At 40.0% G+C, this 214,297-nt stretch overlaps 1 protein-coding gene, 1 long non-coding RNA gene, 1 other non-coding gene and 1 pseudogene across 3 annotated transcripts; 2 read left to right on the forward strand and 2 right to left on the reverse strand.

Annotated features, from left to right (window-relative positions):
• Window positions 1-8,902: 8,902 nt before the first annotated feature.
• SLC16A10 (solute carrier family 16 member 10) lies at window positions 8,903-153,922 on the reverse strand. Its single transcript, XM_039467503.2, has 6 exons — window positions 153,340-153,922; window positions 61,329-61,473; window positions 56,167-56,620; window positions 26,193-26,336; window positions 17,055-17,283; window positions 8,903-9,910 (listed from the first exon to the last, which is right to left on the reverse strand). The coding sequence occupies exons 1-6, from the start codon at window positions 153,680-153,682 to the stop codon at window positions 9,678-9,680; spliced, it is 1,548 nt and encodes a 515-aa protein (XP_039323437.1). The 5' UTR covers window positions 153,683-153,922; the 3' UTR covers window positions 8,903-9,677.
• Window positions 150,133-150,234, forward strand: LOC120363428 (U6 spliceosomal RNA). The gene has a single exon (XR_005578980.1). It is a non-coding gene; the product is annotated as a U6 spliceosomal RNA (small nuclear RNA).
• Window positions 153,923-178,921: 24,999 nt separating the features above from the next.
• Window positions 178,922-211,334, reverse strand: LOC141584277 (uncharacterized). The gene is made up of 3 exons (XR_012517223.1): window positions 209,387-211,334; window positions 184,124-184,488; window positions 178,922-179,028 (listed from the first exon to the last, which is right to left on the reverse strand). It is a non-coding gene; the product is annotated as an uncharacterized LOC141584277 (long non-coding RNA).
• LOC101049404 (glutathione S-transferase Mu 2 pseudogene) lies at window positions 199,346-200,006 on the forward strand (annotated as a pseudogene).
• Window positions 211,335-214,297: the final 2,963 nt, after the last annotated feature.

A 214,297-nucleotide genomic window follows, 5' to 3' on the forward strand; every position in this document is an offset into this window, starting at 1 on the left:
AAGATCTTTTCATTAAAAAGGTTTTGGTTATCTATATTAAATTGCACATTATAAAAAATCATTTATAAATTATACTCTTCAAAAAGAAACATACATTTTTTTCAAAAGTACTAAAATACTGCATACTGGTCAAATCCAGCATGATCATTCAGCATCGTGATCTACATTTGAACAACTATTGTGCCCAAATGGCCCCGGCATAGGTAGGGGGAGAAGCAGAGCTGACTGCCGTGTGTAATGCACACTTGGAATGATCTGATTTTTGTGTCTAAGATAGTGTTTTTCTAACTTTCAAAATATACAAAATCACTTAAAAATTAATTTTCAGATAAACATTAAAATAAGTCCACATGAAACTGTCATATTATACTAGGAGATACTTAAAATATGCACACCCTCTCTTAGTAATACTACACGGTTCAATTTGTTGTAGCTGTAACTTTAAGGCTACAATAAACTGTTGGAAGAACAAAAGCAAAATGCAACTTTATCAAGCATTGTGCAATGCCTTTACAATCATGCACATCTCAAACCATATAACAATAACTTCTGATGTAACAATATGTTAAGTTACATCAGAAGTTATTATTAGAGTGATGCTTAATCTCACTCACTCTAATGTAACTTCTGATTAACAAACTTCCATTCTCTCTGCCAAATATAACTTATGTTAACAGTAGAAAAGTGTTATCGTTAGTTACCAGAGCAAATCCGGTATAGTGGATTGTGAATGCATGGTCTTTCTAATTAGGAAAACGATAGTGTGTATTGTCTTCTTAATTTATATTTATGAAATCCTCATAAAATACAGTGTAGGCAGGGTCTTTAAAAGAGAGCAGAATTCAATTGAAACCAGTCATTCTCTAACGTGCATGGTGGCTCACGCCTGTAATCCCAGCACTTTGGGAGGCCAAGGCAGGGATCACTTAAGGCCAGTCTGGCCAACATGGCAAAATTCCATCTCTACTAAAAATACAAACATCAGCTGGGTGTGGTAGCAGATGCCTGTAGTCTCAGCTAGTCAGGAAGCTGAGACACGAGAATCACTTGAGCCCAGGAGGCGGAGGTTGCAGTGAGCCGTGATTGGGCCACTGCACTGCAGTCTGGGCGACACAGTGAGACTCCATCTCAAAAGGAAAAAAAAAAAAAAGAAACCTATCATTCTCAATTCATCTGAATCCTACCTACAGAACATTAGGGAGACCCATATGTCTCAAACTCCTGGCCTCAAGTGATCCGCCTGCCTTGGCCTCCCAAAGTGTTGGGATTACAGGTGTGAGCCACAGAGCATGGCCAAGGAGACCCATATGTAATTTTATTTAGGTGTCACACAATCAGACCAAGCATGATGCTGAGAACCCTTGATAAATCATAGATTTGAGATTTGCTGATACTGACCCAGCTATAGTACTTAAGTCTTTATGTTAAATCCGAAAGATGAACAATGATACTTTCAGTGAGAAATTTCAAACAACTATAAAAATATAACTGTACAAGTAACTTATTATCCATGTTTTAAGATTGATGACTCCCCAAACTCTGATTTTAGCTTGAAAATTGTGAAATAGCTTCAAATATACAAATGTCTACATAAGCAAGGGAAATAGGAAGCTATTATATATATATTTTTTCACATTTCCTCAAAGTTACAGAGTATTTTTGGATCACTCACTTTGTGCTAGAAACATCGACAAGGGACTTTTTCTTTAAAGTTATTACCTTGGGAGGTTGCATTAGAAGGTCCTCGTTTGGTGATCATTTTCTTGTGAGTTTCATAATTTAAAGCCTTATATGTTAACAAAAATTGTATCCCTCTAAGTAGATACTGGAACTCAACAATCACTGTATAGGTGAGATTTTTTTCCTCAGACGTGTATATAAAATACAACATGCCTAACATTGCTGGATGTATACATTTTCTATTGTGTTGTATATTAATATTTTTAAAAGAAAAATAATTTTGAAAGGAACATGAAGTATAGCACCAATCTTGATCTCATAATCTTTGGTAGAAAAAAACAAAAGAGGTACCAAGTACACAGTCTGTTCATAGTCCAGGGACAAAATTCAGCACTATTAATAACAAACCCTCCATTCCCGAAATAACATTTCAGTTATAGAATGAATTATGAAAGATACTTTGACTCATTAGGGAAGATCACAGTAGAAAGGTTTTACGTGTTTACACATTTAAAATATTTAACGACTCTTCTATTGACAGATACTGAAAAATATCGTCTAGTAAAGAATAAAAGTCATACATCACAGGCTCTGAAATAGTAACACAGATCTCATTTGAGTTCTAAGTGTTATTTTATGTTAATAGTTCCTATCGCATACATTCTTAGGGACATTCAACTCCAAAATACTCTTCTTATATAACTCATATTAAAAGGCAAAGCAACTTCTTTAGTTAGACTGGGTTAATTCCTACACTACTGTCACAGTCAAGAACAGCATTTTCAAAAACTGCAGGGAGTCAAAAATTCATTGTGCCAGTCCCTGTTTTACTAGGAAGGAGTGTCTCTTACAGGAGTTTAACGTGTAAGTTGTAAGATTCAGACACAACTGTACAGTCTATCATCACTGATCATCTACCCTCTTGCCAATGAAAACAAAACCTTTTCATCATCAAGCTTTCAGTGTAACTTGAAAAGCCACTGGCAAAGCATTCTAAGTTTCATTAGAATCTAAATGTGCCTACTTTAGAATCTAAGTGTATCTAGGTTCTGAATTTCTTCAGGTTTTTCTTTGTCAGATCCACAGGCCATATTAGTTGTGATTCCTTTTTTCTTACTTTTACATCCATTTATCAGAATGAAGCACTTAAGAAACTTTACTGAGATTCTGACACCACTAACAATTTGCACCCCCTGGCTTTTTAATTCTAGAATCACTATTAGGTCTCTTCTGATGAAGCGGGAGTTGATTCAGCTGGGCTTTCAGATGGACACGAAAGCAGAGGTAGATGGATTGTCATGATCAAGTGGGTGTCATCAAGTACTTAGAAAGGTTTTATTTTGTTCCTACTATTCCCAACTTACTAATAAAAATATTGAAATTTATTTCAGCAATGAGGTGGCCTCATATTATTTTATATGTCAGGAATATAGTACCATGGGGAATTTTATTTCCCCAGAAAGCAAGATTGCACCCCTTTAGCATGGCAAATTGAACTTTAAAAGAGGTGTCCTCGAATGTGTAGAAGTGAAGACGAAGTTTTAATTTTTAAAAAGGCAAGCAAAGTAAACCATGTCCTAAGTTTCAAGGTTTTTCTGAGTGATTGAAAGATGTAATGAATTTTCCATGGGTCTTTATTGTCTCAGGAGGAGTCATCTGATACAGTGCACATTGATGGTGGGTCCATAATTGTGGTTCTGACATTTATGCAAGTTTCACACTTAACTGTGGGCATTCAGCCGATTATTCTGCAGATATGTGACCTATTGCTCTATAGCAGACGTCCCCAAACTTTTTAAACAGGGGGCCAGTTCACTGTCCCTCAGACCGTTGGAGGGCCGCCACATACTGTGCTCCTCTCACTGACCACCAATGAAAGAGGTGCCCCTTCCTGAAGTGCAGCGGGGGACCGGATAAATGGCCTCAGGGGGCCGCATGCAGCCCTCGGGCTGTAGTTTGGGGAAGCCTGCTCTATAGTATATTTACAACACAAAGCATTAACTCTGCCAACTAATAATAAACATGTTGTGACCATGAAATTATAGTGAGCCCAGGGCCTGTTTGTCTACCTTGTTATTATTTACCCCTGGAATCATTCTTTTTTTTTTTTTTTTTTTTTGAGACGGAGTTTCGCTCTTGTTACCCAGGCTGGAGTGCAATGGCGCGATCTCGGCTCACCGCAACCTCCGCCTCCTGGGTTCAGGCAATTCTCCTGCCTCAGCCTCCTGAGTAGCTGGGATTACAGGCATGTGCCACCATGCCCAGCTAATTTTTTGTATTTTTAGTAGAGACGGGGTTTCACCATGTTGACCGGGATGGTCTCGATCTCTCGACCTCGTGATCCACCTACCTCGGTCTCCCAAAGTGCTGGGATTACAGGCTTGAGCCACCGCGCCCGGCCGGAATCATTCTTAAACTAAGCTCTAGACAGTCTTTTTAGACCAAGCCATCAACAAAAAATCGGTATGTATTATAGACAGAACTAATTTTTTTTTCTTTTGTTAGACAAGGTCTCATTTTGTCGCCCAGGCTGGAGTGCAGTGGTGCAACCACAGCTCACTGCAGCCTTGATCTGCTGTGCTCAAGCAATCCTCCTGCCTCAGCCTCCTAAGTAGCTGGGACTACAGGCATGTGCCACCAAGCTGGCTAAATTCTTTTTTTGTAGAGATGAGATCTCACTATGTTGCCCAGGCCAAGTCTTGAACCCTGGACTCTGGTGATCCTACTGCCTTGGCCTCCAAAAGTGCCAGGATTACAGGTGTGAGCCACCACACCTGGCCTTAGAACTTATAATTAAGTCAGTCAAGTAGCAAATCTTCCTTCCATGATGTATTCTTATTCCACATTACCATTATGAGTGACAAATAGCCTTTTGTTTTCATAACAAGACAAAAAGCTTGTCTTTTTAAGAGTTAATTAAATTGTTAGGGATGATGCATTTCTTATTTGTTAAAATACGACTTGCCTATCAAATTATAAAAACATATAGATGGAAAAAGAAAGTAATAGTTTCATTTCCTTCTCTTTTTAAGACAACACACTGGAAAAGCAACAATCTTTGACCTAATATAAAGGTTGCTCCTTGAAGTTTATGCCAGCAACAATGACATTTTTTCAGTGTTAGAGACATCCTAAAAAAGTTTAAATACTTATTTAAATTTATAAATGTTTATATGCTATAAAATTGGAGCTAATTAGCTTATGTATTTCCACTTGTATCTCTAAACTCTGGGAATTTACTCTAACATCATTCACCAGAAAATGTAACCCAACCTACGGAAGTTTCCTGAAGAACAATCATTAGGAACTGCATCAGAGAGGCACACTACATTCCCAGTCACCCTTCATGATGGATTCTTAGGACTAAGATGGAATAAAGCCTTAGCGAAACTGGAAATCCAAGTAAAAAATTATGCTCTCTGCCGGGCGCGGTGGCTCAAGCCTGTAATCCCAGCACTTTGGGAGGCCGAGGCGGGCGGATCACGAGGTCAAGAGATCGAGACTATCCTGGTCAACATGGTGAAACCCCGTCTCTACTAACATTACAAAAAATTAGCTGGGCATGGTGGCGCGTGCCTGTAATCCCAGCAACTCAGGAGGCTGAGGCAGGAGAATTGCCTGAACCCAGGAGGCGGAGGTTGCGGTGAGCCGAGATCGCGCCATTGCACTCCAGCCTGGGTAACAAGAGCGAAACTCTGTCTCAAAAAAAAAAAAAAAAAAAAAAAAAAAAAAAAAAAAAAAAAAAAATTATGCTCTCTGAAAATATGCTAAGGACTTGGCAATGTTTTTTTTCTCAAAGCATTTACCTTAAAAATGTAAATAAAGTTTTAAATGTTAGCATAAAAGATACTAATTTTTATGAAATTTCTTCCCTTAAATATTTTAGTCATGTAATTAAAATTAAATTTAATGTAGACCATTAGAACTCTAAGTTGAAGGCTGAGAGCAAGCCATTCTCTAGGAGACACGAAATTGGGCGGGGATCCGTTCAGTGAAACTGCGGGGATCAGTAGGAAGTACAGCCCCGCAACCAGTAGAGCTAAGCATGGATGTGAACGGACGCCTCAGGAGGTTTTTGAAGGATAGCAGGAGTAAAGGGAAATGAAAAAAATGATGAGGATAAGAATAATGTAAGAAGAGTAAGACAAAAGGTACATGAGGAAGGGCATGAAAGTGCACCAGCAGGAACTCCTCAGAGCCACCCATGCTATTGGTTGCCTTCCCCTAGTCTCATGCCATATTTTCTATTCAGTTTTCCATTGATTTAACATCAAAAGTCATCTGGACATAGGCCAATTTAGGGTGACATTGGTATAAATTAAAATATTCTTAAATGCAGCTAAAAGAATTAGAATTGTCAGAAGTAAACATGTTTGCTTTGAAACTATGCATGCGTTTACTTTTAAAGTGTGGGTAGTTGATGCTAATAGCATTAAAGATTTCTCCATACTTGGGCAGAACTCATAGGATTGTCTACAAACATAGATGTATAAACAGATACTTAGGCAGAACTGCTGGGATTGTCTACAAACATGTATGTATAAACAAATAATATATAGATCACGAAATGTAAATGAAGTTTTTTCTACTTATGCATAGAATTTGAATTTTTTTTTTTTTTGACGGAGTCACCCAGGCTGGAGTACAGTGGCACAACCTCGGCTCACTGCAATCTCCGCCTCCTGGGTTCAAGCGATTCCCCTGCCTCAGCCTCCCAAGTAGCTGGAACAACAGGTGCACACTGCTATGCCCGGCTAATTTTTTGTATTTTAGTAGCGACAGGGTTTCACTGTGTTGCCCAGGCTGGTTGCAAACTCCTGAGCTCAGGCAATCCACCTGCCTCGGCCTCCCAAAGTGCTGGGATTATAGGCATGAGCCACCGTGCCTGGCCAGAATTTGAATCTCAATACAAGAACTATGCAATTCTCAGTGGAAATTACAAGTCTTGTAGCAGGGCTCTGGAGTAAGCATTGCAACTATGATCAAACAGATGAACACATTTTGAATAAAGTATCAATACTCTGAGTGGTATATTACTGCTTAAATGGATGGATCCAAGCAATATCCATTGTAATAAAATTTAACCAAAATGTTTCTGGAAGTTTCTTGAGTGTCTGTTACAATAGTATCTGATCTAGAGTTTCTATTTAAAAAAAAAAGTTACTCCCTTTCATGCTTTTGTTGGCCTCCAATGCAGAATCTTTTGAATTTGAGGATTTTCTGAGCCTTATCAAAAACAGGATGAGGAGATAAAAGCAGAGTTCTCACTCTGTATTTTTTTTTTTAACTCATCAAGCATGGATCTACAATCTATTGACTCTGTATTCTTTTCAGAATATCAGAAAAGTGTCTGGATTGAACATAAAAAAAATGAGGCTTATAGGTCACATTATTGCAGCAGTAACACTTCATTCAGAAATTACAAAGGATTTAGTTTGACTAGATTAAAACACTAATTTTTATATTGGTATTTTTCATTTTCTTTGTGTATTTCAGACTTTTAGAACTTTTCCCATAAACAGCATAGTACTAAATATGCATTTATGGAATTTAGCATCTTACCTTATACGTTTTCTTCTTAACTTTATATTATTATAGCAGAGTATCTCTGTATGAGTCTATTACAATAGAGTTTTTTCAGTGTTATAGATCCAGTTTCATTCATTCCATTAAAGTGAAAACTACATATGTGAAATTTAATATACAAACACATATGCTGAGATCTAAGTTATATTATATATACTTAAGTCACTGCTATTTTAATGTTGAAATTAACCAAGCAAATTTCTTTTAGTTTCATATTACCACTTTTCCCCCTAAAATCAGCCAAATTTTGAAAAGAAAAACAATGTAGAGGTATTTACAGAGTAAATTTTTCATTTTTGAATTAATTTCTGTAAAATTAGGGAGAAGGTGTTTTGAGGGGAGTCTGTGCTAAAACTTTTTTTAAATTAACATTTATTTTTTATTTTCTTTTACAGACAGGGTCCTGCTCAGTTGAACAGGCTAGAGTACAGTGGTATAGCTCACTGAAGCCTCCACCTCTCAGGCTCAAGCAATCCTTCCACTACCTCAGCCTCCAAGTAGCTGGGGTTATAGGTGGGTACCACTATTCCTGGCTAATTTTTAAATTTTTTGTAGAGACAGGGTTTCAGTATGCTACCCAAGCTGGTCTTGAACTCCTGGGCTCAAGTCATCCCCCTGCCTTGGATTCCAAAAGTGCTAGGATTACAGGCATGAGCCACCACACCCGGCCTAATTTATTTTTATTTTTAGTAGAGACAGGGTCTTGCTATATTGCCCAGGCTAGTCTCAAACTCCTGGGCTCAAGTGATCTTCCCCCCTCAGCCTTCCAAAGTATTGGGATTACAGGCATGCGCCACCTTACCCAGCCAAAATTAACATGTATAATAGTGGGTTTGATGATTGGTCTTAGTTGTTTTGTTGAACTTCTCAAAAATGAGATGTTTTGTTGAACTTCTTAAGAATGAGACAGTAATGTTTTATAAAACTGGATATGAATGAATGAAATAAGTTTCTAAAAGTTTATAATAAGAACATGAAAAGGTAGTATGGTCAAAATGTAGATGTTTCTTCCCTGCAGAAGAACCATCCACAGGCAAATTCTCTAAATCCCCTGAATATGAAATACAAAACTATTACAAGCGGTAAGGTGCGAGTGCGTGTATGACAAAGTAAGTTGCTGAATGTCTTTACAATCAAAATCACTAACTTAAAGGCTTAAAGTACTAAAGTATAATTGCAGGGACATAGGAAAATGTTCTTGTTTCATGGCATGACTTCAGTTTTCATTTTAAGTCCTCAAACTAACAGCTTTCTTATGATAACCTGTATATAAATAGCAAAAAATAATGAGAATGTTAATAGGGAACACACTAGGATAAATACATATGAGTGCAAATTTTTGCCAGAAAGTTCTGGAAATGTAGGACTTGGTTCTTTTTATAAGTGCTTTTAACTTTTTCAGACAAATTAATTTCATAAACTAATTTAAGTAATTATTTCTATCAGATACAGGTATTTTCTTCACAAATATAAAGGGTTTTGCTCCTCCCACCCCCCCACCACATCCTCCAGCCTCCACCAATTTGTGCCTGTAACTGCCACTTGATGACATGCTCAGTAAGACTTTTTTAAAATATCAGGTCCTAGTGCCAACAAATCCAGAAGTCAGAAAAATTCTAAGTTACAATTGCCAGAATATCTTTCATGCATTCTGTTTTACTTTATTGGTACAATTTAAACAAATTCAGAAATGTGGGTGTTTCTGGCTACTTTAGTAAAACACACTGCAAACGCAAAGGGAACAATGCCGTAAACTTAAATGATTTTTGAACAGCTCAGGATTCTCCTGGAGAGGACCCTTTTCATCTCACATATTGATTCTGAACACATTGTTAGCACCTGCTCCCTTGACATTGGAGCAAGTCAGAATATCTTAATATCATAACTTATTTAACAGCAGGAAAGCAACTTTAACATAGGCTTGAGGTTTAGGTAGATCTGGTAGTATCCAGAACCCAGGCTTGCATTTTGCAAAAAGTTTCCAAAGAGCGTAAGAAAGTAAAACAGAGGTACCAGAACTGAAGACATCATTAACAAACAAAATTATTTCCACTCCTAACCAAACCACAATCCTTTCAGTATAGCTTGAGGTATTTTTAAATATTTGTACAAGCTAAAGAGCTTTCACAGTTTCCAAAGTTGCTTTTTACTGAGATAGCTTCAAATTTTCACAATGTAACTTTCAGACATGTTTTTATATACCAGAGTCTCTGCCCTCAGACTCATGGCAACATCAGAGATATTCGGTGGCAGAAAGTGGTTCTTGCAGTAATAAGGGTTCTATTTCCCAATTATTGTGCTATTCCTAGGATGTGATTAAAAAAATATTAAATTTGCAATTCGTATAAAAGGAAAGGAAACTTGCTTAAAATTCAGAAAGCAAGTCCAGTCTGGTGGAGGTATATAAGACATTAAATAATAGAGTCAGATTCTTTCTTGAAGATTCCGGATGAGCTTGACAGCAGAGAGTTCTGGTTCTCCAGCATTTTCTCCGTCTTTCCTTTTCCAGTGGTTTTATTGACCTCTCTTTGCTTCTTACTATGGATCCACGGGATAAAACAAAGCACAGCACCTCCAATAAGGGGAGGGACTCCAGCGAGGTAGAATGCCGTATCATAGGAGCCCAGCTTGTCACGAAGTAACCCTGAGAAGGGAAAAAGCTGTCACCAATGGAGAACAAGTGTGGCTTTCTAGGGGGTCTCAGATCGGTCACACGCATGGCCTACTCAAGCCTAATTTCACCTCAGCAGGACTGGTTCAAACATCTCAGATATCAGACTTATTTTATTTTAGGAAACAGATTTGAAATATAAACCTTTTTTGATAGGAAGAAAAAGATCTCATATCTTTAGCCTTGTCATAAAGTACAGGCCTCTGGATTTTCACACCAAGATACTACTTGAAAAGATAGATAGGCTTTTTTTTGTTTGTTTTTGAGACAGGATCTCACTGCGTCACCTAGGCTGGAGTGTAGTGGCATAATCATGGCTCACTGCAGCCTTGACCTTCCAAGCTCAATTGATCCTCCCCACTCACACTCCTGAGTAGCTGCGACTACAGGTGCATGCTACCATGCCTGGCTAATTTTTATATTTTTTGTAGAGATGGGGTTTTGTCATGTTGCCCAGGCTGGTCTCAAGCTCCTTGGCTAAAGCAATCCTCCCACCTCAGCCTCCCAGAATGCTGGGATTACGGGCATGAGCCACCATGCCCAGCTTCAAACTACTCTTTGGTCTATTTGTTTTTCATGAAATAACATGAAACTATTTTAAATTATAATTCAAAAATAAGAAAAATTGTAAATCTAATAATTTGGATGAAAGTTAGGCTGTTATATACATTTTAGAAAGATACTAAGGTTTATTAAGTACCTGGGAAGAAAATATAAAAGAATATACTAATGGCATTCTATATTTGGGTTCTGTTTCTAAAAACTATTATTTAGGGTACTCATCATTTCTAATTTCTCTATAGAATTCCAGGACTCATGGTTTTAAAAGTTATCTTCATGTTTGTTTTAAAAGTTTTATAACTTATATTATACAACCTAAGTTATCTAAAATGTCCAGGGAACATATTGTACTAAATATCTGACTTTGTTAAATAAATAGCTGACAGATTGTCCAGTTAAGTACCAACACATAAAAATATGTATATCCATTCTACGTATATAAAACAGACAATATTGGCCAGGTGCAGTGGCTCATGCCTGTAATCCCAGCACCTTGGGAGGCTGAAGTGGGTGGATCACAAGGTCAGGAGATCGAGACCATCCTGGCCAAATGGCGAAATCCTGTCTCTACTAAAATACAAAAAAGTAGCCGGGCGTGGTGACATGTGCCTGTAGTCCCAGTTACTGGGGAGGCTGAGGCAGGGGATCACTTGAACCAGGAGGCAGAGGTTGCAGTGAGTGGAGATTGCACCAGTGACAGCATGGTGACAGAGCGAGACTCTGTCTCAAAGAAAAAAAAAAAAGAAAAAAAGACAATATCTGTAAATATACAAGTTTTCTATCTTGGGAATCAGACTATTCCATATATAACTGAACTCTTCATCCTTATGAACACTCATAATGATGTGTTGCTCTAATACTATGATGCCTTCAGAGCCTCCTGGCGAGCCAGGGACTTTCTGCTGCGAGTTGCTGTGTGCTGTTGTTCTGCTTGCTTTAGAAGTTTCCTGTTACCTCCCTTATTCTTGCTGTTAACTGTCACTTCTGGTAGCAAAACTATTTACTACTAAAGTGTCACTTATATAAAATCTGCCGTGGACTTAGAAACTGTAAAACTAAGCTTGTGGGGTATAAAGAAGAGTGAATAGTATATTACTTGTGGGAGAGAAGAAGGAATGGAGGGTTCTCCTGTAGGAATACCACAACCTTTTGAACTTAAACTGTATTTAGTCTGCTCGGTAGTAAGTCTGCTTGCTTGATTCATGACTAGGAATGCAGTTCAGGATATGAGAAGGAATTGAGCTCAACCTTTGCTGATCACCTCATGTGCCAAACACAGATGACAGTCCATATATTTACATTTTATCATACTTACATTGAATCTTCTAATACTAATTCACACAGGCATCCAAGTAATACTGAACATGAGACATCTTTATAATACCATTCAGAGAATTTCTAGAGGTAGAATTCACATGAGCTAGAACTAGCAACTATTTTAAAGTGAACAAGTCAGTGGCACTTAGTGCATACACAATGTTGTGCACCCACCGCTTCTATTTAGTTCCAAAATATTTTCATTATGCCAAAAGGACACTTCATCCCAATTAAATAGTTACTTCCCAATCCTCTTTCTCTCCAGACCCTGGCAACCACCAGTTTGTGTTCTATCTGTATGCATTTACCTATTCTGTATATTTTACATGAAATGAATCAGACGATATACAATCTTTTATTTTATTTTGAGACAGGTCACCCAGGCTGGAGTGAATGGTGCTATCACAGCTCTGCAGCCTTGATCTCCCAGGCTCAACAGACCCTCTCACCTTGGCTTCTGGAGTAGGTGGAACTACTACTATTAGTATGTGCCACCATGCTAGGCTAATTTTTTTTTTTTAATTTTTAGTAGAGACAAGGTCTTGCTATATTGCCCAAGTGAGTCTGGAACTCCTGAGCGCAAATGCTCCTCCTGCCTTGGCCTCTCAAAGTGCTGGAATTACAGGTGTGAGCCGCCAGGCCCAGCTGTCACCTTTTATGTTTGGCTTCTTTCACTTCATGTAAGGTTCTTGAGGTTCATTTACCTGGTAGCATCAGTTCTCCTCTTTATGGATGAATAATATTGCACTGTAGATATTCTACGTTTTGTTTATCCAATTATCTATTTATGGGCATTTGGGTTTTTTCTACTATGTTATTTTTCTTTTTCCTTTTATTTATTTTATTGTATTTGGGCTCTGGGGTACACGTGCACGTCCTGCATCCTGCAGGATTGTCACGTAGGTAATACATGCCATGGTGGTTTGCTGTCTCCATCCCCACCCCACCGTTGCCTACACCAGGCATTTCTCCCAGTGTTACTCTCCCCATTTTCCCCACCCATCCCCACTGTCCCCCACCTCCCCTCCCCTCCACCTGCTCACCTAGCCCTGTGAGTGTTGTTCCCTTCCCTGTGCCCAAGTGTTCTCATTGTTCATCATCTGCCTGTGAGTGAAAACGTGTGGTGTTTGGTTTTCTGTTCTTGTGTCAGTGTGCTGAGAATGATGGTTTCTAGGTTCATCCATGCCTCTACAAAAAACGAGCTCATCTTTTTTAATGGATGCATAGTATCTCATGGAGTATATGTGCCACATTTTTTTGTACAGTCTATCATCGATGGGCATTTGGGTTGGTTCCAGGTCTTTACTATTGTAAACAGTGCCACAGTGAATATACATGTGCATGTGTCTTTATGATAGAACGATTTATAATCCTTTCAATATATACCCAATAATGGGATTGCTGGGTCAAATGGAATTTCTATTTCTAGATCCTTGAGGAATCGCCACACTGTCTTCCACAATGGTTGAACTAATTTACACTCCCACCAACAGTGTAAAAGTGTTCCTATTTCTCCACATCCTCTCCAGCATCTGTTGTCTCCAGATTTTTTAATGATCGCCATTCTAACTGGCATGAGATGGTATCTCAATGTGGTTTTGATTTGCATTTCTCTAATGACCAGTGATGATGAGCGTTTTTTCGTAGTTTTGTTGGCCGCATATTTGTCTTCTTTTGAAAAGTGTCTGTTCATATCCTTTGCCCACTTTTGAATGAGTTTGTTTGTTTTTTTCTTGTAAATCTGTTTTAGTTCTTTGTAGATTCTGGATATTAGCCCTTTGTCCGATGGGTAGATTGTGAAAATTTTTCCCATTCTGTTGGTTGCTGGTTTACCCTAATGATTGTGTCTCTTGCTGTGCAGAAACTCTTAAGTTTAATTAGGTCTCATTTGTTGATTTTGGCTTTTGTTGCCATTGCTTTTAGTGTTTTAGTCATGAAGTCCTTGCCTGTGCCTATGTCCTGAATGGTTTTGCCTAGGTTTTCTTCTAGGGTTTTTATGGTGTTAGTTCTTATGTTTAAATCTTTCATCCATCTGGAGTTAATTTTTGTATAAGGTGTAAGGAAGGGGTCCAGTTTCAGCTTCCTGAATATGGCTAGCCAGTTTTCCCAACATCATTTATTAAACAGGGAATCCTTTCCCCATTGCCTGTGTTTGTCTGGTTTATCAAAGATCAGGTGGTTGTAAATGTGTAGTGTTGCTTCTGAGGCCTCTGTTTTGCTCTTTGGTCTATATCTCTGTTTTGGTTCCAGTATCATGCTGTTTTGATTACTGTAGCCTTATAGTATAGTTTGGATTCAGGTAGGGTGATGCCTCCAGCTTTGTTCTTTTTCTTAGGATTGTCTTGGCTATGTGGGCTCTCTTTGGATTCATATAAAGTTTATTTTATTTATTTTTTCTTTCTTTTTTAAATTTCTTCTTTTTCTTTTAAATTTTATTTTTCATATGAAGTTTAAAGTGTTTTTTTTTTCCAGTTCTGTGAAGGTCAATGGTAGCTTGATGGGGATAGCATTGAATCTATAAATTACTTTGGGCAGTATGGCCATTTTCACAATATTGATTCTTCCTAACCATGAGCATGGAATGCTTCTCCATCTGTTTGTGTCCTCTCTTATTTCCTTGATCAGTGGTTTGTAGTTCTTCTTGAAGAGATCTTTTACCTCCTTTGTTAGTTGTATTCCTAGGTATTTTTATTCTCTTTGTAGCAATTGTAAATGGGAGTTTGCTCATGATTTGGCTCTCCGTCTGTTATTGGTGTATAGAAATGCTTGTGATTTTTGCATATTGATTTTGTATCCTGAGACTTTGCTGAAGTTTCTTATCAGCTTAAGGAGGTTTTGGGCTGAGATGATGGGGTCTTGTAAATATACGATCATGTTGTCTGCAAAGAGGGACAATTTGACTTCTTCTTTTCCTAGTTGAATGCCCTTTATTTCTTTTTCTTGCCTGATTGCTCTGGCTAGAACTTCCAATATTATATTGAATAGGAGTGGTGAGAGAGGGCATCCTTGTCTAGTGCCAACTTTTAAAGGGAATGTTTCTAATTTTTGCCCATTCAGTATGATACTGGCTATTGGTTTGTTGTAAATAGCTTTTATTGTTTTGAGATACGTACCATTGATACCTAGTTTATTGAGAGTTTTTAGCATAAAGGGCTGTTGAGTTTTGTCGAAGGTCTTCTCTGCATCTATTGAGATAATCATGTGGGTTTTGTCTTTGGTTCTGTTTATGTGGTGAATTATGTTTTTAGATTTGCATATGCTGAACCAGCCTTGCATCCCTGGGGTGAAGACTACTTGATCGTGGTGGATAAGCTTTTTGATGTGCTATTGGATTCAGTTTGCCTGTATTTTATTGAAGATTTTTGCATCAATGTTCATCATGGATATTGGCTGTAGTTTTCTTCTTTAGTTGTGTCTCTGCCTGATTTTGGTATCAGGATGATGTTGGTCTCATAGGAAGAGTTAGGGAGGATTCCCTCTTTTTGTATTATTTGGAATAGTTTTAACAGGAATGGTACCAGCTCCTCTTTGTATGTCTGGTAGAATTCAGCTGTGAACGCATCTGGACCTGGACTTTTTTGGTCAGTAGGCTATTAATTGCTGCCTCAACTTCAGCCCTTGTTATTGGTCTATTCAGGGTTTCAACTTCTTGGCTTAGTCTTGGGAGAGTGCAAGTGTCCAGTAATTTATCCATTTCTTCCAGATTTACTGGTTTGTGTGCATAGAGTTGTTTGTAGTCATCTCTGATGATAGTGTGTATTTTTGAGGAATTGGTGGTGATCTCCTCTTTGTTGTTTTTTATTGCATCTATTTGATTCTTCTCTCTTTTCTTTTTTATTAGTCTAGATAGTAGTCTATCTATTTTGTTGATCTTTTCAAAAAACCAGCTCCTGGATTTATTGATTTTTTGAAGGGGTTTTTGTGTCTCTATCTCCTTCAGTGCTGCTCTGATCTTAGTTATTTCTTGTCTTCTGCTTGCTTTTGAGTTTTTTTGATCTTGCTCCTCTAGCTCTTCCAATTTTGATAATAGGGTGTCAATTTTAGATCTTTCCTTGCTTCTCATGTGGGCATTTATTGCTGTAAATTTCCCTCTAGACACTGCTTTAAATGTGTCCCATAGGATCTGGTACATTGTGTCTTCATTCTTGTTGGTTTCAAAGGACATTTTTATTTCTGCCTTCATTTCATTGTTTATGCATTCACCATTCAGGAGCAAGTTGTTCAGTTTCCATGTGATTGTGTGGTTTTGAGTGCTTTTCTTAATCCTGAGTTCTAATTTGATTGCACTGTGGTCTGAGAGAGTGCTTGTTATGATTTCTGTTCTTTTGCATTTGCTGAGGAGTGATTTACTTCCAATTATGTGATCAGTTTTGGAGTAAGTGCAGTGTGGTGCTGAGAAGAATGTGTATTCTGTGGATTTGGGTTGGAGTGTCCTGTAAATATCTATTAGGTCCACTTGGTCCAAATCTGCATTCAAGTCCTGGATATCTTTGTTGACTTTCTGTCTCATTGATCTGTACAATATTGTCAGTGGAGTGCTAAAGTCTCCCACTATTATTGTGTGGGAGTCTAAGTCTCTTTGTAGGTCTTTAAGAACTTGCTTTATGTATCTGGGTGCTTCTGCATTGGGTACATATATATTTGGGATAGTTAGCTCTTCTTGTTGCATTGATCCTTTTAGCATTATGTAAGGTCCTTCTTTGTCTCTTTTAATCTTTGTTGGTTTAAAGTTCGTTTTATCAGAGACTAGGATCGCTACCCCTGCTATTTTTTGCTCTTCATTTGCTTGGTAAATCTTCTTCCATCCCTTTATTTTGAGTCTATGTGAGTCTTTGCATGTGAGATGGGTCTCCTGATTTTTTTTTTATTTTTTGTAGAGATAGTATCTCACTATGCTGCCCAGGCTTGGTCTCAAGCTCCTGGACTCAGGTGATCCTCCTGCCTTACCCTCCCAAAGTGCTGTGATTGCAGGTGTGAGCCACTGTGCCTGGCCCACTGTTACATATTTTATTCAGTGTTTTAGCTACCAGTAATGATAAGAGGGACTCTTCAGCAAACTTTTTCGACATACCGTTTATAACTAGCCTTATTAAAAATGTTGCCAGTAAAGCACACATAAAAGCAAAAGACCAGTAATCAATAACCTGTAATATGTTTCACATATAAGTGAGACTTAATTAAGACCTGAAGTAGAAAATACTATGAAGTAATATAATTAGTGGAGAATCATTATATTTACCTGCAATGGGTGGGCCAACAGTCATGGGTATAGACATGAATCCGAGCAGAAATCCAATTGCTTGGGAGACATCCTGGGCACCAACTAACTCAAAGGCTATGGGAGCCATAATGGAAATGAAGCATCCATCGAAGAGACCCATGATGAGACACACAGCAATAAGGGCCCCAAAGACGCTACACAGGGGAATCATCATGGACATCAGACCAATGAAGAAGAAGGAGAGTACCTAGGATGGACACCATAATGTCAGCTCTGCTCTCAGGAAAAGTGAATGTCACAACTACCATGCAACATGCTTAGGACTTCTAAGTGATTGCTTGTTCTCCCCCCTGCTACTGCCTCATTCACTTTGATTTTATATACATAATCAACTCCTATAGTCATCTCCTTCAAGTTCCCCCAGCACTTTCTCAATATTTCCATTAAGGGACAAGAAGAAAATAACTTTTTTTTTTTTTTTTTTTTTAATCCAGAGTTTCGCTCTGTCACCCAGGCTGGAGTGCAGTGAGTGGTAAGATCTTGGCTCATTATAACTTCTGCCTCCTGGCTTCAAGCGATTCTCCTGTTTCTACCTCCTAAGCAGCTGGGACTACAGGCAAGCACCACCATATCTGGCTTATTTTTGTATTTTTAGTAGAGATGGGATTTCACCATTTTGACCAGGCAGGTCTCAAACTCCTGACCCCAAGTGATACTCCCACCTTGGCCTCCCAAAGTGCTAGGATTACAGGCATGAGCCACAGCACCCAGCCAAAAATAACTTTTTATGTGTTTACTTTCCCTCCCAGCCCTTGAACTCAGAATCTGTAAAAAAAAAAAAAAAAAAAAAAAATTCACAAGGCACAGTGGCTCGTGCCTGTAATCCCAGAACTTTGGAAGGCCTAGGTGGGCAGATCACCTGAGATCGGGAGTTTGAGACCAACTGACCGACATGGAGAAAACTTGTCTCTACTAAAAATACAAAATTAGCTGGGTGTGGTGGTGGTCCCTGTAATCCCAGCTACTGGGGTGGCTGAATCTGGAGAATCACTAGAAGCTGAGAGGCGGAGGTTGCAGTAAGCTGAGATCATGCCATTACACTACAGCCTGGCCAACAAGAGTGAAATTCTATCTCAAAAAAAAAAAAAGTCTTTATGAAGTTTAAGGATCCTGTACCTGGTCAGTGCTCAATCAGCTCAAATTCATCAAACAATTGATTTTTTTTAACTTTTAAAACTATGTATACTTTACTGGCAGACATTACAAATAAATTTAAGCACCCCAGAGTTAAGGCTTATGATATTTATTTTGAGCCATTGAACACTTTCATTTCAGTATTAGAGTAGTTAATGGAATCAAACACCTGATTGTGCCCACTATTTGGTAGGCACTGTGCTATGTGCTAGAGATTTCAACAATGAATAAGACTTTGTTCCTACCCCTGGGTTATGGAAAGATGGACATTTAAATAAATAAGCACAAGTGAAGTGTTTATATGCTACTGTAGTTATATATTCAAAGTATGGGCCAGGCGTGGTGGCTCACACCTATAATCCTGGCACTTTGGGAGGCCAAGACAGGCAGATTACCTGAGGTCAGGAGTTCGAGACCAGCCTGGTCAACATGGTAAAACCTCGTCTTTACTAAAAATAAAAAAATTAGCTGGTCATGGTGGCACACGCCTGTAATCCCAGCTACTTGAAAGGCTGAGACCGAAGAATTGCTTGAGCCCAGGAGATGGAGGTTGCAGTGAGCCAAGCTCATGCTACTGCACTCCAGCCTGGACAACAGAGCAAGACTCTGTCTCAAAAAATAATAATAAAATAAATAAAATGACGCAAAAAAAAGGAAATAAAAACAAAGCATGGTGGGCACAAAAAAGGAGAAAACAGTCAATTCAATACATTTTTTTAAGGCACAGAACTTGTTAAAACTGAACAGTTTACTAGTCAGCAGAAAAAATGTTTTTAAAAGCATCAGGTTTTTTTTTTTAAGCATGCATATTATAGCAACTATCATTTATTTAGTATTTACTAAGTGTCAAGCATTGTTGTAAGCACGTTAGATTGATTATCTCACTGGTGAGCCTCATAACAACTTTATGAGGTGGTTACTAATGTTGTCTCTATTTTACTGATGAAGATAGTGATGCTGGGAGAGGTTAAGTAATGTGCCCAAAGCACAGAAGATGGAGCCATCCTGGAACCCATGGTCCAAGTAGGCAGCAGCAGGCAGTGAACAGAACTGTGCCTAAGGGTGCCTCCCAATGACAGTGAGGCTGGGGAGGAAAGAGAGACCAGAGAAAATAGCTGCATGCATCACTGTCTTCATCTATTCTGTTTCTCCTAGGCTCCACTAGCACACCTACGGACCTACGGATGCTGGAGGTTGGTAGTACACCTCAGGACAGCCACTCACAATTTGAGGGGCTCTGAAGGTGCAGAGTGTGAGTTCTGGGTGGAATTCAGGTGTGTTGGTTTTCACAACTTTAACACAAGTGGTCCACTGACACCAAAATAGGAAACACGCTCTTGAAAAATGTTTCATATTGGGTTAGTTCTTTTTGACACCATCATATCATATAGTTGGTACATTTTTTCTTCAATCACTAAAATATGATCTTACAGTAAAATTATGGTTAGTTTAAGATTGCGAGTTGGCCATTTGAAAAATAAGCCAAGCACTTCACACTGGCACTTCTAAAGAACAAAATCTCCCTATTCTTCTGATTTGTATTTGCTAATTAAATATAATATCCTCTTCAACACAACTTCCATGACAGCACAAGCATAACTGCTTAGCAGTAATTGCCAGGCTTACAGCCCAGCAGGTTGGAAAGAGCTGGGGCTTAAAGGGACATGATCAGCTTCTAAGCTCCCTATGACCTTGAGCAAGTAAAAAGACTTCCTTATGCTTCCCATTTATTGAGACAAAAAGAGATCTAAAGATAAAATGTAGAAAGGGGTTTGAAATTAACAAGTACATAAAGATTTAAGTAGTAATTTTTATTGAAAATCTAAGTAGATAAACCCCAATTTTTTATTTTTTATATTTGAAACAGGTGTCACTTTGTTGCCCAGGCTGGAATGCAGTAGTGTGATCACAACTCGCTGCAGCCTCAGACTCCTGGGCTCAAAGTGACCCTCACACTTCAGTCACCCAAGTAACTAGGACATACCACCATGCCCAGCTAATTTTTTATGTTTTGTAGAGATGGGTTTTACTATGTTGCCCAAGCCAATCTTGAACTCCTGGGCTCAAACTACCTGCTTTGGTCTCCCAAAGTGTAGGATTACAGGCATGAGCCACTGTGTCAATCTTAATATTCTTAACAGTAGAAACATTTTTATTCTATGTACAAACACAAAAGGAGATAAACATAGAAACTTACTTAAATATTAGAAACATATCTATAATCACAAACTCCAGGAATCTAGAATAAAACTTCAGGATGGTAAGGGGCCAGATTCAATGGATTTAATTGTTAAAACTACAGACCAAACATTCCCAACCATGCCACTGTAATTATACAAGGTTTTCAGGAATATATATATTTTTCTTTTAATGTGCTTCATATTCTTTTCCTATTTTGGTCAGTACACATTTCCTTTTTTGAACACCAGAGCCGCTTGCCAACAAATTTCTTTAAAGATAAGAAAACCAGCTCTGTAGAATTTTAATACTTAGTTAATGTTGAAAGCCTAGTACAGTACTTAGCTTTGTTAACTTTTCAACTTTGCTTAAGTACTAATGTTATTTTAGAACAATTTATGTAACATGAGTCCTGGAACTTGGCCTCTTCAAATTTTTCTTCTTTGGTCAGTTTTGTAAAAAATTATTTATGTAAAAGTTTCTAACTTATTGCTATATATTCTGAGCATATTATTTCTTTATACTTCCCCGACTGCCAGTTGTCCTTTTCTCTATTCAAACTATATTGTTATATTTTTTAAAATTAGACAATGATTTATGTAGTTATTTAAATATAATTTTTTTCATTTTAAGACTTGTGTTTATAGAAATTGATACATCTATTCGTACTTCTCAGAAAAATAATTTGCTTCTTTCACCTTATTTGTAGCTACTGTAGTGATGCTCCTTCCCAGGAGATGCTACTACCTAGAATCTGGCTAAATTTGGAGGTAAGAGGGTGAGGCTGGTGAGAACATACCTATTCCTCATATGCAGGGATGCCTGAGCCACAAGGAGCTCGTGCCGACATCTGGCAAACTACACTTAAAACAGATTCCGTGCTTCAGCCCTCACCAAAATAAATATTAATCCAGGCATCAAATACTGATCTGGTGATGCTGGGATTCAGTGTGAAAGACGAATACATTTAGTATTACATAAATCTTTTAAAACTTGCCCTCAAACACAGCAGCTCTTGTTAGATTCAAATAAGAGATACACAGCCTCCTTATTTTCTCCTAGGCTGTGGCACTGATAATAAGTGGGTGACAGTTTACATGTCTATATTGCTTTTGTTTTCTTTAAGGAAATAGGTCATATATCATAAATACATAAATATAATATTTGCTATAATAGCACAGGCTACAGAAGAAGTCACCTTCTGTGAGTTAGTGTATGTACATGAGAACAAAAGATTCCTTTTGTTCTTACCTTTCCTATTGCTATCTCAAGGAGAGCATTGCTAGACAAATGTCAGTTCAGGTTTTTCTCAAGAATCTCAAGTATAGCTCAAGAGGAAATAATGAGCTGCACCTGAATAAGAAGGTATCTTGGAGATGGACATCTAATTGACGTTCCTAAAGTTTAGTCAATATAAAGTCTCCAGACTTTCAGAGCCTCTGATTAGGCATCCAGGACAGAAAACATTTGGCAACAGAGTTCTGTTGGTCCACCACAAACTAAACCCACAACGCTAACTTTTAACTTACTGCTGTGTAACTGCAGACCAACATGGGACAAGCTAAGAAAGGCTATATTTTCTTTTGTAAATTTCTAGAAACAAGTTTTAAAATGTGTTCCAAAAATATTGCAGATGATCTGTCTGCCCTATCTAGGGGAAGAGGACATTCAAAAATTGTTTTGGAATAAAATGCTGATGTATAAAATATATCATGACTTTACCTATTACAGCACCATAGTCTATCATCTCTCACCTGGACCCTGTACTGATCTCCTAATGGGTCTTCCTCCCCTCTTACACTCGTTTCCCCCTGTAATCCATCCTCCACACACAGAACAACCATAGTGACTTTAAAAATGTAAAATTAGACCTACATCCTTCAACAAAAGTCCACTACTCTGAAAGCAAAGTCTCTTCATCTTGGCTTTCAAGGCTCGGTCTAATCTGGCCCACTCGAATTTCCCAGTCTCTTCCCATGCCACTCTCCCCGTCTTCTTGGGTTTCCAAACACATTTGGCATCTTCCTGCTTCAGTCTGGCTTTAGGAACTCAGGGACCGTGTCTGTCTTGTTTGCATCACCCTAACAGCATCTGAGCTGGTGCTTGGGGCACAGGAGTCACTCAAGTTTTTGAATGAATGAAAGCTGAAAGTCTGTAGTGCAACAAATGTCCGTTAGAGGGCTCCCTTGACACTGGAGAACAAGACTGCTAGATGAGGATGTCTACAGTGAGATATTGACAAAGTGATTGTGATACAATAAATACATTTTTTTATTTATTTATGTATTTATTATTTATTTTAGAGATGGCGTTTCACCATATTGGTCAGGTTGGTCTCGAACTCCTGACCTCAGGTGATCCACCTGCCTTGGGCCCCCAAAGTGCTGGGATTACAGGCGTGAGCCACTGCACCCAGCCAATAAATACATTTTTAAAAGTAGCACATTACCAACTGCCTTCACTTCCTTCTAGCTGTGTGACCAGGCTGTCTGTGACTGCCTGGACCTCTATACACACTGACACCCACGCTGAGGTAGCCTCTCTGTTCCTCAGTGTTCACATCTCTAAGTGGAAATAACAATGGTACCTCCTCTCTTAGAGGGCTGAGGCAAGGATCAACGAGATGACACATGGAGAGCACTCAGTTCATTGTCTGGCACATGAAAATCCTCAATAAATAGTTGACTGTTATCAAGTCAATTAATGGAAGTTAATTTTATCTGTAATGCCTTTTGCAATAATTTTCCTGTGTCCAAATTTAACCTCTTTTTCAAGGCCCTGCTCAAATACTGCCTCTCATGGATAATATAATTCGACAGGCTTAATCCCCAAATCCTAAGGCCCCCCCTTGTGGCTCGCCTTTACCTTCCTTCCACAGCCAAGCATTTGGACAAAGTTGTCTATATCTCCATTTGTGAAAATGATCACAATCAATTTTCTGTACCTGCCATCCACTGAAACCATTCTCTGTAAGGTCGCTCATAGCCTCCCTCTTCTAAATTCGAATAAAACCTTTCAGCCTCTTTGTCACTAGCTACTGGCACTGTTGACCACTCCTGCCCCGAGAAACACTCTCGTCCCTGATTTTCTCCCCTGCCTCTCTGGCCACTCCCTTTCAATCTCCCTAGTCCTCCACTGACTTCAGTAGCCCATCAATGCCAAACTCTCAGGGCTTTTAACCCACAGGCCTCTTATCCAGACTCCTCCATGAGCTCTAAACTCAACTTGGCTTTCCTACAGGTATCACAAACTTAACATGGCAAAAATAAACTCATTGTTGGAGCAGAGGCAAGTAGGTTGGGTGAAAAAATTTTTTTCAATTAAAAAAAATTCATCATCATACTTAGATCTACTGAATATTGATCTTGATAAGATAGCAAAACCATCCACTCCATTCCCTGAGTCACAAATCTCAGATCCAGTGTAAGTGGCTTCATCAAATTCTCATTCTCTATGTCCCTAGCTTATTCCATTTGATCTCAATATCTCTGCCTTGGTTCTTCCTGTATAGACCCCTAGACTACCTTAATATAGTTTCCAACTAGTCTCTGGGCCTCATCTCTTTTTTTCTAGATTTTAGAGACAAGGTGTCGCTCTGTCACCTAGGCTGGAGTGCAGTGGCATGATCATACTCCTTTGTAACCTCAAAGCCCTAGGCTCAAGCGATCCTCCTGCCTCAGCCTCCTGCATAGCTAAGACTACAGGTGTGTGCCACCATGCCTGGCTAACTTAAAAACGTTTTTTTTTTTTTTTTTTTTTTTTTTTTAGAGATGGGGTCTCACTATGATTCCAGGATTATCTCAAACTGGCCTGAAGTGATCCTCCTGCTTCAGCCTCCTAAAGTGTTGAGATTACAGACATGAGTCGCCATGCCCAGCCTTTTCAAAAAATAGCTTTATTGAGATATAATTCACATCCTATTAAATTCACCCATTTAAAGTGTACAATTCAGTGAGTTTTAGTATATTCACAATATTGTACAACCATCATCACTATCTAATTTTATAACATTTTCATTACCCCCACAAAGCAGTTACTCCCCATTCCCTCCTTCTCCCAGCCCCTATAACCACAAATCTACCTTCTTTCTCTATGGAAAGAGACAGAGATGACTATTCTGGACACTTCATATAAATGAAATTATTCATTTGTATGTGGTCTTTTGTGACTATCTCAACTCTTACCCCCTCCTCCATTCTATTCCACCCGTTACAGTTACCAGATTCATTTCCCCACCCTGCCCCCGAGAGATGGAGTCTTGCTGTGTCACCCAGGCTGGAGTGCAGTGGCACAATCTTGGCTCACTGTAACTTCTGCCTCCCAGGTTCAAGTGATTCTCCTGCCTCAGCCACCTGAGTAGCTGGGATTACAGGAATGTGCCACTACACCTGGCTAATTTTTGTATTTTTAGTAGAGATGGGGTTTTGCCATGTCTAATCTCAAACTCCTGGCCTCAGGTGCTCTGCCCACCTCGGCCTCCCAAAGTGCTGGGATTACAGGCATGAGCCACCACACATGGCTGAGATTGATCTTTATAAAACACAGCTCAGCCTGGGCATGGCTTACACCTATAATCCCTGCACTTTGGGAAGCCAAAATGAGTGGATTGTTTGAGTCCAAGAGTTTGAGACCAGCCTGGGAAAGACAGTGAAAGCCTATTACTACAAAAAAATAGAAAAATTAGCCAGGTGTGGTGGCATGCACCTGTAGTCACAGTTACTCAGGAGTTTGAGGTGGGAGCCCAGGAGGGCTGAGCCCAGGAGGTCGAGGCTGCAGTGAGCCATAATGGCACCACTGTACTCCTGGGTAACAGAGTGAAACCTTGTCTCAAAAAACAAAAAACACCAACCACCTGCTTCCCCAACTTATGTCACTCTCTGGCTTAAAATCCTTTAATAGCTCCTTGAAGATTTCAGGATAGAGTTCATGTACATAATGGCCCTTCCCAAGCTGCTTCCTGTCTATCTCCCCAACCAATCCATCCACTATTCTTCCTTTATTCCATTCAAACATTCGGTTTCCCAGATATATCCTCCCATGTCACACCTCCACAGCTTTTCCATGTGTTTGTCTCTGCTCGGTGCATGCTTCTCTGTTTTCCTTTTCCACATACTTGGTCCTCACCTCTGTAACTCTGCTCAGACCCTCACTAGTGACTCAGATGCACAGTGCCCGGTGTTGCCATGGCACCCATCTAGCAAACCCATTATTCCACTGTGCTGCAACACTGTTTTATCTTCTCCTATGAGACCATTAGCCACTAGCTGAGGGCACAGACCATGTTTCACTTAACTCTTCAGCATTTAACAGTGTGTCGCAAGAAGGAGTCACTTCAATCCCTGTTCTGTTGATTGTCAGTAATGATCTTGGAATCAGCATTTGTTTATGCTCAACCCAAAACACCAGGAGGCAATTTGCCCTAAAGAAGTTCAAAAGTCACACACATGACCAAATTTCATAAGACACCCAGAAGGCACAGGATCTGCACATGACATGAGAACTACACCAAAAAACATTCTTCTTAGAAAAGCAATGGATGAAAACCATTCTGGTTTGGTGGAGTTCCATGACCAAACAAAGCAATTGTTGTTTCATTGCCAATTTCTCATGTTTAAAACACAGACTCATAACTGATTTTGTCCTTGAAAAACTGCCTATAGGAGTTATGTTGTAGAAAATATTTCTCATTTTTATACAAGAACTGAAGCATGTAAGCACATTTAATAAGCCATCAGGTGATGAGAATAATTTTTTGTAGGGGGAAAAAAAAGTGTAAAAAAGTACCTGTAGATAAACCTTCTTCACACCAGGCACATAATCTGCAATCCGGCCAAAGAGCAGTCGTCCAACTCCTGAAGTGATGCCAATGCATGTGAGAACAATCTCTTTATTTTTTTTATCTTGAAATCTTTCATTTACATGTTTCATCTGTAGGCCAAAGAGAAAGAAACCACACTAAGTATAGTAGAAAAACTTGACAAGTGTGAGGCTTTGCATCAAATGCATTTGCTTCTCTGCAATGTTATGGGCTCACAACTTTTTCCAAATTCGAATATCTATAAAATTTGTCAGGCCAGGCGCAGTGGCTCAGGCTTGTAATCCCAGCACTTTGGGAGGCCGAGGCAGGTGGATCATGAGGTCAAGAGATAGAGACCATCCTGGTCAACATGGTGAAACCCCATCTCTACTAAAAATACAAAACATTAGCTGGGCATGGTGGCGCGTGCCTGTAATCCCAGCTACTCAGGAGGCTGAGGCAGGAGAATTGCTTGAACCCAGGAGGTGGAGGTTGCGGTGAGCTGAGACCGCACAATTGCACACCAGCCTGGGAAACAAGAGTGAAACTCAGTCTCAAAAAAAAAAAAAAAAAATTTGTCCTATGATAATTTTTCATGACAACATATGAAAAAAAATTGAGCATGTTTTAGCTTTCATCTTAAAAAAGCATTTTTATGGCTGGGTGCAGTGGCTCATGCCTGTGATCCCAGTACTTTGGGAGGCCAAGGTGGGCAGATCACAAGGTCAGGAGTTCGAGACCAGCCTGGCCAATATGGTGAAATCAAATCTCTACAAAAAATACAAAAATTGGCCAGGTGTGGTAGCACGTGCCTGTAATCCCAGCTACTCGGGAGGCGGAGATAGGAGAATCCCTTGAACCCAGGAGGCAGAAGTTGCAGTGAGCTGAGATCATGCAACTGCACTTCAGCCTGAGCAACAGAGCAAGACTCCATCTCAAAAAAGAAAAAAAGCATTTTTATAAGAGTTATTTTTCAACAAAGGGTTAGAAGCATGTAATTATAAGCTAACACTGAGCCATTAGCTAATGGAAGAGAATAGACATTTGAACTTAATTGTTCTCTCAAGGTCACCCAAGGACTTATCTGCTCCCTAAGAGACAGTTCAAGGGTCAATTATGGAGTTTCAGGTTTTCTAGGAGGACCTGAACCAAACTGACACCCCTGAAATAAGTTATAACAGAGCTTCCAGAATGAAAGCATAAGGTTCTCTACCTGTAAAGTTGCCTATTTGTGTAGCATTAGAACAGATAAAGATGCAAGGGCAGCTTAACATAGCAGTTAAACGATAAACCTCTGGAGAGGCAGACTGCTTGCATTCAAATCCTGGTTCCGTCCTTATCAGCCTTGTGAATTTGGGTAAGTTCCTAACCTCTAGGGTTTTAGTTTCTTTGTCTATAAAATGGAAATTGCAGTAGTACCTACTTCAGAAATTGGTTGTGAGGATTAAATAAAATGTCTGTGTAAAGAGCTTAGAACAGTGTTTGGCAAACAGTTAATAACAATCAGATATTAATTTTAGCCTTTTTTTTAAAAGGACATTTCTCCATTTACAGTATACTTAGAACAGAGACTACAGTGACCTGTGGGCCATGTAAGCATATTTTGTTTGACCTTTCCATAATACCCAACACTCACTGTCCCCACACAACACATTGGTTTCAGTTCTGGAAGTCTGCAAGCAAATTTCCCACCGAATACAACTGCCCATATAGTGCCTTATGTGGCACTGAATAGCTTTTCTAGATGATATCACTATAAAACACTTCCCATTTTGCACTGTAAAAGTCCATTTATGTATCCCAACACCATCTCCTTTCTCTCTTCTCTTTCAAAACTAGTAACTGTTCTCCCTAATTTCTGTATTTTCATACTGGTCCAGAATAATCCTCCTAAATATGGCTTTAATCTCATCAATTCCTTATTCAAAGGTGGCCCACTGCCTACATTTACACTCCTTCATTTGGCACTCAAAATCCTCCGTAACCTGTTGCTAATCTACCTTTGCACCTTTGTTCCCTACTGATCTTTGACTCAGAAGCAGAAAATTCATCTGACTTATAAACCTGGCTAAAAAAACAAACAAACAGCAACACGCACAAAACAGCAGAAAATTCAAATATCTAACGGCCCAACAAAATAACATAAAAAAGTAAAACAGGTTCCTTGGAGAGAAAGGACATATACTTCAGTCGATTGTTATCATATAGGACTACCAGTGTTGCCAAATCTACCCCCAGGACCCCTTTTATTTAAAAGAAAAGTCAGAAGTCTGGATTTTGTGTGGAAATGTTGGCACCTAATTTAAATTCAGGACACTGTGTGATCCAGCCCTGCAAAAGCCAAACAAAACGTGTCTGCAAACTGCATTAGACCTGCTTTGATCTCAGCCCTAATCCCATCTGGCCCAGTAGGACAGGTTTATTCACAATGTCACTTAGACATGCCAAGATGTTCTTACCCATCTACATTTCTGCTGCGTCTTCTACCCTCTTTAGCTTTCTAACTTCTTGTTATTGCCAAGAGTTTTCATTTGGCACCTTAGGTATTACGTGTTCCTACCCAGCCCTTGCTAGTGTCTATACACATTCTCTTAAGTAGACACTTCCTGTAAAATTAGACATATCCGAAGTCAACATGCCCCGTGCTGAGCTCAATTCCCCTCACAAATTGCCTGCCCCTATTTCAGTCAATACGCTATGGTTGGCCCAACTATCTGTGGTAGCAACTGACAGCTACCCTAGATGATTCCCTTTCCCTCTTCAAATCCAAGAGTCGCTGCTGAATCTTAATGATTTACCTTCTAAATCTCTCAGACTTGCTTCCTTTGGCCCATGTTCCTCATGGCATTTTAGTTCCGTTCTTCTCACTCCCCACGAGGACCACTACAGCAGCCTTCCAACAGCAGTGCTTCTTGCTTGGGCCCTCACTTCTAAATCTCTGCCCTCTAATCTATGCTCCCTGAGAACACCAGTTTGGGTTCAAAATGAACCTGTCTCAAACAAACAAAAATAAGGGACATTCCTTAGTATTCATAAAAGACTGAATCTACCAAGCACTTTAAAAAATGAAACTAAGAACACCTGTCTGTCAAATGGCTATTATTCTTTATTAGTGGTTTATTCCCCACCCCACTTCTACTTTGTAATCCTTAAAAGGAATAATAAGGTGAAACGTTTGAGGTATTTTGAAAGAAGATAAGCTGCGTAAGCCCAAATTATGCTTAAGTGGGAACTTAGTTCTTCAACTAGAAGGGGCGTTATTATTTTATTTATTATTTTTTAATTTGAGATGGGCGTTTCACTCTGTCGCCCAGGCTGGAGTGCAGTGGCTTGCTCTTGGCTTACTGCAACCTCCACCTCTCTGGTTCAAGTGATTCTCCTGCCTCAGCCTCCCGAGTAACTGGGATTATAGGTGTGTGCCACCACACTTGGCTAATTTTTATATTTTTAGTAGAGATGATATTTCACCATGTTGGCCAGGCTGGTCTCAAACTCCTGACCTCAAGTAATCTGACTGCCTCAACCTCCCAACATGCTGGGATTACAGGCATGAGCCACCACGCCCAGCCCAGAAGGGGTATTTATTTAACCGAATTTTGTTACTGTCATGATTATTTAAATAAAGCAAGAACTTCAGCTTCTACTACTCCCTCCCTGTTCCCACCAAAATCTGCAAACTAAAAAAGTTTATTTGGTTGGTACATGAGGGAATAGAAATGCTAGATCCTTCTCCCTGAGACAGCAGTACCCAAGAGGTCTGGGATGTTCTACTTGCAGGCTGGACCATCCATAACTGCTGCTGTTTTACAAATTTCTGCCTATCTGTCATCCTCTAGAGACTGGCATGTACTTTAGATCAGCAGAAAGTGAATACAGGACAAAGTGGATTATTTCTAATAAACACTTGTAGAGATATGAAAATGTTGAAGAGGTGTTTTCATACTTAACCTAATTTATTTTTTAAACCAAAGCTTATACTAGAGACCACTGTCTACACAGGGGATATATTAAGTCGTAGAGCAGTTGTTTAAAGTTAACTTTAAAGATAAGTTAGACTTTATCTAAATGTATTAAGTGTCAGGAATTCATATTTTATTTATGTTCTTAAACATCTGTTTAATTCTGGGCTGCACACTTCCAGGGGATTAACAAAACCTTGCTAACTGATGTCTTCAGCACTGCCTGTGCCTGAAACATTTTTGCTTTTAGAGACAGAGTTTCACTCTTGCCCAGGCTGGAGTGCACTGGCACGATCATAGCTCACTGCAGCCTCCTGGGCTTAAGCAATCCTCCCACCTCAGCCTCCCAAGTAGCTGGGACCACAGGTACATGCCACCACACCCAGCTAATTTTCAAATCACTTCTGTAGAGATGTGGTCTTGTTAGGTTGCCCAGGCTAGTCTCAAACTCCTAGGCTCAAGCAATCCTCTGGCCTTGACCTCCCAAAGTGCTGGAATTATAGGCATGAGCCTCCACACCTAGCCCTGGAAAACTGTTTCTGACTACCCAACTGAAGGCAGGTTCCTCTCCCCTCACTAGAGTCCACAGGCAGATCCTGTTGTTTGAGAGGTCTCAGGCAGTAATGTAAGAAAGTGTTTATCTCACTGGAACTCAGCCCTGGCCTCTCTCCTCTCCACCTGTCTCTGTTTGTGTTTTGCTTTTTTTCTTTTCTTTTTTTTTGTCTTCCACCTCTCTCTTACAGGGGCGTCACAGTGCAAGATACTTGGAGATATCAGATCGTGTTCTGATGAAGAAGTTAAGGCAGAGTCCTCTAGCTCTGAGATATCAACCACAGAGGAAGTTAAATGGGTGGCCACAGTACAAAAGCAGCTCCAATAAAGCTGACACACATGCATTAGACACTCAAGCTTCTCATCACCAAACTGTTTCATGATAGAAGAATGCCCAATAGCAGGAACCCCAAATCACTTTATTTACAGAAACCTCTGAAACCCAGTGGTGGAACACACCTGCAAAGCAAGGATGCCAATGCCGTTGATGAAAAAGGTCCAATCATTACCTACTACACTGTTTCCTAAGATTGTGTACTTTGGCCATGACTTGATGGTCATTATCTTCCTCCTTTTAAGGGGGTGAGTACTTTTTGTTTAATGTCTTTTATGTAAGGTTTATGGATATTATTAAATATGATAAAATACTGGGGCACACAAGTTAGACTATATGTTTTTGGGGGAATCATAGTTTAAAAAGAAGGGGGATTACTGGAGACTCTTCAAACAAAAGTAACTTTATTTCTGACAGAGGACTCGGAGTGACAGCTGACTGACGTCAAACTACAAAGTGCTAACAAAGGCCCCATTACAGAGGCCAGGAAAGCAGGGCAAAAACAGGCCCAGGGGAGCAGTGCAGCCTGTGGGACTAAAATAACTACAACTGTCTTCTAGGCAGAACCGAGCAAAACAATCCCTCCACACCACCCAGTACTTCTCATCCACTGCTGTAGCAGTTAGCTATGCTCTTTGGGAGATAAGATTTCAATAATCCACTCATCACCTGTACTGGTTTGTAATGATTTTGATTCTCTCATCTCTGTCCTTCCTCATCAGATACACATCATCAAACTGAAAGGAGTGGACAATAGGTACGCCTGTACACTTATTTTATCTCTAGGAGAATAAAGTCTTTGGGGGAGGGAGGGGACCTAAATGTTTTACATTTACATGTACATCAAAATATGGGATAATAAATGCTACATAGTATTTACAGCGATGATGGAATTCAAACTGATTCGACTTCCTACTTTCCAATACGAACACTAAGTTCAGAGTACGTTTACTCACTGCTGTTAATACCAGAGATGGGCGATTTCAGCTTGTTGCTTCTCATTAACATGCACTTTGGAATAATTTAAAAAAATATATCCCTCCAACATTTGAAAAGCTATTCCATAACTCTAGAAGACCATTCTGCCTAAATACACTTTTTCGAAAGGTAAACTCAAAAAGCCTGGCCCCTTTAAAAAATAGATATATATCTGAAAGGGAGGAGAGAGCCTGCAAGAGTGGGTTAATGGATAATCTGAGTTTGTTGCAAATTAAAACTTAACACTACCCTTTGACTTAAAAGTCGGATGAACAGAAGTCTTCTGAATGAAATGAGACAGTTTATGTTTTCTTTCTTTCTTTTTTAAAAAGATTGTGTTTCCCCTAGCTCTGCTTTTGCTAGAGGAAGTAAATTAAAACAAGTGGGGCCTTCCCTTAGGAAGTTCTGCATGAGCACCGCACATGAGCAAGCCGAGTGAGGTGATTAAAGGTGGAAGAAAACTAACTCCATAGATTTGAGTACCGAAAATTAATCCCTTTACACCAGAAAACACGGAAATAAAACTTCCTGGTCGTTGATAGATATTCATTGATTAGACCAGCATCAAAATGTCATTTTAGCTTGTTTAATCTGATCGACTGTGCCTTGAGACTAAGGTATCACTAAGATGTACTTGAAAGGAAAAATTTCTTTGCTTGCCAATATTTTTAGGACTGAATCTTTTGGTAGCCCAGTGTCTATTTTTTAATGATATTTCTGTTGTGGCTAAACTGTGGTACAGGTACCTACTGCCTCCTCAGCAGCTGATCAGGTGGAGCGCAGACCTTTAGCCTAACAGGACTGTAGGAGGTATGAGTGGTTGGTTCTGTTTGTTTTTTTTAAGCAGCTGATCTTTCCATTTCATTAAGATGGGTTTCCATGGTATGGATAATCATGCATGGCGCTGTTAAGCATGAAAAAGAACTAGGAAAAAAGAAGTTTCTGGAGTGCAGATTATTTATTAGCTACCAAAGGACAGAAAAAAGAAGAGTTCAGAAGGAAGAGAGGGCTGATTGTTTAAAGAATCTAATTTTGAAAACATTTCTAACTCTAAAAATTATTTAAAAGCCTTTGTTATTTCTACTTTTTTTTAAAAATAAATTTCCCTGGATTACAAACAAAACTAATAAATAGTTCATCTATGACATAGCATCATTTAGATAAAATCAAGATTTAGTAAAATGTCCTAGAGGAATTACCAACCAAAGCCAGCTTGGATTTAGATGCCATTTTAAATAATCCTGCATTTTAGAAGTTTAAAGTAGACTTCATCTTAAAATAGAAATAAATCACTAGGATTTTTAGGTAACTTGAAATTATTTAGTGACTCTAAATTCTGTGCCAGATATTTCACAAGTTCTCAAAAATTGTTCTGTTCCTTCCCCAACAATGAAAGATTTAATCTTTTTTTTTTTTTTTTTTTAAAGATTGAGTTTTACTCTTGTCCCCCAGGCTGGAATGCAATGGCACGATCTCAGCTCACTGCAACCTCCTCCTCCTGGGTTCAAGTGATTCTCCTGTGTCAGCCTCCCAAGTAGCTGGGATTACAGATGGGCACCACCATGCCCAACTAATTTTGTACTTTTAGTAGGGACAGGGTTTCACTATGTTGCCCAGGTTGGTCTCAAACTTCTGACCTCAGGTGATCTGCCCACCTTGGCCTCCTAAAGTGCTGGGACTACTGGCATGAGCCACCGTCCCCAGCCTAAATTCAAATTTGATTCTGAAGTTTCTTTTTTGAAGTTTCATTCTTGGCACACCAGACTTACCACTCTCTCAGATCCTTGGTTCCTGGCAAGTTTGAATGAACACAACAGACTGTGTCTATGCTGGTCATCAAGATGGCTCCTGAGGGCTCAGCCATAGTTGGCAGCCTACTTGCATAACTGACTGACTCCAGTACCTTAGTAGAGCACTTTGAAGATATAAAACTGGCTAGCCATGTGCAGAAAGCAGAAACTGGACCCCTTCCTGACACCTTACACTAAAATTAACTCCAGATGGATTAAAGACTTAAACATAAGACCTAACACCATAAAAACCCTAGAAGAAAATCTAGGCAAAACCAGTCAAGACATAGGCATAGGTAAGGACTTCATGACCAAAACACCAAAAGCATTGGCAACAAAAGCCAAAATAGACAAGTGGGATCTCATCAAACTCCACAGCTTCTGCACAGCAAAAGAAGCAGTCATTAGAGTGAATCGGCAACCAACAGAATGGGAAAAAATTTCTGCAGTCTACCCAACTGACAAAGGGCTGATATCCAGAATCTACAAAGAAATAAAACGGATTTACAATAAACAAACAAACCCATTCAAAAGTGGACGAAGGATATGAACAGACACTTTACAAAAGAAGACATATATGAGGCCAACAAACATATGAAAAAATGCTCATCATCACTGGGCATTTGAGAAATGCAAACCAAAACTACATTGAGATACCACCTCACGCCAGTTAGAATGGCAATCATTAAAAAATTCCTGAGACAACAGATGCTGGAGAGGATGTGGAGAAATAGGAACATTTTACACTGTTGGTGGGAGTGTAAGTTAGTTCAACCATTGTGGAAAACAGTGCGGCGATTCCTCAAGGACCTAGAAATAGAAATTCCATTTGGCCCAGCAATCCTATTACTGAGTATATATCCCAAGGATTATAAATCATTCTTTTATAAGGACACATGCACACAAATGCTCATTGTGGCACTATTTACAATAGCAAAGACTTGGAACCAACCCAAATGCCCATTGATGGTAGACTGGACAGTGAAAATGTGGCACATATACACCATGGAATACTATGCAGCCATAAAAAATGATGAGTTTGTGTCCTTTGTAGGGACATGGATGAACCTGGAAACCATTATTCTCAGCAAACTGACATGAGAACAGAAAATCACACACCGCATGTTCTCACTCATAGGTGGGTGTTGAACAATGAGGACACATGGACACAGGGAGGGGAGCATCACACACTGGGGTCTGTGGTGGGGGGAAGTAAGGAAGGGACAGCAGCGGGTAGGGAGTTGGGGAGGGATAATATGGGGAGAAATGCCAGATATAGGTGATGGGGAGGAAGGAAGCAAACCACATTGCCATGTATGTACCTATGCAACAATCTTGCATGTTCTTCACATGTACCCCAAAACCTAAAATGCAATAAAATATATATACATTTTAAAATATATATATATAAAGTACTATATATATATAAATGATATTAAATTTTTAGAATTTTAATATAGGCTTTTTTTTTTTAGATGGAGCCTTTGCTCTGTTGCTGAGACTGGAGTGTAGTGGCAGAATCTCAGTGTACTGCAACCTCTGCCTCCTGGGTTCAAGAGAGTCTCCTGCCTCAGTCTCCCAAGTAGCTGGGATTACAGGTGTGTGCCACCATGTCCAGCAAATTTTTGTATTTTTAGTAGAGAAACGGTTTCACCACGTTGCCCATACTGGTCTCAAACTCCTGACCTCAAGTGATCTACCTGCCTCAGCCTCCCAAAGTGCTGCGATTGCAGGCGTGAGCCACCGTGCCCAACCTAAGATGGGCTTCTGATATGGTTTGGATGTTTGTTCCCTCCATATCTCATGTTGAAATGTAATTCCCAATGTTGGAGATGGGACCTAGTAGGAAGTGACTTGATTTTGGGGGTGGATCCATCACAAATGGTTTAGCAGCAGCCCCCTGGTGGTAAGTGAGTTCTTGCTTGAGTTCACCAGAGATTGGGTGGTTTAAGAGTGTGGCAGCTTTCCGCCCACACTCTTGCTCCCAATCTCACCAAGTGACCTGCTGCTCCCACTCTGCTTTTGCCATGAGTAAAAGCTCCCTGAGGGCTCACCAGAAACTGAGCAGATGCTGGGGCCATGCTTCCTATACAGCCTGCAGAGTCATAAGCCAATTAGACCTCTTTTCTTTGTAAATCATCCAACCTTGGGTATTTCTTTATAGCGACACAAGAACCTAATACAGCTTCATTTTAAAACAGAAAAGGATATATTCAGAAAGCATTATTTAAATCACTGTGATCTGAAATAACTTGATAACTACTTATTTAATGACCTTGCCAAGAGTGTCAATAAGCAGGTATTTTGTAAATTCACAAAATCGGTTCTACTTTGTTAGCTATTGAAATTTTAACTTATTTAGTTTAAGATTTGATTTTTGAGAGAAACAAAGAAATTAGGCCATTAGTTCTTATTCAGCTTCCTAATTTTGCCCTTAATTCTGAAGTGAAGAAAAATAGATCCTTCCATGAAAATTCTGCCTCCCTCTAATCTCTCCTCACTAAGATTTAGCCTAATGATACTGGCTAAAGTGCTACTTTGCCAAAGTCTTCTATCTATCTTTCTCTTTCCCTCAGTCTTTGGCAGGTATGGTGTTCAGTCTTTTCTATTAATGTTAAGAGCCATCTAATTGCTGGTTCAAATTTTCATCCACAAATTCTAATTTGTTTTTATTTGAATGAAGATTAAAATTTGTAGAGTAGGCCTAAATCAGTTTTCCTTCCACTGTTACTATTTCTAAATACTTCTGATATTGTCTATCCCAAGTGTTCCTTTTCTTATTTCAGAATTCTTGCATGGGGTTTGGGGAAATGAAATTAATATTAGTCTCTTGGTATCCATGAAGAACTGAACCTAGCACCTCCTTGGATACCCATATCTATGGATGCTCAAATCTCTGATATAAAATGATGTAGTATTTGCATGTAACCTATGCATATCCTCCTGCATACTTTAAAAAATCTCTAGATTACTTATAATACCCAATACAATGTAAATGCTATGTAAATAATTGTTATTCTGCATTTTTATATTTCAATGCTCCACACAGAGAATTCTCTAGTAACAAACTATGATCCCCAGAAATGGATCCTGAAAGTATAGTCTTCTGTTGTTGTTGTTGTAGAGATGTGGTCTTGCCATGTTACCTAGGCTGATCTTGAACTCTTGGGCTCAAGCAATCCTCCCACCTTGGCCTCTCAAAGTTCTGGAATTACAGGCTTGAGCCACTGAGCCCAACCTGTATTGTTTTTTAATTTGTGTTATTTTTTATTGTTGTTTTTGTTTTGAGATGGGCTCTTACTCTGTTGCTCAGGCTGGAGTGCAGTGGCACAATCACGGCTCAGACTCCTGAGTAGCTGAAACTACATGCAGCTGCCACCATGCCTGGCTGATGTTTGTATTTTTAGCAGAGACAGGGTTTCGCCATGTTGGCCAGTCTGGTCTCGAACTCCTGACCTCCAGTGATGTGCCTGCCTTGGCCTCCCAAAGTGCTGGGATGCTGAGCTAATTTTTTAATGTTTTTGTAGAGATGGCATCTTACTATGCTGTCTAGGCCAGTGTTATTTTTATTGTGGATTTTTTCCGCCAAAATATTTTCAATCCGTGGTTGGTTGAATCCAAGGATGTGGAACCTCGGACATAGAGGACTGCCTATATTTTAATTATGTTTAGTTTTGTCTTGTAATTATAAAGTGTTCAGGAAGAAAAGTACCACAACCTGGTAGGAGGACAGATAAGAAAGTGGAAGGCCTGAGTACTCTGGATTAAGGCAGCCTGAAGAGCAGACAGAAAACTTCCTTGGACTGGGAATCAGATGGCCTTGGCATGGTAGGGAAAGAAACGTTTTCGGAGTCAGATCATGAACTCTTATCCTTACTGAAGCTAAAACCTTGAGCATCAGTTTCCCAGTCTCAAATACTGCACATTGGTTCACAGTTTAGGCAGTACCGCCTCATTAGAGTTGTTTTGGAAATTTGTGGGGGCTATTTTTATCTTTCTGATATACTTTTGCCCAAGCAGTAACTTTTCTTAATTTTTATTTTTTTATTGTGATAAATTCCTATCTCATAAAATTTGCCATTTTAACCATTTTAAGTTTACTATGTTAAGTACATTTACCTTGTTGTGCAACCATCATCACCATTTAGCTCCAGAACTTTTTCATTTTCTCAAGCTGAACCTCTGTACCCACTAAATAACTCCTTATTTCCCCCTCCGCCTGGAAACTACCATACAACTTTCAGTACTTATGAATGTGACTTCTCTAGGTACCTCATCTAAGAGGAACCATACAGTATTCGTGCTTTTGTGCCTGGTGTATTTCACTTGGTGTAATGTCCTCATGGGTCATCCATGTTGTAGCATGCATCCCAAGCATTACCTTACTTCTTTTATTTCTCCTTTACATAACAAGTGGACATTACCGATTTTTAAAAGCATTATGCATAGCGGTAGGGTAGGTTTTGTTTGTTTTTTCTAAAATCAGAGACAAGGCCTGGAATATAGAGGTCTTCTTATCTGGGAATTTTAATTCAGGAGAGAAAAGGAGGCACTGGGTGTGACACTGCTTTGGATACATTACAGGGTTGCTGTGAAGGTGAAAGGGATGCAGAGTTGAGAATGCGCCTCACAAGGAAACGGGGAATGTGGGGACATTAGGTGATTCCTAATCCTGGGCAATTCCAATCGCATCATTCAGAACAGCTCCAAGGGCTCACAAGCCTAGTAAGGAAATACCTGGCAGAAAAAAGAAATTAATGCTTGAGGAATCAATAGGGAGCTAAGAATTGTCCTCTGAGAAACTGCAGAAAAGGACAAGGTCAGGAACTGAAAAGTCCCAGGGGTCAGCTCCTGAGGAGTAAGGAGCATATAAAAGAAAACATGTTCACAGAAGCCGAGATAACAGGTTGGGAAAGGGACACTTGGTTTGTTACTGAGGACAACTGGAGCTAAATGGTGATGATGATTGCACAACAATAATGCTTCGTAAATTCAATAATCAATATGTGGCAGCATTCTAAATCCCACTGATATGTGTGTGGGTCAAGAGGGGCATGGGCCTACTTGTTGGGTGATGTTCACACTCAGACTCCCTATTCTTCTGGAAGCAGCTGGGAGGTGGCACAAAGCACAGAGCATTATTTCACTCCAGTGAGACTGTATACCTCTTGGCATCCATTGCCATACCTTTAAGTTATTCCGCATTGAAACTAGTCTAGATCATTGTAAAATCACTTTTATTTATATTATTCAAGGTTTAAACCTCATCCTGTCTCTAACTATATGTGTGTGACTTGAGAACGTCTCTTAACTCACTCTTCCCCCTGCCAGACAGAGATTAAACTGTTATCACCTTATAACTGAAGAACAAAGAAAAAAAGCACTCGAAGAAAATAAAGTGCTATTAGAATGTAAAGTAGTCATGAGTAGAGAAATTAGTCGATCTTGTACTCTACCAGACTATAAACTCGGCCAGCCTATAAAGTCAACCTAAAATCAGTTTAAAAAAAAAAAGATTAAGTGCCAGGCACATGCTAGGTGCTGGGGCTAAAGCAAGGAAGAAGACTCTCGCGCTGCCCTCGAGGAGCGTTCCGTCTACCTTACCCATTTCTTCCTTAGCATTTCCTGAGGTGTTAGGACACTTCCCACACAAAACTCCGTGATGTACCAATGTATTTTGTAGATAAATCCACAGTTTTCACCAGCCTTTCCCATACTTACATAGAATATATTACCCAATATAAGGATCTAACAAAAATACACTACTGCTGTTTTTCAATTTAAGTTAAAATTAGATCTTTTCAAATGTTTGTGGGTTTCCTTCTCCCTCACAAATTTAAAATTTTTTTAGAAGTTTGGGGCCTATATTACAAGGGTAATTTCCAACCCTGAGTAATCCAGGAATCATTTCTAAAAACTACTATTCAATTATCTATAACTGTTTATTTTTGGCTAAGTATAATCTGGAACACATGACAAACTTGGTCTAGCTTACTATAAGCAGAAGCTCTGTTTTAGTTTAATTATTTCTACATGATCAGTTCTCTAGATTTCTTCTGTATTATTACCTCTTCTCTCAAGTTCCTATGTTAGTATATATTTTGAAAAGAAAAAACTAGTTTGTTTTGATGTGAGTGTTCTGTAAATACTAAACTTCACCATGAATGAGTAAACAAGTGGTCAGAGAAATAAAGATCCTTATTCATTTCAAGTAGGAGAGTGCTGGTGAATACTACCTAAGGTACAAAACTGATAAATGGGCAAATTTTCACTAACCTGAATAGTCAAATTGCAGCAGATGTTGAGATCTGAAGGGAAATAAATGCAAGGTTAGAAAAGCTAAAGAAAAAAAAACAAGAAAAGCATAGAGACATTATTGAAAAAAATCTGAGAAAAAGTAGGCACAAAGTGAAGGAGAGAAGGTGTCTTTATCATTCACCATAGCAACCACACGAGGCCAGGAGTGATGGCTCACATCTGTAATACCAGCGCTTTGGGAGGCCACAGTGGGAGGATGTGGCCACAGTGGGAGGATGGCTTGAGCCCCAGGAGTTTGAGACCAGCCTAGGCAACATACTGAGACTTCATCTCAGAAAAGAAGAATAACCACATGAGAACTAAGTAACACTAGTGTATTATTAGAAGAGATAAGTAGTTAATAAAGTACATAATATGGCTTGGCTGTTGCCCACTCAAATCTCGTCTTGAATTATAACTCCCATAATCCTCATGTGTCCTGAGAGGGACCTGGTAGGAGGTAATTAAATCATGGGGATGGGTTTTTCCTGTGCTGTTCTCATGATAGTGAGTCTCATGAGATCTGATGTTTCATAAAGGGCAGTTCTGCTGCACACACTCTCTTGCCTGCTGCCACGTAAGATGTGGCTTTGCTACTCCTCTACCTTCTGCCATGATTGTGATGCCTTCCCAGCCATATGGAACTTTGAGTCCAATAAACCTCTTTCTCTTCATAAATTACCCAGTCTTGGGTATGTCTTTATTAGCAGCATGAGAACAGACTAATACAATAAATTAGTACTGGGTAGTGGGGTGCTGCTATAAAGATACCCAAAAATGTGGAAGCAACTTTGGAACTGGGTAACAGGCAGAGGGTGGAAGTGTGGAGGGCTCCAAAGAATATAGGAAAATGTGGAAAAGTTTGGAACTTCCTAGAAACTTGGAGGGCTCAGAAGACAGGAAGATGTAGGAAAGTGTTGGAAACTTCCTAGAGACCTGTTGAACAGCTTTGACCAAAATGCTGATAGTGATATGGACGATAAGGTCCAGGCTGAGGTGGTCTCAGATGGAGATAAGGGATCCGTTGGGAACTGGAGTAAAGGTCACTAAAGGCCACTCTTGCTCTGCAAAGAGATGGTGGCATTTTGTCCCTGCCCTAGAGATCTGTGGAACTTTGAACTTGAGAGAGATGATTTACGGTATCTGGTGGAAGAAATTTCTAAGCAGCAAAGTGTTCAAGAGGAATCAGAGCATAAAAGTTTAGAAAATTAGCAGCCTGATGATGCAATTGAACCGTAAAAACCCTAGAAGTAAAAACCTAGGCAATACTATTCAGGACACAGGCATGGGCAAAGACTTCAGGACTAAAACACCAAAAACAATAGCAACAAAAGCCAAAATTGACAAATGGGATCTAATTAAACTAAAGTGGTTCTGCACAGCAAAATAAACTATCATCACAGTGATCAGGCAACCTACAGAATGGGAGAAAATGTTTGCAATCTACCCATCTGACAAAGGGCTAATATCCAGAATCTACAAGGAACTTAAGCAAATTTACAAGAAAAAAACAACTCCATCAAAGAATGGGTGAAGGATATGAACAGACACTTCTCAAAAGAAGACATTAATGTGGCCAATAAACATATTTTAAAAAGCTCATCATCACTGGACATTAGAGAAATGCAAATCAAAACCACAATGAGATACCATCTCACACCAGTTAGAATGACAATCATTAAAAAGTCAGGAAACAACAGACGCTGGAAAAGATGTGGAGAAACAGGAATGCTTTTACATTGTTGGTGGGAGTGTAAATTAGTTCAACCACTGTTGAAGACAGTGTGGTGATTCCTCAAGGAATTAGAACCAGAAATACCATTTGACCCAGCAATTCCATTACTGGGTATATATACTCAAAAGATTATAAATCATTCTACTATAAAGACACATGCACACATATGTTTACTGCAGCACTATTCACAATAGTAAAGACTTGGAACCAACCCAAATGCCCATCAATGATAGACTGGATAAAGAAAATGTGACACATATACACTATGGAATACTATGCAGCCATGAAAAAGGATGAGTTCATATCCTTTGCAGGACATGGATGAAGGTCAAAACCATCATTCTCAGCAAACCAACACAGAAACAGAAACCCAAACATCACATGTTCTCACTCACAAGTGGGAGTTGAACAACGATAACACATGGACATGGGGAGGGGAACATCACATGCTGGGGCTTGCTGTGGTGTGGGGGGCTAGAGGAGGGAGAGCATTAGGAGAAATACCTAATGTAGATGACAAGTTGATGGGTGGAGCAAACCACCATGACACATGTGTACCAATGTAACAAACATGTTCTGCACATGTATCCCAGAACTTAAAGTATAATAAGAAAGAAAGAAAAGAACAGAAAAAGAAAAACCCATTTTCTGGGAAGAAATTCAAGCTGGCTGCAGAAATTTGCATAAGTAACAAGAAGCCCAATGTTAATCACCAAGGCAATGGTGAAAATGTCCCCAGGGCATGTTAGAGAACTTCAAGGCAGCCCCTCCCATCACAGGCCTGGAGGCCTAAGAAGAAAAAATGTTTTCCTGGGCCAGGCCCAGGGACCCCCTGCTGTGTGCAGCTTAGGGAGGTGGTGTACTGTATCCCAGCTGCTCTGGCCATGGCTAAAGGGGTCAAGGTACAGCTCAGGCCATGGCTTCAGAGTGTGCAAGCCCAAGCCTTGGCAGCTTTTAACTGGTGTTGAGCCTGCGGGTGCACAGAAATCAAGAACTGAGGTTTAGGAACCTCCGTCTACATTTCAGAGGATGTACAGAAATGCCTGGATGTCCAGGCAGATGTTTGCTGTAGGGGCAGGGCCTTCATGAAGAACCTCTGCTAGGGTGGTAAGGAAAGGAAATGTGGGGTTGGAGCCCCTACACAGAGTCCCCACTGGGGCACTGCCTAGTGGAGCTATGAGAAGAGGGCTACCATCCTCTAGACCCCAGAAAGGTAGATGCACCGACAGCCTACTACACTGTGTGGCTGGAAAAGCTGCAGACACTCAATGCCAGCCCATGAAAGCAGCCTGGAAGCAGGGACTGTACCCTGCAAAGCCACAGGGGAAGAGCTTCCCAAGGCCATGGGACCCCACCTCTTACATCAGTGTGCCCTGAATGTGAGATGTGGAGTCAAAGAAGATCATTTTGGAACTTTAAGGTTTAATGACTGCCCTGTTGAATTTCAGACTTGCATGGGGCCTGTTTTGGCCAATTTCTCTCACTTGGAATGGGTGTATTTACCCAATGCCTGTACCCCCATTGTACGTAGGAAGTAACTAACTTTTTTTGATTTTACAGGTTCATAGGCAGAAGGGACTTGCCTTATCTCAGATGAGACTTTGGACTATGGACTTTTGAATTAATGCTGAAATGAATTAAGACTTTGAGGGACGATTGGAAAGGCATAATTGGTTTTGAAATGTGAGGACATGAGATTTGGGAGAAGCCAGGGGCAGAATAATACGGTTTGGCTGTGTTCCTCACCCAAATCTTATCTTGAATGGTAGCTCCCATAATCCTCACATGTTGTGGGAGCAAGTCGGTTGGGGGTTGAGGGGAATTAAATCATGAGGGTGAGTTTTTCTTGTGCTATTCTCATGTTAGTGAATAAGTCTCATGAAATCTGATGGTTTTATAAAGGACAGTTCCCCTGCTCATACTCCCTTGCATGCCACCAAAGGTGCCTTTGCTCTTCCTCCACCTTCTACCATCACTGTGAGGCTTCTCCAGCCATGTGGAACTATGAGTCCATTAAACCTCTTTTTCTTTATAAATTATCCAGTCTCAGGCAAATCTTTATTAGCAGCATGAGAACAGACTGAGAGAGTAAATGAAGAAAAAATAATGATTGGGTCCTACAGCAAAATATGTAAGACATTTTAATTTTTGACATGCAGATTTTAATAAAATATCAGATAAAAATAAGTTGGATTAAAAAAATCCAACTGTTGATTGGCCTTAGAGACTTGAGAAATTCTGTTATAAGCCTCCCAAGGGCAACAGAAAGCTGTCTTATTTTTGTATCTTCAAAGTACCTAATACTATACAAAGTTCCTAATACTATTTTGTATCTTCAAAATACCTAATATCCTTCACCCATAGAATGTAGTTACTATCAGCTCCTCAATGAGATTGTCCCTGACTGCCCAAAGTTGTCTCTTACCATCACCTTCCATCTCATTTTGTTTCCTTTGAAGAAAATATCACTATTTGAAAACTACTTTATGAACTTACTTGTTTATTGAGCTGTGTGTGAGAAAGCATCTGTTCTTACCACTGTATCCTCACATCTAGAATGTCTGTGGCACACAATAGACAAATGAATGCTTCAGTCTGTTTAACTGATTTATAATTAGAGGAAGTCACACAACAATAAATTAGGGTTGCCATTAGAATAAATTTGAAAAGTATTCTAATGGCAACCCTGTCACTTAACTGTGCAACCTTAAGCAAACCTTTTAAAACCTCTCTGAGCCTCAATGCTCTTACTATTAGTAGGATAACCACTATAAGCACTGCTTTCCTTATAAAAGTTTACCATGAGAGTTGAATCGGAAAATATAAATGTGTGCAAATATCTTCATAGCCTTTTTGGAAGTTAATTGTAAAGAGAATGAATGAATAAAGGAAACATTTCCAAGCCACATAATAACAACAACAGAAATACAAGAAATAGATACAGGGGTTGAGAGTAAGTTTAATCAGCACATGTGAATCTCAGTGGGTAAATTCTCATATTTAGATTAACAAAGGCTGAGTACAGTGGCTCATGCCTGTGATCCCAGCACTTGGGGAGGCTGAAACAGGAGGATCCCTTGACACCAGGAGTTCAAGACCAGCCTGGGCAACACAGCAAGAACTTTTCTCTAAATACATACATATATATATATATATATATATATATATATATGTGTGTGTGTGTGTGTGTGTGTGTGTGTGTGTGTGTGTGTGTGTATATTTTTAGAGAAAGGATACCTATATATCCTTGTGTCAAAGAAATGTTATAAGCCTATTTTTGAAAGCAAAAATAAACAAAATTACTTAAATTTGAAAATCTTGATGAAAAAGCAACGTGATTTCTTTTTATTTTGCAAAGTAGCAAAGCATTCTGCATAGCTAAGTAAAATGAAAAAGGCAAGAAGGGGAGGGAAGAGGGAAAGAAACAGGAAAGGAAGGAAGGGATGATAGAAAGTAAATGAAACTTTTAACCTCTAGTGTTTTAAGCCTCTAGGCCAAAAACAAAAGTTTCATTTTAAGCCTTTCTATTTTCATTGGTTGTAGTGCTAAGAAGACTGAGATAGGGCAATTCTTCAGTTAAATAACTCCATTTTAAATCAATAAAAAAAATTCCAGCACTCTGCAACCCTCATCCACCAGGCTGGGGACAATGTAATGGGCCCCAAGACCTTGCTCCTGTCAGAACCTTATAGTGAACAGATAAACACACCAACAGGAGAGAGGTCCCCTTCAGCAGCCCATTCCTGGCCCTTCGGCAGCCATTCCTGGCCCCGTGTACAGTGACCTTTGGTTTACAAAGATACTACTGTAAGCCTTGCATAGTCAGGGACCATCTGCCACATAGCAACCTTGTACCTGAGCTCCAAATAGATCCATGAAAGAAAGACAACAAAGCCAGTGCAACTGCTGTTGGCAACTCTAAAAGCAAGCTCCTGATTGGGAAATGAACCCTAGGAGTTGACCAGGGTTAGGCTGAGAAACCTAATTTCATTCCTTTAATAATTTTGTTTCTACATACACATTCTGTTTCTATGTACACATTTACAGGCTGTGCTGTAATAAGCTTCCATTTATTTTCCATGGATGTTCTTGGGTGTTACACCCAGTCGGGCTACTTTTATAACTGTGGCTTTTGGCAAACAACTTAACCATTCCGTGCCTTAGTTCCTTTACCTTTCTTTTTTTGTAGGGCAGGGGGAGGAGTGCAACTACATGGCCTGTACAATGCCTTTTAGGTCCCAAGTTACTGTTAAACTTTTTTGGCAGGCACTGAAGTATTTTATTTAAAAGCCACCCTTTCAAGAAGACCTAAGCTCAAGCCCTGGCTGTACCATGTACCAACCTTATGACCCTGAGCAAGTTGTTTCACCACCTTAAGTCTGGTTCTTTTCTTGCTAGATAGAAGCCCTGATATTGCCCATTTCACATGGTGGTCCTGAGACTCCAATGAGCGATAAAGTGGAAGCATCTTGTAAACTAAAATGTTAATAAAAATGTAGGCAATCAAAAAGAAATGTGGAAAATTAAGAAATGTTAATTTGTCTAAAAGAAACTTGTGGTTTAAAGTACACCCTTGTGTGGCTTGGGGGTTGGGCAAAAATCTTGAACTATGCTCTGAAGCCTAGATATTTCGTTGTTCTTACCATTTTACTTCAAAAAAGCATCAGTTCAATTTAACATGGACACAGAGATATAGGGACTGCATAATTGTCTATGTCTGCAATTATACACCTCCAACCTGATGCACATAGCCCTTTAAATGAGCACTTTCACAATCTTTTATGAGGGAATATAAAATTCCTAATTACAAGTGAGCTGCCCAAGGGGAGAGGGGCAAAGAAGCCAGAGAGATAACAATAGGGATAGAAAGAGGGGAAAGTATTGGGGGAAATAGACGCAACACAGGCAGCTGAGAGCTAGCACATCAGCAATGTACAGCCCCTAGAACTTTGTTTGGGTGCTGAAGACTCTTCCTGACAGCATGAATACTTCAGAAGGCCTGCTCCTGCTTACGCTCTGTGATCCTTAGAGTTAGTGACTGCAAGGGCTTCTCCAAAAGGATGCCCCAGAAGTTGAAGGTAAGAAATGTACTTTCAATGGATCAGACAACTCTCTCCACAACCCAAAGCCACCTTGTAAATGCCAGGCAAAAGCCACCAAGTACTGTATAGCCTCACAAGGGAAAGATTCTTCAAATTAAGATTTCTATTTCTATTTGCCCCATAACAATTTATTTTCTAGTTGATATAGAAACATGAAAGGACCCTTATTTAATTGGGCTAATTTAGGTTCTTCCAACTCGAACAAATTTTAACTTGATTATTAGTCCAAGGATTTTCGAGATAAGCCAATATCCATATTAGAAATGAAATCTGAGATGATTCAAAGTATACTGCATTTTGAAGAATTGCTTGAACCCGGGAGGCAGAGGTTGCAGTGGGCCGAGATCATGCCACTGTACTCCAGCCTGGCCGACAGAGCAAGACCTCATTGCAAAAAAAAAAAAAAAAAGTATATATATATTTTATGTTTGATATATTTTTTATTTGATATATATATCAAATAAAATACAGTATATATATATATATATATATATATATATATATATATATATATATACATACTGCATTTTATCAACTAAAACCTGAGACACATGCAAAACAAAATGAAAAACCTAGTGAAGGCGTGAAGGCCAGGTGCAGTGGCTTGCACCTGTAATCCCAGTGCTTTCTGGGGGAGGGGGGAAAGGCAGGACGATTGCTTGAGCCCAGAAGTTTGAGACCAGCCTGGGCAATGTGCTGAGAACCCATCTCAACAAAAAATTTGAAAATTAGCCAGGTGCAGTGGTGTGCACTTGTGGTCCCAGCTACTTGGGAGGCTGAGGTGGGAGGATTGCTTGAGTGAGCCCAGGAGGTCAAGGCTACAGTGAGGTGTGATTGTACCCCTGCATTCCAGCCTGGACAAGAGAGTGAGACCCTGTCTTAAAAAATCAAAAATGAAAACAAAAAACAAAAACAAAAGCCACAAGTGAAATTTACATATTAACAAGAGGGAACAGTTTCCCAACATACTAATTTTTTAGAGCTCTCTTAGGAGACTAATGATCCCTCAGTGGCCTTGGAGCATTTACATGTGACTAAATTTCAAGCAGTTCACCTTTTTCCATTTTCCTACAATAGTATTTATGTTAATCAAATAAAGGATAGATTTTGCTATAAATTTGTACACATCCATTTTTGTTCTTCTGCTGTGCTTACTGTTTACTGTAGAAAGCAAAATTGAACGCAAAGCAATGCATGGTCCAGGTTCTGCTTGTCACAGGTTGTGAAAAGTAACTCTGCAAGGCCTCAGTTTTCTCATATTCACAATGTACTAGAGATCAAAAGAGAAGTTAGGACTGAAAATAAGGGTAGAGACATTTTCTCATTCCCATTAATGATATCAGAACAAAAGCTGGTTTCCTCCAGAGTTTCCTCCCTCGCTGTGAAGCATGCTCTGAGTGCTGGAACAGCTCAACATGGCCTCTGTTCTTAGTTTTGAGACAACAGAAGGGAAACGCGCAAAGCAATCTTTGGTATAGGCCCAGTGTGGCTGAAAATAGCAGCACTCCTATCTCTGGATAAGTAATGAAGGAATGCAGACTCCTTCATAAAAAGAACATAGAACTCAGATAGTATGTCTGAAACCTGTGTTCAAATCCCAGGTTTAAGCATAACTCGAATGACTTAGAAGAAGCACAGCTTAGCAGAATTGTTTCCTTGGCTCTAAGTATGTGTTACTTACTACATTTATTACACTCATCCTTGTGTTGGTTCTGTGAGATTTTGGAGAAGCGTTTTACACATGATCAATTCTTGGCAAATATTACCTGGATCTCCCTCTGGGGAAGCCACAGAGAGATGAAGGCTTGTATGCTGTTCCTATTTGCATGGCTCAGTGCCCTTAGCTCTGCCTTGGAGCAGTACTGTTGCTCTGACCACAGTGTAAATGGAGGTGTGCTGGATAGCAAGGTCCAATAACGACATTCCAGTGTTGACTGACCCGTGGCAGTGTCTGGCACTACTCAAAGCTAAAAAATACCTCTTGAGATTTATATGCTCCATATACTGACTTATTAGCCTCAAATTTTCATTTCTGGTTTAAAAATATAATTTATTTCCAATTACTAGTGGACTTGAAGTCCATTAATTTCCCTGCTAGCAAGCAAAGGATCTGTCTGTCTTTAATCATAGCATTGGGTAATCGGGATCTTTCTACCACGTCAAAGTTTCTTTTGAGAACAGTCAACTACTATGTACCACAAACTCAATCCACTTACAAGGGAGTTTTTAAAAAACAGGCTAACGAACGCACACACATTTCAACATATGAGTCAGTCATCTTCTTGACAGAGAAATATGTGGGTCTCAAACTTAAAAACTGCAATTTGACCCAATGTCAAAGAATACAGGTACTAAGTAGCTGATTTTCAAGTTGAGTAGTAGGGGAGAGATATGAGAGTAATTGAAACTAAATCACCAGCTTCATATTGAGGATGGAGCATTTCGTGCCAATGAAAAAAGTTATCATCATTTTTGGTAACTTCATTATCATTGTCATTGTCATACTTTGGCATTTATCATTGTCATATTTGGCATTTTTATCAGTTATCTCACACAGGAGACCCTGTCTTCAGTGTTCAACCAAAGCTATGTAGACCCAAGGCCTGGCTATGGTTCTGCATCCTGCATCCTATTCTTACACATACCACTCCAGACTCTTTGAGATTTTTCAGTTGGTACTGAAAACATAGTTGCTTGAGGGACCAGAAATTCCTTCTATTTGTTTAAAAATTCCAGCAAAGGCATAAGTGAACCAGAGCAAAACACATCAGCTCTCTCCTCCATCAACAGACAGAATTACTGGTTACTCAATTATTCTGAGGCTTGCTTAGTTTGAGCTTATTTGTTGAATAAGTATTGAATAAATACAAACACCACCATGTCCTAAAGTACAGAATGTAAAAAATCATTATAGCATCAAAGTAGAGGTTTAAAGATTTTAAAGATCCAAATGGTGAAAAAATGAATATTGCTTATACAATGTCACTTTAGACTGATACACAATATATTTCATCATTCAACAAATATTTGAGCACCCAATGTGTGCTAGGCACTGTAGTAGATGCTTGGGATCTACCACTGAATGAAAGAGAAAGATCCTTACCCTTGTGGGTAAGGATCTAGCAGATGTGTAAATACTGCGTAAATACAGAGAGTAAGCAATGAACACAATAAAGTAAAATAGACAATATATCAGAAAGTATTAAGTGCTACAAAAAAAGAAAAGGAGTAATAGGAGGGGTTTGGGAATACCTGGGAAAAAGTGGATAGAGGAATTTTCATCCAGGTAGTCAGGGTGAGCCCCATTAATAGGTGAATAGCAAAAAGGAGTGGGCATGGAGGCAGGGATGGAAGCTCGGAGAGGTAGTTGGGGACAGACTGTGGAGGACCTTGTAGGCCACTGTGAGGATGTTGGTTTCTACTTTTAGAGGAATGGGAAGCCAATGAAGGATTCTGAGTAGAGTGACTTATGTTTAGAAAGAATGCCTGTGGCTTCTGCATAGAGAACAAACTACCCGGGGCAGGGAAGGAACAGGCAGACCAGTTAGGAAGCTCTGGCAGCGATCCAGGCTAGGGAGTGGTATCCTGGGCTAAGCTGTGAGTGGTGAGGATGGTGACAGGTGGTCAGATCCTAGATATATTTTGAAAGAAAAGCCACTAGGACTTCCCGACTGGATCAGGACTATAGTGTGCAAGAGACTACGGATGACTCCAAAGTTTGAGGCCTGATCAACTGAAAGGATGGAATCGTCACCTCCTGAGATGAGGATGGCTGGGGGCAGAGTAAGCTTTAGGAGGTAAGATCTAACTTTAGGGTTAAACAGGAATAAGTCTGAAACATCTAGCAGTTACCTAAATGGAGATATTAAGTAAGCAGCTGGATATACAACTCTGGTGGAGGATTCAGGGAAGAGGTCTGGAATAGAACTATAAATTTGAAGTCATTGACATATACATAATGTATGAACTCAGGAGACTGGATGAAACCACCAGTAGAATACATGGAGAAAAAGATCAGGGGACAAGCCCTAGGACATGCTGATATTCAGGGGTCAGTGTGAAAAAGAGCAAAGAAACTAAGGAGTAGTTATGGGGAGGTAGGCAGAAAACCAAGAGAGTTTATGCTCCTGAAAGCTAAATGGAGAAAAACTGGAGTAAGAAGAGCCATAAAAAAACAAACCCAGAGGCCAGGCACGGTGGCTCACGCCTGTAATCCCAGCACTTTGGGAGGCCAAGGTGGGTGGATCACCTGAGGTCAGGAGTTCAGGACGGGCCTGGCCAACATGGCAAAATCCTGTCTCGGCCTGGCGTGGTGGCTCAAGCCTGTAATCCCAGCACTTTGGGAGGCCGAGGTGGGTGGATCACGAGGTCAAGAGATCGAGACCATCCTGGTCAACATGGTGAAACCCCGTCTGTACTAAAAATACAAAAAAATTAGCCAGGCATGGTAGCAGGTACCTGTAGTCCCAGCTTCTAAGCAGGGTGAGGCAGGAGAATCACTTGAAGCCAGAAAGTGGAGGTTGCAGTGAGCCCGGGTTCTGCCACTGAACTTTGGCCTGGGAGACAGAGCAAGACTCCGTCTCAAAAAAAAAAAAAAAAAAAAAAAAAAAAGATTCCAGAAGACAAAACAAAACAACTCTAGGAAGAAGGGGCAATTCATAAAAACTGATGGAGCTGTTACTAGGAATCATTTTTAGAAAGTTAGGCCTCACTTAAATCGATGTTAGATTTGTACCCTTCTAAAAACATTTTAAGTGGGTAGGCCTACTTAGCTGGTGAATTAGCTTCCAGGAGGCATTCTAATTCTTCATTTCAAAAAGTAAACTACAACAAGATCAAACCTCCAACCTCACTTTGAAAGCAAGCATACATTTTCTCTCTCAAATCATCATGTACAATCTAATGAGATCTTAGAATTTCTAACATAGCAATGAGAGCGCTCCATTGTATTTCTGAATCTTCAAAGACCTAAATTGATAAGTTAGTTCCCTATTTGATCAAATATCTGATTTGTACACAAAATCTCATGCTCAAGGCCCAATTCCAATGCTATGAAACTTTTTAAAACCACTTTTCCAAATGGATTATTATCTTTCTCCTTTTAATCTTCTGTCTCATTCCTTAAAACTACTCATTGGCAATTGCATTGTTTTACATTAAAATATATCCCATTTTTATGCCAGAACTGAGGCAGATATTTTACATACATTTTCTCTAATCCTCACAACTCTGCAAAATTAGATTTATCGCCATAGATGAGGGTACTGGTGCTTACAGAGGATGCCCAAAGTTATGCAACTAGTAAGAAACAAAACCAGGATTTAAACCCAGATCTGTCTTACTTCAGAACACTCACTTTTTTTTTTTTTTTTTTTAAATGGAGTTTGGTTCTTGTCACCTATGCTGGAGTGCAATGGCATGATCTTGGCTCACGACAACCTCCGCCTCCTGAGTTCAAGCGATTTTCCTGCCTCAGCCTCCCAGGTAGCTGAGATTACAGGTGTGAGCCATGACGCCCAGCTCATTTTTGTATCTTTAGTAAAGACGAGGTTTCACCATATCGGCCAGGGTGATCACGAACTCCTGACCTCAGGTGATCTACCCGCCTTGGCCTCCCAAAGGGCTGGGATTATAGGGGTGAGCCATCACACCCGGCCCAGAACATTCACTTTTAAGCCACTATTCAATAGTGTCACTTACATAAAAGTACTACATTAATAATTATCAGTCACTCTCTCTGTGACCTTGAGCAAGTTACTTCTTTATTTATTATTTGTTTTTTAGAGACAGAGTCTCAATCATAGCACACTGCAGCCTTGAACTCCTGGGCTCCAGCCATCCTCCTGCCTCAGCCTCCTGAGGAATTAGGACTACAGGTATATACCACCACACCTGGCTTTTTATTTCTTCATCTTCCATATTTAAAAGACTGCCACTAGGAGGAGACAAATAAATTAAAAATTGTTCAATCTGTTCTACCTTTAGAACACTTTTTAATTTTTTTTTTTTTAGAGATAGGGTCTTAGTCACCCAGGCTGGAGTGCAGTAGCACCATCATGGCTCACTGCAGCTTTGACCTCCTGGGCTCATGTGATCCTTCCACCTCAGCCTTCCAAGTAACTGGAACCACAGGCGTGCACCACCATGCCCAGCTAATTTTTTAAATTATTTTTTTGTAGAGGTGGAACCTCATTATGTTGTTCAAGCTGGTCTTGAACTGCTAGGCTCAAGTGATACTCCTACCTCGTCCTCTCAAAGTGGTGGGATTATAGGCGTGAGCCACTGTGCCTGGCTGAGCAAGTTATTTAATCTTTCAAGGCCTTAGTCTTCCCAACCATGAAATAAACAGGATACATCACAGATATCCATTGTTTTGTATATTAAATAAGAAAATGTATGTAAAAGTGCTTCATAAACTATAGCCATTTTTTATTACATGTACTAGGTTTATGCTCCTTCAGAACAAATATTTATGCCTCATATATAAGTCCCCTCAACAGTCAATAAAGTGTTTAGTAGGAATTGAACATCATCTATTTACTAGTCTTTTGAAGGATAAGAGACACCTTTTCCCTGTAGAAGGAGGCAACTAGTGTCCCATTCCTGGTGAAGTATCCATAATTCAAACCTTAAATTACAACAAAGTGACAAACTCAGTACATGACCAAAGAGGAGATTTAAACACCTGTATGGCAGTTAGCTATCTGAACTTTCCTCTACTGTGCTGCATTCAGTGCCATAACGAGTTGAGAAAGAGAAAATCCCAAATGAAAAATACCAACACATTTTGTAAGAAGACATGCCTGGGAGAAGGGAGAGCAGAAAAAAGGCATGGTTTATTAACAGAGTTAACAGAGACTTTATTGTTCTGTGTTCCATCTGATTTGCCATCTCCTGATCACAAAAGTATCTATAACATCGTCTAACTCAGCTTCCACTCTGAAATTTGATTTACCTGAAGAAATAGCATGTTTATTAAATTTCTTTAGGCATACTCATTTTCCCCCCAATACGACGGACACATCCAGGGAAATGGCCCAATATGCTATTAAGACTGTGTACTAAGTTTGCTACCAGATAAGCACAGCAGAAGAGAACCAACTCCTACTCTACCGTTCACTGACATGCAATTCTTGGAAAATCACTTAACATCTCTATTAATTTAGATCTGTTTTTCAGTCTGTAAAACTGGAACTAATATTTATTTTATCTGCTTTACTGGTTTATTGTGAAAGTCAAATGAAGTAATGCATGTGAAATTAATTTACAAATTATAAATATATAACTAAAAAAAAACTAGACAGTCATCTACCACTTTTCCTTTGGTAAATGTCTAGTATTAGCAAAGCTGAGTTATTGATTTCTCTGGGTGTGTTCATGTAGTGGTATCAAAGAGAAATTTTTTAAATAATAGCTGGGTGTGGTGGATGGCACCTAGCTGAGGCAGGAGGATTGCTTAAAGATGATCCCAGCTGAGGCAGGAGGATTGCTTAAAGCTAGCCTGAGCAACTTAACAAGACCCTGTCTGGAAAAAAGAAAAAGAGAAAAAGAATTTCTACTCATGTTTTTGAGAAAGGACACAATAAATGTTTTCTTGACTACAGAAGCTATGAAAGAGGTTGGTTGGTAAAGTTAATCCTGTCACAACAGATCTATATTCCAGGAAACTTAGCTTAAGGTGGTTCAGCTATACCTTCCTAACAGTATGAAAATGGACATCAGATCAAGATGTACCTGCATGTGTGACAGGAGGCACATCTTGGGTCAATTTACTTAGTACCTCTGTCTTTGGAAAATACCAAGTGGCTCAGAGTACTAAAACCTAGTCCTTTCCCATGTCACCTCGTTGCTCATCCCACTTGCCTCCTCAACTCCTAGCAAGAAGAGAATAGGAAAACTGAGAAATCAAAATTATTCTTAAACGCAAGACATTCCTACCATCTCTCTTCATGTTTCCTTGTCCTAATTCCTTCCTGAACAGTAATAATTGATGTAATTGATGTTGATAATGCAGTTACTAGCTGATTTCTTAAGCTCGGTAATTCTTTGAAGAGCTGTTACTAACTTTCATCAAAACTCTTAACTAAAGAAAAATTGTATAAATCTCCAAAAGTAGACTATAAGTTACAAAAAAATCCAAGTTCACAAACATATGAATATGTGTGCCAATGCCATTTTTGTTTATAATTTATGATGAACTGTAAATACATTTCAGCCACAAAAGTAAGAAAAAAGGAAGAAACATAATGAACACTTTTGAACAAATGCTGCCAGGGGCAGATACTTCAGACACTGCTTCTTCCTTCTTTTATTTTCCCCTGGTAGGGATGAAGTCTCCCTATGTTGCCCACACTGGTCTTGAACTCCTGCATTAGCCTCCCACAGTGGTGGAATTACAGGCATGAGCCACCAACCCCACCCTAGACATTAATTATTCTTATTTCAGTATTACCAAGCTGAATTTTGCCTTTGAAATAGAAATAAATAATATAAACTGCTTGAGTACTTGAAATCCTAATTTCCTATAAAACCATAGCTCTCTTTCCTCATTTGGTAACTTTTCTCAGATATTCCTCTAAATAGAATTCCCATTTTCCCAAAAGTGTACCACAAGTAGATGTAATGTTTCTTTGTATCAAAGTCATAGTTTTTTTGCTAATTACCTAATTTCTATAACCTTCAGTTGAAAAACAATTTGCTGATGTTAGCAAAATCTCAGCACTAGCTTTGTCCTTGATAAAAGCCATGTGAAGAAAAAGAGACCCATCAAATGTTTTATACCGAATATAATTTGTTCCAAGATTTCAGACTTCCTTTTTTAAAAAAAAAAAATGTGTTTGCTCAGGGACTTTTATTTTCTTTTTAGAGGTAGAGTCTTTTTATGTTGTCTAGGCTGAATTCGAACTCCTGGGTTCAAGTGATCCTCCTGCCTCAGCCTACTAACTGGGACCACACGCAGGCACCATCGTGTCTGGCTGGGTTTGCAGGGTGTTTAAAATACCAAAGGCACACTATGAAATATACTCTCTCTGTTTAGTGGTCTGATGGATACGTTGACATTCTCTGGAGAGAACTTTCATTTCACGAATCCCCAAATTACAACCAGGATAATGTTTGAGGTCAACTTTAACTTGACCTATCTTGCTCTGCAAAGAAGTTTTTCTATATGAAATAATAATATTCATGATCAGTGAAGGTGAAGGAGCATACTCACCAAGTGAACATAAGGCACAAAGTATCCAAAAAGTGCAAGTGGTATTCCAACTGCCCACACTGCATAAGCTGTCACCTTGAAGATGGCAAAATTGAAAATTTTTTTTGGAGGACTGAACTTTCTCCTGGAAAAGAGGGAGGATCTGCTACCTCCACTCTCTTTATCTTTGGTACTGGAACCAAGAGGTCGGTAAGTAAAGCCAGCCAAAAAGAGAACAAACATGAAGATGCAGAGCACCCTCAGTGTATAAAAGAGGCCCACACTGTCAATCAAAACCCTTAAGAGCAAAGGCAGCAGAATTGTGAAGACACTGCTGCCAGCAGTGACAATGCCATTCACCAGTCCAAGGCGCTTCTTGAAATAGTGTCCCAAAATGACCAATGAAGGCTGGTATGCAAAGGAGCAGCCGCAGGCAAATATGATTCCATAGGTAAGGTACAGAGGCTCGATGGAACTGTATAAAGATGAAAAAGATGGAAAGCAGCTTTCAATATTTTTACTGTGTGCTTGGTAGAATAAAACCTTATAGTAAGAGCGGATTTTTGTTCATCAACATATTTTCTACAAATAAAAGTTAGAAAATAGAGGGGAAATAGAGGGGAAAAACACAATAAATCAAGAATGTAGCACTAAACATATTTTAATTTCATCTGAATGTGTGAAAAATAACCATTAAGGTCATTAGTCATTTTGTTCCGCCGCCTCTTTCTGTGATCTCAGGTGACGCACACAGCACTGAGTAAGAACTGTGTTCTCTACAGTGCAGAAATAAAGGTTGGTGCCAGGAAGGGTAAAATCAACAGTGATTCAACTAACAAATCAAAAACCTAGTCTCAATGAAACATTTGTTTTTAAACAATTAGAGTTAACTATGAAAACTAATTATTTCTTGGAGTTTTTCCAGGTACTTACCAAACAAAGGAAAAAGTAGTAAAAGAAAAGGCCGCATTTTATATTTTTTCTCCAAGGTTATTTCAGGAGCATTTGCACAGAGGAGCAGTTGTGCCTCATTTTTGCTGGCCTAAGGGCTGTAGACCAACCTTCGCCCTCTATGCACTGTTCCCAGTATTGTGCAAGATAACAAGAAATCATATTCTGATTGCAGAAAGACTAAATCAAGTGTGTTCCTTTAGTGATCCCAGTTTGTCAATTGAAAGGCCATGCACGTGTCAAAAGAATAATGGATTAAATAATCTTATATTTTAACCAAATAATTGCATATTTCTTAGGAAGATAAAGGATCATATCATTATGTTTTTTGAAGCAATTATGATAAGGAATAAAACTAGTTCATCTGGATCATCCCAAGAAAAAAAAAGGAATAAAACTAGTTAAAATTTTTTGAAAAGGCTATCAGTAGTAAAAGCAAACAATTTATTAGAAAGTAAGATAGATAAAGTTGGTTAATAATTAAATTTTGGACAATAATGCTAGTCTAGCAACATGCTGAGGTAATCATAAGGAACTTTAGAATCTGATAAAATTAAGGCATGTTGGCAATCCTCTCTCTGAGATGCCCTTCCCCTCTATTAATCCACAGCTAGTGCCACCTTCAAATCAAGCTCAAGAGTCACTTGTAGGCTTTCTCAGATTAATCTCACCTAACTCTGATCACCCTTTACTGAATCTCCACTCTTTATTTAACCAACATATTAAGCAGCTACTATGTACCAGATACATTGTGGAAAATAATATTAAAAGTCTGGTCCTTGTAATATTAAAAGTCTGAGTAAAGCCAGACATGGTGGCTCATGCCTATAACCCAGCACTTTGGGTGGCCAAGGCAGGAGGATGGCTTGAAACCAGTCTGGCAACATAGCAAAACCCCATCTCTACTTTAAAAAAAAAAATTAGCTGAAATTAGCTGGGTGTGATGGCATGTGCCTGTAGTCCTAGCTACTCAGGAAGCTGAGGCAGCAGGATCGCTTGAACCCAGGAAGCCAGGCAGCAGTGAGCTATGATCACACAGCTGCATTCTAGCCTGGGTAACAGTGAGACCCTGTCCCCAAAAAAAAAAAAAAAATGTGGTTCTGCCTTCAAGATAGTCACAGTCTGCTTAGTAAAACAAGACATCTATCCCAAATAATAATAATATAACACAGAACAAAACAGAAATTAATACTTCATCCATTCTGTATCAGTTTTTCCAACTAAGTAGTTTTCCAGATAATTGTAACTTACTCCTTAAAGCGCTAATTTGTTTTCAACAATTTTAAAGAAAAAAAATTACATCTATTATATGTTCCTCTGCCTTCTTCAAAGTGTATATTAAAAATATTGTTGACAGCAGAATCATCAGGAACATCAGTTGCTATGCAGTTGCACCACTGCACTGTAAGGCTCTCAATTGGAAAACCAGAGCTTCTCCCTCCTAGAGAGTGAGGTATATGAGCTTTGTGATGGCATTTTCACTGCTGCTGAACCCTTTTCACTTCCAGGTTTTCCCTTCAGTAACAGATGGTTCCAGTTCGTGAAGTTTGGCAGCTGAATAAGTGCAGTGTAAATGAGTAAGGCTGTCAGATACCAATCATATGTGCAAAAAGGATCCCGAGAAGGAACTTGGGTGTGATTGACCTAAGGTGCTGGAGAAAGTTTTCCCTCAGAAGGCAGAATGGGAACTAGAGGAAAAAAGGGCCTACCACCTGACACACTCTATACCACATTTCCCCTTGCTCCTCTATCTTACTCTCAAGTTTCAGTAGCCTTTGACCAGCAGGCTAAATAATGAAACAAAATAGAAAATATGAGAATATTACATGTAGTAAGGAAATTTTGGTTTCAAGAAATTTTGTTTTACTTAGAGGGTAAAGAGAACTGAGTCACATCATAAATACGTATCATAATATTTATTGCTCAGTGGTCAGAAAAATTTGAAAAACATTGCTTTGTATGTGTGTTTTGTTAACAAACTAGGTAGTAGATTACATAAGCTGTCTACCTCTCAGTTCCCTCTCTACCACAACTGGAGTTGTAATACATTCAGCAAAGTGGTAGGGCCACAGGTACTGACAACAGGTACCTGGACGCTTCCAGATCAAAGAAGTTATCTAATGAGGCATTAATAACACAGTATTATGTTGCTGCTAAAATAAACCTCATGGATTTACCTAAACAGAATCTTATTCCAAACAAAATTTTTTTCTTTAAAAAAAATTTCAGAAGAAAAAAAAATAAATGTACTTTAAAGACGAATTATCTATTTTCTACCAGGAAATAAACATAATTTTTAAAAATCCAAATAGGATTTTTAAATTAGGTGGCAGAAAGTATGAAAGAATGAGGCTCACGTTAGAGTTGAGGAAGGGATGTGTGTTGGCGGGTGGGGGTGGCAATGAGTAAAGCCAAGGATTCTGTTGATTAAATATTTAAAAATAAAAAGTCAAATGTAAATTTGACTTATTTTTCCTTAATGACTATATTAATGCTTTTCAACTAAAGCAACATGAAGATAGCTAGGGACAGGAAAGAGGAAATGAAGATAAACCACTAAAGTAGAGACGAAGGATGGAAATAATCTTAAAAGGTTTTCTTCTTCATCACCTCCTCTTAGCTGGAGCTACATATTAAGTCAGTGTTCCTCTAACTGAGGATTATTCTACCAATGCAAGGAACTTACTAGAACTAGAGCTGCAGGGAGAGGTGTTCCATACAGTTATGTGCCCATCTGCTCCTTACAGTTAGTCCCTCTTCAGTGCATTGTGTCTTTTCTTCTCATACAGCAGTCCCCAATCTTTGTGGCACCAGAGACAAGTTTCAGGAAAAATTTTTTCCATGGATAAGGCCGGGGGAGGGTGGTTAGGGGTGATACAAGTGCATTACATTTAGTGTGCACTTTGTTTCTATTACCATTACATTGTAATACATAATGAAATAATTATACAACTCATCATAATGTAGAAGCAGTGGGAGCCCTGGGCTTGTTTTTCTGCAACTAGACAGTCACATCTGGGTGTGATGGGAGAAAGTAAAACAGATCATCAGATCATTTAGATTTTCATAAGGGGAGTGTAACCTAGATCCCTCCTATGTGCAGTTCACAATAGGATTTGCACTCCTATGAGAATCTAATGCCGCCACTGATCTGATGGGAGGCAGAACTCAGGCAGTAATGCAAGTGATGGGGAGCAGCTATAAATACAGATGAAGCTTCACTTGCTCACCGACAGCTCACCTCCTGCTGTGCAGCCCATTTCCTAACAGGCCATGGACCTGCACCGGTCCTTGACATGGGGGCTGGAGACCCCTATTCTAATAAATACACAAAAAGTACATTGACATTAAGTTTTATTCTAAGGTATCTTGGACCACTTTATTTTGCCATGATATTTTAAATTATTATTATTATTTTTTGAGACAAGAATCTTGCTCTGTCACCCAGGCCCAGGCTGGAGTGCAGTGGTACAATCTTGGCTCGCTGCAACCTCCACCTCCTGGATTCAAGCAATTCTCTGCCTCAGCCTCCCGAGTAGCTGGGACAACAAGCGCACGCCACCACGCCCGGCAAATTTTTTTGTATTTTTAGTAGAGACGGGGTTTCACCCTGTTAGCCAGGATGGTCTCCATCTCCTGACCTTGTGATCTATCCACCTCGGCCTCCCAAAGTGCTGGGATTACAGGTGTGAGCCACCGCACCCAGCCAGATATTTTAAAATTTTAGCATGTTCTTTTTTTAAAGAACCGACAAGAATTCTCTACCTGAGTTGGAATAAATGGCAGAGTTTTGGTCTCATTAATCAAAAAAAATTCATTTGAAGCCTATGAACAGCTACTTTAAAACACCACTTACTGTAACCCTTGGGCCTCAGACTGAGCTGATCTTAAACTAAGGCCACTGTTTTAGATAACTCATTGTTATAACTTGAGTGCCTTTAGTATTTTTATGTAAATACTGTAGATGAAAAAGATAAGGTGAAACATTCTTCTATGTACCAGAAAACACATACATTCTGATTGATGTCCAAGTCTTAGGCATTAAAAGAAAAAGCATTCAAATTCTCAAGCTCTGATATGCTCTATGGATAACAGTTTGATTTATAAGTCAACTGCTTAGAGGTTTAAGAAATGAAAAGGATCTTTGCTTGTAAATAGCAGAGTTTCTGAAAGTAAAACTTTAAGGTATCTAGCAGTTTTCAAAAAGCAACATGATAAAACCAAGTCCTTACCTTACAAAAGAACTGGACATGAGCCCAACAAATCCAACAGCAGCACCCACGACAGCTGTTTTCCGACAACCAAATATGTCTGTGAAGACGCTGACTATTGGACAGCAGAAGAAAATCATTCCCATGGAGAGAGAACCTACCCATGCTGTAAAAGAGGGGAAAAGGGTGGGAGGAATTATGACATGGTAAACTGTATTTGTACTTATTCCACTGGACGTAATACACATTTAGAAACATTTTCATTTTTAGTTATTTTGAGATGGGATCTCACTCTCTCATCCAGGCTAGAGCACAGTGATATGATTACGGCTCACGGCAGCCTCGACCTCTGGGGCTTAAGTGATCTTCCAGCCTCAGGCTCCCAAGTAGCTGGAACTATAGGCGCATGCCACCATGCCTGGCTAATTTTTTTAAAAAATTACTTGTAGAGATGAGATCTCACTATGTTGCCTAGGATGTAGAAAAATATAATGCAGAAAAGATATTACCCAGATTGACAACTAGGGGGAAAGTTGGAATAAATTAGATTGAAATCATAGCTCAACGCAATGGCTAATACTAATTGTAATCAGGATAGCAATTTTATGTGTTTAATCAAAGTCTTGAAAGGTTTGTACTTTCAAATAAATTAAACATTCCCCTGTAACTTTAGCACTGTTAATCTCTATGTCAATATCTATCTGTGGTTTCAAGCAACTTCTAATCTATGGGAAAAAATTCATTGAAAAAACAAAGAGATATATTTAGGAGTGTATATATAGGTGGTCAAACTGCAAAGAAATAATGACATTTGAAATCAGGATAACGGAAATGATAACCATTTGGACCCACCAGTTAAGAAGTGATCATGTGCAGCCAGGCACAGTGGCTCACACCTGTAATCCCAGCACTTAGGGAGGCTGAGGTGGGGGGATCATGAGGTCAGGCGTTCGAGACCAGCCTGGCCAACATGGTGAAACCCCATCTCTACTAGTAATACAAAAAAATTAGCTGGCATAGTAGCACACACCTATAATCCCAGCTACGTGGGAGGCTGAAGTAGGAGAATCACTTGAACCCAGGAGGTGAAGGTTGCAGTGAGCCGAGATCATGCCATTGCACTCCAGCCTGGGTGACAGGGCAAGACTCTGTCTCAGAAGAAAAAAAAAAAAAAAAAAAAAAGGAGTGATCATGTGCATCGTGCCTAAGCTTAGTTTTTTGCCGTGGAAATTGACTCATATACCAGTAGAACATTTGCTGACCTGGATAATAGACACTGTGTATTTATTTTATAAATGTTTATAAAACCACACATGTTAAATCTTCTTTTCTGAACGTATATTTCACAATAAAAAATTAAGACTCAGAAGTAATATTCCATATGAAAACCAACAAGAACGAATGAAATATTAAATACAAATAATCATAATTTTATGCCAAAGAAATGAGTGATCTGACTTCATTGAGGATATCAAGTCTGTAAATTCTTCTAAAAAAGCGTAATAAACTAATGGAACCTAAGTGAAAATGGGCTGTGGAAAAAACAGACATGAGTCATGGTCCCAGCTCTGACTACAACATATCTTTGGTCAAGTTACTTCCCCTCTGAATGAGTTTTCTTATCTTGAAAATGGATCAAACACATACCTTTCCAGAATTGTTAGGATTAGAGAAAATGTATATAAACCTCAGCATCTGGTACATAAGCACATGCAGCTCTGGAAGTCTCCTTACATACTACTCTATTTTCTTAGTAAAGCAAGTTAAGCCCTATGCAAATGATCATTTCTTAGTAAAGAATTTCATTAAGTCCAAATGAAGCTTTACCATACTAATAATTTTTTGCATTTTTTTTTTTTAGAAAGGGTCTTGCTCCATTGCCCAGGCTGGAGTGCAGTGGTGCAATCTCAGCTCACTGCTATCTCAGCAGCCTAGGCTCAAGCAATCTTCCCACCACAATCTTCTAAACAGCTGGAACCACAGGTATGCACCACCATGCCTGGCTAATTTTTGTGTTTTTTGTAGAAACAAGGTTTCACCATGTTGCCCAGGATGGTCTTGAACTCTTGGGGTTAAGTGATTGCCTGCCTTGAGCCCAATAATTTTTTGCTTTCTTATATTTTAAATTATTATAAAAATTATATGTATTTTAGTCAGTTATATTTCTTTTTTTGTGTTTCTTTTGTAGAGACAGGGTCTCCGTTTGTTACTCAAGCTGGTCCTGGCTACTCCTGGCTTCCAGCAGTCCTCCCACCTTAGCCTCCAAAGTGCTGGGATTGCAGGCATGAGCCATGGCCCAGTCAGTCAGCCATATTTCTATTTCATTTCTTCCCTCACCAGAAAGCAGACTATAATCTTAAATTACAATGAAGAGACTGTGTAAACACTGTCATCTTGACGCAGATGGTGGTGATAGGGATTCAGAAGTACACAGTAGGAAGCAGCTGATTGGCCAAATAAATTAGTATAATCCAACCAAGACATGAAGAACTTTACAATATGGGACTGCTTGAGACAAGTTAAATTTTCTTTTTTTTAATGAGACAGGATCTCACTGTGTCACCCAGGCTGTAGTGCTCTGATGCAATCTTGGCTCACCGCAACCTCTGCCTTCTGGGCTCAACTCATCTTCCCACCTAAGGCTCCTGAGTAGCTGGGACTACAGGCATGTGCCATCACACTAGCTAATTTTTGTATTTTCTGTAGAGACAAGATTTTGCCATGTTGCCCAGGCTGGCCTCAAACTCCTGGGCTAAAGGGATTGGCTGACCTTGGCCTCCCAAATTGCTGGCATTATAGTAGTGAGCCAGCACACCCAGCCTAGTAAGAATTTTTTAGTCTACTACCTTATATAAAAATTTTACTAATTTCTAATAATTTAATCCCATTCAAAAAATTTAGACACCTATTATATTTAAGAAACAATCTAATACAAATACTAGGCAGGCTAGAATAAAACATCCTAACATCTACTTTTATTTTGTATTTATTTATTTTTTACAGTGAACATTGCCTGACAACTAACATCTACTTTTAGATAAAGGCACTTTTATAATTAAGGGGCCAACACTAAATACTAGCCACATCAAGAAACCAAAAGCATATTCTTATGTTGCATATATTGCTTACATGAGTGAAGGTATTTTCAAGAAAAAATACCTTGGCCAGGCCTGGTGGCTCACACCTGCAATCCTAGCACTTTAGGAGGCGAGGCAGGCAGATCACCTGAGGTCAGGATCAAGACCAGCCTAGCCAACATGGAGAAACCACATCTCTACTAAAAATACAAAAATTATCTGGTCGTGGTGGCTCATGCCTGTAATCCCAGGTACTCAGGAGGCTGAGGCACAAGAATTGCTTGAACCTGGGAGGTGGCAGCCGCAGTGAGCCAAGGTTGCTCTACTGTACTCCAACCTCGGGAACAGAATGAGATTCCATCTCCAAAAAAAAAAAAAAGAAAAAGAAAGAAAGAAAGAAAAGGAAAGAAAACCACTGCACAGATTTTTGTAAATTACTGTGGATTTCAATCTACTGCTATACCAAATATTAAAAATTACAGACTTATATGTCTATTGAATAACCACTAACAGGATATAATCAAGTACAGCTTCTTGTCTTGACTGTCTTCTTAAAATTTATTCAGTGGGGAAAAAATTTCCTTTGTCACTAGATGACCACTTCAGCAGGCTCATTTGATTCTTTCGGCCAATGTAAAAATACAGAAAGGCCTATGGTCATTTTAGATAACAAACCAATCTTTACAAGTTAATCAAATCTTTTCCCCAGCCCCAGGGAAGCTGGGAAGGGAATGAAATCAGATGCTTCTCTTCTCTTCTCTTCCAGGACTTTTCCCAACCCTAGCTGTCAGATCTTTCCAAGATAGGCATGGGAGACAGGGAGGCTGGGGAAGAAAGGCAAAAAGATACCAACCTGGGCCTTCCTGCCAAAAGACCTGTCTGCTGATGTTTGAAGCTAACTCTTTTTTCTCAGATGCACTTTCATGGGTTATTCAGATCTCACCTCAGAATTCCTTCTGGCCATTGCTCCGCTGACTTAGATAATTCGTTCTTCTCCTGGCTTTTTGGCTGTAATTCAAAAGACTCACTGTTGAAACCTCACTGCTCTTTTAGGCATCTATTGGAACAGGAGTCAAACTCCAGTTACCCCTGTCCTCCACTAGGCCCACCTCTAACCTGCAGGAAATATACTTCCTTTGCCCTGACAAAGGCTGCAGTATAGGCAAATTCAACACAGCCACCTTTAGTATAGTTCTTTCTGTGGAAACAGTAAGCCAGCCCATCCTTGTTGGATGTCTTGAAGAGTCAGACCCTGGTCCTCCTCTGTTACCTGCAACTGGGGAGAATTTTAAATCTCTTAAGTGGTCCCTCTCAAGCCCCTCTCACTTGATACCAAGTGAGAGAACAAAGAGAGATCCCAAGTAGGAGAACAAGTGAGAGTAACCTCCACTTATACCATGGTGGAGGGGACACAGCAACGTTTTCTCAAGAGTCCTCACAAAACGCTATTCCTGACTCATAATATCCTTGTCATGTGTTTTAGAGCCTTTGGAAATCTACTTTAAAAAGCCACATAAAATATCTCACTTTTGAAAGTCACACTACTATACTGTAGTGCCCTAACGGAAATTCCAATAGATTCTGTGACAATAACTGGCAATAGATGAAGTTAAGTCTGTTTTCTGAATATCAAATTCAAGAATTAATAAATGAATTAGTTATTATCTGCTATTGCACACTCACAACATTTCTAGTTTTTGTCAAGTTTTAACATGGCATCTAAATAATCCAGGATCTTAATGAGCTATTGTACATATGCCGCAAAAATAAAATGGACTCTTGTTCTCTTTCACGCCTTCCAAGTCTATTACTACTGTTATAATAATAAAGACTCAACAGAGCTAGCTGTTGTGCTGATGATATATTTGTTGTGCTCAGAAGATTATTTCATTTAATCCTCAAAATTCTATAAGGTAGTATTTCTAATAAGTTCATTTAACAATTGAGAAACTGAAGTACATAATAGTTACTCTAATATATCCAGCATGGCAAAAATTTTATCTTAAAAATGCAAACTAGGGGCCGGGCGCGGTGGCTCAAGCCTGTAATCCCAGCACTTTGGGAGGCCGAGGCGGGTGGATCACGAGGTCAAGAGATCGAGACCATCCTGGTCAACATGGTGAAACCCCATCTCTACTAAAAATACTAAAAATTAGCTGGGCATGGTGGCATGTGCCTGTAATCCCAGCTACTCAGGAGGCTGAGGCAGGAGAATTGCCTGAATCCAGGAGGTGGAGGTTGCGGTGAGCCAAGATCGCGCCGTTGCACTCCAGCCTGGGTAACAAGAGCGAAACTCCGCCTCAAAAAAAAAAAAGCAAACTAGACCAGGAACAGTGGCTCATGTGTGTAATCCCAGCACTTTGGGAGGATGAGGTAGAAGGAATACTTGAAGCCAGGAGTTTAAGCCCAGCCTGGGCAACAAAGCAAGACCCTGTCTCTAAAAACAAACAAACAAACAAAAACAACTTTAAAAACTAGCTGGGCATGGTAGCACACAACAGTAGTCCTAACTACTTGGAAGGCTGAGGCAGGAGGCTCTCTGGAGCCCAGGAGTTTGAGGCTGCAGTAAGATATGATAGTGCTGCTGCACTCCAGCCTGGGCAACAGAGCAAGACCTTGTCTCTAAAAATAAATAAATAAAAATGCAATCAAGCCCTAGTCCCTCTATTCCTTCTACAAAACACCCACATAGGACTTCATAACATATATTATCCCCTGCCCCCCACCACCAGGATCTCTCCTTGAAAGTTGACAGTTGATTTGGAGACCAGAGCATGCCCCCGTGGAACTCTCACCTCCACAGGGCTGTCTCAGAACTCATGCCCACTTGGCCACTTTTATGACTTACCTCTGCCCAAGAAGGAGCCAACTCAGGTAACTGCCCAGTAGCAGAGGGACCCTTGACCTTGCTCCTTTCCTCTCCTACCTTATAAAAATGCCCACTTTTTGCTCCAAAGGTGAAGTGGCACATTTAAAGGCAGGATACTTTGTACCTCTCTCCCTAAGCTAGCTTTGAAATAAATACACTTCTTTGTATCAGAACTTGCTCTTGTTAATTGGACTCTACATGCAATGAGGAACCAACCTGCTTTTCAGTTACGCTATTAAAATTTTAGTGTTCTTCAACGTTCTAGGCTCTATCCCAGGATGTTGGAAATATAAAAGCAAGTAAGAGATGTCTCTACCTTCCAATAATTTTCAATCTAGTAGCATATACAAAAGTGGTCCAATCAGAATACCAGATAGAATGTCCTGTGTCTTAGGAGACATAGATGCCAAAAATGTATAAGAAAGGCTTTAGAATGTGCTTGTATATTCTCATTTGAATATGTGTGTAAGTTTGACATCATAGACACATCCAGGAATCTAAGTTAAGAAATCTTTTTACAGAAAAATACCAGGAAGCTTTTCAATTTCCCCATCCAGACTCTATTTGTTTCCTAACACCACTCTGAGAAAACAAACAAACAAACAAACAAACAAAAAAACCCCAAAGCTCTAAGTGTATGACAAAAGCAGGATACAAATCACTCAAAGCGGTTAGGTTTAATATTTAAGAAGATGGTCCTGCATGCTAAATAAAGCAAAGGTGTTGTAATTATCCAGATATAAATGGTTGCAAGGGCAAAGTATTTACAAATAAAATCACCCAAAGGGAAGATTTACTGTAGTTAAAGGTTAATAAATAGTTTTCTGCCCTTTGGTAGACCCAACCTGTGTTTCCACTCCATCTTGGCCTCTTTCAAGATTATCTATACTCTGTAATAACCAATATCGATCTAATAGCCTTAAATTATAATAAAATAATAGAATGCAAAACTGAGACTAAAATGCAAAGTGTTAATATTATTTAGCAATGTCCCCGTAACTCCTGGAGCATGAAGCTGTCTGGCAGCTATACAAAAATTCAGGAATGGGTAGACTGTACTCCTGCCTCGACCATTTTACTACCATCCTAAAAGTTATTTGGCAGTTATATTGCACTTAGGAGTGGCTTTAAAAATATTTGGTAATCAACTTCTGTTAATGGCATTGGAATAAACTGGTCATGCTAACCCTACTATTATTAAGTCTGGGCTAAACAAAACTATTTAAACATATTAGAAAATATCTTAAAACCTGATTGAAATTGGGAGAGAGTTTGAAAAGCTATAGTTGTAAAAAGAATTACAAAGTTGTGGGCTTTCTTGAGGGCCAATGAAATGTGCAGGTGCTCGGTAGACTGTACAGAAGCCAGAATCAAGAAAAGCAGCATCTGAAAGTTGTAAGAACAAAGCAGAGATATCAGCTGCTGCATGCCATAGTGAGACAGGATTTGCAACGTGAGGTCCAGCAAGTTATCTGCTAGGAACAAAAAATAATCCTTGGATTAACAAAATGGAATCAGAGTTATTTCAAAATATTATCTACACGTTCAAGTTTCAACCAAAAATTCTGAGGCATGCAAAAATATAGCCAATCAATAAAAATAGATTCTGAATGGGCTCAGCTGTTCAATTTAGCAAACAAAGATTTCAAAGTTTCTATTATAAATATGTTAGACGAATTAGAAAATAATATTTTTCAAAGAATTAAAGGCCGGGCGCAGTGGTTCACACCTGTAATCCCAGCACTTCGGGAGGCCAAGGCAGGCCGATCACGAGGTCAGAAGATTGAGACCATCCTGGCCAACATGGTGAAACTTCATCTCTACTAAAAATACAAAAATTAGCTGGGCATGGTGGCTTGCACCTGTAGTCCCAGCTACTCGGGAGGCTGAGGCAGAATTGCTTAAACCTGGGAGGCAGAGGTTGCAGTGAGCCGAGATCGTACCACTGCACTTCAACCTGGTGACAGAAGGAGACTGTCTCAAAATAATAATAATAATAATAATAATAATAATAACAATAAAAAAGATGAGAAGTGATCTTACTGAGTGAAGAGATAGGGAATCTCAACAACAAAATGTAAACTATAAAAAAAGAGAAAATTCTAGAGATGAAAACTAGGTATCTAAAGATTGAGTAATTTCTGTCTTCAAAGTTCCCAGATCTTTCTTATCTTTCATCTCCAATCTGCTAAGTGAACCTACTGAATGCATTTTTCAGTCATACTTTTGAAATATATTGATATCTTTACTCTGTTATAACTCAATATTGGTATAATAGCTATAAATTGTATAAAATAACAGTATCCAAAACTGATATTAAGACAAAATATTATTTACTAAAGTTCCAGTAATTCCTGGGGCATGAAGCTGTCTGGAAACTATACAAAAATTCAGGAGTGAATAGATTGTACTCTTGCCTTGACCATTTTATTGCCATCCTAAAGTTACATTTTACTGGTAGTTATATTTCACTTAAGAGTGGCTTTAAAAATATTTGCTAATCAACTTCTTTTTATGGCACTGGAATAAAGTGGTCATGCAAACCCTATTACAGATAACTACTGAATGCATTTTTCAGTCATACTTTTGAAGGATGAAGTATTAGAGATAGAGATTACTCAATCTAAAGAAATTATTCAATCTAAAGATAGCTGGCCTGAGCTCACATTGCAAATCCTGTCTCACTGTGAGAGAATAGTATTAAACAAAATTAACTAAATCTTAAGAAACCTATGGAACTCTAAAAAGAAATGTGGATCATTTTGAATAAATAATGGGGCTGGGCACAGTGGCTCATGCTTATAATCCCAGCACTTTGAGAAGCCAAGGCAGGAGGATCATTTGAGCCCAGAAATTCAAGACTGGACTAAGCAAAATAATGAGACTTAATCTTTACAAAGGAAAAAAAATAAGCTAGGTGTGATAGCATGTACCTGTGATCCCAACTACTCAGGAAGCTGAGGGGAGGATCACTTGAGCTTGGGAGGTTGAGGCTTTAGTGAGCTATGATTACACCACTGTACTACAGCCTAGATGACAGGGTAAGACATTGTAAAAAGCAAACAAACAAAAAGAAATAATGGCCCAAAATAAAAACTGGAAATTGTGTGAAAAACTTTAACTTATAGATCCAAGAAGTTCAAAGACCACCCCCCAGCAGGATAAACACTAAGAAAATGACTCCTAAGCTCATCATAATCAAATTGCTGAATGCCAAAAGGAAAATTCTGAAAGCGGACAAAAATAATATATCTAGAGAGAACGATGATACCATTAACAGGTAGACTCTTGTAAATAACGAGGGACAGAAGACATTGGAACTTTCACATTGACAATGCTGAAAGTGGGGGGAAAATATCAACCAAGAATTCTATATCCAGCTAAACTAGCCTTCAAAAATGAAGGCAAAATAAAGATTTTTTAAATGGAGAGAATTTCTCACTGGAAAATTTACACTAGAAAAATTTTAAAGAAAGTTCTTTAGGCTGAAGAGAAATGACACCAGTTGGCAACTTGGGTCCAAAGGAAAGATTAACACAGATACACACTTTTCCTTATAATTTCTTTATAAGGATAACTACTGTTTAAAGAAAAACTATAACACTATATATAGATGTTATAATAAACAAATATATGACAGCATTAAAGATGGATGTAAATGGGTATATACTATTACAGGGCTCCTATATTTTACCTGAATTCTGTATTAACTTAAAATAGATTGGAATGGCTTAAAAATGCATATTGTAATACTCAAAGAAAGCACTAAAAATTATGCACAGAGATATAGCTACAAGACAATCAAAGAATTAAAATTGATTACTAAAAATTATTTGATTAATGCAAAGGCAGGCAGAAAAGAAGGAACAGAAGAACAAAAGGTAGATGAGACAAATAGAAAACAAACAGCAAAATGGCAGACATAAATGATAAGGCCATATCATTTTTTTTCCTTTTTTTTGGTCAGCAACTGAATTCAAATATACTCCAAGAATCAATTATTACATTAAATAAAAATTGACTTAAAGGTCATTAAATTTAAAAAGACCTAAATTGATATGACCATATCAATTTTTACATTAAATAAAAATAGACTAAATAGACTAAAGACTCTAATCAAATGGCAAAGATTGTCTGACTGGATAAAGACATAAGAACTAATTATATCCTGTTTAGAGATACACTTTAAATTCAAAGTTAAATAAGTTAAAAATAAAAAGATAGAAAAGATATCACAAGTTAGTAGCCCTAAAAGTCTAACGTGGCTATACTAATATTAGACAAGACAGCTTTTGAGACAAAAAGTATTATTAGAAATGAGGAGAAATACTTCATAATGGTAAAAGTGTCAAGGCGTTGGGAAACAATAACATTTATAAATGTATATATACCTAATAACAGAGCTTTAAAAATACATGAAGCAATGAAATTTGATCCCTACCTTACACCATATAAAACATTACCTCAAGATGGATCATAGAACTTAAATGTAAATGTAAAACTGAAAACTATAAAACTTCTAGAAGGAAATATTGAAAGGCAGGTGTGATGGCTCACAGCTGTAATCCCAGTCTCAGGGCTTACCCAGGATCCCTGAAGGGTGAGTAAATGTGGACTTCCATTTCCAAGGCTTCTTGTCCTCAGACTTTTGCTGAAGGCAGATCAGATGAAGCACCAAACCTCTGGTGAGCCAACTAATAGCGAATAGTGCAACTACAGAGGACAGTATGCTGGAGAGGACCCTGACACCCACCCGTCACCCCATGGCTCTCAAGGGTTGGGAGTGTCAGCCTTGTTCCAATCCAGTTTTTTTCTATGGCATTTTCCTTCTTTTAGTGGGGAGTGGGGTGGGGGGGGCCTGTCATAGCACCTATCTCTTCTTTTACAATGTTAAGAATGTTGTTGCAAATTACAGAGATATTACTGGGTAGAATGAGCATTTGGCCCAGCGATCAGATATGCATTTCAGAACAATGCAGTTTCCATCTGTTCTTAGAGAAAAGGAGGATGCAGCAGTTAGAAGTGTCTTTTGTTTATTTCCTTGTTGAAGGAATCCATTTGCATAGAGCAAGAGGCTTTTTCACCCAGGTGCTTTCCCCTTCTTGTACTCAAGCTGTTTTTTGTCTCTTCTCCATAATATCAGGAGTTAAATACAGCCCTGAGAATACAGGGAACTTTCTATGCAAGGGGTTTTTTTTGTTTGTTTTTTGTTGCCTTTTTTTTTTTTTTTTTGTCTTTTGGAAGTATCTTACTAGGCCAGGACCCCAATTCATGGGACTTCCTAACTTAATGATTCCATTCACCCTCCTGAGGCAACTTTTTGTCCCAAACTAAATTTCAAGCCTTGGGTTGAAGCCCTAGAAAGAAAAACTGGATCTGGGGGATCCAGAAGCAGATGGCAACAAAAGTCAAGGAACATAGCACAGATGAGTAGGACTAATTCTTGCAGTTTAAACCCCTCCTTCATGGAATGAGGCCATGCTTGTATCTATGGCATAAATGAAGTCTAGGAAACTCAAAGGTTACCAACAGCAAGGAGGATAGGCAGCATGTAGGTGAGTATGGATAACTCCTCTAGGCCTCCCTGTTCCACACAGATAAAAGCTGTGCTGGCACTCATGGGCAGCGCCTGCCAAGGTTGCTGGGACTGAGAGATATGAGGATGGAAGAAAGGGAACACCTTTTCTTTCCCTCGTGTACCCTAGATATATGCTGGGAAGAGAAAGGAACTAAAGGACACCTTTTTCCCCTCTTTCCAGATGGGCAACCCGCCATCTTCAGCCTGTACTTCTTTTGAATGCATCCTGAATCACTGGGACTCTTTTGAAATAAATGCCTTCTTTTTCCTCCTCTGTTTCTCTTCATGGATGGTTAGTTGTGTCCCTGTACCACAGGACACTACCCTTGGATGCATCCCCTAAATTGAGAAAAGTTTAATTTCCCCAAACCTTAAACTGCTTGGGTTAAAATTGGATTGAGAAGGGAACCCAGAAGCCTGACATGCCAGCAGAAGGGCAAAAGTTCTTACCAGTCAGACTTCTGGCCTCTTTCTCCCTGTGCAAACCAGTAAAAGGAATGACAAAAATCACTGTTTACTCTTCTGTCAAGTTTTGATTAGTGGAAAAAGGGATTTGTGGGGCTAATCTTAAACTGTAGCCAATCTGGTGTGCTTTGTGTGTCTTTCTGGATAGTTTTGTCATAAGGGGGAAGTCAGAATAGAACACGGGCCTAGGACCATAAGCCCACTGTTCAAGCCAGCCCTGCAAACTGGTCAGTTACAAACTTTGCTACAGGTCTCTGAGGGAAAAAAAACTGAAAGAGGCCTCCATCTTGTTTTATGTCCTTGGGAACTTGACCTTGTAACCACATAGCAGTACTTTCCTTTGGTCTCTGCCATTTTACAATGGCAGCCCAGGTTCAATCCTGGCTTAGGGAATGAGTACTTTCTGGCTAATATCTGTGTGACTTTTATTATTTGCTGATTCTCTTCCCCTCCATGACAACTTCTAGCTTCCTTTCTTAAATATTCCTTTCTCTGAGTTATCTTTTTTTTTTTTTTTTTTTTTTTTGAGACAGAGTTTCGCTCTTGTTACCCAGGCTGGAGTGCAATGGCCCAATCTCGGCTCACTGCAACCTCTGCCTCCTGGGCTCAGGCAATTCTCCTGCCTCAGCCTCCTGAGTAGCTGGGATTACAGGCACGCGCCACCATGTCCAGCTAATTTCTTGTATTTTTTTTTTTTTTTTAAGTAGAGACGGGGTTTCACCATGTTGACCAGGATGGTCTCGATCTCTCGACCTCGTGATCCACCTGCCTCGGCCTCCCAATGAGCTATCTTTAAAGATTCTAGATTTTGTAAAAACTGCTTTACCACCTCTTTGAAAATAACTTGTACACTCACAATTAAGTCACAACCTTACTTAAGGCTTTGGTTTCACCTGTGAGGTTACTTTTGGTAAAGTTCAAAAGCCAGAAATACTGGCCACTTGATGTGGCTAAAGTTGGGCAACAAGGGATTTAAAAGGATAGCCTCGGATCACAAGGTCAGGAGTTTGAGACCAGCCTGATGAACATGGTGAAACCCCATCTCTACTAAAAATACAAAAATTAGCTGGGTGTGGTGGCATGCGCCTGTAATCCCAGCTACTCACAATGCTGAGGGAGGAGAATCACTTGAACCTGGGAGGAAGAAGTCGCAGTGAGTTGACATTGTGCCACTGCACTCCAACCTGGGCAACAGCACAAGACTGTCTCAAAAAAAAAAAAAAAATTATTTTAAAAGTAAGAAGAGTATGGTCAAAAGTCAGCTTAATTAAAAGTGGATATCCAAGCTATAGGTATGTTTAAAAGACCTTTATGTTTTTCTCTTCTTGGATCTTGTTTCACCGGAAAAAGAATTTTTTTTTTCAGTCTATTGAATTACTTTTTTACATTTTGTCTTGCCACTCTTAATGCATGCATGAGAGGCCCTCAGATAACTTCTGATGGCCTGGGACTCTCTGGAAAAAATAGAAGAGGTACTACTGACCCCATTTTAGGAAAAAAAAAACACCTCTGTTTTCCTCATGGAAACAATCTGCTCTTGTCTCCCACCTATAACTTTTTATTAGGACCTAGAAAGTGCATGCTGCCGGGCGCGGTGGCTCAAGCCTGTAATCCCAGCACTTTCGGAGGCTGAGGCGGGTGGATCACGAGGTTGAGAGATTGAGACCATCCTGGTCAACATGGTGAAACCCTGTCTCTACTAAAAATACAAAAAACTAGCTGGGCGTGGTGGCGCGTGCCTGTAATCCCAGCTACTCAGGAGGCTGAGGCAGGAGAATTGCCTGAGCCCAGGAGGCGGAGGTTGCGGTGAGCCGAGATCGCGCCATTGCACTCCAGCCTGGGTAACAAGAGCGAAACTCCGTCTCAAAAAAAAAAAAAAAAAGAAAAGAAAGTGCATGCTTTCCTAGCCCTGTTCTTGAAGGGCTCCATCCTGAGTCTAGTAATCTAATTAGGAGATTGGCCAATTTAAGTTTAATAGTAAAAGATTGGTTAATGATAACAATGCATTGTAAAACCTTCAGAATGTTTTGTGGACCACAATGGCTTTCCTTTTTCACGTGTGGCAGTTTTAAGTCATTAGTTTTTAAAATCAGTACTTTTTAAAAATATGTATATTTCATTGCACTTTAGGTTCTGGGGTATATGTGAAGAACATGCAGGATTGTTGCATAGGTGCATACATGGCTATCTGGTTTTCTGCCTTCATCCCCATCACCTATATCTGGCATTTCTCCCCATGTTATCCCTCCCCAACTCCCTACCTGACATTGTCCCTCCCTTAGTCCCCCCCACAGACCTCAGTGTATGATGCTCTCCAATCCCATGTCCATGTGTTATTGTTCAACACCCACCTATGAGTGAGAACATGTGGTGTTTAATTTTCTGTTCTTGTGTCAGTTTGCTGAGAATGTTGGTTTCCAGGTTCATCCATGTCCCTAAAAAGGACACAAATTCATCATTTTTTATGGTTGCATAATATTCCACGGTGTATATGTGCCACATTTTCCCTGTCCAGTCTATCATCTATGGGCATTTGGGTTGGTCCCAAGTCTTTGCTATTGTAAACAGTGCCACAATGAACATTCGTGTGCATGCGTCCTTATGATAGAATGATTTATAATCCTTTGGATATATACCCAGTAATGGGATTGCTGGGTCAAATAGAATTTCTATTTCTAGGTCTTTGAGGAATCACCACACTGTTTTCCACAATGGTTGAACTAATTTACACTCCCACCAACAGTGTAAAAGCATTCCTATTTCACCACATCCTCTCTAGCATTGTTGTCTCCAGATTTTTTAATGATCACCATTCTAACTGGTGTGAGATGGTATCACAAATAGTTTTGATTTGCATTTCTCTAATGACCAGTGATGATGAGCATTTTTTTCATATGTTTGTTGGCCTCATATTTGTCTTCTTTTGAAAAGTGTCTGTTCATATCCTTCGCCCACTTTTGAATGGGTTTGTTTGATTTTTTCCTGTAAATCTCTTTAAGTTCTTTGTAGATTCTGGATATAAGTCCTTTGTCAGATGGGTAGATTGCCAAAAATTTTTCCCATTCTATTGATTGCCAGTTCACTGTAATGAGTGTTTCTTTTGCTGTGCAGAAGTTCTGGCATTTAATTAGATCCCATTTGTCTATTTTGGCTTTTGTTGTCAATGCTTTCGCTGTTTTAGCCATGAAGTCCTTGCCTATGCCTATGTCCTGATTGGTTTTGCCTAGGTTTTCTTCTAGGGTTTTTATGGTGTTAGGTCTTATGTTTAAGTCTTTTATCCATCTGGAGTTAATTGTAGTGTAAGGTGTCAGGAAGGGGTGCAGTTTCTCCTCTCTGCCCATTGCTAGCCAGTTTTCCCAACACCATTTATTAAACAAGGAGTCCTTTCCCATTCCTTGCTTTTGTGAGGTTTGTCAAAGATCAGATGGTTGTAGATGTGTGGTGTTGCCTCTGAAGCCTCTGTTCTGTTCCTTTGGTCTATATCTCTGTTTTGGTAGCAGTACCATGCTGTTTTGATTACTGTATACCTTGTAGTATAGTTTGAAGTCAGGTAGGGTGATGCCTCCAGCTTTGTTCTTTTTGCTTAGAATTGCCTTGGCTATGCGGGCTCTCTTTTGGTTCCATATGAAGTTTAAGGTGGTTTTTTTCAGTTCTGTGAAGAAGGTCATTGGTAGCTTGATGGGGATAGTGTTGAATCTATAAATTACTTTGGGCAGTATGGCCATTTTCACAATATTGATTCTTCCTAACCATGAGCATGGAATGCTTCTCCATCTGTTTGTGTCCTCTCTTATTTCCTTGAGCGGTAGTGGTTTGTAGTTCTCCTTGAAGAGGTCCTTTACATCCTTTGTTAGTTGTATTCCTAGGTATTTTGTTCTCTTTGTAGCAATTGTGAATGGCAATTCACTCTTGATTTAGCTCTCTTTAAGTCTGTTATTGCTGTAAAGGAATGCTTGTGATTTTTGCACATTGATTTTGTATCCTGAGACTCTGCTAAAGTTGCTTATCAGCTTAAGGAGATTTTGGGCTGAGACGATGGGATCTTGTTAATATATAATCATGTTGTCTGCAAATAGGGGCAATTTGACTTCTTCCTTTCCTAACTGAATATCCTTTAGTTCTTTTTCTTGCCTGATTGCTCTGGCTAGAACTTCCAGTACTATATTGAATAGGAGTGGTGAGAGAGGGCATCCTTGTCTAGTGCCAGATTTCAAAGGGAATGCTTCCAGTTTTTGCCCATTCAGTATGATATTGGCTGTGGGTTTGTCATAAATAACTTTTATTATTTTGAGATATGTTCCATTAATACCTAGTTTATTGAGAGTTTTTAGCATAAAGGGCTGTTGAATTTTGTCAAAGGCCTTCGCTGCATCAATTGAGATAATGATGTGGTTTTTGTCTTTGGTTCTGTTTATGTGGTGAATTATGCTTATAGACTTGTGTATGTTGAACCAGCCTAGCACCCCTGGGATGAAGCCTACTTGATCGTGATGGATAAACTTTTTTTTTTTTTTTTTTTTTTTGAGACGGAGTTTCGCTCTTGTTACCCAGGCTGGAGTGCAATGGCACGATCTCGGCTCACCGCAACCTCCGCCTCCTGGGTTCAGGCAATTCTCCTGCCTCAGCCTCCTGAGTAGCTGGGATTACAGGCACGCGCCACCATGTCCAGCTAAGTAGAGACAGGGTTTCACCATGTTGACCAGGATGGTCTCGATCTCTTGACCTCCTGATCCACCCGCCTCGGCCTCCCAAAGTGCTGGGATTACAGGCTTGAGCCACCGCGCCCGGCGATAAACTTTTTAATGTGCTGTTGCAATCAGTTTGCCAGTATTTTATTGAAGATTTTTGCATCTATGTTCATCATGGATATTGGCCCAAAGTTTTCTTTTTTAGTTGAGTCTCTGCCAGGTTTTGGTATCAGGATGATGTTAGTCTCACAAAATGATTTGGGAAGGACTTCCTCTTTTGTGATTGTTTGGAATAGTTTCAGAAGGAATGGTACCAGCTCCTCTTTGTATGTCTGGTAGAATTCAGCTGGGAACCCATCTGGACCTGGGCTTTTTTTGGTTGGTAGGCTATTAATTGCTGCCTCAACTTCAGCCCTTGTTATAGGTCTATTCAGGGTTTTCACTTCTTCCTGATTTTGGCTTGGGAGGGTGCAAGTGTCCAGGAATTTATCCATTTCTTTCAGGCTTACTGGTTTATGTGCATAGAGTTGTTTGTAGTAATCTCTGATGGTGGTTTCTATTTCTGTGGAATCTGTGGTGATATCCCCTTTATCATTTTTTATTGCATCTATTTGATTATTCTCTCTTTTCTTTTTTTATTAATCTGGCTAGTGGTCTATTTTGTTGATCTTTTCAAAAACCAGCTCCTGGATGTATTGATTTTTTGAAGGGTTTTTTGTGTCTCTATCTCCTTCAGTTTTGCTCTGATCTTAGTTATTTCTTGCCTTCTGCTAGAGTTTTTTTTATCTTCCTCCTGTAGCATTTTCAATTTTGAAGATAGGGTGTTGATTTTAGAGCTTTCCTTTGGGCATGTGGGCATTTATTGCTATAAATTTTCTTCTAGACACTGCTTTAAATGTGTCCCAGAGATTCTGGTATGTCGTGTCTTCATTCTCATAAGTTTCGAAGAACATCTTTATTTCTTCCTTCATTGCATTGTTTATCCAGTGAACATTCATGAACTAGTTGTTCAGTTTCCATGAAGTTGTGTGGTTCTGAGTTAATTTCTGAATTTGGAGTTCTAAATTGATTGCACTATGTTCTGAGACAGTTTCTTATGATTTCCATTCTTTTGCACTTGCTGAGGAGTGATTTACTTCCAGTTATGTGGTCAGTTTTAGAGTAGGTGTGATGTGGTGCTGAGAAGAATGTGTATTCTGTGGATTTGGAGTGGAGAGTTCGTAAATGTCTATTAGGTTTGCTTGGTCCAGGTCTGATTTCAAGTCCTGGATATCCTTGTTAATTTGTTGTCTTTTTGATCTGTCTAACATTGATAGCAGAGTGTTAAAGTCTCCCACTATTACTGTGTGAGAATCTAAGTCTTCTTGTAGGTCTTTAAGAACTTGCTTTATGTATCTGGGTGCTCCTGTATTGGGTGCGTATATATTTATGATCATTAGCTCTTCTTGTTGCATTGATCCTTTTACCATTATGTAATGCCCTTCTTTGTCTCTTTTGATTTTGATCTTTTTTGGTTTAAAGTCTATTTTATCAGAGACTAGGATTGCAACTCCTACTTTTTTTTTTTTTTTTTTTTTTTTTTTTTTTTTTTGCTCTCCATTTTCTTGGTAAATCTTCCTCCATCCCTTTATTTTGAGCCTATGTGTATCCTTGCATGTGAGATGGGTTTCCTGGATACAACACACCTATGGGTTTTGACTTTTTATCCAAATTTGCCAGTCTTTCTTTTGATTGGGGCAATTAGCCCAGTTACATTTAAGGTTAATATTATTATGTGTGAATGTGATCCTTACATTTTGATGCTAGCTGGTTGTTTTGCCATTAGTTGATACAGTTTCTTCATTGTATTGATGCTGTTTACAATTTGGTATTTTTTGGAGTGGCTGGTACTGGTTGCTCCTTTCTATGTTTAGTGCTTCTTACAGGAGCTCTTGTAAAGCAGGCCTGGTGGTGATGAAATCTCTGAGTCATTGCTTGTTCATAAAGAATTTTATTTCTCCTTCACTTATGAAGCTTAGTTTGGCTGGTTATGAAATTCTAGGTTGAAAGTTCTTTTCTTTAAGGATGTTGAATATTGGCCCCCACTTTCTTCTGGCTTATAGGGTTTCTGCTGAGAGATCTGCTGTGAGTCTGATGGGCTTTACCTTGTGGGTAACCCAACCATTCTCTCTGGCTGCCCTTAGAATTTTTTCCTTCATTTCAACTCTGGTGAATCTGAAGATTATGTGCCTTGGGGTTGCTCTTCTTGAGGAGTATCTTTGTGGTGTTCTCTGTATTTCCTGGACTTGAATATTGCCCTGTCTTGCTAGGTGGGGGAAGTTCTGGATAATATCCTGAAGAGTGTTTTCCAGCTTGGATTCATTCTCTTCATCACATTCAGGTACACCTATCAAATGTAGATTAGGTTTTTTCACATCATCCCATATTTCTTGGAGGCTTTGTTCATTTCTTTTTACTCTTTTTTCTCTAATCTTGCCTTCTCATTTTATTTCATTGAGTTGATCTTCAGTCTCTGATATCCTTTCTTCTGCTTGGTCAATTCGGCCATTGAAACTTGTGTATGCTTCGTGAAGTTCTTGTGTTGTTGTTTTCAGCTCCATCAATTCATTTATATTCCTCTCTAAGCTGTTTATTCTCATTAGTATTTCATCAAATATTTTTTCAAAGTTCTTAGTTTCTTTGCATTGAGTTAGAACATGTTCTTTCAGCTTGGAGAAGTTTGTTATTATCCACCTTCTGAATCCTGTTTGTATCAATTCATCAGACTCATTCGCCATCCAGCCTTGCTCCCTTGCTGGTGAGGAGTTGTAATCCCTTGGAGGAGGAGAGACATTCTGGTTTTGGGTGTTTTCATCCTTTTTGTGCTGGTTTCTCCTCATCTTTATGGATTTATCTACCTTTGGTATTTGTAGTTTGTGACTTTAGATGGGGTCTCTGAGTGGATGACCAGTTTGTTGATGTGAAGTTATTTCTTTCTGTTTCTTAGTTTTCCTTCTAACAGTCAGGTCCCTCTGCTGTAGGACTGCTGGAGGTCCACTCCAGACCCTGCTTGCCTGGGGATCACCTGCAGTGGCTGCAGAACAGTAAGGGTTGTTGCCAGTTTCTTCTTCTGCTATCTTTGTCCGAGAAGGATATCTGCCAGATGTCAGTCTGAGCTTTCCTTTATGAGGTGACTCTTTGGATATACAGGGATCAGGGAGCTGCTTGAGGAGACAGTCTGTCCCTTATAGGAGCTCTAGTGCTGAGCTGTGAGCTCCATTCTTTTGTTCAGAGCTGCTGGGCAGGTACATTTAAGTCTGCTGCAGAAGGACTCATAACCACTTTTTTCCCAGGTGCTCTGTCACCGGAAGGTAGGGCTTTATTTATAAGTTCCTGCCATGCTGCTGCCTTTTTTCAGAGATGCCCTGCCCAGCAAGGAAGTAGCCTGGTCACAGTCTGCCAGCAGATGCGTTGCTGAGCTGCCATGGGCTCTGCCCAGCTGCTGTGTGAACTTTCTTGCAGTTTTTTTTATAGGGGTATAGTTAGAACTGCCTCGGTAATGGCAGACTGTCACTGTAATGGTGGACTGCCTTGGTAATGGTGGACTACCTCAGTAATGGCAGACACCCTTCCCCCCATGGAGCTGGACTGTCCTGGGTCCAGCTGTGCTTGCTATGAAACTCTCAATCCAGAGCATTTCAGATTGCTGGTCTTTGTGGGTGTGGGACCAGCAAAGCCAGCTCACCTGGCTTCCTGTTTCAGTCCCCTTTTTTCCAGTTGAACAGGTGACTCTGTCTCCTAGGCGTTCCAGTCACCAGTTGAAATGGCACCCGGATTTGTGTGAGTTTTTATGCGGAGACCCACTGCGCCAGCTGAAACTGCTGCACTGGAGACTCATGGTGCTTTTCTGCCTGGGAATCTCCTGGTCTGTGGGCAGTAAAAATTCATTTGGAAATATGGTGGTCACTCACCCTCTGTGTTTTTGCTGGGAGCTGCAATCCAGAGCTGTTCCTATTCAGCCATCTTGGATCTCCTGTTCCAAAATCAGTAGTTTTTAATGGAAACAACTTGACCAAAATTTGTCACAGAATTTTGAGACCCATTAAAAAAAGGAAAAAAGAAGATTGGGCAATGAAAAATCTTACAACTACTGGATCTTCTGTCTGTGTAGTTATATATGTGTAATGTGTGTGATGTTTGTATAAAAAGAGCTCTAATTAATTGGCTTAGAAAAAAATAAGCACTTAGATCAAATATTTTTTGAAGGAAAAATAAAAGTTGTAATGCCTTTTAGTTTACATGATTTAAAATATATATATATTTGACTGCACTTTAGATTCTGGGGTATATTTGAAGAACATAGTTCACATGATTTTAATCTTTGAAAAATAGAAATTTTTAGAGATTATTGGTAAAATACAAATGTCTTCAAAATGTAAATATGTGGTCCAAATTATGCAGGCCAGTTACTAGGTTTGTTAAACGCTTTAAAGTTATAAATTGCTTCTTTGGCTTTTTCTTCTCTCTCTTTTTTTTCTTCTCTCTCTTTTTTTTCAACAGTCTTGCTCTGTTACCCAGGCTGGAGTGCAGTGTCATGATCTTTGTTCCCTCTGCCTCCCAGGTTCAAGTGATACTCCTGCATCACCCTTCTGAGTAGCTGGGACTACAGGCATATGCCACCATGCCCAGCTAATTTTTGTATTTTTTTTTAAATAGAGACAGGTTTTCACCATGTTAGCCAGGCTGGTCTTGACCTCAGGTGATCCACCTGCCTCGGCCTCTCAAAGTGCTGGAATTACAGGTGTGAGCCACAGCACCTAACCTGCTTCTTTGGCTTTTGAAAATTGTTCACCTTGCTTGCTTTACAGTTTGGTAAGGTCTGCGGACACATGGAATTAACTACACACCTAACTATACTGGAAAGTGTCAGACCTTAATCTGTGCCTAGCACATAACTAAAATAACTTACCAGACTCTACATTAAAATTAAAATTGCTAAGGTGTACCATTATACCATGTAATTGAGACTACTGAAAACAGATTTACATCGAGGTGCTTAAGGAAAGTAAAATGTGTTTAGCAAAGGATTATAAGAAGGCATGGGAATGTACATTTTTGTCTAGTTTAGAGAATTAAAGAATTGTTTTAAGTTGTGTAAGATAAAGTTCAAGGTTTAAACAAGTTGTGGAAGGTCTGTAAAAATTAATCTTGCAAAAGAAATTCTGTATGTGAACATACTGACTAAATTCAAAAGGGTATTAGATGGTTTTTCTGTAAATTAAACATTAGTATAAAAGCACAATAAGGTTCTCTTAAGGCACTGATCTGCTCTTTAACAAAAATTTGTAAAGGTTTATAAGAATCTCACCTCATGGTCAAACTGGTTAAGAATGGACAGAATTATCTATCAGGTTTCATCAAAAAATAAAGGGTATGGGGGAGACCAGAGACAGATTGTTTGGAAAGCTCTATTCCTTCTTTTTTTTCTTTTATTTGACACAGAGTTTCGCTCTTGTTGCCCAGGCTGGAGTGCAATGGCACAATCACAGCTCATCACAACCTCCGCCTCCTGGATTCAAGCTATTCTTTTGCCTCAGCCTCCCTCCCTAATAGCTGAGATTACAGGCATGCACACCACATCCAGCTAATTTTTGTATTTTTAGTAGAGACAGGGTTTTTCCATGTTGGTCAGGCTGGTCTTAAACACCTGAACTCAGATGATCCGCCTGCCTTGGCCTTCCAAAGTACTGGGATTACAGGTGTGATCTTTTAATGAGTAAAAGTTTCCCTTTTAATGAGTAAAAGTTTTTACCTTAAAATTTTTTTTGAGTCATTATTTTGGCTAAATAAATACTTATGGTAATCTGGAATTCTATTTCATAATATAAAGTGTTTGAAACCTCTAATTAACAAGCTTCCCAAAATCAAACTTCAGTTTCAAGGTTGTCTTTTCTGACCCCTTACTTTTGGATGCTACAGAGGGCTTTTGGAGCTTCCAAAAGAGAGGTAAACAGGATTAACTGACATGTTTAGTTATGTGGGATTGCCAAAATAAAAATAATGTTAATCTTCTTCAGGTTATATTTTAGTAAAAATACTATTATACGTTCCAAAATTGTATGGTATTTCTAAAATTCTAATGTCTGAGTATATGCTATCAATCATAAATAAGATTATTATGTTGTTATTGTAAACCACAGAAATAATCAAATTTCTTTGTCAATCAATTTTTTTACTGCGACTACCCTAGGACATTTTGTCATTCACAGACAACTGTCTTATTTTGATCCTTTTTAAAAGTTGGTTTATAATCATCTATAGGACTTTGACAGGTGCTCTCAAATACAGGTTTCTGATAACTTTGAATATTGTCACATTGGAATAGAGCCAAAATGTACAGAACTCATGAAGAGCTGAAATGCTCACGAATATCAAGCAGAAGAAGAGTTAACAAAATGTACTGAACTAATAGAAAGCTGAAGTAATCTTTTTTAACTTTTTGCTTAAAACACTGCTGATCCTTGTTTTGTTTTTCAGAGTCAGGGAAACTTATTTTGAGCTATCCATAGCTTTTAACAATTGAGTAAGCTATACTCCAGTGAACAAAATAAATTTGAAGCACATTTATTTCTTTCTGCCTAGTTTCTCCAGAATTTGGAAATTATTTGTGAGTATTCTTTTTTTTTTTTTTTGAGATGAAGTCTCACTTTGTTACCCAGGGTGGAATCTAGCAGAGTGATCTTGGCTAACTGCAACCTCTGCCTCCTAGGTTCAAGTGATTCCCCTGCCTCAACCTCCCAAGTAGCTGGGACTACAGGCACGTGCTACCACACCTGGTTCATTTTTGTATTTTTAGTAGAGACAGGGTTTCACCATGTTAGCCAGGATGGTCTTGATCTCCTGACCTCGTGATCTGCCCACTTCAGCCTCCCAATGTTCTGGGATTACCAGTGTGAGCCATCGCACCAGCATGAGTATTCTTAATTTGCAGCAATACAGTTATTTGAATCCATTTTCTTTTGCAACAGGACACAATTGGCGAAACTGACTGTTTTGCCAAGCCTTTGACTGGAAGGGTGTGCTTACATTTAAGAAATCAAGTTTGACTCGCAGAGCCAATAAAAGCCCCTTGGAAAAACTGGCCTCATACTTTGTCTTCTACATAGTCCCTGTACAGAATTCCCAACCTGTGGTGAGTAAACAATAGGCCTAAGAACCCCATGATATCTTGGGACCTAAAGAGGAGAAGAATTTACCCAACTCATAGGTATTTGAGGGTAAAAACCCATGGCTGGCCTCAGCTTTGAAAGTTTTATCTTAAATTCCATCAAAGCCAATTTAAAAATCCTGTGTGAAAAATAATTATTCTTGCTATACTTTATGCAAATAACCGGGCCAAATATAAGACTAAAGTTTTATTTTGCAAACAACTCAGTCATATCATGATTTGTTTTTTGACAAAAATGAGGACTGGAGAGAGAAAAATTATGTTTCAAAAGTTATCATATACTTGTCATTAAATTCTAGTCTCGTCAGTTGTTTTTAAGTTTTTTTCTGCATTTTAGACTAACCCTGCTTATTTCTGTAAACCAACCAGTGATCATCAGCTGTAGCTCAGAAGAAACAAAAGGGATGGGTGATGTAAAAATCTGGATCAATATTCTAGTTCTGGGCAATTATCCTGCAAATCCTGCCAGGTGATAGGAATAAACAGGGTATCCGTAACCTGGAAGTTTCTTTGTTTGGGAAAATAAGACCAAAGAAGCTGACCAAAGCCAAGCCTCGTGCACCCAAATCTTAGCAGGTATCACTAGAGCCATCAGTTATCTGGGCATGTTGGCAGCCTTGAGATTCTTGAGCTGTCTTTAACCTCTTATTTCATTTTTATATATGTCTTCTAATAGTGTGGTTTGTATTTTCTCATTTTCAGGCCATCAAACTCCAGTGATGCTACTGGAGCCTCAGACAATGACTCCATTTTACCAGGGAACCTTAGATAGGCCTATCAGGGAGAGCTGACTGCCGTTTTCCCAACACAGCACCCCCAGTCAATAGGAAGCAGTTAATATCAATCATTATCCCTATTCTAATGGCTGTTAGACATACCTCTTCAGAGGAGAGAATTGGTAGTAGCAGGAGGCAGACAAATGCCTAGGCAAATCGGATGTAGGGACAGGTCCCTAGTGCAATCCAACCTTCAAACTAAAGACAGTTTAAAACTTAGCTACAAGTCCCAGGTAAATCCATAGACTGGATTGAGAACCTGTCTCCCTGTTTGGCATGCTTTCCTCTGACTGATCCCCCACCCTTCAACTATTTTACACATACCTACCCTTTGTTTTTTCTTTGAGACAGAGTTTCACTCTGTCACCCAGGCAGGAATGCAGTGGTGCAATCTCAGCTCACTGCAACCTCTACCTTCCAGGTTCAAGCAATTCTCCTGCTTCAGCCTTCCAAGTAGATGGGACTACAGGTGTGTGCCACCACACCTAGCTAATTTTTGTATTTTTAGTACAGATGTGGTTTCACCATGTTGGTTAGGCTGGTGTCAAACTCCTGACCTCAGGTGATCTTCCTGCCTCTGCCTCCCAAAGTGCTGGGATTACAGGCATGGACCACCATGCCTGGCCACATATCTACCCTTTCCTAATTGGTTTTCTACACTGTCATGACCACCTTTGAGTGTTGTCTTCACTATAACCTTTTTTGCATACTCACAAACTAATCCATACGTACACCCCATTCTGAGTCTATAAAAAGCCCCACGCCCAGATGCAGAGAGAGAGAAACCACCTGACTGTGGGGTGGGAGACTACCCCCTGCATCCCTTCTCTGCTGAGAGCTGTTCCATCATCCAATAAAATTCTTCTCCACCCATCCTCACACTTCAAACTGTCAGCATATCCTCATTCTTTTTAGATGCATGATAAGAGCTTGGGAACCACTAAACATGGGCACAAGCTATAGCATAGTTGGGCCAAGTGGGTGGGGGCTAGAGGCAGGCCCACGGCTGAGCAAGTCCCTGGTTGGCAAAGTAGCTGAGAAAAATCCTGCATCATCAGCACTTTGGGAGGCCGAGGTGGGCAGATCACCTGAGGTCAGAAGTTCAAGACCAGCCTTGCCAACATGATGAAACCTGTGTCTACTAAACACACACACACACACACACACACACACACACACACACACACAAATTAGCTGAGCATAGTGGCACACACTGCTAATCCTAGCTACTCAGGAGGCTTAGGCAGAAGAATCACTTGAACCCAGGAGATGGAGATTGCAGTGAGCTGAGATTGCACCATTACACTCCAGCCTGGGTAACAGAGTGAGACCATGTCTGAAGAAGATGGAAAAGGAGAAGAAAAAAATAATATTGGAGAAAATCTTTGTGATCTTGGTTTAGGCAAAGATTTCTTAGACATATCAAAAACCTAAATGCCCATACTAGAAAATGTTGATAAACTAAACTTCATCAAAACTAAGAACTTCTCTTTGAAAGGCACTGCTAAGAGAATAAAAAGACGATCCACAGAGAGATTTGCAAATTAAATATCTAGTAAATAACTTGTATGCAAATTGCATATAGAATTCTCAAAACTCAATAAAAACCAACAAACTCAATCTTAAAGATCTGAACTTTACAAAATGGAAATGGAAAATATGCATATGGCACCCAATATCTTTAGTCAGCAGGGAACTGTCAATTAAAACAATGAAAAACCACACACACCACAGGATGTCTAAAAAGGACTAATCATACAAGTGTTGGTGAGGATGTAAAGCAACAAAAACTCTCACATACTGATACTGGGAATATAAAATAGTCCAAACACTTTGGAAACCAGTTCAGGAATTTCTTTAAAAGTTAAACATAAGCCTACCATGTGACCCAGCTATTCCTCCATTCCTAGGCATTTGCCTAAGAGAAACCAAAGCATATACCTATTCAAAAACTTATATCCAAATGTTTATAGCTGCTTTATTTCTAATAGTCAAAAAAACATAAAGAACCCAAATGTCTAGAAATAAGTATTAGATAAATTATTGTATATATATGTAATGGAATACACAGCAATAAATAAGTTAACTATTGATAAATACAGCAACACGTACATGCTCCAGACTCTCCCAGGTGTGTACGCCAGAGAAATTTTGCACATGTGCACAAGGAGAAATGAGTGAGAATGTTCACAGAAGCATCTGTAATAGTAAAAATCTGGAAACAACCTAAATTGTCCATCAGTAGCAAAATGAATTTAAAATGTTGGCATTAACATACAATGGAATATAGATTCACACATTTGTAGTCGTAACATAAAACATGATGGGAATAATTAAAGCAAATTTGGGATAGTAATTACCTGTGGGAAAGTGTGTATGAAGGGGATTAGGAACGAAGAAGGATACACAGGGGACCACAGCTTAGCCTGCTGTAATGTTTACTTTTTTTTTTTTTTTTTTTTTTTTTTTTTTGAGTCAGGGTCTTGCTTTGTCACCAGACTAGAGTGCAGTGGCAGGATCACAACTCACTATAGCCTCTGGTTAACTGATCCTCCCACCTCAGGCTCCTGAGTACCTATAACTACATGCCACAACTCCTGGCTAATTTTTGTAAAGACAGGGTTTTGCCTTATAGCCCAGGCTGGTCGCTAACTCCTGGATTCAAGTGATCTGCCCGCCTTGGCCTCCCAAAGTACTGACTTTACAGAAATGAGCCACCATGCCCAGCTTACATCTTTTCAAAAATGAGACTGTTAGGATCTGAGTAAAGAGTAGTGGATATGCAGAAAATACATGTGTTGTGTTATTCTCTAGATTTTTGTTTGTTTAAAATATTGAATAATACAAAAAAGTACTAAAGTTAATTTGCAGATCTTCAAAAGGTTATCTAGAGCAGGAGTCCTCAACCCCTGAGCCTGTTAGGGACTAGGTCACATGGCAGGAGGTGAGTGGTAGGTGAGTGAGCATTACCACCTGAGCTCCACCTCCTGTCGGATCAACCGCAGCATTAGATTCTCATAGGAGCACAAACCCTATTGTGAACTGTGCATGCAAGGGATTTAGGTTGCACATTCCTTATGAGAATCTAATGCCTGATGATCTGAGGTAGAACAGTTTTATCCTGAAACTATCCCCGACCCCATTCGTCAAAAAGTTTTCCTCCATGAAACCAGTCCCTAGTGCCAAAAATTTGGGGACTGCTGATCTAGAAGAGGTAAAAGCACTTTACCAAAAAAAAAAAAGCTAAAAATAGGGAAAATGTGCCATGTAATTGTCATGGCAGAAAAGTAAATTTTACAGATAAATAAATAATAATAAAGAAAACAATTTCAAACTCTTTTCATTATAAAGTTCACTTTTAAAATGACAGACTATATTTTGCAAAATTAAATCTTAAAATCCAAACATCCCATTCCTCTGAAATTTAAACTTCTCTTCACATTATATTATTAACAGTTCTTTTAAAACATCAAATAAAAATACAATAGAACAGCTCTCTGTTATCTCCTCTCATTTCTGCGTACTGATAGCATTCCATGATGCTTTCAAATAAGACAGTTGTCTTTTTTGGCTATAAGTCAACATCGGCAACTAGGACCACAGTTATTTTTCTTTCTTTTTAGTCAGATATAGCATTTTAGGAAGGATCATAGTTCTGATACTCTCTGTGGCATAGATCTGCTTTAAAACTACAAGTAGTCTGAAGTTATAGTCTATGGTTTCCCTGCTACTAACTACTTAGCTAACATGTATCTTAAATTCTTGGAAATCTCATTCTCAGATAAAAACACCAAGTTTTATCTCAACAGTACAATCAAAATGTGAGCCTTTTCTACCTTTTAAAAAATAAACGTTCATTTTATAATAGTTTCAGATTTACCTAAGAACTGTGAAGACAGTACAGAGTACCCATATACCTCACATCCAGTTTCCTCTATTATAAATGTCTTACAACAGTATGCTACATTTGTCACAATTAATAAACTAATATTGATACATTATTACTAACAAACATCTATACCATATTCAGTTTTAACGAATATCCTTTCTTTATACCAAGATCTCATCCAGGATATCATATTATATTTAGTCATCATGTCTCCTTAGACTCCTCTTGACTGCGAGTTTGCCAGACTTTCCTTGTTTCAGATGACCTTGACAGCATTGAGGAGTACTTTCCAGGTATTACATAGCATGCCCCTCAATTAGGATTTGTCTGATGTTCTTCCCATGATTAGTCTAAGGCTATGAGGGTTTTCTGGAAGCACGACCGCACATAGTGCCATTTCATCCCATTAGATCCAGGGAACACAGTGCAGTATCAACATTGCTTAGTGCTTTCAATGTAAACCTTGATCACCTGGGTGGGATAGTTTTGCCAGATTCCTCCACTGTGAAGTTGTCTTCTTTTCCCTGTTTACACTGCACTCCTAGAAGTCAGTCACTAAGAACAGCCCACACTGAAAGGAGTGGGGAATTAATTATGCTCTGCCTCTTTGACAGTGAAATATTTACCTACATACATTATTTGGAATCCTTCTGCATGGGAGATTTGTCTAAACTCCCACATTTATTTATTTATTCAATCACTTGTTTATATCAGTATGGACTCAAAGATATTTATTTTATACTTTGATTTAAATTCAAATACTTCTTCATTTTGTTGGCTATTGCAAACTCTTTCACATGGCTCCTGTGGTCCTTTGACATACTCCCATTATTGAGGAGCAGTTTTATTGTTTTTAGTTTTAGAGTACTCTCTTGCTTTCTGATATATAAGATGCTCCAGGTTAATCTTACATATTTTCATTAGGCCTTTCTTCAAGGAGCCCTGGTTGCTTTTACTGAAGAATAGTATTATAAGCCAAGATAAATGGGTGCTAGATGTGCTTCTTGCTACAGGGATGACATGGCTTCTGGGCCCTCTTAGTCAATGGAGCTAGGAAATACATGTGCATGTACCAACCTATCTATCTATGCATATCTATAAATATTTGTCATGTGTAACCATCAGTATCTATATTAAGCTAAACATAAATTCACATTGAGCATACTTACATACATCCCCAACGCTAATTCATTATCACATGGGTAATTCTAGCTCCTTCCTTGCTTGTCTAAAATCTTCCACCATTACAACAATGAAAAATCAGGGAATTTTCTACTTTTCACCTCAGAAATTTACAAAAGTAAAAGAAGAAATGAATTATGTTTTGAAAGGAAATCACTTCTTCAGATAACCATATTATTATGTTTTTTTGGGCCAGGCATGGTGGCTCACATCTGCAATTCCAACACTTTGGGAGGCCAAGACTGGAGAATTGGTTAAGGCCAGGAATTTGAGACAAGCCTGGGCAATATAATGAGATTTTGTCTCTAAAATTTTTTTTAATTAGCCAGGCATGGGGGCATGCACCTGTTGTCCCAGCTACTCGGAAGGCTGAGCTGGGAGGTCAAGGATGCAATGCGCCATGATCACGACACTGCACTCCAACCTGGGTGACAGGGCAGGGCAAGACCCTGTCTCAAAAAAAAAAAAAAAAAAAAGCTATTAGATGAGGCCAGAGATAGAATCTATAACCCAGATGCGATCATCCTGGCCCCTGGTAGAACCACTTACTACTTTCAGAATTGTCTTTTTTTTTCCTTTTGAGATGGAGTCTTGTTCTGTCACCCAAGCTGAAGTGCAGTGGTGCGATTTCAGTTCACTGCAACCTCTACCTCCTGGGTTCAAGCAATTCTTCTGCCTCAGCCTCCCAAGTAGCTGAGATTACAGGCACTGCCACCATGCCCGGCTAATTTTTATATTTTTAGTAGAGACAGGGTTTCCATGTTGGCCAAGCTGGTCTCTAACTTTTGACTTCAAGTGATCTGCCCACCTTGGCCTCCCAAAGTGCTGGGATTACAGGTGTGAGGCACCGTGCCCGGCCTCAGAATTGTCTCTTGATGTCACAGCCTCATCTTTCATCAAGAGATGCTTAAAGAAACTGCCTGATAAAATCCATTATTACATCCACTATATGGCCAATGCCAACACTAGTTCATTATTCAGTGCTTCCTATAAGAAACAAAGGGGCAAAAAACACTTGTCTCTTGAGTAAAGTAACATGTAAATTGTGTCTTATTTAACCACATCTATCATGCTTCCCTTTTCATGTTGCTTGCCTGAAGCTTAGAGTCAAATTTGCCATTGCCTTATAACAACTATATAGGCCCTGATTAGTTATGTGTTTATATTCCCCCAGTCTTAACAACACATACTATGTTATATTTTCCATGGTTACTGAAATTTACTTTCTACTCCTATCCTACCATTTTATTTGTCTATTATTTTATGCTTCTAAAAACTACCTCAAATCCTTTGTGGAATGAAGTAATATAAATTAATGCACATATAATCCTATTATTACTATAGTTGTTTAATCTTTGAAATAATAGCAGGATTAATGGCCTATAGTGGGAAACCAGTTAAGAAGAAAATTTTTTACTAGGTTCTTATTAAGATATTGAAAAATATTTTCCAAAATAGAGAGGAAATAATAAATTGTTCTTAACCTGAACATTATCATTTTCTCATAAGATTCTATGATGCAATTTTAAAATCTGGACCATCAGGAAAAATACTTTCCTAATTAGATCCCCTTCGAACATCTATTTTCTCTACACCCATTTCTGTACACCTCCTTTCCCCTGGTGATGAACCTTTGCCTCTTTTGTTAACTGCAGGAACCATATGGGTGGTGGCTGGACCAAGATTTAAAATCATAACCATTAATGATCAGGAAGCCTAAAAATATACTGAAAGCAAGCATCTTATCTTTGCCAGGAGAAAGGAAAACTAACATTTCTTGAGAACCTGCCACATGGCAGATAATGTGTAGGGGCACTTTAGATATACAGTTTCATTCAACCTTTGAAGCAACCCCAGGTGAAAGAGGCAGAGCTTAGAGGTTAAGTGATTTGCCTAAGGGCTCCCTACTATTTAAATGGAAGCTTCTAGATTTATACCCCTAGACTTATCTGACTAGCGCAAAGACCTACCCTGTCTATTCCATCACTCCTTACAAGCAACCACAGTGCTTTTATTGTTTGTATTTATTTATTTATTGCTCTGTTGCCCAGGCTGGAGGGTGATGGTGCAATCTCAGGTTACTGCAACCTCCACCTCCTAGGCTCAAGCCACCCTCCCTCCTTAGCTTCCTGGGTAGCTGGGGCTAGAGGCACATGCCACTGCTCCCAGAAGTTTTGTATTTTTTGTAGAGGCAGGGTTTCACCATGTTGCCCAGGCTGGTCTCAAACTCCTGAACTCAAGCAATCCTCCCACCTTGGCCTCCCAAAGTGCTGGGATTACAGGCGTGAGCCACTATGCCTGGCCATGCTGCTTTTATAATTTCTTGTCAGTGCACCTAAGCTAGGGAACCTTCTAAAGATGGGAGAACAATTTAATAATGCTTAACAGAATAAGGACAGAAAAAAAGCTATTTAAAATGCCTTTCTATGGAGGAATATATCAGAACCCAGCTCTTCCAAAAATGTCCCACCCTTTTGGCTCTCAGCACTCTCTCTCCCTTGAGCTTCTCCAGCACTTACCACCAGTGCCACTCACTGTCACTAACCCAAGGTTCTTTACCCTGTGCATTCTTTTTATACGCACATACATGCACATATACGCACACACCTTGTCTCCCCCAATCTGGGTTTCTTAAATGCTGCCAGCATGCCTTATCTGTGTATTTCCCTCTTCTATTCTTCACATTCTAGTAGATGCACAAAAAGTATCAAATGATTCAATGAGAACATTCAGTCTTTGAAAGGGAAGTTACGGCTGGATATGTAATTGTTGACCCCTCTACCTTTCTCAAAGAAGGCTGTATCCAAATTTATCCCTCTGTCCTCAATAAGGCATTCCTCTCTTACTCCAGCAGCATGTTCTGGGAAACCAGAGAAGAGAACTTACACATAAAATAAAACTACTTGCAGCATACTATCAACCATTTCTATACTCTCTCACAATGAAATAACCCTGATTCATTAAGATGTTCCTTGAATTTCTCAGTATAGCCTTGTTCTGTAAGATTCACAGAACTCTTATGTGACAAGGAAGGTATTTTATGGTTATCTCTAGTAAAAACATTGAACAGAGTGGAGCTAAGGATTAATATTTGAAAGAAAATCTAAGTTTTATTTATCAAATTTGTATGTGATGCCTTCATTCATTCAACAAATACTTTTTAAGTATCCACAGTATATGTGCCAGCGCTATTCTAGATGCTGAAAAGACAGTGGTGAACAAAACAGACACTAATCCCTGTCTTCATGGAGCTGCCATTCTACCAGGAGATAAAAAGCTAGAAAGAACTGTTGATATGCTGGTTGACAAAATTAGGGCTCAAAATCCATATAAAGAGGAAGCTGAAACCAATAAAACCAAATTTAATGAAGAAAAATACAGCATTTAGAGTTCAGAAATTAAATGGATAAGTATGAATGGGAAGAGGATATATAGGTTTATTCATGCAATACATATTTATTTGTAGGTTCTCTTCCCCAGGGGTAGTCACTGAGGGAGTGGAAACAGGTCCTGCTCTGCTGGGCACCGGAGATCTCAAGTCCCTAAGTCCCTAATCTCAAGAAACTCATATTCGAGAAATACAAACAGCAAGGGCAGAACAACGAACAGTGTGATAACCGACCAAGGTGTGTACTGTGTGTTGTGGGACAATTTAGGAAGGGTAACCAGCCCAGATGGGCAATGAAAAGGTAACCACTCTTTCCTCAGGGTAACACCCAAAGTGAAATGAAGAATGAATAGGCTTTCATCAGGCAAGGGATGGGGGAAAGAGGCAGGAACATTCCATGTAAAGGGAACAGCACAAGCAAAATTAATATCTGCAAGTGATTCCCTAAGGGTGCAGCCAGAATCACAGCAGAGCCAAGTCAGTCATTGCAAGAAACACAGACTTTATTATTTAAATGTTAGAGAGTCAACAGCAGATTTTTAAAGCCTGGGAATTACATGATTAAATGGGATTTTAGAAACTTCTCTCTGGCAACAGTTTGAAGAACAGAATGCTCATGGGGAGATTGGGAGGAAGGCAGCTGGAAGGCTGCTGCAAGTGACAAATGACAATTGTCTGAAATCAGAAGTGCCAAGGTATCCAAGGAGACAGATTTGAGACGTGAGTGATGGAATCAACAGAACTTATGATCGATCCATTAGATTTAAAAAGATGAAGGGAGTGGCAATAGATTGGCTCTTGAGAGATTTAGCTAGGTAGTAAAGTGAGGGGAAGACAGATGCCGAGTTTAAAGAAAATGAACAGGTTTGGGGAATGGGGAAAGGAAAAGGTGATGAATTTGTTTGAAAATGAAAGCAACTTAATATGCCTGAATACAAGGCAAATTTATTTTCCCAAAACTATTAATCAGAGAAAAATTAGTTACTTTACATTAAATCCTCTTTCAAAACTTTCTTATCATGGGGTACTTTCCAAATTTCTATATTTTGAACAAATTATTGTTTGGGAAAAACAAGTCAGAAACTACCTTTAATTGTTGCTGAGTATGTATGCTGCTAGAGGTCACCTGATGGATGGAAGTGGCCTAAAAGGAGTAAAGAAATGTAACAGATATATAATTTTCCTGAGAGCATACCCTAGATTTGCACATTTAGATGTTATAAATTTCAAAAAGCAGCACAGTGAGTAGTTATGTTGTGGAGATCAAAAATATGCACCCACAGAACAAATTAATAAACAACTGTCCTAATATTGTGCAAGTAGAGACTTGCCACAGGGAAACTCAATTCCCTGGCTGCTATCCATTCAGGGACTTCCCAGTGGAGTCAATGCAGAGCCTGTTTCCACCTCCTCAATATCTACTCTTGGGAAAGAGAATCTGTCTGACTGATGCCTTTGGTAAAAGAACTGAGCATGCTCAATCAGCTCTTTCTGGGCTTTTCTTGTCTTTAGCAGTGGTCTGTCATTAGGAGGTCCAAATTCTCTGATTATCCAAGACATAAGTTTATGGCAAAGCCTATAGGAGAGGTTTACAGCCAACTAGCTAATTTGTATTAATAACTGCTATACCAGCCCTCATCCTTTAAATGCACAGGGAAGTCAGACACAGATGATGATGATGATGATGATGATGATAGTGATGATGATGATGATATTGGTGATACTGAAATCTGGAATTTAAAATGTATGATGTGCCAGATAGTATGGATGCTTCATAAATACATTAAGTGTCTTCATCTGTTTTTTGCTGCCATAACAGAATACCAGAGACTGGGTAATTTATAAAGAAAAAAACTTTTATTTCTTATAGCTCTGGAGGCTCAGAAGTCCAAGATCAAGGAGACAGCATCTGGTAAGGGCCTTCCTACTGCATTACATGTCTAAGGCCATCACATCCATGAGGTGGCAAGGAAAGGGAGTCAAATTCTTCCTTTTTTAAATTTTTTTGGAGACAGAGTCTTGCTTTGTCACCAGGTACCAGGCTGGAGTGCAGTGGTGTGATCTTGGCTCACTGCAACCTCCACCTCCCAGGTTCAAACAATTCTCCTGCCTCAGCCTCCTGAGTAGCTGGGACTACAGGCGCACACCACCACGCCCAGCTATTTTTTTTGTATTTTAGTAGACACGGGGTTTCACAATGTTGGCCAGGATGGTCTCGATTTCTTGAACTTGTGATCCACCAGCCTCAGCCTCCCAAAGTGCTGGGATTAAACTCTTCCTTTTATAAAGAACCCACTACAGCAACAATGGCATTAATCCATTCATAAAAGCAGAGTCCTCATAACCTATTCTCCTCTGAAAGGTCTCACTTCTCAATACTTGCATTGGGAATTAAGTTTCCAACAAATGAACTTTGGGAAACAAATTCAGCCCATTGGATTAAGCCACTTAATATCCACAGCAATTCTATGAGGTACCTACTCAGTTGACAAAACTGAGGTACTAAGGTTTTAAAGCTTGCCCAGAGTCATCCAAAGCAGTGGTGGTGAGGCTAGAATTTGAGATCAGCACCCCACTCTTAAGCCACTACACTATACTGCCTTTTAATTGATTTAACCAAAAATTTTAACATAGCCTACATTAAGAGATGAGAAAAGTAGTACAAAAAGAGCTAAATATTCATCTTCCATAAGGATGTCTGTAGATAAAAATCTAAGTTTGAAAATCAAAAATATAGCCATATAAGCCTACTGTTTTGAAATATGAAGATAACCATAAGAAATAGCTAAAAGAGCTGAAAGCAGTTGATTTTGGAGTAAGGTGCCTAGTATGAGAGGGGAGTAGGGCAAAGAAATGCTACTCTTTATTATAAGCCTTATAGAAATCTGATATTATATACTGTATGCATATAAAACTTTGATTATCATAAAAAATTAATTTTAGGAAGAAAACATAACAACTTTGTTGAAATTAATCTGGGCATATGACCAAGTTCCTGCTTTTAAAAATCATATGAACCATTATGATGAAAAGACTTCACAAAACTACCTAGCAAATAGCCTACACTGAGAATGATACTACCAGGAACAGGAGAGTCATGACAGTGCCATAGCCTTGCTGAGGGTTTGAGAATTCTCATCAAAATTCCTGGGAATAGATTGGATTTGTAGATCAGGTATCAAAGACAGAGGCAGGTTCTTTAAGCCAATTCAGAACATAGTTTCTCCTGATTAGGGTGGGTGGGTGGGGGACCAGGGAGAAGATAAAAAAGTCTTACGTTCATAACTGGTTTTGTCTGACCTAGAGTCATAGTTGAATTACTAATTTGCCAGAATGCTTGAAAGCAAAAAGACATCTTTCATTTATCAGTGAGAATATCTGCAGTGTGAAGGCTACGGCAATAGCTACAGAGGAAAACAGAGAAGGGTCCTAACTTCATAGGCTGCTTTGTCAAGCAGTATCAATTCTACCAAGGACAATCAATAACAGGCCAGCATAAGTAAAAGAAAACAATTATTTAAAAAAAAAATTTGCAAGATTTTGAAAATTTTTAAAGTGATTTGAAATCATAACACTTAATCTTGCTATTTAACACTTAAGAATAGCATGTGTTGTTTTAAAAAGCCAAAAGAAACACCTTTCAGAGTTCAGAGTAACAAAGAGTAAAAGAAGTCATTCTAGACAACTACTATATACACCACCTGTTCAAGAGGAAAGAAAGAACTGTTTATTCCCATTTAAAGAGGTTTATCTGAGTACAAGTAATTTAGGTAGGTCTAGGACAAACTCCAAGGTGAAATTTCCAGTTTATCTCAAACTGTCATCCCCTCTGTAGCCCAACATAGAACATTTGCACACATTTTCCTTCATTTTGTGCTAAGTAATTTCATTAAGTACTTAATATGTGCCAGGCACTGTCTAAGTACTTTATACGCATTACTCCTATTTGACAACATTTAATCTTCACAACAATTCTGATTGAGGTATTGTTTTTTGTTTGTTTGTTTTGTGTGTGGTTTTTTTTGTTTTTTGTTGTTGTTGTTGTTGTTTTTTGAGACGGAGTCTTGCTCTGTTGCCCAGGCTGGAGTTCAGTGTTACAATCTTGGCTCACTGCAACCTTTGTTCACTGCAACCTCCACCTCCTGGGTTCAACCAATTCTCCTGCCTCAGCCTCCCAAGTAGCTGGGACTACAGGTGCCCACCACCATGCCCAGCTAATTTTTGTATTTTTAGTAGAGACAGGGTTTCACCATGTTGGCCAGGCTGGTCTCAAACTCCTGACCTCAGGTGATCCATCCACCTTGGCTTCCCAAAGGCTGGGATTACAGGAGTTAGCCTCAATGCCCAGCCTGATTGAAATATTCTTATTCTCCTTGTTCCAATGAAGAAACTGAGGCAAAAAGTGGTTTGTTAAACAACTTGCCCAAAGCCACACAGACACAGAATGAAGGAAGGGAACCCAGTCTGGATCAAGGGTTGTTAATTGTTACACACTGTGCACCAGGAACAGCCCAACTTCTGTAAAGATCTACAGCAAAACTTTGGAGACATTCAGAGTACCCCTTCCTAAAGCTGTCATGCACAAACAAGCCTTAATATTCTAAAAACATATCAACCCACACAGACAAGTTTCCACCTAACAGGCAGATTTCTATCTTGATGAATCAAATGCCTCCTTGCTTATAATTGTTGGCCAGTCAAATAGGTGACACCTTCTGTTCTTAGTACCAATTAAATAAAAATGCTCTAATAACAGCATTCTCTAGCCACAAGTAATTCTGCCAGCGAGTTACTTACTATTGAATAGCAAGAAGTTAAGAGATAAGGACATTAAATGTGCCAAGATAAACCATAAGCTGCATACACAGGCTGAGTTGCAAGCCAATCCTCTCACTTACAACCCTCCTTGACAGTGGAGGTGGGACCTGGATCCTCTTTTATGTAAAAGAGTTCATTAGGACAAATTGAGATAGATGATGAATAATGAGAGAAAAAACAGCTTAGAAGAAAAATGGGATACCAAGACCATTTATCTTTTACTCCATTCTACTGTGTCCTAGAAATCTTGATCTTCCTACCATAGCATGAAAGAAAGATTTGTCTCAAAATTGTCTCTGCCATTCTGTTTAATCTCAAAATGAAATTTAAATAACAGGCATCTATTTGAAGTATAGCAGTGGGAAGGTAGACTGACGATCAGTAAGGCCTAAGGATGGGAGTGATGTGAGCAGCAACGCTCCTTTAGAGTCACATAAGGGAAACCCCTGCCAAGCGCAAATACACGCTTTCAAACAAATCAAAGAACACAGGGACAACTCAGCACTGACATAATGAGACCCACAGACCTAAACGGTTGCGTTTGTGCTGGCCCCAGAGAAGTACATCTCCACATCTGTTGTTCTATGTCTACAAAACAAAAAGGGAATTCATCTAACTGCCATAAAGTTGTGCCTGTGCCACTGCCAATCCGAGAGACTGACCGCGTTAGTGTGTGTAGAGGATTTGAGCAGCAGAAGCTCTTAAGTAAGTAAAATATTAATTTATCAAATCCTCCCCCTAAGAGAGCATGAATGCAATGAATTCTTGCATAATGAGGTTTTACTTCCAAGCAGTGCTGAGTGTTCATTTTCTTGCTCTTCTTCCTGTTTCAATTCATAGTTCTAGTTATACTAATGACTATGGTACTCACAGCCACTGTACATGAAGAGAAACATTTTACAGTGTTGACCACATTATTCTTAAAACATGATATTGTTTATGTATTGCAAATTAATAAACACTGAGTGCTAGAACAGCTTTGATTTAATCAAACTATTTAATAAGACTATTACATTTTTTAAATAAATCAAATTTGGTTATAATACTTTACATTTAAAAATTAAAATTCTTGAATTATACTCTGTATTTTGCCTTTGATGTTTTTTCTCATGTAACTATTTTAATGAGATATAATTCACATACCATAAAATTCAACCTTCTAAAATATACAATTCAGTGTGTCTTCGTATATTCACAAAGTTATACACCTATCACCATTATGTAATTCCAGAATACTTTCTTACCCCAAAAAGAAACCCTGTACCCATTAGCATTCACTCCCATTCCTCCTTCCCTTCAGCTCTTGGCAACTACTACTTTCTGTCTTTAAGGAATTGCTAATTCTGGACATTTTATACGATGTACTTGTGTACTATGTGGCCCTTTGTGTCTGGTTTGTTTCATTTAGTATAATGTTTTCAAGATCCATCCATATTGGATTGTGTATCAGTATTTCATTGCTTTTGTGGCTGAATAATATTTCATTTATTGATATACCACATTTTGCTTGTCCATTCATCCACTGATAGGCATGTGGACTAGAATACTACTAGACCATCTGTGTACAAGTTTTTTTGCACATATATCTTTTTAATTCTCTTGGGTATACACCTAAGAGTAGAATTGCTGTGTCATATGTTAAATCTTTGAGGAACAACCAATTTTCCAAAGTGTCTGCACCGTTTTACATCCCCGTCTGAAGTGTATGAGGGTTCTGATTTCTCCACATCCTCATCAACATTTGTTATTGTTCATCTTTTTTTATTTTAGCCATCCTAGTAGGTGTGAAACAGTATCTCATGACTTCTATTTGTATTTCTCTAATGACTAATGAAGTTGAGCACATTTTCATATGCTCCTTGGCCATTTACATATCTCCTTTGAAGAAATGTCTACTCAAATCCTTTGCACATTTTAAAATTGTGTTACTTGTCTTTTTATTGTTGAGTTACAAGGGTTCTTTGTATATTCTGGACACCAGTCCTGTAAAATACATGATTTGCAAAAAATTATCTCCCATTGTGTGGATTCTCTTCGCACTTTCTTGGTGTGCCCTTTGAAGCACAGAGGTTTTAATTTTGATGAAGTCCAATTTATCTATTTTGTTGTTGTTTATACTTTTAATGTTATATCTAAGAAACCATTGCCTAATACAAGGCTGCAAACATTTATATCTTTACAGTTTGTGAAGGAGGGGTGGGGGAGACAAGTTCTCACTCTATTACCTGGACTGGAGTACAGTGGTGTAAACATGGCTCACTGCAGCCTCTAACTCCTGGGTTCAAGCGATTCTCTGGCCTCAGGCTTCTGAGTAGCTAGGAATACAGATACTGTGTCTTTTTTTTTTTTTTTTTTTAAGAGATGGAGGTCTCCATATGTTATCCAGGCTGATCTTGAACTCCAGGCCTCAACTGATCTTCCTGCCTCAGCTTATGCTTAGGTCTTTAATCCATTTTGAGTTAATTTTTTAATATGGTATGAGGTAGGGGATCTAACTTCATTCCTTTTCATATGGCTACACAGTTGTTCCAGCACCATTTGTTGGAAAAACTATTCTTTCCCCACTAAATTGTCTTGGCTTGCTTTTTTACTTAATAATATTCTTTTTAAAACACATCTATTACCTATCTATTTATTTTGAGACATGGTCTTGCTCTCTCACCTAAGCTGGAATGTAGTGATGCAAACATGGCTTATTGCAGCCTCAACCTGTTGAGCTTAGGTGATCCTCCAGCTGTAGCCTCTTGAGTACTACAGGCCACCACCATGCCCAGATAATTTTTAAGTTTTTTATAGAGATAGGGTCTTGCCATGTTGCCCAGGCTTGTCTCATGCTGGGATTACAGGTGTGAGCCATAGTGCCTGGCCCTTACTTTTCTTTTAAATATTAAACATTATTAAGATGGCCAGGTGCAGTGGCTCATACCTGTAATCCCAGCACTTTGGGATGCCAAGATGGGAGGACTGCTTGAGCCCAGGAGTTCAAGATCAGCCTTGGTACCATGGCAAGACCCTATTTCTACAAAAAATAATTTTAAAATCAGCTGGGTGTGGTGGCATGCACTTGTGGTACCAGCTACTTAAAAATTTGAGGCTGGAGGATCACTTGAGCCTAGGAGGTTGAGGCTGCAATCAGCACTCCAGTCTAGGTGATAGAGGGAGACCCTGTCTCAGAAAAAAAGAAACAATGTTTTTAAAACCAACAAATTTTTATGACTTTTACAGCCTTATTGAATAATTGTGATACAATAAACTGTACATATTCAGTGAGAAATCTTGACATATAGATGTACCTGTGCCAATATCACTAAAATCAAGATAATGAATTTATTTATTTATTTGAGACAGAGTCTCGCTCTGTCACCAGGTGCCAGGCTGGAGTGCAGTGGCACAATCTCAGCTCACTGCAACCTCCGCCTCCCAGGTTCAAGCAATTCTCCTGCTCAGCCTCCCAAGTAGCTGGGACTACAGGCACGCGCCACCATGCCCAGCTAATTTTTGTATTTTTAGTAGAGATAGGGTTTCACCACGTTGGCCAGGATGGTCTCGATCTCCTGACCTCGTGCTCTGCCCGCCTCAGTCTCCCAAAGTGCTGGGACTACAAGCGTGAGCCACCGTGCCCAGCCAGATGATGAATATATTACCACAAAAGTTTTATTATATATCACTGCAATTCCTCCCTGCTGCCCCTCCCCAGGTAATTGCTGATCTATAGAGCAGTTTGCCACTATAAGTTAGTTTGCATTTTCTAGACATTTATACAAATAGAATCAGATAGTATGTGTTTTGTTTTTTATTTTTACATTTGTCTTAATTTACATCTTTGGTAAAAATCATTCAAATATTTTACCTCAAATATAATTCTGTATATGTGTGTATTTTAATTCTATTTTTAAAAGAATTTTTTTAAAGAGAAGTTTTGGATTCACAGAAAAATTTAGAGGAAGGTAAACAGATTTCCCATATACCTCCTGCCCCCACACATGCATTGCCTCCTCTAGCATAAACATCCCCCACCAGAGTGGTACATTAGTTACAAATGATGAACCTGCATTGGTACATCATTATAATCCAAAGTCCATGGTTTATTTATTTATTTTTGTAGTGATAGGGCCTCACAATGCTGACCAGGCTGGTTTTGAACTCCTGGTCTCAAGTGATCCTCCCATCTTGACCTCCCAAAGTGTTGTGATTACAGGCGTGAGTCACCATACCCAGCCCCAAAATCCATAGGTTTATTAAGGTTCACTCTTAGCATTATACAGTCTATCGATTTAGACAAATATATAATAACATGTGTCTTCCACTACTGTGTCAGAGTCATTTCACTGCCCTAAAAATCTTCTGTACTCCACCTATTCAATCTTTCCTAACCAACTCCCTGATAATTCATCTTTTTATTGTTGCCATAGTTTTGCCATTTCCAGAATGTCTTATAGTTGAAATCACATGGTATATAACCTTTCAGACTGGCTTCTTCACTTAGAAATATGCATTTAAGATTGCTCCATAGCATGGGCAATATAGCAAGACTCCATTTCTACAAAAATTAAAAAAAAAAAAAATTAGCTGGTCTCCCACTTGAGCCCAGGATCTTGAAGTTGCAGTGAGCTATGATTGCATCATTACACTCCAGTCTGGGCAACAGAGCAAGGCCTTGTCTCTAAAAGAAAAATAAATATTTTTTTTAAAAAGCCAGGCATAGTGGCTCACACTGGTAATCCCAGCACTTCAGAAGGCTGAGGCAGGAGGATCACTTGAGCCTAGGAGTTCAAGACCAGCCAGGGCAACACTGCAAGACCCAATCTCTCAAAAAAAAAAAAAAAAAAAGCCAGGTGTGATGACATGATCCTGTAGTCCCAGCTACTTGGGAAGCTGAGGAAGGAAGATGGCTGAAGCCCAGGAGGTCAAGGCAACAGTGAGCCATGATTGTGCAACTGCATTCCAGCCTGGATGACAGATTAAGACCCTGTCTCTAAAAATATAAAAATATGAATATAAAGTTTCTTCCATATCTTTTCATAGCTTGATACCTCATTCCTTTTTAGCACTGAGTAGTACTCCATTTTTGGATATACTACAGTTTATTTATTCACTTATCTATTGAAGGACATCTTGGTTGCTTCAAAGTTTTGGTGGTTATGAATAAAGCTGCTATAAGCATCCATGTGCAGGTTTCTGTGTGAACATAAATTTTCAACTCCTTTGGGTAAATACCAAGGAATGCAATTGTTAGATCATATGAAGAACGTGTTTAATTTTGTAAGAAACTGCCAAACTCTCTTCCAAAGTGGCTATACCATTTTGCATTCCCACCAGCAATGAATGAGAGTTCTTGTTGCCCCACATCCTCACTAGCACTTGGAGTTGTCAGTGTTCTGGATTTCGGCCATTCTATTAAGTGTGTAGTGGAATATCATCATTTTTATTTGCATTTTCCTAATGACATATGATGTGGCACATAATTGCATATGCTTATTTGCCATCTGTATATCTTCTTTGATAAGATCTCTGTTAGGGTATTTGGCATATTTTAAAATCAGATTTCTTTTTCTATTGTTCAGTTTTAAGAGGTATTGTATATTTCAGTTAAGAATCCTTTGTCAGATGTGTCTTTCGCAGGTATTTTCCCAGTCTGTGGCTTATCTTCTCATTCTCTTAGCATTGTCTTTCATAGAGCAGAAATTTTTTACTTTTTTGTTTCATATTTAGGTTGATGATCTATTTTGTGTTCATTTTTGTGAAAAGTATAAGGTCTGTGTCTAGATTTTCTTTTTGCATGTGGATGTCCAGTTATTCCAACACCATTTGTTGAAAAGATATTTGCTCCATTCTATTGCCTTTGCTCTTTTGTCAAAGATTAGTTAACTGTATTTGTCTAGGTCTATTTATGGGCTCTCTGTTCTGCTCTATCAATCTATTTGTCTGTTCTTTCACCAATACCACACTGTTGTGATTACTTTAGCTTTACAGTAAGTCTTGAAGTAAGATACTGTCAGTCTACAGTTGACTTCAAATTGAGGAAGATGAGTTGCCTTCATATTAAAGAAAATCATATTGAAGAAGAAGTAGAAACTTTAACTTTATTCTTCTTCAACATCATGTCACCTATTCTGAGTCCTTTGCCTCTCCACATAAACTTTAGAATCAGTTTGTCAATATCCACAAAATAACTTGCTGGGATTTTTATTGGGAGGGTACTGAATCCCAAGAACTTACATCCTGACAATATTGAGTCTTCCTATCCTATTCATGAACATGGAATATCTGTCCATTTATTTGGTTCTTTTATTTCTTTCATCAGAGTTTTATAGTTGTACTTACATATCTCTTATGCATATTTTGCTGGATGTATACCTTATTTTGAGGGATGCTAATATAAATTGCATTGTAGGGGGGTTTTTTGGGGGATGGAGTTTCAGTTTTGTTGCCCAGGCTGGAGTGCAATGGCACAATCTCGGCTCACCATAACCTCTATCTCCCAGGTTCTAGTGATTCTCCTGCCTCAGCCTCCCGAGTAGCTGAGATTACAGGCACATGCCACCACGCTTGCTTATATTGTTATTTTTAGTAGAGATGGGGTTTCTCCATGTTGGTCAGGCTGGTCTCAAATTTCTGACCTCAGGTGATCTGCCCTCCTCAGCCTCCCAAAGTGCTGGGATTACAGGAGTAAGCCACCTCACCTGGCTGGTACTGTGTTTTAAATTTCAAATTCCACTTGATTATACTGGTTCCAATTGTATTTTATTTTATTTTTTATTATTTATTTATTTATTTATTTTGAGACAGAGTCTTACTCTGTCGCCAGGCGCCAGGCTGGAGTGCAGGGGCACAATCTCGGCTCACTGCAACCTCTGCCTCCCAGGTTCAAGCAATTCTCCTGCCTCAGCCTCCCAAGCAGCTGGGACTACAGACACATGTCACCACGCCCAGCTAATTTTTGTATTTTTAGTAGAGATGGGGATATTTTATGTTTTAATCCTTACATCATTACTGTGACTAGATCTTCTTACTAGAATACCAAAATATCTTGATTATGGTAATATACTGATTTTGCTAAAATAAAGGTAAATAATTAATTTTGTAGAATAATTACATAATTTTTAATACATGTCTTTGATTTACTTTATTATTCACCCAAACATCACAACCCTATCAAAAGAATACTAAAATGTGAAATATTAAATAATTGAATTCTGTTGGGTGGGTGCAGTGGCTCCCACCTTAAATCCCAGCACTTTGGGAGGACAAGACAAAAGGGCTCTCTTGAGCCCCTGGAGTTCAAGATCAGCCTAGACAACATAGCAAGACCCTTATCTCTGTTTTTAAAATTTTTTTAATTAGCTAGATTTGGTGGCACATGTCTGTAGTCCCAACTACTTGGGAGGCTGAGGTGGGAGGATCACTGGAGCCCAGGAGATTGAGGTGGCAGTGAGCTGTGATTGCATCACTGTACTCCAGCCTGGGTGACAGAGCAAGACCCTGCCTCAAAGTAAAATAGAATAATTAAATAAATTCTGTCATCTTTGATATTTTGCTTTAAGTTATTTAATGCTATAACATTAAATATTTTCTAATTTTGTTATAAAGGTTTATTTGTCAGGGTAGAAAGTATATTTTGATGGTTTTTTAATTAAGTAATTTTAAATATTTAGACATAAGGCATATAAGTCTCCACTGGCATACCTTAGTCTCTACTGTCATACCTCCATTAGACATAGGATATGTGAGTACTTTAGAAGTCCATTGGTGATGATTTCCTTAGAGTGGTGGTGTGGGGTGGGGTGGGGGAGGGGCAGGTGAAGAAGTGGGTTGGGCTGGCAACATTCTGTTTTTCTTTCTTTCTTCTTCTTCTTCTTCTTTTCTTTTTTTTTTTTTTTTTTTTTTTTTTGCAGACAGGGTCTTGCTGTGTCTCCCAGGCTAGAGTGCAGTGACATGATCACAGTTCAATGCAGCCTCGAACTCCTGGGCTTAAGGCATCCTTCCAGCTCAGTCTTCCAAGGGGCTGGGACTACAGGTGCATGCCACCACACCCAGCTAATTTTTGTACTTTTTGAAGAGCTGGGGTTCTGCTATGTTGTCCAGGCTTGCCCCAAACTCCAGGCTCAAGTGATCTGCCAACCTCGTCCTGCCAAAGTGCTGGGATTAGAGGCAATTAGCTTCCATGCCTGGCTGGTGTTCTGTTTCTTTAAAAAAAAAAAATTTAGGTTTAGGGGTAAATGTGAACGTTTGTTACACAGATAAACATGTGTCACAGGGGTTTGTTGTACATATTACATTGCCCAAGTATTAAGCCTTGTAACCAAGAGTTTTTTTTTCTTTTTTTTTGCTCCTCTCCCTCTTCCCACTCTCCTCACTCAAGAAGAACTCAGTGTCTGTTTCCTTCTTTGCATTCCTAAGTTCTTATTATTTAGCTCCCACTTATAAGTCAAAAAATAACAGATGCCAGCAAGGTTGTAGAGAAAAAAGAATGCTTATAAGTTAGTAAGAGTATAAGTTAGTTCAACCATTGTGGAAAGCAGTATGGAAAGTCCTCAAAGAGCTAAAAGCAGAACTACCATTCAACCCAGCAAACCCATTACTGGGTATATACCCAGAGGAATATAAAGCATTCTACCACAAAGACACATCATGCGAATGTTCACAGCAGCACTGTTCAGAATAGCAGACATGGAATCAACCTAGATGCCCATCAATGATAGAATGCATAAAGAAAATGTGGTACATATACACCATGGAATACTATGCAGCCATAAAAAAGAACAAGATCTCTGCAGGTCTAGATCTGGAAAAGGGTCAAAATAAATAAAGAAAAAAAGGACAAGATCATGTCTTTTGCAGTAACATGGATGGAGTATCCTGTTTATTAATAAGACTGTTAATAATTATTCTTCAAACTATACCAGTATGCTTTTGTACTATTCTGTATATAGGTTGTATTTCACAGTTTAAAAAAAAAAAAGCCAGCAGAGAGAAAGAAAGGGAATGGAGAGGGAAAAGTATCTCAGAAGGTCACAGTATGTAAGCCTGATGGACACCATAAATCTTCTAGACTTTGTGTAAAGTATGGGTGAAGTGGAAGAAACATGCTCACCTTGTTTACTTATTAATTCGGCTTTTGAAGGATTTGAGGTGAGCCATGTAACTCTGCTGGATCCTCTCTCCCTGAGGCAACCAGGTCTTTCATATATATATGTACATATATATGAATATATACATGTATATACACACACACACACACACACACACACACATATAGATTCCAAAACTGTCAGAAGAGCTAGGAAGGAACTAAGGAAAAAGAACATTCAAAGAACATTGCAGCCAGGCACAGTGGTGCATGCCTGTAGTCCCAGCTACTTGGAAGGCTGAGGCAGGAGGATCACTTGAGCCCAGGAGTTTGAATCCAGCCTGGGCAAGATTCAAGCAAGAACCTATTGGAAAGAAAAGAAAAGAAAGGAAAGAAGAGGGGAGGAGAGGGGAGGGAAAAAAGAAGGAAAGAAAGAGGGAAAAAAAAGCACCAAATGGGCCAGGCACAGGACTAAGGGCGTTGCACATCCATATGCTGTTAAATCCTTGCAGCAACCCTGCAAGACAGGGAGGACCAACTCCATTTCACTGGTGGGAGAGCTGAGGTTTACAAATACTAAGTAATTCTCCAAAGGACCACTGAGCTGGTTAGGAGTAGAGCTGGCTCAAGGCCAGTTCTCTGAAGATTCATTCATCAAATATAACAATTTATTGCTTTGTCAATAGCAGAGGAGTGATTTAGAAATTGGAAAAATAAGCAAATCATTATGATGAATAAGACAATCAGGCTACGAATTCAAAGACCAGATTCTAGTTTTAGTTCTTTCTGCCTGAAACACACGCCCACCATCTTCACTACACACTTACTTATTCATTCCAACTCTTACTAAGTAATAACATTTCTGAATTCCCCAAGTTTTCTGCAATGTTAATGTATTACTTTTATAATTAAAAAAGAAAGTATTTGGTTTACTTTATGCTTATATGATGTTTACCATAAGTCAGTCACTGTTTTAAGTGTTTTACAAATACTCATTTAATCCTCATACCTGCTTTTTATCTAAGAAAACCAAGGCACAGAGAGATTGAGTAGTTTTCTGAAGATTATATAGCTAGTAAGTAACTCAGCCAGGATTCAAAATCAGACACAGTTTGGATCATGCTCTTAACCATTATACATTGCTGTATGTCTATTTAAAAAACATCCTGGTGGGGAAAAGCTACTTTATTATCCTAGTAGATTCTATCGGAGCAGAGATGGGCAGGTGGCAGCATGGATAATAGCTTAATGGACCCAGGTCCAAGGCCGAGGTGGTGGGAGGGTACACGCTCCAGGAAACAAAGGTAAGTAGCAGCAGAAGTGAATGGCCCTTCTGGCTGGTGAGGCTGAAGCATGTAATGCAGAGGTAATGCTACCAAGCCACAAGGCAGCTTCACACACACACGCAACAGGATGTCTAGTGTTGAGAGGACAACAGTGCTCATTCAACTGAAACTCCCACAAAAAGGTAGAGCCCATCAAAAAAGAACAGCTTGGAGAAAGATGCTTCTAAACACTGTTTACATGTAAACACAAAGGAACTAGCAACCTGTCAGTGAACAGATTCACTGAAGTCTATCTCAGCTGTCTTCTAGAAGCTACATAAACAAGTTCCCATAGTAGAGAAGAATGCCTTCACATGAGTTTAACAGGAAGACCTTCTCCCCTAGAAGTATTGTGTTGACGCCACTGTGGCAGCATTTAGTTTAGAACACATTCCCCATGACTACACATGCTGTAGTACTAACATTTGTCTCCTGTTTTTTATGATAAAGTGTGGCGGAAGCAGGTCTTAAAAGCATACAAATAAGTGTTAAGAAGGAAACTACATACTCTGACACGACTGTGTCTCATAATCAAATATTCCAGTTCATAAATCCAGTGTAGGTTGTCTTAAAGAAATGTGATAGCTTGAACTTAATACAAAACCCAATTTTGGAATTCTAGTTGTGTGATTATTTTCTCAGGATTTTGAATTTTGCTGTGTAAGATGACCTCAATCAGATTGAATACAATGTGTCAAAGAAGAAAAAAAAAAAAAAAAAAAAAAAAAAAAAAAAAAACACACTTTAAATTTTACTTATTTTATGAGGAAGAAAAAAGAAATAATTGTCTCTATCAATTGTCTCAAGCCTTCTGCACTGAGATTTAACAGCATCTCTACCTTGTCCTGTGGCCTTTCACTCAAGAGATCCCTTGTCACATCCAGAGGCTCAAGAGAAAAAAGGCAATTTCGTGGGGGAGCTGTCAGAAAAGATTCTGAATATGGGATTCCATCCTAAGGGTGCCTGGAGTTATATCTTGGAGGCCTTTGAATGCCATATGGCTAGTCTATAGTTATACAAATGTAAAACTTAAAAACCGCTTTGAGTTAAACTGAATTTAAATACAGAATAACAGCTTTATCACTAAAATAGCATTTGTCAAGAACTTTGTTCTTTAACTGATAAAACTGGTTTTTATAACACGTAACTATTAAATATAAGGCCACTGACAAGAACAAAATATTGGTAATTCTGACAAATCATAAGGCATCGCCTATTCACTAAAGCTCTAACCTCAACTGAAGTACAATATCAGGTAGAGATTGTTTTGTTTTTCCTGTTTTCTAACACTGAACTCAACCAGCGTGATAGTTTTACATTAGCTCCAAATAACTGTATTTTTCCACTTGTCCCCCCAACCCCCACCCATTCTTTGTCCACTTTCTTGGAAGCCTGACAGACTGCTCCAAGGTCCAAACACACAGCTGTTCCTTCCAAGGCCAGCTCCAAAACTGACGTGGGCTGCCTGGTAGGCATCATCCCAATCAATTAGTAATGCCTCGTAACCTTTTCATATTTCGGTCTTTTCCTTTTCACTGAAAAGACTTATTGCTTAACTTTAAAACCTGTTACAGTGCAATGTTAAGTGAAAAATAAGTAGATACACTGTAACTATGTACAACTTATACACATATAACATAAGAACTGGAAGTAAATATAAAAAAATAAAAACAATTTGTTGGGGGCACATTTTATTGATTTACACATTTTTATAATTATTATTATAGTCGTGCAATAAAAAGTCACTGAGGTAATCATCATAATCTGCCACTGGCAAGCCCCCTTTTATCTTCTATAAGGAAGAACACACTCTTTTTAACACAGAGGTATTCATTCTCTCCACAAAAAATAGCCTTCCTTAAGTGATTTGACTTTGATGGCACATAGGTGGAACTAGAGTGTGGTGTTATGGAATTAACATCTATATTTTTTCTTCAAACAAACCAGTGTATCTTGATCAGCCAGTCTTTCTTCTCCAATGGAAGAGCACCACTCCCTCTTCTTATCAGACCACTAAATAACCAATAAGTAATTATTAAACATATGATTGTGAAGAAACAATTAACAAAACAGTCTCTAGTGTAGAGTTAAGAGTGGGTTTGAACCCTAGTATCACTGATCTGCTGCAGGAACTCAAACAGATTAATTGACCACTGTGTGCCTCATTTTCCTTGTTGGTAAAATGGGAGAGTAGCAGAATAATGGAGATAAAACAGCTTGGAACTGGCTCTTCGTAAGCACTCAATAAATGTTTGCTATAATTATAATTATTATTAGAATGCTAACCAATTGATGGTAATAGTTAAACTGACAGAATGATGCAAAGAAACAAACTTATAAGGAAATGAAACACTGTTTTTAAGAAAAAACTCAAGGGTATCACTGCCCCTTTTGGCCTCAGTGGAGATGAGAAAAGCTACTAAAGGTCTAAAGTCTCAGAGCAAAGGCAGCAGTATCTTGGGTGGCACTGCCTGAATTCAGCTTGGTGAATAGGGAAGACATGACCCAGTCCACACAGGTTCACTCAAGTAATCTCAAGAAGCCACAGTTTCAACAGGGTCCCTCTCCATGTACAACAGGATTTTGCTTTTTCCCCTCACTCCCCCTACTTCTTAATCTATTTTGTGTCCAGTGTTCTGAAACAGCCTCTTCAACTCTTTCCCTCTACTCTTGTCTCCACCCTTCATGCCCCCTCAGACTGTTAGAGCAAACAGATTCATTGATAGGTAACAAAAACCATAATGCCACTTCAAAGTTGACTGCTGCGAGAATACATGATAAATATCATCCAATGATCAGATTAGGAGTACACCAGCAGGAACACTGCAGTTCTAATTGCTAATCAGCCACCACTACTTGAATGACACATAAGATTCTAGCAAGAAAGACATATTTCTTCTGTACCTTTATTTCCTTCACAGTACTTGGCCTAGCACCTGCTCAAAATAAGACACATCACTCAAAATTCCACACTTACACAAGAAATCCAAGCTCTTTACCCTAGCCTTCAAACCCTACACAATCTAGCCCTTCTACCTCCACATTGTACCAATAAAATGTGCCACCTGTCATTCTGCCTCTTGGCTATTGTGCTTCTGTTTCCTTCTGGAAAGTGATTCCCCAAAGTCTTCATGTAGCTATGGTCACTCAGGTGTCAGATCAAATGCCACTTGGTGTGATAGGACTTCCCAACTTGCACCCTTCTCAAGCATTGTCCGGTTTGACTTCCCTCAAAGTCCTTGTCACTCTATAAAATTCTTATTGACTCATTTACCATTTCTACCACTAAAATGTAAATTCCATCAGAGTAAGCACCCTGTCAGGTTGGCACACTGACTAGCATATAAAAAGGGCTCTCAATTTTGCTGAGTTAAATGAGTAATTAACCACTGAAAATAATACTATCAATATTTATTGATTGCCTACTATATGCCTCCACTGTTCTAAATATCAGGTTGGTGCAAAAGTAATTGAGGTTTTTGCTGTTACTTTTTATTCTACCCATTATTTCATTTAAGCTACCCAACAATCTACAAGGTCCTCCATTTTACAAGGAGAAAACCAAGGCTTTGAGAGATTAAGTTGCTGCATGATCACTCAGCTACTAATTGGTAGAGCTGGTATTCTGGTCTGATTCATAATATATAATTCATATAAAAATATAAGAACTTCTATTCTTAACCACAGTGCTATACTACCTGCAAGTCAGAAATCTTCATTTGTAATATATTAATAACCATGTCATCTCACTAGACTTGACAGGCTTATAGTGAGGACAAACATATAAAAACAAATTGAAAAGTATAAAGTGCTATGTGGATATATTATAACATTCTAAAACAGTCATGGACTGCTTCACATGACTCTAACTATATGAAAAAGAAATGTGGTAAGCAATAAAGTTCTTTAATCTCACACTTCATCTAGGGCACAGGGATCAGTAGGAGCATGAATATGACGCTCCTAGATACATTTCAACATTAGTCAATGCATATTTCTACGTACTTACCATTCAGCTGCAACTGTATAAACATGAAATACAAGATGCTAACCAAAGGATTAATGTGAAAAAGAGGACCCATAAATACCAAGAAACACCTTCTGGTGAAGTCAACCTCTTCTTTACAACCAAACACCAGCCACACTGGCTCCTCATTCATTACATGGAAAAAACTAAGGTAATACCCAGCCTGGAACACTGTTTTGAGCAGTCTTCAAAATCTTAATATTATTCTAGGAATTTAAGATAATTGCTACTGAGGTAGTTAGAGGTTTCAACTATAAATCTAGAAATAGGGCACTATCAGTTATAAATCTGACATTTATGATAAATATTACATACATATAAACATATGCCACAAAATATGCATGTGCCTGTGTTTGAACAAAGCCACTACTGAGTCAAGTTACTAATTCCTATGCCTGTCTTCTCTAAGAATTTATAATAGAAATCAGTATATAACTGTAATTCAGTGTAGAGCAGTAAAAGAAACATGAAGTTGAGTCCAAAGATTTAAGTTTGCATCGTAGGTTTTCCAGACACCTCCTGTTTTATCCAGTCAATCTGAGCCTCAGTTTCCTCATCTGTACAATGAGGATAATAATAATACCATCTACCTGTTGGCCAGGTTAGAATTAAGGGTGTTACCTTATATAAAAATATACCAGAAGGTATAAGGCAGTAAACAGACTTTACATTTTTTATATAGCAACTAAAAGAAATTCTAATAGCAAATATACAGTATAAATATAAGCTCTTACTGGTATTCAAGAACAAAGAGAGTTGTAAAAGATATTTATTTAACCACAGAAAAATCAAAAAAATTACATGCCCCCATTCAGACCGTCTAAAAAAATTTAACAGAGGCAAAGGAATTTCAGGGGCAGTTTGATGAGATGCGGGTAGAACAGCTTTTTGGTGAACTTGAGAGTTTTTCAAGGAGCCTTAATCAAAACATCTTACCATAAATGTGTCCTGGTTTTTGAGAACACATCTTTCCAGAAATTTCACAAGGAGGTAAGTGATAACTGCTCCACACCCATATGCATTTATGAAAACATACTATTGTTTCTACAAAGGTTTACCCAAAACCACTCCCATTAGCCCTGGAGATAAAGTAATGTGTCTATAATTCAATGATAATGCTGCTTTTAATGATAATGTGAACTTTGGTGTGGTAAATTATAAATGCAGAAAGATCTTTGAATTAAAATATATCTTTTGGCAGAATTCACAGATCTACTGAGATGTTACTGAGAATTTGGAAACAAAAATAAAGACTAATTCAGGGTTTAAATAAATTTATTAGTAAAATGCAAAATACTTTAATAAGATACTTTCCTAGTTGTAGTTCACCTTCCCATAAAACTGTACTAAGGTTAAAGTATGACTGTCTTTAATGATTGTGCCACATAGCCATCAGCACTTAATGATTCAAAGTCTTACTAATTAACAGTAAGGAAAATTCCCAGAAACTGTGTAATGAACTGAATTTGAACTCTGACAGTTATCAATGGATGAAACTGCAGAGGTAGGAAGAACAAACAGTTGATAAGCAGACTCTATAAACATTTATTTTTCCTATAGAAAGTCTGTAAAGAACATATTCTACTTCATGTTTGTAGAGATTTGCTTTTATGTCATGCTAAAGATTATACTTAAAATAATTACTCTCTGCCATTCCTACTCAATTACCTAAGCCAGAATAAAGTTTTAAGAATTCAACAAAGGAAAATCACTCTGGCTGGTCATGGTAGCTCACGCCTGTAATACCAACACCTGAGGCCTGAGCCCAGGATGACAAAATCTCATCTCTACTAAAAAATACAAAAATTAGCCGAGTGGGATGGTACATGCCTGTAGTCCTAACTACTCAAGAGGCTGAGGTGGGAGGGTCTCTTGAGCCTGGGAGGTCAAGGCTGCAGTGAGCTATGACCACAATTGTACCACTGTACTCCAGCCTGAGCAACAGAGCGAGACTCCATCTCACACCAATTAGAATGTCGATCATTAAAAAATCAGGACAACAGATGCTGGAGAGGATGTGGAGAAATAAGAATGCTTTTACACTGTTAGTGGGAGTGTAAATTAATTCAACCATTGTGGAAGACAGTGTGGTGATTCAAATTCCATTTGACCCAGCAATCCCATTACTGGGTATATACCCAAAGGACTATAAATCATTCCATTATAAAGACACATGCATACGTTATGTTTATTGTGGCACTGTTCACAATAGCAAAGACTTGGAACCAACCCAAATGCCCATCAGTGATAGACTAGATAAAGAAAACGTGGCACATATACACCATGGAATGCTATGAAGCCATAAAAATGGATAAGCTCATGTCCTTTGCAGGGACGTGGATAACGCTGGAAACCATCATTCTCAGCAAACTGAAACAAGAACAGAAAACCAAACACCACATGTTCTCACTTATAAGTGGGCATTGAACAATGAGAACACATTGACACAGGGAAGGGAACATCACACACTGGGGCCTGTCAGGGGGTGGGAGGCTAGTGGAGGCATAGCAGAAGGAGGCAGGGTTGGGGAGGGACAGCAGGGGGTGGGGGGATGGGGAGGGATAGCATTAGGAGAAATACTTAATGTAGTTGACAGGGGATGGATGCAGCAAACCACCATGGCACATGTATACCTATGTAACAAACCTGCACGTTTTGCACATGTACCCCAAAACTTAAAGTATAATTTTAAAAAAGAAAAAAATGTAAAGTTTTCCAAACATTGAAAATAAATACATTTTTAAAAAATCACTATAATGGGGAAGAATTAACAAAAGTTCTTTAAATTTTTTTTTCTAACTATAAGTAAAAAAGTTAATTTCTTAGCCACCAACGAACCCGAAATAATTTGGTTCAGTCCTAACTTCACAAGAGTTGAAAGCATAGAGTTCCCTATATTTCTATGGCCAATCCTATTACCTACAGTTTACTTACTTCCTGCCCGTCAAAAAGCCTATTACTAATCATGAATTCCTTCATCTCATGTGGTATGATGAAATCATCCTGGATTTAGAGCAATTTTCTCTCAGGACCTCAGAGTATTTGGTTTGCTCTTAATGCGGCTCTCAAGCCCTCTGAAGTAGAACACTGGAAACCAAGGCCCCTTTCTCACCTTTGACTGGCTGACTTTTCTGTCCCTTCTGATCCAGGACTGACTGTCAATTCTGAGGATTCTTGAAAATTTTAAAAGGTTTGCTGCATTGCCATGTATGTACCTATGCAACAATCCTGTATGTTCTTCACATGTACCCCAATACCTAAAGTGCAATAAAATATATTTAAAAATTTTTTAAAGGAAAAAAAGAGGGGAGAGGATTAAAGCCAGTGTCTCCCTGATGGTAACATAACACAAACCCTACTTTTCTGATGAATATCAGCACTTTCTTCAGAAGGGTATTTAGGTTAGAAAGGACTCCTTGAGCCAAGGGTCACAGAAGTTAGTATGAAGGAGGCCAAAGTCTCAAATCCAGTAACCTAGGGAAACCATCCCTGCCAAGGGGCTCAGATTCAGGCTCCTGTTGCCCCTTATACCTACATCAGAATATTTAGGAACTGTTCCTGGTTATCCATCTATTGGAACATAAAAGAATCAGGCAAAGATTACTGTCACTTCCTGGCTCAAGGACTTAAACAGTAAACCAAATAACTGAGGCAGTAGCAAGTCTCAGCCAGTAGGTCTTGCCCTGATTCTGTCCTCACAAAATTAGACACTGAACAAGTAGACTAATACCAGACAAAGACCCTTGTGTAGAGGGAGTCACAGTCTCAGAGGAAAACCAAACACATATCTGAGCATAGATGTGAATTACACAAGTAAATAAAGAATTGATTCAGTAAGCAATGAGAGGTTGAAAGGGAACAGATTCTTTTACCCTGTAGTAATCTAAAGAGACTTCCTCAAGCATTAAAACAACCTGGGCTTTGGCCTATACATTGGGATTATCAGGCACAGTTGCTCATGAGACAAAATTATATCTGACAGGGAAGGGAAGGGTGGGTTAGAGAATAAATAAAACTCCAAAAGCCAAGTTACTATGGAACCAGGCAGAGATCAACCTGATAGGATGATGACAGGTGGGAAAAATGGGCCAGAGTCCAAAGCAGCACCTGATGATAAAAATCATACACGGTAATAAGATCCAGATCACATTAGGCTCCAAGATCATGTTGATCTTTTCAGAAGGCAAGTTAATATGCAACACGTGAGTGAAAAGCAAGTATAAAAATATACCATGAACAGATGAGGCAATGTTTATTTTCCAAATGAAATGAGTCTCGGTAATGATTAAGAACTGGCAGTAAATAAAATACCAACAGTGATTATGCTCAGTACCCCTGTCGAGAGGGTGGATGACAGTCAGCAACTAAAAGTAAACTTCAACCATGCAGAAAAGCCCAAAACTGTTTTCAGCACCTGCACAGCAGGGCCTGAAAGGTGAGCTCCTGGTCCGGCCGAGGACATTGCATCTCATCTTCTTTACTACTGCTTTATCAACCCCACTCCCCTCAATAATGTGGTTTGACACCCTCCCACAACCACCAAAACAGAAAAGCCTAAAACAGAACCCACCAGTTCTTTCTGAGGAAGCAGGAAGCTGCGCTGAACATGATAAGAATCCAGTAAGAACTCAGTAACAAGAGCCCTTACCTAAAGCAGGTGCTAGGTCTGCATGGAAGAACTACACCTCAAGAATCTCAATTGTGCTCTGGAAGCTTTAAAGAGTACAGAGTTCTTTAAAGGCAAGCACTCCTCCCCAGCCAGCCCACAGTGGAGAAACAGCACTAGCAGGTCCAACAGGCATTAAAGTTCCACTTGCCTGAAAAATCAGTGACTTAACCCATCCAGAATCTGAACTCCTTCCCAACTGATAGTCAGTATACTGGGTTCCATCTTTAAAATCCCTAAGCATATTCTTGTCTCTGCAGTTTAGGTGGGCTTCCAAGGAATGCTGAGAAGTGGACTAGAATCAGGCGTCCCCAGACTTTTTACACAGGGGGCCAGTTCACTGTCCCTCAGACCGTTGGAGGGCCGCCACATACTGTGCTCCTCTCACTGACCACCAATGAAAGAGGTGCCCCTTCCTGAAATTTAGCGGGGGGCCAGATAAATGGCCTCAGGGGGCCGCATGCGGCCCACGGGCTGTAGTCTGGGGACGCCTGGACTAGATTAAAGCCAAGATACAGAGTCAGGTCCAGGTTCAGGACAAACCATTATTCCAGCAGCTGCCCATCAATAAACCAGCATGCTGCCAGTCTGGGATAAAATGACCACCATCACTTCCCCCAACATTGTGAGCCACAGATACCTGATCCCAACCCGCCCTAAGCTTGTACCCAGGATCCAGGAAGAGGTAAAGGAGGGTGACAGCAGAACACAGGTTTCCTCCTCTCCCATGTGACCCAGTTGTCACCCCAGGTGAGGGCAACAATGAACATGGGGTGGGGGTCAAGAAGGGACTGGAGTACAAGGGTACAGGAAGCCAACTACCAAGCACCCATCCTGGGGAGGTAAGGAGGAGGTACCTCACATGAGCCAAACGCAAACCCCTAGAACAGCCTCCATTGGCCCACCGGGCCTAGCTTACAAAACAAGACTAAATATAAAATTATTAAGAATTTTCAAGACACTGACAGCAGAGCATTAATTATGAGACCTTTCTGAGAAGAGCCCTGATCTACTGTAGAGGTCACATGCCTAGGAATCTGGCCCTGGCTGGTTCTCTGCTATAACATGGAAAAAATCAAAGGAAAGGAAGGTTAGTCTGTAGCTTTCCATAAAGTTTCTTTAAACCTAGCTGTAAATGGAAATCAAAGAACACAGAATTTCTCTAAAAACTGTGTGTTTCAAAACACAATACAATCTTTTTTGTTTGTTTGAGACAGGGTCTCACCGTATCACCAAAGCTGGGATGCAGTGGCACGATCACAGCTCACCACAGCCTCAACCTCCTGGGTTCAAGTGATCTTCCTGCCTCAGCATCCCAAGTAGCTCGGACTACAGGCACATGCCACCATGCCCAGCTAATTTTTATATATTTTGTAGATACAAGGTTTTGCTATGTTGCCCAGTCTGGTCTTGAACTCCTGGGCTCAAGTGATTGGCCCAACTCAGCCTCCCAAAGTGCTGGGATTACAGGCTTGAGCCACCGTGGCTGACCACAATAAAATCTTGATAACACTGGTGCCAATGAACTGGACTAATCCAGGCCTACAGGGTTACCAGACTGCCTCAATTTCTCCAGCAGGAAGTGAGAGGCAAATGTGTCATTATATTTTGCTGATCATTATTTGACCTATGGCTCACTTAAAGTAGAGTTATAAGAAACTGGTTGTATTACATATTCCAAAATTTCCTGGAAATAAACATTCCAAATATACTTTGAATGAATGAATGCAACAGAAATATTTGACAAAAATACTTTATATATATTTTTTCTATTAGGAAAATAAAGTTCCTACTTGACTGCTATCTACTCACAGACTTATAAAAAATAACTTTAAAAATTATATATCAAAATAAGCTCTATTTCAGTGGGGTTCAGTTTATACCATAAGTACTAAAGAATAAAAATAATCCTAACACCTTAAGATAAATGTTTCCAAATCAATTCTTAAACACACACACACACACACACACACACACACACACACTACTCTGCAATGATTGAGACATTGAGACAACCCTAATATCTTGCTCAAATATTAATAACCAACGCTACGACATGATGTTCATTCTCTTTTTAAAAAACAGCCAAATAATCTACAGTATTCTTCTGGCTCGTGGTATAAATGAAAGTCATCTAGACCAATGCTTAAAGTAGTTCATGGACGGGTACCAGCCTGCAAACTATTACCAGTTCACAAGATAACTAAAGAAAGAGTGTTTAGAAAGAGCAGTTTAAAAGAGCAATTTTATATCTGATAAATCTAATAATATAAAATACAAATGAAAGTCATTATGTCTGATTTTTTTTGGAGTTCTGGAATGGAGGGATGCACACATTAACAGAATCTACTGCCATTTTGGCATTTCACTTCCATTTTAGTTATAAAATGTATGTTGTATAGAAACTCAACTATAAAAAAGCATATTTGAAAGTGCAAAGGCTTCCAGTTATCTAAGCCTGAACTAGTCCATAATCTAAGTTAAATTTCTAAAACATGACATGAAGAATTGCCATTTGACAACTCTAATTAAAGTACCTCTGATTTTAGCACACTTTTTTGCATACTTATATAGATTTTTAAACAATGTTGATGCAAGGTTTTTTTCAAGTAAAACAATGTTGATGATCACTTTTCAGACTAGATATATGCCTATTATTTTAAATATGCCCACAGGAAAAAGTCTTGATTATTTTTCCAAGAATCTGAGAAAGGATTACATTTCTCTGAGAAAAAGGAGAAATGGAAAAAATGCTTCATGAAACCCAAACTAAGGATGTTGGAAGAATGACGTCAGCATGTTTCCCTGAGTGTCAGTGTAGTTCTGCAATGTGAGGACATGTACAAATCCCTTTTTTGGGAAATGGATATAGGCATTAGTCATGACCACATTTTTTATATTTCTAGTCTACATTTCAAGTTAATTTCTAAGATGAATGTCCCCATTAATACTACTTAATGGTTTAAGCCAACTTCATAATTAAAGACTTCACCTAACAGTTCAAAAGAAATTTCCTTATCATAAAAATTGGGTCTGGATACATAAAATACTTGAAAGACATTCAAAATAAGAAATATAATGACCAGCAAGCCTGCCAGTATTATGGTTTCCAAACCAGCAAGGTTACAATGTTCTGCATTTCCTCAATGAGTGTATCTGGTGTTTCTTCTTATAAGGACACTAATTCTATCAGATCAGGACCCACCCTTGTGACTTCATTTAACCTTAAATACATCCTTCAAGGTCCCATCTCCAAATATTGCCAAACCAGGGGTTTGAGCTTCAACACATGGATTTTGAGGGTTACAAACATTTAGTCCATAACACATGGCTAGCATTGTATTTCTACTGGCAGTGATGCTGCAGAGCAAAGATCAGCAAAATATGGCCTGCAGGCAAAACATGGCCCACTGCTCATTTTTGTACACCTCACAAGCTAAAAATGCTCTTACATTTTGAAATTGTTAGAAAAAATCAAAAGAACATGTCAAAACATATAAAAATGGTGTAAGACTCCAATGTTAGTGTCCAACAAAGTTTTACTAAAATACAGTCACACCTATTTGTTTACACGTTGTATGAAGCTGAGTAGCTGCAAAAGAGACTATGCAACCTACTCAAAAATATCTACTAAATGGTTCTTTACAGAGAATATTTTTGCCAGTTCTTGCTACAGAGGGTTAAAATGAAGCATTCTCTATATGATCTGACTGACCCACCTCTAAAATATATAATCAACTTTAAAAAGCAACACTATCACTTTTACCGTTTACTTCCAAAAAGGACCTGAGAAAGCCTGTTTTTGTGTCAGCAATATTAAGTTCAGAGCTCTTATCAGAACTCCTGGGCTAGCTTAGCCCTTCAAAGATGTGGCACGTTGCTTGCCAATGACAGAAAACCCACCCAGTCCCCTTAATCTTGGCTCTACTGGAATGCACTTGGCTTCATTTCAAAGTCCCATCCTTGCCTCCTTCAGCACAACACCTTCCAGTGTGACCTCAGACTTTTGGTCCTGTTCCTACTTTGACTGTTCTTGTTCTTTGGCTTTTTCTTCCTGAGAACCCTGCAAAATCTTCTGAAGAAGTGTGAAAATATTTCCTCAGTCAGAGATGAACCAGCTTCTCTGGTTGTGTGTGGCAGGAAAGGCAGGTAAAATTAAGTTGTGATACCCATTCTCAACTGCTTTGAGCCCTTCACAGCTTTCTTCATAGTGGTCCATCAATGCCATATACAACCTGAAATAATTCATCTTTATAGGTGCTAGACATAACTGCCGGGAATGAATAAAACTGCCATAACTTTCATAAAATTTATTGAGCAGGTCATACTTTGTCTTTTATCGTTTGCATTCATTTTTTCCTGTTACAATTACATTTTCTAAAATTAGGGTAGATTGTCAACAAGAAGCCCTATGAGGCCAATGATCTGAATAATAAAGCTCAGAGGTAAATATTTTCTCTTGAGATACCAATAGAAATTTGCTACTTACATTTCTTTAATTATGTTGGGTATTCTTTCAGGTCTATTGTATTTCTTTTTTGGGGAATTGCCTATTCGTATCTTTTACCTATTTTTGTTTTGGGGTGGTAGCATTTTTAAAAACTTTATAACTTAACATGATAATGACACCAAGTCCAATGTCCTATCCTTCCTTAAAAAGCAGCTCCTAAAATGTCAATAATTTGGCTTCACTCTCCCTCCTGTTCTCTCTTTGAAGTACAACAGAAAGGGCATAGATTTGAAGTCCTAAGACAGAGATTCACTGCTGAGTCCCTGGGGCTTGTTTACTTACCTATAAAGTGAAGGGGCTGGATTATTGTTCAGCAAGGCCACAGCAGTCTAAAAAGCTTGTGGTCTATTAGTTTTTCTATTCTCCATTCATCACCAGCTCCCATTCTATCTATGGTGGCAAGATGGCAGCTGTGAGTTAATTATAGGATCTTTAGGGTTTTGGTAGTCATAAATTGGTGGTGAAGCAAAACCCAAAAACAAGAAATACAGAGAAAAGAAATAGTACTTCATGCCCTCAAAGGGTTCAATTTCTATAGAAAAAGATAAAATTAGTTAAGATTCTACCATTTCAGGATCAGACTTTGGCTCTGTTGAGGATGTTAATGGCATTATTGCAAACAAATAGCTTCAAAACAAATAACCAAATATTGACTAAAGTAAAGCCAGTCCAAAAATTCAGTGTATTTGGTGGTACAAAGGAATAAACACACACATTGGCTTTGATCCTCCCACTTCTTTTCCCAATCCTCTTCAATATCCCAACTTCCACGTAATTGTGCTGGGCCAACTTTCTACTAAAGGACAAAATTAAATAATCAATACGTGTACTGCTAAAGCAATTCCAAGCTTAAAATGCTTTAGTTTTGTCTTCAAAAGCCACACTACTTTTAGTTTTCTAGTATCCCCCATCCTACCATCTGCCATTTTCTTGAAGAGAAAGTCAAATTTACCTTTAAAAGATCTGGCTACCCACAATGAATTAGGTACAAAAATTTTTACCAATAGCAGGAAGAGAAATCCACTCAAAATTCTACCATCCTAATACAACCATGTCTTCATTATTCCATATTCCCTTGATCTCTCCTCACATGCATGCCCATTTTTGGAGTTACAGTCATGTGGTATATCCAGCTTTCACCAAGCTTTTCCATGTTGCTGCACAGCAACCATTATTATTTGCATTTGCATGACAGTACATAAAGTAGGTCATCAGTGTTTAACCATTTCTGTATTGGGGGGCATTTAAGTTGACTTTAAATTTTTACTTTTGTGCCCAGGAGCAGCGGCTCACGCCTGTAATCCCAGACTTTGGGAGGCCGAGGTGGATGGATCACCTAAAGTCAGGAGTTCAAGACCAGCCTGGCCAACATGGTGAAACCCCATCTCTACTAAAAATACAAAAATTAGCAGGGCATGGTGGCACATGTCTGTAAGTAATCCCAGCTACTTGGGAGTCAGAGGCATGAGAATTGTTTGAACCCCTGGAGGCAGAGGTTTCAGTGAGCTGAGGTTGCACCCCTGTACTCCAGCCTGAGCAACAAAGAGAGAATCTGTCTAAAAAAAAAAAAAAAAAAAAAACTCAAAAAACAAATGTTTACATTTTTGTAGTAATGGTATAGTGAACCTCTTTGGGCATTTAGCCTTTTATTTATTTATTTATTTATTTATTTATTTTGAGATGAAGTCTCGCTCTGTCGCCCAGACTGGAGTGCAGTGGTGTGATCTCAGTTCACTGCAACCTCCACCTGCCAGATTCAAGCAATTCTCCTGCCTCAGCCTCCAAAGTAGCTGGGACTACAGGTGCAAACCACCATGCCTGGCTAATTTTTTGTATTTTTAGTAGACACGGGGTTTCACCATGCTAGCCAAGCTGGTCTCAAACTCCTGACTTCGTGATCCACCCATCTCAGCCTCCCAAAGTGCTGGGATTACAGACGTGAGCCACCATGCCTGGCCCCTAACCTTTTCTTTCTTATGAGTCATTACACAAGATGCTAGGGAAAGAGATTCTGAATCAAGTAATGTAACTGTATTTGCCATTTTAAAAAATTGGTCTTGCCCAAATTATTTTAATCTAACAGTAAGGACATTAAAACCTAAGTGTGATACTAAAAGAATATTATGGGATTTAATAAATATTCCTTTTTCCTGAGTATAGGAGGTAAGGGGTCCCTATAAGTAGTATGATAAAACAAATGTCCTTCAGTTCTTTGATTCCTCACTACTTGAGGAATAAGCAAACACGACTATAGCCCTTTGATCTGGTGATAGGAGGGCAAAACTGAAGACCTCTTTTAGGTTTCAGAAAAAGGGTAAAAAAAAAAGTTTGTGAGCTTCAAGGCTCTATTTTAAAAGAGCCTCTTTATCAGATTTTGAGGCATGATACCACTGAGTTTTGTTCAACTTGCACAATAATTCTTTTTATCAAGGTACTCCATGAACTGACCCTCTCTAGATACCACATGCCTGAGAAAGAAAGAATAAGGGAGCAACCAGAAAGCTGGCTTCAAAGAAACATATAATGGAAACATTTCTTACTGCTTATTGACAGCGAGAAATAATGCCAGCCAATCCTATTCATTCCATGACATCTTTACCATTAAAAACTTTTTCCAGGCCTGGCACAGTGGCTCACGCATGTAATCCGAGGACTTTGGGAGGTCAAGGCAGGTGGATCACCTAAGGTCAGGAGTTTGAGACCAGCCTGGCCAACTTGATGAAACACTATCTCTACTCAAAATAAAAAAATTAGCTGGCATGGTGGCACATGCCTATAATCCCAGATACTTGGGAGGCTGAGGCAGAGAATAGTTTGAACACAGGAGGCAGAGGTTGCAGTGAGCCAAGACTGTGCCATTGTGCTCCAGCATGAGTGGAGACTCCCTCCCAAAAAACAAGCAAACAAACAAACAAACAAAAAAACACCATTTTTCTTGTTTGATCACCACTAAGATAAATGATACTGGTACATCTTCTAATTTAGACACAAAAATGGAGATGTGGAAAGCAATCTGTCCCACTTCCACCAAAAAAGCCACAGCTATGGTATGATGGACATAGGAAAAATATAGAAGAACATACAATTAAATACTATTAGAAAAAAATAGAGCCCACTATATACGGACTTCAACAACTTGCTTTGCATATACCTTTTAAATAATGTAACTTTATAGAGGTTGCAGTGAGCCATGACAGCACCACTGCACTCCAGCCTGGGTGATGAAGTGAGACTCTGTCTCAAAAAAATAAAAATAAAAATAAATAAATAAATAATGTACCTTTAAAATAAACACTTTTCATTATTAAATGCTGAAAGCATTCAGAAAATTGTACGTGCTTACCAAACAATTTTGTCAAATCTTAACTGTAGCAATATTTGCTTTATAATTTTAAAAACCGAACTATAGAGATGAAGCCCTTCTTCTGGCCTCCCCCTCCATGCCCCTCCCTCCCTTTATGGAGATTACCACATCCTTTATTGGCTAAATATCATTCCTATGCATGTTTTTATGTTTTTATTACATAACTATGCTTCAATAAAATACATTTACCTTATTTCCTTTGAAATAATGTAATTAAATTTACCTTCAATTTAAAAATGCATATTTTTATATACCATTTCTAAAATGTAAATGTATCTTACAATCCATCATGAGACATTACATCATAATTTAATTGGCAATTTTCTCCCTTTCTCAGTGTACATAAAATAATAGTGCATCTTAGCATCAATATAGCCTTTTAGATTGTATGAGATGTGGTAGGATTGCTTTACATGACTTTTTAAGGAACTATAAATGGCATCATATTAGACATTTCACAACTTTGTATTTTCATTCGATATGATGTTTCTGAGATTTACCAATGTTGTCATATGTATGCAACGTCTTTAATGTCTTAACTCACTGTGACACACCACAGCATTAGAAGACATTTAAGTAAGGCAGAAGTCCTATGCTTGCTAATGGAAATGGTAACTACTGATGTTCAAATGCGTGACTTAAAGAAAAGGTATACCAAATGCTTGACTTAAAGAAAAGGTATACCAAACAAAATGGAAATAAGAAAAAAGGAAGGAGAGAAGAGAAAGAAGAAAAAAATTCCCTGCTTATTTGATTTGTATGTAGCTGGGAACAGCACACTAGTGAATAACTAAACTTGATGACTCAGGAATAAAAATGACAAGAGGAACTGCTTCCTGGAAATCTATGCTGTTGCTACTCCAGGGCCTAGTCAGAAATGCAGGCTGCTCATATCAGCCACGCAGGCACTGAAACTCCAGACCCTGTTTTTACTCACTCAAAGTTGGCTGAAAACCAGCATCATCATAAGACAGCGACAACACTGGAGGGACAGAGAAAGGGTGTTTACACGACTGAGACTGCAGCCTCATTCACTGTTTCCTGTGACTCTGCTGTTCCCTGTCCCTCCTCACTCTTCATTTACAGTCCTCTTTTTCACTATTACTTTAGTCAAGAAGTCCATTGCAAAGACCCGTACCCATCATCTGTTTGCCCTACACACTTAAACACACAAGCGCACATATGCACACACACACACACACACACACACACACACACACTCCCCATGATGAAAAGCCAAAGTAACCACTCATACTAGACTTTGCTGAAGGTACATAAGAAATTTTCTATTACTGGTTCCTAAAACGAAACTCCAGTTTTAGCTTTAGAGTTAAAAGTGAAGGAAAAAAAAAAAAAAAAAAACTAGAGCTCCTGACAGCTTTTTCTTCCCCTTTCCATTCAATAAAAAAACATCTTGCTGGAGGCAGACTGTATTTTCAAAAAGGGCCTCCAGTGGCCTTCTTCACAAACACACACAGAACCCTTATCTTTCACAGAGGACATAGTGTGATAATTCTTACAGGGATGTATTAAATATTATACACTAATTCTTACATGTGTAGTTTGCCCCTTTACCTCCATTTAACCATAAGCCAGTTGAAAAAAATGAATATCTAATTCCAGCTAACACATAAATGCCCATCTTTATTAAATAAAGGTATTACTAAACTCATTAATAAATGTAACCATCAAAGAAAAGTAGAATTCCTAAATTATTTGATTTGTTAATAGGTAAACTACATCTCTTTATCTTTTACAGAGGTAATATTTTAAATTCCGGTATATTTTATTTAATATAGAGTAATGAAACAAAATGGCCCCAAATCATTTTATTGGTTTTTCCTCCAAAACATTCCTGGAAGCCAGAAAATCCACCAGAGTTCTGGTATTTTGGGGCATTCTGCAACTAAAGTTCCTGTTACCTGCTGATATACTTAAAGTGTGTCTGAACATAAATTATTGGAACATTAAACTCTAAATTTGATTAACTCACTTTCTGTCATGTTATCCTAATTAATCTACAGCCTTCAAACTTGGGGATTATTGCTGCCAATTCTGTACAGCCGTTTGTTTGGTGCACAGTCTATTCTAATACCCTGTAAGGCAAAATTGCAAATAAAAACTCTTTTTGATTTCTACTAATTAAATAGACATTAGAATGTGCCATGCCTATAATCTGTATTAATATGTGAATACAAATTTTGCCTACTTCATATGAAGCATTCAGAAAGAATGTATCAAACTAAAATAAATTCTTCATGTAGTAAAGGACTTTCATTTGCTCAGAAACTTCAGTGAATGCCTACTACATGCCAAGCACTGTGCTGGCCAGTGCAAATATAGTTATAAACAAGACAGACACAGCCCCTGAACTCATGGACTTTCCATGACTAGGAAGGAAGTGAGACATTAACAAATCATTACAACCAAATAGTTAGAAAGCTAATGCAACAATTTGTGGCTTGCACAGCACTTGCCACAATTAAGCTCAGTACCAAAAATACAATGCTGGCTAGGCACAGTGGCTCATTCCTATAATCGCAGCACCTTGGGAGGCCAAGGCAGGAGGACTGCTTGAGCCTAGATGCTTGAGGCCAGCTTGGGCAACATAGGGAGACCTCATCTCTAGAAAATAAAATTTTTTTTAATTAGCTAGGCGTGGTAGTGCATGCATGTATTCCTAGCTACTCAGGAGGCTGGAGTGAGTGGATTGCTTGAGCTTGTGTGGCAGAGGCTATAGTAAGCCATGATCATGCCACTGCACTCCAGCCTGGGCAACAGAGCAAGATTCTGTCTAAAAAAAAATACACACACACACACACAGTCCACTCAGTTACAGACTTTATTGAGTTTATAGATCAAGAATGGTACAAAGGATAGAAGAGAGATGACAAAGTTATGCCTCAAATTAAAATTGTAGGATAATAGTAATGGGTAAACAGCACTCTGTCTGTAGTTAATGCCACTAAATTGTACACTTTAAAATGGTTAAAATGGTAAAACAAGCCAGGTACAGAAAGACAAATACAATATGACCTCACTCACATGTAGAATCTTAAATAGCTGATCTCAGAGAAGTTGAAAGTACAATGGTCTCAGAGGGTGAACTGGTTAGAGACGAGGGGGAAATGGGAAGATGTTGGTTAAAGAATATATAATTACAATTAGGTAGGAGGAATAAATTCAAGAAATTTAGAAAATATTGCTTTTTTTTTTTTTGGTAGAGCCAGGTTCTCACTATGTTGTCTAGACTAGTCTAGAACTTCTAGTCTCAAGCAATCCTCCCTCCTTGGCCTCCTAAAGTGTTGAGATTACAGGCATGAGCCACCATGACGAGTTGATAACATTTTATTCTTGAAAAATGCAAAGAGAGTGGATGTTAAATGTTCTCACCACAAAAAATGACAACTGTGTGAGGATATGCATTTGTTTATTACCTAGAGTTAACTATTCCACAATGCATATATGTTATTCACGATATATACATCATGTTATGCATGTTAAATAGATACAATTTTATCTGTCAATTTTTTTAACAAAACATATTTTAAATGTAAAAACAAAAAAAAGTATAGCATAAAATTTGTCCTTTTGGTAAATTTACCAAAATTTATCAAAATTAAGTAGAAATCAAAAAGTTTTTATTTGCAATTTTGCCTTGGAGGGTATTAGAGCAGAGTGTGCATTAAATACATGGGTGTACAGAATTGGCAACAATTTACAGTAAGTTTACCAAAATGGTAAATTTATGCTATAAATGGGTTTTGATAAATTTACCAAAATGGTAATGGTAATTTTATGCTATATATGTTTTGTCACAAGAAAAAAATGTTAAAAAAATTGTTAAGTTGCTAAATGTTAATCAACTTCACCAAAAACTTAAAACATATGAGTACTTCCAAGTCTCCAGTGGAGGTATAAAAAGAGAGAAGCTATACAGCACAGAAGTGAAAATAGATAGAAAACATGAAATTGCTTGGCTTTGATTATCTGCCAACCTTACATCAATTGTATAGTTCACCTATCAGAGCACAGCTGGAGGTGAGTAAGGGCACAATCTTAGAAACAGGTTTCACTGCAAATGCATGGTTTCTAATCTTCGTTGGATTCTCAAACTTTTTCCTTGTCACTCATCAGCTCCCAAACTTTTGCCATTCTCTATCAATCTGCTGCTCAACTCCAGAGCCACATTTAATGACTTCTTCCCCTCCATTTCCTGATCCTCAACAAACCTACCTGCATTTGTTCCCATTCTTACTTTCTTCTCTCCAGGTTCTGAATAGGTGGCTCCTCTAGCAAGAACCTTCCTTGCCAAGTTCTGACCTGCTCATGAACCTTATCCCATCAATTAGCCCTTTAGCAACTTCACCTCCTCCCTCTCTACAGGCTCCTTCTTTAAGCTACTTCTCAAGCTACTCCTACCTTTAGAAAAAAAAAAATTGTTACCCTCCCTTGACTCTAATCTTCCTCTAGCTACCACCCTATGTCTCCCTTTGACTTGGCTTCCTCCCTTATTAGCCTGCACCCCCATCACTCCCTCCCATTCACTGCTCCACAGGGTATAATCAGACTTCACTTCCCATATACCCAGGCCAATGAAAGCGTGCGGGCTGAAGTCATCAGGGATTTCCCACTGACTCATTTCAATGGACCCACTTTGGTCTTTTTTAAATATAGGAAATCTCAGCCATATTTAAATCTCTTGATTGGCAGCACCACTATTCATCCAATCCCCTAAACCAAAGCCCTGTAACTATTTCCAGGATCCTCTCACTCCTAACTTTTCTATCTCCTTGTTCTTCAGCCACAATTTTTTTTTTAATTTCAAAAAAAGTACACAGTATAACCCGCCAGAGAAATTTTAAAATACAGATAATTCAGAACAAAATTTAAATTTAAATTTAATGTACACAAGAGAAATAAAAACATATGTCCCAACAAAGATTTGCACACAAAGGTTCATAGCAGCAGTATTCATAATAGGCAACAACTGAAAACAACCCAAATATCCATCAATATGTGACTGGATAAAAAATTGTGGTAGGCCAGATGTGATGGCTCACGCCTGTAATCCCAACACTTTGCGGGGTCCAAGGCAGAAGGAAGGATTGCTTGAGGCTAGGAGTTTGAGACCAGCCTGGGCAACATATGGAGACCCGTCTCCACAAATAATTTAAAAATTAGACAGATGTGGTGGCACACACCTGCGGTCCCAGTTACTCAGGAGGCTGAGGCAGGTGGATCACCTGAGTCTGGGGAGTCAAGGCTGCAGTAAGCCATGATCATACTACTGCACTCCAGCCTGGGTGACAAAGCAAGACATTGTCTCAAAAAAAAAAAAAAAAAAAAAATGTGGCATAGACATGCAATGGAATACTACTTAGTAATAAAAAGAAATAAACAACAAATACATGCCCCAACAAGGAGAAATCTCAAAAGCCTCATGCTAAGTGAAAACCAGATGCAAAAGAAAACACACTGTATGATTCCATTCATATAAAATTATAAAATTTTAGAAAAGGCACAGCTATCATGGCAGAAAGCAGATCAAGTTTTCAGGAGCCAGAGTGTAGGGGAAAAAGACTCACTGCAAAAAAGATGATGAGGGTACATCCTGGGGTGATGGACACACTCTGTATTATGATTGTGATGGTGGTTACATGATTGTATATATTTGTTAGAACTATCATACTGTACACTTAAAATTTGTGAATTACATAATATGTAAGTCACCCCTCAATAAATCTGATTTTTAAAAATTAACTAAATTTAATTGAGCCTTCTAAAATAAGATTTTTTTAAATCTACATTTATTTTCTAAAGACCTAATTTGTATTTCAGTCCTACGGTGAATGAATCCCATATATAGTATTGTGTTGCTCATAATAACACAAAATTATGATTGGAAATAATACTTAGCTGAATTGCTTTATCTGCAGAAAGCTTATCAAGGCAACAATTTACAATGTACATAAGCAGGTGAATTTTGGTATGCAAATGGCATTATTTTGATTATGATAAATAAGCTATGTGTTCTTTGATTCTACCTGCACAGCAATCTCATTTATTCTCTTTGAGAACTTCCTGAATGGAAACCTCAAATTCCAAAGGGTAAATACTGGTCTGCCTTTCAGACACTGTACCTACATGGAAATCACAGGGCTGGGACTTCCTCCTTTCTTTATTACCTTAGGATTAAAATGTATACAAGGCAACTTCAAAAAATTCATGAAAAAATGAAATGAAAAGATAATGAAGGTTTATTTCTCAACATAAGCTCCATCGAGCTCAAAATGCTTTTGTAGGTAATGATAACAGCCATTAGTCCATCCCTAAAGAACTGAGGGTCCCAGGAATTTAACCATGTCAATGCAGTCCTTTTTACATTATTAAGTGAAGAAAAATAGGTGCCTTATAAAGATTTTTTAAGATTATGAAAGAAAAAGAAGTCAGATAAAGCCAAATCAAGACTGTAAGTCAAGCCAGGCATGGTGGCTCACACTTGTAATCCCAACACTTTGGAAGGCTGAGCAGGGCAGATCACCTGAGGTCAGGAGTTCAAGACCAGCCTGGTCAACATGACGAAACCCCGTTTCTACTAAAAATACAAAAATTAGTTGGATGTGGAGGTGCACACCTGTAGTCCCTGCTACTCAGGAGGCTGAGGCAGGATAATCACTTAAACCTGGGAGGCAGAGGTTGCAGTGAGCTGAGATCATGCCACTGCACTCCAGCCTGGATAACAAAATGAGACTCCATCTCAAAAAAAAAAAAAAAAAAAGACTGTAAGTGAATGCCTAATAATTTCCCATCAAAACTCTAGCAAAATTGCCCTTTCTTGATGAGAGGATGAGCAGAAACATTGTTCTGGTAAAGAAGGACTCTCTGGTAAAGCTTTCCTGGGTGTTTTTTGTTTGTTTGTTTGTTGTTTTTGTTTTTTTGGCTAAAACTTTGGCTAATTTTCTCAAAACACTCACAATAAGCAGATATTATCATTCTTTGGCTCCCCAGAAAGTCAACAAGCAAAATGCCTGGAGCGTCCCAAAAGTCTCTTGTCATGAACTTTGCTCTTGACCAGTCTGCTTTTGCTTTAACTAGACCACTTCCGCCTCTTGGTAGCCATTGCTTTGGTTGTGCTTTGTCTTCAGCATCATATTGGTAAAGCCCTGTTTCATCTCCTATTACAATCCTTCAGACATATGCCACAGGATCGCAATCCCACTTGTTTAAAATTTCTATTCAAAGTTCCCTCTACAATTAATGCATGAACAAGATTATATTTTTTCTTGAAAATTGATATGGATGATCTACTGCTGTGGGCTTCATCTTCAACATCATCTCACCCCTTCTTAAAGGATGTTAGCCATTTGTAAACTGCTGGTTTCTTTAGAGCATTGTCCCCATAAACTTTTTGTAAAACATCAATGATTTCACCATCCTTTTACCCAAGCTCCACCATGAATTTGACGTTTGGTCTTGCTTCACTTTTGGCAGAATTCATGTTGCCCTGATAGGGCCTTTTTAAAAACTGGTGCCATATCATTCGTTAATGTCTCAAACTAGATCTTGTTCCAACATGTTATAACAAGTTAGTACAAGTTTATTTTGGTTCAGAATATTTTGAAATCCATGCACGGTTTTTTTTCATAGTGTACATTTTTTCCATGGACTTTTCCAAGACCCCTCATACATTTCTTTATTCCCATGCCCACCCACTGCATCTAATAAATACAGTACTTAACAATGTTGACTAGTTCACAATATGTATTTGTTTAATGCATAACAGAATTGCTGCCACCAAAAGACTCGCTTCCTAAACAATCAATATTCAAATCAATTTTATAACATTCACTTGCCTAATGCTAGTAACCTAAATGCATACACAGAGTGCAAACCTTTACCTATGAAGGCAGCTTTGTTAATCCCTGGCTAGAGGAAAGGCTCTGAACTTTGTCTAGTGCCTATCTGAAAATCTACCACAAGATAGTTTATCATCATATTTTCCCTGTTGCTCCATAAACCATTTCCAGAGTTACAGAATGTTCATGCTACAATGCAGGGAGGAAAGGATTAAAGGCAACTCGTTTCTATTCACTTATCATTAAGCTTAGAAAAGCTGATCAGTTTTGACAGTTCTAACTCACTGACTTGCTTTCCGAAAAACTAAGGATAGTTCCAGCTCAGTAGAGTGATTATCCAAAGATTAGTGACCACTGATTAATTTATCCTCTTAAGTAACCATAAATAATAGGGATTACATTGCCTTGACATTCTTCCATAACCCATTCTCAGTTGCCACCAGAAACTGAAAGTCATCTTGATGAATTAGAGGAAGAAGACAGATTAATTGGATTAAGCATTACTTTTACTTTTTTTTTTTTTCAAAAATAGTCTGCCTCTTGAAGTGGCTCAATGTTTGTTTTTTAATCAAAGTGCAAAAAATAACTACCACATATACAAAACTAATTATAATAGCACACACACAACATACAAACACTAAGTTCTAGAATACCATGTTTTGAAGTCAATATCAAAAACTTACATTGCTCTTTTTATTCACAACCTTTACTATTATCAAGTCTCTTATTGTCTGGTGTGTTGGCATGGAATTTAAAAGATTGTATTACTTTTATTTTTCAAACTCTGAGGAGAAAAATGCTTTAGTTGGACTTTCCTTTTCCTCCCTTCCCTATAATTGTTAGAAAACATACTTACTAGTCAGCAAGCCAGTACTTCAGTTCAGCCAGAAGACGTAATAGCAGACAAGTGTGGTCAACATACCACTTTACATGCTGAACTTTGTTTTAATACAGATCTTGTAAAAGAAGCCAAATGATATTAAAAGATGAGACAATGACTAGAAGGTTAAAGGTGTCTTGGCTTGCAAAAAAGGGCAGATATCTCTTCTTGTGCAACTATCAATTCCCTTTCATCCACCCCCTGCTGTTACTGGTTCTTCCTCCAGGGTCACTGCACTTCCAGCACCTTCAACTGGGCTTCAATCACCAGAGAGCAATTCAGGACCTGAGTCCTGAGAGATCACAGGACAGCAAGTGAGTCAATACACACACCTGTACACAGGCACTGTGCCGATCTGCTGGGTGTAGGATGTACCTGTAGTGCTTTATGCACTGAAAAGTACTTTGACACTCTCTTACTTGAGACTCACTGCTTACTGTGTGACAGGAAACTAAGGCAAAATGCACTTGTGTGTGGTCAAGTGGACAGTTATTATCTCAATTAGGACTAACTTCCTTCCCAGTCAGAAAGTGCCATAAAGATGACACCTCCTCCCCTAACAAACCTCAGATGTCCATTATGAATGTGCAAACACAGGCCATATTTCTCAATAAACTGTGCAATACCCCACCCTAGTCCTAGTCAGATAATTTCATTTATTCTATAATAGTATTATAGTAGCTCTCCTAGATAACTTTTTTAAAGAGTAGAATCTACACTTGCTTAAAAGAATTAGCTGTTTTCATTTTGAATTGTGAATGAAGTAGTTGGCTCAGTTACTAAACTCTGTGAATATATAAGATAACATCATCTGCTTGTTGAACAGGTTTTCATCACTGTCAATACTTTATATTCAAATTTGAAATACATAAATTAATTGAAATGACTCTAAGCTATTCTCACAGTCTCTCAGTCTAGAGCATCTTAAAAATAAGACTTACAGACCAACTTAATTACATCACAAGTGAAGGAGGATAAATATGCCCAAAGTTTTTAGGGGTCATGTCAAATTGAAGGGAAAAAGCAACTAAGTTTTAAGACTAAGTTTTGGAAATACGTAAGACAGGGATAGTTAAAATTCAATTCTGACCCTACCCTTGGAAAGATACAAATTTACAAATTTGAATTAGAGAAATCTAAAGGCTAGAAAGACATTTTAAGGAATTTCTATTACTTTTTTTTTTTAAACCAAAGCTAAGAGGTGGCAGCAGCTACAGCAGCCATCCCACTGCAGCCATACTTTTAAATATAATGATTTCAATAGAAATGAACTAAACAACTTGGAAGCAGCCCCTAAGTCCACTCAAGGCAGGACTTCTGGGTTTCTATTAAGTCATGTTCCTCTTAGAGATATATGTTCTTTACATAGCTCCTGCACTGGACTCAGCGTCACCCTGAGATGCCCAGTTTGCATTTAAAGTTACCTGCCTGACATCACCCTTCATGTCCTCCTGACCTTTAATGCTCCACATATCTAAAATGTGAGCAAGTCTTTCCCTGGCAGCTCCTTCTCCTCATGCCCTGCACCTGTCCGTGGCACCATCTAGGGTTGTCAACATAATTCTGTGGGGCCCAACACAAAATAAAAATGTTGGTCTCCCTGATCAAAAATTATTAAGACACAGGCTCCAGATGTAGGCATCAACTCTGTTTCTGTGTTTTTCATCACTGTCCACACCCACTCTTTGCCGGAATTCCTGCAGTCTATCCTTTGAAATGCCTCATTCAAATGTCCCTTCATTCCCATTTCCATGGCTGCCCCTCAAATCTCACTGAGCTTTCAGTCAGGGCTTTGTTACTGGTGTTTCTCCTATTTCTTGCCTCTGCAATCCAGACATCTTTTTAAAGCACTACTTAGAAACCCTCTTCAGAAATCCTCAGTATCTCCCCATTGCCTCTATTAAGTAATGTCCAAGCTAACCTTGGCATTTAGAGTTTCCATTTTCCACCTCCACCATTCTTTTCCAGCCTTATAGTCTATGACTTTTCACTACATATCCTGGGCCCTAGTCAAACCAAACTCCTTGTCATTCACTTAACAAGCCCAGTGTGTAGTCAAGTATAAAGAACCTATGTGATAAAATCAGAGACTTAAGTTTAAAACCAGCCTCACTATTTACTAGCTTTAGTAGACCCACCTAAAACACATAGATCAGAATAGTTACATGAAAGGATTACTGGATAGATAAAACAATATAACTTAAAATACGTAGTAAACCACGGTCAAAACATTCAGTATTAGAACTGCCTCCTAGCCCTTGCCCAGGCCTTACACTCTCACCTCGGATACCCACTTCTGTTACATATGCTGAGGAAAGTCTCCCAATCTCGTAATGCCTAACTCAAAAACTGAAGCCTCCTCTAGTCAGCTCAGTCAGAAGTTGTTCTCCCTTCCTCTAAAATCCTGTATCTTGCTTGCACAGCACTTAGCATGTATAGCATATTCTTTAAGTAAATATTGTTCTGTTTTCCCTCATGACCTCTCAAGAGCATGGAATAAGTCAAATTTGTTTGTTTCTTATGTGGCTGTTAGTACATATTTTGTGCTCAAAAAATTAAATGGGTGGCTGGGCATGGTGGCTCACGCCTGTAATCCCAACACTTTTGGAGGCTGAGGCAGGTGGATCACCTGAGGTCAGGAGTTCGACACCAGCCTGACCAACATGGTGTAACCCCAACTCTACTAAAAATACAAAAATTAGCTGGGTATAGTGGCGTGTGTCTGTAATCCCAGCTACTCGGGAGGCTGAGGCAGGAGAATCGCTTGAACCCGGGAGGCAGAGGTTGTAGTGAGCAGAGATCACACCATTGCACTCCAGCTTGGGTGAAAAGAGTGAAACTCCATTTAGAAGAACAACAACAAAAAAATTAAATGGGGAGCCAGGCATGGTAGTTCACACCTATAATATTAGCACTTTGGGAGGCTGGTGCAGGCAGATCCCTTGAGTCCAGGAGTTTGAGACCAACCTGGGCAATGTGGCAAAACCCCATCTCTACAAAATTATGAAAATTAGCCAGGTGTGGTGACATGCGCTTGTAATCCCAGCTACTCAGGAAGCTGAGGTGGGAGGATCATTTGAGCCTGGGATGTCAAGGCTGCAGTGAGCCATGAGGGTGCAACTATACTCCAGCGCGGGCAACAGAACAAGACCCTATCTCAAAATAAATAAATAAATAAATGCAAAAAATAATTTAAAACATACCCCAAAATTAGTTAATAAGATATTTTCAACAGAATTAGCTTGAGTCCAGAGGTTGATGCAAAGTGAAAGCACTGAAAGAGATTAAGATATGGCTGCTCTTGCAGACTTGATCCTCTGAAGGATCAGATGCCACCTGGAAGAATCACAAAATCCTCATGCCTAAGTCTCTACATGGTTAATTTCCATTCCTACCCCGCCACCCTAAGACAGATCTTGATCAGCACCTAGGCTAAGAGAGCCGAGAAAACAAGGGCATGGCCTTCCTGCCAAGATGTGTCAGATGAAGATCTAAGGCCTAAGATTATCTCAAGCCTTCCTTCATTACCTATGGTAATGAAGTTTTACTCTAATATATTCACTGGTATGTGTCCTCTTGTATATGCAAATATTATATATAATTGCCAGGCCATTTGCTGCTTCTAAAAGGCTCAAAACTGGGAACACAGACTTCTAAGCACTGAAATACGATTTTAAACTACTTTTTAAAAATATCATTGGTCGGGCGCGGTGGCTCAAGCCTGTAATCCCAGCACTTTGGGAGGCGGAGGTGGGTGGATCACGAGGTCAAGAGATCGAGACCATCCTGGTCAACATGGTGAAACCCCGTCTCTACTAAAAATACAAAAAATTAGCTGGGCATGGTGGTGCGTGCCTGTAATCCCAGCTACTCAGGAGGCTGAGGCAGGAGAATTGCCTGAACCCAGGAGGCGGAGGTTGCGGTGAGCCGAGATTGTGCCATTGCACTCCAGCCTGGGTAACAAGAGCGAAACTCCATCTCAAATAAATAAATAAATAAATAAAAATATCATTGGTATTTATCAAATTAGAAAATACTAATAAAAATAAAACCTAACATTGGTAGGGTTTTCAGGAAGCCAGCATATTACTGGTGGCACAATAAACCGATTCAAGTTTTCTAAAGAATAATCTGGCAATGTGTAACAGGTGTTATAAAGCTGTTCACACTCTTTGAACCAGTAATCTCACTTTTGAATGTACACTCAAGGAAGCAATCCAAGAAAGGGAAAAAACAATTTTTTCAAAGACATACTCAGATATGCTACATATGTTGCATAACATTGCCTGCTGCTCACTAAACAAAGGAGGCCTGGTTGTATAACCTAGGGTAGACCAATATGGTAGAACATCACACTTACTGAAACAATTAAGCAGGTGCCCTATGTGATATAGAAAAATGTACCTTAAAAAATGTTTCCTAAAAAATAGAAAGCAAAAACAAATATTTACATATAAATGTATAGTTCTGCCAGGCCCAGTGGCTAATAATGCCTGTAATCTCAACACTTTGGGAGGCCGAGGCAGGCAGATCACTTGAGGCCAGGAGTCTGAGACCAGCCTGGCCAACATGGTGAAACCCTGTCTCTACTAAAAATACAAAAATTAGCTGGACATGGCAGCACATTCCTGTAGTCCCAGGTACTTGGGAAGCTAAAGTGAGAGGATGGTGTGAGCCCAAGGTGGAAGTTGCAGTGAGCCATGATTGCACCACGGCACTCCAGCCTGAGCAACACAGCAAGACTCTGTCTCAAAAAAAAAATAATAATAACAATTTATAATTACATATTGCAATTCTGAAAACCCAAACCTGAGTGTTTATAAGAGAGTAGCAACACTTAATTAGAAGCAAAACTTGATCTGAACCAACATGAGGCTACTCATGGTCTCTATTTAACTCACCATATATTTTGCTACAGAAATGTTAATGTATTTGATTATAGGGTATCTGGGACTCTTCTAGGGATGTCAGAAAATACAGGTGTCTGTACCAGGTTACTTTTTTTTTTTTCTTCAAACTCTATGTATTTCAGTAGGGAACAGGTTACTTTTTTTCAATTCAAAAAAATCTGGGCTGGGCACAGTGGCTCAGGACCTTGTAATGCCACCACTTTAGGAAGCCAAGGTGGGCAGATAGCTTGACCCCAGGACCCAAACTGAGCAACAAGGCAAAACCTCATCTCTATAAAAAATTTAAAAAATTAGCTAAGTGTTGTGGCATGCCCCTGCAGTCCTAGCTACTTGGGAGGCTGAGGTGGGAGGGTCACTTGAGCCCAGGAGGTCAAGACTGCAGTGAGCTGTGATCCCACCACTGTACTGCAGCTTGGGTGACAGAATGGGACACTGTCAAAAAAAGAAAAAAAATCACACACACACACACACACACACACACACACACACAGAGAGAGACAGAGAGAGAGAGAGAGAGAGAAAAAGAGAGAGAGAATGCCCCAAGAGCTTCAGATAAACGATTACTATACTGATAGACTACCTACACTAATGACATCTATACATATATAATATGTGTGTGTGTGTGTGTGTGTGTATACACACATGTGTGAGTTGTAAATTAAAGTAAAAGTGTTAAAGTTTGTTGTTCCCTGGCTTTGTTGATAAAACTGCTTAAGGAGAGTGTATTGTTTAAGGAAGGCTAACCTCCTTATAATGCTTCATCTGCAGGGGTGAGTAAAAAAAGACAACTGTAGGCTGGGTGTGGTGGCTCACGGCGGTAATGCCAGCACTTTGGGAGGCTGAGGTGGACAGATCACAAGGTCAAGACATGGAGACCATCCTGGCTAACATGATGAAACCCCATCGGTACAAAAATACAAAAATTAGCTGGGCATGGTGACGTACGCCTGTAGTCCCAGCTGCTCAAGAGGCTGGAGCAGGAGAATCACTTGAACCCAGAAGGCAGAGGTTGCAGTGAGCCCAGATCACACCACAGCACTCCAGCCTGGCGACAGAGCAAGACTCCATCAAAAAAAAAAAAGGGAACTGTCGATAAACCAAATTCAAATCTTCAAAAATTACAGATTCAAAACCAATAAAACAACATATATTACAATTCATTTTTATTTAGATTGAAACAAACATCTGCAGATAATTTCACATTTCTGCAGACAGTTCAGTCTTCAGATCTATTGAACATCATTTACAGACACAAATATATTGAAAGAAGTGATAAACTCTCATGTCTTATAAAGAATCTTCCAGGTGATCCATAAATAGACTAAAGTTTAAATCATTTAAAAGCATTACTTTAAATGTGTTAGTTTAAATGAACATTTGAAATATTATCTTTTATTTCCCCTGCTTGTCTATGCTGAGGGAAAAAACAAAACAAAACAAAACAAAAAACCCTCTTTTTCTTTTTGAGACAGGGTCTTGCTGTGTTGCCCAGGCTGGCGGGCAGTGGAACAATCTTGGTTCACTGCAGCCTTGACCTCCTGGGCTCAGGTGATCCTCCCACCTCAGCCTCTTGAGAAGCTGGAACTGTAGGTGTGTGCCACCACGGCCAGCTAATTTTTGTATTTTTAATAGAGATGGGATTTTCACCATGTTGCCCAGGCTGCTCTAGAACTTCTAGCCTCAAGAGATTCACCCACCTCGGCCTCTCAAAGTAATGGGATTACAGACATGAGCCACCCTGCCCAGCCTTAACCATTTTTAATGCAGGTAAAAACCTGCCAAGATTCTGGCCAGCAACAAAATGTGGGAAAAAATACCCTATTTGCCCTCCCTCTTCATATAAAATAGGATTTTTAGATTAGAAATTACTTATCAGCCAAACATGGTGGCTCACGCCTAAAATCCCAGCACTCTGGAAGGCCAAGGCAGAAGGATTGCTTAAGCTCAGGAGTTCAAGACCAGCCTGAGCAACATGGTGAGACCCTATCTTGACAAAGAAAACTTTAAAAATTAGCCAGGTATGGTGGCACACACCTGTGGTCCCAGCTCTCAGGAGGCTGAGACAAGAGAATCGCTTGAGCCCAGGAGGTCAAGGCTGCAGTGAACTGTGTTCACATCCCTACGATTCAGCCTGGGCAGCAGAGCGGAACCCTGTCTCAAAAATAAATAAATACAAATTATTTATCAACTCTGGGTTTAATGTTTCCTATATAATTATGCATAAAAAATACAAGTATAAGTCTATTATCTCCTCTGACCCTTCTTTATGCCTCACCAGCAACCCTTGCCTCCCCCAAAAAATCAACAAGAACTTAAAATGCAGTCACTGGCTGAGGCTCAGGTGTTATTACTGCATGATAGAGCTCTTAACAATTGTGTATCTGAATCTTTGTTTTAAACCAACATCAAAATATGGCCAAAGGATCTGATCTTACTAAAAATCAGGTTAGGCTGGGCGTAGTTGCTCATGCCTGTAATCCCAGCACTTTGGGAGGCCAAGGCAAGCAGATCACAAGGTCAAGAGTTCAAGACCAGCTCGGCCAATATGGTGAAACCCCGTCTCTACTAATAATACAAAAATTAACCCGATGTAGGGGCACACACCTGTAGTCTCAGCTACTCAGGAGGCTGAGGCAGGAGAATAGCTTGAACCAGGGAGGCGGAGGTTGCAGTGAGCTGAGATTGTGACACTGCCCTCCAGCCTGGGTGACAGAGCAAGAAAGACTCTATCTCAAAAAAATAAAAAAATTAGGTCCTTTTTTCAGTTCCAGCCTATTCTACAGTAACATTTTTCTCTAAGCAGAAGGAGACAAAACATGACACCTACAAGTAAAACTATATACACTTATCATTTATTCCTAAAAAACAACTTACTCTTAGGAGAAGTGTACTCACAGTCAATAACTACATGGTTAGGGATCCTCCTGTCAAAGTTTGAGTGCTACAGTTACTACAGGACAACAGTGAAAACTTCCTGCTCCATTCACACTAAAACATCAATTAACTTTAAACAACAATTGACAAATGGGAATCCTTTGAGATGCTGCCATTTGAAATTGCAACATAAAGTCAAAACTAATAAAAAGAACAATTAAGCAGGATGAAAAGGTTTTTATTAATAAAAACAGTTTCCAGACTAACCTACTTGACTTTACACTAACACTTATCTACCCAGAAAAGTCAATAAACATCTCCAATGAATAAGTATTTTCTATTTTTATAATATTAAAACATATCTCAAAATTGGTCTTGGATCCACTCTAAACGCAACACAAATATAAATTTTGGCTTTCTGAACACAGGCAGAACACTGCTGATACAATTTACTCTTTTTAAAAATGTTAAGCTGCTTATTTTAATTAAAAGTAGAGATGTGGTCTCATCATGTTGCCAGGCTGTTCTTCAACTCCTGGGCTCAAGCAGTCATCCCACCTAAGGTTCTCAAAGTGCTGGGACTGCAGTTGTGAGCCACCCCACCCAGCTGCAATTTACTCTAGCAAAAAATAGGTACTAGCTGAACTGCACACCAATGCACTTTCCCTAGGTGCAATGGACTTTTATCCATTAATTTGATCGCTGACCCTTCATTTAGACTTAACTATTAAGGCATATCTTTAATTGAATTTAAATCTCCTTAGTGAGTGATTCTCAAGTGGGGCCACTGGAAGAGGAAGGAAGCACAGCTACCATAACTCATTAAGAGGTAGAGATCAGAAGTTCTAGAGGGGTACATTTATTAATTTTTTTAAAGCACATATTCAATATTATAATTCTATATTTAAAGAACAAGAAAATAATTCTAATTATTTCCATAACATAACTAAAAGTAAAGCTTGGCCAGGCACAATGGCTCATGTCTATAATCCCAGCACTTTGGGAGGCCGAGGATGGTGGATCACCTGAGGTTAGCAGTTCAAGACCAGCCTGGCCAATATAGTGAACCTCCACCTTTACTAAAAATACAAAAAACTCAGCTGGGCATGGTGGTGTGCACCTATAGTCCCAGCTATTCTGGAGGCTGAGGCACAAAAATTGCTTGAACACAGGAGGCAGAGGTCGAAGTGAGCTGAGATCACGCCACTGCACTCCAGCCCAGGCAACAGAGCAAGACTCCTTCTCAATAAAAAATTAAAATTAAAATTAAAAAAAAATAAAAATAAAGCTTGACAAAATTTTATCCGATGGATAATATAGAGTATAATGTTATCTTCTGAATATTCAGGATACTCACTCACAAGGAAAGGCAAACTACACTTGGTTGTGTGCATCAAAATTCTGAAGGACCATGAAGACTTTTTACATTTATCAAGAGGGAATAAAGGAAGTTACAAACACTGTTTTGGGGCTGGGCACAATGCTCAAGCCTGTTATCCCAACACTTTGGGAGCCTGAGGTTGGAGGATCACTAGAGCTCAGGCATTCAAAACCAGCTTGGGCAACGTAGGGAGACCCCCACCTCTACAAAACAAATTTTTTAATTAGCTAGGTGTGGTGGTATGTGCCTATAGTCCCAGCTATTCAGGAAGCTGGGGCAGAAGGATCCCTTGAGCCCATGAGGTTGAGCCATGATCACATCACTGACTGTACTCCAGTCTGAGCAACAGAGCAAGACCCTGTGAAAAGAGAGGAGGGGAGGGGAGAGAAAAAGAGGAGAGGGGACTAGAGGGGGAAAGCAAGCAAAAAGAAACACTGCTTTGATCCATATACAGTATTTCTAATCTGTATTTCATACTTATTCCCATAATTAAAACTTAGTGAAGTGAAAAAAGACTTCTTTTTTTTTTTTTTTTTGAGACAGAGTTTCGCTCTTGTTACCCAGGCTGGAGTGCAATGGTGCGATCTCTGCTCACCGCAACCTCCGCCTCCCGGGTTCAGGCAATTCTCCTGCCTCAGCCTCCTGAGTAGCTGGGATTACAGGCACGCGCCACCACGCTCAGCTAATTTTTTGTATTTTTAGTAGAGACGGGATTTCACCGTGTTGACCAGGATGGTCTCAATCTCTCGACCTCGTGATCCACCCGCCTCGGCCTCCCAAAGTGCTGGGCTTACAGGCGTGAGCCACCGCGCCCAGCCGAAAAAAGACTTCTTACTTGGGAATAAGGCAAGCCATTTCTTCATTGACTTTTTTTAGTTCCTATACACAAGGTGAAGAATTACTTTTGCTGTTAAAGAAGGCACTTTAGCAAAGAGGTATGATCATACACATTTGGCATGTACATTTGAAAGCACTGCTTTCTTCCATTCCTCCAGCCACTGACAGGCTATCTCTCTTACGTGGCGGGTCTGCACAGTTCCCAGGTGTTCTGGAGTTTCCTGTTCTGAATCTCTGCCAATAAAAACATCCACAGTCTCTGCGTGGGTGGCACCAGGCTAAGCAGGTGCTCAGAACTGTGGTGAGCTGACTGTTCAAGTTATGTTTAGGGTTTAGCTTGTTTTTGTTAAGGTTTGCTTGTTTAATTTGAATATAAGACCAGGTTTCTAGCTAAGTGGTAATAACTCTGGAATTCTTTTCCAAAAACGACATCACAGGATTTCTGATGACTTGAGTAGGAGACACTATTGAGAGAATATTCTAGAGAACATGCAAGTAAATATGCAGTGAACAGTTTCAGGTTGGGGACAAGGGTAGGATTCTACTTTCAGGACAACTTTGACATAAGTACAATTTTTTTCTAGCCAAAAAGCTGCTCTTAAGTTCAACTTAATTAAAGTAAATACTGATATCATGTAGCCCAATCCTAAATGTGCAAGTTGCAACTTCCTTATCTATAAATGGAGGTAATGACATACCACAAGGCCAGTCTAAAAAATAATGTACCCAAAAGCCTTTTCTTTATGATAATGGAATGTATTATTCCATTTTCATACTGCTATGAAGAAATATCCAAGGCTGGGTAATCTATAAAGAAAAAGAGGTTTAATGGATTCACTGTTCAACAAGGTTAGGGAGGCCTCACAATCATGGCAGAAGGTGAAGGAGGAGCAAAGGCATGTCTTACATGGTGGCAGGCAAGAGAGCATGTGCAGCGGACTGCTCTTTATAAACCATCAGATCTCCTGAGACTTAGTTCACTGTCATAAGAATAGCACAAGAAAACCTGCTCTCATGATTCAATTATCTCCCACCGGGTCTCTCTCATGACAAGTGGGGATTATGGGAGCTATAATTCAAGATGAGATTTGGGTGGGAACACAGCCAAACCATATCAGGGAATATAAAAATCACCACTTTAACAAATATGGATCATCTTTAAAATACCTTTCACAGAATGTTTTATTAGAATAGGTTGAAATTAAGTTCTCTGTCTACCATTTTAAGCATAATTTGTAACTTATTTGAATTGATTCTCAAAACTCCAAAATGTAGCTACCCTCAATATTCCAAGTGCATCAAACACATAACAATTGGATAAAATCAGCATTTGTGTCTCAAGGTTGTGACATAAGAATAAAATGGCCAACCATTTCATCAGAATCTCACAAGGACCAACCATCACATGAAGAGAGGAGTGGCACACACAGAGGCACAGAGGCAAAAAGCAGCAAGACAAATTTGGGCCAGTGTAACACTTACAGGTTGACTAGAACACAAACACCAATAAGGGGAGAGGCAGGGACAAGGCTAGAGGGCCAGACAAGGGCTAGAGCTTGCAGGCCTTCGGAGTAGGGAGTTTGATGTTTTCCTAGAAGTAATGAGTGTCACTGGGCATTTAAAGAGAAAAAGCATATGGTTCAATCTTCTAGAAAAATTACTCAGATATACAACTGAGGACAAGCCATCCTGTTAAGGGATCATGACAATAATTGTGGCCAATAGTAATGAAGGTGGCCAGGCATGGTAGCTCATGCCTGTAGTCCCAACACTTACGGAGGCTGAGGCAGAAGACTCACTTGAGGCCAGCAGTTCAAGACAAGCCTGAGCCAAAAAGCAAGATGCCATCTCCACACACACACACACACACACACAAATTTAAATTAGGTGGGTGTGGTGGTATGTGTCTGGTGTTCCAGATACTCAAGAAGCTGAGATAGGAGGATTGCTTGAGCCCAGAAGTTTGAGGCTACAGTGAACTATGATCATGCCACTGTACTCTAGCCTGGGGAACACAGTGAGACCCTATCTCAAAAAAATAAAATAAAAAGTAAATAAAAAGAAAAGTAAAGTGAATTTAGACACAGCAGTGAAAGAAAAGGGAGACGGATTTATGAGGCATTCAGGAGGTAAACACAAAAGAACTCTGATTTAGCAAAACAGGTAAGGAAGGAGGAGAAATAAGAAGTTAAGATAAATTCCAGGTTTCTGACTTAAACAACGAGAGGTATCATGCCCTGAGAAATGAGAAGGAGGAATATGGATTCAGAAGAGTGTCGACAAGTGGGCTGTCATTTTTGGTATTAGAGGAAGGTTGTAGGGAGTGGCTGAAAAATGAGTTCATGTTAGTTCAGTATGATGTACCTGTGTACTCAAATGAAACTGTCCAGAAATAGTAAATAAGGGTGTTGAACACAGAGATGATATTTGGAAATAACAGCCCCAAGACAGTGGATGGAAGAAGGCAGGAAAAGTGAAGTAAGTACATGGCCAGGGACTGAGCCCCAAGGAACTGCAACAAAAAAGATGTAGCAAATCACATCAAGAGCAAAGAACAATTTATTCTAAAAGACACCTCAAAATCTCACCTGAAAAAAATGTGTTATGGTTTGTTTTGGCTAATTGGGTTCTTTCAGTAGTTTATTTTATTGATAAAATTCAGTGGAAAAACACCATAGGAATCTCACATTATTGTATTTAATTAGAATTCACTATATAACTATTCAGTCTTGCACTGAATTAAGAAACATTTTGGAAATGAAGTAGGAAATGCCCACCCCGTACTCATTATTATTCCGAAATCCCAGAACCATTTTTATAATCTTCTCACTTATTTTAACAGGTAGTTTAGATTGGTTTATTGCCGTAAGTGAGTTCTGTTAGCTTTTCTACCTCTCTTCCAGTATAAATGACAATCAGGTATTTTTCTTATAGTGAAAGATGTATAGGATCACGAAGCAGATCATTCGTTCATTGTAAGTAGCTCAACAAAGCACTATTACTAAAAACTTTTCTAAGATAAAGAAATAGCTAGTTATGCAGGCTGCATTTCCTACCAAACAAAATCGCTTTACTATAAAGGCAAAACACAGCAGTTGCTTCTGAACTGCAGCCAAAAATTCCTATAATCTAGGTGTCACATACAACTGTATGATGTAGATAACAGTATAACTGTAAACATGAAAACTTGGTGTGAGGGGAACAAATTCGGAGGAAGCACTAACTGCCTTGAAGTTTCAGAGGAGCTAGCAAGATATAAGGAGAGGTACTGCAAGATTCATCCATCCCTAAATGCTACTGAAAATCCTATTTTGTGACTGTAATCGTCTAAAAAGAAATCTGTCTCCATATAGGGAGTGTAGAGTTGCATTAAAGATTATAGCCAAAGAGCCTCCCTTTCAGGACCTTTTTGATAATCTACTTTTAAACTACTGAATTTTTAATGTTTTGATTTACACTTTTTTTTTTTTTTTTTTGAAACAAAGTTTCTCTCTTATTGCCCAGGCTGGAGTGCAACATCACAATCTCAAAACAAAACAAATAAATAAACAAAAAAACCCTAGGCTCTTCATTAGTTCCATGGGTTTTCCAGTATCTAGCAAAGTTAAAATAAAGTTGCACTTTTTTTTTTTTTTTTTTTAGATAGAGTTTTGCTCTTGCCCATGCTGGAGTGCAGTGGTGCTATCTTGCTTGGCTCTGCAACCTCTGCCTCCCAGGTTCAAGCGATTCTCCTGCTTCAGCCTCCCGAGTAGCTGGGATTACAGGCACACCCAACAACACCCAGCTAATTTTTTGTATTTTTAGTAGAAACAAGGTTTTACCATGTTGGCCAGGCTGGTCTCAAACTCCTGAACCTCAGGTGGTCCACCTGCCTCAGCCTCTCAAAGTGCCAAAATTGACTCTCTAAGGAAAAAAACAGTGTTCCACTTAATTGCATTTTTAAAAATTCTTCCCCAAAGTGTCTAATTCCTCTCTACCTAGGTGAGAAGCATGCACATGTGAACAGGTAAAAATTCAACTAAAAAGAGGCAACTTGGCTGGGTGCAGAGGCTCACGCCTGTAATCCCAACACTTTGGGAGACCAAGGCGGGTGGATCACGAGGTCAGGAGTTCAAGACCAGCCTGGCCAACATGGTAAAACCCCGTCTCTACTAAAAATATAAATATTAGCCAGGTGTGGTGGTGGGCACCTGTAGTCCCAGCTCCTCAGGAGGCTGAGGCAGAAGAATCACTTGAACCCAGGAGGCGGAGGTTGCAATGAGCTTAGATCACGCCAGGGCACTACAGCCTGGGCAACACAGAGAGGCTCCGTCTCAAAAAAAGAGACAACTCAAGCTCAGCTTGCTCCCTCAGACACAGCAGGATGTGTAAGGCAGTCCTCTAAGTGCCATGTCATCGGCAGCTGGGCACCATAATGGGGCTGTGATGCCATCAGCATTTTTCATTGGTTCTACTGCCCAACTTGGAGTTGGCTTACTTCCCCTTTCCAAAGTCTTAATTTCACCAAGTGAGATTTATAACCATAGACAAAGAGGCGTCAAATGCCTTCCCCACCCCCATCATCTGTTGAAATGACCTTAGAATTTCAGCCTTTTAGAATAACGTTGAGTCCTGTTACATTGCAAATCCTTCAGGGAAATATTCTATTACTTCTGATCTGTTATTAATTTGTATCCCACAACAGATACTAAGCTACTTGGAAACAGTAGCATTTTCTCTCAGTCATTATCTCCAGTGCCTACCACAGAGCCCAAAACAGTGTGTTAGATAACTTGGTAAACATTTATAAGAAAGAGAATTAACAGTAAGATGTGTAAACTTGCTTATACCTTAGTGTGAATGAACTTCTTCAGGCCCTTTCCTGAGAAATTGTGGGTAGATTACCCATTGTGTAGGAAGAGTTAACAGAGCCCTGAGAACTGAGCCTAAGAGTCTCCTCCTCAGTTCTGCCTAGAAACATTGTCCTGCTGTGGCTCAGTCTAAAAGAGCATGACTCTTCAGAGGAAGAAACAGGGACTCTAATCTTTCAGACTTCTTTCTAATCCCAGAATGTGTGGTAGAGCACTCAACCAATCACCAACACTTAAATTAATCAACAACATAAAGAACATCATATTTGCAGAATGTTATCTAGTCAATGCAATATGATGAATGAATAAAACCCAGCTCCTGGTGCTTGCTTCAGCAGCACTTTGAATGACAATTTACTAAAATTGGAATGACACAGAGATTAGCATGACCCTTGCACAAGGATGACATGCAAATTCACGAAGCAGTCCATATTTTAAATAAATAATAAAAATTAAAATCCCAGCTTTTGCAGTCAGATAAGCCTGGGGTTGAATTCTGGCTCCACTTCTTACTTAAACTCTGTAAGCCCTGAGTTCCCATATCTGAACAGAAAGATATTAATAAAGTCTACCAGAGAATTACGGTGAGATTTAAACAGGAATGTATCTAAAATGTTTACCCATAGGGAAGTACACAAGAAATGTGCTCCATCATTTGGAGACCTAGATTCCATTCCACCACCACCTCTTTGTATATCCTTAGGCTAATCACTTGCCATAAAAAAGCGAATGCAAACAAGGAGCCAGAACTAACTGTACTCTAACACCAGGAATATCAATCATAAGTAAGGTAAAAGGAAATAGACCAAAACTTTGAAAAATAAAAGCCTTAAACAAATTACAGATATTTTTTGGCATGTATTTGAAGCTTGTATATGCTTGATCACAGATGACTCAGCATTCGACTATCAAAATGAAAAAGCCTGAACAATTAAACTTCAAAGCAGATATTCTCAAATAACAGTGCCTGTGGTACATGAGGGACTTTATGAAACACCTATGTGTGTATCTGTGCACTGAGGGAAAGTGAAAGGGGTGGGGGACAGGGGAAGAGAAAGAGATCTCAACAATAAATGGCTTAAAGACTATCTTATAACCATATTTTCCACCATTAAGTTTAAATCTGTTTTCTTCCTCAGCCCTTAACATCTGTCAGTCATAAACATATTACCCAGCACCCGAGTAATGGCCATTGTTCAATCTAGATGCTGTGTTACACACGGCCATTACCAAGTGCATAGGGTCCTTTTGTGGGAATCAGACAAAGGGCACCCAGAACCCAGGCTGGTTTTCAGTCCCCACTTACCCCTGAGTTGGGCACCCTTGTGCAATGGCACAACCATATACAGATATACAGCAGTCAGGCAGAGAAGCACAAAGATCTTCACACGTTTAACTAGCATACCTATAAAACTGTGTATATAATACATACCCACACATACACAAACATGACTGAAAGAGTTGTCAAAGACTGAACTGAGCAAAAAGAAGATATTAATCAAAACAGAAAACACGAAGTTTCAGAGTACAAAAGAAAAATGAGGTCCTTCCCTCACTTTCAGCTACCCACTAATGGGATATTGTAGCCAATTGGAACTTTGGGGACAAGTAGTAAGTAGAGGCTTTAGACACTGCAAAATTCTGATCCCTGGCAAAGCTATGATCTCTCTCCAGCAATTGCTCTCTCTCTCAAAAAAAAAAAAAAAAAAAAAAAAAGACAGACACCAAAGGATCTACTTACCTGAATTTGCAAAAACGATGATAAACGAAAGACTGCTGTTTTCTCGACTGCATTAAAACTCTGTAATCCCAGGCAGGAATTATGCTAAATGTTGGAACTCGTCTTTAAATGTTAACTCTGTCAATTCTGCCTTCTTTTGAGGCTTTTCCCTCTAAGACTCTCAATACTTACATAGAAAAGACACCAAACTATGTTTGTTTTTTATTATACATGCATATCTCCCCTGCTATACTTCACATTGATTACCTTCCTTAAAATGTAAGGACATCTTATTATATTTTTAACACTTTTTGTACCTAGCCCATTGACCTGCATACCACAGCAGTTTCAATAGCTATTTAAAGAACAGAAATTCCAGGTTAAATATGGTACCATATTCACATGCACAAAGAGACAGTGTACAATATTCATTGCAGCATTGTTTAGAATGAATTTGGAAGCAATCTAAATGTCCGTCAAAGGCAGAATGCATAGAGTGTAATATAGTCAAACAATGCAAACCATACAAGTTAAAATGGAAGAAATTTGAGTTATCAGTTCAAACTGAGGTATTATGTGTATAAGTCACAAATGTGATGTGGAATGGAAGAAATGTAAGTTGCAGAAAGATACAAATAGTATAACAGTATTTTTATAAGGTTTTAAAACTCTCAACACAACCCAGCATTACCTTTGTTTTAGAATTTGTTACAGTCTTGCACATTCCGTGTTGCATACTAAAGACCTAAGAAATAATTCACTCTAAAAATAATAGAAAATCAAGGTTTTAAAAAAAGACTATTAATCATATAAAGTTACCCCAAATGACAGGAAGGGAGTCTGCTTTAGTAATGGAAATCACTTAGCCCTTGAAGTCAGTTGATACACGTTTTATTGCCATTCTGCTACCCACCAAGACACTTTCACTGAGCTACAGTTTTCTCACCTGAATGGGATTGACAGCACTCACCTTGCAGGATAAAGTGAAATAATTTATGTTAAAGTGTCATGCAGAAGGTGTTAGACTTGTTTTTGCCTAATCAGGCGAAAAGATATAATAATGCTCTACAGGGAGAAAATACTGAATCTGCACCTTTTATATCTAATTTACTATATGGTTTTTTAAAATGTCAAAAAACACAAGAGGAAGAGGAAAGAGGCAACCCCTCACCTTCCTCTTCCTAGTCCCTAATCCGGCTGCCTCCCATGCTTTCTACATTTAGCACAGAGGGCAAAGTGGGGGGGGGGGAGGGGGGACGGCAGGAAGGCACGGAACCGTGACTCTTCCAGGGCTCCCTTCGGAACTCCAAAGAGATTTGTGGCCTTCGTACAAATCTCTTTCATTTCGCCAAACTCCACCGCCCGCCCCGCCAACATACTCACACCCCTCTGCGGCCCAGTAGGCAGATGTACAACTACACAAATGGCACAGTCACGAAACAGACCACAAAAACGACACTGCGATGTCTGGGGTTGAAGGTTCTGGGGTTCTGTTTGTTTTTATACATTAAAGGGAAGGGCTCCTGTGGGCCGTTACTGTCTGCTCTGAGGAGTGGAAAGGACGATCTCGGCACGTAAGTTCTGCCACCTGCTTGCAAACACAGCTCTGCAGCTGGATTCCACATAAAGACAGGCACCCCGAAGTCCCAGAAACGGCAAGCTCTGTCAGCAACCCGACAGACCCCCCGCTCGCACCCTCTGGCACGGGGACCCACCGACGCAGGTACTCGGGGGCGGGCACAGCTCACACCCCACACGCGGAATGCGCTCTGGGGCCCCTTGCGGGTCCCCCAGGCTGGCCTCGGCGGGCGCCGCGCCTCACCTGTCTTAAAGACCATCTTATCATCATCTTTGGAGCCGAAGGTCTTCAGCATGGACACGAAGAGCACCCCGCAAGCGTTCTGGATGCCGAACACCGACCCATTGCACCACATGGCCGCCAGCATCACCAGCCAGCCCCAGCCGCCCTCTGGGGGCTCGGGGGGCTCACGGGGCTGCGCGTCCGCCGGTCCCGCCAACTCCACCTCCACCTTCTCGACCGCCGCCTCCGGGCTGTCCGAGGTTCCCGGGCCGGGCGGCGGCGCAGCCCCCGTGGGCGCGGGGCCGAGCGGCTGCGCCTCGCCGGTGCCCCGCGCGGAGTCGGGCTCCTCCTGGGAGAGCACCATGGCCCGAGGCGGCCCCCTCAGGTGCTGGAGGAGCGCTTAGGGACGCGAGTTACCCGCCGGTTCCCGCGGAGCTGCGGGGCTCCCGGCAGTCTAACGAGGCCGAGGCGAGGACGGCGGAGCCCCAGGCGGGCGGGCGGGCGGCCGGGCGGGCAGCGCGCAGGCGGCCGCGAGGACAGCTGGCGCGCGCGAGCACCTCAGGGATCGGCACCGAATCCTCTCGGTGACAGCCCCGCACCCCCAACTGAGCCCAATGCCAGCCGCCGGTTCTTAAAAGCACCCGCAGCCTCGCCGGCTGGGGGCGTGGCCGGGAGAGGGATGTGCTCCCACAGCCTCCCGATGATTGGGCCTCGGAGAGCGGAGGCGGGGCGCCCCGCGGCGCGCGGCCCCAGGTGCCGGCTGCAGACGCTGTCTGCGCGCGCGTCTGCGACGGGGCCTCCTCCCGCTCAGAGAGGGGCACAGATGTGTGGGTCACCCCGCCTGAAAGCACGAGCAGAAGGGGCGCGTCTCCTAGGTGCGGGCGCGGTGGGCCTTCGGGAGAGCCACACCGGATCTTAAGCCTCAACTCACCCTCACAGCGTCACAGTCACCCTAACATTGTCTCGATTTTGTGTTTGTTTTACGTCTTGGCATTCACCTCTCAGTACTAATTATAATCTGTAAGATTCGTTATGCCACCTGCCTGCTTAAAAAAGAAGTCTGAAGGATCAAAGGCCTTATTTTATTACTTCAGCGCCATTCTCCTGCTTTCGTATACAATTTCCTTATGAATATTTGGCCCACCGAAGATGCCTATTTTCAGTCTTCTCTGCAATTTCAAAGTCTTCAACCAACAAACATTTCTAACAGATAGCTAGAAAGCATTACTTTTCAACTACAACACAGTCGTTTTCACTTTAAACGAAAACTAAAACCTGTATTCAACTCCTCTGTCTCCGTGAAGTATGGAGTGCCATCTGATGTAAAAGAAAGGAAGAGTAACCTGCCATGCAATTTTAAGGAGGCTTCTTAATTTCTGTTATTCGGATTCTTCACTTCAAAGTCAAAATATGCTAGTTATTTGATGTGCCCACCACTGTGATAGACTACACAGATGAGTGCAATTGATCATATTTCTGCCTCTATCAGTTCATAAACTGATAGGAAAAACAGAGTCCTGGGAGAGACTAGGAGGCTCTGATGATGTGTTTTAATACAAGCACAAAAGAGACAGTGACGTAGTCCCTTAAATTCTCTCCAAAACTGATTCATGCGTACGACTTCAGTAGGTGAAGACGGAAAAAGAGCATTCCAGGTAGAGAAAATAGCATAAACCAAGGAAAGCAAGGCGTGCTTGCTTGCGGGAGGCGGAACATAGCTCAAGTGTAATATGCCTTGGAAATGAGGGTAAAACAGTAAACTAAGGAATAGGCACAGGTGCACAAAAATGAATGTATGAAGATGTTACCCTAGTAATGTTGGAAATAAGGAAAATTTGGAAGTATAATGTACCTTGATAGAGGGCTGATTAAATACATACTTTATAACCTCAAAAAGTTATGAAGATCATCTCTATTTATTGACTTTGAAAGTTGTCCACAACATATTATTGAGCAAAGAAAGCACATCGAATATATATTTACGCACGTGCACACACACATATGTAGGAATTATCCATGAGGCAATACTGATGTAAGTAAATGATTAAGTAAATAAATAATGAGGAGAGAATATACAAATCTCTCCTGCAGGAAATGTAAATACTTTATGTAAATACTCCTCCCTCATGGGGGTGAAGTACGATGGTTCACTCCATAAGTGTGGGTATGCATAGTAAATTTCTTCCAAAGAGTATACAGCATGAAAACAGGAGTAGGGGGAAGGAGTAACTTTAGGGTACAAAAAATGGCATACAGTACCTCAACCAGATGATAATGTATCCCTGATATGATGTGATGAAAATGGTACTTTACCTCTATAATCTTCCTGCCAAAACCCATAATCCCTGGCTAACCAGCAGAAAAACATTAGACAAATCCCAATCAAGGACAGTCAATGAAACACCTGTTAAGTACTTTTCATTTCTGTAAATGTCATCAAAAACAAGGAAGTCTTAGAAATTGTCACAGTCAAGAAGAGCCTAAGAGGGCTGGGTGCCGTGGCTCAGCCTATAATCCCAGCACTTTGGGAGGCTGAGGCGGGTGGGTCACTTGAGGTCAGGAGTTTGAGACCAGCCTGGCTGATATGGCAAAACCCCATCTCCATGAAAAATATAAAAATTAGCCAGGCATAGTGGCATGGGCCTGTAATCCCAGCTACTCAAGTGGCTAAGGCAGGAGAATTGCTTGAACCCAGAAGGCAGAGGTTGCAATGAGCAACCTCTCACTTTGAGAGATCTCATTGCTGAGACCAGCAACCAGGCTGGTCTCAAACTCCTAGCCTCAAGCAACATTAAGACTCCGTCTCTTTAAAAAAAAAAAAAAATTCTTCTAACCACCAATAAGCTATTGTGAGCTATTGAATGAAGCAGAGTTTTAGGTGTCCAGGAAAACTTCCTTCTATTTCTATGTCCATACCAATCAATAACTCACACTGTGTTATTGGATTGACTTCACCTTCTCCATCTGAAAATATGAACCTGTTTACTTATAACTATATCATAGTGATGGTATGTTTATAATGAGTTCCTATTTATTAAGTGTTTTAAGATTAGATGAAAAGATTTATAAAATTTAAAAAAGTATAATTGTTCATTAAGTCTAAATGCCATCAGTACTTTATGTAGGACAGGCGTCCCCAAACTTTTTACACAGGGGGCCAGTTCACTGTCCCTCAGACCGTTGGAGGGCCGCCACATACTGTGCTCCTCTCACTGACCACCAATGAAAGAGGTGCCCCTTCCTGAAGTGCAGTGGGGGGCCGGGTAAATGGCCTCAGGGGGCCGCATGCAGCCCGTGGGTTGTAGTTTGGGGACGCCTGATGTAGGCCTTTTCATCTGTAGTTTATGTTAAACTTATTTATTAAATAAAATAATCTACTTGATTCCTTATTCTATTGTTTTTTTCTTTTTTCTTTTTTTTTTTTTTTAGACAGAATCTCACTCTGTTGCCCAGGCTGGAGTATAATGGTGAGATCTCTGCTCACTGCAACCTTTGCCTCCTGGGTTCAGCGATTCTCCTGCCTCAGCCTCCTGAGTAGCTGGAACTACAGGTGCCCGCCACCACGCCCGGCTAATTTTTGTATTTTTAATAAAGACAGGGTTTCACCATGTTGACCAGGCTAGTCTCGTTCTCTTGACCTCATGATCCACCCGCCTCGGCCTCCCAAAGTGCTGGGATTACAGGCGCGAGCCACTGTGCCCAGTCCCCTTATGCTATTTTAAAAGACCAATATTTCCTATTTAGGACAGTCTTATTTATTTATATTTTATTTTATTTTTTCAGCTAGAGTCTCACTCTGTTGCCCAGGCTGGAGTGCAGTGGCATGATCTCAGCTCACTGCAGCCTCTGTCTCCTAGGTTCAAGTGATTCTCCTGCCTTGGCCTCCCAGGTAGCTGGGATTATAGGCAAGCACCACCACACCAGGCTAATTTTTGTACTTTTAGTAGAGACAGGGTTTCAGCATGTTGGCCAGGCTGCTCTTGAACTCCTGACCTCAGGTGATCCACCCATCTTGGCCTCCCAAAGTGCTGGGATTACAGGTATGAACTACCGCACCTGGCCTGCTCATTACTAAATGCTAAAATGCTGAATTACTTTAAGTTGAATTACTAAATACTAAAATGCTGAAACATGTGGTTATGGATTTCCATTTATACTATATGTAAATCCAATACATGCATGGTACAGGCTACTGTACTACAATTTTAATTAATGTTTTCAATCTAGTGCCCAAGAGCAGCTTTGTATTGCCTTAGTGGCTATGAACAAAATTTAAAACATAATTTTTCCATGTCTCTACTCTCCAAATTATAAAATAGAAATAGTACTATACTATAGTGGTAATTATTTGGCAGGAAGCTGGAGTACTACTGAACTGTTACAATACATAATTTTAGGCCAGGTGTGGTGACTCACGCCTATAATCCCAACACTTTGGGAGGCCAAGGTATGGGGATCACCTGAGGTCAGGAGTTGGCGGTCAGCCTGGCCAACATGGCGAAACTCCATTTCTACTGAAAATACAAAAATTGCCCTGGCCTGGTGGCAGGTGTCAGTAATTCCAGCTATTCAGGAGGCTGAGGCAAGAGGATCACTTGAACTTGGGAGGCAGAGGTTGCAGTGAGCCAAGATTGTGCCATTGCACTCCAGCCTGAGTGACAGAGCAAGACCCCATCTCCAAAAATTTAATTTAATTTAATTTTAAAACACACAGAGATATACACATGATCTAGAAACCTTATTGCGAATGCCTTGGTTAAAAATATGCCAAAGAGATTATTCAACATTGGCTTGTACAAGTGATAAATTACAAATTTGGTGGGGAAAAAAAGTACTTTATTTATTTATTTTTCTTTGAGATGGAGTCTTGCTCTTCCCCCAGGCTGGCAATGGCATGATCTTGGCTCACTGCAACGTCTGCCTCCCAAGTTCAAGTGATTCTCCTGCCTCAGCCTCCTAAGTAGCTGGGATTACAGGTACATGCCACCATGCCCAGCTATTTTTTGTATTTTCAGTAGAGATGAGGTTTCATCATGTTGGCCAAGCTGATCTTGAACTCCTGATCTCAAGTGCTTCGCCCACCTCGGCCTCCTACAGTGCTGGGAGTACAGGTATAAGCCACTGCACGGGGCCAAAAAATGCACTTTAAAAATGAGACTGAATTAACTCTCTCATCTCCACTTTTTTACCTCTCTTTTGGAAGTCTCCTCAATCTGATCCTCTCTGGCATTTCTCCTAATCCTCCCAAATCCAAACTAAAACCTGGGACCCCTTCCTGATCTACGTCTCTCCTGGTTCCCTTGAGTACACTCTGGTCAACTCTAGGTCCAGAAGGTCTTTTGACTGGTTCCCTATTTTCTGTACTTGCTGCTGGTTCCTTAATGATTCCTTATCATTTTCAAAGACCATCATAATGACCCACTAACTGGTCTTGCTGCCAGCAAATTCTGCCTGCACCAATTCATCTTTTACCCTATACCTGCCCAAACTGTTCTCCAGCCTTAAGCCTGCTCCTCATTTCAGCAACAAGTACAAACACCTCTATTCCTCCCTGCAGATCCTGCTTCTGAAATGACCTTCTCTCCCCTTTTCTGAATGATGAAATCTCACTCAATCTTCAAGGCTCAACTCTAAAATGGGATTCACTTCTCTGAAGCCTTTATTGATCCTTTCTCTAAGCTTCCATATTTTATTTATAGCATTTTTTATGGTCAGTAGAATGTTTTTCAATCTCCTTGGCTAGTGTAGGAATTTTCAGACAGGTCAGATGGTCTTTCACAAATCTCTGAACCACAGCACCAAGTAGTGTAAGTGCACAACAAATATTTGTTGAACCAACTTGAATAGAATTCAAAAATAATTTAAAGAACCACAAAGTATGAAATTGAGGAGATCCCATATTTTCAGATGAAAACTTTTCGATATTTTTAAATCAGGTGTTTCTTTTTTAGTTATAAAAGCAACACAGGGCTGGGCAAGGTGGCTCATGCCTATAATCCCAGCACTTTGGGAGGCTGGGATGGGCAGATTATTTGAGGTCAGGAGTTAGCGAGCAGCCTGGCCAACATGGTGAAACCCCATCTCTACTAAAAATACAAAAAAATTAGCCGGGCATGGTGGTACATGCTTGTAATCCCAGCTAGTTGGGAGGCTGAGGCAGGAGAATCCTTGAACCCAGAGGTGGAGGTTGCAGTGAGCTAAGATTGCACCATTGCACTCCAGCCTGGGCAACAATAGTGAAACACTGCCTAAAAAAAAAAAAAAAAAAAAAGGCTGGGCACAGTGGCTCACACCTGTAATTCCAGCACTTTGGGAAGCCCAGGTGGGTGGATCACCTGAGGTCAGGAGTTCAAGACCAGCCTGACCAGCATAGAGACACCCCATTTCTACTAAAAATACAAAATTAGCTGGGTGTGGTGACACATGCCTGTAGTCCCAGCTATCTCGGCTGAGTGAGGAGAATCACTTGAACCCAGGAGGCAGAGGTCATGGTGAACCAAGATTGTGCCATTGCACTCCAGCCAGGGCAGCAAAAGCAAAACTCCGACTCCAAAAAAAATTAGTTAGGCATGGTGGTGCACACCTGTAATCCCAGATACTCAGGAGGCTAAGGTAGGAGAATTGCTTGAACCCAGGAGGCAGAGCCTGCAGTAAGCCAAGATTGCACCATTGCACACCAGCCTGGGCAACAAGAGCAAAATTCTGTCTCAAAAAAAAAAAAAAAAAAAGGAATACAGGCCAGGCATAGTGGCTCACACCTATAATCCTAGCACTTTGGGAGGCCAAGGCCAAGGTGGGAGGATTACTTGATTCCAGGAGTTCTAGACCAACCTAGGCAACATGGTGAAACCCTATCTCTACAGATAAAAAAAAAAAAAAAAAAGTAATACATACTTGTTACAGCAAATAGCATAAAAACATTAAAGTTTAAATTTTTTTTATTATAGGCAAGGCATGGTGGCCCATGCCTGTAATCCCAGCACTTTGAGAGCCCAAAGCAGGCAGATAACTTGAAGCCAGGTGTTTGAGGCCAGCCTGGCCAACATGTTGAAACCCTATCTCTACAAAAAATACAAAACTTAGCTGGGTGTGGTGGCTCATGCTTGTAATCCCAACTACTTAGGAGGCTGAGGCACAGAATTGCTTGAACCCAGGGGGCAGCAGTTGCAATGAGCCAAGAGGGTGCCACTGTACACCACCCTGCATGACAGAGTGAGACTCTGTCTCAAAAAAAAAAAAAAAAAAAAATATATATATATATATATAATTATAGACTCATTCAAATAACCCCTTTTAACCTTAATATTTGTTATTAATTATATCTTTATGAGAGATACCATATTCATTTTGTATTTTTCCTTTAAAAATAGTACAGTATCACCAAAAAAATTATTAAATTAATTAAATTTTGATCCTAATTAAAATTGCTGCAATCAAGATGATGAGGAAACCTGAAAAAGCCTGATAAGATTAGATGCCCAGAGGACAACTAGAGTCACTTACTACATAGGGGTTCTGCCACAGGACTTGTCCAAAGGTTTTTGTGACTCAAATCTATACATCAGCAAACATACCTACCAATTATTATATATTATGAATCTTCAGGATTGCTCAAAAGCCACAACCCTACTGTATTTCCTTCTAGTCTTTGTGTCTATGCATTTTTAAACAAAATGAGAATCACAGTGTTATGGATTTAATTGTGTACCCCTCAAAATTCATATGTTGAAGCCCCAATCCCCAGTACCTCAGAATGTGACTGTACTTGGAGGTAGTGCATTCAAAGAGCTAATTAAATTAAAATGGAGTCATTAAGGTGGACCCTAATCCAACATGACTGGAGTACACATCAGAAGAGGAGATTGGAACATAGAGAGTGACCAGGAAAGGCCATGTGAGAACACAGGAAGGGAGAAGACAGCCATCTGCAAGCCAAGGAGAATGGCCTCCAGAGAAAGCAAACTGCTGCTGATACCTTGATCTTGGACTTCTAGACTCCAGAAGTGTGAAAAAATACCTTTCTGTTGTTTGAGCCTGGCATGGTGCCACATGCCTGTAGTCCCAGCTACTTGGGAGGCTGAGGCAGGATGATCACTTGAGCCCAGGAGTTTGAGGCTGCAGTGAGCTATGATCACATCTGTGGATAGACACTGCACTGCAGTCTGGGCAACATTTTGAGAACCGCTATCTCTAAAAAAACAAAACGACTTCTGTTGTTTGAGCCACTAGATCTGTGGTGTTTCATTTTGGCAGCCCTACCAAACAAATACAGCATTTAAAAAATTAGCTGGACATTGTGGTACCTGCCTGTAACCCCAGCTACTTGGGAGCTTGAGGCAAGAGAATCACTTGAGCCTAGGAGGTTGAGGCTGCAGTGAACGATGATCACGCCACTGTACTCCAGCCTGGGTGACAGAGTGAAACCCTGTCTCTTAAAAACAAAAGTTAAAACTAACACAGTACACACAATAAAGCACAATTTTGTATCATTTCCCCATGTTATGAAGTATTTGTCAAAAGCAGGATGCAAATGGCTATAAAGATGCAAATGGAAATGGATCATAATTTAGTCACATCACTATCATTGCACACATAGGTTATTTCTGGTTTTCCACTATAAAAAATAATACTACAATAAACATCTTATTATACAAATCTTTGTAACTCTAGTAAGTTCTTAGAATAAAGTTATAGATGTGAGATTACTGGTGAAAAGCAATTTTTTTTTTTTTTTTTTTTTTTTTTGAGACGGAGTTTCGCTCTTGTTTCCCAGGCTGGAGTGCAATGGCGCGATCTCGGCTCACCGCAACCTCCGCCTCCTGGGCTCAGGCAATTCTCCTGCCTCAGCCTCCTGAGTAGCTGGGATTACAGGCACGTGCCACCATGCCCAGCTAATTTTTTGTATCTTTAGTAGAGACGGGGTTTCACCATGTTGACCAGGATGGTCTCGATCTCTCGACCTCGTGATCCACCCGCCTCAGCCTCCCAAAGTGCTGGGATTACAGGCTTGAGCCACCGCGCCCGGCTGAAAAGCAATATTTTAAGAAACTAATACATTGTTAAATTTTAAAGAACTTTATCAATTTATACTACCACAAGTACTGTATCAAAATGCCCATGTTAGTGTACTCCAGAAATTTTTTTTTTTTTCTCACTGTATTGCTCAGGCTGGAGTGTAGTGGCATGGTCTCAACTCACCACAACCTCTGCCCCTGGGCTCAAGCCTCCCCAGTAGCTGGGACCACAGGTACACACCCCCATGCTTGGCTTGTGTTTGTGTGTGTGTGTGTGTGTGTGTGTGTGTGTTTTTAGTAGAGACAAGGTCTCACCATGTTGCCCAGGCTGGTCTTGAACTCCTGAGCTCAAGTGATCTGCCCACCTCAGCCTCCCAAATTGCTGGGATCACAGGCATCAGCTACTGCACCCAGCAGGAAATCTTGAATAATATAATTATTTTTAAATCTTTACCAATTTAGGATTATGCTGAAATTTCATCATTAGCTTCTTTTTCAAATCTTTGGTTATCAGTGAGAAAGATCATATCTATTGACTATCTGTATTTTCTTTTTTATAATTGTTTCCTGGTAGTCATTCCTAGAAAAATTGGCTTTTACTTAGTGATATTTATTAATATTTCTCCCTGTAGATCTCATGCATTCTTGTTAGGATTATCTCAGGCATTTCATTTTCATGCTACCAGTGCTGTTGCCACTGCTTTTGGGAATTAGTTTTTTTCCATAAGAACGTCTAACTGGTTATTGCTAATGCATTAAAAAGCAATTATGTTTTTACATAGTTATCTGATCCCACTACTGTAGTGTAATATATTTTTGAGAAATCTGAAGAAATTTAAATATAGTGCTTCAATTATCATTAAATGGTAATTTTTCTTTTAGTCTGGCATTTGACAGTAAAGCCAGCTCTACTAGGTTAAAATAACACAGCCTTAAAAATTTTTTTTTTCTGGGGCCGGGCGCGGTGGCTCAAGCCTGTAATCCCAGCACTTTGGGAGGCTGAGGCAGGTGGATCATGAGGTCAAGAGATCAAGACCATCCTGGTCAACATGGTGAAACCCCATCTCTACTAAAAATACAAAAAATTAGCTGGGCATGGTGGCACGTGCCTGTAATCCCAGCTACTCAGGAGGCTGAGGCAGGAGAATTGCCTGAACCCAGGAGGCGGAGGCTGCGGTGAGCCGAGATCGTGCCATTGCACTCCAGCCTGGTTAACAAGAGCGAAACTCCTTCCCAAAAAAAAAAAAAAAAAAAAAAAAAAAAAATTTCTGGGAGCTAAGTTGAGGATGCAAAGGCATAAGAATGATAGAATGGACTTGGGGGACTCTGGGGGAAGGGTGGGAGTGGGGTGAGAGATAAAAGACTACCCACTGGGTACAGTATACACTCCTTGGATACACTGCACCGAAACCTCAGAAATCACCACTAAAGAACTTATCCACATAACCAAAAACTGTATGTTCCCCAAAAACTATGGAAATGAAAAAAATTTATTTTTTTCTCATTTTTACAGTTGACGTTACATCTAAGTTCTACATCTTAAATAAATACACTTTTTAATTTAAATTTTTATGTAGCTCCAAATACCTAACATAGTTTATATTTCTAATGGAAAATAACTTCACTATAGCTTTTTTTTTTTTTTAATGCAATGACTTCTGTCCTCAAACTTTTTGGTTTTTATCTCAAGTGTGTTCAAAAGCATCAGTTTTTATGCTGTTAACTGTTCCATCAGATTTCTCCTGCTTTGTGCTGGGGTATGTCTGTAGGACAGGGCAGAGACCAGCCCAAGGCTCCCAAGATACCCCACAGGCCCCCAGGACACTCCACCCTCATGGGTGTGTTGTGGGCCCAGAATCTGCTCTTCAGCTCTTTGTGTTCCAGAATCCAATTATCTCTCCTCACCAGAGCCACATAGCTTCTAGAGAATGATTTAGTAAAAGCAAATTTACAGTAAAATGAATTGAGAACCTGCAATATTGTTTTTAAATGTAATTTCATGTACTGTCAGGCCAACTTGAGTATTCTTATGGGTTGCTCAGTGCCTTATTTTCCCAGGGGAAAACTCTGTGTCAAAACCTATTACTATAAAAAGGCTCGTAGGAGATTCAGAACCACGTTTAAAAGATTTAATAATATTTAGAGAAAATGTCATCAAGCTATGCTACCCTGATGTCTCCCCAAGTCTGCTATAGAAAACACCAGCTATAATGGCAAAAGCACTTAAGTTTTTTCTTTTTGGGGGGATGGGGGTTGTTTTGAGAAAAAGTCTCACCTTTTCTCCCAGTCTGGAGGGCAATGGCACGATCTCCACTCACTGTAACCTCCACTTCCTGGGTTCAAACGATTTTCCGACCTTAGCCTCCCGAATAGCTGGGATTACAGGCATGCACCACTACACCTAGCTAATTTTTTGTTATTATTATTATTATTATTATTTTTAGAAGAGACAGGGTTTCACCATATTGGCTAGGCTGGTGTTGAACTCCTGACCTCAGGTGATCCACCTGCCTCAGTCTCCCAAAGTGCTAGGATTACAGGCATGAGTCACCACATCCAGCCTTTTTTTTTTTTTTTTTTTTTTTTTTTGAGACAGAGTGTCAGTCTGTTGCCCAGGCTGGAATGCAGTGGCACAATCTTGGCTCACTGCAACCTCTGCCTCCAGGGTTCAAGTGATTCTCCCACCTCAGAGAATCACACCTGGCTAATTTTTGTAATTTTTAGTAGAGACAAAGATTCACCATGTTGGCCAGGCTGGTCTTGAACTCCCGGCCTCAAGCAATTCACCTGCCTTGGCTTCCCAAAGTGCTGGGATTACAGATGTGAGCCACCATGCCCAGCCAGCATTTGGAATCAGATGAGTTTCTGTCACTTCACAACTGTGTGACCATGGTCCAGTCTCTAGCTTTCAAGAGGCTAGATCAGTGCTGGAGACCCGCAGCAATTCCTGGGCATCTAACCCCAACTGGTCCACCCCATATGCCATCATTCTATTATGATGGCATTACCTCAGTCATGCTGTACTTTATCTTCGATATACTTTAGTACTATGAGGTTTGAGGAAACCCATTCTTTTTATTTTTATTTTTTTTTTTTTGAGATGGACTTTCACTCTGTCATCCAGGCTGGAGTGCAATGGTGTGATCTTGGCTCACTGCAAACTCCGCCTCCCAGGTTCAAGCAATTCTCCTGCCTCAGGCTCCCAAGTAGCTAGGACTACAGGCAACTGCCACCACGCCTACTAACTTTCGTATTTTTAGTAGAGACAGGGTTTCCCCATATTGGCCAGACTGGTCTTGAAAGCCTGACCTCAGGTGATCTGCCCACCTTGGCCTCCCAAAGTGCTAGGAGTGTAGGCCTGAGCCACCGCACTTACTGAGGAAACGAAGTGCATTCTTTAGTCAACATTGTCTTTGCAATAATTCTGGAATGACAGCTTTGGTTTAGATATTTAAAAGCTTCATTTGTATACAGCAACACTGCCTAACCAGCTCTTGAGCTTTGGGAATATACCCTACTTGTGGCCTGTGGCTCCCCATGCTGTGTCCCCAAAGCACGGCTGCTCAACAAAGATCTCCCTTCAGTGCAGACCCTTCCCACGAATACTTGTTGAGGTGTACTGAATAAAACTGAATTTACTGTCAGAAGAAGAAAAAAACATGTTGAAAAATTTTCTTAATTAGAGACACTGTCTCACTCCATTGCCCAGACTGGAGTGCAGTGGTGCAGTCATAGCTCACTGTAACCTTACACTCCTGGACTCAAGCAATCCTTCCACCTCAGTCTCCCAAGTAGTTATGACTACAGGCATGTACTAGCTAATGTTTAAAACTTTCTTTGTAGAGACAGGGTCTTGCTATGTTGCCCAGGCTGTTCTCAAACTCCTGACCTCAAGGGATCTTCCTGCCTTGGCCTCCCGAAGTGCTGAGATTACAGTGGTGAGCCACCATGCCTGGCCAAAAAAAAATGTTTAATAATTCACATTTGGTGAAAATAATCTGTTTCCATATGGTATAGTAGAAGTTAAAAGCATTTTGGAGGAGGAAGATTTGAGCAAGTTGTGACTCAACTTCTCACAAGCTGCTGACCTCAGGCCTCAGGACTATTGAAGAAACAAAGCCCCCCCCCAAAAAAATGACCAGAAGTTCTCTATGACCCAAGCCTCACTGTGAATGTGCTGATGTTTATTATTTTGTCCGACCTCCTGCTTACAGCAAGAATCTCTTCTAAAACATCATAGTAAAATTGAAGGGCCTATACCATACAAGAAACTATGTTAGTGTATGTAAGTGTCAGGGAGTCTGCATTAACAGCATAGCTCACAGTTACACCTCAGGCCTCCTCTGCTCACCTTCTGAGGAGCTCTGTGTGTCACAGGCTCAATACAGGCAAAGACTCCCTGCTTGGGAGGAGAGTGTGGGATGGCATCACGGAAACTTGTTCTTCCAAATCACAGTGGAGGTGAATCCCCAAGGACAGCCTTCTTCAGAGACAGGGAAGTCTAAAACACCAGGTGGAAGGAACCTCAGGAATCACGGATTCCTGTGTTTTAAAAACATTTTTTACCGTAACTCAGAGTTACAGTAATGACACGTTGGATGTCATTACCCAGTACACGCACACAAACACACACAATTGGAACAGTCTAACAAAACAATATTTACGTTACTAAGTACCAGACAGCACATTCTGATGTTTTATTTCATTTTTTAAAAACTGCTGATAAAAACCTCTAAATTGATTCCACCACCTACTAATAGATTGTGCTTTGAGGTTTGAAGAACACTGATTCAGTCTAATCCTCCCATTTTACAAATGAAGAAACTGAGGCTGGGAAAAATGACATGATGGACATTTGACTGTTCCCTAACTAATCAGATATCTACAGCAATGACAGCAACAAGACCCCAGGCTTCCAGACCCTCAGCATGGCCTTGCTTCAGTAGCTCCTATACCTTCTGTCCATGTGTAGAGAAGTCATATTTCTTATTTCTATTTTAAAGAAGAGGAGGTTAGATGAGCCTTCCCTCCTTCTCACCTGCCCTGAACTGCCCCCATGGCTATGGCTTAACATACTGGTGACTGCAGAAAAGAGCACCCTATGGGGAATGTAGGGGTCTTTTTCTCCTCAAATCTTATACTGGGGGGAGAATTTTTCTTCCAATTAATTAGCCAACCCCTGAGAAGGATCACTTGAAGCTTGGCCTCAGAAAATTAAGGTAAAAGTTCCTTTCCATAGGGAGAAATGGGAGAATCCTGCAGAGAACTGGTCTATGACTAACCCTGGTTGATCAAGGGCCATTTGGGCCAATTGGACAGCTATCTGGAAGTGTCAGCCGCATCCTGGAACTAGTTTTGATGGATTTCAGAGAAGCAAAGCAGCACCTACTTGCCCTCAGGCAAATGACTTCCTCTACCCTCTTATCCCAAGACCATCCCGCCTCGTTGCTCACTCCCTTCTCCCTGGCTTAGATGAAGGGTGAAGGCTGTGTATTTTTCAACTGATAAACTCCTTATGAGATTGGCACTATGTTACATACAGAATATACAGAAACCGTCATTGCCTGCCCCTGGTTATTTAAAGGAATCAGGAAAACAAATACAAAAACAAAATCAAGAATATCTTTTTGTTGGCTGTGTTTCCACAGGCCATATTTTTGAACATGAGGTAGAAGGCTGTGGATACATAAAGGAGAAGAAAATGGTTAGAGTAGACAGGCAAGTTGACTGCTAGCCATGAAAAATGTATGATTGGGAGGGTTTTTTTCTCTCTCTCAATAGAAAAAAATACATACTGCCATTCTACAGAGTTTGATCTGTTTTTCCTTAGAATTCCACAACATTTCTTTTAGTTCCCATTTCTCCTTCCCACCTGTCTTCCTACCTCTTCCCCACCTATCCTTCAACAATAAGACTTAAGACCAAGATATTGAACTTGACATATGAAGTCTAGGACAGGAACCCAAACTCCTACATTGGCAGAATAGAACAGGATATGAGTTAATGCTGGTGAAGATACTGTGTCTCATCTCTCTCAGCTCTGACTCCAGCACAGTTCCTGCCTGGAACTTGAAAGGTGCTCCACGTAAACGTATAGAATAAATAAGTGGCAAATATAATGTAAGAACAAGCTGAAGATCTAAAGAATATCAGCTCAGTCTCTGCCAGAATCAGGAGCCCAAGAAGTAGGAAGTACGATGAGAAGAGAGTGCTGAGCTAGACTCAGAATACATAGATAGTCACAAGTCAGAATCAAGAATGGGTGGAAAACGTGCCATTTTAACATGCTAACCAGGGAGAAACACACAATGGGTTTTTCCTATTATATGACAATTGTACTTATATGACAAATGACAATCAATTGGCTTAGCATCAGTAAAGAATTAAGAGTTTTCAGAGAAGCAAATTCAAGATGAACCTATGGCTACTCCAAAACCATGCAAAATTAAACTACATTATTACAGATATAACATCTAGAACTGTGCTGCCCAGTGTGATCACCCCTAGCCATATTCAGCTATTTAAATTTAAAATAATTAAAGTAAAATTAGAAGTTCAGTTCTTTGTTCTTAGCCATACTTCAAATGCCCAATAACCACAGGTGGCCAGTGGTTATGTATCGGACAGCACAGATGCAGAACATCTTCCTCATCACTGAAAGCTCTATTAGACAGCGCTGGTGTAATGAGCAATAACAGTGCCCCCTGCTCTGGTGTATTCAGTCAGCCCTGCGCATCACTCTAAATGAAGCAGAGACCAAAAAAAAAAAAAAAAAAAAAAAAATCAGAAGAGGGTAACCACAAAGCTAAAATACATCATTTGTGAAATAGTTCAAAAGACTAGAGATATTAAACCTGGAGTAGAGGAAAACTCAGTAGGGATGTGAAGATTATCTTCAAATATTGGAGGACTGGCATGTAGATAAGGAAATAGTATTGTTAAAAGTGACGTAAGGGATAGACTTAAACCCATGGATCAGAGTTAGAAGGAAAAAGATTTCTATCTCAGTAGAAGGAAGAACTCCTTCTCCATCAGAACTGTCCAAAGTCAGGGTAGACTGCCTCGTAAAGGAACGACCCACCTTTATGAAAATCTCAGGCAAAGGCTGAGCGTAGGCCTGACAAACAGGTATGATGAAACCCAGACACATACAGGGTGCAGTGGTTCATGGCTATAATCCCACTGCTTTGGGAGGCTGGAACAGGAGGATAACTTGAACCCAGGAGTTCAAGGCTGTAGAGAGCTATGATTGTGCCACTGCACTCCAGCCTGGGCAACAGAGCAAAACCCTATCTCAATCAAATAAAATATAATGAAATAAAATAAAAAGGAACAAAAAACAGCTTGCAGAAAGAAGGAAACTATTTATTTATCAAATATGCCGGGTAGGAGGGGAGACTTCAAACATGAATGGGTAGACTAATCTTTGAAACCCTTTCCAACTGATAACTTCTGACTCCTCTGATTGAGATTGAACCACTGGCTGAGAAATTCTGCAGGGTGAAGTAGGCAAAGGGTCTGGACTCTTGAACAAGATTAGGTGGAAACTCAAGAATTTAACAGGTGAGAGAGAGCTCCAGAAAAAAAGAGGAGAAAAAAACAGTGATCAACTAAATGGAATTAAGTGGAGGAGAGGACAGAAAAGGGACAGAAAAGGAGGTACAAGAGGAGGGGGACATCTTGAGAAAAAGAAAGACTAAAAGACTTGGAGTGTGAAGGAAGAATGGAACATGTGTGGGAGGTTTGTGACAAAAGGCACAAATAGAAGCTTTGATTTTGACTCTTCCCTGACTCAGACAGCTCTTCATGAGACAGTTTCTTAAATAGGACTATAAAAAATATGATGGGATATGTAGCCAGAGAGCCTGATAAAGGGAGACAAAAACAGATGAATAAAATAAACACAACGCATTACAAAGCTTTTGAAATACCAAAGTGGAAAATATTTGAACACCGCCACCCACAGAGACAAAAGGATTTCGTTTTCTACTGCCCACTCGCCCTTCACACCTTCAGTAGTCTAATAAAAAATAATAGATTAGCAATTTTTTTTAAGATTTTTTTTTTTTTTTAACAAATAAGGTCTCACTATGTTGCCCAGGTTGGCTGCCAGGCTGGTCTCGAACTCCCGTGCTCAAGCGATCCTCCTGCCACGGCCTCCCAAAGTGCTGGGATTACAGGTGCCAGCCACTGCGGCCACCATATTGGGAACTATTTTGAAATGAGGACTGTATTAGTTTCCCGTTACTGCTGTAACAAATGCCCACAATGTACTGGCTTAAAACAGCACAAATTGATTCTCTAACAGATTTGAAGATCAGCAGTCTGAAGTCAATCTTATTGGGCTAAAATTAAGATGTTAGCAGGCCTGGTTCCTTCTGGAGGCTCCAAGGGAGAATCTGTTCCTTGTCTCTTCCAATTTCTACTTATCATATAATGAAATATATTTAATGGCAGGGCACAGTGGCTTATGCCTATAATTCCAGCACTTTGTGAGGCTGAGGTGAGTGGATCGCCTAAGGTCAGGAGTTTGAGATCAGCCTGGCCAACATAGTGAAACCCCGTCACTACTAAAAAAAAAAATTAGCTGGGTGTGTTGGCAGGCATCTGCAATCCCAGCTACTCAGGAGGCTGAGGCAAGAGAATCGCTTGAACCCAGGAGGCACTGAGTTGAACCCAGCAGGTTGCAGTGAGTTGAGATCTTGCCATTGCACTCCAGCCTGGGCAATAAGAGCAAAATACCATCTCAAAAAAAAAAAGAAAGAAAGAAATATATTTAATTATTTTAATTAAAAAAATAGATGCTGGCCAGGCATAGTGGCTCATGCCTGTAATCCCAGAACTTTGGGAGGCCAAGGTGGGTGGATGACTTGAGGCCAGGAGTTCAAAACCAGCCTGGCCAACATGGTGAAACTCTGTCTCTACTAAAAATACAAAAATTAGCCAGGCATGTGGGCACATACCTGTCTGTAATCTCAGCTACTCAGAAGGCTGAGGCAGGAGAATTTCTTGAACTCCGGAGACAGAGGTCATAGTGAGCTGAGATTGTGCCACCGCACTCCAGCCTGGGTGATACAGTGAGACTCTGTCTGAAAAAATAAATAAATAAAAATTAAAAAGAAAGAAAAATAGGTCCTTACCACTTATGACAAGTTTACCCTCAAAGTAGTCTCTCTGCTGGGAAACCTAGATGTACTGCTCAGTTTCTACAATAGTAGTGCATGTCTATACCACCTGATAGCTTTAAGCACTAATTGTAGTCATAAAGCATTTGTGAGATTTTAAGATTAAATTTTGACTCCTTTCCAACTCATTCTGAAACGTGGGGAGGACTGTTAAATCTTTCTGCATTGTGGTTTCTGGCCACATTTAAGTCTGGGCTTTCTTCCCTGACCTGGCACAAATTAAGAGTGATATGAGCTTTTATAGTCCAACAAATATATATATATACACCCAGTAATGGTCACTTTTTATGATACAAGAATTTGAGGGAGTTAATTTGGTACAATTACTGTCAGTCTCTTGAAACTAGTAAGTCTCTAAAATAAACAAGGTAATGAATTTCCAGATTAGATACTGATCATCATTGTAGCTTCCTGAAGGTCAACAGGAGAAAGAAGCTCACGTAACTGCTGGCATAAGGTTATAATTTAACTAGTAGTTCTCTTTTGTGATGATGACATTCCTACACAGAAAAGGAAATGTTTGTTCAACAGTTTCATCTGTTTCATTTCTTACTGTGGATTTGAAGGGATTTACGGTTGAAAGGCAATTCTGTATTTTTCTAACTCCTGCTCCTTTCTTTCTTAAACTTTAGGATGAAGCCCACTTCATAGAGTATGTCGAAGGAGATGGTCTGATGATATGGTTGTAGTCCTTTGCTCAACCATAGAGAGATTAAGTCATCACAGTCCCGTGGTTATGCAAAAAGCAGGGTTTAGAACATGAAGTTCCCAGTCTCAGAAATAATCAAGGAACCCTGTTTAGTGCTGTACTGAATCACACAGGTCCCTTTTTAATTTTCAACCCAGACTGTCTCCAGTTCTCATATATTACAGCTTGTTTAGTGCCTATGTTGTTTCAGTGCCTATCACTTACTGCTCCTTATTCATTCATTCAACCATTTTTAAGCACCTGTTCTATGCCAGCCATCATGTTAAATGTTGGAAGAATAACCAACACATTGTAGTGTTGTGCCATTTACAAGCCACTTTTACAAACACCATATCATTTGGTAATGTAATGTGAGCTATTCAAAGTCAAGAACCAAGACCCATTTATCCTTGCATCATCTGGGACTTAGTCTGGTGCCTGCTCAATGCTCATTTGTTGAATGAATAAATAAATGGAGGAGAGAATGAATGAATGAGTGAATACAGAAAGCCTCATATCCCTGATCTAGGCTTAGTTTTCAAAGGCTAGTCAAATATTTACTTTTCTCTGTAACTCTTTTTTTATCCTGGAAACACTGTGCTTCCTACTCATTTCTTTCTCCCCTATAGAGCAGCTCCTCCTAATGATGCCCAGAGGCAACACCCCAGCTTCGCACAAGTCCCTAGACCTGCTGCTGCCTCTGGTCTGTTGCTGAGACTGTTCTGGCAGCTAATGATCTCTGGGTGAGGGGTCACACTGTGTCCGCCCCAGCCACTTTGTGGCCTCTTTTTGAAACCAACCAACACTTTATGATGGACCATGATAAAAATTGTATCACTCCTATTACTACTATTGCAGAACAATTTTAATTGGGACTTTTTTAAAAGCTGTGTAACGAGGCTTCCCTTGTTAACTTAGAAATCAAGAAAGCAATAAGCCAAGAAACCTAGAAAACAGTGGCGGAAACCATAAGCCAAGCTGATGCACATTTAGTGCTCAGAATGAGATCAACAGGCAGAATCAGAGAATGGATGGCATCCAGAGATTGCTAAAAATATTTCAAGCAGTATTCTACTAGCTTTGCAAACAGAATGCTCTTTTCCTCTTTTCCCTTTTATTAAAAAGATAATCAGGCCAGGAACAGTGGCTCATGCCTGTAATCCCAGCACTTTGGGAGGTCAAGACAGGAAATCACTTGAGTCCAGAAGTTGAAGACCAGCCTGGGCAACATCGTGAAACCCCGTCTCTGCTAAAAATACAAAAATTAACTGGGTGTGGTGGTGCATGCCTGTAATCTCAGCTACTCGGGTGGCTGAGGCATGAGAATCATTTAAACCCAGGTGGCGGAGGTTGAGGTGAGCAGAGATCACGCCATTGCACTTCCAGTGTGGACAACAGAGTGAGACTGTCTCTCAAACAAACAAACAAATAAATAAGCAGTACCTTCCAGACCACCACAAATTTTTTATTATTATTATACTTTAAGTTCTGGGATACATGTGCAGAACGTGTAGGTTTGTTACACAGGTATACACATGCCATGATGGTTTGCTGCGCCCATCAACCCGTCACCTACATTAGGTATTTCTCCTAATGTTATCCCTCCCCTAGGTCCCCACCCCCCCCAACAGGCCCCTGTGTGTGATGTTCCCCTCCCTGCATCCATGTGTTCTCATTGTTCACCTCCCACTTATGATTGAGAACATGTGGTGTTTGGTTTCCTGTTCCTGTGTTAGTTTGCTGAGAATGATGGTTTCCAGCTTCATCCATGTCCCTGCAAAGGACATGAACTCTACTATAAAGGCACATGCACACATATATTTCTTGCAGCACTATTCACAATAGCAAAGACTTGGAATCGACCCAAATGCCTATCAATGATAGACTGGATAAAGAAGAAAAGGGGGTACATATACACCATTGAATACTATGCAGCCATAAAAGAGGATGAGTTCAGTAATGGGATTGCTGGGTCAAATGACATTTCTGATTCTAGATCCTTGAGGAATCACCACACTGTCTTCCACAATGGTTGAACTAATTTACACTCCCACAAACAGTGTAAAAGTGTCCCTATTTTTCCACATCTTCTCCAGCATCTGTTGTTTCCTGACTTTTTAGTAATTGCCATTCTAACTGGCATGAGATGGTATCTCATTGTGGTTTTGATTTGCATTTCTCTAATGATGAGTGATGATGAGCTTTTTTGCATGTCTGTTGGCCACATAAATGTCTTATTTTGAGAAGCGGCTGTTCATATCCTTCTCCCACTTTTTGATGGGGTTGTTTGTTTTTTCTCTTGCAAATTTGTTTAAGTTCCTTGTAGATTCTGGATATCAGCCCTTTGTCAGGAGAATAGATTGCAAACATTTTCTCCCATTCTATAGGTTTTCTGTTCACTCCGATGATAGTTTCTTTAGCTGTGCAGAAGCTCTTTAGTTTAATTAGATCCCATTTGTCAATTTTGGCTTTTGTTGCTATTGCTTTTGGTGTTTTAGTCATGAAGTCTTTGCCCATGCCTATGTCCTGAATAGTATTGCCTAGATTTTCTTCTAGGGTTTTTATGGTTTTAGGTCTTATATTTAAGTCTTTAATCCATCTTAAGTTAGTTTTTGTATAAGGTGTAAAGCTGGGGTCAAGTTTCAGTTTTCTGCTTATGCCTAGCCAGTTTTCCCAACACCATTTATTAAATAGGGAATCCTGTCCCCATTGCTTGTTTTTGTAAGGTTTGACAAAGATCAGATGGTTGTAGATGTGTGACGTTATTTCTGAGGCCTCTGTTCTGTTCCATGGGTCTATCTATCTGTTTTGGTACCAGTACCATGCTGTTTCAGTTATTGTACCTTGTAGTATATTTTGAAGTCAGGTAGCATGATGCCTCCAGCTTTGTCAAATGGTAATTTGACAGAGATAGCATTGAATCTATAAATTACTTTGGGCAATATGGCCATTCTTATGATATTTATTCTTTCTATCTGTGAGCATGGAATGTTCTACCATTTGTTTGTGTTCTTTCTTATTTCCTTGAGCAGTGGTTTATAGTTCTCCTTGAAGATGCCCTCCACATCCCTTGTAAGTTGTATTCCTAAGTATTTTATTCTCTTTATAGCAATTGTGAATGGGAGTTCACTCATGATTTGGCTCTCTGTTTGTCTGTGGTGTATAGGAATGCTTGTCATTTTTGCACATTGATTTTGTATCATCCTGAGACTTTGCTGAAGTTGCTTATCAGCTTAAGGAGATTTGGGGTTGAGACAATGGGGTCTTCTAAATATATAATCATGTCATCTGCAAACAGAGACAATTTGACTTCCTCTCTTCCTATTTGGATATCCTTTATTTCTTTCTCTTGCCTGATTGCTCTAGCCAGAACTTCCAATACTATGTTGAATAGGAGTGGTGAGAGAGGACATCCTCGTCTTATGCAGGTTTTCTAAGGGACTGCTTCCAGCTTTTGCCCATTCAGTATGATATTGGCTGTGGTTTTGTCATAAATAGCTCTTATTATTTTGAGATGTGTTCCATCAATACCTAGTTTATTGAGAGTTTTTAGCAAGAAGGGGTGTTAATTTCACTGAAGGTCCTTTCTGCATCTATTGAGATAATCATGTGGTTTTTGTCATTGGTTCTATTGATGTGATGGATTACATTTCTTGATTTGCATATGTTGAACCAGCCTTGCATTCCAGGGATGAAGCTGACTTGATCGTTGTGGATAAGCATTTTGATGTGCTGCTGGATTCAGTTTGCTGGTATTTAATTGAGGATTTTCACATCAATGTTCACCAGGGATATTGGCCTGAAATTTTCTTTTTTGTTGTGTCGCTGCCAGGTTTTGGTATCAGGATAATGCTGGCTTCATAAAATGAGTTAAGGAGGTGTCCCTCTTTTTCTATTGTTTGGAATAGTTTCAGAAGGAATGGTACCAATTCCTCTTTGCAGCTCTGGTAGAATTTGGCTGTGAATCTGTCTGGTTTGGGGTGTTTTTTTTTTTTTAGGTGGTAGGCTATTAATTACTTCCTCCATTTCAGAACTTGCTATTGGGTCTATTCAGGGATTTAACTTCTTCCTCGTTTAGTGTTGGGAGGGTGTATGTGTCCAGGAATTTATCAATTTCCTCTAGATTTTCTATTTTATTTGCATAAAGGTGTTTATAGTATTCTCTGATGGTAGTTTGTGTTTCTGTGGGATTAGTGAGATCACCACTAATTTTTAAAGTCTTCAGAGCACCACCTTAAAAACAGCCCCAAGCACAGATTAGACTAAAAAAACAAAACAACAGCAACAAAAAAAACAAGGCCCTCCTTGCCTGCCTAAGCTGGCAGTGGTCCAGTTTCTTCCTGCATTCATCCAACAGCTATTTGTTGAGCATGCTTGTTGGGCACTCTTGGGGATGCAATGGGTTGTTTCGTTTTGTTTCAAAATGACAGGGATTCTGCTAGGTGGTCAGGGAAGGAGATGACACTTCAGCTGAGACTGAAGGATGAACAGGAACAGCACCTGCAGAGATCCTGAGGTGAAAGGGGCTGGGCTGCTCCCCCACCAAGAGACTGCAGAGGGAAGGGTTTGAGATGAGATCCAAAACCGAGGCAGGAGCCAGATGGAAGAGGTCCTGAGGTCAGAGGAGGCAGCTGGGTATGATTCTGAGCACAAGGAGAGCCACAGGAAAAACAGATTTTCAGATTCTAATGTGTTTTTCTCTGTGCCACATACAGTAACATGAGTAACATCAAGGTCCAATGGCCTCCTAAGTGGCACAAAAGTTATCGGCCACACCCTTGGCCTCACTTATTTGGATGCCACTTTGGAGGATTAGCTAGGTCAATACGTTTGTTACTTTACTAAACACTTCTTTTTTGATAAAGTTGTGCCAAGTTTTACCTACGTGATCACATTAAATCTTTACAAAGACCTTTCTTTATCAAGATGAGTGTGCGCCAAACTCATCTTCAAGTCTTCTGACAAGAGAATTCAAAGACTTCCCTATTCCATTGCACCTACAGGTGGTTCCTATTGGAGATGACATCCTGATAAGGCAGTGGGAGGAGAGTCAAGATGAGGATTGGCGCCCACTGCTGCTGCAACATCTTTCACCACCAAGGCAGATAAAGGAGCTTGCAGATTTTGATCAGGAATGAAAGCATATTCCTTCACTCAGCACTAGAGATAAGAAAACAGATGGAACACAGCCCTAAGCCTTGTCCTTAGTCAGGTTAGATGAAATCTAACAAAAGCTAATCCCTGTTACCCCTTTTTAAATATTTTCTTTTAGTATTTTGAGTTGCTGTTTATGATGCCCCCTTTTTAATCACTCCTCCACTGACACCTTCAGTATTTTGGGATAGCTAGTGGGTGAGCAGCACAGGGAGAGGGGGAATTGTGTCGTGGGCGTAACTCACATCTGGTGAACACACCCTGGAACCACTATGCACAAGATTAGGTGAAAATTAAGATCAATGTTGATCTTGCTGGAGAAATACAGGCTTGGCCAGGCACAGTGGCTCACACCTATAATCCTAGCACTTTGAGAGGCCGAGGGAGGGTGGATTACCTGAGGTTAGGAGTTCAAGACCAGACGGTCTCTACTGAAAATACAAAATTAGCCAGGCATGGTGGCAAGCACCTGTAATCACATCTACTCAGGAGGCTGAGGCAGGAGAATTGCTTGAACCCAGGAGGTGGAGGTTGCAGCAAGCAGAGCTTGCGCCATTGCACTCCAGCCTGGGTGACAAGAGCAAAAACTCCATCTCCAAAAAAAAAAAAAAAAAAAAGGAAAGAAAGGCTGGGGCAGTGGTTACAACATGGGCTTTGGCATCATCGAGGCCAGGGCTTGGGGACTGTTCTGCCACTCACTAGCAGTGTGACTCTGGGCAAGTTACTTTCACCTCTTTGAGCCTTCATTTTTCTCTAAAAAGGGAGAAATAGGCTGGGCGCGGTGGCTCGTGCCTGCAATCCCAGAACTTTGGGAGGCTGAGGCATGTGGATCATCTGAGGTAAGGAGTTGGAGACCAGCCTGGCTAACATGGTGAAACCCCATTTCTACTACTATATATATATATATTTAGTAGAAATATGTATACATATATACATATATATATATATGTATAGTGTGTGTGTGTATTGTGTGTATATGTATATACATATGGTTTCACCACCATATACACACACACACACACACACACAAATTAGCCAGGCATGGTGGTGTGCACCTATAATCCCAGTTACTCAGGAAGCTGAGGCAGGACAATTGCTTGAGCTCAGGAGACAGAGACTTGAGCCAAGATCACACCACTGAACTCCAGCCTGGTAGACAGGGCGAGACTCTGCTTCAAAAAAAGGAGCGGGGAGGAATAGCATTTACTTGATTTGGTGGCAATAAGGACTGGATGAAGGGGTATGCAAAGCATCTAGCTCAAAAAAGCCTGGCAGACTGCAAGTGTGCCCCAGAGAATAACAAAGGAGGTTGGATGTGGAGGAGAGGAGCCGAGCCACCACTATGCCTTGGAGGTACAGAAGGTACGTATGGTCTGGCAGAGATTGGTTTCATAAAGCCACACGTGAAGTGAAATTCACAGACTCACGCACTGTCTTGTACATATGCAAGCCTCAGTCTGAGGGGAGGTAAAGAGACTATTGGCACCACTGGGAGAGCTGTTCTCTCAAACCCCTTCCCTGCTTCCCTGCCCAAACTGTCACCAGCTGCCACTCACCGAAAGCACCCACAGCATCCACTGGTAGGAGAGCCTGGGAGCCTGGGGTCTGTTGACTGGTTCTATGAAGGTGCTGTATCTCTCAGCCCTTGTGGCCCACTTCATTCATCCAGCTGCATGGGGGAAAACAGACACCTAAGCTGGGCTTGGCCGAACACAGTGTGACCCAGGACCAGCCGACTTTGGAGTCTTTCAACTATATTTATAGAATGTCTGTGATGATGTGCAAGGTCAGAGGCCCTGCCCTTGCCCTGCTACAGGCTTGGCACAATAGATATGATGACACCAAACAGTACAGGTACCTTGAGAGGACAAACAGAGCACTGGGACTTAGGTGGGGGAGAGAGGGAAGAGCGACTGCATCCCATTGAGGGGTCTGGGGAGGCTCCATGAAGCAGGTGACTTTTGAGTAAATGGGAAGGGAGGGCATAAAAACCACAGAGACTATTTTCCAAGCAGCCTAGCTTGAAAAGAGAGAGAGAGAGAGAGATGGCATTAGCCAGAAAGAAGAGAGGGCTGAAGGGCCTTAGGGGCAGCTCCCCAAGGGGCTGAGGGGCTCAGCTGGCCCGTGCAAAAGGACAGCTCACTCTGCAATCTGGGAGAGAGGAGTGTGGTTAGTTCTAAGTGTAAGTAAAAAGGAAGGAAGAGCAGGTTGTTCAGATCCCTGAAACTCTGCAGCTCAATTTTTTCCATGAAGTAAGGAGTCAATTCCTGAGTCAGGAGGTTCCGTCGGGTGGGGCTTGGGGAGAGCAGGGAACCTTTGCAAGCCTCACTGAAGACCACTGATGGGCAGGGGGGTGCTCAGTTGCGACCGGAGAGGACAGAGGTTTTGTTGTGGTCTTAGTGCTCACAGAGTGTGGTTTCTTTTCTTTTAGACAGAAGCCTATGTGTCCTCATGGAGGGAGGCAGGCTGCAGATGGAGGATAGGAAGTCGGAGGAAGAGGTGATAAGATTCAGGTCATCAGCTGTGTGAATCAAGGCTAGATAGGAATACTGGCCAAGCACAGTGGCTCATGCCTGTAATCCCAGCACTCTGGGAGGCCAGGGGAAGGGGCATTGCTTGAGTCTAGGAATTCAAGACCAGTCTAGACAATGTGGCAAAATCCTGTCTCCACAAAAAAATTAGCCAGGCTCAGTGGTGCACACTTGTGATCCCAGGTCCTTGGGAGGCTGGTGTGGGAGGGCTGTGTGAGCCTAGGAGGCAGAGGTTGCAGTGAGCCAGGATCGTGGTACTATGCTCCAGCCTGGGTGACAGGGTGAGACCCTATGTCAAAAAAAAAAAAAAAGAAAGAAAGAAAGAAAGAAAAAAGAAAATGAGGTCAACAGAGGACCCACAAAGGAGGGAGGCAGTCAGACTTCAGGTCCCCAAATGGGAAGGGGAACACGTGAGAGGAGTGAGAAGGTGACAGCTGGAAAGACACTATACTAAATTGAAGAGTGTCCCCAAAAGCTCATGTCCATCCAGAACCTCAGAATGTGACCTTATTTGGAAATAGGGTCTTTGAAGATGTAATCAGTTAAGATGAGGTCACTCTAGTCTAGGATGGGCCCTAAAGCCAATGACTGGTAGCTTTAAAGAAATCAGAGACACAGAGACATGCACACACAGAGGAGGGTGCCATATAAAGACGGAGCCAGAGTCAGGGGTGATGCGTCTGTGAATCAAGGAATGCCAAGTGTTGCCAGGAACCACCAGCAGCTGGGAGAGAGGCAGGGAACAGGTTCTTCCTCAGGGCCTCCAGAAGGAACCAGCCTTGCCGGCTCCTTCATTTAGAACTCCTAGCCTCCAGAACTAGGAAAGAGCAAATTTCTGCATTTAAAAAAATATTTATTTATTTGTTGAGACATGGTCTGGCTCCACTGTCCAGGCTGGAGTGCAGGGGCATAATCTCAGCTCACTGCAACCTCCACCTCCTGGACTCAAGCCATCCTCCCACCTCAGCCTCACAAGTAGCTGGGACTACAGGTGCAGGTCATCATGTCCGGTTATTTTTTACTTTTTTTTTTTGAGACTGAGTTTTCCTCTTGTTGCCCAGGCTGGATTGTAATGTCGTGATCTCAGCTCACCGCAACCTCCACCTTCCAGGTTCAAGCAATTCTCCTGCCTCAGCCTCCTGAGTAGCTGGGATTACAGGTGTGGCTATCACACCTGGCTAATTTTGTCTTTTTTTTTTTTTTAGTAGAGACGGGATTTCACCTTGTTGGCTAGGCTGGTCTCGAACTCCTGACCTCAGTGATCCACCGACCTCAGCCTCCCAAAATGCTGGGATTACAGGTATGAGTCATGGTGCCTGGCCAGTTTCTGCAGTTTAAGGCCACTCTGGTATTTTGCTATAGCAACCTTAGGAAGCTCATATAGACATGAAGAAGATGGTGGTTGGAGAGCTGGGGTTGATGGTGGGCAGTTTTCTCCATCCCACTTTGGTGCTTTGTGACTGCTGTGAGGGTGAAGATGTCGGCAGATGCTAGAGAGATCCTATGGGGTGGACTTGGTGGGACTTGGCAACTCATCAGATGCTGAGCTGGCAGTAAAGGGGACTTGCACAAAGGAGGCAAAGATGACTCCAAGGCTTCATAGCTGCTGCCTGAGAAACTACCTTCCTCCTGATTTCCTGGTTCTGGGAGTGGCACTGCCATTCCCCCAAGGGAGAGGATGTTGTCTGAGAATTGGTATCTTCCTGGAGAAGGAGTGGAGGGGGGGAGTTATCCTGAGAAGTGATGAGTGAGTTTGTGGTGAGGAAATGGAGGTGGTGAGAGATGATGAATGATATGGTTTCGCTGTGTCCCCACCCAAATATCACTTGAATTGCATCTCCCAGAATTCCCATGTGTTGTGGGAGGGACCCAGGAAAGGTAATTGAATCTTGGGAGAGGGGGGCAGTCTTTCCCTTGCTATTCTCGTCATAGAGAATAAGTCTCACGGGATCTGATGGGTTTATCAGGGGTTTCTGCTTTTGCTTCTTCCTCATTTTCTCTTGCCACCACCATGTTAAGAAGTGCCTTTTGCCTCCTGCCATCATTCTGAGGCCTCCCCAGCCATGTGGAACTACAAGTCTAATTAAACCTCTTTTTCTTCCCAGTCTCAGGCACGTCTTTATCAGCAGCATGAAAACGGACTAATCCAGCGACTTTGCAAGTTTAGAAATGAAAGAGAGGAGGTTAATCTTTGCTAGGCCAGGAGGCATGTTCTTTGAATATCACTGTATTTTGGCTGCCAAAGGGCTATCTTGGCCTCAAAAATGTTAACACTACTCTTTTTTTTCCGCTCCCATCTCTGCTACAGCAAATTGAACCACGTCTCTACATCATAATCCTGGATATTATAATTGTCTCTCCGAGATATTTTGGTGCAGGCATGAACTGCGTAATAATCACAAACATGGAAAATTGGGTATCCATCCCCTGATGCTCCTACTTCTTGTCCTTACTGGAGAAGAACCTGTCTTCTAGTGCTGTGTTGTGTCTGAGCCTGACAGCAATTCACTGTTCCTTGGTTTTTGTTGCTGCCGTTTTAAAAAACAGGGTCTTCCTCTTTCCCCCAGGCTTGAGTACACTGGCATGATCATAGCTCACTGCAGCCTCCAACTCCTGAGCTTCAGCGATCCTCCCTCCCCAGCCTAGCCTCAGTAGCTAGGATTCCAGTCATGCACCACCATCCTTGGCTAATTTTTAAATTTTTTGTAAAGACAGGGTCTCACTTCTTTTCTAAGCACGACCCCTCAGCCTACCTTCCTGGCACAGAAACAACGAGCTGGTTAAAGCTAATACCTTATTGTAATGGAGTCCTGGAGATCAAAGCCAGAGGATCAGAGGCAGCAAATCTCCAAAAGCTTGAAAGGCATTTTTCCTTCCGGCACGATTTTGACCCCCCTCCCCTGTTTGTTCAGACACTTCTTAGCTGTAATATAATCCTCTGGCTCCAATTGCAGCCTAATGCCAGGAAAGAATTCATGCTTATTTGTTAAATCTTTACAAAGAGTAGAGTGGAGCAGGATGAAAATTAAGAACAGAATCAAATCAAAGGTTTAGCTGTTTTATCATGCATACTATCATCCACATAGCCCAGGTCTGCTGATTGAGACAAGGGGAAAGAGATTGCCCCTCAAACCCTTGAGGTAACCTTGAAAAGGTCGGTAGGAGAGCACTAAATATGAAAGACAGCAGTGTTCAAAAGTACAGAGTTGTACGAAGTACTGAGTTGTAAAGAACAGATTTTGTTTGGAGGACATTAAGAAGCTGAAGGCTGGTATAATTTCGGCTGTGTTAGAGAATGCAGCCAGAGAGGCAGGCTGGGAATATATTATGAAGACTCTCTTCTGCCGCACAAGAAATTCTGATTTTATCACATGAATGGAGTTGTTAAGGAGGAGAGCTGAGAGTCCTTAAGTAGGAGAGCTGCTGGATCAGATTTTTACTTATAAATGACAGATTCTACTAAAGGCTGGGAGATGGAAGGGTAAGGGATGATAGGCAGAGGGTGTCGAGAGAGGGGCAGAACTGGCAGAAGAGTGTGAGGGAGAGGGAGGGGAAAGAGCCAAGGTGAAAGCCAAGATCCTGCCTGGCGACTAGGTGGGTGGTAGTGCTATTAACAGAGACGGAGTACAGGTAGGCAGCAGGCTTGGCAGGGGAACCACATGCTTACTTCAAACCTGTTTAATGTACCTGGGTGCTCTCCAGAAGACACCCAGGAGGTAGGGGACTTTAAAACAAGAGGTAGAGGATAGGACATTTAGCACAGGTGGGGACACATCTACAGATGGAGAATCAAAATGGAAACTACCAGCTGGGCGGTGGCTCACACCTGTAATCCCAGCACTTTGGGAGGCCAAGGCAGGTGGATCACGTGAGGTAAGGAGTTCGAGAACAGCCTGGCCAACATGGGGAAACCACATCTCTACTAAAAAATACAAAAATTAGCTGGGTGTGGTGGTGTGTGCCTGTAATCTCAGCTACTTAGGTGGCTGAGGCAGGAAAATTGCTTGAACCCATGAGGAAGAGGTTGCAATGAGCCAAGATGGCACCACTGCCCTCCAACCTGGGCAATAGAGTGAGACTTAGTCTCAAAAAAAAAAAAAAAAAAAAAAAAGATGCCAACAGGTCATATAGAAGCTAAGTGTGAAATTATGAGCTGCCAACTAGAGAGAACTTAGCATGGGAGGTGATCCAAGCCGTGAGACCACAGTAGATAAGAAAGCTTCATAGGCTCACCTGGCTCTCCCGCAACACACAAACAGCCATGGTGAAGATGGATAAAATGCCTCAGATGGAAGCAACTGAAATCCTTCCTCCTTTCCCTTTGGTTGACAATGCCCACTGCCTTGCAGCTTCATCTGTAGTCCAGATCTGTTTTGTTTTGTTTATTTAGGGAGGGGGTCTGTCTGTGTTGCCCAAGCTGATCTGGAAGTCTTGGGCTCAAGCAATCCTCCTGTCTCAGCCTCCTGAATACCTGGGATTGCAGGTGGGACTGCTCCACTATGCCCGGCGTCTAGTCCACATCTAGCCCTTTTCCCATCAGGCGGGTCCAAACCATGTGGGTAGGCTAGTCCAACCCTAGACAGGTCTGTTACTGCAACCTGGAAAAATAGAATACAGTCATGTGTCACTTAACAATGAAGATACTGTAAACCAAAATTAAAATTCCAAGTCCCCCAACAGACTGAATGGACCCCATCCCCCAGACAAGGGGCTTCCAAAGAAACCCAAATAGCTAGTCCAGGCCATGATGAGAAGGGGGTTTTGGACATGCCTCCTCATACACTCTCTCTTTTAAAGTTTACACACAACTGATCAGCATTAACGTTAAAATAGAGATCTTAAGACTGACAGAACAGATTCTTTGTAGCAATAAATATCCACTCCAGCTGACTCTGGAAATAAAAGTATTTTACCCCAAATTATATTTGTTTGACATATTTTGAAATGGCCCTGCAAAACTGTCTCATACGGGAGAAATTTACATTCTGGAGAGAATGCTCTTCCCTTTCTGGGTCTTTTCCTGATCCAGAAGAGATTTAACTAAGACTCTGACATCTTTTAAGGTCCAGTAAGGGACATTTGCCATGTATTCCCTCTGAAGCTAGCTACCTAAAGGCTTTATCTACATGAGAAGAACCTTGGCTTCCACAACTCCCGTCCCCCGTACCTTAATTCAGGCAGACTTTAACTCTTCAGGCAGAGCTTAACTTCTTCAACTAATCGCCAATCAGGAAATCTCTGAATCCATTTATGACCTGGAAGTTCCTACTTCTCACCCTGCTTCAAAATGTTCTGCCTTTCTGGGACAAATCAATGTATACCTTATGTATTAGTCAGGATTCTCTAGAGGGACAGAGCTGATAGCATATATATATATGTGTGTATATATATATATATATATACACATACATATATATATATACATACATATATATATATGCTATCAGCATATATGATATATATACACACACACACATATATATATATATATACACATATATATATATATTCTACTATATATATGGGAGTTTATTAACTCACACATTCATGAGGTCTCACAATAGGCCATCTGCAAGCTGAGGAGGAAGGAGAGCCAGTCCAAGTCCCAGAACTGAAGAACTTGGAGTCTGATGTTCAAGGACAGAAAGCATCCAGCACAGGAAAAAGATGTAGGCTGAGAGGTTAGGCCAGTCTCTCTTTTCACATTTTTCTGCTTGCTTTATATTCTAGCCATGCTGGCTGCTAATTAGATGATGACTATCCAGAGGAAGGGTAGGTCTGCCTTTCCCAGCCCACTGACTCAAATGTTAATCTGGCAACACCCTCACAGACACATTTGCATCCTTTGATCCAATCAAGTTGACACTCAGTATTAACCATCACACCCTACATGTATCAATTCATGTCTTTGCCTGTAACTTCTTTCTAAAATGTATAAAATCAAGCTGTAACCAAACCACCTCGGACACATGTTCTCAGGACCTCTTGAGGCTGTGCCATGGGCCATGGTCCTTAACCTTGGCAAAATAAGCCTCTCTGTTGATTGAGACCTGTCTCAGGCACCTTTTGGTTTACAGTATGTTCTGAAAAAAATGTGTGTTTAGGCTATTTCATCACTGTGTAGACATCATAGAGTGAACATACACAAACGTAGATGGTATAGTCACCTATGCCATCTGTTTTGTTTCATAATGGTTAGCCATTATGCAACAAAACATATAACAAAAGAAAATTTGGAAAATAATGAATAAAGAACAAAAGATGAGTTACAGAAACCACCATTAACCTTGTAGTATAGCCCCTTCCAGTCTTTTTCCCATTATACATAGGAGTTTTTCTTATTGTTACTTTTGTTTGTTTTATACATACATATAATGGTTCACTTAAAGTAATATTATAGGGTGGGCACGGTGGCTCACACCTGTAATCCCAGCACTTTGAGAGGCCGAGGTGGGTGGATCACCTGAGGTCAGAAGTTTGAGACCAGCTTGGTTAACATGGTCAAACCCAGTGTCTACTAAAAATACAGAAATTAGCTGGGCATGGTAGCACACATCTGCAATCCCAGCTACTCAGGAGGCTGAGGCAGGAGAATTGCTTGAACCCAGGAAGCGGAGGTTGCCATGAGCCAAGATCACGCCATTGCACTCCAGCCTGGGCAACAAGAGCAAAACTCCATCTCAAGAAAAAAACAAAAGACATTATAAACTATGTTATTATATATATTTACATATTTATATATTTATAAATATATAACATATATTATATATTATAATATAGATTATATATAATATATATTATATTTTATATATAAATATAATAATATATATAATAACATAATAGTATATATCTAAACTTATATATATTATATATATTTATAAATATATGTCTATTTCTTAGTAGTTTAGCCAAATAGGAAAATTTTGTCCCCAACAAGTATTTCAGGCGCTGTCCGCATTTCTCTTCAACAATCCCCCTCTTTATAGGACTCTTAATATTATCATTATTATGTGAAATCTTAGATTTTTAGTGTCTTTCCGAGTATTCAACACATGGACTAGTTGATCTGATTTATAAAAATGTATATATTAAGGCCGGGCACGGTGGCTCAAGCCTGTAATCCCAGCACTTTGGGAGGCCGAGGCGGGTGGATCACGAGGTCAAGAGATCAAGACCATCCTGGTCAACATGGTGAAACCCAGTCTCTACTAAAAATACAAAAAATTAGCTGGGCATGGTGGCGCGTGCCTGTAGTCCCAGCTACTCAGGAGGCTGAGGCAGGAGAATTGCCTGAACCCAGGAGGCGGAGGTTGTGGTGAGCCGAGATCGCACCGTTGCACTCCAGCCTGGGTAACAAGAGCGAAACTCCGCCTCAAAAAAAAAAAGTATATATTATATATATAATTATATATATAATATATTATAATTATAATACATAATATATATTTATATATTATATAAATATATATTATATATTATTTATATAACACATAAATATATATTGTACATATTTATATATTATTATATTATGTCCATGTGTTGAATACTCAGAAATACACTAAAAATCTAAGATTTCACATAATAATGATAATATTAAGAGTCCTATAAAGAGGGGGATTGTTGAAGAGAAATGCGGACAGCGCCTGAAATATTTGCTGGGGACAAAATTTCCCTATTTGCCTAAACTACTAAGAAATATACATATATTTATAAATATATATAATATATATAAGTTTAGATATATATTATTATATGTTATTATTATATTATATATTATATATAATTATTATATATTATATAATAATAATAATATATATCATATATATTACTTTTAGGAATGATGTTAATTATTTTTGTTGGAAATAATTTATGTGAATAGGTTATAACATATATATATGGTAAAAAAAAAATTCAAAATGCAAAAAAAAGTACAGTTGTCTCTCCCATTCACAGGGGTTTGGTTCCTGGATCCCCTGAGGATACCAAAAACCTGTAGATGCTCAAGTTCCGTATATAAAATGATGTAGTACATTCAGCAGATACAGAGGGCCAACTGTCCACAGGAAAGCTGTCTCCTTGTATTCTCATCTATCTCTGTTGTGTGTACTTCCAGAGATATTTTGTGTATGTGCAAAATGAATTTACAAATACATAGTCTTCCTTCTTCTCCCCCTAGTGGCAGCACACTATGCACACTCTCTGCAACTTATTTTTTTCACCTAACAGAGTATCCTGGAGCCTGTTCCAGATTGCCTAATTAAAGCAAGTAGTTGGAGAGCCGGGCGCAGTGGCTCACACCTGTAATCCCAGCACTTTAGGAGGCCGAGGTGGGTGGATCACAAGGTCAAGAGATCGAGACCATCCTGACGAACACTGTGAAACTCCTTCTCTACCAAAAAATGCCAAAATTAGCAGCGCATGGTGGCGCGCGCCTGTAGCCCCAGCTACTCGGGTGCCTGAGGCAGAATTGCTTGAACCTGGGAGGCGGAGGTTACAGTGAGCCGAGATTGTGCCACTGCACTCCAGCCTGGGAGACAGAGTGAGACTCTGTCTCAAAAAAAAAAAAAAAAAAAAAAAAAAAAAAAAAAAAAAAAAAAAAAGCAGGTAGTCGGAATAGCTTTTTATTGGAAAAGCAATTTCTTTGCAAACAACAAATGGTGGCTCTCCCAGGAGCAGCCATATCCTCCCTTGAGCCAAAATGACAGGAAGCAAGTGGCCCACCTACCAGATCTGCCCATGGAAACCAGGAATACCAACTCTGAGATTCTTGTCTCTTGCCCACAGTGTGGGTATGCTCCGGAGGCAGAAATATCTGTTAATAAATGGAGGCAGCATATCCAGAGAAAACAAGACTAAAGAATAAGCTTCGCTCCAGAAGTAAAGTTGCTTTCTGTCTCCTGTACACTGGCTTGTGCATGCCCATGTGCTCTAGGAAACTGTCCCATGTGTCCACAGCCTTCCATCTCCCCAATGCCTCAAATGCAGATGGGCTGACTCAAGGATGTTGTGATCGGGGCCAAAATGCCCACTTGCCAATAAACATCCCCGTACCCCATCACCCTACCATCACCTTGCCATGGCCTTTTCTTCCTGGGTTACTAAAAATTTCCTAGTTAGAGAAACAGTCTTCTGCTCTAGCTCAATCCTCTAGCGTTTTAAGGTGTGTGTTACCTTCAATCAGATCAACTAGTCCATGTGTTGAATACTTGGAAAGACACTAAAATTCTAAGATTTCACATAATAATGATAATATTAAGAGTCCTATAAAGAGGGGGATTGTTGAAGAGAAATGTGGACAGCGCCTGAAATATTTGTTGGGGACAAAATTTTCCTATTTGCCAAAACTGCTAAGAACCATCCCGACTTCCACCTTGACTCCATACAAATGGAAACGGTACCTTTCTCATGTTTACTGTGTTGAGGAGACCCTAAGAGCCACACTATACGACTCTGGGTTTCAAGGAGCATACAATCCAGTATATGCCAGGCACAGGGCCAGGCACTACAGATACGGAGATGAGCAAGGCGAGGACTCATGCTCACGGTCCAGGTGGTGAGATGAGATGCTGGCATGAAAAATCAACTAGCGGGGAGGGTTAATGAATACAAAAAAAATAAAATAAAATGAATAAGACCTACTGTTTGATAGCACAACAGGGGACTAGTCAATAATAACTTAATTTTATGTTTAAAAATAACTAAAAGAGTGTAATTGGAATGTTTGTGATACAAAGATAACTGCTTGAGGGGATGGATAGGCCATTCCATGATGTGATTATTACACATTGCATGCCTGTATCAAACAACTCATGTACCCCATAAATATGTACACCTACTATGTATCCACAAAAAAATGTTTTTAAGTCAACTGTACAAGAGCTATCATTGGGTGTGAAGGTTGCCAAAAAAATAACACAGATTGACTTTTAAACTATGGGTTTTGACTCATCAATGAATAATGAAAGCAAGTTTGGTGGACAGTGGATGTGACCAGAAGTTTTTTTTTTTTTAAGTAGCAGAATAGAATGGAAAATATAAACGCAAACAGCACATACTTTGGTTATTGTTTTGTGAATCTTTGTTTTCAGTGTTTTATCAAGTCACGTGTGTTCCGATCATGACACGAAACATATTTTTATTGTGAATTACAGGAAAACAACTGATATCACAGGAAAGAGTCACCAATATAAATTTGAGAAACCAGGAAATAAATCTCTCAGAAGTACAGAATGTACCACAGAATAGTAGCTCCAAAAATGTTTATTGAGGCTGGGCACAGCGGCTCACGCCTGTAATCCCAGTACTTTGGGAGGCTGAGGAGGATGGATCACTTGAGGTCAGAGCTCAAGACCAGCCTGGCCAACATGCTGAAACGCCATCTCTACTAAAAATATAAAAATTAGCCAGGCGTGGTGGTGTGGGGCTATCGTTCCAGTAACTCAGGAAGCTGAGGCAGGAGAATCGCTTAAACCCAGGAGGTGGAGGTTGCAATGAGCTAAGATCACACCACTGTACTCCAGCCTGGGTAACAGAGCAAGACTCTGTCTCAAAAAATTAAAAATTAAAATTAAAAAAGAATTGATATCTGGAAGTGTCTGCCACATCTCCTTCCGTACAGTCTTTGCTTCAAACCCTTCAATGATTTTCCACTGCTTTTCAGAGTATATCTGAAATCCTTAAAGTTATCCTAAGTGAAATAACTCAGAAAAACTTTTTTTAAAGTAAAAGTAAAAATTTAAAAATTTTTTTTAAAAAAGTCCAGGTGTAGTGACTAATGCCTGTAATCCCAGCTTTGAGAGGCTGAGATGGGAGGATCACTTGAGGCCAGGAGTTCGAGACCAGTCTGGGCAACATAGTGAGACCCCGTCTTTGTAATAATAATAATAAATAAAAATGAAATCCTTAAAGCTGTTGTATGGGCTGAATTGTGTCCCCCAACACCACAAAAAAATTTGTTTGTTGAAACCTTAACTTTCAGTACCTCAGAATGTGACTGTTATTGCATATAGGGCCTTCAAGGAAGTGAGCTAAATGGAAGTATTTAGGGTGGGCTGTAATCCAATCTGACTAGATTCCTATAAAAAGAGGAAATTAAAACATACAGAGAGAAACCAGGGATATGCAGGCACCACAGGGAAAGGACCATGCAGATAGGCAAGAGAATAGGGTCTGGAGGCAGGGAACCTATGGCCAATTCACACTGATTTCCTAGAACTAAATCAAAAGGAAAACCCCAATTTTCCACACCTAAATAACAAAAAGACTAGAAGCTACTCCCTTTGCAAACTGTCCCCCACTTTTTATTCATGGGAGATGAAATATTGAAAGTACCTCTGATTGGTTGCTTTCAACAATCAATCAGACATTTGCATAAGAGTATAATTGTACTGGTACCAAAACAGAGATATAGACCAATGGAACAGAACAGAGGCCTCAGAGGAAATACACCATACCCACAACCATCTGATCTTCGACAAACCTGACAAAAACAAGCAATGGGGAAAGGGTTCCCTGTTTAATAAATGGTGTTGGGAAAACTGGCTAGCCATGTGCAGAAAGCAGAAACAGGACCCCTTCCTGACACCTTACACCAAAATTAACTCCAGATGAGTTAAAGACTTAAACATCAGACCTAATACCATAAAAACCCTAGAAGAAAATCTAGGCAAAATCATTCAGGACATAGGTGTAGGCAAGGACTTCATGACCAAAACGCCAAAAGCAATGGCAACAAAAGCCAAAATAGACAAATGGGACCTAATCAAACTCCACAGCTTCTGCACGGCAAAAGAAACAGTCGGTAGAGTGAATCGGCAACCAACAGAATGGGAAAAAAATTTTGCAGTCTACCCATCTGACAAGGGGCTGATATCCAGAATTTACAAAGAACTAAAACAGATCTACAAGAAAAAAACAAACAAGCCCATTCAAAAATGGGCGAAGGATATGAACAGATACTTTACAAAAGAAGACATACAGGAGGCCAACAAACATATGAAAAAAAGCTCATCATCACTGGTCATTAGAGAAATGCAAATCAAAACCACATTGAGATACCATCTCACACCAGTTAGAATGGCGATCATTAAAAAATCGGGAAACAACAGATGCTGGAGAGGATGTGGAGAAATAGGAACATTTTACACGGTTGGTGGGAGTGTAAATTAGTTCAACCATTGTGGAAGACAGTGTGGCGATTCCTCAAGGACCTAAAAATAGAAATTCCATTTGACCCAGCAATCCCATTACTGGGTATATATCCAAAGGATTATAAATCATTCTACTATAAGGACACGTACACACGAATGTTCATTGCAGCACTGTTTACAATAGCAAAGACCTGGAACCAACCCAAATGCCCAACGATGATAGACTGGATAGGGAAAACGTGGTACATATACACCATGGAATATTACGCAGCCATCAAAAACAATGAGTTCACGTCCTTTGTAGGGACATGGATGAACCTGGAAACCATCATTCTCAGCAAACTGACGCAAGAGCAGAAAATCAAACACCGCATATTCTCACTCATAGGCGGGTGTTGAACAATGAAAACACATGGACACAGGGAGGGGAGCACCACACACTGGGGTCCGTTGGGGGGAAATGGGGGAGGGACAGGGGGTGGGGAGGTGGGAAGAGATAGCATGGGGAGAAATGATAGATACAGGTGAGGGGACAGAAGGCAGCAAACCCACACTGCCATGTGTGTACCTATGCAACAATCTTGCATGTTCTTCACATGTACCCCAAAACCTAAAATGCAATAAAAAAAAAAAGAGTATAACTTGTAACTTCACTTCAGCTTCTGATTGGTTGCTTATCACAACCATTCAGACTGATTGGGCCATGTCTTCCTTTGCATAGAAGTGTAACTTTGTAACTTCACTTTAGTTTCTGACTGGTTTCTTTCCACAACCAATCAGACGTTTGCAAAGGGTGTAACATTTGTAACTTCACTTCAGCCTCTGATTGGTTTCTTTCTGCAACCAATCAGACTGACTGTGAGCCACTATCTCATTTGCATGGGGTGTACACCAAGTGGCCAATGGGAAACCTCTAGAGGATATTTAAATCTCAGAAAATTCTGTAACTAGGCTCTTGAGTCCCTCTGCTTGGCCTGCTCCCACCCTGTGTAGTGTACTTTTATTTGCAATAAATCTCTGGGGTTTTTTTGGATTTCTCTTGTTGTTGTTGTTGTTGTTGTTGTTTAGATGGAGTCTCACTCTGTCGCCCAGGCTGGAATGCAGTGGCACAGTCTGGACTCACCGCAACCCCTGCCTCCCAGGTTCAAGCGATTCTCCTGCCTCAGACTCCAGAGTAGCTGGGATTACAGGCATGTGCCACCATGCCTTGCTAATTTTTGTTTTTTTGGTTTTTTTAGTAGAAATGGGGTTTCACCGTATTGGACAGGCTGGTCTACAGACTCCTGACCTCGTGATTCATCCACCTCAGCCTCCCAAAGTGCTGGGATTACAAGCATGGGCCACCACATGGCCAAATCTGTTTTTATGGCTTCATTCTTTCCTTGCTTTGTTTGTACATTTTGTCCAATTCTTTGTTCAGAATGCCAAGAACCTAGACACCCACCACCTGTAACATGGACACACTGAGAAAAGGTGGCCATCTGTAAGCCAAGGAGAGAGGCCTTAGAAGAAACCAAACCTGCCAATACCTTGATCTTGGACTTCCAGCCTCTACCATGAGAAAATAAATTTCTATCATTTAAGCCACCCAGCCTGTGGTACTTTGTTATGGTAGCCTCAGCCAACTAACACAGTTGCTTAGGAGAGTTGAATGTGATCTGGATCCCCGCTAACCTAGGGTTCACTCTTTTGCCATTCTCCCTCGCTCATGGCCCTCCAGTCACACTGGCCTTTCTAGAAGGTCAGCCCCATTCCAGGCTCTGGAGCTTTGAATGCATGTTCCTTCTAACTAGAGCTCTGTGCTCCCTGCTTTGTAAGTGACTGGCTCTTTCTTGTCCCATAGGTCTCAGCTCACATATTTCTTGAGAAGTGTCTTCCTGACCATTCTGTGGAACAGAAGTATCTCCCTCTCCCTGATATTCTTTATCCCTGGCCATGGCTTGTTTCTTTATAGATTTTTATCATGATTTGTGATAAGTTTGTTTGTTTACTTTTGTCATCATTTCATTCGTCTTTCCAGTAGTAGACCTTAAACTCCCATGAGGACAGAAACATACCTGTCCTTTTTTAATCTTTTTTTTATGGAATCTTGCTCTGTCACCCAGGCTAGAGTGCAGTGGCATGATCTTGGCTCAATGCAACCTCCACCTCCCAGATACAAGCAATTCTTTTTTTGAGACAGTCTCATTCCGTCACCAGGCGCCAGGCTGGAGTGCAGTGGGGCAACCTCAGCTCACTGCAACCTCTGCCCCCCAGGTTCAAGCAATTCTCCTGCCTCAGCCTGCCGAGTAGCTGGGACTACAGTTGCCTGCCACCACGCCAGCTAGTTTTTGTATTTTTAGTAGAGACAGGATTTCACCATATTGGCCAGGAAGGTCTCAAACTCCTGACCTTGTGATCCACCCACATTGGCCTCCCAAAGTGCTAGGATTTTAGGCATGAGCCACCTTGCCTGTTTAATGCCTGTCTTATCCATAGTTATGTTCCAATGGCCTAGCACATTCTAGACCCTCAATAAATAATTTCTGAGTGAATGGAATATGTGTCATCTGGTATTTTCTGTGGCTTAAATTATTTATTTATTTATTTATTTGGACAGGGTCTCACTCTGTCGCCCAGGCTGAGTGTGGTGGTACGCTCATGGCTCACTGCAGCCTTGACCACCCGGGCTCAAGTGATCCTCCCATGTCAGCTGCCGAGTAAGTGGGACTATAGGTGTACACCAACATGACTGGCTAATTTTTTTTATTTTTCTGTAGAGATGGGATTTTACCATATTGCCCAGGCTGGTCTTGAACTCCTGGACTCAAGGGATCCACCTGCCTCAGCCTCCCAAAGTGCTGGGACTACAGGCATGAGCCTGGACAGACCATACCTGGCCACTTAAATTTATTTTATTATTTATTTATTTATTTATTTAGATGGAATCTTTCTGTGTCACCCAGGCTGGAGTGCAGTGGCACCATCTTGGCTCACTGCAACCTCCACCTCCTGAGTTCAAGCAACTCTCCTGCCTCATCCTCCTGAGTAGCTGGGATTACAGGCACATGCCACCATTCACGGCTAATTTTTGTATTTTTAGTAGAGATGGGACTTCACCATGTTTGCAAGGCTGGTCTTGAACTCCTGACCTCAAGTGATCTGCCCTCCTTGGCCTTCCAAAGTGCTGGAATTACAGGCGTGAGCCACCGTGCTGACAGTGGCTATTTAAATTTATTTTTAACTATGTGTTGAATGAAAGGAGAAAGAGTCAGCCTGACTTTTCTAGATGGGGGATGGGTAGCAATTGGGTACAATCACCACCCACATATACACCACTGGGGCACAGGGGTGCCACACTCCTGCTTCCTTTAAGCCATTTAACACCTTGATGATCTTTTTTTTTCTTTTTTTGCATTCAATAAAATAAGCTTTATTGAAATTCACTTTATAATTTCTTTAAAACAAAAGTCTAACTTTGTAATGCAAGCACATAATATTTCTAACTGGCATTTGTAGCTTCATGTCATTAAGGAATTTTGCATATTCCTTAAAAATTGTAAAAAGGGCATCAGAAGGGTGTTACCTTAAGCTCTGTCTTGAACTAACTAAACTACTTAAGTAACAAAAATATTTATGTGTTAGGAGTTAGGAGAAACATGCCAGAGGCTCATATGTGGATAATTTTTCTTTAGCTTGTCATTTTTTCTCATTTGCCATGATAGTATGATGACTAAGAACCTTGCTTGTTAGTGGTTCCAGTTACAGCCTGGTGAGGGAGAAGGTTGAAAATAATCTGTTATACATAATGTGTCAGAATTCTATCACCTTCACTCAACCACAGTGCATCCACTCCAAACTCCACTGGCTCATTACCTGAAGACATCCAAAAGCATTCAAACCCTTACATGTTCCCTTTGTAATAATGCAACAGCAAAAACTAAAACCCAATAAACCAAGCTGTTTAAAAAGTGTCATGGAGAGAAAGGTTATTGCAACTACCACATATCACAAATGCTGAACTCTTCAACAGAGGACTACCAAATGGAAATTGAAATCTGCTCCACTTTTTAAATATCAAGCCAGGAGAGAAAAGAGTCTGCAATTGTCTCTACATCTAAGATGAAACCTGGACTCAGAGCAGTGACTGCTTTGCCTCGGCTGGCCATAAATACCCCCTTGTCTAAAAAGTCCATGCCCAAGGTGGGCATGGTGGCTCATGCCTGTAATCCCAGCACTTTGGGAGGCCAAGGTGGGTGGATCACTCGAGGCCAGGAGTTCAAGACCATCCTGGCCAACATGGTGAAACCCCATCTCTACTAAAAATACAAAAATTAGTGAGGCACGGTGGCACAGCCCTGTAATCCCAGCTACTCAGAAGACTGAGGCATGAGAAACATTTGAACCCAGGAGGTGGAGGTTTCATGAGCCAAGATCATGCTACTGCACTCTAACCTGGGCAACAGAGGGAGACTCTGTCTCAAAGAAAAGAAAAGAAAGTCCAGGCCTGCCAGATTGTTGGAACAATGCAATATTATTTCAAAACATCTAAGTTTATACAAAGAACAGACTAATCCAAAATAAGGATATAACAAGGATATTACTTCTACTAATAAAATCTATTTATTTATTTTTGAAACAGAGTCTTGCTTTGTCACCCAGGCTGGAGTGCAATCGCAAGATCTCGGCTCATTGCAACTTCTGTCTCCTGGGTTCAAGTGATTCACTTCCCTCAGCTTCCCGAGTAGCTGGGGTTACAGGGCTGTGCCACCACACTCTTCTAATTTTTGTATTTTTAGCAGAGATGGGATTTCACCATGTTGGCCAGGCTGGTCTCAAACTCCTGACCTCAGGTGATCCACCCATCTTGGCCTCCCAAATTGCTGGGATTACAGGCCTGAGCCACCACGCCCAGCCTAAAATCTACTTTAAAAGTTTTATGTGTTTTTTTTCCCCCAAAGTTTCTAGGCCTCTGAACATATTTAAGGGGAGCAAAAAGACTATGTTTGCATGTTTTAAATAAGTGAATAAAATATGGACAGCATTGACTCTCTCAAGAATCAGATCAGAACTTTTGACCCTAAAATAAATCCAAATATTAGTTTTCCTGGTTTTCTTACTTTATAATCATAAATGTGCCTTATTTATTTATTTATTCATTCATTCATTCTGCGTCTGCTTGCTACGGAAATGTGTGCTTTATTTTAAGAGTCCATTGTTTTCCTCAAAGGCTGTCTGCAAAGCATTTTTGGAAAGTGAATCATTTAATATATAAAGATGCCAACTGTTTTAGGGATCCTTATACTGAACTTTGTTTGCAATCGTATGTTTTTAATGTAAACATTCACTTTCTAGCCTTTCTATCTTTGAAAATTCAGATTTTAAAGGCTCAGATTTATGTGTCCATAGATTCTGAAAATTCATCATTATTAAAATAGTAAATAGCTGACAAAATATAAATGGCATGGTATAAAACACAGAAGGGAATTAAATCAGCGGGTGGAAATGTCTTAACTTTGTGCTGATTAAGATGTAATATGTGAGAACTATTCATTTCCTTTTTTAGCTTCCTCATCTCCCGGTCTTATCTTTTCCTTCCCTCTCCCAATCCCCTACTTCAGCAAGTCCCAAATTTTAAACATTAGTCTCCTGTTTGGCAACTTTTCCTGACTATTCAGCAGTTAGAAAATAGGAAAGTTACTCTTCCCTTTCCCCTGTTTTTAAAACTTCTATTTCTACACGGCAGCTTTTACCTATCACACTGGGCTTTTAAAAAGTATCTGAGGAATTAACTTACGCTAATGTGGAAAACACTGGTGGAAATTTCTCATGTCTTTTTTTTTTTTTTTTTTTTTTTTTTTGAGATAGAGTTTCACTCTTGTTGCCCAGGCTGGAGTGCAATAGTCTAATCTCGGCTCACTGCAACATCTGCCTCCTGGGTTCAAGTGATTCTCCTGTCTCACCCTCCCAAGTAGCTGGGATTACAGGTGCCCAGCTAATGTTTTGCGTTTTTAGTGGAGATGGGGTTTCGCCATGTTGGCCAGGCTGGTCTCGAACTCCTGACCTCAGGTGATCCACCTGCCCTGGCCTCCCAAAGTGCTAGGATTACAGGCATGAGCCACCACGCCTGGCTTCCATGTCATTTTTTTCAAAAGTCACCCAGAGGCAGCAATGTTTTGACTCAAAGGAACAATTCATTATTGAATGGATTCTCAAGAGGTCTTCTATTTTACATGCATTTATTTCTGCTCTCTCTCTAGTTCACTCTAATGAGACTAAAGAAGGCACACAGCCAAAAAGACATAGAGACAATGAAGAATAATCTAAACCCGAAGCAAGCAGAAGGAAGGAAATAGTAAAGATTAGTGCAGATATTAATAAAATAGATAATAGAAAAACAGTAGAGAAAATCGATGAAAGCAAAAGTTGATTCTTTAAAAATACCAACAACATAGACAAAACCCTAGCAAGACTGACCAAGAAAAAAAGACTCAATTACCAAATCCAGAATTGAGCTCATTACTATTGATCTCACAGAAATAAAAATTATAAGGTGGCCAGGTGCAGTGGCTCATGCCTATAATCCCAGAACTTTGGGAGGCTGAGATGGGTGGATCACCTGAGGTCAGTATTTTAAGACCAGCCTGACCAACATGGTAAAATCCCATCTCTAACTAAAAACACAAAATTATCTGGGTGTAGTGGTGCACACCTGTAATCCCAGCTACTCTGTAGGCTGTTGGTAGGAAAATTGCTTGAACCTGGGAGGCAGAGGTTACAGTGAGCTGAGATTGTGCCATGGTACTCCAGCATAGGCAACAACAGAGAGACTCCATCTCAAAAAACAAAAAACAAAAAAACTTCTGGAAGCTGGTTGCACAAGAATGTGAATATACTTATCACTATTAAATTGTATATTTAAAAATGGTTAAGATAGAAATTTTTATGTTAGTATATTTTACCACAATTTTTTAAGAATAAATAATGATTTATAAACTCTTTCAAAATATAGAAGAGAAGGGAACATTTCCCAACTCATTCTATGAGGCTGGTATTACCCTGATACCTAAACGAAATACACCACAAAAAAAGCTATAGACTAATATCTCTTACCAATCTACAGACTACTATCTCTTACAAATAAGATGCAAAATCCTCAAAAAAATATAAGCAAGTAGAATTTGGCAATATGTAAAATGGATTATACAGCACAATCAACTGGAATTTATCTCAGGAATGCAAGATTGGCTTAACATCCAAAAGTCAATTGTGTAACACACCACATTAACAGAGTAAATAGGCCTGTCTGCAGAATCCGCACCAACCAGCACCATGCCTATGACAATGGGGTACTGGGACATCCACGGGCTGGCCCGTGCCATCTGCCTGCTCCTGGAATATACAGACTCAAGCTACAAGGAAAAGAAGTACAGGATGGGGGATGCTCCTGACTATGACAGAAGCCAGTGGCTGAATGAAAACTTCAGGCTGGGCCTGGACTTTCCCAGTCTGCCCTACTTGATTGATGGGGCTCACAAGATCACCCAGAGCAACATCATCCTGCACTGCATTGCCTGCAGGCACAACCTGTGTGGGGAGACAGCAGAGGAGAAGATTTGGGAAGACATTTTGGAGAACCAGATTATATACAACTGCATGCAGCTGGCCAGACCTGCTACAACCCAGATTTTGAGAAACTGAAGCCAGAATACCTGGAGGTACTCCCTGCAACGCTGAAGCTCTACTCACAGTTTCTGGGGAAGCAGCCATGGTTTCTTGGGGACAAGATCACCTTTGTAGATTTCATTGCTTATGATGTCCTTGAGAGAAACCAAGTATTTGAGCCAAAGTGCTTAGACACCTTCCCAAACCTGAAGGACTTCGTCTCTCGATTTGAGGGCTTGGAAAAGATCTCTACCTATATGAAGTCCAGCCACTTCCTCCCAAGACCTGTGTTCACACAGATGGCTGTTGGGGGCAACAAGTAGTGAGTGCCTTGTAGGCCAGGAGGTGGGAGTGAGTTGCCCATATTCAGCCCACTGCCAAGGCTGTGGAGAGCAGCTCAACTCTGCACCCCTGCACCTGCCTTCTCGTTCCTTTCTCCTGTTTATTCCCTTCTTTACCCCCAAGACTTTATTGAATAAAGTCTTCCCCTAAACCCCTGTCCCATCTAAACCCTTTAAAGCCTCAGCTACCCACTTTCCTTCATGAATGTCCCCCTCCCAACATTACCCTTCCCTGAACTAAAGCCAACCTGTCCTTCCTTCCTGTTAGTGGTTGCGTCTGCTTTAAGGGGCTTCACTGGCCCCTTGCCTGTGAAGCTCAGCCCTGAGGTCCCAGCACTGCATGAAAGAGCAGCATTGACTGGTTTACAGGCCCTGTTCCTGCGGCATGATCCCTGCCTTAGGCCTACCTGATCCAAGTAAAGCCTTAACCATACACACACACACACACACACACACACACACACACACACACACAGAGAGAGAGAGAGAGAGAGAGAGAGAAAGAGAGAGAGTCAAAATCCACATGATCATTTCAATAGATGCAGAAAAAGCATTTGACAAAATTTAACATCCTTTCATGATGAAAAAACACTCAACAAAGTAGGAATAGATGAGAATTTCTTCAACGTAATATAGGGCATCTACAAAAAAACCACAGTTAACAGTATATTTAATGGTAAAAGAACAGATTCGTTTTCAGATGAAGCATCAAGACAAAATGAATAGAACAAAGACGTCTGCTCTCCCTGCTTCCATTCAACATTGTGAAGGAGGTTTTGGCCAAGGCAATTAGGCAAGAATAAGATATAAAAGGCATCCAGCTTGGAAAGAAAGAAATAGAAGTATCCTATTAGTTGATTATATGATTTTGCATATAAAAAATTCTAATGAATCCACTAAAAAACTATTCGAACTAATAAACAAGTTCAACAAGGTTGCAGAATATAAGATCAATATACAAACATAAATTGTATTTCTTTTTTTTTTTTTTTTTTTTGAGACGGAGTTTTGCTCTTGTTAACCAGGCTGGAGTGCAGTGGTGCAATCTCGGCTCACCGCAACCTCCGCCTCCCGGGTTCAGGCAATTCTCCTGCCTCAGCCTCCTGAGTAGCTGGGATTACAGGCACGCGCCACCATGCCCAGCTAATTTTTTGTATTTTTAGTAGAGATGGGGTTTCACCATGTTGACCAGGATGGTCTCGATCTCTTGACCTCATGATCCACCCGCCTCGGCCTCCCAAAGTGCTGGGATTACAGGTGTGAGCCACCGCGCCCGGCCAATTGTATTTCTTTATAGTAGCAATAAGCAAACAGAAAATGAAATAAAGAAAATTCTGTTTACAATAGCATCAAAAAGAAAAAATACACAGCAATGACTTTAACAAAAGAGGTGCAAAGCTTGTACACTGAAACCTATAAGCATCATTGAAAGAAAATGAAAATTGTAGGGGATTCTGCCAAGATGGCTGAATAGAAACAGCTCTGGTGCTTAGCTCCCAGTGAGAGAGATGCAGAAAGTGAGTAATCTCCGCATCTCCAAACAAGGTACCGGGTTCATTTCAATGGGACTAGTTGCCCAAAGAAGGCAAACTGAGGCAGGGTGGGGCACTGCTCCATCCAGGAAATGCATCTATCTGGAGGATCAGAGGCTCTGCCCCTCCGGCACAACAGTCTGGATACTGCACTTCACCCAAAGCCTCTACAACCCACAGACCAGGACATCTTCACTGGGCTGAAAAGAGCCCAAGTTACCTGGGCAGAGTTGAATAACAGTCCCGGCTGGTGCTGAGGATTGTCAGTACAGATCTAGGAAGATGCATTGGCTGGCTGGGAGAAGACGCATTAGCTGGCTGGAGCCACCACCACCCTGGGAAAGAGGGGGTATTAAAAGAAGGGAGACAGGTGGTAGGCTAGGCAGGCCCATCGCCCACAAATCCCAGTAGGCTGAAGCCCTTTCACTAGAGGGTTTCACAGCCAGTACACCAGTTCAAGCTCAACCCAGAAGGATCAAGCTTGGTAGGGGAAGGGCGTCTGCCATTACAGAGGCAGGCCTAATCTCCCTATGTAAACAAAAGACACGGGAAGCCTATACAGCAGCTGGACTGAGTCCACGGCAGCCCAGCAGTGCCTCTATATGCAGACAAGGGACAGATTCCATCCTCAAGCAGTTCCCTCAGATCAAAGCTAAATAAATCCACTCAGATGGGAAGAAACCCATCTGAGAAAAGAATAAAAGCAAAGAAAAGAATAAAATCATCAAAGACCAGAATGCCTCTCCTCCTCCAAGGGCTCACAACTCCTCACCCGCAAGGGAACAAAACAGGATGGAGAATGAGTTTGACAAATTGTCAGAAGCAGGCATCAGCAGGTGGGTAATAACAAACTTCTCTGAGCTAAAGGAACATGTTCTAATGCAAAGAAACTAAAAACCCAATGCAAAGAAACTAAAAACCTTGAAAAAAGATTAGATGAAATGCTAACTAGAATAACCAGCTTAGAGAAGAACATAAACAACTTGATGGAGCAGAAAAACACAGCACAAGAACTTCGCAAAGCATACACAAGTTTCAGTAGCCAAATCAATCAAGCAGAAGAAAGGATATCAGAGATTGAATATCAACTCAATGAAATAAAAAGAGAAGGCAAGACTAGAGAGAAAAAAGAGTAAAAAGAAATGAACAAAGCCTCCAAGAAATATGGGATTGTGTGAAAAGACCTAATCTATGTTTGATTGATGTAGCTAAATATGACAGGGAGAATGAATCCAAGCTGGAAAACACTCACCAGGATATTATCCAGGAGAACGTCCCTAACCTAGCAAGGCAGGTCAATATTCAAATCCAGGAAATACAGAGGACACCACAAAGATATTCCTCAAGAAGAGCAACCCCAGGGCACATAATCGTCAGATACACCAGGGTTGAAATGAAAGAAAAAATACTAAGGCAGCCAGAGAGAAAGGTCAGGTCACTCACAAAGGGAATCCCATCAGACTCACAGTGGATCTCTCAGCAGAAACCCTACAAGCTAGAAGAGAGTGGGGGCCAATATTCGACATCCTTAAAGAAAAGAACTTTCAACCCAGAATTTCACAACCAGCTAAACCAAGCTTCATAAGTGAAGGAGAAATAAAATCCTTTAGGGACAAGCAACTACTGAGAGACTTCATCACCACCAGAGCTGCCTTACAAGAGCTTCTGAAGGAAGCACTAAACATGCAAAGGAACAACCAGGACCAGCCACTACAAAAATGTACCAAATGGTAAAGACTGATGATGGAATGAGGTAACAGTCAACTAATGGGAAAAAAAAAAAAAAAAAAAAACAGCCAGTAACAAAATGGCAGGATGGAATTCACACATAACAATATTAACATTAAATGTAAATGGCCTAAACGCCCCAATCAAAAGACACAGACTGGCAAATTGGATAAAAAGTCAAGACCCATCGGTGTACTGTATTCAGGAGACCCATCTCATGTGCAAAGACACACCATATAGACTCAAAATAAAGGGATGGAAGAAGATTTACCAAGCAAATGAAGAGCAAAAAAAAAGGAGGGGTTGCAATCCTAGTGTCTGATAAAATAGACTTCAAATTAACAAAGATCAAAAGAAGAGCATTATATAATGGTAAAAGGATCAATCCAACAAGAAGAGCTAATTATCCTAAATATATACACACCCAATATGGGAGCACCCAGATACATAAAGCAGGTTCTTAACAACCTACAGAGAGATTTAGACTCCCACACAATAATGGTGGGAGACTTTAACACTCCACCTCCACTGTCAATATTAGACAGATCAACGCAACAGAAAATCAAAAAGTATATCCAGGACTTGAATGCAGATCTGGACAAAGCAGACCTAATAGACATCTACAGAACTCTCCACCCCAAATCCAAGAATATACATTCTTCTCAGCACCACATCACACTTACTCTAAAATTGACCACATAATTGGAAGTAAATCACTCCTCAGCAAATGCAAAAGAACAGAAATCATAATGAACAGTCTATCAGACCACAGTGCAATCAAATTAGAACTCAGGATTAAGAAACTCACTCAAAACCACACAACTATGTGGCAACTGAACAACTTGCTCCTGAATGTCAACTGGATAAATAATGAAATGAAGGCAGAAATAAAGATGTTCTTCAAAACCAATAAGAACAAAGACACAATGTACCAGAATCTCTGGGACACATTTAAAGCAGTGTCTAGAGGGAAATGTATAGCAATAAATGTCCATACAAGAAGTGAGGAAAGATCTAAAATCAACACCCTATGGTCAAAATTGAAAGAACTAGAGGAGCAAGATTTTAAAAAACTCAAAAGCTAGCAGAAGACAAGAAATAACTGAGATCAGAGCAGAACTGAAGGAGATAGAGGCACAAAAAACCCTTCAAAAAAAAATCAATAAAACCAAGAGCTATTTTTCTGAAAAAAATCAACAAAATAAATAGTCCACTAGCCAGACTGACAAAAAAGAAAAGAGAGAAGATTCAAATAGATGCAATAACAAGGGGATATCACCACCAAAGCCACAGAAATACAAACCACCTTCAGAGATTACTAAGAAAAACTCTCTGTACATAAACTAGCAAATCTGGAAGAAATGGATAAATTCCTGGACACTTATACCCTCCCAAGACTAAACCAGGAAGAAGTTGAATCCCTGAGTAGACCAATAACAAGATCTGAAGTTGAGGCAGCAATTAACAGTATACCAACCAAAAAAGTCCAGTTCCAGACAGGTTCACAGCCGAATTCTACCAGACATCCAAAGAGGAGCTGGTACCATTCCTTCTGAAACTGTTTCAAACAATACAAAAAGAGGGAATCCCCCCTAATTCTTTTTATGAGACCAGCATTATCCTGATACCAAAACCTGGCAGAGACTAAACTAAAAAAGAAAACTTCAGGCCAATATCCATGATGAATGTCAATACAAAATCTTCAATGAACTACTGGCAAACCAAATGCAAAAGCTCATCAAAAAGCTTATTTATCCTGATCAAGTAGGCTTCATCCCAGGGATGCAAGACTGGTTCAACACATGCAAATCTACAAACGCAATCCATCACATAAACAGAACCAAAGACAAAGCCACATGATCATCTCAATAGATGCAGAGAAGGCCTTTGACAAAATTCAACAGCCTTTATGCTAAAAACTCTCAATAAACTAGGTATTGATGGACCATATCTCAAAATAATAAAAGCTATTTATGACAAACTCACAGCCAATATCATACTGAATGGGCAAAAACTGGAAGCAAACCCTTTGAAAACTGGCACTAGACAAGGATGCCCTCTCTCTCCAATCCTATTCAATATAGTATTGGAAGTTCTAGCCAGAGCAGTCAGGCAAGAAAAAAAAGGGTATTAAATTAGGAAAAGAGGAATTCAAATTTTCTCTATTTGCAGATGTCATGATTGTATATTTAGAAGACCCCATAGTCTCAGCCCAAAATCTCCTTAAGCTGATAAGAAACTTCAGCAAAGTCTCAGGATGATACAAAATCAACATGCAAAAATGACAAGCATTCCTATACACCAAAAACAGACAAACAGAGAGCCAAATCATGAGTAAACTCCCATTCACAATTGCTACAAAGAGAATAAAATACCTAGGAATACAACTAACAAAGGATGTAAAGGACTTCTTCAAGGAGAACTACAAACCACTGCTCAAGGAAATAAGAGAGGACATAAACAGATGGAAAAACATTCCATGCTCATGATTAGGAAGAATTAATATCATGAAAATGGCCATACTGCCCAAAGTAATTTATAGATTCAATGCTATCCCCATCAAGCTACCATTGACCTTCTTCACAGAACTAGGAAAAAAAAAAACAAAACACTTTAAACTTTATATGGAACCAAAAGAGAGCCCGCATAGCCAAGGCAATCCTAAGCAAAAAGAACAAAGCTGAGCGCATCATGCTACCTGACTTCAAACTATACCACAAGTCTACAGTAATCAAAACAGCATTGTACTGATACCAAAACAGAGATATAAACCTATAAACCAGTGGAACAGAACAGAGGCCTTGGAATAAACATCACACATCTACAACCATCTGATCTTTGATAAGCATGACAAAAAACGAGCAATGGGGAAAGGATTCCCTGTTTAATAAATGGTGTTGGGGCAGAAAGCTGAAACTGGACCCCTTCCTTACACCTTACACTAAAACTAACTCCGGATGGATTAAAGATTTAAACATAAGACCTAACACCATAAAAATCCTAGAAGAAAACCTAGGCATTCAGGACATAGGCATAGGCAATAACTTCATGACCAAAACACCAGAAGCAATGGCAACAAAAGCCAAAACAGACAAACGAGATCTAATTAAACTTAAGAGTTTCTACACAGCAAAAGAAACAATCAGTAGAGTGAACCAGCAACCAACAGAATGGAAAAATATTTTTGCAATCTACCCATCTGACAAAGGCCTAATATCCAGAGTCTACAAAGAACTAAAGTGGATTTACAAGAAAAAAACAAACAAACCCATTCAAAAGTGGATGAAAGATATGAACAGACACTTTTCAAAAGAAGACATATACAAGGCCAACAAACATGAAAAAAACCTCATCATCAATGGTCATCAGAGAAATGCAAATCAAAACCACATTGAGATACCATCTCACACCAGTTAGAATGGCGATCATTAAAAAGTTAGGAGACAGGCCAGGCACGGTGGCTCATGCCTGTAATCCTCAGCACTTTGGGAGGCTGAGGCAGGAGGATCACCTGAAATCAGGAGTTCGAGACCAACCCGGCCAACATGGTGAAACCCTGTCTCTTAAAAAATAAGTAAATTAGGCTGGGTGCGGTGGCTCAAGCCTGTAATCCCAGCACTTTGGGAGGCGGAGCAGGCGGATCACAAGGTCAAGAGATCGAGACCATCCTGGTCAACATGGTGAAACCCCATCTCTACTAAAAATACAAAAAATTAGCTGGGCATGGTGGCGCGTGCCTGTAATCCCAGCTACTCAGGAGGCTGAGGCAGGAGAATTGCCTGAACCCAGGCAGTGGAGGTTGCGGTGAGCCAAGATCGCGCCATTGCACTCCAGCCTGGGTAACAAGAGGGAAACTCCGTCTCAAAAAAAAAAAAAAAAAAGTAAATTAAATAAATAAATAAATAAATAAAAATCAGGAGACAACAGATCCTAGAGAGGATATGGAGAAGGAACACTTTTACATTGTTGGTGGGAGTGTAAATTAGTTCAACCATTGTGGAAGACAGTGTGGCAATTCCTCAAGGATCTAGAAATAGAAATTCCATTTGACCCAGCAATCCCATTACTGGGTATATACCCAAAGGATTATAAATCATTCTAGTACAGAGACACATGCACATGTATGTTCATTGTGGCACTGTTTACAATAGCAAAGACCCGGAACCAACCCAAATACCCATCAATGACAGACTGGACAAAGAAAACGTGGTACATATACACCATGGAATACTATGCAGCCAATAAAAAGGATGAGTTCATGTTCTTTGTAGGGACATGGATGGATCTGGAAACCATCATTCTCAGCAAACTGACATAAGAACAGGAAACCAAATACCATATATTCATGGATGCAGCAAGGGGAGCATCATACACTGGGCTCTGCTGAGGGAGGCTAAGGGAGGGACAGCAGGGAGTGGGGAGGTTGGGAAGGGATAACATGGGGAGAAATGCCAGATATAAGGGATGGGGGGGATGGAGGCAGCAAACCACCTTGCCATGTATGCATCTATGCAACAATCCTGCATGATCTGCACATGTACCCCAGAACCTAAAGTATAATTTTAAAAAAAAAAGGATCGACACTGCAGTGCAGGAATTTAAAAAAAAAAAAAAAGAAGAAAGAAAAAAAGAAATTGAAGATTTTAATAAATGGAAAGATTTCTTATGTTCATAGAGCAGAACACCTAACATTGTTAAGATGGAAAAACTCTTCAAATTGAACTACAGATTCAATACAATCCCTAACAAAAATCTCAGCTGATTTCTTTGCAAAAATTGGCAAGCTAATCCCAAAACTCATATGGAAATTTGAGAAACTCAGAATGATCAAAACAGTTTTTAAAAAGAACAAAGCTGTAGAATGTACATTTCCCAATTCTAAAACTAACTACAAACCTATAGTAATCAAGACAGTGTGGTACTGGCATACGGACAGCCATATCAATCAACAGGACAGAATTGAGAGTCCAGAAACAAGTCCTCACATTTACTGTCAATCGATTTTTGGCAAGAGCACACAACTATTCAATTAGGAAAGAATAATCTTTTCAAAAAATGGCTCCAAGACACTGGATATCCATATGCAAAGGATGAAGATGGACCCTCAAACTCACACCAGATACAAAAATGAACTCAGGCCAGGCATGGTGACTTGCACCTATAATCCTGGCACTTTGGGAGGCTGAGGAGGGTGGATCACAAGATCAGAAGTTGGAGACCAGCCTGGACAATATGGTGAAACCTCGTCTCTATTAAAATTACAAAAATTAGCTGGGCATCATGATGCATGCCCATAATCCCAGCTACTTGGGAGGCTGAGGCAGGAGAATCGTTTGAACCCGGGAGGCGGAGGTTGCAGTGAGCCGAGACTGCACTCCAGTCTGGGCAACAGAGCAAGACTCTGTCCAAAAAAAAAAAAAAAAAAAAAAAAACAGATGCAAAAATGAACTCAAAATGGATCAAAGACTTAAATCTAAGAGCTAAAACTCTAAAACTCTTCAGAGGAAGGACAGGAGTAAGCATTTATGACCTTGGACTAGGCAATGGTTTCTTAGATAGGACACCATAAGCCCAGGCAAAAAAAAAAGAAAAAAAGAAAAGAAAAAATGGGTAAATTAGACTTTATTAAAACTAAAACTTTAGTCCTTCAAAGTACGTCATCAAGAAAGTGAACAGATTCCAATGCTCAACACCATTAATCATCTGATAAATGCAAATCAGAAGCCGTAATGAGGTACCACTTTACATCTATTAGGACAACTATAATAAAAATGGAAAATATACATAAGTGGACTTGTGTTATATGGGGGGAAATGAAAAATAGCAAGCATTGGTGATGATGTGGAGAAATCAGAACCCTCAGCCAGCCGTGGTGGCTCATGCCTGTAATCCCAGCACTTTGGGAGGCCAAGGCCGGAGAATCACTTGAACCCAGGAGGTGGAGGTGGTGGTGAGCTGAGATCATGCCACTGCACTCCAGCCTGGGTGACAGAGCGAGACTCCATCTCAAAAATAAAAATAAATTGGTAATTAAAAATGTAATTTTGTTGAGTTAATATGCCACAAAGTTATATAGTAGTAAAAATATGCCTGTACTCTTACCTGGTGACTCCAGAACTGAGGACGACTATGGCAGGATGAAGGCAATAGGTTTCTCATGGCAGTGAATGTGCTTTTCTCTTTCCATTTTTCCTTCTCCCTCTTGTTAAATAAAATTCTCCTGGTTGGAACTCCGAAATGAGATGATGGATGACAATTGAGTTCTTTTGGAGGATCTATCTTTAAGCAGATTCTGGTTATATCACTGAAGCTGTGACTGGGATGTCATATATGAGACGATATACAGAACGAATCTATAGGTACTGCAGGCTAAGTCTAAGGTATGTCTTGATTTAGCTTCCTAGCCTAAAGGGGTTTTTAAAAGTTCATTCTTAGAGTTCTTATCAAAAGTTCCAGCAAAGCTTGGCAGCAGTTAATGCTATAGAAAAAGAGAAAAAAGTTCCAGCAAAACACACTTAAAAAGAGTCTGTGTGACCAATCACTATTCTTGCTGCTCTTATATAAATAATCAGGCCAAGTTTGATGAGACTAACATGATTTTGTAAACACATTTGTCTTACTTTGATTATTTTGGTAGAAATGGGAGTGACTGTAGAAAGAAAAACTGTTTTTGAAGAAAAGCTATAGTACACTTGTTATCAGATTGTAGCTCTGCTCATTTTCAAGTGTTTTTCTTTTTCCTTTTTTTTTTTTTTTTTTTTTTTTTTGAGATGGAGTCTTGCTCTGTCACCAGGCTGGAGTGCAGTGGCAGAATCTTGGCTCACTGCAACCTCCGCCTCCCGGGTTCAAGAGATGCTCCTGCCTCAGCCTCCTAAGTAGCTGGGATTATAGGCATGCACCACCAAGCCTAGCTAATTTTTTGTATTTTAATAGAGACGGGGTTTCACCATATTGGCCAGGATGGTCTTGAACTCCTGACCTCATGATATGACTGCCTTGGCCTCCCGAAGCACTGGGATTACCGGTGTGAACCACTGTGCCTGGTGTTTTCAAGTTTTTCTTGTCTTCTTGTAGAACAGACTGGATTCTAGAATTCTTGTCTTTTCCTCCAATATATGGTTACGACTCTCCAACTAAGAACAAGAACTGCTGTTTCCAAAGCCCTCTAAGCTGAAACTGGACAACTCACTGTAAATTTCAAGGAACAAGTGTCATTCCTGATGTGTGGGCCCTATAGAGTTCACCAAAACACCTGATGCTATAAGCAGAGACATTCAAACTGCAAAGCAGGGAAAGAAGATGATAACTTCATGCTGTAAATAGCTTTTCCCAAAGTGTCAGCACAAGACTGCCTGTCATAATAAGATTCTTACCCCTCTGAATTTTTTTTTTCCTATCTTTTTCGCTTGGCATAGTCAGCAGCTCCTGCAGGTAATCTGATAAACTGTTGGATCTGTCCCGTCAAAATCCAAATCTTTACATAACCTAAGAGATTATTTAGTCCATCTAGTGGGTAAATTTAGCAACATATCTAATGTAACTGTTGTTTAAATTGTACTAGTGGTCCCTTTTACAGGGTTACACTTCAAGATCCACTTGTTCTCACTCCCTGCTTTAATTTAATCCAGTCACAGGATGCCAGATTTTCTACTAGCTGAGTAGGAAGAGTCTGTACAGGTGATAACACTTCTTGTGTACATGGATAGATACATTAGGTACTGCAGAGACTCAGTTGCAAAAAATAAACAGTCTGCTTGGTGAAAACAAATGGCTTCCTCATCTGGCTCATTCTTTGATCTATTCAATTTAAGTTGGTTTGGTTCACAGGACTTTGGCCAAGGAGCTTCTGCCAAACTCTTGGTATTACCCTCCTCATGGTCGTAATAGTAGTCTCCCTGGTGCGCTATATTCTCTCAAAGGTTTTTTGTTTTTTTTTTTTAATTGTACTTTAAGTCCTGGGGTACATGTGCAAATCTTGCAGGATTGCTGCATAGGTACACACATGCCATGGTGGTTTGCTGCCTCCATCCCCCAATCACCGACATCAGGCATTTCTCCCAGTGTTATCCCTCCCCAAACACCCCATCCCCCACTGTCCCTCTACTACCCCCTACCCACCAACAGACCCCAGTGTGCGCTATGTTCCCCTCTCTGCACCCATGTGTTCTCATTGTTCAATACCTGCCTATGAGTGAGAACATGCGGTGTTTGGTTTTCTGTTTTTGTGTCAGTTTGCTGAGAATGATGGTTTCCAGATTCATCCATTTCCCTACAAAGGACACAAACTCATCGTTTTTTTATGGCTGCATAGTATTCCATGGTGTATATGTGCCACATTTTCTTTGTCCAGTCTATCATTGATGGGCATTTGGGTTGGTTCCAGGTCTTTGCTATTGTAAACAGTGCTGCAATGAACATGTGTGTGCACGTGTCTTTATAATAGAATGATTTGTAATCCTTTAAGTATATACTCAGTAATGGGATTGCCAGGTCAGATGGAATTTCTTTTTTCTTTTTCTTTTTTTTTTTTTGAGACGGAGTTTTGCTCTTGTTACCCAGGCTGGAGTGCAATGGCGCAATCTCGGCTCACCGCAACCTCCGCCTCCCGGGTTCAGGCAATTCTCCTGCCTCAGCCTCCTGAGTAGCTGGGATTACAGGTATGCGCCACCATGCCCAGCTAATTTTTTGTATTTTTAGTAGAGACGGGGTTTCACCACGTTGACCAGGATGGTTTTGATCTCTTGACCTCGTGATCCACCCGCCTCAGCTTCCCAAAGTGCTGGGATTACAGGCGTGAGCCACCGCGCCCGACTGGAATTTCTATTTCTAGATCCTTGAGGAATCGCCACACTGTGTTCCACAATGGTTGAACTAATTTACACTCCTACCAACAATGTAAAAGTGTTCCCATTTCTCCACATCCTCTCCAGCAACTGTTGTCTCCAGATATTTTAATGACAATGATGACAATAGTACACACAGAGGACCGACCACTAGTGAGGAGCGAGCAAGGAAGCGAAGGGTTCAAAAATTGTTGGGTACTGTGCTCAATACCTAGATGATGGGATCAATCATACCCCAAACCTCAGCATCATGCAATATGCCCAGGTAACAAGCCTGTACATGTACCCCCATTATCTAAGTTGGAAAGGAAAAAGAAATGTAAATATTGTAAAGACCCACAGAAGTCCCCCTGTACCTGCTCCCATCATTAGCCCTTGCCCAAGGGTTTACAACTAGGAGCCCTGCCCTTTATTTTTTTTATTTAAGACAGGTCCTCACTCTTGCCCAGGCTGGAGTACAGTGGCATGATCACAGCACACTGCAGCCTCAATCTCCCAGGCTTGGGTGATCCTCCCACCTCAGCATTCCTTGTAGCTGGGACTGCAGGCATGTGCCACCGCTCCTGGCTAATATTATTACAACAAAGGTCTTGCCTGTTGCCCAGGCTGGTCTTGAACTCCTGGGCTCAAGCGATCCTCCCGCTTCAGGCTCCCAAAGTGCTGGAATTACAGCTGTGAGCCATTGCATCTGGCCTGTCCTGCTCTTTAAAATCAATGTTATAGGCCGGGCACGGTGGCTCAAGCCTGTAATCCCAGCACTTTGGGAGGCCGAGGCGGGTGGATCACGAGGTCGAGAGTTTGAGACCATCCTGGTCGACATGGTGAAACCCCGTCTCTACTAAAAATACAAAAAATCAGCTGGGCATGGTGGCGTGTGCCTGTAATCCCAGCTGCTCAGGAGGCTGAGGCAGGAGAATTGCCTGAACCCAGGAGGCGGAGGTTGCGGTGAGCCGAGATGGTGCCATTGCACTCCAGCCTGGGTAACAAGAGCGAAACTCCGTCTCAAAAAAAAAAAAAAAAAAAAAAAAAAAAAAATCAATGTTATATGTAAGCAATTTCTTGTATCATTCATTAGTTATTTTTTTAAACATTATTTTTGATGGCTACATAATATTTGATTATGTGGATATGTTATTTATTTTAGTCATTCTGTTGTTGTGCATTATTGGCATTTCCTATTGACACTGTAAATAATATGATAAGCACAATCTTTTTTGGAAAGTATTTTCACAGGATATTTTCAGTTGATAGTTAAAATATCCCATAAACTGTCTAGGCGCTGTGGCCAGCACTTTGGGAGGTGAAGGTGGGTAGGTCACAGGTCAGGAGTTCAAGACCAGCCTGGCCAAGACGGTGAAACCCCGTTTTGAAAAAAAAAAAAGAAAAATAAAAACAAATTAAAAAAAAAATAAATAAAAAAATAAAAATAAAAATAAATATCCCATAAACTGAATAGTACAGGTGTTATTTTATACAATTTCCAGTCGAGGAAGCAGAGGCTTGAATTAAGTAATCTTGTCCAATGTTATACAACTTAAAGAGGTAAATGTGGACCTAGAACTCATGTCCTCTAATTCCTAGTTTAGTGGATTCTTAGCAATATGTCTTAAGTGCCACACAGTATTAGCTCCCACTTACAAGTGAGAAGGTGTGGCATTTGGTTTTCTGTTCCTTTGCATTAATTCACTCAGGATATTTTTATTTCTTGATCTGGATAATGATTATGCAAGTATGTTCACTTGGTAAAAATTCATTATGTTTTGCTTATATGAACACTTCCATACATGTAGGTTTTAGCTACATATATATATATATATATATATATATATATATATATATATAGCTACATATAATATATATATATATTATATATGTATATCTATTTAAGAATAAAACAGCAGAACTCAAAATAAGACCACAGTTTTGTTATTTATCTATTTAGTGCGACAGAGTCTCACTTCCTGTTGCCTCCATTGTTCAAGCTATTCTCCTTACTCAGCCTCCCAAGTAGCTGGAACTACAGGCACATGCCACCATGCCTGACTAATTTTTGTATTTTTAGTAGAGATGGGGTTTTGCCATGTTGGCCAGGCTGGTCTCAAACTCCTGACCTCAAGTGATCTGCCTACCTTGGCCTCCCAAAGTGCTGGGATTACAGGCATGAGCCACT

The sequence above is a fragment of the Saimiri boliviensis genome, chromosome 4 (assembly GCF_048565385.1).
Source record: "Saimiri boliviensis isolate mSaiBol1 chromosome 4, mSaiBol1.pri, whole genome shotgun sequence".
NCBI lineage: Eukaryota > Metazoa > Chordata > Mammalia > Primates > Cebidae > Saimiri > Saimiri boliviensis.

Coding starts and splice junctions, on each gene's coding strand:
- SLC16A10 (XM_039467503.2), bottom strand. CDS start 153,682: ATGGTGCTCTCCCAGGAGGAGCCCGACTCCGCGCGGGGCACCGGCGAG. Junction 56,621..61,328: donor ATGTCCAGTTCTTTTGTAAG/GTAAGGACTTGG, acceptor ATCTTTATACAG/TTCCATCGAGCCTCTGTACC. Junction 9,911..17,054: donor TGTTGGCCCACCCATTGCAG/GTAAATATAATG, acceptor TTCCCTTCTCAG/GGTTACTTCGTGACAAGCTG.